General features: G+C 41.7%; 9 protein-coding genes across 18 annotated transcripts; 4 read left to right on the top strand and 5 right to left on the bottom strand.

Annotated features, from left to right (window-relative positions):
- Positions 1-8,374: 8,374 nt before the first annotated feature.
- Positions 8,375-12,782, bottom strand: LOC310862068 (large ribosomal subunit protein uL5-like; the record flags this gene model as incomplete). Its single annotated transcript, XM_083769805.1, has 5 exons — positions 8,375-8,392; positions 9,695-9,808; positions 10,493-10,627; positions 11,380-11,480; positions 12,698-12,782. 5 exons carry the CDS (start codon positions 12,780-12,782, stop codon positions 8,375-8,377), a joined length of 453 nt encoding a protein of 150 aa, XP_083625931.1.
- Positions 12,783-19,498: 6,716 nt separating this feature from the next.
- Positions 19,499-38,294, bottom strand: znf341 (zinc finger protein 341; the record flags this gene model as incomplete). Its single annotated transcript, XM_083769804.1, has 17 exons — positions 38,256-38,294; positions 36,384-36,494; positions 35,535-35,725; positions 35,263-35,418; positions 34,510-34,788; positions 33,197-33,380; positions 32,745-32,835; positions 32,133-32,223; positions 31,353-31,530; positions 30,752-30,978; positions 28,073-28,284; positions 27,430-27,526; positions 26,892-27,024; positions 26,539-26,650; positions 24,959-25,029; positions 24,224-24,607; positions 19,499-19,635 (listed from the first exon to the last, which is right to left on the bottom strand). The coding sequence occupies exons 1-17, from the start codon at positions 38,284-38,286 to the stop codon at positions 19,499-19,501; spliced, it is 2,685 nt and encodes an 894-aa protein (XP_083625930.1). The 5' UTR covers positions 38,287-38,294.
- A 1,948-nt stretch (positions 38,295-40,242) lies between these two features.
- Positions 40,243-55,736, top strand: e2f1 (E2F transcription factor 1). Its single transcript, XM_083769126.1, has 7 exons — positions 40,243-40,681; positions 41,935-42,037; positions 45,036-45,255; positions 47,346-47,498; positions 51,615-51,729; positions 53,387-53,660; positions 55,273-55,736. Exons 1-7 carry the CDS (start codon positions 40,427-40,429, stop codon positions 55,512-55,514), a joined length of 1,362 nt encoding a protein of 453 aa, XP_083625252.1. The 5' UTR covers positions 40,243-40,426; the 3' UTR covers positions 55,515-55,736.
- Positions 55,737-61,364: 5,628 nt separating this feature from the next.
- On the bottom strand, positions 61,365-64,404 carry LOC310862412 (intelectin-like). The gene is made up of 7 exons (XM_083770310.1): positions 64,316-64,404; positions 63,977-64,033; positions 63,604-63,851; positions 62,901-63,059; positions 62,576-62,696; positions 61,896-61,999; positions 61,365-61,745 (listed from the first exon to the last, which is right to left on the bottom strand). Exons 1-7 carry the CDS (start codon positions 64,401-64,403, stop codon positions 61,593-61,595), a joined length of 930 nt encoding a protein of 309 aa, XP_083626436.1. The 5' UTR covers position 64,404; the 3' UTR covers positions 61,365-61,592.
- Positions 64,405-70,959: 6,555 nt separating this feature from the next.
- gemin6 (gem (nuclear organelle) associated protein 6) lies at positions 70,960-74,037 on the bottom strand. Its single transcript, XM_083768335.1, has 3 exons — positions 73,718-74,037; positions 72,728-72,753; positions 70,960-71,828 (listed from the first exon to the last, which is right to left on the bottom strand). Exons 1-3 carry the CDS (start codon positions 73,843-73,845, stop codon positions 71,476-71,478), a joined length of 507 nt encoding a protein of 168 aa, XP_083624461.1. The 5' UTR covers positions 73,846-74,037; the 3' UTR covers positions 70,960-71,475.
- Positions 74,038-74,819: 782 nt separating this feature from the next.
- Positions 74,820-80,207, bottom strand: LOC310862408 (uncharacterized protein). Its single transcript, XM_083770306.1, has 4 exons — positions 79,714-80,207; positions 77,460-77,510; positions 76,712-76,873; positions 74,820-76,398 (listed from the first exon to the last, which is right to left on the bottom strand). Exons 1-4 carry the CDS (start codon positions 80,063-80,065, stop codon positions 76,166-76,168), a joined length of 798 nt encoding a protein of 265 aa, XP_083626432.1. The 5' UTR covers positions 80,066-80,207; the 3' UTR covers positions 74,820-76,165.
- Positions 80,208-80,998: 791 nt separating this feature from the next.
- ralgapb (Ral GTPase activating protein non-catalytic subunit beta) lies at positions 80,999-112,931 on the top strand. Of its 7 annotated transcripts, none has more exons than XM_083769624.1 (30): positions 80,999-81,141; positions 82,451-82,673; positions 85,114-85,316; positions 86,302-86,468; positions 87,465-87,651; positions 88,122-88,253; positions 88,590-88,768; positions 89,918-90,069; positions 91,143-91,377; positions 95,030-95,231; positions 95,655-95,822; positions 96,642-96,756; positions 97,668-97,812; positions 97,912-97,976; positions 99,347-99,485; positions 101,437-101,558; positions 102,085-102,267; positions 103,175-103,323; positions 103,550-103,737; positions 103,836-103,939; positions 104,245-104,397; positions 105,162-105,371; positions 105,885-106,043; positions 107,277-107,442; positions 107,638-107,760; positions 108,160-108,299; positions 108,528-108,636; positions 109,310-109,388; positions 110,131-110,279; positions 110,432-112,931. In XM_083769624.1, the coding sequence occupies exons 2-30, from the start codon at positions 82,497-82,499 to the stop codon at positions 110,623-110,625; spliced, it is 4,494 nt and encodes a 1,497-aa protein (XP_083625750.1). In that variant the 5' UTR covers positions 80,999-81,141; positions 82,451-82,496; the 3' UTR covers positions 110,626-112,931. The 7 variants fall into 7 exon arrangements, with proteins under 7 accessions (XP_083625750.1, XP_083625749.1, XP_083625748.1 ...); XM_083769623.1 differs by having other exon boundaries at positions 104,242-104,397; XM_083769622.1 differs by having other exon boundaries at positions 101,428-101,558.
- Positions 112,932-114,876: 1,945 nt separating this feature from the next.
- On the top strand, positions 114,877-226,633 carry prex1 (phosphatidylinositol-3,4,5-trisphosphate-dependent Rac exchange factor 1). The gene is made up of 40 exons (XM_083770139.1): positions 114,877-115,686; positions 136,612-136,677; positions 137,046-137,168; positions 144,554-144,658; positions 147,785-147,886; positions 148,191-148,352; positions 153,512-153,645; positions 153,928-154,043; positions 157,234-157,383; positions 162,004-162,151; positions 168,879-168,979; positions 180,742-180,845; positions 181,341-181,390; positions 184,017-184,092; positions 184,759-184,831; positions 189,398-189,543; positions 190,364-190,456; positions 195,134-195,282; positions 195,607-195,692; positions 197,159-197,307; positions 199,368-199,518; positions 200,169-200,344; positions 200,686-200,847; positions 201,715-201,925; positions 204,634-204,901; positions 205,983-206,204; positions 211,883-211,971; positions 213,762-213,844; positions 215,648-215,738; positions 216,524-216,652; positions 216,886-216,927; positions 217,755-217,972; positions 218,679-218,781; positions 221,156-221,299; positions 222,668-222,782; positions 224,388-224,454; positions 225,597-225,772; positions 226,055-226,157; positions 226,244-226,311; positions 226,400-226,633. Exons 1-40 carry the CDS (start codon positions 115,543-115,545, stop codon positions 226,440-226,442), a joined length of 4,938 nt encoding a protein of 1,645 aa, XP_083626265.1. The 5' UTR covers positions 114,877-115,542; the 3' UTR covers positions 226,443-226,633.
- Positions 226,634-232,420: 5,787 nt separating this feature from the next.
- On the top strand, positions 232,421-262,984 carry LOC310861038 (potassium voltage-gated channel subfamily KQT member 2-like; the record flags this gene model as incomplete). Of its 4 annotated transcripts, XM_083768302.1 has the most annotated exons (19): positions 232,421-232,719; positions 238,267-238,357; positions 239,322-239,448; positions 240,251-240,426; positions 245,624-245,749; positions 246,662-246,772; positions 247,642-247,737; positions 247,821-247,892; positions 249,310-249,392; positions 249,591-249,620; positions 250,512-250,565; positions 251,468-251,640; positions 252,089-252,136; positions 252,379-252,396; positions 253,824-253,929; positions 257,233-257,364; positions 258,004-258,060; positions 259,974-260,067; positions 261,306-262,984. In XM_083768302.1, the coding sequence occupies 19 exons, from the start codon at positions 232,421-232,423 to the stop codon at positions 262,158-262,160; spliced, it is 2,748 nt and encodes a 915-aa protein (XP_083624428.1). In that variant the 3' UTR covers positions 262,161-262,984. The 4 variants fall into 4 exon arrangements, with proteins under 4 accessions (XP_083624428.1, XP_083624429.1, XP_083624430.1 ...); XM_083768303.1 differs by lacking the exon at positions 258,004-258,060; XM_083768304.1 differs by lacking the exons at positions 252,089-252,136; positions 258,004-258,060 and having other exon boundaries at positions 253,800-253,929.
- Between the last annotated feature and the right edge of the window lie 15,672 nt (positions 262,985-278,656).

The following is a 278,656-nucleotide window of genomic DNA, read 5'->3' as shown; positions in this document are numbered from 1 at the left end:
TGCGACAACTGCTTTTCCTCCTGTATATGAACCTAAGTTGTAAATGGTGTTGATAACAAATGATTTTTTCTTTTGTAAAGAAAGCGAGGTTTTATTAATAAGAGGCTTGTGGTAACACTATATTTTCTTTCCCTGTTTGATTTATGATGTACATGAAGGATGTGTAATATAGAAAATTAATTAATAAAATCTTACAGGTGTGTTTGTGCCTTGGCTGAAAGACTATTAATATGAAAATGTTTCTTTTCCAAGATATTGAAATGTCTGTGCCCTTATGTAGACTATTGAAAACATTATATATATATATATATATATATATATATATCATCATTTACTTTCTCTAAGAACAACCTAAAACATGAACCTTGGTTGACATAAACCAAGTTAAGTTAGGCCATGACACCCTTTGTTTACATCTAGCATCCAACAATGTATGCTAGATGCAACAGATTGATGTATAGCTGATGCATGAGACTTATTGACTGATGCAAGCTCGCAATTAATTTCCAATGGGAGTCACATGGTTTGACACAACATGGAGTCCGGGCAATTAAGATTTAGTCTTACTAGAAGCACTAAAAGTTTCTCAATCTTAGATTTAGTCTGGCTTAATCTAGTCGGTTTAGGTATAGTTTTACTGAGGTTAATTTAAGGTTAAGGTTGAGATGCTATCCCATCTCCCTAGATAGGATAGGGTGAGGGAGCTAGCTGGAGGCTCTGGCTGGAGGAAACTGGGACAGCCATATTTGGGAAACAGACTTACTGACGTCATACACTGATGACAGTGTATGACACTGATGACATACTGCCAGTATAAGGCATTGATTGTTCACACTAATACTGTGTTCATCCCAACATTGTGGTCCTGCGAGGAACATTCTGTTGACATAGTCTATTCAATTTACAGAGCAAGAGAAAGCACTGGGTAAAGTAGGTGTGATCCAAGGTTTCACTGCTGTCTGAAATGTTTCACTGCACAGTGCATCTGAAAGGACCATCATCAACATACAGACCTTGTGCTGTAGCAGTGAGGCACTATGTGTACTCCTTTGGAGGGTGCAGTGATGACAACACAGATCAGATTGTTGTGCAGATCTTCAACAGTGTGTCTTTACGGTGGAGGAAGCTGCCACCAGTGACAAATAGAATAGGAGAACGTCCCCTCGAGGTTCCCTTCATTCGCAATGGCCACACAGCTGTGCTCATAGGAGATGTTGTCTACATCTGGGGTGGGTGCTCCACCCGAGGTGGCAGGACAATTTTTTCCTGTTTGTGCAACTTTCTTTATGGATTCGATGTCAACACCCACAGTTGGTTCAGACCTAAGATGTATGGAACTGTTCCAGAGGCGAGGTTTAACCACTCAGCGTGTGCCTTGGGCAATGTCATGTATATCTACGGAGGAGTGTCTGAAGATAGGAAATGCGATGACATCTACAAGTTGGACACCACCACAAATGTCTGGACTTTAATTAACCAGACATTTAGTACATGCTTTGCATGTTCTCTGCACTCTGCCACTTTCATCAAGAAAAAGATGTTTGTACTCTGGGGCTGGGGGACAAATGCTAGATACACCAAGATGAGAGTGTTTGACACGGAGACAGAGAGGTGGCTGAGGTCGCCTTCTGTAAATCTTTATCCTCCGAAATATCGCAGGGGTCATTCAGCATCCTCGCTGAGGACGCCTTCTGCACATCTTTATCCAGAATATCGACGGGGTCATTCAGCCCTTGTCTACAATGGAGAGCTGTACATATTTGGTGGCTGGAAGCAGGACTTGAATGATTTGTGGAAATTCAATCCAGAGACCTTCTCCTGGAAGAAGGTTAAGTCCAAGTGGAAAAGCCCATATCAACTTTATGAAATGTGCTGTTGCATGGTGGGAGATCGCATCATTATCTTTGGAGGATATCATGGGTCCACATTGTCCAATCCCCTACATGCAGCTGCAGATGACTTGTTCATCTTAGATCGAAGTCCTAGTCTTAAATCCTTGTGCAAACTAGCAGTTATTGATTACGGTCTGGAGCAGTCAGGACTCCCTCACAACATCCGTTTGGAGCTGGCGATAGAGAAGAGTTAAGAAAAAAGCACTAAGAAAAAAAGAAAATAAACGAGGGGAAAAACCAGGTGGTGGTAACTGGTAGCAATCTTTACCATCAGCAACAGAAGGGGAAAAAAAACATGAGTTGAATATGGAAAAGAACTAGAAAAATGTGTTCTCGGAGAACAACAGCAGCCAACGGAATAATAAATACTAGAAATGCACTCTGTCGAGCTGCCAACTTGCGCTTTGCACACAAGTTGTCTACTTGGCCTACTTGTGGCCTACTTGTGCACAAGCAGAGCTTGCAACTTACCTCTGACTCTCGTCTCTAGATAAAGTTTCTAGATAAACATACATAGTTACGTTATCACCCAAACCCTGATTGGCCGAGTGACACCATCAACACACGGATCCGATCCAATCGGTCGAGGGGCCACCGACATACGCAGCAAGCTGCCAACTTAATTACGCTCTGATTGACCGACCGACGCTACCAAAAACGTACAATCCCTGATTGGATTGGCCGAACGACGCCACCAAAGACAATACACAATCCCTGATTGGCCGAGCGTGTCACAGGAAATTCACAAACGCTGATTGGCTGAAGGAGTCACGAACATACACAGCCGAAAACAGTACTTGCGCTCTGCTTGCGCAAGTAAAATCACACTTGTGTGAAGTGAGGGGTGCCCAGTGTTGCTGCAATTATGACGTCATGGTGTGGGGCATGCAGACTTTCTTGGGAGGAGGGGGGGGGCATGTTGAGTCTTAGGGGAGCATGAATATGACAAACATTAAAAGTCTAGACATGTCATGTCTGATAACTCCACAGTTAACAACAGCTACATCTAACGCTACATTAACGACCAACAGGTTAGTGTCCAATGAAAATGGAATTAATGCAGAAACAGATGACGCCGTGTGTGGGGAGGTGGCGTCTGAAGTATCTCTCACATGGGAACACCTGAGAGAAACAACCTGAGAGATTAGTCTGCAATACAAGTAAAATTCTGAAATTCAAAATGTACTTGAGTAAAAGTACAAAGGTATTGGCATCATGTAACTAAAGTACCAAACGTATGCAGAATGTCAAGAATGTCAACTCATCGCATCACCACTACTTTTGTGCGACACTCTTGTATGAAGTAGGGCATTTACAACAAAAATGTTGAATCATCAATCCTATGTATGTATGTAAGGATTCCACCTGGCTGCAACGATATAGCAGGATATATGGAGCTATTAGGAATGATATAAACTTTACCCAATATTTGCTATAATTGCGGGTAACAATGCCCAACCACTGGCCTAAGAATGTCCATGAATCAGGGCCTGTAAGATAAGTGTTAATTCTGATCATATTGGCTTCTGAGTACATCATTGATTGAAATCCCAGGGACTTGGTAGATAAGCAAACGTGTAAATAATGGTGAATTTATGTCACATCATGGCAAATAAAATGTCCACTCATCTTGGTTTTTGGTATCCTGAATCTTTGCGACAACTGCTTTTCCTCCTGTATATGAACCTAAGTTGTAAATGGTGTTGATAACAAATGAATTTTTCTTTTGTAAAGAAAGCGAGGTTTTATTAATAAGAGGCTTGTGGTAACACTATATTTTCTTTCCCTGTTTGATTTATGATGTACATGAAGGATGTGTAATATAGAAAATATATACCTATATATATAATATATATATAATATATATATATATATATATATATATATATATATATATATATATAAACACTTTCTCCAAGAACCTAAAACATGAACCTTGTTTGAAATAAACCAAGTTGTCATTTAATATAATGTATAATTGTAATAATGTTTGTTACAAAAATAAATGATTCTAAACTCAAGTTGTTTGTTCACTTATAGATCAGATCTTTTTGGCAAGTGACGTAACGTTACACTATCCAAGACTTAAATCTGCCTGGGGCAATATAGACCGTGAGCCAGGGGGGTTTGTTTGTACCATTTGGGGGATTAATGCTCATAGTGATTTTTGTGAAGCTATACATGTCTAGAGTCAGAAAATATGTGATAGCATTGCACCAGAGGTAGCTTTATTGGTGTTATCATGCATTTTATTATACAACAATAGGCGAAAATTACATGGGTCAATATATGAAAACATACAACTTAACCCCCTAAAATAAAATATACAAAATGTTTTTCCAATTGATTCTGGTACCTTTAGGTATGCTTGAGAACATAGTGAAAATCTAGTAAAATATATTTTCCAGAAAGGCGTCATTTTCAATATCTAATATGGCTGAGGGGCTTAAAATGGCCATATGAGCAAGGGGGGTTGGTCTGTACCACCTAGGGGACTAATGCTCAAAGTGATTTTTGTGATGGTATACATGTCTAAAGTAAAGACAAGTAAGACGCGCAAACACGAGAAGCGAACACAGTTTATAAATTGCAATAACAACAATTAGCATAAATTAGCAATTATTGAGTGTGTGGTACTGTAAAATTTGTGAAAACAGGGCCGCCACGAGAAGGCTCAGCACCGCTAGCCCCCTATATATTTTATATATATGTTTTTTTGGATTTTTCTTTTTATATAAATATTTTTTGTCTTTGTTGTTTTATACTTTTTTTTTCTTTTCTTTTTTTTTAGCTTTTTTTCATCAAGTTTTGTTTGAAATTTCTACAGTGACAACTGCAGTTTACTTTGCTGTCCATACCTTCACAGCCTAATAATCAAAATCATTGTCCAAGTCTTCAACGTCTTCATCTGAACTTTCCACACTCTCTGTGTGGATGCCTGGTTCTCACAGTCTGCCAGTCTACACATGTCAGTACACTTGAGGCCATTTGCACACACAAATTTTGGGAGTGAACATTTCTTTGTACAGTTACAGGCCAGTAGATCCAGGACAGCATCAGGTGCAGGCTGGCCTTCCATCCAGTGCACCACCAACTGTTCAGATTCCCCTTCTCTCTCCATCTTCCATCCTCTGCCAACAGGGCTGGGAACTTGTGGGTCCTGCTCCAAGCATCTTCTCCATATACCAGCCTGGTAGTTAGCTCGCTGTGCATGTTTTGTTAAACAGTCATTACATGGTGGGAGTTGATGACTTTCAATTTCACCTTTTTTGGCACAGAAAAGATGATACCTGAGCTCATTGATCTTGGTGGTTGAGGCTTTTGGGACATACTTGAGACATGTAAATACCTCTAGTTTGTCCATCAGTTCTGGGGAAAGGTCCCATTCCGTACCCAACTCAAAGAATGTGTCCTGTATTTCCCTGTTGCTGGTGAGAAGTTTTAGGGCACTTGTTTTCCCTTTGCCTGCAAAGGCACTTACAGTGTCACATCCAGTATATGCATGCAACCCAATGAGAGCCCTACAAACCTCCAAGCCAACAGAGGCAGCAACTTTCCTGATGTCTACAAGCCTTGTACGGGTTCTTGTGCCACATTTCTGGAACAGTGGGGCCATAATCCTGTCACAGAATGCTAAAGACATAATGAAAACATCAGTGTCTTCTGAGCAGATGACTACAGACCTTGACCAAAGTCAGCAACAAAACCAGTCTCATTAAATTCATTGTGCATGAATGGAGGAATGCAGAATATAGATCAAAGCTACAGGGAAAGATTCTTTATGCAACTGTGAATGACACATGTTACAGAATTACGTCCCAAGACAGTGAGGAGGTGTCTGCTCTTCAATGTCAACAAGAAGAAGCAGATGGTGGCCTACTTCTCCATGCTGCCCATGCCACAAGAGAGGGATACCAGTCTGTAGTCATCTGCTCAGAAGACACTGATGTTTTCATTATGTCTTTAGCATTCTGTGACAGGATTACGGCCCCACTGTTCCAGAAATGTGGCACAAGAACCCGTACAAGACTTGTAGACATCAGGAAAGTTGCTGCCTCTGTTGGCTTGGAGGTTTGTAGGGCTCTCATTGGGTTGCATGCATATACTGGATGTGACACTGTAAGTGCCTTTGCAGGCAAAGGGAAAACAAGTGCCCTAAAACTTCTCACCAGCAACAGGGAAATACAGGACACATTCTTTGAGTTGGGTACGGAATGGGACCTTTCCCCAGAACTGATGGACAAACTAGAGGTATTTACATGTCTCATGTATGTCCCAAAGGCCTCAACCACCAAGATCAATGAGCTCAGGTATCATCTTTTCTGTGCCAAAAAAGGTGAAATTGAAAGTCATCAACTCCCACCATGTAATGACTGTTTAACAAAACATGCACAGCGAGCTAACTATACCAGGCTGGTATATGGAGAAGATGCTTGGAGCAGGACCCACAAGTTCCCAGCCCTGTTGGCAGAGGATGGAAGATGGAGAGAGAAGGGGAATCTGAACAGTTGGTGGTGCACTGGATGGAAGGCCAGCCTGCACCTGATGCTGTCCTGGATCTACTGGCCTGTAACTGTACAAAGAAATGTTCACTCCCAAAATGTGTGTGTGCAAATGGCCTCAAGTGTACTGACATGTGTAGACTGGCAGACTGTGAGAACCAGGCATCCACCTCAGAGAGTGTGGAAAGTTCAGATGAAGACGTTGAAGACTTGGACAATATGATTTTGATTATTAGGCTGTGAAGGTATGGACAGCAAAGTAAACTGCAGTTGTCACTGTAGAAATTTCAAACAAAACTTGATGAAAAAAAGCTAAAAAAAAAGAAAAGAAAAAACTATGGGCACATGTATTTATCTACAGTTTGAATTGGAATTTAGTGTTGAATACAGCTACTCAATCTAAACACTCCTCTCTCTTCGTTCAGTTATGTAGCACTGTCTAATCTCCACTGACTGGCTCTTTTTATACTGTGTTATACTGTGTCAATTAACTCAATGCACAGCAGCTGTTTTGTCACACTCAACTGTGAGTACTTGTTAGTTTGACTCAGGTCAGGTCACTGTGACATAAATGTCACAGTGACATTTTAGTACGGTAAAAATACTTCAGATGCATTACTTACACTATAGCCTAGTTCTATCACTATTCTGTCACTGCCTGTCATAGATATTATTGCTGAAGATGCTATTTTTAACAACTTTTTTGTAAAATATATAGTATGGGCTATATCCTCACCATTTCTTAAAGAAAGGGGGTCAATAACCAGATAGAAACATGAATTTGAAGTAGAATGCTTCATTCGGATTTTGAAAACTGTCTTTTAACATGGGGTTATAAATGGAGTGATAACACACAGAAAGCTACCACCAGTGCAATGCTATCACATTTTTTCTAGCACTAGGGGTGTATACCTTCCCAAAAATCACTATGAGAATTAATCCCCCCTTCGGTACAAATGACCCCAAAAATGGGGTCCTGGCTCACGGTCTAATATGCCTTGCAAAGGCAGATGATGTAGTACAGCAGTACACCAGTTTAGCCAGTAGAGGGCACTAAATAGCCATGACCAGACTAGAGTTATAATGGAATATAAGTGAATTTATAATTTACATTTACAAGTGAATGTTCAGTGAAGTTGTTTCCATTTGTTGTTCTCTCAGAGGTCAGATTTTACCTTGACCTTAACTTTAACATGTGAGATTGTCCTGTTAAAGATTAGGAATGACATCAGGATTGACACATTATGAAAACCTTAAAAATATATAATATACCGGTATATAAATAGGCAGGCCTATTACACAGTGGACCATTTTCTTACACACTAGCACTATATTGTTTCTATAAAACATGTCCTTAGGATCTTTATATCTAAACAGAAGTATAGGTTATGTAGTCACTCACTAGTAGTCTCTACAGTATGCCTAATAGATAACATTTCTAGAGAGAGATGCTAATTTTAACTACTTTTCTGAAAAACATGAGCTTCATCCGTACCATCTTTAAAAGACAGGGTCAATACTAGTAGTAATACAAGTAGAATGCTTCATTTGGATTTTGAAAAACGTTTTGGCTTCTGGTTTGAAATAGTGATACACAGAAAACTACCACAGAAGCACATATTTCACATATTTCCTAGCACAGGGGTCCGCAGCACTGGGATATTCAGGAATCTTCCTGTGTTGGGGAGGCATAATCGCAGTCCCTTTACCTCTCCACTCAAAACCAAATATATAATGTATTATTCCTTTGTTTCTGCATGCTGTTGCATTTAAGGAAAAACAAACCAGATTTAGCTAAACCATTTATTTAGTTTTCAATACATGGGATAATACATAGTTATCTCTCACATGGGAACACCTGAGAGTCTGCAATACAAGTAAAATGAAATTAAATTCAAAATGTACTTGAGTAAAAGTACAAAGGGGGGGGGATCCAACGGGATCCAACTGTGTCCAATGGGGGGACGGGGGGAGACGACTTCATCTACTGGTCTTCATCTAGGAAAGGGACACAGGGAAACAGACGTTAGCCAACGTTGAAAAGAAAGAAAGTGACAAAGCCTAGGGCTTTTACTTTTACTGTGGCAACCAATGGTACTTTTCACGAATGCCCACACATTTAAATTCAGATGAAACAAAGCTGCAATATGGAACTCAATTAAAATCTAATCAAAAAAATGTGATAATCCTCCGTCCCTCCCCCTTTCAGAACGTGAAACGAGTGGCCCAGGAAATGAAATGCAATGCATTTTTCCCATAGGATTTTCTTTAAGTATTTATTTAAAGACGGTTACGCCGCGGACAAAGACAACTCGGATCGTGACAAATCATGACAATGAACACAATGTTTTGGGCCGATCAAATAATTTATAAGAAGAAAAACAAAACAAATAGTGTTGTCTCCTGCCTTTATTTTTTAGGAGATGGCAGCGAGAGACCATCTTGGGCCCACTGGAGGGCCAGGCTGCGGTGCCTCAGTCACTTTCACACACACAGTCATTCAGCTGGCTGAAAGTCCATATTTATTACTTACCCTATTATTTTTGTGGGACTGGAAGTCTGAAAAAGACAAAAACCAAATAATTAAAGTTAGGATTTTGTAAATTGTACATGAATACATAGTTCCAAATAAATAGAAGTGAATTACAACTTCAGTCCAGTTTGCTAATTTAAAATGTAAATGTTTTATTTTTGAATGCTGGGTTAACATTTAGCACAATTTTGTAATTGTATGGTCTACATCGGATTGAATCTGGTCTAAATCTTATCAGTTCAAGACAATCGTTTGTGGTAAAATTGCATTGGAAATGGTGCAACTGACATTTTCTGTAACAATGGCCACGTTTACATGCAGGCTGATCATTCCGAATAAATACTTCAGAATAAAATACTTCGGAAGTAATGTTTTTTGCTGCGAGTTTCCATGGGAAATGGTCACATGGACGTTGTCATTGGTGTGATATAAGCCATGACACATATTATTTCACGTGAAACTACGCCATCACCAAAGACCATACTTTGAAGTAAAATCTGGGCTGCTGGTTGGATAGTAGCCCTGGTCCAGTGCTTACAGCGAGTCTCTCTCGCTGTAAGCACTGGACCAAAGAGAGAGAACGCACACACACACACACACAGGCGGCATTGCGTCCTCTCTCCTCCACTTTTCTTTCTGTGAGTCCCCGAAGCACTATATCAAACATGTTTGAAAATGATCAGTGATGAGTGATCATGATCAACTTGGGACAGTTTTAACTGTCCATGTAAATGTAGCCATTGAAATCTCTGAATCTGAACACACACCTTGAGGTTCAAGAACCACTGCATGGCATCCTTCTTTGTTACAAGGTGCTTGTAACCGATGCGGCCTCGCTTCCTCTTTTTTTGAGAGATTCTGAAACCAGGCCTGCCAAGGACCTAAAACACAAGAATGAGGATTTAGAGAAATGCAATCATGAACTTGTTGTTTGGAAATTCCGGCTTTGACACTCATTGTTGGTCCTTTGTGACAGAACTAAACAAATTATGTGTATGTTAAAAAGGACCTCACAAAAGGCTCATTTATACTGATTCCACCAATCCATCTGCAAGTAAAGCAGGTCAAAAGCACCCACATAACTAGAAAGGGAGTCTACCAACGCGCCTCAAGCCTGAAACGGCTGATCCGGTGCTTCACAGGTGCAGGGACATCAAAGTTGCATAAGGAGAAGAGACTGGATTTTATGGTTAAATCCCTGTTTTACTTTATTTATTTTACTGTTATTTTACTGTTCTACAGCGTTTTCTCTATAGCCACCTCTTAATTTATCTAGACTGCTGGTAGTAACGGGTTATTATTGCTACCACTCATGACTCTGATGAAGACCGCAAGGTCGAAACGTTAGTCTATTTCTGTATACTTAGCACCTAAATAAAAGGCTCTAAATGTCCGTGCTGCTCCAGTCTCTTCTCCTTATGCACCCACATAACTATTAGCATTTTACAAACATAATACAATTACAAAGGACCATGGTTCATTAACAAACCTTCATGGGCAAATCAGAATCTTCCATAATCACACAAATATAACCAACCCTTGACGTTTAAGGTCCAGATACTCACCACGGAGAGGCCAATTCCAAATTCTCCAAGTTCAGTCGAGTCGACATATGGACTACGGTCACAGGGTCGACGGATGGCAAAATTGAAAATGCCTGTATCGGTGAAGGCCTTCCTCTTGACCGTGAACTCGTTCACCTAGAGGAAGAGCAATGCAACTTTATCACTCTATGAAATGCCAAGTGCATGCAACTAATAGACATCTAGCAGAATTATATCCATCAACATGTCGAGCATGTCTGGCAACTAGACAACATGTAAAACCTAGTCAATTAAACCACATACCGGTACTGGGCTCTATACTGTGCTCAACACTATATCTTCGCTACCATAAAAAGCTGATTTGTTCAGACAGATATGATGTAAATTCTCCTTTCATTGTTAATGGCAAATGTGGCAAAAGCTATGTATATAGGAGGGGCTCGTGCCCCTCAAAAACACATAGGCCATATAATCAGCCTATTGTGGTTTGATCTAAACTTCCGTCCGTTTATAACGTGTATGACGCTAAAGGTTGAATTATGTGTGCCAAGGTGTCTGCTTAAGTACACAGATCTACTATGTAGCTCATGTGCACCTCTTCAAAAGAGGAAACTAATGACAATGTAAACTGCAAATTACTGCTTCTTTAGCCATGTTCTGTGATCTCACATATCTTCTAGAATAATCCTCTCCTTCTCAGAGAAATTCCAGACATTTCCAGTGTAAACCAGAGAATGGGGACATGGAAGCTAACGTTAAACGTTGGTTTAGTACTGTGTAGCCCCATGTCCATATGGAACATTTCCCTCCGCTATAGCACACAACCATGGTTTTATCCGCGGGCGTTTTCTAAATCCTCTAATGTGCACATCAAAGGCACTAGACTAGACAAATGATATGATCCTCACCTCGAGTCCCATTTCCAGGATTTCCATGGCCTTTTTGCCACGGACGGTACAGTGGACACCAATCTTTTGGTTTATTCGGACACCAAATCGTCGTACACCGGCTGCAGGGGGAGGAGTATAAAAATATATATAGGATCAAATTGATTACATCTACTTTGCAAATGATAAACTGTATAGGCCTATACACAAATGGACACATAAAGGTCCCTTTTGGTTCCATTTGTACACTCATTACAGACACCATGGGCCAGATTCACAACGCCGTTTACGCTATTTTCAGCGTACGGACATTTACAACCATTCCTACGTTACGTGTGGAATTCATCATTTGAACTTGGCCGTGACTTTCGTCGTATAGTCCGCTCATTTGCACGTCAGCTCAGAGGGTGACTTACTAGTGATCAGGAATGCTTTCGTCTTCATGCTGAATCATATCAAACAAGATATGTGCCCAACATTTGTCAACACACATATATATGAAAGAAAGAAAATGTATTGCTTAGCTTATGTTGTTATGCATAATATAGACATGATGCAAATTCCACTGGTATCAGTATTTATTTTGTAGGCTATCAGTTGCATTCATAGCTATTAGGTCGCTCAGCATGTTGGGGGCCAAAGTTTCAAGTAATGATTTATTTTAGATAGCTATCGTGCCTTAATGTCGCTGCATGGTCAATGGTAAATAAATGAGCATGAGCACCTAGCCGCCTCCATTTGTGTCGTAGTATTGATTTATAATAATGCAGGCTAGTGTATATTGATCACATGAACGCCACACACAGAATAGCAATTCTTACAGGAAACAGCTGAATGAAATCTAGATATTCCGACATAAAAAACGGATTAAGCCTCAGTAAATAAAGGCAAAACTCTGGTCTGGATTAAATCTGTGTACCTCAAATACCTGATAGAGGGAGCAAATAGTGAACCTAGTCTCAAAAATCATTGGGAAGAGACAGAAACAATTAAGTTGTATCTACAAGGAAGTACTTCGAAAAAAAGATGTCAAGATAGCAAATGACCCCTCTCATCCATTCTGCAGGGAGTTCAAACTACTTCCCTCTGGTAGACGTACAAAGTACCAAAAGCTAACCGTAACATCTTTAAAAATCCATTCATTTGTAATGCCATTAAGGCACTAAATGATACCATGTCTCGTTAGATTTGTTTTTAATGTATTTGCCACTGTTGTCCTGCATTTTTGCCATGGAGATAATTGTGTGTAAGGGTTGTTTCTGTTTGTTGTTACTGTTGTTACATTGTGGACAATAAATGAAACTAACTCACTAACTACCTTTTAATCTCAAATACCTACCCTTTGAGAACACAGGCTCCTTGTCTGTCAAACTCCTCAGCACCTTAGCAGCGCTGGTCACTTTCTCACTGTCTGACCCAACCATGATGTTGAGGCAGAGCTTTTGAAGGCGAATCTGTCTCATCGGATTCTCCTGTGAAAAAGATATATACAGTATATATCTTCTCATCCTGGCCATGTGTACAAAAACACAAACATACATTCTAGCTCGAAATTACATCACAATAGAGCGTTGCAGTCCCGCCCCCTTTCAGAACGAGTGGCCCAGGAAATAATTCCCCATTCATTTTCTCCATAGGCTTTTCAAAAAGTATTTATTTAAAGACAAAGCCAACTCGGCTCGTGACAAATCATGACAATAAACACAATGTTTTGGGCCGAACAAATAATTAGTAAGAAAAACCAAACAAAAAAATTGTTGTATCCTGCCTTTTTTTCTTCTTTCTAATTATTTGATTTGCCTACTGATATATCTAGGGTGACATCATCAAAGTTATTTCATGATGAGTTAGAATGTAGATTCAGCCAGATACTTTCTGACATGAGAGTGACAAGGACCCACCCACCTGCTTCTTATCCCTTAAACTTAAGCCAATTTACTATCATTTGTAATGTCAATCAATATGTCTACTTACAGAAGCTTCAGTATTCACAGGCACAGACATGGCTCTGGCGTTCTCGGGACCTAAAAAAAGTACAAAGGTATGGTATCAAGATGTACTTAAAGTACCAAAAGTAGAAAGTACTCATTATGCAGAATGCCCCATTTCACAAGTTTTCAAATGTGTGTAAATCTTTTGAAAATGGCTGATCTACAAGCTCACAAAGTGTCACATTGCGATGCATTGTGTTTGTAGATTGGCTATTTTAAATTTACCGAAATGTATATAAGGCTGAACAGGGTAATGGTAATGTATGTTTTGTAATAATAATGGAAATCTACAAATTCACTAGCAATTTAGTAAGTTATTGCGACCGGAGGTCACAGTTAACCACAGTCAGCTCGAGGTCCAGACCTTTCCAATGATATATGCCATTATATGTTGTTGCCAAGGTTTGGATGAGATATTTTGTCTCCAAATAGTGGCTTCAAATAAAACGTTTTGGAATTTTACAATACAAATCTTTAAAGATCCAGAAAGGCACAACCACAGGACATTCCCAAAATGCATGTAAAAATGTACCATCTTCCCCTTGACCATGTGAATGTGTCTGGGCATACATATCACAGACACATTCACATGGTCACTCAACAACGAGTACATCCTCAAGAAGGCGCAGCAGCGACTGTACTTTCTGAGGCGCCTTAAAAAATTTGGCTTAAGTACAAAAGGACTAGTGAACTTTTATCGCTGTATAATTGAAAGTGTCTTAACTGGCTGTATCACAGTGTGGTACGGTAACACGACCGCTCAGGACTGCAACAGGTTGCAGAGGACCATTAAAACAGCAGCTAAAATCATCGGCACTACAGAATTACCCAGTCTCCATAACATCTACACCACTCGCTGTATGAAAAAAGCCCATAACATCATGGAAGACACCAGCCACCCCGCAAATACCCTGTTCAAACTACTCCCCTCCAAAAAACGCTACCAGAGCATCAAATCTCGTACCACCCGTCTCAGTAACAGTTTTTACCCCCAGGCAGTCAGGCTGCTGAACAGCTGACCCTGAACTGTATTGCACTTCACTTCACTTGCACTTTCTTTTACTGTTTTTTGTCTTTTCTTGCACTATAGATGTTTGTTTATGTCCTGTGTATGTAAGACGGAGAGTGCTCTGAGCAAAATAAATTTCATTGTATGTATACTCTGTATCTATACAAATGACAAATAAACCTGAACCTGAACCTGAACCTTTACATTTCCAACACCGTTTGTCTTCCACCAAGCCCATCCTAAACAGTTTCACAGGGGTATAGTAGTAGAATCTATGTATAATTTTGTAATGTGTAAATTTGCTTTTATAGTGGCCCACCCGCCCACCGCATGTCCATGGATTGTAGTTGATATGGGCGCCATATTGACTTTCTAAAACTATCTACGTTAATTTAGTTGGCAGCTAATGTTTCTTTTCAACTGTTCTCCCCCCTATATGTCACGTGGCATTTATCGTTTATACGACATTTACATGGTATTAAATTTCAACTATAATCACAATTTACAATTTAGGACTACCTTGTGGATTTTAGTTTCAGCTCTGAATGAATCCCTCCGATCACATCCGATGTCAAGATGAAAAGAACGACAAATTCCAGTTGCGAGACTGTCGCAGGTCAAATAACAGATCTTCAAGCAATCAACGCATAGCCTATTCGCCACGCAAGACGGTTGTAGCTTGTAAATCTTGCTACGGGGATTCATTTAGGTCAAAGTTATTTGGTCTTGTGCGAAACGCGAATGGTGGTCCGGGATCCCAAAAGGACGGGACTACTAAACACAAAAGTAAATAAAATAACTAATATGTTATGATAGTTTATTGTTTTCTCATCAATTTCAGATATAGTCCAGATGATTCGCTGAATTTTCTTTCTTTCTTTCTTTCTTTCTTTCTTTCTTTCTGAAATGAGATTTGAAAAATCGTGAAAATATTTATTTCAGAAAACTGGAGAATTTAGAATAATTGTTTTAAATGTTGAGGTAATGTTGGTTCATGAGGGAGCGGCCGTTTGAGAAGCCAGATGTCAGAGTCAGAGAGCGGGAGAATAGCGAAGTCCTGACGTAACTCGCTCATCCCGACCATTCCCCTGGTTCACGGAAGTATTTCTCTATGGAGAATAACATGGGGTGATCTTAATATCGTCTACTATAAGCGTTGTGGTCCAAAAATAAACAAGCTGTCTCGGCGTTATTGTCAGGGAGGTGTCTCTGTATCGTTTGCAACAGTCAGTCACTCATATATGATACAGTCTGCTTCTAGCGAAAATCGAACTAATTCAGTAGCAGTAACATTAGCGTTTTCTCTCAGTCAGTTGATTTTGATTGATTGATTGAAATATTTATTAACAGTTTGTAGAATTTACAGTACATTTTAAGCACAAACTCAATACAAAGACTGTCAACTGTGAGTGGACGACCCAATTAAGCATTACACTTGTTTACAACAGGGTCCACATTGTTCAATTCATCAAAACATTTAAAGACATTGAAGTGTATTTTATACCATACAGAGGAGTAATGTGCACGGCACGGCAGACATGAGACGAGATGGAAGTTCCATGATGTTTATTCAGAGTACAGCACAGCAGTAAAGTATAGCATAAGCTGAGCTCACGCCAGCCAGCAAAGTGGCTTCTCCACACAAGGCTTGCGCCCCTGACTGACTGACTGACAAATGCTTGTATCTTAGGTCTCCATACTTAAGCACTCTACCTTGGCGTGGGGTGTCGACATGTGTTTGCATAATTATATGTAAAACCAAAGTCCTTGATCAAGCTGTCTGTCTCAAACTCCTTTGTTATACATATACAGTAGGCTAGCCACCCTGGGAGGGCCGACACCCACGTAGGTGACCACAGCTGATCACCCAAAATAGATCTACTGTCTGTAGTCAATCATACAAGGAAGAGGAACATTGTATAATTATGGAATCACATATTCTGCATATCCCCCCTTGACCATCACAGATGGTCACCTAAAAATATGGAACCATAATTATCTTAGACCCCCCTTGACCCTCAGCTGAACAATACATTCAAGAAACCAAAAATAACAGCATTACAGTACAGAACTTCCCAAAAATGGTTTTCAAACAGACATCCATACATATATGAAAAATGGAAAAATGATTAGTACAGTTAACTGACATTTAAACAAGACATGCCGCTTTCAGCTCCTATTGTTACAAGAGCACTTTTTGATATGCAATAACTACATGTTTTACTATAAACTCTGCTATTCCAAATGCCAATACACAGTAAACACTGTGAATTGCGCACTGTGAATTGCGCAACACTCCTCGCGGTGGTCGCAGTCATCATCCCCGCTGCGTAGACGAGATCACGGCCGGGTCCGCTGGAACGTCTTCGTCGCCGTTCACAAAATCTCCCCTCCACCGAATTAGACGGGAAAAAAAGTCACTGGATCTGTTTCATCTGATGTGAAAAAACACACCACCATGACCGGGTTTCAGGCATCATCTGAAGTGTATTTTATACCATACAGAGGAGAATTGTGCACGGCACTGACGGCAGACATGAGACGAGATGGAAGTACAGCACAGCAGTAAAGTATAGCATAAGCTGAGCTCACGCCAGCCAGCAAAGTGGCTTCTCCACACAAGGCTTGCGCCCCTGACTGACTGACTGACAAATGCTTGTATCTTAGGTCTCCATACTTAAGCACTCTAACTTGGCGTGGGGTGTCGACATGTGTTTGCATATATGTAAAACCAAAGTCCTTGATCAAGCTGTCTGTCTCAAACTCCTTTGTTATACATATACAGTAGGCTAGCCACCCTGGGAGGGCCGACACCCACGTAGGTGACCACAGCTGATCACCCAAAATAGATCTACTGTCTGTAGTCAATCATACAAGGAAGAGGAACATTGTATAATTATGGAATCACATATTCTTCAACATACAGACATTTAGAGACATACAAATAGACATTTCTATGTAGCTAAAGTACAGAACAGGAATTCATCATATGGGAAGCAAAAAAGGGAAAAGATACAATATACAGTGAGGGAAAATGGGGGGGGGGGGGGGGGGGATTCAGATTTTACAGAGGCCAGTTTCGAATTGCAGCCATCCGTAGGTGCCCTTTGAGAGCGGTTTTGAAGGAGTCAAGGGATTCACATGTCTTAATGACTGTTGGTAGGGCGTTCCACATTTTGGTGGCATAGGAGCGAAAAGAATTTAGTGGGTTGTACATGGTTTGTTGCACTCCCTCTGGTGTTGTGGGTGTGGACTTCGTTTACATTAAGGAAGTATTTAGACAGGTACATGGGTAACTTGGTGGTGTATCGAATCTTGTGGACCAGACCCATTGCAAGATGCTGTACTCTGTCGTCGACCCTAAGCCATCCCAGCCTGTCAAAGTGGGCAGGGGTGAGGTGGGTTCGGGGGGTGAGGCCAAGTAGGAGCCTGACCAGTTTATTTTGGGAGGTCTGGAGCCTTGTTTTAAGGGCCTTTGAGGTGCTGTGGTACCAAGAGGTGGATGCATAGTCAAAGAAACCTTGTACGAGGGCTCCTGTTAAGGTCTTCAAGGTGTTTTTGCTGACCAGTGAGGAGATCCTGTAAAGGAATCTTGTTCTTTGATTGACTTTTTTGATTACGTTGGTGGCCATTTTATCACCGGAAAGATTGGCCTCCAGGATGGAACCTAGGTAGGTAATTTCATCTTTTCGTGTGATAATATTGTCACCCACTCTAACCAAGAAGCCATCTGCCTTGCTGAGTTTACTATTTGATCCGAAGAGGATGGATTCAGTTTTTCCCAGGTGTAAGGATAGTTTGTTATCAGCGAGCCAGGTGCAGATTCTACCGAGTTCAGAGCTGAGGGTCTTTTCAACCTGCAGTTTGTTCCTGTCCGAGACCAGCAGTGCTGAGTCATCTGCGAACAGGAACAAGTTGCAGTCACAAGCTGAAGTCATGTCGTTAACATAAATTAGGAACAGTAAAGGCCCTAGTATGCTTCCTTGTGGGACGCCACAGCTCACTGGGAGGGGAGGGGACAGTGTTCCGTTCACCTCCACCATCTGTTCTCTCCCCTCCAGGTAGGATTGCATCCAGCTCACTGATGTGCTATCAAAACCAATAGCTTTAAGCTTGTTAACCAGTATGGAGTGGTTCACGGTGTCAAAAGCCTTTTGGAGGTCCAGCATGACCATGCTGCAGTATTTTCCAGCATCCACCTCGTGTTTGATGTGATCACTCAAATAGAGGAGGCATGTGTCAGTGGAGTGGGATGTTCTGAAACCAGATTGGAACTCGTACAGCAATTTATTAGAGGCAAGATACTTTTCAACCTGTTCATAGACTATTTTTTCCATCACTTTCGAGATGGAGCTTAGAATAGAAATAGGGCGGTAGTTGCCGGGTTCTAATTTACTCCCTTTTTTGTACAAGGGGGTTACTTTGGCCAGTTTAAAATCTTGGGGGACCTGTCCCTGTTTGATGGATTCTTCATATCCATATGAGTGAAGCGGCCGGGGTGACATGTTTATTTTTCAAACACAGTTGTTATATGAGGCGATCTAAAATCGCCTCAATGGGGATTTCAATGCAACTAAACAAATACATGAACCTGGGGACTGACGCCCTCTACTGAAAGTGACGTCAGACTTCGGTGCTCTATAAAGAGAGGGAACGGGAGCAGAGAGAACGACTAGTAGACAGAGATGACGGCAGAGACAGAAGGAAGCAGAGGAGAGAGGACATCGCTCCCTACGGCAAGAATAAGCGAGGAGGTATCAGTTACATCCATGTTCTGCTGAACAGCATGTTTTCAATTACTGTGATTATTGTATTTATACATACCTGGAATTGTTATCTATGTTTGAGGAAGGAAAGATGATGAGATGGACCCAATGGATCCTAGTGCTTATTCTGATGCTCCAAGGTAATGAGGAAGCTAGCTGACCTCACCTTTTATTCTTTAAAAATATATATATATTTAAGCCCTATTTTCATAAATACAAAATGTCTAATGGTGATGATATGCCAGGGGAAAATTGGTTAAACCTAAACACAAAGTATAGATCGCTAAACCACAGCTTGCATTATCATTTATTAATCACTTGACACAAACCTTTTGACCAGTTGCCATGCTGTATGAATACCATCCCTTTCTTGGTTATAGGGGCACGTGGTCCACTGGCTTGCCCAAGCGTAACGAGGCCAAGACGGGTGCAGACACCACAGCGGCAGGGCCTCTGTTCCAGCAGCGTCCGTATCCCAGCCCAGGTGCCGTCCTCAGAGCCAACGCAGCGTCTGCGTCCGCGTCCAAATACATGAAGTTTGAGAACTACTGTTTCTGGCCACCAACCTTTTTTACACCACATCTGACCAGCTGTAGTGGAACAGAGCTGATGTGGAGTTGTGACTTTTTTTGGGACTAGTTGTCCATGCATTTCATGGGACTAGTTTTACTGAGGTTAATTTAAGGTTAAGGTTAGGGTTAGGTTGAGATGCTATCCCATCTCCCTAGATAGGATAGGGTGAGGGAGCTAGCTGGAGGCTCTGGCTGGAGGAAACTGGGACAGCCATATTTGGGAAACAGACTTACTGACGTCATACACTGATGACAGTGTATGACACTGATGACATACTGCCAGTATAAGGCATTGATTGTTCACACTAATACTGTGTTCATCCCAACATTGTGGTCCTGCGAGGAACATTCTGTTGACATAGTCTATTAAATTTACAGAGCAAGAGAAAGCACTGGGTAAAGTAGGTGTGATCCAAGGTTTCACTGCTGTCTGAAATGTTTCACTGCACAGTGCATCTGAAAGGACCATCATCAACATACAGACCTTGTGCTGTAGCAGTGAGGCACTATGTGTACTCCTTTGGAGGGTGCAGTGATGACAACACAGATCAGATTGTTGTGCAGATCTTCAACAGTGTGTCTTTACGGTGGAGGAAGCTGCCACCAGTGACAAATAGAATAGGAGAACGTCCCCTCGAGGTTCCCTTCATTCGTAATGGCCACACAGCTGTGCTCATAGGAGATGTTGTCTACATCTGGGGTGGGTGCTCCACCCGAGGTTGCAGGACAATTATTTCCTGTTTGTGCAACTTTCTTTATGGATTCGATGTCAACACCCACAGTTGGTTCAGACCTAAGATGTATGGAACTGTTCCAGAGGCGAGGGATAACCACTCAGCGTGTGCCTTGGGCAATGTCATATATATCTACGGAGGAGTGGCTAAAGATAGGAAATGCGATGACATCTACAAGTTGGACACCACCACAAATGTCTGGACTTTAATTAACACCATCAATAGTACATGCTTTGCATGTTCTCTGCACTCTGCCACTTTCATCAAGAAAAAGATGTTTGTACTCTGGGGCTGGGGGACAGATGCTAGATACACCAAGATGAGAGTGTTTGACACGGAGACAGAGAGGTGGCTGAGGTCGCCTTCTGTAAATCTTTATCCTCCGAAATATCGCAGGGGTCATTCAGCATCCTCGCTGAGGACGCCTTCTGCACATCTTTATCCAGAATATCGACGGGGTCATTCAGCCCTTGTCTACAATGGAGAGCTGTACATATTTGGTGGCTGGAAGCAGGACTTGAATGATCTGTGGAAATTCAATCCAGAGACCTTCTCCTGGAAGAAGGTTAAGTCCAAGTGGAAAAGCCCATATCAACTTTATGAAATGTGCTGTTGCATGGTGGGAGATCGCATCATTATCTTTGGAGGATATCATGGGTCCGAATTGTCCAATCCCCTACATGCAGCTGCAGATGACTTGTTCATCTTAGATCGAAGTCCTAGTCTTAAATCCTTGTGCAAACTAGCAGTTATTGATTACGGTCTGGAGCAGTCAGGACTCCCTCACAACATCCGTTTGGAGCTGGCGATAGAGAAGAGTTAAGAGCACTTAACTGGCAGCAATCTTTACCATCAGCAACAGAAGGGGAAAAAAACATGAGTTGAATATGGAAAAGAACTAGAAAAATGTGTTCTCGGAGAACAACAGCAGCCAACGGAATAATAAATACTAGAAATGCACTCTGTCGAGCTGCCAACTTGCGCTTTGCACACAAGTTGCCTACTTGTGCGCAAGCAGAGCTTGCAACTTACCTCTTCTGACTCTTGTCTCTAGATAAAGTTTCTAGATAAACATACATAGTTACGTCATCACCCAAACCCTGATTGGCCGAGTGACACCATCAACACACGGATCCGATCCAATCGGTCGATACGGTCCATATGCAGCAAGCTGCCAACTTAATTACGCTCTGATTGACCGACCGACGCTACCAAAAACGTACAATCCCTGATTGGATTGGCCGAACGACGCCACCAAAGACAATACACAATCCCTGATTGGCCGAGCGTGTCACAGGAAATTCACAAACGCTGATTGGCTGAAGGAGTCACGAACATACACAGCCGAAAACAGTACTTGCGCTCTGCTTGCGCAAGTAAAATCACACTTGTGTGAAGTGAGGGGCGCCCAGTGTTGCTGCAATTATGACGTCATGGTGTGGGGCATGCAGACTTTCTTGGGAGGAGAGGGGGGGGGGCATGTTGAGTCTTAGGGGAGCATGAATATGACAAACATTAAAAGTCTATAGACATGTCATGTCATGTCTGATAACATCTAACGCTACATTAACGACCAACAGGTTAGTGTCCAATGAAATTGGAATTAATGCAGAAACAACAGATGATTTGGTCAAAAAGATATACTTATACACTTATACACGAGCATGCAGTGGTGGACAATTACTTATTTTTTTCCAGTCCGCTACATTGTGCTTTTGACTCCACTATGTTTAGAAAGGGACTCTTGGGACCGAAATTTATGCTCTCAAATACGGTGAAAATAGCAGATCTACACACTCACAAACCATTGAGTGTGTTGTGAGTTTCTACTGTATAGATTTGCTAATTTCACTGTTTGAAACGTTTTTCTTTATTGTATAATAAAAAAATCTAATTAGAGGAAATTCCAATTCCAATAAAGTGTAGTGACGCACAGGAGCGGGGATTGAACCCCAGTCTCGACGCACAACCTGTCCCAATTGGCAGGGCTGTTGTGGGCTGGGTACTGGCTGGGTGCTACAAAAGCAATGCATAGTTGTACTTTTGAATATGTGAGAATTTGCTTGAGTATTTATTTTTCATTCCATGGCCACTAATTTATTTTTCTTTCCATGGCCACTCCGTAGAATCCATTTTCTTTGGATCAAATAGTAATCTCAGCAAGGCAGATGCTTTCTTGGTTAGTGAGTGACAATATTATCACACGAAAAGATTCAATCTTGGTTACATCCTGGAGGCAAATCTTCCCAGTGATAAAAAAAAGTCACCCAAAGAACAAGATTCCTATACAGGATCTCCTCACTGGTCAACAAAAACACCTTGGAAGACCCTAATGTACAATGTTACTTTTGCTATGCATACACCACTTGGTACCACAGCCCCTCAAAGGCCCTTAGAACAAGGCTCTAGACTTCCCAAAACAATCTGGTTTGGCTACTACTTGGCCTCACTCCCCGAACCCACCTCACCCCTTCCCATTTTGACAGGCTGACATGGCTTAGGGTGGACGGCAGTAAAGCATCTTGCAATGGGTCTGGTGACTGGTCTACAAGATTCGCTACACCACCAAGATACCAGTTTCACTTTACAGTCTATATACAATACAGTCTATCCTATCCTGTATAAGTTCTCTCTGACTGGATGAAATTGGTATCCCGACATGCTCACAATGTGAGCTTGTAGATCGGCTAACATAAACATATATGTTTTACTTTTTAATTATGTATGTATATACAGTACAGTATGTTACACTGTTGCCTTGGATCAGTTGTCAGAAACACAATATAGTGTGTGACTAAATGGATGACAGCTTGACACGCATGATCACGAATGTCGAAATCATCTCACATCCAGGGGTCACATTGGGGGAAGAAATTTGATTTGGCATCTGATTCATCATACATTTAAAAACAAAAGATGTTTTTATTTTTCATTGCACATGATTCAAATAATAATGAATAAATAAACAAGATATACAGTATGTACTATAATCTATATACCGGTACAGTCAAATGTGTTCAGATTTTATACTTGCAGTGTTGAATTAACACTGGATTTTGCCGTGTACCATTCACAGAGAATCTAGACCAAATCCATATCAGCATTTCTGACCCAAAATCCTTTCAGACCGACAGATATTCCTGCCCATGAAGACACTGAGGTAACAGGTTTTCACAAACATAACCTTTGACTTATTAAGTTAAAAAACTAAACTAAACAGGCTAATCTTTTAAATGTTGTTTTAATTTAAAACAAATACAGTCTGCTTTGCCAGACATACTGTAGATTTGGATTGTTCTTTTTCCAACCAACTTCATAAATTAATCTTAATTTATACTCCATTGCAGTGGTTTTCAAACTTTTTGTGACAAAGGCACACCAATGGGCAGGTCAAAATCTCAAGGCACACCTGTATCCATAGTGAAAATAGCCGGCTAAATTCACTATTTTTGATCATTTGTGAAATGTGTGGTTAAAATCCCGAGACACAATTGAACATCAGTCATGGCACACCAGTGTGTCTCGGCACACCATTTGGGAACCACTGATTTATCGCATGACAGGCGACGTTGCACAGCGGAGCCAAACAGCTCACGCTATAAACATGTCTGCTGTATACAGTCTCTGTCAACGCTCTGCGCTGTCTGAACATCCAAGCCTTCATCGTCCTCTACCTCCCCTCCCTTCGTCCGCCCGCCAGTGGGAACGGCGGTCAACGTCCCCCTGGTCTCCTCGCGCACGCTTTCCTCCTCATCATCCTCTTCCTCCTCCTCCTCCTCTCTTCTCCCCCCGCCCCCTTCCTGCTCGGTCTCAGAGCCTTCGTCCTCCATCTTTGAAGTGTAGTCCTCGTCCGAGGCGCTTCCCTCCGCTCTGCGCTTCCGTCGCTTTCTCGTCGGCCTCTTCCTCAACGATTGGCCATCTTCCTCCACGCCCTGTGGTGTGCTGCTCTCCTCCTCCTCCTCCTCCTCTTCGTCATCCTCCTCCTCCTCTCCGGCCCCGCCCCCTGCCACGCTGGCGGGACATTTGTGGTCTCGGTAGTAGCTGTTTCGGGTGAAGCCCTTGTTGCAGGCGGAGCAGCGGAAGCGGTAGTTGTCGGTGTGGGACTGCTGGTGCTCCAGCATGTGGGCGCGGCGGCTGAATGCTTTCTGGCAGAACAAGCACTTGTAGGGTTTGATACCTGGACAAGGACCAACAATGGGCCAGGGTCATTATATTTCTGTATTTCTTCCAGTATTACTTTATATATTTCTTCATAGTAGGGAGACCAGCATTGCCCGTGTTGTCAAAAATAGCAGATGCACAAGCTTGCTGTGCATCGGAGCTTGTATATTTGTATATTTGCTAGTATTTTTGAATAGCCAACGCTAAAATCTAAAATGACACAGATACTTTCCTGGGTTTAATGGGTTAATAACTTAATATATATTATATAATTATATTATAAACAATATGGCACCATAATGCAGTTGTACAGAATCTACTGTATTTCCAAGTAGCTGTTGTACAGAAAACACATGCGTTCACTCACCAGAGTGAGACAGAATGTGGGCCTTCAGTTTGTCTGGTCTGTTGAATTCTTTAGTGCAACCTACATGAGTCCTGAACACAACAGAAAAGACAGAATTAAACCATTTAGGCCTGACGTCAAAATAATTGAAAAAAAAAGTCTTCTAAAAGAATATATATTCAAAGATTCGTGCAGCATTTTCACGATTTTTTCAAAAATAGCAGACCTACAAGTAGCAGACCTACAATAGCAGACCTACAAGCTTGTAGCGCGCTACAAGCTTGTAGATCTGCTATTTTTCAATAGCTAAAGTATAACATAATGCAGCGGTGGCCGAGTGGATTGCGGAGCGGGCTAGATACCGGAAGGTCGCCAGTTCGAATCAGCGGTCCGACACGTTAAAATTACCACCGTTGAAGTGCCCTTGGACAAGGCATTGAACCACTACCATGAAATGCTCCATGTGGGCCTGGCTGTAAACAAGTATCTGATGCTTAGTCCAGTTACCCTTGGTAAACTTGATTTACCAGAACGCATTTCTTCTTCTTCTGCTTAGTTAAAACACCAAAAGGGGTTCCCGTCCAGAATGGGCTGTTAAGTGAAAATAAATACCAGTAAAAGAAATTCAAAGGAAATAATGAAATTTGAATAAGCTAAGGAGAATTTCAGACTAGAAGGCTTTCTTACCTTTATTTGTAGTTGTTACGTCCCCACCAAAGAGGCCCAGGTCTTATTTTGTGCAAAAGCGCATTATTGGCTATTTCCCCTACCATAAGCCCTCAATGGGGGTCAGGTTTTAGTGCCAATTCGCTTATTTCCATCTAAATAAGTAGTAAAGTGTGCCGCTAGGGATACTATTTACATCATGAAGAGAGGATATACCAAAACATTTGTAGGGGAAATACCCAATAATGTGCTTTTGCACAAAATAACACCTGGATCTCTTTGGTGGGGACGTAACAACTACAAATAAAGTTAAGAAAGCCTTCTAGTCTGAAATTCTCCTTTAAAGGCAGTGTATATAATGGCCTAATGTCCAAACACAAACGCTTCCTCTGATGCACTGGATGCCTTGCGTGTGTTTAATGTTCAAGCTGCAGCTGTGACTGTATTATTGAACATGTTTAAGTTTCAATACAGACAGCAGAACATATATTTTTTAATTGTAACAAAGTATATTAACCATGTTTATGCTAATCGGATAATATATTTTATTTTTTAAATGATCTCTAAATATGCTGTCTAGCACCATACATCTGCAGAACAGACTCTTCTTCTCCTCATGTCTTTCAACACCGAAAAAACAAGGCTTCCTTCAGTTCCTTGTCATTTGTTTCTGATACAACTTGAGCCAGTGGTCGTTGAAAAACATGAAATCGGGACATATACTGTACAGTTAACATGAAGATCAATCGTCAACAGCCATGATTAGATGTCATATCTACTGTATGTGAAAGATGTTTTCACAGGGTTTATGTTATAAACCATCCTGACAAACAGCAAAGAAAGAACTAAGCTTCTTTTTCTTCTTTTTTTCCACAGCACATTCACCCGAGTCATTTTCAGCCCAGATGAATATAACGTCTTAACTAAAATCTCACCTGAAAGGACACTTGTATTTCTTGAAGGGCTCATGGATGAGCATGTGTCTTTTCACTTTATCCTTTCTGTTGAAGGTTGCATCACAGAGGGAACATTTATATGGCTTCTCACCTGCAGAACAAGGACAGTTTCACAATTCAAATGATTTGTAGTTGTTGCTTGGATTTAGCTGCATCATTCTAATGCATTTACTGTATTATAACAATAACAGACACCAGCTAACAGACAGACTCCAAGAGATACACTCCAAGAGACAACAGACAGACTATGCTGGAAACCTCCTATATCGGTGGTAAAGTGTTAATGTATATAGGCCACAAGCCAATTGAAAGTACGAGGTTTGTATGTAGACCTGAGTGAATCCTAGTGTGTAACTTCAGATAGTGCTCTGTCTTGAAGGCTTTCTTGCAGATTTGACACTTGAACCTGCCGCCGACGCCGTGTGTGGGGAGGTGGCGTCTGAAGTATCTCTCACATGGGAACACCTGAGAGAAACAACCTGAGAGATTAGTCTGCAATACAAGTAAAATTCTGAAATTCAAAATGTACAAAGGTATTGGCATCATGTAACTAAAGTACCAAACGTATGCAGAATGTCCCATTTCAAGTTCTCAAATGTATACAAATCCTTTGAAAATAGCAGATCTACAAGCTCACAATGTTGATAATTAATTTGAGGAATGAATTGAGCTGACCAGCTGAATTAAGGCCTCTACTGTATGTACAGTATGCCTCTACTGTGTGTGTGTGTGTGTGTGTGTGTGTGTGTGTGTGTGTGTGTGTGTGTGTGTGTGTGTGTGTGTGTGTGTGTGTGTGTGTGTGTGTGTGTGTGTGTGTGTGTGTGCGTGCATGCATGCATGCGTGTGTGTGTGTGTGTGTGTGCTCTGTACCTTTTGACAGTGGGGACAGGGGAAGTTGTGTGAAGCTGTTAGAAGATGCTGTTCCAAAGCGTCCTCAGTAGAATACCTGCTTTGACATTTCATACACCTGCAAAGCAAAGTCGTGCAAAGAAAATGAATTACATGTAAACTACAGAGATATGGGTCTGGTCAATAGTACATGTAAAGACATGAGGAAGCTTTGTTCTGTTCTTGAGGTTATAGTTAAATCCCTATAGACATTGAATTAGTTGTCAAGCTTATATCATAGTTTTAATCTTGCTTGCACTTTACAAGTGTGCAACATGTGATTATGGTGTAATGGTTGGTAATAAACACAGTGGTACGATTTCAGTTCACAATGAACAAATGATTTGTTTCAGCATCTTGTTTCAACATTTCAGCACCATAAAAGTACTAATGGGTGATCAAAAGAGTTAAAAAATTCTTCACGGGGGGGCCAACTTGGGGTCATGTGATCAGTGACATCACATCGGTGTACTCTTTGACCTGCAGAGCACTCCGACATGATGTCACTGATCACATAACCCCAAGTTGCTGAATGCTTTTTTGGGGGGCATTTACAGTATTTTTACACTGTGTAGCACCCAGCGATCTGGGTCAGGCATCCATGGGATGTTTTCAAGTGGCTGACCTGTACACAGCGGCCTCCTTGCGTGTGGTGCTCTGCTGAGGGCAGAAGCAGTGGGAGTACTGGTGGACACCCAGTTCAAACAGGGAGGGGAACACCTTGCTGCACAGATGGCAGCGGTACGTCAGCTGCTCCTGGTGCGTCCTGATGTGCTCCAGGAACTGGTCCAGCTTCTGAAACGTCTGGGAGCAGGACTTCAGTACACACTTGTAAACCTGAGGGAGAACACACAAAAATATGCCATGCCATTTTTCTGTATATTGTTGTGGGAATGGTAAAATAAATGTCAGAAGGCGGATATAGACATTTAACATATATGTATGTATGTATGTATGTATGCATGCATGTACTGTATGTATGTACTGTACTGTACTGTACTGACTGTATGTATGTATGTATGTATGTATGTACTGTACTGTACTGACTATGTATGTATGTAGGTATGTACTGTATGTATTATGTATGTATAATTTATTCTTTATAACAAATCCATTGTGGTAGGATGGTGTCTCTCTTTCAAGTTTTTGTACTTTTTTTTTCATATTGTATATATCCACAAATCAATGTGGTACAGTACAGTTTTAGTCTTTCTTTGTGTGAGTGTGCAAGTTCAACACTGGTGATAAAATATCTGACTTGCTTGTTGAGAGGCCTCTATACAGCACCTCCAAAAACACTTTCACTTCTGCCCATTGACGACTGATTGATTGAATACTCAAAATGTACTTGAGTAAAAGTACATTTACAGTACAAGTTTGTTAACAGTACAGGTAGTACAGTCAAGGGTTATGCTAAAAGGATAACACAACATGCCCCAGGGTGCTTGTTTCTGTTGTGATCCATTGTAAACTAGATAAAGTGCCAATCGGCACAGGTCTCCACCAGGATTCTTCTTCAGCCTAGTGGGAATATGCGTGCACAGTTTCATCGCAATCGGACGCTGTGTTGAGGAGTTGTGGCTATTTGCTACTCCTGAAAACTGTAGGAGAAATCAAACAAACCTGTCTTGATCACATGACTATGGAGATCATGTGTACCGATTTGCGTGAAATTTGGATAAAATCTGAGTAGGAGTAATAATAGAAAATGTGACATATGTCGGCCTCCTGGTGGCGCTGGTGAGCAGATGTGAAAAATTCCAGACAAAGGTTTTTCCTTGGCCTCTAGGGAGTTGGCATACAAAGTTATCCACAGATCCGTGCAGTTAGAGGTAAAAACACTTTTCGGCCAGTTATAGCGCCACCTTGAGGCTGAGTTGAAATTGTTCATGTGGCATTTGGTCCTCGGCCTAGTGGGAATGTGGGTGCACAATTTCACGGAAATCACGCGATGTGTTCATGATTTGCAGCATTTTGTTTGAAACTGAGCACTCCTGTGAACTTTGGAAGCCAATCTTAACCAATCAGGATGGAGTCTGAGAAATCTGAAAGAGCGGTTTTGTTGAATGGCTGTAGAGAGACTGTGTACCAATTTGCGTGATGTTTGGACAAAATCTGTAGGTGTACTGTGCAAAAACTTGTTTTGCACAAAGCGGCCTCCTGGTGGCGCTATAACAGGCCGTTCTGGAAAGTTTGGGGCAGAGGTTCATCGTTGGGATCCAGGGAGTGTGTGTGCAAAATTTGGCATCGAAAAAACACTGAACCTCCCTTATGGAATTGTCATACTTCATAAGATGAGCTTTGACATGTACATATTTGATGTATAACAGAAAGGTTTCGTTCCGCGTACAATCCAGTCCCATCGTCAGCTCATCATCTGTAGAGAAAGCGACCATTTCCCAAGCATTCTCCCAATCATCCTCCGTGTAGAACATCTTGAAGATCTGATCTTTCAGGCTGGGGAAATATTCAATAACTTTGCCCTTCAGTTCCTCATAACGTGTGGCTGAATAGAAGCATCGAATCTCCCTTGGGCTATCATCCCTCCCCAGAAGATAAGCTTTCACATACTGCGAGTTCATACTCGCTTTCTCTGAAATCATTACTCCGAGAGGTTATTTCTAGTTGTCTTGAGAAGTAAGACTGCAGGAGATGCCCAGCACCACACCTGTTATAACCTGACAGAGCTTTGGTTGAGCGTCACACACAACACAAACACAAACCGATTTTCACAGGTGTATCCCGAATTTGGCATTGTATGCCCACGTCTTGCTAGCCAGAGGAAAATACAAATGGGAAGTGAGGGGCGCTCACTGTGGTTGCCACATGACTTCACGGGGGGGGGGCATGCTTAAAAAGTCTATAGACTTGGCTGCCACATGACATCACATACAAAAGCCAGACGTTGGTTGGAGACCCTAATAGCGCCCCTCAAAAATAATTCAGATACCTTCTCTGTCGGGCAGAAATCTTATACATCCAAAATTCAACTTGCAGTAGGTTTTTCATAAATTAATGCCCTACCTACTTCATCACACTGTATCAGTATCTACAAGCTCACAATGCACCGCCCCATGATGCATGGGAGCTTCTAGAGCTTGTAGGTTGACCTACTTTTCAAAACGTTTGAAAGTGAAAGTGGTTAAGTGTGTGTCAGTTTTATAATATTTAACCAATGAAAGGTAATTTAAGACCTTGTGACTAATTCATTTAATGACCAGAAATAGGGACGCCAGGTTTAAAGTGTCAAGAGTCAAACAATTACCGACATATCGTCCGGGCTCTAAAGAACGAGCACACCTACCTGCTCTCGTTTGTGCTGGGTCATGTGGGATTTGAGTTGGAAGTAGGTGGTGAATTTGCTGGCACAGAACTGGCACTGGTAGGAGCTGTCTATGAGCAGCATATGTTTGGGTTGAGCTGAGGGGTCGTGGTGTTGATGGTGTCCATTGGGGATGTCTTCACCCTGGCTGCTCTCTGCGTGGCCCTGAGGTTCCATCGCTGTCTCCTCGGCTTCCCCCAGGGCCTCTGCTGGATAATCAGGAGACCAGAAGATGGTTAGGGTTGGAAAAGAACACTGTAAAATGCTCAGGGTTAATTTGACCACATGAACACAATTCTGTCGCGAACATTCAATGAAGAATAATGCTTATCTACAAGTTCCCAACGCAAATTGGCTTGTTTTTAAGTTGAGAACTGCACATTTACGCTATGTTGGCAACACCAGCAGCGTGACGAAGCGCTGAGAGTCTGTTTTTATTTTCTTGTTGAGAGTTGAAATATTTTCAAGGCTTTTGAAAGCATTTTTAGGCGAGTACCTGGTGTTTCAGCTTAAAAAAATAAAAATAAATAAAAAAGCTTTTGTAGACACAGCCCTTCAAGTGTTTCTAATTGTGAGATGGTACCTGTTTCCTCCGCCTCTTCTTCTGTCTGTGATTGGCTGCTCTGCTGCTGCTGTGGCCCCTCCTTTTCCTGTTCCCCAGGCTGTAGCTCCTTCCTGTTGGCCTCTTCCTCATTGGATACCACCGGAACCACCTTAATTGGCAACCGGGATGGTATGCTGGCCACGCCCAGAGGCCACACCTTCATTAGAAGAACAGTTGTTTAGGGTTCCATTTGTTTAAAAGAAGATAAAAAGGGTGTCCTAACCTAACCATAACCGCAAGCACGGGAGCAGACGCTAGTCCGACATGCGGACGCATGTCAGACTATTGCCACTGTCTGAATTACATGCGGTCCCAAGATAAAAACGTTTTTTTTTCTTCATAATACATTATTTGTTATGCATGTATGTTATGTTTTCTTGTATTTATCAGTTTGTAATATGTGTAATATGTGATTTAAAGTTAAATAATTATTTGCTTTAAAGTTAAATAAGAGTTGTTTGAGTTTAGTTGTTAGAAGTAAGAAAATAAAGGCTTTTATTTGACTTTAACATAATAAAACAATATGCCCAACACAGGGATGCCTATGTGGTTAACGTTTTTAAAATAAATTGTTAAATTGTGATATAAGCAAACATGAATGTCTAACATACCAGATCATTTACCAAAAGGAGATGTATGTATTTAAATCAGTCTGACCAGAAGCAGGATCAAGATCAAAGTCATACACATGTAAATGAATGACCAGCTGAGGGACATCAGCGGCAGAGAGGCACATTATGGATGGAAACTGGTCAGAACCTTGTGGGTCTGCATGTGCTTCTTTACGTTGGACTTCTGTGCAAAGGCCCGGCCGCACACGATGCACTGGAACGGCTTTTCTCCCGTGTGACTAGAGGAAGAAACCAACGTAGTCATTATTAACTTGTAATAATGAAGAGTAAAATATATATATATATATATACCGTATATAAAAAACAGAAAAGTATTAAGTGTTAGATAAAGCTGCAATCGAGGACTCATAAAAAACATCTAATATTTAATTATTTCCTCCAATCTGTATGTTAGATACAATACAATACAATATACAGTAACTAGCGTAACTAGTGCAGTGGTTGGAGTGTGGTTTCATTGCCATACTGTCGGGTAGTACTGGTTGACAAGTAATACTGCATGAAGCTCATGAAGCCCAATATCTTCCCTGGCTAAGCAGGGATTCCTTTTGCGAAACGGGGATAGACTCCTGAATCCTGCGCTCTGGCGGATGCCGACAATAAGCTTCTCCGATCTACTTACTACTTGCTTACGGAAGAGTAAATAAAACTTGCGGATTACAGCTTTAATGCACAGACTCTAACTCTCAGGGCGAAACCACTAATGACAAATTATGTGGGATGTTGAAGGTCGCCTCACCTTCTGATATGCTGCTGCAGGTCAAAGTTTTTACAGAAGATCTTCTCACAGAAATTACACTTCAGCTTCGCTCCCTTTCCCTTCAGATGTTCTACTGAGTGGAAATAAACACAACACCACATTACTCAAACCACTGGTTCTCAAAGTGGGGTCCCTGGACCCCCACGGGTCATTGAGTCAGTTCCAGGGGTTCCCCAGATAAATGAGGAACAGTTAAACCACTCAAGTATTTCCTGATTTTTTTTTTTAGCTATTCAAGGTCACAATGCGTTGCGATATGATGCTTTGGGAGCTTGTAGATCTGCTATTTTCTAATAATCCCTGGCACAAATTATTTTTAAATAAGGGTCTGTGGCCATATACATTTGGCTAACGTGACACATGGACTTTTCACCGAATGTTAGACCTAAAATAGGAGTGCTAGTGTTCAAGTGGACCTTGCTTAAACAGACCTGGGGATCCATCGGGGCCTTTCTTGCCAATCCGCGGTCGCTTGGGGATGATGACCTTCTCAAAGTCACCCAGCTCTGTCAGACTGGCGGTAATGCTACAGGTCTTGGTCTTGAATTCTTGTTTTCCAGGACTGTAGACAGGAGGGGTGGTGAAGGACTGGCTCTCCACACACTGACTAGGAACCTATGGAAGTCACACTTGCTCAGTAGAGGTTCATGTACACCACTTTTATCAGATAATCCAACTGCAAAAATATCAGCTAGTTCTCCTACAATGCTATTAACATACATTCTACAACACATCCTCAATATTAAGCATTGATCTTAATACACAAACCGATATCGTTTGAATTTAATCTTAATTATTCATCGAAACGGCATTGAGTCTACGGGCTCCATCTTGCACCACCCTTATCCCTTATCCCTTAACGTATTTGCCTTTTTTTTTTTTTTACTATTTTGAAAAACATTTTAAAATAGTTCAACTAGCCGATCTACATCGAGACATTGTGAGCTTGTAGATCGACTATTTGAACTATTTTAAAAGGTTTTTAAAAATAGTAAAAAATGGCAAATTAGTTTAGGGATATCGGTTAAGGGGTGGCGCAAGATATAGCCCTAAATGTTTAATACATTTTCAGAAATGTTCAAAACACTTCAAAAGCTCAGCAAGTGTAGATTTCCTGTTTTCTTTCTTTTCTTTTTTAAGCCATTACGCAATATGGGCGCCGTAGCAAGAGGCTATGGCTAGTATTCAGGGATATCCTTGTCATGGAAAGTTTTGAAAAAACCTTGTTTAAACTAAACCTTATAGAGCAGAAAAGGTAACAAACACCAATAGTTGATGTGAGGTGCTGACTACTGTAAACAAACTACTGTAAACCAACTCTTGACTCCATATAAAGGTTATTTTGAATTTACTGATGCTTCTCCTAAGGTAAACCACACCAATGCAACTCCTAAGGTAAACCACACCAATGCAACTCCTAAGGTAAACTACACCAATGCAACTCCTAAGGTAAACTACACCAATGCAACTCCTAAGGTAAACCACACCAATGCAACTCCTAAGGTAAACCACACCAATGCAACTCCTAAGGTAAACCACACCAATGCAACTCCTAAGGTAAACCACACCAATGCAACTCCTAAGGTAAACCACACCAATGCAACTCCTAAGGTAAACCACACCAATGCAACTCCTAAGGTAAACCACACCAATGCAACTCCTAAGGTAAACCACACCAATGCAACTCCTAAGGTAAACCACACCAATGCAACTCCTAAGGTAAACCACTTGGGCTTTACACTACCTGTACTGGCTGGAAGGACTGAAGGCCCATCGTGTGGATCTCTGTGTTGCTGCCACCGGGCATCGGGGGCAGCGTGCTGTAGACCTGCACCATGGAGGGGACCTGGGAGGACAGGGACTGCTGGGGCGGCTGGCCAGGGGGCAGGGGGTGGGCCGGGGTCTGACCGGAGGGGAGAGTGTGTGACTGCTGCTGCTGCTGGTGATGAGGGTGGTGGTGGTGATGATGGTGGTGATGGTGCTGCAGGTACGACACGCCAGCCATGTGCATGCTAAGGTTACTCTGGCAAACACAAGAGAAAGATGCTATTGATTAATGGGATGAATGAATTATTAGGACATTGTTATGCAAGATAGGTGTATGAAAAACCGGTCTGAAAAGGGCCATTCAGGTATGGTTAATAAAATATCCGTACCATGTCTATAATGCATGCTAAACATACTTACACTGCATTATACTCTGCTTACAATTATAATACTACTATATAGCTACAGTACTAGAGCGGTGCCCTTGTTGTGATGTCATAACAAGCCAGATCCATATGGATATACAGTATAAATGTATTGTAATCTGCTTAGAACTACAGTATATAATTGTATAATGACTTTTAATCTCAAGTATCATAATACTTAATTACAGGTCCCTCACAATACTTTTTCTTTTGGCCAGGATCATAGAGTGTTATAATTTTCATAGCGATGCCCTAGCTAGCATATTACACCGTAACGAGGTCAAACCTAATCCAAGCCGTTTTACCTGTACAGGTGCCTGCATGGAGGCCATAGGCTGCTCTATGGAGGTGAAGGCAGAGATGGCCGACATGAGAACGTCATCGCTGACCAGTACGTTGCCCTGGACCAGCGTGTGTGTGAGGGGGGAGGGGGGCACGGTGATGTACGTGGATACCTGGGGCTGGAGTGCAGAACAAAAAGATTACAACTTCCATTTTTGGGGGGCACATCACAGGTTTACAGGTGTAAAAAAACATCACACGCATTAAAACATCCCAAACCTATTCCTGTCCTCACCTGTCTGCTGGCCGGCGTCTGGGGTCCGGAGGTGATGGAGGGGACGGGGGTGTAGGCGTTGCTGGAAGCCAGGGACACGGTGGACAGGGACGGGGCGTTGGACTGACACTGCTCCCTCTTGTGTGTCATGAAGGCCGTCAACGAGTTGAACTGTTTCTTACATTTCCCACACAAGAACACGTCCTCATCATCTGGATGGTCGACAAAGGGAAATCGTGGTGAATGCGACAAAAGCAACAAAGTATGATGTTGCTGTTGGGCAGGAACCTCATATAATTTCTAACTGTTTAACCGTAACTTTGTTTTTTTTAACACTGTACTTGATCACACTACAGCGTCACACATAAGCATAGCAGATCTACAAGCTTGAAAAGCAGGGCGAATCCTGAAAAGTAACCGTTTGGTCGGTTTCCACTCGACAGAGATCCAATGTATTAGAGTCCGGCCGATATACACTGTGTATGCCGTTCTTTGACTTTTTTGAGGACATCGGTATTGGCAATTATGCAGGCCCACGTACATTTTAACCACTTGTAACCTGTCCTGGAGTCGCTATTAGTGTAGAAAATCTACAAGCAAACAACACCTTGTTAGCCTTTTTATGGCAAGAGTTTTTTAGATTGTGTACATGTGTGTAATCTCTCTCTGATAATTCCTCTTAATCAGTTATTCAGAAGTCAGATTTTAGTAAATGCATCATGATAACGCTAAAAATAAAATGTTTATAGTTGGAGCTATATTATGGGCAAGCAAAAATACTGAAATTGTTTTTATTTTAGTTTTTTCCCCCTGTGCTAATGAATGACACAGCTGTAGTGTACGTGTATGGGACGTGTGGACTGAGCATACCCATTGACTGGATGGTGGAGGTTCCAGACACATTCTGGCTGTTTGGGTCAGGAACTCCTCCTTGGCTGTCCAGCAGAGACTGGACTGCCAGGACGGTCTGGTTGTCCATGCCTGATGAGAGAACATGATGGTGTGAATGAGAAAGCTGCTGATACATAGGCCTGTAACAATTGTTACATCGCCTAACCTAATCGCCTTATCACAATTGTTTGAGATAAACGTCATACTCATTTCCATGTTGAAAAATGATAGTAGATTTTTCAAATATAGCAGATCTACAAGCTTCATTTGCATATTTCAGTTATTTGTAGGGATGCAAATTATCGATTAACCGGTTCGTTAATAAGCAGCGTTTCTTTATTTAAACTGAGAAACTTAATTTCTCTCAACAATGTCAAACAAATCTCACCTGTATTCAGTTCAACAAACAAAGGACCACGGCAGCGCTCCCTTCCTCTATTCAACATTAATTTTGATTTATTTGAGATACAGGGCCAGGCAATGGCATCTTTTATGAGGAATAAAATTAAAGACAAGAATCTTGTCTGTCATAGAGACGTTTCTGTGGCTAATAAAGTGGTGGGGATTTTTATTTATTAACCACAATTCATTGCCAACTTAAATGTTAATTTAACAGCCCTGCTGATACAATATCCTCCTGTTGTGGTTCTTAACCTTTTGTGAGCTCTGGATCCCTAGCCTAGCATATTCTTGAACAATCCAGCTCAAGGACCCTCTGTGGCTGTCCCAGAGATGGGTATTCTGTAATATTTCATTTTTTTTGTTTATTTTTCTCAAAATATGTGAATTGTGAATGTATGTTTTTATTTGGATAACAAACTGTATTTTATTTGCATGGTGAGATAGTGCCATCTACAGTTCTGTGCTTTGTGGTCTGTTGTTTGGGCAGATCTCGTGAGACCCCTAATCACCTCATTGCAATCACCTGTTGGGTTAGTTTGGACATGTTTGGTCAGAATTTTTTACAGTCTATGGTCAGAACAAACAATAAGGTACAGAGAGGAAAGGAGCTCTCAGCTCTTCATCATGTCAAGTCTCTACAAAATAAAAAATATATACCGGTAAGTTAAAAAAGAACAAGAATGTTACTACTACTAAACGAATATGTGCAGAAGGCGCGCGGTATGTTACCTGTTATTTTGTTTACAGTACAGTTATTGTCAACTGCATCTTTGTTTATGTCACTTATGTGACATATGCCTATGGACACTTCATGGACACTTTACAGCTTGACTGTCAACAAGGACTTTCATAATTCATGTTTATAATTCATTGTGGTTAAAAATATTGTATTGTCTTGTGTCATTTTATTTTATATGCTACATAAACAAAGTCCATGTTTATTTAAAATCAAGTACAAAAGCAAAAACATTGCAATTTTCTTTTTTTCTTCTCATGACAATAGTCTAAGAGCCTAGGAATAAGATGAGACATTCAGTCATACATGATGTGCTTATATCGTGTTCATAATAACGTCACAACAGATCAGCAGTCATACATTCCAAGCTCCCTGACAATTAGTAGCCTACTTTTCATGAACGTATCGCCACACTTCGTTATCTCATAGACAGTTATTTATAGACAGTAGACACAGATTAGGAATGTAATCAAAATAATATTAATAATGTTGATAAATAGATTGCTTGGGCATGGATCAAATCAATCTGTTTGTTTGTTTACAGTAGGAGATGCATCTTTGCCTCATGTCATGTGTGTCACTGCAGCTGTTTGTTTGTGGGATGCGCAATTATCCACATGGCTGCGTCCCCCTAATCAGGGCCTTCGAGACGTTTCTAAAATATAAAGTGTAACTTGATTATTGAGAGAGAAACGACCATCAGCATCATCTACCTTCAAGCACTTCGAAGATTGCCTGCGCCATCTTGCAGCTCTGGTCCTGGTAGATGGGCACTCGATTAACACGTCTGTGTTGTGTATGTTGTCAGTGGTTCTCAAAGTGGGGTCCAGGGATTCCCCAGGGGTCCGTGAATGGGTTCTTCCAGGGGCCCTGCAAGATTAGTTCAAATTCATCATAATCAAAATCTGTTTTAACGCCTGTTTTAATTTATGTCTCTGGGACCAGATATTTTCAGATGGGGGGGGGGGGGGTGTCTCAGTGTCTGGGGTCTGCCTTAAAATTATAATATATATCGGGGTTTGATTGATTGATTGAAATATTTATTAACAGTTTGCAGAATTACAGTACATTTCAAGCACAAACTCAATACAAAGACTGTTAACTGTGAGTGGACGACCCAATTAAGCATTACACTTGTTTACAAGAGGGTCCACCTCTGCAGCCAAATACGTATTAATGTGGAGATCTTTGACATGATATTGTTTGAGGACATATAATATTATGTTACATATGGATTGGAAATCGACGTCCATGTACAGGTATTTGCTTCTGCAATCAAACTGCAGTCAACTGTCCAGTGTCCACCACTGCATCTGGTATCGATTGATGTGGCCTCAGAAAATGACAGCTCGTGATGCACCGGGTAGTTTGTGCCCTTATTTGAAAATTAATTTAAGTTACGGAAATCCCAATACATTTTCTGAGCTCATTCCGAATATCACATTACAAAATAATAATGATGATAATAATAATAATAATAATAATAACAATAATAATTATAATAATTAATATTACTTTGCTTAATAGCATTACTTTATGTCGAAGAGTCAAAACCAAATAACACTACTTTATTGCTCTTGAACAGCTTGGATGTAACAAACATCTTGAACATAGACTGTAAAATAATTCATTATGGACCGAGTGATTTTGCTAAGAAGTGCTAAATTGTCCAATAAAACCTAATATTAAGGTCCAAATAAATACCCAATGCACTGACTACAGAGCGACGTCACGGCCTCGCTCTCGGCCAATGGCGATGCCCGGATGTGCGCACGTGTCCGTTTCGCGGCAAAAAGGGTTTCGCGCGAAAAACACCCGGGAGTCCTTGTTTACATCGGACGGGACAATAACAAACAATAAGAGGGCATCTGGGATCCGCACGGCGCTTCAATCGAAGGACGGGGATCATTCCGACACCTGCGGTACCGAGCCGGTGCCGGGCGGCTCCGCGCGGGAGCGGATTGTTGGGGTTCTGGTGAAGTTTAGTGCCGGAGCGGAGAGATTCCTTCCAACACAACGAGGCTGGTTGAAGGACCGAGGCTAGTCGTTAGCATGCATGCTAAGTTGCACAACATTTACATCCTGATCTGCTTACATTGTAAAACGCAAAGAACGTCAGTTGTCCCTCCTAAAAGCTATGTTTCCGTTGGGGCGTATGGACATCGCGTTACTTTTACTGATATGTAGTTGTTCTCGGGTGGTAAAGTTTTAAATTGTCATGATCTTGGATAATTTAACTTACTCCGTCCCACTTGTGAAAATCTATATTCTTGATTGCTGATCCATGTTATGGATGGTCTGATGTGATCGTCTGATCAACTATACCAGTCGTTGTTTATAGTAGCACAAGCTAGCTAGCTCTTTCTTTTTTTAGCAGGAGGCCCTTGCGCTTTACTGTATTGATAGAAATGATGGAAACAAAAGATTAGCTAACAGGGTGGCTAGCAGGGTGTTTTGCATTGCATTCTTCATTGATTGTTGGACCAGATAGAAGCAGGGTGTTGATAGCTCCCAAATGCCATATTTACTATGCTTTTAGTTTGCAGTCAGCTACAGTTCCTGATTGTTTCACCATCAGGCTGAAGTTGTTTTTAGCTCTTGGCTTTAACATAATGATTATTTGGGCATAAAGAAAATTGCATTATTAACATCCATTTGGACCTTTGCATAGTTATTGTTTGCGACAGAAAAAGGTGGCATCTGTTTAGAAATAACATTCAGCCACACAATGTTGAACTGCAAGGGAACTCCCTGAGCAGATCAAATGCACATAGGTGTTGATACACAAGCAGACTAGGCCACATCAGCGTGTGACTCTCCCCTGACCAGCATCAGAATCTCTTGCTAAGGGGTCAGAGTCAACACCATCCTGTGTCGCCCTGCGATGTCAGAGACTCTGATAACGGGGCAGACATCTGAGGATCTGCTGGCCGACTTTGAGACGCTGTTGAATGCTGGAAGTATCAACCTGAATGAGGACCACCAGATAGTGATCATCTCCAGCCCCGCCGGTCATGTTGGGCTCCACCCAACCGTGGCCCCCTCCAGCACAGGGGAGATCCTGCTGTTTGCTACCCCGCAGGGCCCGGCTGATGTGGGGCTTGAGGACAAGAGGCGACCGGCGCTCGGGAGACCTCCGGTGAGCCGGGGAGGATCTGTGGTGAAGGGGAAGTTTAGTATTTGTATGATCCGGCAGGGAGGGACTGTGAGGAACCAAACAATCATCTAATAAGTTATTTTGTGCACTGCCATTTCTAAACTGTAACTATCATCAGTGTGTATCTGTACGAAGAGCCCTACCAATGCCAGTGTTTTGACAGATAAAGTCAAGTGCAACAGAATCAATTTGGAAAAACTTACATTTAACTTATACCCAAACTAAATAAATACATTTTAATAGAAAATGGAATCATGTTGCATCAGTCATCTGATATCGGTCTACATTATGACACATTTACGATGTATCACTCAAAAATTTGGCAAGGTTTCAGCCTGATCAGAACCCTGTTGATGTCTGTTGTAAAACTAAATATTAAATATTTCAAAAAGTATAAAATGTGTGTGCACTAGGTGGAGGTAATACTGTAGGCTAGTGTACTTAGTGCATACCAAGTCTAACACAGATCAGGCTAGCGATTTGTGAAATTAGCTATGGAAATTCTCACACAAACAACTTATTTGAAGCAACAAAAAATCTAAATCTAAATTCTAAAATATCCAACCTGAACCCACAAGACGCTTCGCAATGTGGTGCATTGTGGAGCTTGAAGATCTGCAATTTTTGAAAACGTTGAACACAGAGGTCAAATAATGGCAGGTATATTTGGTCAGGCTCTAATCTGTACAATAAGAGCAGCAGCTGTACAAATATTGATTCTAGGGATGTGCAGATGAGACATTTTGGCCTATATTGATATCCGATATTAATTGCTGTTATGGCAGATAACCGATATTACCGATGTCGATATGATCATTCTGTATTGAAAAATTATAATTTTGTCCATTCTGAAAAATACATGTAACAGCCGGGTATCTGCACTGCAGGCTTAGGCAAATCAGATTTATATACCTTTTATATTTAATATTGTGAGCTTGTAGATCTGTTCAAGCTGTTTCTTTAGGCTTGTTTATTTGTAAAAACAGACCGATTAATTGAACTGATGCCAATTAATCTAAAAACAACTAAAATCGTCCGATACCGATTTTGACGATTCATCTCCCATTAGTTATTTATCCTAAACCATTTCACTCATTTTTCCTACATTTTCTTCACCGTTTTGTATTGTTTGCTTAATTTTTCAACTTCTCTGTCGTTCTTGCATTCTCTCCCCTTTTTTTATTGATTTTTTATGATCTTTTGACAGCTGACAGTTTGCTTTCTTCCAATACTAGGTAAAGAGGAAGTTGGACTTGGACAGCGACCACCAGTATGTTAGCACTGCACGGCCTTCTTCCCTCGGTCGGCTACCACCCTCTACACCTGCCCCACCCAGAGGTACGACATAAACACACTGTTCTACACCTGCCCCACCCAGAGGTACGCCATAAACACACTGTTCTACACCTGCCCCACCCAGAGGTACGCCATAAACACACTGTTCTACACCTGCCCCACCCAGAGTTACGCCATAAACACACTGTTCTACACCTGCCCCACCCAGAGGTACGCCATAAACACACTGTTCTACACCTGCCCCACCCAGAGGTACGCCATAAACACACTGTTCTATGCCACCCTCTACACCTGCCCCACCCAGAGGTACGCCATAAACACACTGTTCTACACCTGCCCCACCCAGAGGTACGCCATAAACACACTGTTCTACACCTGCCCCACCCAGAGGTACGCCATAAACACACTGTTCTATGCCACCCTCTACACCTGCCCCACCCAGAGGTACGCCATAAACACACTGTTCTATGCCACCCTCTACACCTGCCCCACCCAGAGGTACGCCATAAACACACTGTTCTATGCCACCCTCTATACCTGCCCCACCCAGAGGTACGCCATAAACACACTGTTCTATGCCTCCTCTACACCTGCCCCGCCCTGAGGTACGCCATAAACACACTGTTCTATGCCACCCTCTACACCTGCCCCGCCCAGAGGTACGCCATAAACACACTGTTCTATGCCTCTTCTACACCTGCCCCACCCAGAGGTACGCCATAAACACACTGTTCTATGCCTCCTCTACACCTGCCCCGCCCAGAGGTACGCCATAAACACACTGTTCTATGCCACCCTCTACACCTGCCCCACCCAGAGGTACGCCATAAACACACTGTTCTATGCCTCCTCTACACCTGCCCCACCCAGAGGTACGCCATAAACACACTGTTCTATGCCACCCTCTACACCTGCCCCACCCAGAGGTACGCCATAAACACACTGTTCTATGCCACCCTCTACACCTGCCCCACCCAGAGGTACGCCATAAACACACTGTTCTATGCCTCTTCTACACCTGCCCCACCCAGAGGTATGCCATAAACACACTGTTCTATGCCACTCTCTACACCTGCCCCGCCCAGAGGTACGCCATAAACACACTGTTCTATGCCACCCTCTACACCTGCCCCACCCAGAGGTACGCCATAAACACACTGTTCTATGCCTCCTCTACACCTGCCCCACCCAGAGGTACGCCATAAACACACTGTTCTATGCCACCCTCTACACCTGCCCCACCCAGAGGTACGCCATAAACACACTGTTCTATGCCACCCTCTACACCTGCCCCACCCAGAGGTACGCCATAAACACACTGTTCTATGCCTCTTCTACACCTGCCCCACCCAGAGGTACGCCATAAACACACTGTTCTATGCCTCTTCTACACCTGCCCCACCCAGAGGTACGCCATAAACACACTGTTCTATGCCACCCTCTACACCTGCCCCACCCAGAGGTACGCCATAAACACACTGTTCTATGCCACCCTCTACACCTGCCCCACCCAGAGGTACGCCATAAACACACTGTTCTATGCCACTCTCTACACCTGCCCCACCCAGAGGTACGCCATAAACACACTGTTCTATGCCTCCTCTACACCTGCCCCACCCAGAGGTACGCCATAAACACACTGTTCTATGCCTCCTCTACACCTGCCCCGCCCAGAGGTACGCCATAAACACACTGTTCTATGCCACTCTCTACACCTGCCCCACCCAGAGGTACGCCATAAACACACTGTTCTATGCCTCCTCTACACCTGCCCCACCCAGAGGTACGCCATAAACACACTGTTCTATGCCACCCTCTACACCTGCCCCACCCAGAGGTACGCCATAAACACACTGTTCTATGCAGTGTTGTTTTTGGCAGCAAATTTAGATTTTAGTTTTAGTCAGTCTTTTGAATAGTTTTCATTTGGTTTTAGTCACATTTTAGTCACCTGGAATGTCTTAGTGTTAGTCTAGTTTTAGTCGACTAAACATCATAAGATTTTAGTTGACTAAATCTACGGTTGATTTAGTCGACTAAAATGTATTTTGGCGGGGCTTAATGCTGTCGTAATGACATATTTCACACTTACTGAAAATAGCTGATCTACAAGCTCACAACGCGTCGCGCTGCGACACGTTGTGAGCTTGTAGATCGGTTATTTTCAGCATGAAACCAAGTGTAAAATGACTTGTGTCTTATACTCTTGTCCACTAGTCCCTTCCTAACATTTTAGTCTAGTCTAGTGTTGACGAAATTGTCAATATATTTAGTCTTAGCTTTAGTTATCATAGCTTAGTTTTCATTTAGTTACCATTTAGTTTTCGCCAGTGAAAAAAGGTAGTCAAAGAACATTTTTCGTCTTAGTTTTAGTTTTATGCCTCTTCAAAGTACAAAAGGAGGTTTCCTCTTTTTTTCTACCCAACCAATATATCGGTCGGGCTCTAGAAATTCTTTGTTGAACAAGGTCCATTGTTCCAGTTTCAAGAAAAGGTAGAAAGAGATCTGCCATTATTCGCCTTTTTACAAGCTCACAGTGAGTTGCAACGCACAGTGTGTTGTGAACTTGTAGATCAGCTAGTTTTTTAAGCTCAAACCCATTGTACGTGAACTTTGTGAAGTATAAATTGGCTTTTAAGTGGTTAATGCAGTATTAAATGAAAAATTACTTGGACTGAGGTTCATCAGCCAAGAGACGAGCAGTTATTATGACTCACTCAACAGTGTCAACACTGTAGAAAAAATACATTTAGTCATAAATCAGAGACTACACATACTGTAATACTACACAATGTACAGATCACCCTTTTCAGCAGAAAATACACTATAGCTCCTTGTGTGTCACTTGCCAAACAACAATTAGTTTGTTGATGTTGGCTTGTTGATGGATATTTTTGGCAAGCAACATCCTTTATATTATAAAGTATAAATTAAGCTTAAACACTCACAAACCTCAATAGAAAATGCACTCTATTGGTCAACTGCTTTTCATGTTTTTGTTTATTAATGTTTTAATCCCTTCCCATCTTGTCTTCCCCAGTCCCTCGACCTTCGACAGAGAAGTCTCGATATGACACGTCGCTCAACCTGACTACCAAGCGCTTCCTGGACCTGCTGTCCCAGTCCCCAGACGGTGTAGTTGACCTCAACTGGGCCTCGCAAGTCCTGGATGTCCAGAAAAGACGAATCTACGACATCACCAATGTCCTGGAAGGAATCCAGCTCATCTCCAAGAAGTCAAAGAACAACATCCAATGGTTGTGAGTAGAAGACACTGAAACTCGGTTGCAGAATCATTATACCGGTGTAGAAGCCTTTGTTGTCACATATTGCAAACGGTAAAAAAAAAAACTTGAAGCGGACGGCCACTTGACTCCTCATACACACACACACAGCTCTGCCTCCAACACGGAGAGATGAGGTCGTCTTGGTAAACCATGTCAAAATCTTGTATAGGTTTTGTCAATTATAGGTAGGGTGTGATTTTCTTTGGTTAAAATAAGTGTTAAAAAGCTATATATTGTGATAGTACTCAATGCTAGAGTGTTTGTTCAGTAACAGGATTCTCCATGTCTCCAGCTTTTTATTAAACAGAAAATGCATGTTCAGGTTGGGATACCAATCAGGATCGAGAATACAGATTAAACAAGTGGAATTGTAAGTGATGCCACAAAGAAATGGGCAGACAAAATGGAACACTAATCATAATGGCTACTTTCTCCTGATTGGCCGCAAATTTGTCACCTACCTGAAAATGTTCTGTTTATTATAGAGCTGAAGAAACAGCTATTATTATTATTGAACAAAAACAAGTCTATAGCAATGATTACTATCAGAATATAGTGATTACCTGCCAGCTTCTCTGTCTAATGGGCGAATAGCAACAGACCAATCTTATGATACACCAAGGACGTATACCTCCCATCACCTTAATTTTAATATCGAAATATGAGTAAGTAAGCCTTGCCGAGCCATGAAGAGCCCATCTCCTGTCTCTGTAGTGTGAGGCGGCTTAATGTTAACTACTGTTAAGAAGGCATTTGTAGAATCGGCCTCAGGTCTTAATGGGTTAAGTTACCTGTTGCTGTCCACTTCGTGCCTTGTGGCACATAGGGTCTTCACAGAGCACTGTGGCACATGGGGTCTTCACAGAGCACTGTGGCACATAGGGTCATCACAGAGCACTGTGGCACATAGGGTCTTCACAGAGCACTGTGGCACATAGGGTCTTCACAGAGCACTGTGGCACATAGGGTCTTCACAGAGCACTGTGGCACATGGGGTCTTCACAGAGCACTGTGGCACATAGGGTCTTCACAGAGCACTGTGGCACATAGGGTCTTCACAGAGCACTGTGGCACATAGGGTCTTCACAGAGCACTGTGGCACATAGGGTCTTCACAGAGCACTGTGGCACATAGGGTCTTCACAGAGCACTGTGGCACATAGGGTCTTCACAGAGCACTGTGGCACATAGGGTCTTCACAGAGCACTGTGGCACATAGGGTCTTCACAGAGCACTTCCACCTTTTTCACGGGTCAGCTGCTGCAGTGACAGTCCTCACTTCAGACCATGATTTCCATCCTGCTTCTTTTCTTTCTTTCTCAACAGTATACCTCCAGGTGGTCTTTGGTTGGCCTTTTTCCTTCTGCTGCCCATGTCATTGCTATGTTGCAGTCGTCGTTGTGTCTTAATTATTTTTGTGCCATCTACGTTTATAAACGTAAACCCCCCCTCCCACCCCCCCTGCTATTTGTGCCATCTACGCATAGACAACCGTTTCCTCTATATATGAACGCGCCGTCCGTTTGTTTACCTTTTAGCATTGCTCCGGCTAGTATGGAGCTCCTCCTTCCCCATCAGCGATGCGATTTTGAAATCCAGCTCCGTTGAGCCTCCATTATAACAGGATTTTCAAAGCGCCGTATCTCCAAAGGTTCGAGAGCTGTCCATGGTGCGCCGCCGTGCACCCGGCGATCGCAAATCATTTGTGAGTTTGTACCGCGTCGCTGAGAAAATGTAGCTGGTTGAACTGCTAGCTAAAGGCTGTGAGCTGATGCGAGTGGTGGTGTTCTCCTCCCGGAGGCCCCCACCTTCCTGTTGAACCCCTTTTGGTGTTAGCATTATGTTATAATATAGCTAAGCTACGAGCTTGTAGGTCTGCTATTTTTGAAAAATCGAAGAACGACTGACCTAGAAACATAGCTTTTTCAGAAAACTGTCAGGATGTAGAAGACATTTTTAGAATCTGATCTCAGGTCTAAATGGGTTAACCCAGAAGGGGAAACGAGCTCCGTGGAGGGGGAGCAGACGGCAGTGACCATACTGTGGTCCTGTGTTCCTCTGCAGGGGGAACCGCATGGACGGCGCGTCCGCTGCTCGCTATAAAGAAGTGCAGAGAGAGGTGTGTGACCTGACGGATGCCGAGGACCAGCTGGACGATCTCATCGCCAAATGCAACGTCCAGTTGCGGCTGCTCACTGAAGACTCTCAGAACAAGAAATATCCTTTTGCTTTTCAAGGCCATATTTGTGCCTTTTGCTTTTTAGAGAGAGATGGGTCTACCATCCAGTGGTTCCCATCCTTGGATACTGGATCAGGGTTAGGGTTAGGGCCCACTTGAAAATATTGCAGGAGTGTTCAGATGTGTGTACCTCTGTGTCTCATTAGTTGTTGCTTTACATGTAGCAACATAATTATTATTCATATTTTTAAGACTTTGAAGGTTTTCAGAAGCCTTGGGTTAGGTTTTAGAAGGCATTTTTAGAATCAGCCTCGGGTCTAAATGTCTTATTTGTGTATTTTTGAAAAATAGCTGATCTGTACTGTGTACAAGCTCACAACGTGTGGGCTTGTATAGCTGAGTGATATTTTTGAAAGGTCATTCTGGATAATTATGTTATGGCTATCATTCAAATCAGTAATTTTGGTAGAGCTGTCTATGAGATCCTCTGGAAATCTTGCAGAAGTGGGTGTATTTGAAGTTGCTGTGAGTGAATTGACAGTAAAAAGAAAACACCTGTGGGTCATGCAATACCCTGGATGTAGCATACCTGACATTTCGACATATTCCTCAATTGTGATTTGACAATATTGGAAACAAAACTGGAGAATGTAATTTTGAAACATACTTTCTGTCTGTAAGCCCAGCCCACTGTCGCTGCCTGTAGTGCTCTAATGGTTGTCTATGTCTCTCTCTAGTGAAGACAAAATAAAATGTCAAAAAGCTAATTAAAAGGAAGACCACAAATAACCACACTCATTTCACCCTCCCATTTACATCTGGCTCTTCCCTCTCGCAATTTGTGATTGGCCAGCTATATGTTAATGAGGAGTGTGGTCATTTGTCATAGGCCAGCTGTATGTTAATGAAGTATGGTCTTTTGTGATGCAATGTGAAGTGGCTGAACTGCGTGGTCATTCAGCTAGTAAGTAGTTTGGGTGCAGTGACACCTAACCTTCACCAGGGGGAGTTCTAACACAGTGCTGCTTGAGACTGAATTCTAGTGTAAGAACATCATTCTTGTCAAACACAAAGGACAGCAGGTACCCTGCATTAGAACATAATTCTTGTCAAACACAAAGGACAGAAGGTACCCTGCATTTGTTTGAAGAAAATGTTTGACTGGAACCACTTTATGTCTCAGTGTTACTACATCCACTTAGAAATGTGAGATCTCGCAGGTCTTCTGGCCCTTAAGGGCCTTCTGGTTGTTTCTAAGGCCTCTTTTCCACTATGGGGTGGAACAAGAACAGAACTAGAACTTTCCAGATCCCAGAACTACCAGGAACCTGTGAAGTTCCAGAACCAAGTTCTGCTTCTGTTTCCATATAACCAGAACCCAGAACTTTCAAGAACCTGTTAAGTCTGCCACCCCCCCCCCCCCCCCCATTCCCCCACTGCTGAGTAGCTCGGCCGGCAGCCCCCCCCCCCCCCCCCCTTGGCACGGCCGGGGGGGTCCCGGAATACAGAGATATTCATGTTTAAATAATGACTGGTTATTATTCAACAGTGGTGGAAAGTAGCTGTATATAGTATTGTACTTGAATACATTTCGGTCATTTGAAAATAGACAAACTACAAGCTTGATGAGACACGTGAGCTTGTAGATTGTCTATTTTCACATTTATTTGCTTTATTGTACTTTTTTAAACCAATAATATGAACATATTTTTATATGCCAGGGTATGGCAGCACCCTGGGTCCTAAGGCCTTCAGGAGGCTGAAACCCTGTACTGGCATAAGCCAGTTGGATGGCCTCCTGCACAATACATCGGGAAAGCCATACTATTACTACTAGCCACTACTATTAGGGTTTCCTTTAGCTCTGGTACCCCATGTCACAAATACCCATACCCTTCCTGAAGGGAGATGTCTTGGTCATGTACAGTCTGAATATTTCATATCTTTTGTCAGGTGTGCACTGTGAACAACAAGTGTGACTCAGCCTTTTTACACATTACCACATTTAACCAGACAAGGAAGGTAATATATATATACAAGGAACAAGGAACTGAAAGATTATACTCTGGGAAATCGAAACAATAAAGTTCCTTTAAGGACAGTTCCGTGAGTGCTGGTATTCTCTTGTTTAACAGGTTCTTCCTGTGCACCCGATAAAAGACATTAAGATGAATTGCAGTCGTGCCTGCTTCCTTGATGCGTGGTGAGACGAGAAAAAAGGACGAGACGAGAAAAAAAAATGCGATGAGAAATAAAAGACGAGATGAGAGAAAAAAGACGAGACGAAACGAGACGAGAAAAATAAGACGAGACGAGAAAAAAGATGAGGAGAAAAAAAGACGAGAGGAGCTGTTTTGGGGGGAAATAGTATACCATCTAATGGCAATTTCATTGGAAAAAAATGCTGTCTGTATTACTCTTATTACACTATTATACTTATTACACTAATATACTTATTACACGATTACATTTATTACACTTGCACTTATTGGATTGAGGGAACATAGGGCTGAGGGAACATAGGGTCTGTTTTGAAATGGGAGAACATACTAGGGCTGAGGGAACATAGGGCTGAGGGAACATAGGCATGACCCCGAATTTAATTCTTCCAATGTGTAGTATTGTGTACACAGCACATTTCTAGTAGCCTAATGATATGCCTAATGCCTTGCCCTGAAAAAGAAAGAAAATTCTGTTCTGGCAATTTAGAATAGATCATATGGCGCTCTCGCGCGCGAGCACACACACGCAAACACATACACGCACGCAAACACATACACACACGACACACGCACGCATACACACACACGCACACGCACACACACCCCTATCTGCAGTTAGCCTAGCTGCTGTAGTGTAGAACAACAACTGCAAGCAAACAACTCGTCGCGACAGCTTTATGGCTCTCTCTCTCTCTCCCTCACGCACACACAAGCTCTGTCTCTCCCTCTCTCGTGGCCATAGTGTTTCTGTGTGCTTTTCCAGGTTATTTTTCTGTGTGTCCGCTGTCGCTGTGTCGCACTTAGGAGTTTAAAATGTGCGCTGTTGTGTTGTGTGCGCTTCTCCTCGCTCCGGTCTCCTAAAGGCCTATTCATAGTCAGGATTTTCGGTGGTGACTGGTGAGGTGACCACCGCTCCGGTGGTGAGCTGACCACCGGAGCTGAAATAACGTTGGGCGAGAGAAGGGCTGGAGCGGTGGCGGTGGTTTGCTCTTCACCGCGGCTTGTGACGTCATGTTGTAGTTCGGTGGTCACCCCACCACCGTAAATTCAGACTATGTATGAGCCTTCAGTGCTCAGGGTGCTGTCACCTCAGCTCGACCAATCGAGAGCAGCAGCGCTGCTGGCCCCGCCCATAGGTTCCCAGAACTCAGTGTTAGTACTACCTCAAAAGCAGGGCCGAAAAAAGGTTCTGAGAACCTGGTCTGAAACCGTGCCGTACCGCGCTGTGCGCTGTGGAAACAAACCCAGAACTAAAATAATAGGTTCAGGTTCTGGAAAGTTCTGGTTCCATCTTGCTAGTGGAAAAGGGGCCTTAGATCACGCTCACAACTAAGGATGAACGAGCCTTTCACACTCTAAAAGTTGACGTAACCCATTCTGGGCGGCAACCCCTTTTGGTGTTTTAAAGCATTCTGTTCAGTTCTACTTTAGCTATTGAAAATAAATCGTGAAAATGCGGCACAAATCTTTGAATATATATTCTTTCAGAGCTAACGTTTTTAACTCAAATCTTTGGTTCCTGGAATAACATATTTTCAGATGGGGGTCGGCGGCCAATTACATAACATTTGTGGGGTCCTTGACATGAAATATGGAACACCACTGATACAGAAACATGAGGTATTTCAGAAAACTGTCAGAATTTAGACGTTTTTTTCTTATTTTTTGGCCTAAATGGGTTAAGAATCTTTTATGTAACGGTTACATAAGCACTTTGTTTTTATCTTGTTTGTTTATGTATTTTAGTGTTCTATTTCTCTTGTTGCTCTGTTTTAACTTTTAACTGCTATTTTTGAAAAATCTGGAAAGTGTGATAACTTCTGATTTATAGGGCATTTGTAGGGTAGAATCGGCATGAAGACACAAGATATCTGCCCGATGGCATTAACATGGCTGATGATCATGTTTGTCCTTAACCTGTGGCGTTCTCACGCTGGGCTATGTGCGCTGCCAGGACCTGAGGAAATCCTTTGATTCTCCAGACCAGCTAGTCATGGTGATCAGAGCTCCACCAGAGACCCAGATGCAGGTCTCTGAACCCAGCGAGGTACATGTAGCCACAGTTATTTTTGGATAATCACAATTATGTTACATATTCGTTACAATCTGTTTCCATGTTGGAAAAAGGTTCCTATATTTAAAAATATATATGTAAAATGTGTATGTGAAGATGTTTAGGTGCCTTCCACACGAGAACAGCTCGGGCTGTTAGCCCGCCGCGCAGGTTTGTAAACGATATAAAACTTTCCTGCGTCCATATTGCGGTGATGTTAATTATGCATGTAGTCCAGACGAGAGCGGTAGAGCTCCGGACACCCAGAGAAAGCTGTGTGTATTGTAGGCTAAATGCATATGTGGCATTGTGGCATAATCATTCAGTAGGCATGCATGGGCATAATCAACTGTAGCTGATGTTTTTCTTTCTTTTCATTACAATTTTAATGATTTTACATATAGGCCTACTAATATTCTCATATATCCTCTTCTGCCAGAAGTAGGCTACAAAGTATACATAAGCATGAGATTCATCGTTTGCAGATCTCAATGCTCACAACGAGGGGCGGCATGATGCATTGTGAACTTATGAGTTTGACTTTGGAGATTGAATATATATTTGTTGGTGCGCAACACCTCTGAATGTCATTGCTCGTTTATATTGATTGATTGCACATAGGCTATACAAAAGTATAAAAAAGAGCAATTAGAAACAGTGAAAACAGCGGAATTTATAGAGGAATATGGACAGTAAACAATGTGTTTATCCTACGTGGGGTCTCTCAATGCAAAGCCGTTTTGAAGTTGCACAAAGAATGTTTAATTTCTACCCAAGAAGACGAAGCACTTTGACGAGGTCCATGTGCTCTGCAGTGTGCACAGACCTGCCTGAGAGGAACGGACAGACAGGTGGCTGTGCTGCCCAGTGCCTATCTTGTATAGCCTATATATTCATTTTTCTACACTACACCATTTAATAGTAACAATAATGTAGAAGATCATCCGTTTTTTTCTTGTCTTTCCAGATTGGTAATCACCATAATGTAGATGTAGATCTGTTCTCCGAAAATAGCTCATCTACAAGCTCACTGCATGTCTGCAGATCGGCTATTTTCGGAGAAGATATTTATAGACATTATTTGCAAATATAAAATAGCTGTGAGTGATACTGGAGGTGGACAAAGTCACATCTCCAAACTTTCCCACTAATAATTACACTGTAAGGTGGTTTAAAAATTAGTCCCCAAAAACGCTGTCTCCGTGTGACAGAAAGGGCAGATCGGCTAAATACTTCCCCGGGTAACGCAGAATACGTCCTCGTCTGGATGGCCCCTTAGAGAAATTTGACGATATCGAAAAGCGTCATAATTGATGCTTGCTTGGTGCATCATTATTGTGATTTGTGTTGTTTTTCAGTCCTTTGCAGTGGATGCAAATTGCAGAGGAAGTGATTGAGTATAAATATGTCCATGGGATAATAGGACATCGCAAAATAACTAGATTTGTTTGTTATTCTGTTTGATATTCATCAGATAATATGTAAACATTAAACGTAGAAAGTGTAGGATTGTCTCGTGTGTGTTTGGACTAGGAGTGGGCAAGGAACCCTGCACCAAGAATAAGTTATACCCAGACACAAGTCATTTGTGCACTTTTGTCAACTAATGTACCATGTGTATTCCTAATTTGTACACGTGCGTGTGTTAAAGGGTTACCAGATACAGTTGAAGAGTTCCCGTGGTCCCATTGATGTCTTCCTGTGTCCAGAGGACTGCTCTGATGTTTGCAGTCCTGTGGTTGGAACCAGCCCCTCCAAACCCAACTCTGACCCCACGCTGGCCCCTTCATCCTCTGACCAATTAAATTCCAGAACCCCTCCATCAGCCCAGGAAGTGAGGTCATCATCACCAGCATCGACGACGTCGACCGCGACGGCGGCCTCCCAGCAGGACTCGTCTTCGCTCGTCTTAGGTGGTGAGACAGGTACTTTTCAATGTTTTTTACTGAGTCTTAGGTGGTGAGACAGGTACTTTTCTATTTCTTTACTGCCCATTCATCTTAGGTGGTGAGACAGGTACTTTTCTATTTCTTTACTGCCCATTCATCATAGGCGGTGAGACAGGTACTTTTCTATTTCTTTACTGCCCATTCATCATAGGTGGTGAGACAGGTACTTTTCTATTTCTTTACTGCGCATTCTTCTTAGGTGGTGAGACAGGTACTTTTCTATTTCTTTACTGCCCATTCATCATAGGTGGTGAGACAGGTACTTTTCTATTTCTTTACTGCCCATTCATCATAGGTGGTGAGACAGGTACTTTTCTATTTCTTTACTGCCCATTCATCATAGGTGGTGAGACAGGTACTTTTCTATTTCTTTACTGCCCATTCATCATAGGTGGTGAGACAGGTACTTTTCTATTTCTTTACTGCCCATTCATCATAGGTGGTGAGACAGGTACTTTTCTATTTCTTTACTGCCCATTCATCTTAGGTGGTGAGACAGGTACTTTTCTATTTATTTCCTGCCCATTCATCATAGAATCCATTTTAGTGTTTGTTTTTGCGCCTCAGTTCTGATGATCAGCTGAAACTTGTCGTCCCAAAGACACGTTTGAAAACCTGAGGTCTGATGATGGAACAAGCTACCTCTCCATATCAAATTGGCCCCCACTTTTAAATCCCGCTTTGTTTCATTTTGATTTCCATCCAGTTTGAGTTTCTGCATCGATTCGCTGGCTCTTGATGACCGTTTCTTTAGTTTTTTTGGTTTTATGTTTTATTGTCTTGTGCAACACTTAACCGTTTGTAAAATGTGCTCTGTAAATAAGTGCATTGGATTGGCTTTACTTGATGGGATTCACACAGTCTTTAATTAAAATGTAAAACCGACGCTAGATTTCTGGGTCTGATGCAAATCCTGATTCCTAAAGACCAAACCACGATGTGCTCACCAATAGTTTGTCAAACCTTATGAGAACATTATTTTTTTTTAAACTTCTAAGCAAACAAATACAAATCAGTTTTTGATACAGAAAAAATAAACACAAACTCATGTTCAAAAATAGTCAATCTGCAAGCTTGTTTATTTTTTTATTAAACTGCCGGACAACTCTCCCACCGGATCGGAAACCGAAAACTCAGATTAGGGAGTCTTGAGGAATAGTCTCTTACAATATAGCTGAGTGAAGATTCTTATAGATATACAGAGAAAGGAATATCTGCATCTAAACTTGGTTTATTGAGCAAACACAGAAGCAGCACTCTATCTGGAGAAACAGACACGTTTCAGCACGTCTGCTGTTCTCTATCATTTCAACCACCCACATTATAGGGGAGCTAGTTCAAATGTTGGGACATAATATGCAATTATGCAGCTAATATTATTAGCTGCATAATTGCTTATACCGATGCAGTCAAATAATGGCCCAAGTATGTATCGGTCGTGCTCTAATGTAAACCTAGCCAATGCTATCTTACCAAATTTCAAGTTGAGTATTGCCAGTGGTGGCTGAAACACTTTTGGTCATGAACAATTCGAAAAATGATAAACCTTTCTCTTGCTTCTTTTCTCGCACACACCTGTCCTCAACAGAATCATTTCTGGGTGGTGACCCCTTCTCGAACCTTGGAGAAATGCCAGACTTTGATCTCTCGCCCCTCTCCTCCTCCGACTTCCTTAATGGTGAGGGGCTGGCACTCCCGTTCGATGGCTTCATTAACCTGTCCCCGCCACACTGCCACGACTATCACTTTGGACTGGAGGAACACGAGGGCATCAGCGAACTGTTTGACTGCGACTTTGGTGACCTAACACAGGTTCTGGAGGAGACTTAGTCGAAGAGGGTAGATTCCTCTAACCAGCGTTTAAAAAACATTTTTCCTGCAAAGGTGAGAAATGGGGATAGTTTGCACCTGACATCAGGAGGAACATGTTGGGTTTCAAACTCCTTGGTGTGGAAGGATGCTTTGAAATGTTCCCTCAGCCCACCTTGAGAAAGAATGCAGCGGGATTTCACTGCTCCACGGCTACAAGAACAACCCATCTCCCGCAAGCATCTTTAACCCCCCCCCCCCCAAAAGAATTGTACAGCACTTGCCCATTTTTTAAATTTTAGCAAAAGAGTTTAGCTTTAGCATAGCTATTTAATTTATTTATATGAATAATGTTTTTATATTTTGTACTGAGGGAGATTGTTTTTTGTTTGTGGCGTTTGTGGTGGGTAACTGACTTTTACAGCGTAAAGTCATTACCGGTAGTGTTATTTCAACTCTAGACTGTACAAATGGAACCAAATGGACTTGTGTCCATTGAATTCGGGGATAAATTGACACTCTACATGAAATTCTACAGTGTAGAGCTGGTTTCATAAACCTAAATAAGATATCAACTCTTAAAGATGGTTTAATACATAAGACCAGTGAACTAGGCATAATTCATGTTGATGAAACATGAATCTGCATGTTTCTTGCCCTGGCTTTCCCAAATGCATCTATCAGTTATAATTGACAAGACGGGATCTAATAGTGGATCTCTGCCATACATACAGTATTGGACATACTGATCTCTGACCAATCAATGGAGGACTCTTGCATGTCACACACATGGTCTGGTTGTGTCAGGTTCTAGTCTGTTGTTTGGATAGAGGAGAATTATCTGATAAATCATGAAAAAAAGGTGTTGTGCACAATTTGATGCATATTGGTCCAGAGGTATGACAAACACAGACCCTCTTCTAGACCCCAACTACATGTAAAAAAAATATATATAATAGAAAAGAGTAATGTTCAAACAGGTGACATCCTAACGGTCCCAGTGCTGGTGTATGAACCAGTAGCAGTCTATGATATATTCACATAGAACACACAACATATAAAATATACCTTTCTACTAACTTCACTTGCACTAAAGTGGCTGACGGCGCGTAAAGTTGCGATGTGTTGTCAGCTTACAGATCCCCATTTTTTTCTTCTTCTTTAAAGCCATTTCACAATTGGAGGGCCGTAGCCAGAGGCTATGACTGTTTGCTGGTCCTTGACATGGAAAAGGTTGGAATCCTCTAACTTATAAAACACGTATAAATAAACCGTCCCAACTGGGCTAGCAACCAGTCCAGTATGTGACATCATCTCACATGGCATGTGATTTGACAACTTTGCTAATGAACATTGAACCTAAGATGCATTTGGGAAAGGAAGCCCTGACTTGTTAGAGGTCTCTTCAAATAACCTCAAGGTCATTATGTTTGCTTTTTCACCAGACACCCAATAATGTTGACAAAACAAAGAAGGCATTTACGTACAGTGGTAGACTTTATTGTTTACTAACGGTGTGACAGCAGTAGTGAAGCTGGGACTTCTACAGATCTGGGATTGTTCTGCATGTGAAACTGATGGTGAATAACTCTTAGTTGGGCATTTCGCCATAGTCTCAGGGTAGTCGGAGTACAGTCATCAATCAATGATTTTGATGCAAACAAACTTTAACGAGTGAAATAGCTACATTATGATTGTTCTAGCTCATAAAACAACCACACTTGGTTTCTCATCCACATGAACACTATTGGCGTCCCTATTCTGGGCAAACATTCAGCAAAAATAACAGTTCGGTCATTTGGCTTTACTGTGTATATAGAGTTTGTGTGGTTAAAGGTTTCAAGCAGGGCATTCAATCATAATGTAATGAGAGGGCCAGGCTCCAGAAACATAAGTAGGGTTCTACTCTTTTACACGTGTGTGGACTCGGGCGACAACCCCCTGTGTGCGTGTGTCTATAGAGCGTCGCAGTCCCTCCCCCTTTCAGAACAACGAGTGGCCCAGGAAATGGATCCCAATGCATTTTTCCCATAGGCATTTCAAAACGTTTTTATTTAAAGACCTTTTAAGCGTCGTACAAAGCCAACTCTTGTCGTGACAAATCATGACAACACACACAATTATTCGGGCCAAACAAAGAATTAGAAAGTAGAAAAAAACGGCAGGTTACAACACTTCTTTTGTTGTTTTTCTTCTTTGTAATTATTTGTTTGGTCCAAAATATTGTGTGTGTTGTCATGATTTGTCACGACAATAGTTGGCTTCGTACGACGCTTAAAAGGTATTGCACTGCGACGCTCTATTATCCATAGTTTTAAGGAATGTGGCTGAGGAATCCCATGATGGTACAACAACGCTGTCATTCCTAACCTTTACTATTCGACTGTATTGTGATGGTTCACTAGAAGCACAACAGCATTTCTTGCTTGTATTCAGGGCAGAGAGGACTTCAGAGAATGCTACATTTTATGCTTAATGTAGCACAACCATATCCATTGTACAACCTCTCAGCGAGTCTCGAATCGATGTTGTCGACGTGTTGTGAGCTTGTAGATCAGATAATTTCACACGACAAAGTATAAATGATAGGCTGACATTGAATTTTCATGGGTGTGACTAGCGATTCAGGGGCTTGAGCCAGGCTATATACATGAGTTAACAGGGAATTTTGGAAAGGGTCAGATCCATGTCCCTTGATGGGGCAATTGTGTTCATGCCTTAAATGACCTTAAATCAATTATCATGTTTATAAGTGTCTTATATTATTCCACCTGCCAGTTACAGTAAATCATGTTATTACATTAGAGTACATGTTTTAAGTTTAGAACATGAACTTGTTTGTGGTTGTTTTCTCTTAGGAAAACTAGTTTGACATCTTAAGCAATAACACTTAGTTTTGATCACGTATTGATTGTACAATGTATACGTCATCAGTTTACTGTCATGTTCAACGTCTCCATCTGAAATCTCTCATTGTTGTTGTAGTTAAAGCCTTTTGCTTTATTCCCAGGGTTGGGGTGTGTGTGTGTGTGTGTGAGTGAGTGAGAAAGATTATGTATTGTTAAACTTAATATTTATTTAATAGGGTTGGGAATTTCACACCAAGGAACATAATTATGGACCCTCTTACAGTGTAGATCCAAATCCAACCCGATTAGGGAGGAATAAAGAAGTAATGGAAGGGTTAAGGGTGTAAATTTGTTTTTGTGCGTGTTTTTCTTTTTTCCCTTTGTTTTCATGATTTGTTCTGCATTTACTTTAGGTATTCATCTTGTTTAATTGTGTACAATGTATCAGTTATCATTTATGTGCAGTCTTTGAAATGAAAATCTTTGCCATGACCTTTTCTTGGTGGAATTGTTATTGAAACATCTATACAATCCCATTTGTTAGCGAATCTTGTGAAGAATTATTTCGTTAAGCAACACAATAGTCCAAAATCTAAATTAGCCCTGAAGATTTATACTTTGTGTGCTAAAAGTTGCTCAATCTGCTATTTTTTGGCATGCAACAAGAAAGTACCGTATAAATTTAGCGTTGGACGTTCAAGTTTGTATATAGTCCTTTCTCTGAACATCCACTTAAAATGGTGGCTTTCTGGATATAGGTTTTAATGGGCTAAGAGGTTTATTTTAAAATATATTACATGTAACCTGTTGAAAATGTTCAAGTAATAGTTTTACTGTTTGTTTTGGCCTCTGATTTAATTTACTTTTCAATGGTGGCTCAGCTAATTGACATTGATTGCTTTGCTTCATGTGAGATGTTTATTTCGATATTTCCTTAAGTTGAAAACTATCAGCCTTTTTTCCATGCAGGACAAATGCAGTGCCTTATCGAGGTGGAGGAACTTGATCTTGGTGGGTTTGTGTCTATTGTGTTTAGCTTCACGTTTATGTTGTTGCCCCAAGGTTGGATTCAATGTCTAATGAGTTTCCATGTGATGTGTGCTATTTAACCACTTGACCACGCAAAAATAAGTTTAAATCTCTTTAGAAAATATCTGATCTACAAGCTCACAATCATGTCTGTCTGCTATGTTCCAACATTATGGAATGTCTATTATTTATTTTATTTACAATGACATGCCCAAAAAGGTTTTTGTGATTAATTCACGCAAAATATGTTTTTCCCCCAAATTGTCATGAGTGCATTCACACCGTGAATCACGACATTTTTATTCGAAACAAGATCGATTTTCAACATGAATAAAAAGGCCCTAATCTGAATGAATGAGGCATCAATTATATCTATGAAGAGTTTTTATGCAAAATACTCGCGTCGCCTATTTGTCGTGCCCTGGTGTGTAAATACCTTTAGCTAAGCTATGTGTGTCAGTCTAATGCTAAATCTATACTCATGAAATCGTACAACCATAAAACATGCTGAGAATAGCTGATATACAAGATTATATAGATCTGCTATTTTCTGTGCTGTTTCATACATTGCAATGAAGTATCAGTCAGGCTTTAGATTCGCTAGACCGGTGCCCGGCTGTAGACCGAGTCGGTAACGATGAAAGTTGGAGATCCATGTCCCACAATGCAATACCCGTTGTACCTGTGTCAGAGTACCTGTTCCACCCATGTGTGTCCCTTTTGTGCCCATATATGGAGATTTCTGTATCTCTGTGTCCCTTTTTGGGGTGGTTCTGGACAACTGTGGGTTTGACCCGACTAGACCGGGCACTGCAGTCTGCACCCCCTGTGGTGGGGTGGAATGCGTGTCTGGTATGAACGGTTCTCGAGTTTCGTGGATTACAGACGTACCTACAGAGACTTGGTGCATTTATAGTTAGATATGTAGTTCTGTCTCAGGCATGTGTCCAGAGCCATGGGTCCAACCGACTCGACACCGGGCACTGCACTCCCTGTGTGGGTGTGGAAGCGTGTGTCAAATGACTCGAATTTGAAGACGGTGGGACGAATGGTTCGAGTTACTTGGATTACACACACACAGACTTGGTGTATTTATAGATATAGATATTTATAGGAATAGGATATTTATAGGGCAGCTGTGGCTCAGGAGGTTGAGCAGGTCGTCCAATGATCCTTGGGTCGGCGGTTCGAATCCCGGCTCCTCCTGTCCTGTCCACATGTCGAAGTGTCCTTGGGCAAGACACTGAACCCTAGTACTCCAATGAGTTGGTCGGTGTGAGCTCGCCACCATTGGTGTGTGAATGTGGGAAGTGTCGACTGTTCGCCGCTTCACCTCCCAATGTATGAATGAATGAACCATTGTAAAGCGCTTTGAACACTTGGAAAAGTGCTATAAAAATGCAATTCATTATTATAGGTTTTCATACATGGGTGAATAAAAGCGGTGTGAAATAGAAAATCTCTTATAGAGTCATTGTAATAAATTACTTTGGGAGGGAATTCACCAACCATGAAGACATTATTCAGTTCTTTAATTCACGTTAAGTACACATTAGGTACTTAATATTCATTTTCAAAGGCTTTTCTTCTCCGCCATCAATATTTAACCACTTAAACCCCATATGGTTTATCGGAGTCCTGCAGGGCTCTATACTAGGTTATTCAATTTTTTCTGTTATTGTGCGGAAAGCTTTCTCAGAAAATAGCAGATTGCCAATCTCACAACGCATTGTGAGCTTGGCATTTTGCTGCATGGGATTTAAGTGGTTAATAGACTTTACTGTCTGTCATACATACTGGGAAAATGTATTTGTTGGCTACTTTAGTGGCTTCCAATATTTCAAACTATATACACTGAAGAAAATGTGTGGAGGTACTATCTTGGACTACAGTGCAAAGAGATACTGTCAGGGATTAAATACAAATTAGACTTTTACTTCGGATGCAGGAATATACTTTATTTCAAGTTAATTTGAGATACAATATCGTAAATATAGAAAATATGATTAATTCAATATGATTACAATAATCAAATGAAATGGAAAAAATTTAAAAATCACAATTTGCCTTAGTTGCTAACTTGCCAATCATTTAACCCTGAATTCAAATTGTTTTTGATTTGAGAGATCACAGTAATCAGTCAGAGAGTAAACAGACCAGTAACCAGCAAGTAACATATAGTTAAAGCCATAGGTCAGTGGTTGTTGGAACATGGAGGAACTCAGCGATAGAATATCAGCACGGCAGCCTCTGTAATTTGCTTGGATGCACTCCAGTCAATGGCGGTCCCATAGCCATTCCAGTCGAAGGAACTGAAGTCACCGCACTGTTTAGGAGCTTGCTCTGGGAAGAATCCTCCTCCACCAATGCAAAACTATCAACATGTAGAAATATGCAACACACACACACACACACACACACACACACCTGAGTTCAATGTGACAGTAAAAGAAGAACATGGTACAAAAACAATAGCTGAGCACCTCCCGTACCTCCCTTTACTAGATAACTAGAGAGTACTCACGTGTTCAATATTGCAGCCAGTAGGTTTGGATCCAGAGCACATGGCCAAGGCTGCACGTTCAACATTGAATGCTCTGAAGGAGATGTAGCCTGGTGTTAACTCACCTGAAGGAGAACACAATAAATAAATACGACTTTATATTAATATTATAGTACAGTATTATATATTGCATAGAATAATATATTACTTGATGTATTTGTATTAGTAGGTCATAGTAGTAGTATATGGTTCTTGATTCTGATGTGAGATATAACCAGATGGCATACTTGAATAACTTGATATAACAGCACCGATGCTAGGTGGCTCATTTGGAATTATTGGCCAGTAATCTTTTCATCATTTGTGGCAACTATTTGTATTTGCTTGTATCTCCCTCTCTGTCTCTTTCTCTGTCTTGCTTTCTTTATCTCTCTATGTCTAGATGCTGGACCAGGTGAACATCAGCAGAGTGAAGAGTACAGCCTGCACACTAAAAACTAAGTTACAGTATGTGCAACTTTATTATTGGACATTTGGATGATCTTTGTCTGATAAAGATTCATAATTCATATAGGAGCGAATGGTTGTTCTAATTATAATGAAAGTGAACAGGAGATGTACTAGTGTGCACTGTGCAGGCTCTTGTCTTTTCTCAGCCATTTATATTTTTATGTTCCATCATCTACATCTACAAAACTTACGTCTTGCATTGGGCCCATAAAAGTTGCTTACGGTGTCATCGTTCCCAAAGTCGTATGTAATAGGGATGGATGGTCCATTGTCAGTTTTGCAACTTCCTGCAGCATATTTTACTGGGTACCGCTTAAGAATGGGAAGAAAAGGGGCGTTACATACCTTTGATGTAAAACATAAATACTAAAATGTCTTATCTAAATTGTACAATAAGTTATAAAACAAAGGATTGAAGTTGTAAGAATGATATATGAATGATTAATGATGAATGATATATTCAGCTACAGTACATGCTGATGTAGTTGCAATGTGACACAATTCAGTCGATCTTACTTTGAAGAGGTTGAAGAGGTTCCCATCAAACCCACTCAAGAACTGATTGGTGGTGTGGTATCGTAGGATAGCGGCGGTCCTCCAGTCTCTCACTGGAGTGATGTTGGGAACGTGCCACACTGCTACATCCCCTGCCTCGATTTCAGAGTAGCCAGGATTCTGTCAAAGAAATATTGGGTGAACAAATACATGAAATGAAAAATCTAAAATTCAATGTAGTTGCTACAGCGGTTAGAACGGCCGCTAACATACGCCCAGTGCTTTGGAAACAAAACCTATCACAATCCTAATATGAAGAACCGCCCTATAAGGATATATATATATTTACTATATAATTGTATCCATTCACCTTCACCCATCATGTACAGAAGATATAGTAGCCTAGCATCTAAATTCAATGTACAAACCTGCTTTGGAAACAAATCATTATCACCGTCCTAATATGCAGGATAGGTTCTGAGTGAGTTTTCTTTTTCTTTTTTCCTATATTGGTTTCATTCACCGAGTTTTAGCACAAAAAAACAGTTTGAAGTATCTAGTTGAGCAAAACATTTAGTGTGTTCATGAGTAAAGTTGAACTGTGGGAATTACACAGACACAGTCAAATTAAAGCAATGCTCCCATTCTCTTCTTTCAACTGCACACCAGCCATTAATACTGAGCCATTAATATTGAGGATCAGTGAAAAAGCGACCTACTGTACCTTGAAATCATCAGAGGTAGCGCCCCATGCTGTTCCGAATGTGTTTCTGTTGGCCCAGTTGCCATCACCGCCTGGCAGGTTGGCATTGCTGCCCTGCTCTGAGGTCCATCGGTCACCAGATGTACATTTACCATTCATGTTGTTCTCATGAACACTTGCGACCAACGTCCAGCCACCACCTGCAGTTGTCATGTCACAGAAAGTCTGGTATTCCCCACCATCAGCAGTAGTAAGGCGGTAAATGCCATCTGAAGGGTAGAAAATGAACAAACACGAGGCAAATATAAGTCAACCCAAAGTTAGAAGAAGAGAGAATAGAAATAGAAAGGCAGCAGTGAAGCTGCTGTGTCCTCCTATGAATTAATCACTTCACCTTCATTCACATTCAGTCCTTTCAGTTGTTTACAGCTTCGGGCCCCAGGGATCACTCCTGCACATGGAAAATCAAATTGTGACAGACAGACAGACAGACAGACAGACACTCTCTCTCTCTCTCTCTCTCTCTGTCTCTGTCTCTGTCTGTCTCTCTGTCTCTCTCACTCTGTCTGTCTCGTGATACAAATGAATAACATTGTATTCAAAGGTCCTCCTAGGGATATCATTATGAATATTGTCTTAATTCTCTCTATCAATGTCTCAATGCTTAATGTTTTGTGTAAAGCACTTTGAATTGCCTTGTTGTTGAACTTTGCTAACTGCTAAATAAACTTGCCTTTCTTTTCCTTACAGGGGTTGCTGACAGTACTTGACACATGGTGCACGGCCGTGCAAGCGAGGAACAGGAAACTCCAAAAGATCATGGCGACTGAGGAGAAGGTAAGAATAACAATAGCTCATACCACTTTGCTTCCAACCTTAGATTAAATTAAAACGTGCCGTCTATAAAAGTTAAATTAATTATATTTGAACAGTAACATCCAAAGTAGCCTTAAATCACTTGCTTAACAAATGAAATAAAATAACCATTTAGATGTGATTCAAATAAGACACATCAGGTAAATCATGAACGTACCTTGTTAAATCAGAAAGTCAGGACTGCAGCATGCAGTGCTTGTTCGTCTTCTTATACATCTTGATTTGTTTAAGAATGAGGAAGATAAAATGAAATGTGTAGGAGATGGGCTCCCCCACTTCTAAAAATAGGATTGTTGTTTTGCATATGATGAGATCATGAGGGTGATGAACTGAGACATGTTAACACTGAGAAATGGACCAAGCATAGGTATGAGGAAATGCACGCCTATGCACGCCTTCTTCTTGTAGATTTCAGCTCAGCGTTTAACACAATACAGCCACACTTATTAATTAAGCGGTTGAGGGACCTAAGTGTCCATCCGCTTATTATTAGATGGTACCATTCATTCCTAACTAAACGCACACAAAGGGTCAGTGTGAATGGCACTATGTCAGAGAGCAGAACCATGAGCACTGGAGCACCCCAGGGCTGCGTTAGCTCACCTGTCCTTTTTACCCTGTACACTAATGAGTGTAGAAGTGGCAACCCGAACAATTACATCATAAAATTCTCGGATGATACTGCCATCTTAGCCCTTCTGGATAAGGATAGGGATGTAGCTGACTACTTTTCAGAGGTACAGAACTTTGTTAAGTGGTGTGATGACAACCACCTAACTCTTAATGTTAAGAAGACACAGGAGATGGTATTTGACCCCAAGAGTATTGGTGACCACAGGCCTGTGGTCATCCATGACTCGACCATCTCACAGGTCTCCTCATATAAATACCTGGGGATCTGTATTGACAACTCAATGACTTGGAATACACATGTTGACAGTCTCTGTAGTAAACTACAGCAAAGACTGCACTTCCTCCGACGTCTCAGGGTTCATGGTGTTGACCAAAGATTTATGTTAGTGTTCTATCGAGCAGTCTTGGAAAGCCTGGTCAGGTTTGGCATCACAGTTTGGTTCGGTAATCTCTCAGTGCAACTGAGGTCCAAATTGTTCAGATTGGTGCAGACTGCAGGGAAGATCATAGGGGTAAGACAACTCCCCTCTCTTCAGTCTATTTATGAGCAGGCTACATTAAAACAGGCTCAAAAAATTGTCAGTGATGTTACCCATGTTCTATATGGCGAGTTTGTACTTCTGCCCTCTGGGAGAAGATACAAAGAACCAAAGTGGAAGTACATTAGTTTAAAAAAATCGTTTGTATCAGCATCAACTAAGATGCTGAACGAGGCTCTGAAACAGCGGTAACTACGTGAGGCCTGATTATCCACATCATGTGTGCAATTGTGTAATGTTGTGTCTTCCTCTGTAATGTATTCTTGTTGTCGTTGATGTTTTATGTGTGGCTGTAGCTGGGGTGAAAGCCCAAGACAAATTTCCCTTGTGGACAATAAAGTTTACCTTGACCTTGACCTTGTACAGCTACACGGCTCAGGCGACTGAGTGACTCGAGACGTTTTGTATGTCCCCAATGGTCCCTCAGGCCTTCTACAGAGGCGGCACCACTGCCTGGTATGGAAACCTATACTGACCCGCGGCCTAACCACAAAGCAATGCTTTCATATACAGTACCATCCAGGTATATGTGGACCTGGATGGAGAATTGCTCACATCTCTTACTGATGCACTCATCAGCAAATTTGAGCTTCCAGGTCATATGCAACAGATCCTGTGAAAGCAAAACTTGCTGACCTATGAGAGATCAGGGCCATCTGAGCATCTGAAACAGTCCGTGGTTGCACAGACTGTTTCAGATGCTAACCAGGTTAAACATGGCTTTGTAGCCACAGAGACACTGGCAGTTTATTGCTAAACAGCTACTTCCCACTGAGAGTCAGATTTATGAACCAACAAGCCAGGAAAAAGAAAAAATAGTCTTGGGAAACATGCACCTGGTGTTAAATAATCTAAGGAAATGAGGAGGAAGGCAAGTTTATGTATACGATATGTGGCTCTGGACAATCGGATATCCATAATACAGTATGCCTATGGGCATATCAGGTTTGTTCATGGTTATGTCTCAGTCAAAGTGACATGCCTATAGGCGACGGCGTATAGGGTTTGTTTATCAGTCGTAGTGATAAGCCTATTGGTGTATCTGGTTTGTTTATGGCCATGTCTAATAGTCATAGTGACATGCCTATATATGGGCGTATCTGGTTTATTTATGGTCATATCTGATATGAGACATGATTGACAGGCCTGTTTATGGGCGTATCTGGTTTATTTATGGTCATATCTGATATGAGTCATGATTGACAGGCCTGTTTATGGGCGTATCTGGTTTGTTTATGGTTACCTCTGGGTCAGAGTGACGTGGCCATGGTCCACCGGAGTGACTGGACCATCCAATCTCTGCGACTGTAGGTTACAGTTTACTATGAAAACCTGTCAGGCCGTCTGTCCATCACGCCTCGTGACACGCTCCATATATGGGCAATACAGAATTAATTCCATTCCGTTCATCTGACCTTATCCCTCCATCAAACCCTATACGCTCCCACCGCTGATCTCCATATGGAGCTGACCTCTTTTGACATTCCGTATGTTGATCTGACCTCATCAAACCCTCTACACTCAAGACATGCTCCATATATGTCCAGACCTCATCAAACCCTGTACACTCAAGACAATGCCCCCAATGCCACACTTAGATCTTCATATATGGAGCTGACCTGTTCTGACCTGACCTGTTCTTTATATTAATTTAATTAATAAATATGTTCCTTTTCCATGAGCGCATGCGAGTTGTACAGTATGTCTGTCCAACCCAGGCAAGCAGGATTTCTAAAATACATCAGGATTACTCTATTAACCTAATGAATAGACCATTGTAAGCGCTTTGAGTAGGCACGTAATGCATTATTATTATTACAGCACAACGAGAAAGCTGCCCAAACCAAATATTCCACTTGATGTTAAGATACCGGGAAGATCTTTTTAATCTTCTTCCTCGTGCCTTCACTATACAGGTATGTACTGTCAAACTGTGATTTCTTTATCTGTGTCAGTTCCATCCTCGTTCCAGGAAGGCAAGGAACGTTTATTTGCATAGAGCATTTCAACAAGGCAAATAATTGTGCTTTACACAAAACATTAAGCAATAATAAACGCATTATAAAAGAAAATCCAGTGTTCAGTAGCAAGAAAAGAACAGATAAACACCTATCTGCTTAACAGGAAAGACCTATTCAGGACACAGAAGAAAACACAATTATATACAAGGACATTCGACTACAATAAAAACAAAGCAAGGATAAACAAAACTGAAAAATGAATAGTATAATTACAGTGCAGAAGAAGAATTTAAACCTCTCAATAAAACTAAAGGGCAGCTGCAAAAAAGGATTTTGGCTGTGCTTTTTAAGAACTGAGTTTTAGGACACCTGCAGGTTTCTGTAAGCTTGTTCAGATATATGTGGTGCATAAAAACGTATTTTTTAATAAAAACAACACGCAATTAGTTTAAATTCTAGGGACATAAAGCAAGCCTGTCCCCAGAAGACCTGAGAGGTCAAGATGGTACGTGATATAATGATATTGCTCAAGATCAGAAAAGTGTTTGGGACTTTGGGTCCTAATCCATTCAGTGCTTTATAAACCAACATTAGTATTTTTGCAATCAATTATTTGACATAACAGGGAGCCTGTGTAAAGATCTAAAAACTGGAGTGATATTGGAAATTACAAGTCACAGTTTGACAAAAACTGATGAGGAAACCGAATAGATGAGGATGAAAAAACAAAATCTCTGTTGTTTCATCAAGTTGAATTTCTAGTTTGGGTAGTCATGCTGTCATTGTAGGACAGGTCGATAAAGCAATCATGCACACAAATACTATAGCAGAAGAACATTGATTTGCAGTAATATTTGATTTGTCAGTGGTCTTTTAGTTTGACCAGTGATTCTAAACCGGTTTCAACCAAACCCAAATTTGGTGTTGTTCAAGACATCAGGGCATGCAAATATTAAAGCTGTAACTTTCCTCTTCCGGGCTCGTAACTTTCGACCCCGGATTTGACAAGTGCTGAGATTTGTACCATACCATTGAGCTAATAGAACCTACCTGCTTGCTCAAGGGATAAATACAAGTTTGACCATCCGGTCAAAGTTTGTGTCAGATGCTGCGTCTAGATGAGAATCATGAGACATGACCTTTGGCACAATCTAAATGGGAGATAAAATACAACCACCCCAATTGTATATGGTAAGTTATATTGTATTAACATATTCTACCATACAGAATGGGGCAAAACAAAATCTTATTCATGAATTTCTCTTATAGTCTAGTAGCCAGCCCATAGAGCCCCATTGTGAACCCGGACATGTTGAGTACACCAAGGTTTTATGTTAGAAATGTTTAGTATGGGTCCCCAGCATGTAGAAACTGCCGGATGCTGACTTGCATTATGTTGAGCAATTTTCATAATTGGCACTTACGAGAAGACATGCGGAAGAAAGAACAAAATCAAGTCAATCTAGTTACAATATCCAGTTTGGGCAGTCATGTTCTCATTGTAGATGGTTAGCTGTCACTTAATGAGCTCAACTGTCACGTACAATTGTCACGCAATGAGCGTGAGACAAAATCCTATTCCTCAAAGTTGGTTGCATGCTGAATATAGCTGATCTACAAGCTCGCGATGTGTTGTGAACTTGTAGATCTATTTTCAGAGCGCAACTAAACATAAATGGACTTGTCTTTTAGTTCTACTGGATCTATTCTCCACTAGTCCCTCCCTAACATATTAGTGTAGTTATTACGTATTGACGATATTGTTGTCAATATTTAGTCTCAGTTTTAGTCATATAATTTATTCTTAGTTTTAGTCATCATAGCTTAGTTTTTACAGTCGAACATTTCTTCGACATATAGTTTTAGTCGACATAATCAACACTAGTCAAATTAATTTAAATTATAACCACACTGGACTGCAGAGTGCAGACCAACTCTCACTGGATAATAACCCAGTCACATGGATAGAGTTGGATGACAGTTTTCAACCAATGAGGGAGAGGATAGTGTTCCCATTATACTGAAAGTTGCACAAAGCCACTGATGTAAATTTTGCTTGTCGCGTGTGTGCGGCAAGTGTCTCTGTGCTTTTCATTGTATTTCTCTCTGGTTTGACAATGCTTATGTAAACAAGTGATAAAAAGAAACAAGGGAACAATTGTCTTCATGCTGTTATCACCACAACTGTACTAGGCCTACTGACCATGTATTCACACAGCTATTTGGTCAACCAATCAACATCCATTTCTATCAAGCTTTGACCAATTGACCACGGGCAATCTGTTTATCAGATTATCATACTCTAAGGTTCAGACACATTTAGATCAGACCAAAGACTTGTTTGCCTCAATAGTTTTTTACCTTATTTCTATTTTATTTTTTGTATTTTGTGTAAACACTATTTGTATTGGTTGTCTGTTAAATGCAGAGCGACTTCACTGTTTTAGCTAATAACATGATTTTGTTCTGATCTGTTTTTACTCTATACAGGGTTTTCAACTGATTGTGAACGAGGGACCACCACCCTGACTTATAATCAACCTGGGGATCACTGTTGTGTTGGGTGGGGATATGGGCTAAGATTAGTGCTTTTGTAAGTTAACACTTGCTATATGCATCCCATGTGTATACATCCCACTGTTTCTCAAACGTTGACTACTACTGGTAAAATGTCCTAATAATAATGACTCAACCAGACACTTCCCCCTTCTTGAGATTCTAACTCCCTTTTTCTGTTGAATTTCTTGAACTCCAACTTGTCAGTAAATGACTAAATGACTAAGAACTAAAGAACATTTATAACAAATCAACAAATCCTATATATTACTAAATGCAGGGACCACATGCAATACCTCCACGGACCACCAGTGGTCCACGGACCACCTGTTGAAAACCCATGCTATACATTTTTGTGTGGACCCCAGGAAGACTAGCGACCACTTCGTGGAAGCAAATGCGGATCCTAATAAAGAATAATAATAAAGAATGACAACAGTTCCACCTCTATACCAATATGGACAGAGAAGCCGATCAAATTGATGCTACATAACAGGAATACACCTGGAATCTCACTGCCCACAGTAGATGAGAGTTTAGCCTACTCTAGTACTTAAGATGATGGCTGTGAACACAGTGACACATGGTACACCACCATCCGTGAGGGTACGACCAGGTAGGGTTAGTGTAGGCTTATCTATGTTGGGCTGCACAATATATAAAATGCATCATCACAATATCAACATGCACGTGAATATACATACCACAAAATACCTTTACATATCGCAAGAGAATTAACTTGTTTTCATGTTTCTATTTATTCAAAAATGTATTATCTGTAGGCTGGTCTATGAAGACCATGCAAGATTATCTGTAGATCCACTCTATGGAAACCATGCAGGATTATCTGTAGGCCTGCTCTATGTACAAACAAATTTGGTTGTATCTCCACAAAACACATAGTTAATACAATCATTTATTGGGAAAACAGACAGAATACAATCGGAATTTAATCAAAGTAATCCCTCCAATAACTAATCTGTGATTTATGAAGTTTAAAAACAAAAAGTAGCTCCTGTTGTTTGTCTCTGTTTGGGTGGTAACGCAAACCAGTGAACCCCAAACTGGAACATACTAATGCATCACTGATCTGGTTTTCTGGGCAGTAAAGAACAACAGCTGTAAATCCATCACGGCTCAGCAGGTGGAGCTGTGTGACCATCTCTCTATACCAGTGGTTTTAAAAGTGGAGTCCAGGGACATGGTTCCTTGAGGGGTTTCCAAATGGGCCCCAAGTTACAGGTCTGTAACTCTTGAGTATACAAATGGAACCAAATGGACCCGTACTATGGGGGTCCTTGAAATTAAAACGTTTGAGAACCACTGCTCTACCCCGTCCTGTCAGGGTTGTTGTCTATCAGGTTTTGGATTCGGGCCAGGATGATCTCGTTGCTGCTGCTGCAGTCCTCCGGTCTGTAGGGCGGCGCCACCGTCAGCACGTTGGCGACCTTGAGCACCTCCTGCTCCCCCGTCATCTCCTCCACCGGGATCCGGTTCCTCTCCAGCCACGCCCGTACGCTCTGCTTCCTCCTGCGGAGCTCCTCGCCGCTCAACGTCTCCCCCGCCGCCTCTCCGAGGAACACGGAGCGGAGGCGCTCGCGCACCTCCTCGTCTCCCTCGCCAATGACCTCCACCTGCTCAACGGCGTGGCCCATCACCACCGACACCGAAACGCTTCCTCCTGTTGGAAACAAGTCAAGCAGGTGTAGGGATGTGTTGACAAAACAACCTAGAAGCCTAAACTACTAGTACTACGGTGCCGCTTGCCCAACAGAACTGATCTAAAATCTGATAACACGTGGTGATGCAACGCTCCATCGAATGTCAGATATGATCCAATAGTGCTTCTCAACCTTTATAATTTCAAGGACATCCAGTTTGATATGAATTAGGCCACGTTGTGATACAAGGGTATACAAATGGAACCAAATGGCTCCATAAGGGCCCATTTCGTGATCTAGTATGGCCCCTGGCTGTCCGATCCGCTGAAACATTGTCCGGATATGGCGATGACGACTGTGTACGTCCCCTCCAAATGTGGGCAAGGGTCACCCTTGTGGATCTCAAATTTCATGTTGATGAAGGGAGGTTATCATCACCGGCTTTAGGCAGTGTTTCAGCCAGATCCGAACACCAGGGGTCATCTGAGGTACTGTACTCTGATCCGACCAGGGGTCATCTGAGCTACTGTACTCTGATCCGACCACCAGGGGTCATCTGAGCTACTGTACTCTCACTACTCTGGATAATAAACTGTTGTCAGGACGGCTCTGCTAGGCGGAAGTACGGCAGCTATGACGCAATAACCGTAGCTGTCAAAATCGTTAAGCAAACAGCCGTCGGCTAACTTGCCGATATTGCTTAATTCTTACATGCGATGGACATGATCAGCAGTGAAAAGAGGAAGGTGCTGGAGCAATCTGTGATATTCTAAAACCGTTTTAATAAACATTGTTAATATGACATATGGTATTAGTGTTATTTCTTCATTCAGAGCATGCGGAGCGGACTGCCGTAGCCGAGATTAGCCCAGGACTGACAGACCCACGCAAGCAACCAAACACACGCACGCACACATACCTTCCTGAAAGTTGACCAGCACAACACTGTAGAGAGGAGAGACATAACAATAGTTCATTTTTATTCTTATTTCACAGATAAACTTTGACTAGTGGAATTGTTCCAACAAATGTATTGTACTACAATACTAGTATACTATCTGATTTACTTTTATACCACTTAAATGGTATAAAACGTTTTCTCCAGATAGGGTAAATTGCCGATCACAGATAGGGCAAACTGACGATCAGTCGATCACTGATCGAGTCATTTGGAGTGAATATCGGCTGATCACCAATCGGTGGCCGATTGATCGGAGCATCTCTATATTCAATCAACCAATCTGAACATGATTGAACATTTGTCATTTAAGGCCTACTATTTCAACAATTGCTACAAACCCTTTGGATATCCAGTCATTATGGCATATAAACAATAAGTAAGGGGTATATATTTAGGTCTGATACTAGCCCCTCTCGGAACCCTACATAAAGCTTTTCTGAAATTTTGATGAGTTTTATGTAGGGTCACTGTTCATGACTATATTTTCGTATGGGAATTCTGGAATGTGGATGATAAACATGCTCACACGAAAAAAAATCGTCAAAGAGCGCAGACAGGCGTTATCCATGTTGTTTATGTTTTATGTATGTCCGCGTACCAGGTGGCATGGTACTGATGCAACAGGACCCAATGCACTGGGTCTAACTAATGTCAGAAACTTCAGTAGCATTGGGTTCTGCTTGGAGGGCTAGTCTGATACGTGATATTGATGTACCGTGCTTTAGTATTCAAATCATGTAGGCTATTTCAGACCATTTTATCACGTTTTCACATTTTGGGGGAAAACATGTCAATTTAATATTTTCCCAGCCCCAGACTTGTAACTGACAGTCCAATCTGCATGGGACCCATTGGCAAAACAGTGCCCTAAAAGTCACCATCTGTCTCGAGATACTACTGCTGACAGTCAGGTACCCCCTCTCTGGCTCTAATAATAACATGTTTTACCTGGCTGACACGGGGTCCACAGTGAACATCCAGCCCAGGTGTTCCTGTCGGTCTGTCGCCCGAACTTTCACCTCTTTGTTTAAATATTCTGCCCATTCTAACGGCGTCATGTGCATCCACACACACATGACTGCTGCGATATGAAATTAAACGGATTAAACGTCAACTAGATGAAATTGACAATAGGCAATCCACTCACAAAGTACTTATTTTCTGTCAATTATATGAAATGTAATACCGATAAGAAATGTAATTGCCTCACTATCAACAAGATGAAAGAAAAGCCGATGATCTGATCTTAAATTTGCACACACACAGTGGTGGTGGTGTGTCGGTGAAATGCATCCGGATTCCGGAAGAAACGTGTAGTTGTAGTAGGCCTACGAGTAGTTCCTCCTTTTCGTTAGTGAAATTAAAACAGGTTATTCATTATTATTATGTTTAATTATTTAGGACTCTATGTATGGTGCAAAATCTGCTATGGTTTCTGCTACACGTGTGGCATTTCAAGTAGATTCTTGGACAGTAACATAGATCACTTTAATTGTGTAGATAATTTAAAAATTTAATCGTGTTTATAAATAAATTATCCTTTCGGTTATCACTTGACACGCCTTGTTTAGGGTCAGCTTCCATTTATTCTCATTTTTAGGCTGACTGCGATCCATCATTCGCCATCCACAATTATGGCAAATTATTTCAAAACACCTATAGGTGTTTTGAAATAATTATTGAAATAATAAATAAAAATAAATATGTTCACGGCAGAAGTGGATCGTGTATACACTATCCACTTCTGCCGTGAACATATTTAAAAAAATAGCAGATCTACAAGCTCAGTGCGGTGTGGTGCGACGGTGACACGTTTCATTTCACATTAACTTGTAAAATGGGACATTCTGCACAATGACTGAGTACTTTTACTTTTGGTATTTTTGTACAAAACACCATACATAAATAACACCATACATTGATTTATTGTACAAGATTTGCAGTCTACAACCAGCAGTACTTGCATGACATTCATTTGCATGTAAAAATCAATCAACCAATCAATCAAGTATTTATAATAGTATTAAAAATACTTTAATCAGTTAATCAGATGTAGGCAGGGGCCTGGCAGAGACCTGCACTCAAAGAAGTACACTTTTCTATTCTCATTGGATATTATGCACATGCCATGGTCACATAACCATTAGTGCATGCTTTGATGGTTACAGTTTTATAATCAGTTTTGATGAGTAGGCCTAAACCTTTGTGGAGATCTTCTCAGTTCTCATTGTATGCTAGTTACTGCCATTCAGGATGGAAAATGAAATGGATTTGGGGAGTAGTTTCATAAGGGGCTGGTTTGAAGTACTTGATATAAACAGAAAACGTTCAGTTCACTAGTTTATACACTCTACTCTACAACTGCCTTCATTTCATCTGATTGTCTGTCTGGCAGGCAACAAGCGATCTTAACTGTGTCTGTTAGAGAGGGGCAGAGAAGAGTGGCTTTGCTCAACTTGATTTATACTTATATTCTCCACTCTGATGAAGATACATGTTCGACATATCATGCAGCCTTACTTATTAGCCTATATTTTGGCTAAACATTTTTGTAACTTTTTTTTCTGAGACTCTGTCGATTAATCGGAAAATCAATTAATCGGCGGCATCCCTAATTCTCATGTGCTTTGTTTAAATAAAGATATATACAAAATATTATCTTTTGTACTGTACAATTATCTTGTGGAATGTCCCACCAAAATCCTTCTGACTTCTTGATATTAAACAAAAGTATGGCACCTCATTTTGACATAACATATTTAGTACAGTAAGAGGCTGCTGTTTATTAGTGTTGGTCAAACACCTGCATCATGCATTACAGAGCTTTTACGTCTGTTATTAAAGTACAAGATGCATGTCTGACATTATAGCGCTCTCACACTAAAAGGCAAAGCCATTAATGAATGTATATAAAATAAAAGAGTTTGGGATCAATTAAATTAATCCTGAAACAATGTGGGATCCTTTGAGAAACTCAAACTGAAATTGACTCACAATCAACAATGTTTTAATTGAGAAATCATCAATAGCCATGTTTTCCAGTCAGCAGTTAATCAACAATGAAACTTATATATGCCTACTTCATTGACCAGTGTGTCGCAGCGGTCTGTACTTGGTCACTTCTTTAATCAAATATCATTGCTGAAAATAACCTAATCTACAAGCTCACATCAACGGATATTCACCTCAGGATATGCACACTACACTAGGGTTCATTTGGTTGAATACAATCTGGGCACCCATCTGCAAAACAACAGGAAAACAGCACCCTCTTTTCCTCGAGTCAACAGTCTGTCTCGAGAGACTAATTTAAATAATACCCACACGTCCATTTATACCCCTGGTCGTCCCTGGAACCGACATCGAGAACCAGTGGGTTAAATAATAACCCCCGTTCTAGAGTTTATCTTTCTCGTCCTCATCCACAAGTCGTGTGTCCAGACTCTTCAGTTTGACTGTTTCTGCCCCACCTGCCCCACCCCCCTCGGGGGGTGGGGCAGGTGGGGCAGGTGGGGCTCTGTCCGCCAATGCAGCTCCGCCTGCTACTACACCTCCCACTGCTGCACCGCCCACCGCTGCTCCAACCCCGGCGACCATGGCAGACGCCCCCGCTGTCAGACCCACTGCACCTGAAGAGAGACAGACAGTGGGACAGCTGAGAGATTGATTATGTTATGTTGTTGTTTGTCATATTTGTGATTGTGCTTTGGCAACACTTGTAAAATGTCATGCCAATAAAGCCTGTTGAATTGAATTGAATTGAGACAGTGGGCCCTAAGCTCGTTTCAAACGTAATTTTATTATCGCGATAATATCGTTAATTATTTTGGCCACAATAGCCTAATCATGACATGAAATTGTCATATTGTCCCTTCCCTAGTGTGAAACAATGACCTTTTGATGACAATGTGACAAAGTCACAGGTTCAATCGCCTCAGCTACCTGCTGATTGAAGAATGGCCACAACACTTCCTGCCGCCACTCCTCCCCCACCGGCAATGGCGGCTGATGACATCATACTGGCAGCGAATGAGCCGGCAGCAATTCCGGCGGAAGTGAACCCGACTCCTGCCAAGACGAAGGGAGCTGCGACCACAGCACCGACTGTAACAGAGAAACCAGGGACAGATAAACCGGTCTGTTACAGAGACCACAGAGATAATTTAAAAAAATAGCAGAAGTAGCTTGTGATCTTGTAGATCAGCCATTTCTGCTTTTTTCAGCAGATAATTTCATACAGAAGGCAGGGCAGGAATTTCATGGAGGCAATGGAGGCTGTCATGCCCCCTCAGTTTGGCATTTTGCCCCTCAAAACAAGTGGCCTTGTTTGGGGCCACCCACTCTGCCCCATCTGAGTGTATCGTTGTCCTCTGCTCCCTTCTTGATTTTAGATACCCTCACTATACTAGACACATCTACTATCTAATAATTGTGAGTTTCTTATAATTGACTGATTGACTGGTTGGTGCTCATACTTGAATAGAACCAATTCAATTCAAAGAGCTTTATTGGCATGAGAAAACATACGTTTACATTGCCAAAGCAGAAAGAACAATACAACAATACAGCAATACAATCAAAACAAAAATGATGTACATTTGAAGGTCAGAATCTTCAATAGATCAAATTCTATGTACCAAGATCACTCTTGCACCACATCCCCTAAATACCGTAGAATATCTTATCTTACTTCCACAGACGAGAGCTCCGCCCACTGCTGCTGTAGAAATGAGAATATTTCCTGGAAAGAGAATGAAAGGAAAGAGAAAGAGAAGAGAAGGAAAGAGAAAATAATGAAATATAATTAGAATTGCTAAACTCAAAACGGATAACTATCGCTGAACTCAAAAACGATGGATGTCGGAAATGTAGTCATAATAATAATAATAGTCTGCTTCTCAAAATCTGGATATCAAATCAAAGATTAGCTAGGTTTTTGATTGATGGGTATTTTCTTCATATTTTATGTTCACATCTTATTACTATGTTAAAGGTATATTCAGTGATTTCACTCAAAAAACCTTAGGTTTCGTTTTTGGCTGTGGGACCCAGCCTTTCGTCCAATCAGGATAGAGAGTCAAAAACGAAACCTAAGGTTTTTTGACCCCCAGGGGTTAAATGGGGACAGGGAGGAACTCCTTATATGGCCAGCACACTCTATAGTAGGGAGGATTATCACAACAAAACAAAAAAATAAGTGATATTTGAATTAAGTGAAATCACTGAATATACCTTTAAAAAAGACCTTGTCTTCTTGTATCTGGTGAACATGACTGCCCTGTCACCCAGTGATGTTATATCAATATTTGCATGTGTATTAATTCTATTATCAGCTGTCGCCCACTCCAGATTGAAAAATGGAGAACGCCCTGACAAACAACTTTGCCCTAAAGATGAGGATAAAAACACCCTCTCACCCCATGAGATAACAGAATCCTAATCACCGAACGTGATTAAAGTCAAAAACAGGATTCAGACTAGCGGACGCTCATGACCGCCTGATGACACTGTACTCTGATAAACACCTCTCGACCTATTGAAATGTGACAACTGAATTCTGTATCTATGACATGTTTTTCAGTATATATGTTTGTGCAAAATGATGTAACATTGTTCAGAACACTTACAGTACGGAGAATTCTCTCTCGTACTTCCTTGATATTCTTGTACAACGCTTGAACCTGAAGAACTTCACTAAAGATCCGATTGCTTTACATGGTATTCCTGTGTGAAATTATTTTAAGGTCTTTTCCTCTCTGGTTTCAATAGAGAGAATACTTTTGGGTGAATACTTTTGGGTGGTCTTGATTGATTGAGGTTTCTCACGGTTCAAAGGAATAATAGATAAGGTGGAGTTGCAACAAATCTAACATTGATATTAGGGAAAAAATAACAAGAATTGACATGCAAACGTTTATGTGACAGTGAAAATATGGTATTATATTATAAGTGGCATGTTATTGTTAATTATCTACACCGGGTCTGTTAGAGTTAAAATGGCAACTCCACTTTAACTATTCTTCCTGGATTAGTGAGAAACTTCCATCAACCAAGACCACCCAAAAGTATTCAACCAAAAGTATTTCTCTCTGGGAAAAGCAGAGAGGAAGAGACTCTGAAAGAAGTTGACACAGGAAACCGTGTAAAGCAATCAGATCTTTAGTAAAGTCTTCGGTTCAAGCTGTTGTTACAAGAAATGTCAAGCCAGTAGGAGAGAGAATTCTCCGTACTGTAAGTGTTCAGAACCCCGTTACATCATTTTGCGCATACATTTATACTGTCAATCATGTCATAGATACAGAATTCAGTTGTCACATTGCAATAGGTCGATAGGTGGTAATCAGAGTACAGTGTCATGAGCGTCCGATTGTCTGAATCCTCTTTTTGACTTTTAATCACGTCCGTGATTAGGATTCTGTTGTTTGACTCTTTATCTCAGGGGGTGAGAGGGTGTTTATATCCTCATCTTTAGAGCAAAGTTGTTTGTCAGGTCATGCGTCACAATGTCACATTTTTCCATCTGGAGTGGATGACAGCTGATAATAGAATTAATATCATGCAAATATGGATATAACATCACTGGGTGACAGGGCAGTCCTGTACACCCAATACAAGGTCATTTTTAACATAGTAATAAGATGTGAACAAATACCAAAGAAAATATCCAACAGGGTCTTTTTGCATTTTTCTAAATAAATTAATCTACACTGAAATGTATACCGGAAAACATGAAATGTTTTGTATTAACCTACACTGTAATGATACAGCTGACTCAGACAGAGTTTATAAACAGCTGCTACGGTAATATATAACGATATGTTGCTCACGCGCTCGCTCACTCACTCACACACACACACACACACACACACACACACACACACACACACACACACACACAACCTTTACGTTTGTGTTGTGTTTCAACTTTCATCATGTGTTGTTACTTTTTATCTTCTTCTGTCTCTTTTCCTCGCCGTCTCTCTGTTCGTCTGTCTGTCTCTCTGTGTGATCATCTGCACTCTCATCAAGGTAGTGCGCGGTGAGAACAGAGACCATGTCCTCATACGTCCAGGTTCTGGTTCGAGTCCGACTCCCACGGGAATGGATCTCGAGGAGCCTCCGCACGATTCTGCGTCCTTCCTCGCCGAGGCATCGCAGCAGTGTGGCTGCCCTGTCCTCCCCCGGGCATTGTTCCATTTCCACATACAGGCTGAAATCACCGAACCACTGCTCCCACGGTACCGGGGGAGAGCCTGCTTTGTCCAGGAACGGATCAGGAGGGCAGAACGGTGCCATGGTGATTATGGTTCTTCTAACTACCCCGGGCCGTCCGAACTCTGAACTGCCTGGACCTGTTTGTTACTCTGATGAGTGTTTAATTAAAATATAACCTCGCCTCACCAGGCTTTCCACCAATTAAAATATGATTTCAGGCAGGAGCTGGTGAACTTGGGGGCGTGGTTGAGACAGAGGTTGGCTTTGTTTCCACTTCCCAGTTCATATTGCTCCTATAGGTTTCAGTTCTTTTGAAAACACTCAGATACTTAAAATAAGTGTTCATAAATTTCAGTGCATGTGCAAAAATAGCGCCAGTGTCCCATTTTGTTGTTACTTTACGCATTTAAGCCTTAGAGTATATATTAATATAATATAATATTAATACTCTAAGATTTACGCCCATAGTTTACGCCTTAGCCCTAGAACGGCTCTTGTTGTTACATACAGTATGTACAGTATTTCACATACTGTATGTAACAACAAGAGCCGTTCTAGGGCTATTTACGCCTATGATTTATTGATTCTCGTCATTCTTTCTTTATGCTTCTTTATGATTAAAAAAAATAAGACAAAAAGTTATTGGAGTGTACAGTACAGCTTAACATTTATAGACTATTGAGAAAAGAATAATTAACTATCATCTGCCTTTAAAATAAGTACATAAATTGATTTGTAAATACGACAAAATATATTACGGTATAATTATGTGCAACTGCAAATAAGGGGCTACACCACAATGCATTTTTTTTCTCCCAACAATGATTCGTCTTTATTATAGACTAGTAATAAAAATAAACATATTGTTGTTCTTTCACAATGTTATTGCTTTTTTTGTTGACGTTTTGTGACCAAACTTTTACTTTGAAGCGCACTGACGGAGGGAGGAGGAGGTGTTTTGATCAGTAGCTGATGTGTGTGTGTGTGTGTGTGTGTGTGTGCGGTGTTTGACAGTCAGACAGCCAGTCAGTCGCTCTGCTGCTCCTTGTTGAAGAAGATGGAGGCCGTCTGGATGTAAACTTGTACGCGGCGTAACAAGCGAGCCATTAATAACGAATATCACACACCTGTTATGTCAACAGCTCCAGTCCGTCCAGGTAAAAACACCACATCTCTGTCTACATCTCATACACAGTACACACACAGCTAGCCTGGTTGCTAACGTAGCTATAGCACGAACGAATGACAACCAGTGGAAGCTAACGCTAGTAGCTAACTAACCTCTAGCAACACTGAAATACGACGCAGCTGGAAGGAATGAGACATGTTTTGTGTTACATTGTCATTGCTATTATACTTCTTTCATTGTGTGGTTGATCCAGTCAGTGGCAAACTAAGCCTAGCTGCGTTCGTTAGCTACATTTGGACTGTACATGGGGTCAATGTTAATGTTCTACTTGCTACTTTTATGAACGTTTCCTGGTTGATCAGCTGCTGCAAGATGCTTCCTGCACCTCATTAAGTAAAGCGAGGAGAGCACAGACTTGCCAGATGAATGTCATAATGCATCATGCATTGACTGCATGTAGTGACTTTGAGTGCACTGATGAAGTGACATAAAGTGCATTGACTTGACACATTCAACTTTTCAACTATTGGTGGATGAATTTCTTAGCTCACACAAATTTAAGAAAGAAAAGTGGTAAATAATGGAGAAAGGAAACAAGTCAGATATTTATAATATAATTAAAGCAATGTCACATTATGTGTGCATGGTTACGAATACTTAAAAAGACAATAGCAATACAATCAGATTGAAATAGCAGCAGATATAGAAACACTGTATGTATAGTCTCTGTGCAGTCTCTTGTGTTCTTTGTCCATCTCTGACCTCACCTCACCCGTCGTTGTTGCTTAGCTTTGGATCAAGACTATCATAGATTAATGTAACACTGACTCTATAAAATGCATCTATGATAGTATTCTAGATCCAAGGCTAGTTGTTGCTCATGATGACAAGTGATAAAGTGATAGGTTTGGGCAATATATGGATATTATATCAATATCGTGATACAAGACTATTTATCTGGGATTTTGGATATAGTAATATTGTGAAATGGCATAATTGTTGTCTTTTCCTGAACTGAAACACTGAAGCCTTATTTTATACTAAAAAAATGTCCAAATACAGAATGAAAATAGCAGATCTACAAGCTCACAACCCTTGTCTTATATGTTGTCTGTTTTTTGAACAATAAATGACAATAAATATATTTATTTATTGTCATATATCAATAATATTGATATATCAAGGTAGTTGGTTTTGTGCTTATGATATCTGGCCCAGCCCTAGCGATGCGTCACATTGTCACAGACAATCATAGATGGTGCTAGATTGATCTCCGTGTGCAGTTGTTGTGAGTGGGATGGATGGATCTTCATCATTGACCTGTGTGTGCACTGCAGGTGGAGGCAGGTGGTGTGAGTAGACCATCATCGTCACACCATCATCATGTACTCTGAGTGGCGCTCGCTGCACCTGGTGGTGCAGAGTGACCAGGGCCACCTCAGTGTTCTGCACACGTATCCGGACGGAGTGGGCATGGAGGTGGCCAACGCCGTGGTCAAACCCCTGGGGACAGCCGTCAGTCCTGTGGCCACGGAGAACATCCTCAAGACGGACAAGGAGGTAAGACAGAGAGAGGACTCATTAACACTAGAGTGATGGGGATTCATTTTAGTACATTTTCATTGAAAGTGATCATACCCGTCCCTTGTCGATAATGCTTATCGATACGTGTCGTTATCAATACTCAGTCAATACTTTGATATAATTTGGTTACAAGACAACAAGAAATTCGTAACGGAACTGTAATGCTTTTTACATCTTAAGTTAAATTAAAGAAGTTGCTGAATGTCAAATTATATTTTGGTTGGCCTATCATTAAACACAAGTCATAAGTCACAAGTCAAATATTCTTGTATCAAACTTGTGTTAGTAAAAAGCATTTTCCTAAACATGTATAACATTACACAAAATATGTAACATAAGGAGTTTTTCGGGCTGCCTGATTGCAGCCTAATGTGTTATGGACGTGACAAAAAAACAGATCTACAAGCTCATCGTGCTGCAGCATAATCCTGTGCCTTGGGATAGGTGGTGTAGCAAAAGATGTGGCACGAAATTTGGACTGGAATTATACCATTCTATGCTTTATTTTTGCTACACTACCTGTCTTTGGGAATTTCAAATAGGATTAAGAGACTCATTATTGCGCTGATTGATTGTTATATATATAGGCCTGGAAATTAGGTTAAATATTCTGGAACGGTTTTGGAAATTCATTGGTAAAAATGTGTGGGAACCCTGATGTGAGTAGTGTTTGTGTACAACCAACCAATTTCAACCAATAATATTCAATGGATCCTCATCTGTCACTCATTCTCCATGTTTATGATATGCCCACTTTTGAACATTCAAATTAAATTCCATTCCACATGTCCTGCCTATCATCGTTTCTTATCCCTTATCTCCAACGCCCTTACATCACGTTACGTTACATAACGAAACTACTATTTGCAATAACTTGTAACCTAACGCTTTACATTTCCCCATTCCATAACGGCGTTATAGTTACTGTGCGTGTGTTAACCGCGTTATGGCGTTATTATGTCAACTTCTGTGATCCAAGTGAAAAGTCTCGCCATGCAGCTCCGTGAGTCAGACTGTCATACAGGCGTCTCAGTGCTGACTGCTGCTGAGAGAGAGCGCTCTCTGTGTTGACAGTTTCGTTTGTGCTCTGCCTCTCATACTAGCCTCTGAGCCCACATGGCTTCACACCCTAACATGTCATTGATTGGCTAACGTAGGGCCAGCTTTCAGGGTAAGCCAATCAGAGACAGTCTGACAGAGTGGGGCGGGTCTTTTCTTATGCCTGTAGGTAAACACAGACCTACAGTCTATGACACAGACACACAAACCCTTGTAACGCATACACAGAAAACGCCGGTAGAACGAACATTATTACCACACGCTACAATGGCAAATGCGGATAACAGCAAGATCGGATGGTTTGTGGGTTGGAAATATCGATTTTAAATCGCCACAGTAGCATGTCACCAAGAGTCAACTTGATAAAATGATTGCTAGGTAGCCTATGTTGTTGAGGAAATGCTTCCCCTCTCAACGGTGGAGTCTGTTCCTTGGTCAGCAAAATACCAGTGAAAGCAGGGCCAATGTGCAGAAATACATTTTCCAAATACCTGAACAGTGAATATTCTAAAATGGAAGATGAGCTCAAAAATACATTTGATGAATTAGAATATCTCTCTATCACTGCAGATATATGGACTCATTTTGTATTTGATTATTATAAAAACAAAATGAAGGCAAGTTGAGGCTACAATAAAGATGCCTGTCAAAATTTCTGAACATGTTTTATTGTTCCACTACATTTCATAATGTTAGGAGGGAGTTGTCTTTTCTCTTACTGTGCGACAGAACAAAAAACCTTCTTTTAAATCGTTTTTTATATTATTATTTTTTAAAGTAAAGTAACTCGAAAGTAGTTACTTTCATAACTAGTAAAGTATCAAATTACTTTTTTAGATAAGGAACTATAACTATAATTCTTTACTTTTTAAAAGTAACTTGAACAACACTGCTTATCTCATCTCACCAGGAGAAAGCCTGGGATAGAACTACAGCAAAAGGTGTCAATGGGGTGGGACTTCCCTTGTATATACTTCCCCTGGAAGCTGTTTTTTTTTTAACCTATCATGACACGTTTTCATGACCTAGGAATCCTAACAGAATAGTTCTGCACAGTATTAACATAACTTCCTTTAGGACTTTAGGGCGGCACTTCCTGTACTTCCGCTTGGATATTTTCAGTAGCAGTTCTTGTCCAGCCTATGTCCCACGTGACTATTGATGTTTCTGCCAAATAAGCCACGACAAGTTAGATACTCTTGAAATGCCGTTAACGTTTGGAATTTAATCTTGTTATCTTGCAGTTTTGGAATCCAAACCGCAGACTCTTCCAGAACTTTGCCTCATGGGCAACTAAAATAACGCAACATAATACCTTCTCTACTCAAAATGGCTTCATTGTGTTCCCCCCACCCAGGTAAAGTGGACCATGGAAGTGCTGAGTTATGGTCTAAGCCTTCCCCTAGATGGGGATACTGTCAAACTGTGTGTGGATGTTTACACAGACTGGATGATGGCCCTGGTGTCACCCAGGGACTCCATGCCTCAGCCTGTGGTCAGGGAGCCCAATCTGTACATCCAGACCATCCTTAAACATCTCTACAATGTCTTCCTACCCAGGTATGATTTGCACGGGTTTGCTTATATTTTTCATTAACTACATTAACCTTAGTGTCCCTATTCAAGATCTGAAAAACTCAAAATAAAGTAAAATTGATTTTAAGATTTTACTGCCTGTTTTTAAAGCCCTTAACCCATTCTGAACGGGCACCCATTTTCGTGTCAGCATCATGTTATGCTTTAGCTATTGAAAAATAGCAGATCTACAAGCTCATATCGCGCCACCGAGTGGCGCGATACGAGCTTGTAGGTCTGCTATTTTTTGAAAAATCGAAGAACGACTGACATTTTTAGAATCTGATCTCAGGTCAGAATGGGTTAATCGGACCAGTGTGTGTCCAGTGGAAACCTCGTGTGAATCTGATCTCAGGTCAGAATGGGTTAAGCCCTTTAAAGCCTAAACGGTCAGGCTCCTGCGTATATCTGTGATCTGCCTGCGATCATCCAGGCCGCTGCCTGCGATCATCCAGCAGGGTCCTATTGATGGTTCCCAAGTCTCGCCTTGCCACAAAGGGTCACTCACTGCCTCGGGACAGGCAGGCAAACTTTCAAATGTGAAATTGTTCTGTTATCCAAATTGCTAGTGGAAACATCAAAGTAGCCACTTTTTGCTTACGTGCATGCAAAATAAAAAAACATAATTAAAGTATGATGTTCAGAGCTTAATAAACATTAATTCAAGGTTGCGCTAACAATAACAATGATCTGAGCGTCAGCACACAGCTGTGATCATGGAATGGCTGACTTACTTTTGGTTCAAACGACTTCTTATCTGCTTATCTCGCACATTTCACTGGCACTAGTACCTACTATGGTAACCGGCGTTCAAGGTGTTGAGGAGGAGAGGGAACGAAGAAAAAAAAAAAACCCAATGTTTCGACAGCTATGCTGTCTTCCTCAAGGTGTTCCAGACCACTTTTCAGTATAAGATGATTATACATTTTTTACACCTTAGATCTATAACTCCTAATGTCTTCCCTTCCAGGCCTGAACAGCACAGTCTGAACCACATCAGACTGTGCCAGCAGGTTCTGACCGCGGTCCAGAAGCTGGCCCGGGAGTCTGTCAATATGGAGAGGGAGACCTGGGAAGTGCTGCTTCTCTTCCTGCTCCGTGTCAATGACACGCTGCTGGCCCCACCCACTATTGGGGGTAAGCTCGCCATGACCCTATACTTATTGATCTGTAACCCACTGACTAATATATTTTTAACCCGTTTTCAGTTCACAGAATTGAGCTCGGATATTATTTGACTTTTTTCTTACGACAAAGGTATTGGCAATTAATGCAGCAGATGTGTCACGATTCTTGCCCGTGGCAAGAAAGGAAAAAAGCTGATCTACAAGCTCATAACGTGTGATGTGTTGTGAGCTTGTAGATCAGCTATTTAAGTTAAGTCAAATAGAGCACCGAAGTCTGACGTCAATATCGGTAGAGGGCGCAAATCCACAGGTTTGTGTACTTTTTTTTTGCATTATAATCCCCATAGGGGGATTTTAGATCGCCTCATATAAGAACTGTGTTTGAAAAATAAACATGTCACCCCAGCCGTTTCACTCATATGGATATTAAGAATCAACTGACTGTGAGAAAACGCTAATGTTACTGCTACTGAATTAGTTACATTTTCGCTAGAAACAGTCACATGAGTGACTGACTGTTGCAAACGATACAGAGACACCTCCATGACAATAACGCAGAGACAGCTTGTTTATTTTTACCACAACACGATTTTAAGATGAGCCCATGTTATTCTCCATAGAGAAATTACTTCCGTGAACCAGGGGAATCGAAGGGATGAGCGAGTTATGTCAGGACTTCTGTGCTCTATAACTATCAAATATTAACTTGAATCTAATTAATTGTTTTTCACAATATTTTCTATACAAAATATCAACTCTCCATAATCTGAATTGGCATTGAACACAAAAGTCTCTTTATTATAGTGCAAAAGTAATGAAAACCTTTCATCTGAAAGCAGAGGTAAAGGTACACACCAACTGGTAGGAAAAAAAGCTGTCATGTTTTCTACACCTCTTAAAATCAGATTAGAAGATTTATATCACATCACAAGTGAATGCAAAGTATGTCCACGCTCAGGTTTATTTTATATGCCAATAACTGTAACGTTCTCCCCTGTGTGCCCAGTTGGGGTGGCTGAGAAACTGGCAGAGAAACTGATGGCAGTGCTGTTTGAGGTGTGGCTGCTGTCATGTGCTCGCTGCTTCCCCACACCACCCTACTGGAAGACGGCACGGGAGATGCTGGCTAACTGGAGACACCACCCACCAGTGGTGGAGCAGTGGAGCAGAGTGGCATGTGCCCTAACCTCCAGGTAAATAAGTCACCAAATATTTTGTTTAATTTGAGCATCGGCTGACATGTATCTGATGTTCTTGTAAAATGTAGGATACACTATTTGGATACAGCTTGTGCTGGGTGATCAATCACTTAAAACAAGTAATTATAATAATTCATTATTATTTTAAAACTCAGTACTGTATATAAATATATAGCCTGCAGTCATTATTACATAAACGGCATTTCTACTGCCAGGCTTTGCAGGAGGCTACCCTTCTATAAGAGGTCTGGTCTTTGTGTCTTGTCTTGAGCTAATTGTGCAAACTGCTTGACTGATCAGCACCAAATGTCTTGACCACAGTGCCGGTAGTGGAGGTACTACTGCCGGTAGTACCTCCACCAACTAACTCTTCCTACAGTAAGAGTTTTTGTCGACTCTTTATTAATGCGATATGTACTAAATGTCATATTTTTTTGATTATATGATATTTTGTATTATTCCAGACTGTTACGCTTCACCCACGGCCCCTCCTTCCCTCCTTTCAAAGTCCCGGATGAGGATGCAAGTCTAATCCCCGTGGAGATGGACAACGACTGTGTTTCACAGACCTGGTACCGCTTCCTCCACATGCTCAGGTAACACAGACACCGCCTGCTGCTGTTTGAGCTGATCTTCGAGCTTGAAAGTCTGTTCTCCTTGACATTGACAAGTGGCATGCCGATGTACTATTAGATCACCGTTTTTCAGAGTGAGGATGGACATGTTGCACCAGCGGGGCCAATTGGATAATAGAACATAAAAAAACATGTGCCAGTTAAACAACTGATGTTCCTATTTTAGGGATCAAACATTTTCAAATAACTTCAAATTGTAAAATATAGTAAGAATTAGACACCACGTAGAGTATGAATTAAGTATTACGGTAGGCTCATGTATGCTTCGATCATATTGACCCTCTGTGGTTCCCATAGCAACCCGGTGGACCTGAGCAACCCAGGGATAGTGAGCACCACGCCAAAGTTCCAGGAGCAGTTTTTAAATTCTAGTGGCATACCTCAAGAAGTAGTGCTTCATCCCTGCCTGAAGCAACTGCCCCAGATCTTCTTCAGGGCCATGAGGGGCATCAGCTGCCTTGTCGATGCCTTCCTGGGTAAGTGAGTGCATGCGTAATAGAGATGCATGGATTGCAGTTTTAGCCGCCGTTGCCGTGGGTAACCTCAGTTTCGGTGGATTTGGTTTATTCAAATATAATTATTAATTAATGTTGGATAAATCAGACAGAGTGACATTCCCAGTAGGACAGAGCTGTCACTTCTGTTCTCACCAGCTTTTTTTAAAGATCTGTTTTTGGGCTTTGTATGCCTTTGTTGATAGAGAACAGTAGTCAGACAGGAAAGGGGGAGAGAGATGGGGAGTGACACACGGCAAAGGCCGCCGGGCTTGGGAGTCGAACCCGGGGCACGGCGTCCGGCTGGCTAGGTTGAGCTAACTGTTGTCACCAGCTTAGAGGGCCATTGGACATGCTGACGCACGCACGCACACACACACACACACACACACACACACTAGGGCACTTTTTTATAAATATGTGTACATTTAAAAACGGTGTACATTGGTGACTATAACTATAATCTACCTGATCTTGAGGCCTACAAAATCGGGGAAAAAAATATATCCTTCTCAACTAGTCAACTAGTACCAGCAAGGTCGACTAGTGGATTTACTAGTAAACTAGTCTTAATGCTGCTTAATGCCCTAACACACACACACACACACACACACATACACACACACACACACACACACACACAATTTTGATGAATTGAACAATGTGGACCCTGTTGTAAAGTGTAATGCTTAAGGTCGTCCACTCACAGTTAACAGTCTTTGTATTGAGTTTGTGATTGAAGTGTACTGTAATTCTACAAACTGTTAATAAATATTTCAATCAATCAATCAACACACACACACACACACACACACACACGACTCATTATGCCACCGAACCCCACCTTATTGAGTCTTTTCCACCATAGCATTTTACGCATTAACTGCCAGAGTTCACACATCGCCTATTTCAGCCCTTGCCAGCATTTTCGAGCGTTTTTTTCAAACCGTTCAAGACCCAGAGAATATTTCACTCCACAACGATATACACAGGTAAAGGAGGAGAGAAGTAGAAGAAGTAGTCTCAGCCAATTCATGTTGCATCCAGGGGCCCAGGTCTCACTACTTGATCTGATGTGAAGTATTCATGTGAAAGTGTGTAGCTGTCTCTAATTGTTCCTCTTCTGAATAGGTATATCACGTCCCAGAGCGGACAGTGCCCCGCCCACCCCAGTCAACAGACTGAGCATGTCTCCGCCCCCCTCCGTCAACAACACCACACCCCCTCACAGCCGGAAGCAGCGACATACCGTGGTCACCAAAACCGCCAGCAAGAGTTCAACTGTAAGTCTTACTGGAAACAAAGTTAAATACTTTTCATGGGTTAAGTATTGAGAAAACCCTTCACCAAACATAACAATTTTTTAATTTAGCTTTCCTATTTTGGACATGAGATTATTGGCCTGCAAATGCGTATATCATATAAGATCGATCTGCTATTTTCACTACTCCAGCTCCACATCACTGGTCTCCGGTAGACTGCACTCTTGATTTTCTGTTAATCAAACTTAATCGTAATGAGCTGTAAAGGAGATCATTCCTCACAAAGGGGTTGTAATCGTCCGTAACACAAAAGTAATCTTAACAAGTTAATCTTCTCAGAAGGTAATCCTGAGGATAATCATAATCCTGAGGGGCGCTCGGGTGGCGCAGTGGTAAAGTCCCTGCCCAGTCCCACCACTTAAAACTAGAGCTGGGACTCGATTAAAAAAATTAATCTAATTAATCAGAGGCTTTGTGATTAATTAATCTAGATTAATCGCATTTTAATCGCATATCATTATTTGACCCGAGAACAGTGAGAAAGCAATTTTTTCAAATGGATTTTGGTATACTAGTCTAGTGAATCAATGAATAGTGAATACATAAGTTTAAGCAATAAAACATTGTTTTTGTAGTAATAGGGGTAATAATTCTTTATTGAATAATTGCACACAACTGTGCTGTAATCCACGCTACCATCGGATAGCCTTTTAAATCCTATTTCCAATCCACGGGGACAAGCAAAGTGATCTCAGCGGCTTCCCCCAGTCTGGTGAACTGTCTGCGGTGTCTGGTGGTGTTATTGTCTGAAGAGGACACGGACACTTGGTGCGCAGAAAACTGAAAACTGTCCAGTGACAACGTTCCGCGGTGAAAATAACTGAAAACTGTCCAGTGACAACGTTCCGCGGTGAAAAAAATAGTGCGATTAAAATGCGTTAATGTTTTTAATGCATTAATTTTTCTGTAGTTAATTAATCGTAATTAATCGCAATTAGTCCCGGCCCTACTTAAAACATTATATAAAAAAGAAGGTATTAATCATGTCACGTACAGCGGTAATGATCACCATCTCTGCCTGCTCCCCCCTACAGGGCAGCGGTGGGCAGCCAGGCAAAGTGTCTCACCAGCAGCAGCAGCAGCAGGCGACATCCTCCCCGACCCTGTTGTCCAGCCCCAGCCAGAGCAGCTGGGAGACCAGACCGCTCCCAGCTCCGTCCAGGCCCAAGGTCAACAGCATCCTCAACCTGTTTGGCCAGTGGCTCTTTGATGCCGCCCTGGTGCACTGTAAGCTCCACAGTGGGCTCAGCCGAGACCCCAGCATGACCGGTAAGCAGTGTGTCGACTACGGTCAGCAGTTCATAGCTACAAGTGCAACAGCATTTTTAGACTGATATTGTTGTTGCATGCATGGATGTTTTGTCGTCATGGTTATGTTTTTTCTTTTTGTGAAATTATGTACCTTCTGTTTTGAGTTTGTGTGTATTTATTATTATTTTTTAAACTGTATGTTATGTGGGATATGCCTTTTGGCTGGAAGTTTGGCACATGACATTTGTGAGAGTGGAGGGCATGGCTAGAAGTGGACTGGTATAAGAGTTTAGTCTTAAGTAAAGAAGAAAAAGAAAAGCTAATTTAATTTATAAGTCCAATATTTACTGTAAATCGACCTTTTAGTGTATAATGCATATGCCTAGCATAGGCTGTAACTGTGTTGTTTAGGAAAACCCCCATATTTTGAAGTGAATGCTATTGATTATGTCATAACCTTTATAGTGGAGTATCTTTATTGAAAATTAATTGACAACATATCTGCTGGAGTTGGCACGGTCTCGAGGATGATTCACACTTAGTTTCACACTAGAAATAGCCGGTCTACAAGCTCACAGTCACAGCATTGTGAGCTTGTAGATCAGCTATTTTTGGTGCTCGACGTGGCATGCAACAAAGTCTAAATAAGGCATCACTGTTCATTTCGTTTCTCTTTTGGTGTAGTGTCTTGCATGCGTTCACCATGTCTGAATTATTTTCAACAGCTGTAGTCGTTTTGACGGTCATCCATTGAGGAGAATAAAAGAAAAAAAAACAATTCATGTCTGATAGGAATTGCCCCCCAAAATATTGATCTGCTTTGATTTTGTGTCTCTCCACTATTTTTGTTATCTTGCAGCCTCTTTTATCCAAATTCTCCTTTCTTATAAATCTTGTAAGTAGGAACAGTGACTTTTACTCTCACTTAATTCACAGTCGGTTCTTGACAAATTCCTTGCTTTTTTGTTTGTTTCTCCATAACCATTGCAGCCATTATTTTATTTTATTTTATTTATTCATTTATTATTATTATTAGAGCCCACCCGCTATATCTGTCTGGTTGATATATCGGCCATTATTTGCCCGATGTGTCCTGATGTTTAACCATTTCCATCCTGGCGTCCTCATTTTGGGCATGTCATTATAGGTGAAACATAAAAATATAATAAAAAATAGGACTTAAAGGAGAATTCCGCTTTTCTTACCATAATCCAATGTTATTGTATTCAACAACCAATGGTAGAGGCGAAAACAAATAAAAAACATCCAGAAGGCACCGTAGCTCAGAGCATGCGCGCTGGGTCATAGGCTTGTTTGCCTTTTTACAGAAGCCCCTTAGGGACAAAACACTGCATCGTATTTGGTCACAGACAGAAAAATAAATAAATAAATAAAATATAGCGATCAAAATAAGCGATTTAGCGTATGACCCAGCATGCAGCCGCAGTGCGCTCTGTATGCAATCTTTCAACTCTACCGCTCCTTATTGGATATAATCTATAACAGTAGATTATGGTAAGAAAATGTTTAATCCGGAAATCTCCTTTAAAAAGTAGTTCAGTTTTGTTCATTGATTGTATTAAACTAAAAAACGTTTAATATAATATATACCGGTACTATAATATATTTCATTTCGTTTTTTATTCATCATCAAAAGGTTATTTGTTTATCTTTTATTTGTTTGCTTATAAGTGTCTGGGTAGCTCAGTCGGTAGAGCTCTAGCCTTTGGACCACAAGGTCACGGGTTCGATCCCGGGAGCGTATGAGTAGCACGGCTTGGTTGTGGCAAGTCGTGCGGGAAGACCTGGGAGCTGATGGTAGATGTGGCGCTCCACCTCAGCAATCCATGACCCTAGCATTGTAACGGGGACAGACTCCATGGCCCAGGGGTCTAGCGCATTCAGTATTTAAGTCTGACGTAATTTTGTAGTGCTACGTTACGTCCGGGTCCAAGTGGCACCAGCTCCCGTCCGCATCTCATTGTAAATAGAATATCTAAACGCGTGAATCTTTTTACAATGACGTTATTTTTCAGAAAGGAAGCCATTGAGGGTTAAAATGGGTCTTAATGCTTCCAACTCGAGTAGAATTATTAATGTTTTGTACAAGTGTCCATGACAACAAAAATATATGATGTGGAGACAATAAAGACTATTATTATCATTATTATTGAAGGTGGCAACATCTTTTGCTCGTTAAAAAATTTCGGGGGCATATTTAGAATGTGCAGGCTTGAGTATGTTGAACCTAGTTTGCATTAATGAGGATTTAGTTGACACAATAAAATAAAATGGTGATAGTATTCCATGTTGGGCAGACGGCCTGTCACAGCCAGATTTGGGAGAGCAGCGCAGCTTTGTTGTTGCGAGGAAAGCGGTAAAATGAGACTTTAGTGGTTGTTTTCGTGTCAGATTTAGTCCGACGGAGCGTCACAGTATAACTCTATGGGGACACAAAAGCGACACAAAAGTAGGACCCGGAAGTAACTCAGGAGGGGGGCCAGGGGGCACTCACGTCACAGCTAAAATACTGAATTCTAATGGGGACAGACTCCTGTGTGTTATCGGCTGATACTGACAATAAGCCACTCCCGACCTACTTCTTCTTCAAATTTATTACAATATTGCACTCTTTGATATCGGCCAGAACATCGGTAAGGAGCCTGGAAATTAAGGGCCGGCGCTCGACCCGGCCTGACTAATTAGCATAATGTTAGGCCGAAAACAAAATAAAAGAGCGAAAAAGAAATCATGATGAAATTCTTCATGGCAACCGAGGTTCAACCCGGCCCGACTAATTAGCATACATTTCCGGCCCACCCCGAAAACGTTGGTTCGGGTAGGGTCGGGTTTTGGCAGAATTTGAGAACTCTTATCTCGGACTCGGACTAATTATTATTTTTAACCTGTACACAACCCAATCATTCACCAGCATTCTCTCAATGTACTTAAATGGTGATGGAATGGAGTCTTAAGATCACAGACTCATCACCCGTTTTGATCGTCACCCAGTCTGACTTTACCACCATATAACCCCTTCATCACCATATGTCAGCAATTTGTTTTTTTCTTATTTTTTTCTGTTTGTGCGGGGTGGGAGGATTACATGAATTGTTTTTGTTGTTCCATCATAATGCATTGTCAATCTGTATTTCTTTTTACTTTTGGATTTAATTGGTTTGGTGCCTCGATGCATGAAGTGAATGGTCGTTAGCTGGAGTGACAGTGTCGTTGTCGCTACAGTAAGGGTGCTGACACAGGGATTTTGCATTGTGGTCCTTAACAGCTTGGAATGACAGTGCCATGTTAAGCTCCTCCACCAACACTTTCTCACACATCATGTCAGAGATAGCTCTAGCACTTTTGTGACAAAGTCTTTGTGTCAGAGGTCCCTTCTTTGTATGCCTGCCATTGGTGTGTGCTCAGACATCAAATTCCCTTTTTTTCTTTTTTAATCGTCCTGGTTTTTGAGTGTGACTTTTTAAGTCTGCTTCATGGTCTATTTATAATTTATTTCATGTTTTTTTACTGTGTTTTTGGTTGCAGTGTGCATACAATAAGAGTTAAGATATTTTATTATTTTCTTTTACTCATGCATGGTTAGGACGACCAGACTTCAGTTCAGTTCCATGTTATGTGGTTTTATACTCTTTGGTGTTGTTTTCCACAGCCATTGCTACTCAGGTGGGTCTGGAGCTGCGGAGGAAGGGCTCCCAGATGTCCACAGACTCCATGGCGTCCAACCCGTTGTTTGATGCCAACGAGTTCCCAGAGAGCTATGAGGCAGGGAGAGCAGAAGCCTGCGGGACGCTCTGCCGCATCTTCTGCAGCAAGAAAACGGGGGAAGAAATTCTGCCTGTCTACCTGTCCAGGTAATGTGGTCAAGCCTTTTATGTTTTTCTATTTAAAATAAATACAAATATTTGTTTCACATCATCTCTTGAATATAATTATAAGAATAATACTTTATTTATAGAGAAAGGTTGTGTGAATCATTGCCAAATCTAGTTAAATTATTGTAAATTATTATTAACCACCTTGCTCATTGTTTGCAATCCTTTGCTCACAGTATTCACTGCACGTGTGAACTTCTATGCGTGTGGAGGTCGTAGGTGTGACAGTAGACATGGCAGCTGTTTGAATTAATCAAACGGATTTTAATTGATCTGGTCTTCAACTCAAAAATATCACATTGGGGATTAATTTCCAGTTGAAAGTGTGATATATTTGTATCCATTGGATTTCAATGTACCTTTTTACACAAGGCCTAAAGGAGTGGTTGTGTCTTGTTGCAGGTTCTACATGGTCCTGATTCAGGGTCTCCAGATCTCTGACTTCATCTGCAGACCAGTGCTGGCGTCCATTATCCTCAACTCTTCTTCCCTATTCTGCTCAGACTTGAAGGGCATCAATGTAGTGGTGCCATATTTCATTGCTGCCCTGGAGACCATTCTACCGGACAGGTACAATACAAAACACATCCATAGATTTAGGAGAGTTCTTTAAAAGTTCTATACCTTCGAGTTAGTAAAATATCACAGTGGAAGGAAGGAAGATATTGGCAAACTTTAAAGACGATCCAAGACACCTCTGTTCAGTTGAAGTAGAAAAATCCTTTATTTCATTTTCTTTCTTTTTTCTTAAAGCGGGTTAAAAAAAACGAGTTTCGGCCTGAGGTCTTCATCAGGCTCCACTGGCACTTTTAAAGAATTCTTGTAGTCTTGTCCTGTATTATTGAAACCCTCTCCAAAGAGCACCTGAACATACTGTACATAGATTCCTTTAAGCATAAGATATCCACATGAACCCTAGTGTTCCTATTCTGGGGTAAAATTGCAATCTCCCAATGCGTCAAGTTGCCACCCTGTAGAGATCAGCCGTTTTCTGCAAAGATATTTAGAGTGAAGTGAAAACTAGACAGAGGGCCTAGTATAGAGCCCGGGGGGGACTCCATTCAAGAAGTGCCAAGGAATGCCTAAATTGAAGTATAGGTTACCGGGATACTCTGTATTACTATATGTTGCTCGCTGACAATCAATCTTCAAGATTGGTTCTAGTCGGCAAGCGTTGTGAAGTGAAAGTAACCGCTTAAACCCATGTTTCATTGTACGTCAATTGTGAAAATAGCCAATGTACAAACTAGCAACGCATCACAATGCACAGAATATGCACAGAATAGTGATGGTAGGGCTCATGTGCTTAAGCTTTAGTGGTTCTCACGGGCTCAAGTACAGTTTGAGGATGGTGCTATTTAAAGCTTCACGTGTGTAAATGTTTTCCAGGGAGCTGTCCAAGTTCAAGATGTATTTGAACCCCACGGACCTACGGAGAGCGTCTATCAACATCCTGCTGGCCATGCTGCCCCTGCCGCACCACTTCGGCAACATCAAATCGGAGGTAGGACTTTACTTCTTAACTAGAAAAAGTGCCCTTCTGGGCACAGGTCTCCACCAGGTTATCCACAGATCCGTGCAGTTAGAGGTAAAAACACTTTTTGGCCAGTTATAGCACCACCTTGAGGTTGAGTTGAAATTGTTCATGTGGCATTTTGTTCTCGGTCTAGTGGGAATGTGGGTGCACAATTTCACGGAAATCACGCGATGTGTTCATGATTTGCAGCATTTTGTTTGAAACTGAGCACTCCTGTGAACTTTGGAAGCCAATCTTAACCAATCAGGATGGAGTGTGAGAAATCTGAAAGACCGGTTTGGTTGAATGGCTCTAGAGAGACTGTGTACCAATTTGCGTGATGTTTGGACAAAATCTGTAGGTGTGCTGTGCAAAAACTTGTTTTGCACAAAGCGGCCTCCTGGTGGCGCTATAACAGGCCGTTCTGGAAGGTTTGGGGCAGAGGTTTATCGTTGGCATCCAGGGAGTGTGTGTGCAAAATTTGGCATCGACCGGGTTAACGGTGGCCGAGATTAGCTGCTAACGGACGGACACACACACACACACACACACACACGGACGGACACACGGACGGACGGAGTGCAAAACATACTCTCTCCCCATGCCTTCGGCCTGGTGGAGACAATAATAACTGTCTAGAGACTCTAGAACATTTGCAGTGGTTGGAGGTGGTCTCCCTACTACTGCATTAAGACTGGTTGACAATGTCAAAAACGTTATTTGAAGCAGCATACAACACATCGATGCACCTTCGTCTTTACTGTAGTACACAGATGGACATCTTTTTAATTGCCTCTCGCCACCGGTTTAAAACATACAGATTGTAGCTTTAACATATGTCTGGGCTCTTATGCGTACCTTTACTTAACGGCAGGGCATTTACCTGGTGTTTGTTTTAGGTTCTGCTGGAGGGAAAGTACAGTGAGGAGGACGGCTGTCCTGACCAGCCTGTGTCCTTTCTGTCCCTGAGACTACGTCTGGTCAATGTCCTGATCGGAGCTCTGCAGACTGAAACGGACCCCAACAACACCCAGCTCATCCTTGGTAGCCATCTGCTTACTCATTTCATTCTTTCTCTCATTTGTTGTACCTGTGTCCATTAGTTGTGTTTTTACTGTGCTTTCTTGTTTCTTACCACCTCAGGTGCAATGCTCAATATTGTGCAAGATTCTGCACTACTGGAGTCCATAGGTGCCCAAACGGAAACCGTAAGTCCTCATCTAAGGTTTTGTTCTGACTGTAGGCAAATCCAATTTTTTTCTTAACCCATTTTGGGCGGGAACCCTTTTTGGTGTTTTAAACATTATGTTATAATTTAGCTATTGTAAAATAGCAGATCTACAAGCTCATAGCGCGCCACAGAGTGGCGCGCCATGAGCTTGTAGGTCTGCTATTTTTGAAAATTCGTAAAAATGTGCTTCAAATCTTTCCGAAAATTGTCATGATTTAGAAAACTTTTTTATTTTATTTCGACTTCAGGCCTGACTGCGTCCACATTCTTATTTGCATGTGATCAGAATCAGACATTATACAATAGACTAGAGCATATGCGCATGCATAAAGTGAATGGGAAATCAAGTGACAGGCGAAGTGAGTTTAACATTGTTTAATGTCGTTTAATGCAATTAGATATGACTTTTCTGTTTGGATGCATGGGCTGTCAAGGCCAGAAAGTAGTTTTTAGCCACTCAGTAGGCATTCCTGTATAACTTCCTGGTTTGATGATGATGTCACACGCATACCTTCTATACAACAGTTACTTGCCAAAAATAGAAAATCTGTATCTGTATAAGATCTATCTTGTACGTTGTAATGCATTAATGAAATGCATTAAATAAACCAATCTGTGCCAGGAACGTCAGGTTACGTTTTAAGCAGCAGGTACTACCTGTGCCAAGATGTAAAGTTACGTTATTGTTCAAAAGAATTCAAAACAATAAATATATATATATATATATATATATATATTTTAAATATATATATATATATTTTTTAAATTAATTGTTTTAGTCTGACGTGTGCCCACGGTTATTTATTCTTTCATTTGTCTCTTATCTCTGGCACCTGCACAGTGTTTCTATTGTAACAGGTGGCATGGATTGTGTTCAGTTTGCTGCTCTATGATCCTCACCAATCACTGCTTTCATATAGTAAAATGAGAAAGTAAATCAAATCAGTTGCATTGATTTCTTATGGCTATCTGCAACTTCCTGAGTCCATTCAGAGAGGGGCTGAAAGTTGACCACAGGCAGGCGATACGCTTCAGCTGCTGATGAATAGTGAAGACGTGGGCTTGCGCTCGCGGGCCCTCGATATGCGCCAATGCACTCACAGTCAGTGCATTGTGGGACTTGTAGTATTATGGTGGTGCGTGCAATATACCAGCGGGCAAAGATAATTCATTCACTGGCCTGATTTGGCAAGTGGGCCTTGAGTTTGACATATAAGCTCTACACTATCATGCGATGGCGTATAAAGTATAAGTTGCTCAGTATAACGGCATCTGCTGAATGCCTAAATTGCAATGAAATGGACGTAAATATATTTGGCCTGTTTGTTGGCCTGTTTGTGGTTTCAGGGCAGTATAGATGGGGGCCAAACAACCTTGAAAAGCCACAGCCGCACTAATAGTGGCATCAGTTTTACCAGCGGGGGCAGCACTGAGGCCACCAGCCCAGAATCGGAGCGTCCCGCTCAGGCGCTGCTTCGAGACTACGGTAAGGAAACAACGGAAACCTTAAACGGTTCTAGTCCTGGAGCATGAGATTCATGTATCTAATGTTCAATATCTTCAAGTTAAACATTTGGTCAGTGCTGTCAAACTGCTGGCACATGGGGTGATTTGAGAACTATAAAACAACTTGGTTATAAACAACTTATATATTCCAAAAATACAAATATGCACATCCAGTTATCTAACTGTTGCCTCTGCTGCACAGACAACGCTGCCATTATGTGCACATGTAAAACAATGCAGCAGAATGTTATTTTTTGTTTTTATTTTAACCAACTTTAACCTGGTGTCCCTATTTTGGGCATGTCATTATAGGCGAAATAATAGGCCTATCGTTCAAACCATTGGTAATTGGGGGGACTCTCCCAACATTGGGATCAACATCAGACCCAGAAATCTGGCATTAGTTGGGCTCTACAGATAACCGCCATGACCATGTCTACATTTGAACACCATTTAAAAATGTGGAGCCGATACTGTCATAAACAAATGAACATTTGACTACATTTCATGATTACATTAATTGTAATGTAATGATATCATGCCAGCTGCACAATGTCTTCGTAAGTGAAGAAAAATGCTTGAAATAAAACTAATCAAATGAATGTGTTTTGTTATAGCCAACGTGGTTAAAGTGGTGTACAGAGTTAAGAGGCGCTGGGTAAAATGTCTTTGTAGGTTATACCAAAGTGCTTTCTTTTGCTGTGTTGCTGTGTCAATGAAACTAGGATAAACTGCTCCTGTTGAACTGTACTTTGATTATTTTGTATAGCTGATTAATGTCAACATCAGCTTTTCTGGATGCCTTTGCTATTATTCTTCAATCTTACATCCACAGTTCCACACTAATATATTTTCGTTAACAGGCGTGTTAGTATATGGACACATCAGCTTATTTCTGATACGGTGTTAAAACACTGGTGTGGACGAAGATAGTTTTCACTTGAAAATGAAAATGTATTAGTGTGGTCGTTGTAGTAAGTCTTTGGATCATTGTATCATTATGTGTGTGTGTGTGTGTGTGTCTTACTGCCTTTAAAGGTGCTGCAAGTGGTATGTTTTGATATGTTTTCGTGTGGAAAAAACAAAAATAATGTTTTAAAGTTTTATACTCCGATATTCATTCTAGAGAGCAGTGGTTCAGGTCATCCCTGTGAATAACCTTTTTCATCCAGATTTTGTGTAGATTGATTGAATTAATTCCAAATATCAGAGTATTCTGCGTAACCCCAGGATTGACATCATGGCACCCTGGGATGCCACAGCACCCACGTTGAGAAACCCTGCTAGTGTTTGTTCAGTCTCTCCAATTCTTAGTAAACAGGAAATGCATTTTCAGGTCGGGATACCAATTTTATCCAATCAGGTAAGAGAACCTCACAAAGATAATTTATCTATAACTTGACTTAACAATAACATAATTTGAATTTTTTTAGTGGTCCCCAGTCACAATTTTGTCTGTTCATTCATTTTTTCCATCACTTCTAATTTCACATCTTTATCCTGTATTAGCTTTCACTCCTAATTGGATCATAAGAGTGATATCCCGACCTGAAAATGTATGTTCTGTACTAAACGGCTGGAGAGACGGGGAAGACCCCTGTTAACGAACAAACCCTCAATGATTAGTACTGCCAGAGCTATTTAACACTTGCACCAGTGGTTCTCAACCTGTGGTTCCGGTTCCCCAGGGGGTCTCCACATGATTTTGTGGGTGGGTGGGCCCAGTTCAAGTAGTATGATTGTTGTGGGGGGTGCCTGAAAAGGTTGAGAACCATTGACTTACACCACTTTGTCTCATGCATGTTGTATATTAGCATGGACACGATGCTCAGTGCATGGGGGTCTAGTCTGTCCTAATCCCCCAGCCTTTCTCTCTACTCTTCTCTGCGGTGGTTGGTATTTCGGTGTGTCATATGCTCTAGCTCTTGCAGACACAGCGGCAGGCCTGCTGGTTCGTAGCATCCACCTCGTCACCCAAAGGCTCAATTCCCAGTGGAGGCAGGACATGAGCATCTCACTGGCTGCCCTGGAACTTTTGGCTGGACTGGCCAAGGTAAGGCCTACATGTTGTTTAGATTGAAGATCAGTTCCTGTCAGCAAGCAACACCATTGTGCTGTCTTTCAATTGAGATTTAATCTCACCTACCTAGGTACAATGTTGATTGGAGCCCGACCTACTGTATATTATATAAGTTTGGCTATTATATCAGTTTGGCCATTATTTGGCTTTTTTTGACGACGGCAATGTTGCCACTGATTTGTCCCGACCTTAGCACGAGCACTTACCACCTGGCAGTGGTTTCCCTATTTTGACCCTTACAGGTGAACATTTTCACACGTTTACAAATATAGCGAATCTAAAGGCTCATTCCAAACTTTTGTCAAATGGTTAAATAAAATTAAGTTCAGTTTCCTTTTTTGCTTGAACTTTGCATACTTCACATATCGAAGTTCATATGAAAGTTCATATTGCATCATGACGTGGTGAACTTTGCGAATAATTTTGGCATGCATTGCCGTCGTATGGCAAAATAAATAATCGGGTTTTAGAAAGTTCACCACCTATCTGTGTTCCCCAGGTGAAGACAGTCGTAGACTCTGCAGACCGTAAGCGTGCGGTCAGCTCCATATGTGGCTACATTGTTTACCAGTGTAGCCGACCCGCCCCTCTTCAATCTAGAGACCTCCACTCAATGATCGTAGCTGCCTTCCAGTTCCTGTGTGTCTGGCTCACAGAACATCCTGACATGCTGGATGAGAAGGTAATGATCTTCAGCACAGCCAACGCGGATACACATTTTTTTCAGTGAATTTATGTTTTGTACTTGTCTATGTTGTGTGTTGTAGGCGTAACCCTCAGGACCTGAGTATGCTGTGGGGGAAATCATATATTTATGATATACGGTTACACTTAACATTATTGGTACTATCTAATAAGCATTTTTAGTCAAATAGGCACAATCTTTGGAAACCGATTATAGCCAATAGACAGGGCTTAAAGTTCTCAGTCCTGGGGACTGATTTCAGTCCCGAGGATCTCATAAGGGGTAATTTAATGAGATCAGTGCAGATTTGCAAAAAAACATTTTTAGTCTTGGGATTGTTTTTGGCTTTAAGCCCTGTGCCAATAGATTATATATTAAAAAAGTGTGATACAAGTTTGTCATGACTCCAGAGATTATGTGTATGTGAATGTTCGGCAAAACCTTGTACGACCTGTCCTACAGCCAAAACAGTAAAGCAGGCTAGTATAGCACCACCATGAGGCCCAAGTTGAATAATGTTAGGTAGAGTGACTTCCTTGTCCTATTAGAAGTGTGCATGGCAAATGTGGTCGCTGATCGGTCCAGTAGTTTACAACATTAGCTCCAGAATCACACACACAAACGGACAGGCAGATACAGTATAAGGTAATAAAAGATATGCACCTGTAGTACAGAGGCTCTCAAAGTGGGGTTCACGCCAGGGAACCTCAGGGTTCCTGACAGGGTTCCAAATGGACCCTTACAGGTCTGTAACTTTGAGACTCTGTGTACAAATTTAATCAAATTTGGTTCCATTTGTACACTCAGAGTTATGGGGCCCTTGACATTAAAACCAGTTTGAGAACCACTGCTGTGGTGTACGGTCCTGGATATGAGAAGTGGTCGTTTTGTGTCCTGTCATCAGGATTGTCTGGTGGAGGTGCTGGAGATCGTGGAGCTGGGGATCTCGGGTAGCAAATCTCGACAGGACCAGGAAGTGCGTCATAAAGGGGAGAAGGAGCACAACCCCGCCTCCATGAGGGTGAAGGATGCCGCTGAGGCCACGCTCTCCTGGTGAGATGCCATCCACATTATGACCTTTCCTGGCCAAGAAGCCTCGTTTAACTCTTTAGTCAACAGTTTTCATTTCAAGAACCCCCAATTTGATATGCATTAGGCCACTAACCCAAAGAAAGTGAATCTGTTATTTTAGAAAAATCTTCTTAAAAACATTATTGACCATTTTATTTTAAATAATTGATTAAGTCAATTGATCAGCTTGATTTCACTGTTGTCACAGCATCATGCAGGTGCTGGGTGCGTTCCCCTCCCCCAGTGGGACGTCGTCTACCTGCAGCCTGCTCAACGAGGACACCCTCATCGGCTACGCCAGGCTCGGTTCCACCGGGGCCAGTAACTTCCGCTACTTTGTCCTGGACAACTCGGTCATCCTGGCCATGCTGGAGCAGCCGCTGGGCAATGAGCAGAGTGGGTGAACCAACCGTTTTGCATTGTAAATGGTGTTTAACCCATTAAAACCGCGAAAGCATCCGTGTGACCCTTGTGCTGTTTTTCTGTCCTCACAGACCCCAGTCCATCGGTGACCGTTCTGATACGAGGGACGGCAGGGAGACATGCTTGGACCATGCAACTCTTTCATCAACCCAGAGGGGCTCGGGCCACCCAGAGGGTGAGCTCACTCACTCACACTTTAAACACTGGTTTTCATTTTGTCTCCTAATTAAAATAAAATAAACAATACAAATGTTTTTTCACAATTTGTTTTAAAACGTAGAAAATAGCGGGTCTAACATCTGTTTTTAAATTGCTGAAGACACGGCAGTGTCACTTCAATCCTCAGGCCGTGACACTGTGTTGGCTAGAAGATCTATTCTTATCGTCAAGCAACACCGTCATGCGACAGAATATAAATTATCATGAATGGTTGTAAAAGGAAATAACCAAAGTGTGACATTTCCTTTTACACCACAGCAGGTGTTTGTTCCAGAGGGCCGACCGACACCCAATAACTCGGTGGGTATCAAGTACAACATTAAACAGAGGCCTTTCCCGGAGGAGGTGGACAAGATCCCCCTGGTCAAAGCTGACGTCAGCATCCCAGACCTGGACGACATCGTCAATAAGGAGGTGAGAGGACCTCTCGCACACTAATTTCCATTTCTGACCAAGAGTTATATTGGTTGCACAACGTGTCGTGCACTGAAAATAGCGATTTTTCAAACTCATGATTTGTCATCCTGCGATGCGTTGTGAGCTTATTGATCTGCTATTTGTGGTGCGCTACACAACTAAGTATAAATCAGGCTTTGGCTCTTTGGGTACTGTTTCTTGGAATTTTACATTGGGCAAAGGTACCTGGTAGGCTGGTACCTGGTACTTCTTTTCGTATCTCCTGTCCTCCCAACGGAGGCTAGCTGTTGGCGAGCTAAGGCGATACCAAAAGGTGACGTGAAACAACTGCAGACTGCTGAGAATCGGCACTAGTGTCATTGCATCATGATTGAAGACCCTGGATACTCTTAAAAAACGTTTTAACTAGATTTTGTCAATCTGAAATTAAAGTTATACCGGTATATATGTATGGCCTATTTCTTGCCTAAAATATTGTCCGAATATTTTTGGGTTGTACAGTACATGTGAATTAGATTGTTTTCAGAAAGCATCATCATTAGCAGCAGTATAACTTTAGCACTGTTTATATTTTTAATAGCATGGTTTCTCATAGCAAGCTGTCTAGAAAGAGTCTTGGCTATCTCTCTGTGTGTCTGTGCTCAGAGCTATTCTCACAAACCTGGACCAACCAGTGGCAGATTTCTGATGCATGCTGCAGATTATACTGTAGCTTATAAGGTTGTTTTTATTCACCATTCAGTGTTGATTGTGCTCTGCAGCTGGAGTTGCAGCATGAGCGGCTCTGCAGCATGATGGCAAAGCAGATCGAATATGAGAACTCCCTGGAGCGTCACAGTGAAGACCTGTGGAGGTCTAAGCCTTTCCCAGACCCACAGACTGACTGCAAACCCCCAGCACCCTCCCAGGAGTTCCAGACTGCACGCCTCTTCCTCTCCCATTTTGGCTTCCTGTCTCTGGAAGCACTGAAGGTTTGCCACTGTATTTAGTTTTACTCTTCTAGATGTGAGGCCCTAACCTTAGTAGTACAGTATGTAGCTAGGCAGAATCTGGTCCATAGAGCACATTTACAAGCCATTTTGACTGTTGACAATATTTGTTTTTGTACATTTTAAAGTTTGAAATCATTGGACTTGATCGTTAAAATCAAGATACTTTAAGTTTGATATTTTAGCTGTATGTCCAAAACAGCTACTTAACGTGAAATGGGAAAAAGAACCTTCCAATGGATCCAATGTTGTCATTTAGTCAAAAGCTCTTGTTATTACCACTTGCTATTCCTAATCTGGGCATGTCATTATGGGCCAAAACTTTGACATATTTATTTCAAGTAGCAGCTCTATAGGCTCACAACACGTTGTGATGCGACACTGGTTAAAAGACATACAACAGTGAATTATATGGTTTCTGCCCGACGGCGAGAATATGGTGATTTGAATCGATGTAGGAATTTCCGTATAACCGTGTTATTTATGCATCTACAGGAGCCCAACAACAGTCGTCTACCTCCTCATCTGATTGGCCTGGACTCATCAGTGTCGGGTTTCTTCGATGATGTCAGCTACCTGGACCTGCTGCCGTGCAGACCGTTTGACACCGTCTTCATCTTCTACGTCAGGGCTGGCCAGAAAAGCAGTCACGAGGTTTGAATGACATGGTTAACTTTGTTGCTGTTGGGCAGAAACCTCTTTATCTTTTGTAAATTAGCGCCCTACTATCACACTACAGCGTCACACCAAAGCATCAAAAGTAGCAGATCCACAAGCTCAAAACGTGGCACGAAGCGACATGTCTTGAGCTTGTTGATCTGCTACTTTTGCCGTTTTTGAATTTGAATCCTGAAAATTAACAGTTTTGGTTTCTAATCGACAGAGATAATTTGTAGAATCGGTATCAGGCCTTAATGGGTTGTCGGTGCACAACACTATGGATTGATTAAAAAATTAGGTTAATTTCAATGCTTTAGTTTTCACTCAACCACATGAAGCAATTGATGTGGATAATAGATGAATCACCCTATAAACTCATTAGTTGCTGCTGCTCTCTGCCAATTTATAACCACATACATAACCACATACTACGTAAATGTTGCTTGATTTGTGTGCATTCATGGCGATTGGATTCATTCCAGGAGAACAAGCCACACAACTATTGAAAATACTACTGGAATGCACATTACAACTTGAAGAAATGTTTCCACAGTGTTAGAAATGTGGCAAACTTGAAGGCTAACTGGAATGTGGTGGGAAAATTATTGCATCTCAAACACAGATGGCAAACAGGCATTCAATTGTCAGCTGTGCGGTTGTTAGGAATTGCTTGATATCTTGTTACTACCAGTGGTTTAGATAGTTCCAGTGTTGCTAGCTGTCAGGCATGTACCAGGATGTCCATTTCTAAAAATGTATGGTTAATGTAGCATCTCATATTAAAGTGTTTTTTTTAATTAGATTTGTAAATACATATTTTAAAAATAAATTACAAAATGTTCAAGCTGCCTCATGCTACAGAACAGGAGATGGGCCTCATGGCTCGGCAAGGCTACTTTATACTAGTACTTTATGCACACACTATCCAACACAGAGGCTAATTTTATACCCTAAGAACATATTTTAAACTTTTAATTTTGCATTAGTATCTAAAATAAACCGTTTACCGCTTGATAAGAGTGATAACACCCGTTTATAGAGGATATTTTGCATGTATATGAATACAGGTTTGCCTTGCGATTTATTTATTTTGACTTGCCCTTTAGGGTTTGAAACCCACTGGGTTAGGTTACAGACTTACAGTACACGGTCCTGCTCTTGCCACTCTTACTACAGAATGTTTGAACGTGTTTAGATGAGTATCACATCTGTCTTGGTTCTGGTCAGATTCTGAGGAATGTGGAGTCGTCATCCAGTGTTCAGCCACACTTCCTGGAGTTCCTGCTGTCCCTGGGCTGGCCCGTGGATGTGGGACGCCACCCTGGCTGGACTGGACATCTGGACACCAGTTGGTCCCTCAACTCCTGCTCAGACAATGATGTACAACAGAAGGGTAAGTCAAGAAGCCAATGGCAGCACATAATGGGTGCGTTATACTTACCCATAGTGTTTTGGTAATATGAAATGACAAGCAATTGCCCATCTACAAGTGCTTGTAGATCTGCTATTTTCAGTGCATGGCATCAGGCATTAGCCCTGATATCTCAAATAAACATTGACTTTGTTTAAATGAACTTGACTTCCACAGAGGAAGCAACAACTCCAGAGGACACTGGAGGTTCAGTGTTTAATGGAGAAAAGAAGGTTCTCTACTACGCTGACGCTCTGACTGAGATCGCCTTTGTCGTTCCATCGTTGACTGAAAATTCTGGTCAGTTTTTGAGTTGTATATGTAGAGGACAATTTATAGAAGTATTGTGAAAACATGCTGTACTAGAGCAGGGGTTCTCAAGCTTTTGAGGTCGTGAACTCCCCCCCCCCCCCCCCCCCCACCCCAAATAATCCTATTTGAAGTGGACAAGCAGTTTGAATTGAAGGAGTTGAGGCATCACTCGCACAGATAATTATTATGAAATAGGCGAGTTTGTAGATCGCCCATTTAAAAATAGTTCGCCTCTTAGGTATATAATATTTGACCATTTGTCTAGTGCCTGTACACTTACACTTACTGTAAGTTGGTGTGTTTAAATAAAACATTAAGTTAAAATTGGACCACAGTTTGAGAACCACTGGACTAGGGTTCTACAACGTCTTCTGGTGCTTTTTCCAGAAGAGTCTTCGATACACAGCGATTCGACGGTGGAGGTGGATAATATGAACACGGATCTCATGCCCAGTTTGTTGAAACAACCCAATCTCACACTGGAGCTGTTCCCCAACCACTCGGACAACCTGGAGTCTTCCAAAAAGGTATTGGTCTACATTCTACAACATGGGTCTTTAACGCTTTTCAGGCCAAGGACCCCTTAACTGAGAGAGAGGGATAAAGCAGGGACCCCTACTACATATTATAAAATTGTGTTGCAGATTAAACTTTTTCAAAGATTTCATAGATAGCTTCATAGACAGCACTGTCACCACCAGTGTTGAGTAACTTAATGTATATTTACAAATACATTGTTCTGCTTTCATGTTTAGCTGAGTCCTCTGGTGAAGGCCAAGAGGTCCTCCACAGGAAAGTCCTTCCCCCCATTGGGACCTGAGACCAAAGTGTTTGTTGTCTGGGTGGAGCGATTTGATGACATCGGTAAAGTGTGTGTGTGTCTGCGCGTGTGCGTGTGCGTGACACAACTAACTACTACTGTATTGTGAAAAACAATTAGACTAGGATGACTTGATTTGATTAAAGGTGGTGTAAATTATTTTATGTTCAAATAAGTGTTAAATTACTACATATTCCAATAGTTATCATTGCTATTGGAATATTGTTCAGTAATGGATCTATTCAGCTCTTTAGTGAACACAAAATATATTTTCAATGTATTGTATCCACTGAGGAGGGGGAGCTCATACAGGATAAACAACAGACGTGATGAAACGGGTAAATGAGAAGGCAGTTTAGTTTTAGTTTTTAGAACTGGAACACAAGCTGATGAATGAGGTTCCTTGCTCCTGGTGAATGAAATTTGTAACCCAACTGAAAGGTTTTTTAACCAAATATATCATTTATAGTGGTTGCAACATTATTTTATATTTGGCCATTTACAAAATAGGACCTAAATAGGACCCTTAGTCTTGTTTACTGGTATGTGCATGTGTACAAGAGTTGTTTGGTCATGGGCATTCTGTTGTGCATGCATCATGCTTTTCTGCATGCATGTATGCATTTTATGTGCTTTTGTACATAATGTGTACTGTATGTATGTCAAATGCCGCTCATATGTTTTATTGTTTTCTAATGATGATATTTGTGTTTACAGAAAACTTTCCACTGTCTGATCTGCTGGCGGAAACCAACACGGGCTTGGAGGCCAGTCTGAGCAACAGCTCTACCTACAGGTACAGTGACAGACCAATGGCATTCACTAGAGTTGTTCGATACTGGTACCAGGTTCTCGTGCTGATACCACCCTCAAGTACAGTACTCGGAACCGGTCCGATACTCTGACCCGAGTACCAAAACATCCAATTGACACTAGGCTGAACGAATGCAGCGGGAGCAAGTCTGACCCAACACTGCAGTGTTTTTTTTTTCTCCAACCCGTTTACATGTCCTGCCTACCTTGGAGATAGGACCCTTTCCAACGGAACACAGCAAAGCAGGCTGGAACCCAGGCTAGCCCATTTAGGCCTGAGGCCGATTCTAAAAACGTCTCTAAATCCTGACCTAAGTTTTCTGAAAAACATTTTTGAATACTGTACATACTGTGCAGAACCCCAAAATGGGTCCCCGGCCTGAAGGGGTAAAACACCAAAAGTGGTAATCCGTTAAAAAAAGTTGCATGGAATAATGTGGATCTCAGCACCCACATGGGAACAGTGTGGCTCCAGTGTGACTAATATCAGACTTAAATGTGGCATTTGGGCAAGGTGTCAGCCTGTACCGAGCGGGGAGCCCCATTGACTTCCATTATAAAATGAAACGTATAAAACGTGGCGGTGATTAGTTGGCCTACTAGCAGTGTGCACAAGAAATATGCAGATGATCGATACAGCAATTTGCAAGATTGGCTCTGGGCAAAGAGTACTGTTGTGCTCTTCATTGATCAAGGCAAGTAGTTGATCAAAATGGTTGTTCCAGGTCAGGGTTGCTGGAGAAGGATGTTCCTCTGATCTTCATTCACCCCCTGAGGACAGGCCTGTTCAGAGTGAGACTTCATGGAGCCGTGGGCAAGTTCAGCATGGTCATCCCACTGGTGGATGGCATGGTGGTTAGCCGCAGGGCACTAGGTAACGGCCATCTTTATCTCTCTTTTTAAAAAATGGGTCCGGTTCCTCAATGTTGTAGTAACAAAACAAAAAAATAAGACAATTATAAGAACGAGGAAACAAGGAAATACCTGTATTCAAACAAGTGTAACATTTTAAACCATTCTTTCTAGGTTTCCTTGTCCGTCAGACTGTCATCAACGTCTGTCGGCGCAAGCGGCTGGAGAGCGACTTGTACAACCCACCCCACGTGCGCAGGAAGCAGAAGATCACAGAGATTGTGCAGCGTTACCGCAACAAGCAGCTGGAACCCGAGTTCTACACCTCGCTCTTCCATGAGGTGGGCGAGGGACGGCCTCACCTCTGACCCTGCACAGTAAAAAAAAGAGTGTTCATTCAACTCTGAAAGTGTGAAAAAGGACCCGTAAGGGTTTTACTGTGTCCTCAACACTGACTCACAAGCGCACATGGGAACCTACACACACACACACACACATTCTCAAACTTGTTTAATTCCAAGGACTCCCATGACTCTGAAAGTGTACAAATGGTTCCATTCGTACACTCTCAGAGTTACAGACCTTTAGGAACACTGAGAAGCACTACACACACACACACACACACACACACACACACACACACACTAGGAGGGAGGGGGGCATATACAAGTGCACAAGCATGGGTGTGTGCACACAGAATCTCTATATTTATACTGCACTATTTTGTTATTTATATCAACACATTATAGTAACACTGTCTGCCGTTGACTTGTAGAGCAAAGTGTGGGGAAACGTTATGATTTGTACACATCTGAGTCACTGGGTTCTATAAGCTTTGGGAAGGTGAACTTCAGCAGAGACTTTCTGTGGCAAAGACATTCTGCTTTTCTTCAAAGTTGACCTGTTGGCCTTTAAAAAAAAAACTCAACAAACTGTAATAATGATGCTATGGTAATGCAGCCAGCCTCATCCTAGGGAAAAAAACATCCAGCATAGACGGAAACATTTGTTTTCAGTTATGAAATACGCACTGGGGTGGGGGGGGGTGGGGGGGGGCTCTGTATTGTTAAACGATACAGTTTTACATGATGCACTGTTTGGCTATCGCTTGAGATTGCATCAATTCCATAGTGAAGAAATTACAAAGTTCTTTTCAACAAATGTGTCTCTGACACCCAGGACAGCAGTCCCCAAGGTCTCGGTTGTGAGGACAAAAAGACTGGACCATTGTGACAACCAACTGAACACACGATACTGTAAACTCAAAATGTTTTTATTTTTCCAGTTATAATTTGCCAGAATATTGTGCACAATGCATATTGTCGCTGACGTGTGGAAACCTTATGTCTAAACTAAAATCATGACTTTTCAAATTTCAAATTTTCAAAGCTTGTATTTCAATGGATCTAATGTAGTTCTTATTTACTCACAAGCTGTTGTTACTACATTTCATTGGTTAAAGATAAAATCTCTTCCAACCTGGCATCCCTATTTGTGTATGTCACATTGTGAAATTAGTGCTCACAACACACCAGGATGTGAGCTTAAAGATACTAAGCGACTTTGAGTAGTTCTAAAAGCACTATATACAATTCAGATATTTCAGGTAATACTTGTATGTGACACTGTCGATTTATGAAAAAACTAAAGATTTAATTTGGAGATGCAAGCTTTCTGCACAACAGGGACGATATCATGAATGGGAATTTGACACAGTGTTGTGTTCTTTTTTAATTCAATCTGTGATGCCATTACACAGCTTGCTTCAGACACTCCTCCGAAAATGCATCATAAAACACACTACAGCGTACATATAGTACTTGGAACCATTATGAATTCCCAATTTCCCAATAAACTAGCAGTTTAGACTGGATAAATTGACCGTTTCGCCTTCAAACAAATCTACAGTGATTGAACTAAAGGGCAACTCAAAAGTACAGGAGTATGTAATGTGATACGCCTGTACGTTCATACACCTGTATTAATGCTATACACGTCACATTTAGCTAATTTCCCATTCCCATCGTCTCAAACAATATTAATCTGTCAATAGCCTATGATACATTTTCATGGGAAATGTATATCATTTCTGCAATACTTTTTTCTTTTTTTTTACTTGATGCATAGCAGTTTGTTTGGTTTGGAAGCTCTCTGCCTGTATTAATGTGAATTTATGTATCACAGCAAACAGATTAGAACAATTGAAAAGTCTTAATGCACTGGGCCCTCCCGTTATTTTCTGCTTCTGTTCCTTATCTAACATGTCTTTTTATACTTGTATGTATTTTTGCTGAAGGAGTTTTTTTTTCTTCTGAAACATTGAAGAGAATGCTTAGTGAGTTTTTAACCTGTCGTGTGTCTCACACTTGGATTGTGCTTTGTGCACATGCCTTTTTTGAAGGAAAAGTAGACATGCTTCAAAGAAATTGCATATAATCAATCATACTTCTTATCCTAAAATTACTTATTTGATGTATGGACATATTTAAGGATTTGCAATGTACAGAAAGGGAGGATGATATGTAAATATATGATAGTGATCAGACATTAAAAATAAGTTGTCTGCTTCATTCCTCATTTTAAAGGGCAGAAAATCTGTATGTATGCAGTTAATGTGTGGGCGAATCACAGTGGGTATTGAATGTAACATGCATTAAACTCTTAACGACCTTTACATTTTTCATATGACCATTTTTTTTTAATTTATTTGTGCTTATTTATTGGGCGGTTGACAGATTATCCAAGGAGCAAAATATGTCATTAATGACAAGATTCGGTGACCTTTATTGATTGAGTGCAATTGACCAAATTAACACATTTTAAATGTAGGCTATACATCTTCAAATAAAAAGTGCCTCAAAGAGTTCATAGACTATTGTTTACAGCCAGCAGCCTACTTGTGCAGCCACCTCTGGCAAGGCTGACAACTTAAGAGTCTTCACATGTTAAGCTTTGTATGATTCTAGTGTCAATATTATCACACGAAAAAATCAAATTACCTACCTAGGTTCCATCCTGGAGGCCAATCTTTCCGGTGATAAGATGGCCACCAACGTAATCAAAAAAGTCAATCAAAGAACAAGATTCCTTTACAGGATCTCCTCACTGGTCAGCAAAAACACCTTGAAGACCTTAACAGGAGCCCTCGTACAAGGTTTCTTTGACTATGCATCCACCTCTTGGTACCACAGCACCTCAAAGGCCCTTAAAACAAGGCTCCAGACCTCCCAAAACAAACTGGTCAGGCTCCTACTTGGCCTCACCCCCCGAACCCACCTCACCCCTGCCCACTTTGACAGGCTGGGATGGCTTAGGGTCGACGACAGAGTACAGCATCTTGCAATGGGTCTGGTCCACAAGATTCGATACACCACCAAGATACCCATGTACCTGTCTAAATACTTCCTTAATGTAAACGAAGTCCACACCCACAACACCAGAGGGAGTGCAACAAACCATGTACAACCCAGATTCGGCACAAACAAGGGACTAAATTATTTTCGCTCCTATGCCACCAAAATGTGGAACGCCCTACCAACAGTCATTAAGACATGTGAATCCCTTGACTCCTTCAAAACCGCTCTCAAAGGGCACCTACGGATGGCTGCAATTCGAAACTGGCCTCTGTAAAATCTGAATCCCCCCCACCCCATTTCCCCTCACTGTATATGTATCTTTTCCCTTTTTGCTTCCTATATGATGAATTCCTGTTCTGTTCTTTAGCTACATAGAAGTGTCTATTTGTATGTCTCTAAATGTTTTGATGAATTGAACAATGTGGACCCTGTTGTAAACAAGTGTAATGCTTAATTGGGTCGTCCACTCACAGTTAACAGTCTTTGTATTGAGTTTGTGCTTAAAATGTACTGTAAATTCTACAAACTGTTAATAAATATTTCAATCAATCAATCAATCACTTTACCGAAAAGACTGACAACAAGTGACACTCATACTACGAATTAAAGGGGTTCATGTAAGCTCAGATCTGATCGTTTGATTCCAGGCCCCAGCGATGTGTTGAGGTGTAGGACAATGTCACCCCCTGTTCTATCATGTCTGACTGCAGCAATCGACTGGGTGGAGCTGAAAACGGAATGTCCTTCACGCCTTGGGATCAAATAGGTTAAGGTAAAGCCACGGTGATTGTTGAACTTGTAGAGACCAAACGGCAAACACTATCTCATTGTGACCACCAGAGGGCGCCTTTTCCCTAGCAGAGAAAGCAATGTGTTTTATGCTTCCTATGACTTCATCCACTGACACTTTTATTGACTCAAATAAATCTTCGCACATGGGATGGGGAGCGTTCGTTTTTCCTGAAATTTGCGATTTTTATCGCATTTAGGCGTGATATTCCGTTCAGTTTAATTTCGTGTACCATAACACGGTACGTTGTATTCTCTTCTATGCGGGACATGGATGAGTTTTTCTTTTTAAAGTAGGGTTGTTTTAATTGAATAGTGGATTAGGTCCAATAACCAAACACACCCACCACCGTCACCGAATGACTTCTACGGGGTCTGAAAACGTACACGGTAAAACCCGGAGTGTTCATTTAACTCTGAGAGGGGTCGTCGCCTCGCCGGCTAAATTATTGATACCAAACCAAGTAGACCATTAGAATGCAAGTCTGAAGGGGGGGCGCATTTGGTACCATTTGTACACGCTCAGTTAAATCAACACTCGGGATTTTATAGTGTAGAGTCAGAAGTCGAGCGCACGTTGTCCTGCTGCCTACTTTGAGATCGTTTGCGTCAGTGAGGCAGCGGGTTTGCTTCCACTGTGCACGAAGATAATGTCTTAATACTGTGTTTTGGTGTGTGTGTGTTTGACAATAATGCCTCGTCTCATCTGGTCAGAGTGTGCAGGTCAGTCACACTTCTCTTTTATGCGCTTGAAGAGGAACGGATCCTAGATCAGCAAGCACTCTTCATTTATTTTTTTTACTCGAAACTGATCGGATGATTCGGATCTGACTGTTGCGACAAGCGCGCGTAGTTTTTTTCCCTCCTCGCAATTTGGATACATTTCTGGATACATTTTGTTTGTCGGGTTCATTTGGAGGAGTGGATGAGGCAGAACGGATCAACGCTGGACCGGTCCGGGGTTCGAAAAACTCGCTCCTGTGCAGAAATGGACTGAATAAAGCGACCCCTTCCAACTCCAAAGCCTGGCTCCCTGTTTGAAAAGCACACAGAAGTCTTTAAGGCGACCGCGGGACTCGATCACCACTGCACAAGTCCTATCATCTTTTTGTGAGTGATTATTGTTTATCATTAATCAGAATGGAAGAAGACAGACCCCACGAGAACGGAGTCCATCACGGCAGCAAGGACTCGGACCGACAGCAGAGACTCCGACTCTGTGTTCTTAACGAGATTCTGAAAACGGAGAGGGATTATGTCAGAACCCTGCTGTTCCTGCAGTCGGTGAGTTTCACCTTCGGTCCATTTAAATGTTACAATGAATCACTGGGCTGCTACTACTATGTGTCAGCCAGTCAGCGTCTTGCCTGGTGGCTCCCCAAAGCTGCAGGCTGCAGATATTTAACTTGTCCATTTGGATACTGTAGGTCATGATATAGCCTAGCCCCTCTCGGAACCCTACATAAAGCTTTTCTGAAATTTTGATGAGTCTGTGTCGTCAAAATGTCAGAAACTTCAGTAGCATTTGGGTTCTGCTTGGAGGGCTAGATAGCCCTGGTCCAGTGATTGGACCAGGGCAACAGTATTGTACACTCACTCAGAGTTACAAAGGAATACATTAACCCACTGGCTGTGTACACTTTATCCTACATGTGTGCCTTTCACGTGAACTCTACTATAGCATCCCTATTCCGGGCATGTCATATAGTAGGCGAACATTTGGAGGGGAAAGCAGATCTACAACTTAAGGTCACAATGACTCATGCTAGCTTGTAGATCTTGTAAAGTGTCAAAGTTAAAGTTAGGTAGATTGTGACCCCAGCCTAGTAGGCCTACTGTAGGTCTGGGGTGTGCACGTACTGTGCATGTCTTTTAGATGTTTGTCAGCTTCTCTCTCAATTTATATTCAAGCTCTGATAAACCTTTTCAAATTTTACATTTATAGAACAATCCGTTTTTTATATATATATATATACGGCAAATTGATTATCATTATCATCACATAAAGAGCTGGCAGTGCATGGTTACTCATAGGCCTAGATCTATTCATTGTGACATTTTGCACTGCCACCTAGGCAGGCTGGCTCATTCTTCAGTCTTTCAGTCACAAGATCAGCACACAAGAAAATCCAGAAATGGAACTGAATATCCTACTATTTGTAGTTGTACTGACTGTACACTCACTTTAAATTTAAGTTAAATGAACACAGATAATTTTACCCTGATGGAGAACTGCAGGTGTTAATTCAATTTGTCACCTCTAAGATGAGTTTGGCTGCCAGCCCGGCCGGGCCATTAAAGACACCAAATATTAGAGGTTTCTTTGTGAATAAACTCAGTGATGCTTGGGGTAAACAACTTCAGAAGTCCACTACTTGAGACCCTGTGCAACTTTTTAAACTAGATGACACTCAATGTGAATGTAAACATCATATGCAATCAATCACACACTTAAATCCCCACTAACAAATCACACCATCTTTCCCCATGAATGACGGAGGAGGGTCTAGTTATTCCCCTACCACTGTGTGCTCTAAGCCAGGCTTTCCTTATCAACCCCAGCTGTGTGGGATGACAAAACCATGGCTCCCAACAGGGGAGGGTTAGCTGGGCTTGGAAGAGGAGGATTAGTATAAAGCAGATGCATTGGGCTGGGGGTGGGGGGGTTTGTAGAAGTGTTTGTAGACTCCTAAAGCAGTGTTTCTCAAACGGTTTCATTTCAATGACCCTCGATTTGATACGCATCATTCAGGCTACTGACCCCCAGTTGATTTTAATTTTCTAATCTCTGGGACCCCAATCTAATCTATATCAGTGCTAATTTAACTGACAGACAAGGGTCCATTTGAATAACGGGAACCAAATGATCCCTTGCATGTCTAACTATCAGTCATTTAGCTGAGAACCCCCTGGAACCCACCAAGGACCCCTGGAGGTCCCTGGACCCCACTTTGATAACCACTGTCAAAAACTGTACGCCTTCCAAACCACTGATGCCATGTCGTTGGAGTTGAATACCCTGTGACATATCCAGTAGCTTATGTACTGTGGATGCACTCAACCATGAGAACAGTTCATCATATGCACAAAGTACAGCAATCGACACAAAATTCAAGATTTTGCAATTGTTACATCTTGTGTAGAAGTAATAATAAAATGGAAACAATAAAACACGCACATCCACTAACTGAACGCCAGGTGCTGGGCTGAGGTAAATAATAGAAAGAAAGTAAGGTCCGCCCACTGGACTAAGCTCCAAAAAGCGTAGGTATTTATTTTCTCACCAGCTCAGTTCAGTGTGCGGACCTTACTTTCTTTCTAGAAGTAATAATAAGCAATGACAAAGAATAGCAGCGGGCAAAAAGGCAGCAACCGGACTGAAACTTTGACATTACAAATCGGCGTCAAAATAGCACAAGACCATTTAGCTGAATGGGTGGACCACAGGATTTCTGTTCTGTGTAGTGTGTTCAGTAGTGGTTTCCAACCTTTTCTGGACCAGGGCCCGCTTTAAAATGTTGAAAGCGTCTGTGGCCCATCCATCTGTCTACTTAACACAGCAGCCTATTGGCTGTCGTGTTAAGTGGTCGGATGGATGGGCCTTGTGCACTTTCAGAGCATTTATTTTAATGAATAAATGATTTGGTTTTCCGGCTTGTAACTAACATGTTTTTTTTATGAAGAAAAAAAGACCATGACATTTGTTTTGTAAATATTACTGTTATATTATCATTAAAACCTTAAAGGACCACTTCATATACTAAGTCCTCACTAATAATCATGAAAAAATGGCACAATTCTTTTCTACTCGGTCTGTGTCTCATAGGAGGGCTGTGGACAGTTCAGAAACCCGTCCACCAGTGACATCATCAACGGGGAATCCAAGCTAATAGAAACTGCAGGCTTTCTAGTCCTGAAAAGTTGCAATGCGAAAATGGAAGCCTTTGTTCTCACAATAACACAAATCTTTTTGTAAAAAAAACTTGTTTGAAAATAATCTGCCTAACGATGATGTCCCTGGTGGATGGGTTTCATAACTGCCCATAGCCCTCCTGTGAGACACAGACTGAGTAGGGGGGGAAATGGTGATTTACGTCTTTTGCCAAATATCTGGAGGCCTACTTGCAATATCTTCACGGCTCACCAGTGGGCCCTGGCCCACAGGTTGTGCTTTGTTATTCCTCTCACACTGGTCAGGGTGGCTTGCATCAAGAGGTTGAACGTGACATCATGTTGGGAAGGGGCTCTGTGGGAACCATACCAACTCTCTGGTCTGGCATCACAGACCTCCCAGGGTGCCCCTGGAGATGGAACTTATTTTCAGCCAGGGGTGAAGTCCTGCTTTGGCTTGGTTTAATAACAGGATAAACGTTTACTGAGCTGTGTGGTTCTGAGAAAGGAAGGTCTTGTTGGCTCGAGCAGAAGTCCAGATGTTAAAGATGTAACGAAAACAATGTATATAGACTCATACAATGGCATTCAGTCCCTATCATCACTTACGATTCACTAAAACAGTGGTTCTCGAAGTGAGGTCCAGGGACCCTCAAGATTCCGTGAGGGGGTTCCAAATGGATCCTTACAGTATAGGCCTGCGACTCAGTGTACAAAAGGAACCAAATACCCTTACAGGTCCATTTGGTCATCGTTCTGGTGGTCCTTGATATGTAACAGTTGGAGAACCACTGCACGAGAATTGTGAGACCCCCCTTGCCTGTATGTGTTTTTGTTTTACTTAGTTCAGGACGTTTGTGGGTGTCATCCTTTGTGGAGTTTGGGTGCGTGCTTCTCCGTGTTGTTGAGGCGGGATGGAAGGGCTTATGATGTTGTGTTTACAAATGGCAACCAACCATTCCTACTTGTTATACCTTTAAGAGTGGGTAATGGAAATTCATTGTTATTTCTGTCTCTCAAATTTGGCAGCAAGAGAGCTGGAAATGTCAAGCCGTGACAGGTCAGGAGAGAGAGTGGGGTTGTGTTTTTATAACGATAACTTACATGGTATCTCTATAGTCATGTGCTCAAGACGGATCTGTCCGATATTTCTTATTCCATCCTAATTGACTAACAAAAATTGGCTTTCAAAGTTTGCAGGATTGGTCTGTTTTGAACAAAAAACCTCAAATCATAAACGCAGCGTGCAATTTACGTGAAATGTTTCACACACTTTCCTAGGCTGAGGAATATATCCCACCCTTTTCAAATTGGCCTGTTATAGTGCCACCAACAGGTGGATTTTTGCAAAACAGATTTTAGCGACACCAGGAGGCCACGACCTGGCCTGGTGGAGGGGGGGGGGGGACGGGGACGTGTGTGTGCGCGCGTGTGCGCTCAGGGGCCTGCAATTGGGTGGATTGCAAAAGACAAATGCATAAAAGTTGGCTAAATACTGTTCTGTCTCAGCTATTATGGGCAGTTTGTCTATCTGGAGAAGGCGATGTTTAAAAAAACCCCACCCTGTCTAGTAGTGTCAAGTAGTATGTCATCAATGTGCTATCTTTTTTCCTCTTGTGTGTTAAGCATGTGCAGCAGTTAGAACTGGTTTGACAACCTTCTTCTGATCAGTGTTTGGATCTATTGCATTGCGCCTCTTGAGCAGATGAAATAATTCAAATGTGTGTGAGACGGAGGTAATGATTGTACATGTGATTGTGAGAGAGGGGGAAGAGAGAGAGAGAGACAGACATGGAAATATGTGTTTCTTAATTCTGGGCTAATAGGAAAATAAGAAAAAGATCTTCTGTGAGTGTCAGTGTCAGTGTTTGATTGGACACATGGATATGCTATAGTGTTAGTGTAAATACTGTAGCCTACATAAAGACTATGAAGGTATGCATGCTAAATCCTCACAACTCCTCTTCAGGCCATGTGTTGTTCACTTTTATGTGGGCTCAGGGTGGCAACACTAATGAAGAAAGCACACTAACCACTTAAGCTTTATTTTATCATTGTACAATATCATTGTACAATATTGTCGTGCAAAAATGGCAAACAATGCATCACACCGTGATGATCTTGTAGATCTGCTGTTTGCACTATTTAAAAAAATAAGTCATTCCATGTAACATTTAATGCCCAAAATGAGGACAATTGGTTGAAGTGAGAAAGATACAATTTGGGACATATGTTAACGATTTTGTTTTTACGAATGTCCATGGTAGACTAGTATGCCAATACATTTCAACTAGTACCTCTGCAGATTGTGGTTGGAGGTGGTCTCCCTGCTCTTCCATTGAGACATATACTGTAGGGCTATATCTTGCACCACCCCTACCCCTTATCCCTTACCTTATTTGCCATTCTTTTTCCAACAAGCTCACAACGTGTCCATATAGATTCGCTAGTTGGCAAATACGTTTAGGGATCAGGGGTAAGGGCCCTTAGACCCTGCCTATAGGCCCCAGGGTTAGGTAGGACACCTACTGCTCGACGACAATATGTCAATATTTGAAGCAGACTGTTACATCTATCTCTCTCTGTCGGGACGGCAGAGACCTAAAGCATATGGATCGTAGCTTTAAGCAATCAGGAACACACACTGGAGGGTTGATATGCAGGAAGCCATCCGCAAGCTTCCTTTCTAAAGTGTCCTCTCTGTCTGCACTTTACTCTCTCTCTCTCGCCCTCTCTCATACTCTCTCTCTCACATCTCTGTAGCTCTCCCTTAGTCAGTGGGAAAGACCAAGCATCAGATTTCCTTGGGCTTAGGGTATAAATAGCTCCAGTTTCTGACTCTCATCCTAACCACAACACTGGAGGATTCAAGTGACTGCAACCACTGACACACACACACACACACACACACACACACACACACACACACACACACACACACACACACACACACACACACACACACACACACACACACACACCATTTCAACTGGGTGGAGCAGTTACTATGGCAAACTGACAGAAACCCCTCATCATGTACTTTAAAGTTGCATTGTGAAATGTGTTTGATAGTCACAAGGCCTGAAAAGAATGTTATGCTCTATGAAGTAATGAATGAATTCTATTGAATTGAGACATTGATTATTACGCTACTGGCCATAGTTTTCTATTATGTTTCGAGCCGGAACAGACTGTGAGCTGAGCTCCCCTCCATGAACGTCATGAAGGTCAGATTTATTGCAACAACATGTCACCTTTAAAAGCTGCCCCCTTACTTCTCACTAGCTGATGTTTCAGTGCAAGATGACTTCTAACTAGAGCCTGATAATTGATAATTTATTCACTTATTTATTCATTTTGTTCCATTAAACTTTCATCATATAATGAAAGGCAATATATAAAAGTAATATAATAATCTATAGAGGGTATGCACATGCATGATGGATGTATGGGTTAACTTGTCAAGGTCAGAAAGTAGTTTCTTGCCACTCAGTAGGTATTACCGCATAACTTTAGGATATGATGATGTCATGCGCATAGTCATACCCTCTATATAATAAAACAGAACTTCATTGTATTTATTCACTTAAGCCCTATTCACACATTTAGAAAAATAGCCTACAATCTACAAGCTTGTAGATGTGCTATTGTTTTTAAATATTTCTTGAGAAGTTGAATGCTTTGAGTCACTTGCTTTGTCATGCTTTGTCACTTATTGTGAAACCCTGATCTTAGTGAAACTATTGTATGACCTAGTGTAACAGTTGCACTGCCAGGGAGGGAACATAACATTGATATAATATTGTCACATGTACAAATATAATCTTTGTACGTTTTTGAAGTCATGTGCATTTATAAGTCATTTCTATACGGCATCAGACTGTACCGGGAATTTTAGGAATTCCAGAGAACAGGCCTAAACCAATGTAACACCCAGAGGCACCCCCCCCCCCCCCATCTCATCAGCTGAGTTTTCAAATGCCAACAGTTCAAAGACAATTTAGTGGCCTAGAGCTAAAGAATACGGAGCATTAACACACTACAACCATAATGAGAGCATTGGTGTGGTACAATCATCGTTCTAGTTCATAGTTATAGTGCTTGTTGCTTATAGCCTGCTTACATATTGTGACAGCCTTATATTTCTTTATACTTAAGTACTTATATTCAGTTTGTATTATTATTATTATTATTATCATTTTTTAGTTAGAAGTGGGGTTTCCAGTTTGAACTAATATAAGTACTCTGTGAATGGGGACAGGTGTTGCATACAGCATACAGTACGTACTGTGTTTCGGTACCCATAGGCACAGTTGTTTGGTCCACAAAAATAATCATGCATGGGGAAATGGAATGTATACATTAAAGGGGTAATTTACATGAACATTAACATTCTGGACACCAGCCAATCATTTTCAAAGTCTGAGTCTCATACGTTGCATTTTCATACTGCATCCAATATGCCCTGAAACTAATGGACTGCTGCGAGCATTACGGAACTCACCCAGACCGCAAACCCTGGCGGTAAACTAGATCTCAGCTATCATGTTATGTTTTCTATAAAGATTATTATTATAGTACAAGCCTTACAGGCTGTTGGGTGTCTCGTAGTCTATTATTAATGTGATGTGGCTTTTCTATACACGGTACCAACTCATAGATGGAGTGGACGGTACGGCCTGCCCTCTCTTGAACATTAGCAGAATGTTAATGTGCAGGTAAACCAGGAGGGAAATGCACACGAGCGCATGTCGAGACGTTTAAACTCTCAGTAAACATTTCTCTCTCCCTCAGTGCTCGGATGACACTAAAATCAGGAATAATATGCTCTCTCTCTCTCTCTCTGCAATGTCCGTGTTAACCCACCTATGTGACTATGAGGGGATTTGCACCACTCAGTTCACACAGGTGTGATTTTTCTTTTAACACAAACTACTCTTATGGGGGTCCCTGGCACAAAACACTGAATTAGAAGGCATTTGTAGAATTGGCCCGCGTCTTAACGGGTTAATCCCAGCTAGTGTTTCAGTAGCGTAAGTAAGTGTCAAAAATACAGCCTGTAGTGACGGCACGCTTGAGCATGAATGTAATGAACACTTGAGGCTGGTTGAAAAGGCTAGGATGAATATTAGTCCAGTACCTGCCTATAGACCCTATCGCAATTTGGTGTTGGGGGAATTTCTCACTTGAACTGAGTCAATGGGTCCCTAGACATGAAAAATCAATGAGGTGCTTGTCCGCCATAGTGCCACGAATGGCGCAATGGCCACATCAAAAATGGCCGCCATCGGCTATGATGAAAATCCAACCTTTTTGTTTTTTAGTGTTTAAGCACATGTAATACATTCATTTTGACTAATTGTGGTGTGTGGAATTCATTTCTGATATTGTTTTGATGATTTGGGGTGATTTTGACCTTGAAAGGTCATAGTCAAGGTCATTTTGCTATTCCACAGACCTTGGCCATAACTTGTCCATTTTTAGGAGTAAGAACAGGAACAATAAGTCTATTTCAACTAAATCTGACTCTTAAAATTAATTTCTGATATTGTTTTGACCATTAGGGATCATCCTGTCATTGAATTATTGATGTTAATGTCATTTTTCAATAATTCGATTATGATTCTTTAGTCGCTTTTACTATATATTTTCATGATTTGTTTTCTTTACATAAACAAAATACATGGGCATGAGAAAAACAACAACAGCACCATATGTGCTGTGTGAATAAGCCCATTGTACAAAATACTCTGTCCATGGCCCAAATGAGCCAATTCATTGCTATGGCAACCCCATAGTGGAGGTAAGTCAATATATCATAAGAATCGTTCACTTGATGGTACAAGCACCAAATTTGGTACACAAGTGCTTCAGAACCTACTCTCTCAGAAAAGTACGTTGTCCACTTGAAAAAACTAAATGGCCACCATTTTTCAAGATGAAAAAATGAAAAGGGCCTTTTGTGGCAGTTCTGGACAACCGTGGGTCCGACCAACTCGAGACCGGGCACTGCACTCCCTGTGGGTGTGTGGAACGTGTGTGTCGAATTCGGTGAAGTCGGTGGGGCAAACGGTTCTCGGGTTACGTGGATTACAGATGTACAGACACACACAGACTTGAATATATGTCAATGGGCAATGCCCATTGGGGTTTTTTTTAGATGATGGGTAAGAAGAGAGAGATGTGATGTCAGGTGGTGTGGGCTAAGAAGTGGTCAGGGCTAAGATAAAGTATATGAGATGTACAGTAAGTGCAAAGAGAGATGGTGAGGGAGGGAGAAAATGATTTGTACCAATTGACCAAACAGTAGACAGTAGTGTAACACGTTAAGGTGAGTATAGAGATGGAAATGTTCTAGCAAGTGAAGCCAGTGTATTGAGAATATGGGACATATGTGTCAGGAGTTATTTGTGACAGAAGGCTACCAGTGAGAGGGAAGATGTATACGATGGTAGTGAGACCAGCCATGCCGTACGGTTGGAAACGGTGGCACTGATGAAAAGGAGGCACAGCTGGAGGTGGCAGAATTAAGGATGCTATGGTTCTCATTAGGAGTGAAAAGGAAGGACATTATCAGAAATTACTGAATTAGAGGATCAGCCCAGGTTAGAAGGTTTGGGGATAAAGCAAGAGAGGTGAGGTTGAGATGGTTTAGACATGTGAAAAGGAGGGATGAGGGTACATTGGGAGAAGGATGCTGAAGATGTAGCTGCCAGGTAAGAGGATGGCCAAAGACGAGGTTTAAGGATGCTGTGAGAGATGACATGAAGGTGGCAGGTCACAGAGGAAGATGTAGAAAACAAAACCAAAAGGGGTCCTCCCCTTTTCCCTGTGCGTGCACACACACACACACACACACACACACACACACACACACACACACACACACACACACACACACACACACACACACACACAGTACTCTACAGTACACTACAGTATGTTACAGTACAGTATGGTAAAGTACAGTAACGTGCGGTACGGCATGGTACAGTATGATACCATAAGGTATGGTACAGTACAGTATGATGCCGTACAGTACAGTAAGGTACAGTATGATACCATACAGTAAGGTACAGTATGGTACCATGCAGTACGGTACAGTACAGTACAGTACAGTACAGTACAGTACAGTATTGTACAGTATGATACCATACAGTAAGGTACAGTATGGTACAGTATGGTACCATGCAGTACGGTACAGTACAGTACAGTACAGTACAGTACAGTACAGTATTGTACAGTATGATACCATACAGTAAGGTACGGTACGGTATGGTATCATACTGTACCTTACTGTACTGTACGGCATCATACTGTACTGTACCATACCTTATGGTATCATACTGTACCATGCCGTACCGCACGTTACTGTACTTTACCATACTGTACTGTAACATACTGTAGTGTACTGTACAGTACCGTGTGTGTGTGTGTGTGTGCACGCACAGGGAAAACGGGAGGACCCCTTTTGGTTTTGTTTTCTACATCTTCCTCTGTGACCTGCCACCTTCATGTCATCTCTCACAGCATCCTTAAACCTCGTCTTTGGCCATCCTCTTACCTGGCAGCTACATCTTCAGCATCCTTCTCCCAATGTACCCTCATCCCTCCTTTTCACATGTCTAAACCATCTCAACCTCACCTCTCTTGCTTTATCCCCAAACCTTCTAACCTGGGCTGATCCTCTAATTTAGTCATTTCTGATCAAGTCCTTCCTTTTCACTCCTAATGAGAACCATAGCATCCTTAATTCTGCCACCTCCAGCTGTGCCTCCTTTTCATCAGTGCCACCGTTTCCAACCGTACGGCAAATTACTCCTGACACATATGTCCCATATTCTCAATACACTGGCTTCACTTGCTAGAACATTTCCATCTCTATACTCACCTTAACCTGTTACACTACTGTCTACTGTTTGGTCAATTGGTACAAATAATTTTCTCCCTCCCTCACCATCTCTCTTTGCACTTACTGTACATCTCATATACTTTATCTTAGCCCTGACCACTTCTTAGCCCACACCACCTGACATCACATCTCTCTCTTCTTACCCATCATCTAAAAAAAACCCCAATGGGCATTGCCCATTGACATATATTCAAGTCTGTGTGTGTCTGTACATCTGTAATCCACGTAACCCGAGAACCGTTTGCCCCACTGACTTCACCAAATTCGACACACACGTTCCACACACCCACAGGGAGTGCAGTGCCCGGTCTCGAGTTGGTCGGACCCACGGTTGTCCAGAACTGCCACAAAAGGCCCTTTTCATTTGGCGGCCATCTTGAAAAATGGTGGCCATTTAGTTTTTTCAAGTGGACAACGTACTTTTCTGAGAGAGTAGGTTCTGAAGCACTTGTGTACCAAATTTGGTGCTTGTACCATCAAGTGAACGATTCTTATGATATATTGACTTACCTCCACTATGGGGTTGCCATAGCAATGAATTGGCTCATTTGGGCCATGGACAGAGTCTTTTGTACAATGGGCTTATTCACACAGCACATATGGTGCTGTTGTTGTTTTTCTCATGCCCATGTAATTTGTTTATGTAAAGAAAACAAATCATGAAAAAATATATAGTAAAAGCGACTAAAGAATCATAATCGAATTATTGAAAAATGACATTAACATCAATAATTCAATGACAGGATGATCCCTAATGGTCAAAACAATATCAGAAATTAATTTTAAGAGTCAGATTTAGTTGAAATAGACGTATTGTTCCTGTTCTTACTCCTAAAAATGGACAAGTTATGGCCAAGGTCTGTGGAATAGCAAAATGACCTTGACTATGACCTTTCAAGGTCAAAATCACCCCAAATCATCAAAACAATATCAGAAATGAATTCCACACACCACAATTAGTCAAAATGAATGTATTACATGTGCTTAAACACTAAAAAACAAAAAGGTTGGATTTTCATCATAGCCGATGGCGGCCATTTTTGATGTGGCCATTGCGCCATTCGTGGCACTATGGCGGACAAGCACCTCATTGATCTTTCATGTCTAGGGACCCATTGACTTAGTTCAAGTGAGAAATTCCCCCAACACCAAATTGCGATAGGGTCTACAGGCAGGTACTGGACTATATAGGAGGATTTGACAGGTAGAAGTGTTCAGCTTCAGCTTTAAAAGCAGACTTGATGGGTCACTTAATAATGTGATTAAGATGTTGACTAATCCCAGGTTTAGCACTGTTAGATACCGCTCCCTGATGTGGAAACATTGGTACGAGTGCCTCTTATAGATTGTCTTATTTTTTTTACGAGAGAGTTTTTAGAGTTTTATGAACCAATGTATTTATTTGTAACTGTTTTGTATGTTTTTTAATTGTTGTTTGTCATCTACTGGCTACGGCTGTCAATAAAGTTTCATTCATTCATTCAGAGTCCATGTAGAGTGTAGACTATGCACTGCTGTATCAGCACACACTGATCTCATTGAATCGATACTATAAAACATGGCATGGTAGCTATGCCTACTAATTGCTTGCGCAAGCAGAGCATGCAAGTACTGATGACGTAACTAAGGTACGTTTGGTGATCGGCTGGGTATATTATGTATGTCTGTATGTCGGGGTAAGAATTGTGGTCCCTTATTGGCTGTTGATGGTGACGTATATATAACTAGTCTAAAGGATTTAGAACAGTTGTAATGGACAGTACCGGTAGTTAGTAGCAGTACTTGCGCGCTCTGCTTGTGCATTTCAAGTTGCTGATTATTGGAGGCTTATTTATTTGACAGCCCTGGCTATTTTCCACTAAAGATATTGTCTACAGCCAGAGAAAGAAAAACGAAACAAAAAAGCTGTTTCGACAATTCAGGACCTTGGACAGTAACCACGATGAGCTAAATTAGCAACACAACACACCAGCAACTCTGCCAGAGCAGAATGTCAACACGCCAGGTTGGCACTGGGTCTCGCTGGTCAGAGCCGTTACCTCACAGTCAGAAAGTCCTGGGTTCATTTGATTGGCTGAGCTCGGAATAGCGACGATTTGATTGGCTGAGCAATGTAGTGAATGTACGTATTGAGGATGCAAAGTGAGGACACCAATTGTGATTGGCCGGAATGTGATGATAGTCCGGCAGCGGGGGTTGTGGAGTGAGACATTTGGTATATATATATTCTTTTTATTGGCCTAAAATATTGTCTATACAGTATATACATACATTCATGAATCCACTTGCTGACCGGCTGTCAGCATTGAGCATTTAAAGACCCAGTGAAATGAAAAATTAATTTTTCACCCAATAGGATGTTAATGGTATGGTCACATATGAACCCCTATAAAACAATTTGCTCAATGCTGACGACCGTCAGCCGGTCAGCAAGTGGATTCATGAATGTATGCATATAGACAATATTATTTTAGGCCAATAAAAAAGACTATATACCAAATTTCGCCCTTTAAACAAAAGAACCCTGTTGACTGCCCGACTATGATGTATGATGATGTATGCTGATAAGAGCGGCCCTCTCTTTCACATGGGTGAGATTTATTTAATGTACGTAATGCTTTGGGTGGCCAAGTGGTAGGGTTAGTGGGTAGTCTCTGCCCACCACCATGGAAGTTGTGGGTTCAAATCCACCGTGGCGCATGGGTGCATGGTGGTCCAAAGTGGTCCGCCTGCCCTAGTGTTATCTGATTCAGAAAAAGGGATTTCTCTCAGTTTTTCTAATGCAGACAATTTACGGCCGTCTTTCAGGCTAGACTGCCTATGTTTAAACGTGGATTAAACAATGAAAACATAACTTGGGCAGTCAAGTGTTAACTCATGAACCAATGGTTGATCTTTTTTCTGTCTGTGTGAAAGGAGAGACGTTCCTCTGCCTCCCACTTGTAGCTTTGTTTACATTACATATCGCTCCTGCAGTGGCTCTTAAAAAAATCACACCATAATGTGAAGTGAGCGACAGCTTTGTAGTCGAGCACAGTTGTTGACCAGTTGTATTTAACGGTGTGAAGCTCAAGAGTGCCACTTCATGTCGGACATACTGTACATGTACATACATACATACTGTATTGGAGACCGTACTCAGACATACGGATATACATACAGACAGACAGACACATAGGAGACGGTGGGCCACCGCTCAAAAACACTGAAACTTTCAGGTAAGAATTAGGAACCAAAATTGGCTGACTTTAATTTGATTGTAGTTTATGCCACAGCTAATCTGTCCAGTGATCACACCTGTTGTCTTGACAGAGAAACCCAAAGCCTTTAGCCTGCAGCAAACTGACCTGTTGTCAGTATTCTGACAGTTTTCATAGTCTGTGATGCATCACTCAAGGCCACAGGCATCACAGGCCACTGAAGTCCCAAGACTCCAGATGGTCTGACGGTCAGACTCTGACCAATCTGGATCATGGTGTTATTATCTCCAGTACTCCAGCACCACATGTCACAACTCAGTGGGACGGCCCACATTCACTGTCAGTTTCGGGAGAAACCCAATTACAGGAGAGGTACAGCCTTCAAGTGTCCAGTAGAATCAGTTTTGCAAATTGAATTGCATACCTGCCAAGTTATTTTTTTACAAACGTACGCAATTGTCCCTCTGTCTTATTTTTTTTTATGGGGATCACTTTCCAGTGTTGCATCAGTGCCCTTTATAACAACATTTATGTCATATCAAGTGAAGTCGTTGCTTTCGACACTGGATTTATTTCTCATGAGGTCACCTCCAGAGCCTCATTGAATTAGGGATGCTGGGTTCCTGTTCACTGGAGCGATTCCACAAGCCTTTTTCTCCCCACTCTACTGGACCACAGCCACAAAGAGAGGGGAGATCTTCATTTATTCATCAAGTTTCATGGCATGCTGAGCCCAAAATGGCCTACGTCTGCTCTTAACTGCCCTGTCCCCCTTAGTGGCTCACTGCCCCCTCCGTCTTAATGCCCTCCTCCCACTCTTAAAAAGAAAAAGGCCTTTTAATGGACACTCTGCTTTTAGCTGGCTCATTGTTTTCCCTTGAGGGGGTGAGAACCTGCATAAAAAGTCTTGAATCTGTGATTCTTCCCCCCCCCCCCCCCCCCCCCTCAGTAAGTGTGGGAATTTCAAGTGAATTGAAAAGGGGACTCTCTAAGGGACTGGTGGAAGAACCTTTGCAATTGTCCGTGGTGTTATTGATACGCAGGGGTCTCTTGTGAGGTGGTGCTAGCAAGCTGCTGAATGCTGATGTAGCTGCACTCTCTGCAACACCACACACACACACACACACACACACACACACACACACACACACACACACACACACACACACACACAGAACTGCTGGGAAACCGTGAGCGCCCCACCGTTTTAGCCCTGTAGGCAACTTACACAGTTAACATGTTCAAAAGAGGATTCAATTATTTCTAAATTGCAGAATCCTGCATGCATGTCGTGTGAAAGACAGGTGGTCAATCACAGTGCCCAGGTACAAAGGTCTTGATCACAGTCTTCACAGTGTCCATGCACTGCTACTAACATGCATTAGCAGGCACAGTCATGAAGTTCAGTTTTCAGCCTCACCCAGCTGAGTGCTTCCCACAGAGGAGGCCGAAGGGGCCAGTGGGTCATATATTACCTGGGACTTCCAGAGTCCTACCATTCAGCTATGGCCTCCCCGGTTCTGTTCCTGAGATAGGCCTACAACAGATTGTCATTTTGACCTTGACCAAGATTGTGGCCCTTTCCCTATGTTGACATCCTGTTCACCACTCCCAACATGGATTTATTTAGCTGACAGTCACACTGATGAACAATAGAATCAAAGTAGTTTAGACCAGATATTGCATGTCGGTCCTCAACAAATTGCAAAACACTAAGATTTTAGTGTTTAACGCTAAGCTTTAATGATTATATAAAATAAATAATTAAAAACAAGCCCAAAATGACAGTCATATTTTACTGCACTCTCTCTCTCTCTCTCTCTCTCTCTCTCTCTCTCTGTCTCTTGGTTGTAAGAAATGTCATGGTATTTAATTTTTCTTTACAACTTTAAAAAATCATTGTGATACTGATAAACCGGTTGGTTGATTGATCATTAAAATAAACATGCTCTGAAAAGTGAAAATGCACTTGGCTCACACATCTGACCACGTGGCGTCGGCCGCCTTCTTGAAGTGGTGATTTTCAAGTGGGTGCTTCTGATCCAGAAAATATTGAGAATCACTGGGTTTAGAGTTTCAAGTTGAAACTATCAACACTAGCAGCTTCCCTAATTACAGTCAGAAGAACAGAGACAGCCGTACCATCCCCCATTCACTCCATCCTGTCACGCCGTCATCTGGGGCTGTCACCACTTCGTGCAGCCTCTCGTGTGACTTCTGCTTCTTCTCCTCGACTCTGAGCTTTAGAGCAAGGATCCCAACCGTTTACAGCTTGAGACTCGATAACAAACGAATATGGTGTCGCCCCGTGATCAAAAATTACGGGAAAAACTAAGAAATTAATAATCTTTCATTATATATATTTATATATATATATATATATATATTATTAAAAGTGTGTTTTTCCTTTCTCCAATTCAATAGAAAATAGAATGCTATGCTATTCCTCAGTCAGTGCTTTTAGGAAAGGGACACTGCTGTGTGACGGGGTATAAATTCAGCTTAACAATGCATTTAGCTCTGCAACCGCTGCTGCTATTGTCCGAGGACGTTCAAGTTAAACACTTCTTTTACCCTACCCTTATTTTATACTTTGCTGTACTGACCTACAAGCTCACGACAAGTCATAATTACAAATGTGAAAACTGTGTGAAATGAGATGTACAGTACAGTGGAGAGGAAATCCTTATCTGCTTTTGATACACCCCCCCCCCCCTCCCTCCCATCCTAAAATTAGCGATTCAACACTTTGCATCATGCTGCATTGTGAATCTCCTATTTTTGCTATTTCATGGATATGAATTACCGGTATTATTTTTTGCTGTGTTAGACCAAATATGTTAATTGAATTATCAAGGAGTTAATCTTGGTGACCAGTTGAAGTCAGGTTGGTTTCAAGCAGACAAGGCAGATGTCATATTTGCAGCCCTTTTATGAATTCTCCAGTGGAGCGAATACCGAGACCACCACCAACATATGGGTCGTCTGCACCCTCATACCTCGCTGTCTGGCCCCTCTTCGCTCCACTAGATCTCAACAATCGGTGGACCACGCCCGCATCTGACCCATCTTGGCTATCGGTCATTTGGGACCTTGCCTTAATCTTTGGGGGCATGGGCATCTCTGTATGTGGTAGTAGCCCAGTTCAAAACCTGCTCTCAACTCATTTGATGGCCACAGTGGCATTAATTTGTATTTTATTATACATTAAATTGAATGAGCATTTGTGATGTTATGGCATTTCGGTAACACTATAGTGGCCAATGTTTTACAGTGTAACAAAATCCCTCTTGCGATATTCATGAATGGCAGCTTTGCAACGTTCAGTTTAACAACGCTCCTTTTTCACAAAGGCTTTCCAGGCAACGTGTCTGCTGTGTTATTTAGGACTGAGACAGTGCTGCATTCTGCAAAAGTGCTTCATTTCTCCTCTGTCGAGTTCAGCAACTGCATATCTGCTTGGAGTAAATTCTTTTCAAAAGATTTAGGTGTCTGAAAAGTGGAAGCTTTTGTGCCGTCTGGTTGCTCTGTTTCTACTTCCTGTTTGCATGCCACACACCAGCAAATAGGGCAATGCACTCTTCCTTTGTTAAGGTTTGCACGCAGAGAAGAAGTCAGCCAATACCATCTGCTCTTTAGCATGCATAAACAAAGAGAAATTTCATTTTATGACACCTTACTATTTAAGGGACCCTGAGAAATACAGACACAAACACTGAACAGCAAACGGAATGCAACCAAAGGGAGGGGGGGGGGGTGTATTTGTCTACTTTTTGTCTACTTTTTTATTCATGATACTCTTATGTCCATATTTGATCTATGCATGTTTTTTCCCCATACATAAATACCTTATTTTATACTTGACGCTGTCACACAAAAGTAGCACAAATTGCTGATCTACAAGCTCACAACATGTTGCGATGCGACCACGTTTGTGCTATTGGCTTAAAATGTAATGTATCAATTGCAGGGTATACTGTATATCCTATTGCAAAAAACATTTTTTTTTATATTTTAGGTGTTGTTGGTAAATGCGAATACCAGCCATGAACGGGGCACTTCAGGCCCAATCATTATATTTGAACTGTGGACCCCCAACCCTGATAAGCACTTGGAATGTAGGAGTTGATGTATTCAAATGTGTTTACTCTGTTCTACAGATAATTATTGTGAAAATAGCACGGCTATTTTACGATATCGGTACCTCACGATACGATATATATCGTGATATTAGGCCCTCGATAACGATAGTATCACTATATTCTATATAGTGCGATATTTACGGTATATCGATATATTGTTTGAAATTTCATCAACGATATATCACTATCTGCAACTACAAAATACTTGGAACCTAAAAAAACGCTATTTTCCTGCTCGGACACAGGGAGGGACACACACATAGCTGTCTATAGGAGTGGTTGCACCACTCAAACACTAAATTAATACTCAATAAACTCCCCCTCACAAACGCCACCACAAACACCACCAACTGACCATTATCACTGGTATCATAATATTTCATAATACCTCACAAACACCACCAACTGACCATTATCACTGGTGTCAGTGGACTTGTCCACTGCTGGGGAAATGCATTCTGCATTTTGTATTCCCACAAAGCTGTTTAGACAAATCACCATCCAGTAATTCAGTACTTCTGGTTGCTGTGGAATCTGAGAGTGGGATTTGCTTTATTTTAGCTGTAATTTCCTCCTTTTCTAAACATTGTTCATCACTTCATTATGAACATTATTTTATTAAAATTAAAAAATATATATTTTTAAATCGATATTTTAATAATCAATATTGATTATTCATCACGGGAGGACGTATCTATATATATATCACAATATCGATATTTCAGCACACCCCTAATAGCCTATTCTGTCTAACAAGTCAAATGTATTGCTACTGTGGGATTGCAGTATAAACGGTCCTTGGGCCGCTATGCTAACAGAACAAACCCCTCATGTCTTCTGCTCCATTCAGCAGATGTGACTTCTTGATGCAGTCACAATGAATCATTCATTTGACTCGGATCATCTTATTAACACTTAGATGTGTTCATCTCAACACTGAAATGAGCTCTTTTGCTACTTTGAGTAAATCTGCTTGCAGATGGGTCGTGTATGTAGGAAAGTGCATAAACAATGTGTGCCTTGCCTGTCACTTAGCCTCGTTTTATCAATATGAATATAATATAATCACGTAATTTAATATGCCAGCAAGCTTTCACAAAGACATTATAGACCTGGTTGTTCTCTTTGATCAAATGTATTGTTTGAGTCATGTACCCATTCTTGAGATCTTGACCATCAGAGTCTAGCTTTCTAAACCAAACCACTCGCCTCCACCCATTCCTGCATCACTCAGACAATGGCTATACTGCATGTCTTCACTCAACCTTATCAGGATGAGTCACTATCAAGCGGAAAGGTGTATTGAGAAATGCAGCCACAAAGTTAAACAGAGGTGCAGTTATGATGGAAGCAATAATACCACTTCACCGCCTGTTGAACTGAGTCATTCAGTAACTGTATCCAATGGACAGCATGAAGGACCAGTGTGCTTACAAATACACAGCACAATCTTCAATCGTGTTAATTTAACCCTGAATGTGCAGAATGTACTTTGTCCACCTCTGGCCAAAGTACAGCTCTGTATTCATCCCACATGTTGGCCTCAATTATGCGTCTGTTCCCTGCGTTGTATTCCATGACATATTGGCTATTTGGTATAAACGCATGCTCTGCCCTGAGTCAAAACCAGTGGCAGCAAAGTTCCTCGTCACTGAGGACAGGGGGAGAGCTTCCCGTTTCTGTCCAAATAAACTTGTTGGCTTTGTAATGGAACACTTCATGCAGCCAACACAACTCTGAAATAGAATAGCCACGTTGGATTGAAAGGACCCCTTTGTTGTTCCACTCCCTCCATCCACCCCCTTACTGCCACATCTGTGCAGCACATTCTTACTAGTTGGGTGTGAATCTGGCTCCGATGGGAGCTCCTGTGTGAGGCAGGGTGACTGACTGGATGCAGTCATTTTCACCTCCCCTGCCAGTCCCTCACACAGTAGTAGGCTCACCTGTCTGCTCACATCCTCCCCCTACAGGCTACTACCGGGACAACCGCCATAAGTTACCTCCACTCCACCATGGGATCCTACTACGGATCATTAAGCACTTGAACCCCAACGTCCATATTCTGGGGGCACATTAGCCAAAACGTGTTGTGAGCTAGATATTTGGATGGTGCACTGTAGGTGGGGGGGCGCACAGTACAGTATTGTACTGTGCGAGTGTGCGTGCATTAGGTTTGTGATACATAAAAAGAAAACAGACTGTGGACATAATCTCCAAATAAACAACTTTTAATGAATCAAGTAGGTAGTGAAACATGCATAACAGCTGCAACATTCATAGTTTATTTATATGTTAACGGCCTGGTTGTTTTTATGTCGCAGAACGCAACATGCTGGCCTATTTTCTGTCAATCCCCAAACCCTGTGTTAGAAAAAAAACATTGGAAATCAGATGAGGGAACCCATTGCTGACTCACTTCTGGGTTTTAGCACAAAAAACAGTGACTATTTGTAAGAGTCTGAAGAATGCACTACTGTAGCTCATTTTGGTTTTCCTTCCTCTTATGAATGATTTATCCAGAGGTGTCATTCAGAAAAAAACTAAAACTAACTAACAAAGGGTTCAGATAAAAGAATCACGAGTTAACACACTGAAACTTGAAACCACTTGCAAATACTGTGGTTTGCAACATTCTAAAAATGGACTCAGCAGGTACTGTTTAGCGTTTCCTTGGCAACGAGAGAACCACTGATATAGTGACATGTTTTTCAGAAAACTGTCAGGATTTAGAAGACATTTGTAGAATGGAATCTTACCATAATGTGGTCTCAATATGTCATTATTCACATCACAGATACTAGGCTATTTTGTTCCAAATGTAAACATAACGCATGCAAACAGGTTTATGGTCATTTCAACCATGAAGTGCATTGCCTTGCCGGCGATAACAGAAATGTCCTTTCATTTTAGTTTATTCAATCATTTAAAAGCCGTTTCTGCATATGAGTACTGGTATGTTCGTACGAAGATGAAATGTGTCCCTGTGTTTATATAGCTACAATATGCTCCAGTATCAAAGATACACTAGACTAAACTGAATGTATTTCTTTGTTCTCTTTAGGCATTTTTGCACAGAATCCGACAAACTGCAGACGAGCAGCAGTGTCTCACGCCCGATCAGGTCAAGGTATGGCGGCTTCATATATTTCTCCTGGAACTCAGATTATTTATTTTTTCATGATCAACACACTTTATTTGAGTTTTACCTTACACGTACAAATAAACATGTTCCTGGTACTCAGGTTTAATTGAAAGGTTTTGGGCAAAGCAGCAAATGGCTGCAAAGAGTACATTATACTCGCCAAGGGCGCCACTTGCCAAAAAGAACAGATCTGCATGCTAACAAAATGCATCGATGCAACATGTCAGCTTGTAGAGCTGTTCACATCACACTATCCTACATATTTCTGCTCCTCTCTTCTTTCCCCTATTCCCTCCCTCCCTCAGTCCTCCGGCTCGCCATAATAGTCTCCTCTCTGATTCTCCCTGGGCTAGATTCTGTTCTCCAACATGGAGGCCATCCTGGAGGTGCACAAAGAGGTGCTGTCAGCTGTGGAGAGCAGCCTCCAGCCGGAGCCACAGGCCCAGCATGCACTGGGCCACGTGTTCCTCCAGTTTGTGAGTAACACAACACGCACGCACGCACGCACAAGCACATGCTCATGCACAGAAACAACATAATCTCTCTATCGTTTTGACAACCATACATGATCCCATTATACACACAAAAGCATAATGCTTTTAGAGCAAAACACACACACACACACACAAACGCGCGCACAATTTGTCATGATTAACAGTAGCCACAGGTGTTGCCCGCCTTAAGCCTGATTTATACTCGGTTTCACGGCGGTGACGCCGACGTACAAGCTGTTTGACCAAGCATAAGTCTACCCTTTTGCACATGTGTGTGTCTTTCTCCTCTCTCTCTCTTATCCAAACACATAGACAGACATGCACGCACACATGCACCCCCCCCCCCCCCCTCCCCTTTGCATCCTGTCAAGCAGACAGAAAGCCTGCTTGTGGCTCCAATCCAAGCATCCTCCTGTCCTCCAGCTCTCTGTTGCTTCCTCTCTGTAGCCCCCTCCTCCTCACCAAGCCCTCCTCCTCTCCCCTCTGGTTGAACCCACTTGGCCCCGGGGGAACAACAAAGACGGCCCTGTGTGTCCATGGAGGAGGAAGGGATGGTGTGTCCTTCGGCAAGGGGACAATGGTTGCACTGGTGGAGCTTTGCCTCGCTTGAGCTCTGCCTCTCTCCTGTCTGTCTGTCTGTCTGTCTGTCTGTCTGTCTGTCTGTCTGTCTGTTGTTCACTAAGACACAGGTCTGCAAATGGCTCATGTGCAACAGATTTTGTTTGAGCCTCTACAGATGACAGGACAATAATATTAAAGGTCACATATTTTACAACAAGTTTCAACAAGTTAATATAGGTCTGTGAGGTCGCTAAAACATATATTTGAAGTTGTTTTCTGGAGATGCCACTCAGATGTATGCATTCAAGCATGTGTATATCCCTCTTGGTTCAGTTCTTATCTGCACAGGCTGTTTCCATGTCTACTGTAGCTTTGCACAATGCACAATAAGCTGCTATTGCCCGTGCCCCTCTCTGGAACTGGCTGCTTCTACATGGCTCTTGTCTATCTGGAACTGGCTGCCTCCACATGGCTCTTGTCTATCCCATGTCATCTAAAACAAACCCACATGGCCTCTGCATGGTTCTCATCCATGTGTGTGGGTGGAGACACTGAGGAGAGGGGTGGGATTGTTTAACGAGTCCCTACTTAATTTAGGAGGCAGGCAGGCAGGCAGGGGAGGCAAATCTGATTGCCTGCTTTGACACCTTTTTGCCCAATCCATTGCTCCTGTCTGGCGCCCTCCGACCCTTGGCCTTTGACCAAAGACTTCTGTCACTCAGGGTTAGAAGACTGTCACCCATGATTAGAAGACAAGCCTTTGCCACCCAGGGTTAGAAAACATTCTGTCACCCGGGGTTAGAACTAGAATACTTTCTGCCACCCACTGACAGGGTTAGGAGAAACACTGATCCAGGTTTCAGAGAACCATTGATCCAATAACAAATAAACACTGTGTTCTCGCAGATCCGCCCTTAATCACAGGTCGCAGTGGGACATAGTGGATGTTTGTCTAATAATCTGTGAGCTTTAAGCAAAGCATAATTGCTCTTTAAAATTCAGACCAGAGATTTTACCATCTTGTGTATAATAAATCTCATGTCCAGGCCTGGGCCATGGCTCAGCGGTCCAGGTACCTTGGCCGGTAGTCCGAGTCTGGCAGTGTCCCGCGGGTTCGACTCCCGATCCCGACGGCCTTTACTGCATCTCACTCCCCCATCTCTCTCCCCAATTTCCTGTCAGCCTACTGTCTGTCTCTCTATAAAAAATATAAAACTAGAAAAAGTGCCCTTCTGATCCGTGCAGTTAGAGGTAAAACACTTTTGGGCCAGTTATAGCGCCACCTTGAGGCTGAGTTGAAATTGTTCATGTGGCATTTCGTCCTCGGCCTAGTGGGAATGTGGGTGCACAATTTCAGGGAAATCACGCGATGTGTTCATGATTTGCAGCATTTTGTTTGAAACTGAGCACTCCTGTGAATTTTGGAAGCCAATCTTAACCAATCAGTATGGAGTCTGAGAAATCTGAAAGACCGGTTTGGTTGAATGGCTCTAGAGAGACTGTGTACCAATTTGCGTGATGTTTGGACAAAATCTGTAGGTGTGCTGTGCAAAAACTTGTTTTGCACAAAGCGGCCTCCTGGTGGCGCTATAACAGGCCGTTCTGGAAAGTTTGGGGCAGAGGTTCATGGTTGGCATCCAGGGAGTGTGTGTGCAAAATTTGGCATCGACCAGGTTAACGGTGGCTGAGATTAGCTGGTCACGGACGGACGGACACACGGACGGACGGACGGACGGACGGAGTGCAAAACATACTCTCCCCATGCCTTCGGCTGGTGGAGACAATAAAGGCGAAAGCCTAAAAAGAAAACATTAAAAAAAAAATCTCACGTCCATTTGAGACTGAGACCTCATTTCATATGTATATTTCCGATGCTAGATACTGCATATATTCATCCTGGTTCAAAAGACTCAAGCCAGCCCCAATTGAGTGAGAGATTATGCAGAGAACGAAATATCTCACATTCCATTCTACCCTCGTCTCCAGAAGCTGGTCAATATCCCTGTGCACCAGATTACGGAATGGATCAATAGCTGGATTGTTGAAACACAAGTGGGCCAGTTAGAACATCGTATCATAGTGCAGCGGTTCTCAACTATTATTATAAAAAGAAAAATGTAGCTCTGGACCACTATCATTATTCCAAGCAATCCTCAAGGCCCACCCCACATGTACATACTGTACAGTATTTAGTATAATAAGATAATAAAAAAGTCTTATATTTAGCCAGTATGTCTCATGACTTTTATCCTACTATATAATTTAGTTTTGTCACTCTACACAATTATCAATGGCCAGTCAATCCATGATTGCACATGGGCACTGAGCATTAGCATCCTAAATTTAACCTGTTTATTAGAGTTTTGGGCAAGTCTGCGCAGCCGCAGAGTTGTGGTGTGTGGGCATCCCCGGAAGTCTGAACATAGTTGGTTGGGAGCAACTGTGACTGGAGTACACAGGGGGAGAATTGGCAACAACTACATTGGGATAAAATAGAAGTACTGGATAAAGCTATGTTGTTACAAGAGTATCCATTTGATATGATTCCTATCTGCCACATCATTGCGGGCGGTGGTGGCTCAGGGGTAGAGTGGCCGGATGGTAACCGCAAGGTTGCTAGTTCAAACCCAGGCTCCCCCAGAGTTGGTGTCGAAGTGTCCTTGAGCAAGACACTGAACCCTTAATTGCTGCTGATGCTGGTTGGTGCCTTAAATGATTTCCGCTGCCATCAGTGTATGAATGTGTGTGTGTGAATGGGTGAATGTGCATTCCCAATCTATGTAAAGCGCCTTGGATAAAGGCGCTATATAAATGCACCATTTACCATTGCGCTGGCCACTAATGGCTCACTAATATAAAAAAAAAAATCTAAAACCTGGCTATGACTTCCTTTTTTTTGTGATCAAGTTTTTTCCTTCTTTGTCGTCTAATCCCTGTTCTGTTCTGGTAACGGGTTTAGGGAACTGAAAATTCATTCTTTCTAGAATGAATAAAATGTCAGTAGTGTGTTTTAAAGTGCTGAGTATTTGTTTGTGTCTGCACACATAACAGGGAGAGTAGTACCAGTTGAAGTTGTAGTAAAAACTATAACGGGATAAAAGAAAACTTGTGATTGTACGACCTACTGTATGTTTTAATCTGGTTATAGGCCAAAACATGAGTGACAAAATTCAGTTTGTTGGATTAACGGCATGCTTCAAGTCTCTGCAAATTGATATTCGACTGTACTGAAATGAATATAATCCAGTGGTTTCCTGGAAGGTAACCACCTGTCTCGGTGGAACTGGCTACATGGCCGTGTATATAAGACCATCAATGCATGCAGTTTTGTCCAATACACAATTGTCATTGTAAACATTGAGTGGTTTTGGTTTTTAAACATAACATAAAGAAATAATAACATGCATCACCTGGACTGCATCCTTTCTGATTAGGGATTAGTTTGTGTCGGAGATGCAGAAAGCTTAGTTTTCAACATCACTGAAACTCAGTGAAACAGTCCGACCTAGAGATATTTCCACATGCGCTGAAATGTTCTCCATTTATAGATGATCTTTATGAGCGGTGGAATGCTTAACTTGAATTTCTTGGCTGGCTTTGAAACCCGACGCCGTCAATAATGGCCATGGACATCAACAGTCTTTCTTCCCCTGTCTTCGGGGCAACTCTTTTGATCTTGCATGACGTTGCCACACAAGTGAACCACAACTATAGATGGTCTCCAATCATTACGCGAGGATGGAGACGTCCATATGACCATGTCTAATGATACTCTAATCATTTGCACCTGTTCAGTATAAATTATTCAACTTAGGCATCTGATAGGATGAAGGCGTTGTACTTAGGGATGTACTTACTTTTTGTTGGATACGTCATGACAAAGTATCTAATTCAACATTCATGTTGAATTAGATCATCTTGATCATGGGAAATGGCATTGAAATGAGCATTAGGTTTCCCATACATGAAACTACATGGAATTGTTTTTTCACAGTACTGTACAGTGCAGTATTCAGGCGATAGTGCAGACACAGGGGACTAATTAAACCACCATTGGGAAAACAAATTACAAAATGGCATCAAATGGCTGCATTCTGCAGCCCTGCATCTCAGTTTTGTCTAATAATATACAAGCTTGACTGCGTTTAGCTCAGTCACTCCGGTAAAATATTAAAGACCTGTACATCGCTGACCGTGGGATAATTTCAGTGCATAATGGTTCTGTGTTGACCTGTGTCTGGAAAGCAGAACACAGACGTGCACGTAATGTACTGTTGTTTTGTACAATTGGTGCATTGGGTTGCATACGTTATGAGGAAGTGGTTTTGTGCACATTTCTACAGTGGGGTCAGTCACTCTGTAAGGGACATTGACTACTTTTGGCCCAACACAGCAAAAGTTAGAGTCTAAAATTAGACAAAAGACACTGAGACATCATTAATTAATCTCTCCACACACCTCAAAGCCCGGCTTCTCATTATTCTGCCAGCATGGTAGCCTTGGTGCCGACGAGTCTATGTTCTTCACGCTATGTTTTCACAGAAATACAGTGTGAAAGTGCTGTGTTTTGTGGATTAGCAACATATTGCCACAGAAGCTTAAATGTATATAAAACTCTATATTTCATGAGCACGCCTGTAAGATTTTAGATTATTGTTTAATACTGTACATGCGCATCATTCAGTATCATGTTAAACACATTTGTATCAATGTATAACATTATTGCATCCATCCATGATATAGTTTATTTTGAAATGGTCTGAGGTAGGGAGTTCCATAATGTGCATCTTGCACAGGAGCAGCTGAGCATGAACCCACAATGACATCATTATGCTTCTGCTGAAAAACACTATTGTGGGTCGACTTGGTTGTGATTGCGTTATGTCCGATATTGCTTTCTTATCCAGACGCCCTCAGCTCAGAACATTCCACTAACGGAGAATGAAAGGAAGAAACGTGTGTTTATCTAAGGGACAAACGCAGTCTTTGAGTTATTCTGGGTGTGAGTGGTTTATTTCCGAGCAGGCTCAGCTTTTAAAGACGTCCCTTTCGGAAATGAAAGGGTCACAGTTAAGAAGCACGTAAACTATTTAAAGAACACTTGATTCGACCATCTAGCCACCAGCTCATGAATAAAGTGGTAGGTTAGCTAAAGTATTTGTAAAGATATAATTTTTGTGAGTAGCAAGGTTCAATTGCAGTGGTGATTTAGAGCTGAAAGGATTCCTCCAAAAGCTTTAGTGTACCCAGTAGTCTCATGTATAAATCTCCATCTAGTGTAGTCTTGTGTATGCCTGTTGGAATGCAATTACCGGTATGTCTTTATAATGCATATCCCCAATTCAACAATTTTAGTGCTGGGCTGCTGTCTGAACAAGCAGTGTTGTCAAGTAACTAAAGTAATATGTTACTTTCAGTAATATTATTACTTTTTTCCGGTAACTAGTAATGTAACTAGTTACTTTAACATTTTATATAATAATATTACATTAACTTTTTTCCAAAAGTAACAAAAAAAGTTACTATTTTCACGACCCTTTGTGGAACTGTGGGTTTGAGTGTTCATTTATAATGGTAGACTGGGTTGGGGTCGAGTTGCTTTGCAGGCTGCTGATCCGCTCTAGATCTAGACTATAGGGTGGATGCGGAAACGATGCATCGGATGCAGAAGGGCGGGCCTTAAACCGTCCGGAACAACAAACTTGTGTGCGACTCGTGTTGTTAAACTGCAAGAGAAGTAAATAAACTAAACATGGAGGAGGTGGAGGAGACGCCGGCACCACAAAGCGTTTCATTCACTACTTGGAAGTATTCACATTATTTTGAGTATGTCTGCGAAAAAAGACAAGATGAACATTATTGTCCGCTGCAAGTTGTGCATAGGGAAGAAGATGTGGTGTACACTATACAGAACCCGGCAGAGTAGTTCCGGAGGAATGGATTGTGTGGCCCTGGTTTTTCCCTAATGGGACTGATCGAGGGTAGCTACTGGGACGTAAGTCGGGACTTGATCACCCCGGCTGGGTCACCTGAGTGAGGGGTATGAAGACCCGAAACCCCGATGACCTTGGGATACATCACTGAGGATACGTCCCAGGTGCCTCCATGCGATGTATTTTTAGTTTTAAGAGAAAATTTGACAACACTGTGAACGATATAAGGCTACATATAATATAAAATGCACCAAAAAGTCACCAATATCTAATTAGTTGTAAGGAAACAAACCATTTCAGATCATTAATGGAGATATTCATGAAATAATCCCAGCTTATACTGTGCCTAAATGCTTATACAATTTTCTTTGCTGAATGTTCTTCCGTTGTTGCCAAATCTATTTTCACCTATTCATCCATTTTTGCTGAAGATTATTCACCCATCACCGCCAAATGTTCACCTATTATGATTATGCCCAGAAGAGCAACCCTAGGGTTCAAGTGGTTAAATATCTTAATGTGATATCGCATGCATGTGATGAGCTCGCTGTGTTGTAAGCTTGTAGATTGGCTATTTTTGGTTATTAGTTATTTTAAGATTAAAGTCTATTTGAAGTGATCAAACTAGCAATAGCATACATGTTTAGAACCATCTTCCATAAACATGAATGTTGTCCGAATATGTCACAAAAGCAAATGTTAATGCCTCAAATATGTGATTTCTTCAACTGGTTACCTGCATGTGGAACAGCAGCAAACATACAGTATAGGCTACTGTAGGTTTAGATTAGAATACCTTTTTATTTAGTGTTTATTCCATGCACATATCTTATGGTGTTCTAACATGTGTTTGACCTGTCCTGTGTGTTCCAGAAGGGGAGGTTCACTGTATACGGAGAATACTGCAGTAACCATGAGAAGGCTCTGCGACTTCTGATGGAGCTCAACAAGATCTCCCACATCAGGACCTTCCTCCTGGTGAGAACTCATGCTTTAATTTCAAAGCTTTGTGTTTCCTCCGTTCCCCTAATGCAGGCCAGGGGTTCCCAAACATGTTCATGTCAAGGACCTTCACTAAAACAGCCGGGACAACGCTCCACACGCCCCAGACTCTTCTCCCTTCTGGCTCCAAAACTATGGAATGAACTTCCATTTGCAATCAGAACTGCAGAGTGCAGACTCACTCCCAATCTTTCGCCGTAGTCTGAAAACTCACCTCTTCAGACTCCATCTTAGCCCGTAGCACTTGCCGTAGCACTTTCCCTATAGCCTCGACAACCTTACAGGCATATGCAAAGGCTACACTTATATTTGCAGTGTTTGTGTAAGGGAGAAGAAACATTTCAATACTTATTGATTGGGAAACTGTGGGATTATCATCATCACATCCTTTGTCCTGTCCATCTTGTAATGCTGATTCCACTGTTAGACGCATGTTAGGTTTTTAGCTTGCTTATGAATTATGATTCTTGATGACTACTATGACTTGATGTACAATTTCATGTATGACCATGTGTTGTTCTTGCTTACGGTAAATTGCTCTGGATTAAGATTGTCTGCTAAATGCCTAAATTGTAAGGACCGCCAAATTTATAATAATTATTTATATTTTTTATAGCGGATCTAAAAGCTTGCACGTTGTGATCTGATTTAGATATTTTTCTAGGGATCCCCCTGGAACCCCCTCAAGGACCCCTGGGGGTCCCCGGACTCCACCTTGAGAACCCCTGCTCTAATGAGTCTAAGTTATATGTAATGCATTGGTGTTGCTTTCCGCCTTAAAAACAAAACAAAAACAACTACGCTGCTTTTTTGTTTTTTAACACTTCATTATTTCCTGTTCTCTTTACAGCCTCCTTCCTCTGGCCCACATCCCTTTCCTTCACCCCTTCCTTTCCTTTTTTCCGTCCTCTCCTGCATCCTTTCATCACGTCAACTCCGTTTCCAATGTTTACACTTTAATGAGGGCAGGAACTCGTTGCGAGGTTGCTGGGGTTCAAGCGCAGGATGCGAGCACCGTCAAGGTCGCTCATCTCACTCTTGGCCGCGGTTCTGCCAACAGCTGTTTCCATGTTTTGACACCAGAGCCAGGGGTCCTGGACAATGAGCCAGGGGTCCTGGACAATGAGCTAGGGGGGTCCTGGACAATGTACGAAGGGAAATGGGGCCTCTGAACACAAGTCTGATGTAATATGAAGGTCTTATAGGCCAGCCAGCTGTCTGCTGCTGCTGACTGTATGTTGTTGCACGATGGTTTTCTTTTGCTGCCTTATTTTGACTCATAGGACTGGAATTATTATTTTTACAATTTACAATTTTGGCATTTATCCAGAAAGATCAGAGTAAGCATGAATCCTAGTTAACAAACAAGGTAAATCCTCACATAAGTTCAGTGCAAAGGGAACATTGTAGTGCTTTGTAGAAACTACAAGGTAAACGTCACACATCGGTCTAAAACAACATGTGTGTTGTTTAGACATTCTTAACATTTGTGGTCGCTCAAAAACATCTAAATAATTAGTAATCGACCAGCATTAAAACGGCTACAGAGTGCTAGGGGGTGTGGTGGAGACTGAAGAGGTGCCTCAGGAAGAGGCTGTTTTCCTGGCACACTGTGACACAACACCACTGTGACAGGCCTGCCACCTCCTCCAGATAGGCCCCCGTGCCGTGGTTTGAGATGGGGCCACTGCCACTGTGTTGCCACAGTGATGTGTGGGAGGGGCTCGGGTCATGTTTCACTAGCACAGCAAGTACAGCGCTCGCACACACGTGGTTTTGCAGTTGCCATGAATAAGATTGTTACAATTACAATTACAATTTAGGCATTTAGCAGACGCTCTTAATCCAGAGCGACTTACATTAAGCAAGAACAAAAGCATGGGAATACATCACATAAAAGCTTGTTAAGATTCGTCAGTCTTTTCATTGATAGTTATTAGGGAGTCACATTAACTGACACATGGATGAAGGAATTACTCTAGTATATTATATTGCATCAGAGGATTGTGACTCAGGCTTACAAAGCATGTTCAGCTCGTTGATGTCACAACAGGGTGGAGAGGAGAGCCAGGCTCAGATTTGGCCATTCTAAACCCCAGATAATGTTTCATGTTTCAGTTCAATACATCAGTGTCCTCCTATGTCGTGGTTGTTGAAGCAGCAGTATTGTTATTTATTGTATGTAACAGTATTCTGTATCACTGAAAGAAAGAAGAGTTCTAATAGGAGAGAGGAATGAAAAATGAAATGAGGGGGGAAAAAAAGAGAGGGAATGAAGTTGCACAATAACCACAGTTTTCTGTAGCTTTTACAGAACATTGAAATGCTTCATCCCCAGTGTTCGATAATGTTGCTTTTAAAATTACCATGTTACATTATAACACCAGTAAGACGCCTGAGGGCGAGAAGCGACCTCGGCGAGGTGCACGCATCCGCCTGTGTGACAGCAGACTGCTGGGCGAGTGCTGGTGCTTTGGCATGCTGGGTCAGATCTTGATTTTCGGGCCTGTTGTGAACTCTAGTTTTCACCGGCTGCCGGGCGTGGCTGCACTAATAACTTTGGGGCAGGCCCGTCTAGAGTTTAAAGAGTCAAAGAGAGTTTAAATCAGTCAAAAAGGTGACATTGAAGAGGAAGGATGGATTGGGAAGGATCAAAATATGGAATGTCAGAACAGGTCGGCTCCATATACTGTATGGAGATCTAAGGGTTTGAGGTCAGATGTAGAGTTGCTGTGCAATATTGATGATATCAGGGATCTCCATATAATATATGTAATCTATATAATTATGGGCTTAATATCGATGAAATAAGGGATCTCCATCCCTGATGTTACGTGATGTCACGTGCTCCATCCCTGATGATGTCACGTGCTCGACCAACACACATCACGTGCACGACCAACACACGGGACAGGAAATGCACGATTCCATAGTTAACTGCGACCTTCGGTCGCAATTAAAGATCCCCTTTGCAGCGCTTAAAGTTGCCTCAGTGCTATGATTATGTCAGGATGACGTAATTATCAGCATCAGGGTTAAACCCATTGTCCTAACTTGACTATTATGTTGCAGTTCAATATGTGTGTTCTTTCTTCTCCTCAGCACTGCATGCTATTGGGGGGGAAGAAAAGCACTGACATTCCCCTGGAGGGCTACCTGCTCTCTCCCATCCAGAGGATCTGCAAGTATCCTCTGCTGCTCAAGGTACTGATGAAACCACTACCATAACCCTGCTATCTGGACTGTTCATTTGACATGGATTCAAAATGGATGGGTCAATCTTTACAAACTCAAAAGTTAAATTAACAATTTGGCTTCCTCAAAACTCTCAGATATTCAGTGATGTATTCTAGCTCTAGAGAGGAAAAGTGAAGTCATTCTAAATTTAGAATTTTAAATTTCAGCTCAGTTCCTCCATAAGAGCACAGCATTTACTTTAATGTAGTCTATTCAATATAGCCCTTAGGGAAAAGAAGTTCACTCCTCTGGTTTCTTCTTGACTTTGTAGGAGCTGCTGAAGAGGACCCCAAAGAAACATGCAGATTACCCTGCAGTGGAGGAGGCTCTGCAGGTGATGAAGGCCGTCTGCTCCAACATCAACGAGACCAAGAGGCAGATGGAGAAGCTAGAAGCTCTGGAGCAGCTGCAGTCCCACATCGAGGGTTGGGAGGTGAGAAGCGTCAGGGGCTGCTACTAGCATCAGCTAGCGTCGGCGCAAATTAGCAATCAGGATTTTAGCGGATACCTTATTTCTTCTTTGGTCTAGTGGGGATGTGCGTGCAAAGCTTCGTGGCAATCAGGTGCTGCGTTCATGAGCTGAGGCTTTTTATTTTTTTTGGGGGGGGCTTTTCTGCCTTTTTTTGTAATAGATTACAGTGTAGATAGACAGGAAACGAGGGAGAGAGACGGGGAGAGACATGCAGCAATGATGGTCGGGAACGGGACTCGAACCCGTGATGCACTGCCAGGCCACTTATGTGCCTAAATCTTATCTCCAATCTTAGCCAATAAGGATGGAATATAAAAAATATATTGCTTGTGGAGAAAAAAAATGCCTGCTTATGTAAAAAAAAAAAAAGTTTTTACCAAATGCCCCCGCCCCTCAGTTAAAAATCGCTATAGTGATACAAAGCAATACATATATTTTTTTAACACTCATCTTTTAGTTATTATTGTAAACTAATGAATGAACCATTGCTGTAAAAAAACAAAGTTGTCCATTAACCCATTCTGGACGGGAACCCCTTTTGGTGTTTATTATTTTATACTTTAGCTATTGAAAAATAGCAGATCTACGAGCTTGTAGGTCTGCTATTTTTGAAAAATCGTGAAAATGTAGTGCAAATCTTTGAATATATCATTCACAGCGAACGTTTTTAACTCAAATCTTTGCTTCCGGGGGGTCCCTGGAACAACATATTTTCAAATGGGGGTTGGCGGCCAATTACATAGTTTCTGGGGTCCTTGACATGAAATATTGAGCACCACTGATATAGTATTTCAGAAAACATTTTCTAAGTCTAGTCTAAATGGGTTAAGTCTGTTATTGGTTCTAAATAACCGTTTTGATATGTTTTCAGTTAATTGGTCAGTGCTGGGTGACAGGCTGGACAACAGACTGGGCTAAATGGAGCGTCCTCACGTTGTTAAAATCCTCAGTGTCCGATTAACTGCTTCTCACTCCGGTGACAAAACCCATCCAGACTACTTTCAGCAAAAGACTTCACCATCTATCTGAGACTTTAAGCGCTTTTTCATTCAGTCCAAGGTAAAACGGAAAGTGTTCATTTAACCCTTAAGAGTTAAATTAGTGCTCTTCTGCGAGGGGGCCTCGGACAGTGCGTGAAAGCTAAGCAGAGCGCCTAGCACATTTTTCACGCCGCCCTCACCCACCACAACGGAAGCCTTGTCTTCCCAGGCACCGAGTGGACAATCTGCCCACTCAGTGTGCCAACGGGCATGCCAACTGGCATCCTACCCAATCAGAAGACTCCGAGGGGATGGGGGGCTCCAGGCTCAGATGCATAAAGTCTTCTCAGAAAAAGAGGGGTCCGCTCTTCTTTGAAAAATGTCACCATTTCAATTGGTAATTGCTTGTCCAATGTATTCAAAATGAGTGCGTTTACGGAGTGAATATGGATTATGCTTTCTCATTTCTCTTCTGATATATCGGTGAAAGTAATACTTCTGTAATTGGATTTATTTACCACACTGACATCCTTTTAGCACTGTCTATTTTTCTTGTCTGTCTGTCTGTCTGTCTGTCTGTCTGTCTGTCTGTCTGTCTGTCTGTCTGTCTGTCTCTCAGTAGCTGAATCAATTCAGGCATTAGCCTCTCCTCCTCTTCTCCTCTCTTATACTGGCTAATCACCTCTAGTCATACTCATAATGGAAGTTAATAGTGCACAGTCAGGCTCAAATGCATTATCACTGCTTTGATGCACCTCACAGACACACCCATACATTTACTGACACACACACACACACACACACACACACACACACACACACACACACACACTCACACTCACACTCACACTCAACCTAGCCCACAGGCAAACTCATTTCCTTGAAGCACCCACCCCTGCCTCCACTCAGGGCTGTTAAATATGAGATTGAATCAATGGAGTGCAACATTATACTGTAGCTCTGAATGTCCGTCACAAACATACCCACAGGCCTTTCGGCGCTGAATTCCAAATAGGTTTGGTGTTTGAGTGTCGCGCCACACGCATGCGCGCACACACACATGCAGAGACACGGACGCACGCACGCACGCACGCACACTCACTTATTCCACAAGTTCTGGAGAAAGATGTCCACAGGCCTGAGACATGTTTAGTTAAATTGACACACTCATCTGCATTCATTTATGTTTTTTACATGTAGTGTAGTGGTGGCGTAGTCACTTTCATAAACATTCAGTTTGAAGATTCAATTAAAGTTGACCATGTATTGTTATTGTTGCGAATTCATCTTGAGATATTCAGTGATGGCAGCCTGTCAAACTAACATACATTGACTTTTCATGGGAATTTCACTGCCACCATAAATGTGGTAACCGGCCTGATGTAATTTGACAAGTTGGAGTAAATTAACCAATTAGATGTTTGTTTTGTTAGTTTGTTTGTTTCAGTTCTCTTTACTTTAAACATTCAATATGAACCCAACGCCTCCAGCTGTGCAGCAGGGCTGGCGTCACTCAGTGCATTCACAATGAGTTGTGCTTCATGCGTAAAGGTCAGGGATATGGCAGTGTGTGAGGCGGCACACTGTAAACTGTGTGCTCTAGTCAGTTGGAGTTCTTGGTCTTTGATTTCACTAACAATGGAATGAAAACTAAATGTTTTTACAGCTGCATCGCATTGTTTCATGAAAAGTTGTCAGTTTTTCAAGATGGGATGCAGACTTCAGACGTTAACAATCCCGTGCTGTGCTCAAATCAAATAATTTGTGGACGCAAGTGTTTTTGAAAAGCATTTTTGGCAACGAAGCCTCTTCAATCAATCGCACATAAACCCGTCATTGTGTTAATAGTGAAAACGAAAATGGCAGATCTGCAAGCTCACAATGTGTCATGTTGCAAAGCATTGTGAGTAAGACTAGGGATGCTATAGGGTTCATGTGATTAATTATCGTTATAATTAAAACGCAATTGGCAGCAATTATTGATTATGTAACTTTGATGTTTACCAGTGGATTATGTTGTGGACAGTTTTTTCTTCTTCTGTGAGGGCAGCCAAGTTGAGCCAACTAACCGTTCTCAATTTTGATCCTGACGTTGATTGTGACCTTTGACCCTTCTGACCCAAAATGGTCAGAGGAATCTACTGATTCATGAAATGGTACACGGACGCAGACGCTTTGACGGGAGAAAATGAAGTCTGCACACCGCCCGCTATTACTGCAAAAGCTCTGCTGTATTTTTCAGTGAGTGATCTAAATGTTGACGGCAATAAAAAACACCAGAGCTTTTGCAGTCATACGAACATTATTTCCACCTGTTGAACTGCTGCTTGTCCTGCACCAGGGCCACGTGGATGTGCATGCGCTATCTTTTTTCCTACTTGAAAAAATTAAACGTATAAGTAAGCAAATAAATTAAAATAGACACAGATGAATAAACAAATTCATTTAGGTATGTAAGAACACAAGTAAGCTTGTGAGCTCACAATTGAGCTTGTAGATCTGCTATTTCTGAAAATGTGTGAAATATTTTGAAACCATCCGCTTATAATGACTAAAAGGCTCAATCCCAATTTCTCCCTTCGTCCTGGCCCTTAGCCCTTGCCCTTGCTTATGCGCGTTCACGTGAGGGGGAAGGGTTATCTCAATTGTCTTTGGAGCGAGGGGTAGGGCCGAGGGTTAGGGCTAGAATCCCCTTCGTTTGAAGGGATATCTCGACGGGACTTCAAACGGAGCAACATCACTGAGGGGCAGTGAGGGCTGAAAGGCGGACGAGGTAAGAAGCCTTTTATGTCCTTTATTATGGAAAAATATTATAATAACCAATATTATTTGAATGTATTAACAATCTGCATCGCCAAAATTATCGCAATCTCTAGCAAAGGTTAACATTACCTCACGTGAACTAACGATATGATACGGCGTTGCATTCATACAACGTTACCCATTCATTTGGCGCCGCATCGGCGCTTTATTCTTTTTTATTTATCGCCGGTGCGCCGGTGATACAACACGGATGCAAGCTAGCTTATTAGCAGGCATCAGTCCGACCCCCCAGACCACGATATGTCAACATTCTGCAGTTTTGGAGCTCTTAAAAGCCGTGAAATAGCCTACTGTACCTACATAACGCTGTCACTGCATAACGTTGGCTACTCGCGCTGCAGTTATAGCTATGGTTTTATCATGACCAATGTTAAGCTAATCCCCACAAGTTGCAAAACTTACATAACTAATTAGCAATGGTGTTGTTTTTTTCCCCAGGCAAACCAGCTACAGAACAGATTGCAAGCTGCCGTGCAGACTATACATTGGATGGAGATGAATCACGATGGCTTTTTCATTGATAGAAAATTACTCTGTTCTTAATGATATTAAAAACAATGAACAGTGACCACAGCCCCTTCTTTCTATACTGTAAATTGTTTTTCCTTTTTCTAACCCTGTATATATATCTGTACCCATGCTATACAAACAATCAATTAATCAGGTACAACTGTTGAGCAGGTGTCAGAATGAGCTATATCTAGCTGAATTACATACATGGGCTACCAACATGAGACAAAATTACAATATATTTATTTCATCATAACCACAGCAATGTTATATTTACGTTCCATCTCTACAGCTTAAATCAAATGGAAAGTAGTTTCCAAAGTGGGTTATGGGCTAAATGATAGTTTGTACACTCTCAGAGTTAATTAACATTGATTTTACAATATAAATTGGGGGTCCTAGAGACAGAAATGCCATCAAAGTTTGGGGACCACTGGCCTGTAGTGAGCTTGCAGATCAGCTATTTTCTGAGAACAGGTTATATATCAATTTCTACAAGGGACGTTCAATATTTAGGAACGTTCCAATTCCTAGGGGGATGATTTATCTCCCTACCCCTTGACACTCATTATGTAGGGACAAGGGGAAGGGGCAAGGGCTGAGGGGTAGGGTTAAAAAAGGAATTGGGATTGGGCCTAAAACACATTGGCTGCATTAGTTGCCGGTACGGATGCCGGCGATGTATGAATGATGCCAGAATGATATCGGTAGGTCTCTAGTAGTAATGCGAGCTGAAAACTGCATTTCAAACCTCATGGAGGTTCGTTCCACCTTTGTGATACATTTCCATCTCCTCTTCTCTTTCAGGGGACCAACCTCACAGATATTTCCACAGAGTTGCTCCTGCACGGCAACCTCCTGAAAATCTCAGCAGGCAACATCCAGGAGCGCGTCTTCTTCCTATTCGACAACCTCCTTGTCTACTGCAAAAGAAAGTCCAGGTGAGAAACTCCAGCAAACTGCTGGAAAAATAAATGTTATTCAATTTAGCTGAGAGAATTCCCCTTTTCGCCAAGCTGGAAAATTTGAGCTAATTTCCCGATTTTCCTATTTGTGTAGAGAAGTCATTAGTATGCAAACAAAAACAAGAAAAAACCCTACATGCCTGTGAATGTATATATGTGTGTGTTTTAAAGACCAAGTCATTTCTCACAGCAGGGGAGCTGGCAGCAGATATTTGCCTCTCATAGTTAAACTGTTGGTGTTGTGTCTCGTTCTCCCAGAGTTTCTGGAAAGAAGTCAAGCAAGAGGACCAAGTCCATCAACGGCCCTCTCTATGTGTTCAGAGGACGGATCAACACGGAGGTGATGGAAGTGGAGAACGTGGAAGATGGAACAGGTGCGTGTGAGCCAAGTCCAGCAGAGCAAAGCCTCATTTGAGCGAGTGGACCGTAGAGTGAGCAGAGGGTCCAACTGGCAACCTTCCCATTCCCTCTCTACGCCCTCAGCTACGGCTGTCCATTTATACTTTATACTCGTACTAAAACAACAAGTTCGTGATGAAATAACATAGATGTCGGCTGTCAAATGTGCCCTTATCCTTTGTATCTGTGGGGATTTCGCCGTCTCTACGTGTTGCGAGATTGTAGATTGGCTAATTGTCCGCAAAGAAATTTGGTATCGAGAGTAGTAGGGCGTCTAGTATAGACCCCTGGGAAACACCGGTCAACACAGTTTATATAGGGTTAAGTGGTTAATTGTAAGAATTTTGGGAGGCAGGGGGATAAACAATATGGTGCTTGGCATTTTTTGAGAGCAGAAAGACATTCTCACGGTCTCAGAAGATGTAGCAGCAATCTCCTCCATATCATCATCTCGCCATCTTCTCTCTGAGCCACACTGGCAGGCAAAGCAGGTTGAGATCAAAGCTTTGTGAATAGCCTATAATCTGAATGTATTATCTTTGGTGGTTTCTTATGGGCTAGCATGTGAAACAAATCAAACAGAGGCTAGCCAGTGAGGCTATGTGGTTAGTGTATGCCTCAGGAGTAAACACATTGTTCAGCTCGCTCGCTCTCTTTCGCACACACTTATTTGTCACTCACTTACAGCAGGTGCAGTACAAGCATGGTTGTGTGATATATGATCTGCAAGACTGCAACAACAAGTACTGTAATGAAATACAATGAGAAAACGGAAATAAGGCTAAAAGGTTAATTAAGGTTAAAAAAAAGAGTTAATTCCTTCTCTCTCTCTGTCTCTGTCTCTCACGTGTCTTCTGTTTTTCGACAGTGAGGGGCCGGACAACGTGGTTCACAAGCTTCCACGCCTTGTTTCTCTTTGACTGTGGCTTATGTTGGCTGTTGCAGTGAGACCGTTGAAGAGGAAAACCACAAACAAAAACATGCCTAATTCTCAGAAGCAGGGGTCTCGAAGTATTCAACACGCTTCACTGTGCGGTCCCGCTATCTGGCGAGGGATTGAGATGACGCCGTGATTGTGTGGTTTACTGAATGGCTTGCAAACAGTTAGGAGTTATCTGTGGAAAACTGGAATCTCCAGTTTCCAGTTTGTTTATAACACATATTTTTACCTACATAAGATTTCATATTTCTATAGAGCCTATATTGATCTTGCAGATATATATTATTTGACTACATCGGTATTGGCATATGGCAATTATGTAGCTCAGGTGTCAGATTTGTTTAACCACTTCCTGGCTCTGACCACTTCCAACCTGGTTTCCCTAATGTGGGCATATCATTATTATATCCATATAAGGATTGTGGTCAAATATGGAGCATATTGTCCAGCGTGATCTAGTATGAGAGTGATGACACTAGCGTTGACTCCCATTGTAACAATGGAATGCGGACATGCTCGTTCTATCTCAATGGGATGGTTCCAATGTTTGGAACTATAGCCACCCCGCTTTGCTGTGAGATCAAAGCGTGTCGCCACTCTTCTTCCACGGCTCTGGTATTGTCTAACCTCAATGTGTCGTCAAGGCTTCAGCCAGGCACGAACAAATCAGTCCGCTCCAATGCTCCATATATGGACATTGGGCACATATATTGACCTTACACTGTTGAGCAATCTCCATGGGCATAAAAGGGACAAGAGCTTGCTGTGTAATTGTGTATATGTGCATAATGCATTTTATCGCGCCAAACGACTTCAAACTCTGCTTGTGCAGTGGAAAGGAAAAGGAAAAGAAAAGAAATGCATTGCCCACCTTTGAGTAGTTCTGATATCCAGTGGGCATAAAAGGGACAAGGACTGACAGATCCAGAGATCTCTACCAGTAAATGGGAATAAAAGGGACACAGTTGACAGACAAAGGGACACAGACAGGCGGGTACAACGGACAAAGCCCCCTATGACTCAGACATAGTCAGGAGTGTGACATGGGCCGTGTAGTGTCCCCAAACCTCTAGTAGCTGAAAACTTTACAAAGATAGCAAATTGGCTATTTTGATTTAGTTTTTCAAATTGATTTAATTGATTTTGACAACATGGCTAATTGGTGGACTTTTGGAGATGCTGGACTAGGATTTTGCCTTTGCCTGTCGTGTCACTCCATCTCTCAGGACAGGACCGGTGGTCTTAAACATCTATTTCCTCTTACTCAATCTCTCAGGACAGGACTCGTGGGCTACTGGGTTTACACATCTATTCCTGTAACCTATAGTATGATGAATGCATTCATTATTCAGCACACAGTCACCTGCAGCTGAATGGGGCTTCAAATTAGAACGTGATGAGAAAGAGAGTCAATGAAACGACGACCTTTCACTGCACTGCACTGTACAAAGTAAAATCTTGTGTTCATCTGAGTATACAAATGTAATCTCTACACCCCCAGAGTTACAAATGTATAAATGAACACTGATCATCATTCTATTGTGTAGAAGTCTCTGTGTCAATTTAACTCATCTTATAAAATATATGTTTAACTGGCAAAGCCCAGTTTTCTCAAGTCTTTGCTTTATTAAAAGGGTGTGTTATAATTTTGTTACAATAAATGTTCAATAGCTCTATATTTCGATTATATATTGCTATAGAATGTTTCATCAGTAACCAGAGTCTCCCCATCTCAAACATTGAAAATACATCTCAGGATACTATTTTGTTCCAATCAGGATGAGAACTCATACAGGATACTGGACAAACAAGTGACTTTGGAAGTGACTAAACAAACAAAATGACAAGCTTGGAACCTGAACAGTCTTTGTGGAGTTCTCTCTCCTGTTTGGATAAATCCTGTCCTGAACGTGTATTTTCTGTTTAGTGTTGGAGAGACCGGAAGACCTCTGTTACTGAAATAACACAGCTATCAGAAAATAGTACCTTTTTCTTTTGACGATTATCTGGTGTTAAAAGTGATTTAAAATGGAATGGGTGTGTGTGAATGTTGAAATTACATTGGAGAAGACCCGTTTCTTTGACCACTTATACGTAATACTTGACCGCAGTACCCCAGGGCTCTATACTAGGCCTCCTCCTGTTTTCCTTTTGATCGCCAAATGTTCGTCCCAGAATATGGACGCTAGTTCCAATGTTTTAATGATACATTGTGATCCTTCCAGCGGACTATCACAGCAACAACTACACGGTGACCAACGGTTGGAAGATTCACAACACGGCGAAGAACAAGTGGTTTGTCTGCATGGCCAAGAACACAGATGACAAACAGAGGTGGTTGGACGCTATCTTGAGGGAACGAGAGCAGCGAGAGAGTGAGTGTTTACTTTATATCTAAAAGCGATCTAAAAATGCAATCTGCTATTTTTGGTGGCCTGCAACACTGTTGTATAACAAAGATTTTATTTGATTTTACTTTGACTGCATTGTCCCCTTGGGGACATTTGTCCCCTGCACCAGTGACACTTCTTTTTTTGTTTTGTTGTGATAATCCTCCCTACTATAGAGTGTGCTGACCATATAAGGAGTTCCTCTCTGTCCCCAGTTAACCCCTGGTGGTCAAATTAACGTAGGTTTCGTTTTTGGCTAGGTGGCCCAGCCTTCATCCAATCAGTATAGAGAGGGGCCTTCCGCCAATCATGATTGAGCGGGGGCGGGCCTTCGTGTGCGTGCTGTTGCCCTGCACACGAAGGCCAACAGCTACCGGGGCGGACCGGGGGGTTTTCCAAATCACCCAAATCACTGAATGCTCCTTTAAATTGCTCTATATTCAGGATTTGTCGGGATGCCAATCAAGAGAGAAAACGCAGAATACAAGATAAACAAGTTAAATTGGATGTCATGAAACAAACAAACAAACAAAACAAAATTGGACTTGGTTCTTGGAATGAAAAGGGTTCTCCTTTAAAATGTATTTTCTGTTCATTAAAGAGCTGAAGAGACCCTTATTACCTAACACAAACTCTGTAGCAATGATTACCATCATAATAGAACATTTTTACAAAATACTAAATTGTTTTAACTAGGGATGTCCCGATACACTGTTTTAGTTTCTGATCCGATCCCGATACCACAATTTCTGTGTTAGCCGTTACCGATTCCGAAAACCAATACCAGAGAATAATATTTATAATAATACAAAAAGAAAAAAGATCTTATTTTGAAGTCCACCGACCGGGAATAGTGTTTATAGCTATCTAGCTATATATCTCGTGTTGTGTTTATAGCAGACTCCTGACTCAAATGTGCACTTGCAGTTTGGGCAACTCCAAAGCAAACTCCACATGTCCCAACATTTTATTTACCTGCCATAGTGTCAACTGTAGACCCCTTACCCCTGTGCCGGATCTGTGGTTAGACTGGCATATTTGCCGATACCAATATGAACCGATATGACCAAATAAGGGCCTATCCGATACTATACCGATTGTGGCAACCCAGGGGAAAATAGGTACAGATTCACAGTAAAATAAGAGGCTCAGAGTCAGCTTCAACATAAACTTAAAGTGTCTTTTATTTAAAGTGTCCGGGAAAAGGGAAATGGGGCAAAACATCAACAAAGGGTCCTCTTCTCAGGGGCTTAGGCTTCTAGTCTTGCCGTCCTGTGGGTAGAGCAGAGAGAGAGCCAGTGACTATTTTAGTTGGGGGAGAGTGCTGTAGGCTCTCCAGTTCAGTTGGCCTAGGAGGGAGGGAGAGAGAACAAGACCAGGTGAGCCACAGTACACGCACAGCACATCCAAGTGGGTCCAAAGGTTTGATTTAGTCTTGTACTCACTTGAGAGATCTCCCTCATCCCAGCCTCCTCATGAACAGAGATTCCTCCTTTCTCACTCCTCCATTAGTTCACACTGACTCACCAGACAGCTTGGGCGTCGGCTCTTTAACAGCTTCTGGTGATTGCCTTACTGGCTGCAGGTGCGTCCATGTCCAGACTCCCATTGGCTGCAATATCTGTACAGGGTGATATACTCCCTCTATCACCTCCCCCAGCCTCGTTATGTGGGGAATAGGCCTGGCTGTTTCCCCTGGTTTGCCACACGATACAGTATTGTTGTACAATAATGATGTAGGCTACAGTTTCATTGTTTTCTCCCATGTCTGATTTATCCATTAACAAACGTTAGCAATACAAGTCCCGTGTGGACTGTCTCTCTTCAATCCAATTTGGGAATAAAATTAATTTGAGCGATATATATCTCGATATATATCTCTCTGTGTCTGTACCTCTACAGACTAAAGGTCTTTTCATACAGGGAGCAACACTACAACTGTTTACTTACTTGGATTTGTAGGGTCGCACTGCGCTGTGAATAGATGCGTTTCTACGTGTTGCATAGAAAGAAGTTGTCTGGTAGCGGTGTCTGGTAGCGGACGGTCGTGTGCGTGAGACGAGCACAAATGTGACACTGGATTGTGCCCACTTGTCGTGGTGCCTGTCAGGTTGCCCCCTAAGTGTCCGATCGCCTCATTTAAAATTCATAATGACTAGATGCATCAATTGCTTCCTGTGTGAAAAGGACTTAAGGTGATTACACCATTTGCGTGCCTACTCTGGCTGCATGATTATGGGCATTGTAAGTGATCGCCCTGATTAAATTGCTTAATGTTATAATCACCATTATTTGTAATGATGGTTTTTGGTAGAAAATATATTCTCTAAATAGCTCCTTATGCTTATCAGTACCGGTTACTGCATATCAAACAAAAACAAAAAATGTATTGACCTCAATAGTCCATGACTGACAGTTTGGGAGATGGGTTGTAGTTGTACTCATGTGCTGGTTGAGCTTTGTATAACGGTGACCAAATAAGATGTTCACATTAATTATATGTGATTACATGTATGAACACATGTTCATTTACATTGCATTTTGAGTTGTCCACCGCTAGAAAAACGGATGTGTTCTAATGTGGGCTGTACATACGTACGTAAGTAAACTATCAGGGGCAGAGTTCCGGGGTGTCAGCACCTGATCTGGTTGTGAAAACGGACTGCGTATGAAGAAGTGCTGCGGCTGGCATGTGTATCATGTTACAGCTTGGCGGAAATCAGCCTCATGTTAACAGATGCCAGATTAGCCACAGTGCCCTGCAACGCACTCCCCCCACCCACCGTCCAGACCCCTAAACCAGTTTATGAACCTTTTACCTGTTTCTGCCCCCATCTGAACAACTACATGATTTACCAAATGATACCCCCTAATGACAATTTCCTCCTTTATCTCCTTGTGATTTAGTGGTATTCTCCGTTCCTGGCATGTGGGGTTAAAATGTAACGTTTTCAGAGTGTTGCTGTCGGGTCATTTGGCGCTCTCACAGAGTGGTTCATTGTTCCAGTACACAGTAAAATGTGGAGTGTTGATTTGAACTCTGAAGGTGGGATAAAGGAGGACATTGACATTAGGAGTGTTAATGGTTTATGGTGGGTGAAAAGCCAGCGTTCAGGGCCGTCTTTTGTTTACAATTTCCGAGTTAAATGACTGTAGCACTTATTTTTACACTGTCAGAGTTAAATGAACAGTTCCAGTTTAATTTACTTATGTATTACCTTATAGAGGTGTGAGGGTTGTATTATCTCATCTGTCTTGTAACAGTGGTACACACAGGAGTCTTAAACCAACACTGATGATTTGACTGTCTACTACACTGAGTTTGGGGACCCCCAGGGGTCCTTGAGGGGGTTCCAAGGGTCCCCAGTAAAATTAGTCAGTTTAGTCAGTTCAACCACTTTATAACCTTATACATTGGCCTTTAAAAAAAATAGAAAGAAATGTGGAAAAATGGCAAACATCAAATGCATAGAGTAGTCAGTAAACCAAGAACCTAGATACAGTAGCATCAGTCTACAGTGTATCTTTTTTAAAGAATACTATATACTACTACTATACTACTATACTATAGGATGCAATAAAAATAAAAATAAATCTGATGGGGGTTGACATGAAAAAGTTTCAGAACCACTGGTCTACTAGTGAGAGTGGGACGCTAAGGAGACGTTCTGAACAAACTGGGACAGCTGTGCCCAAAGCCCGTGGGTCTGTGCACTGGACAGGCCCGTCTGTTGTTCAATGACACCCATTGTTTGAGTTCCCTCCAGCTGCTGTCAGATGTAATCTAACCCCACCTCCATCGTTGCATGGCCCCTTTGAATGGATCGTTTGAGTTGCCTCTTGCAAACCTTCGTGGTGGTTCGTTTTATCTGTGGTCGAGTTCATCTAAACACATCCCCTGGTAGAGTTTAGCACTTTCTCAGTGAGCTAACCAACTCAAGAAAGTCCCCCAGTGCACCCTCCTACCCTTCTCATTGTGGTGTGCAGAGGAATACAAACATGGGGGAGATGTAACGTCCAGATTATTTTCAGAAGTCATGCTAGCCGCAGCCCGCCACAACACAACAAACCTAGTTGGTTGTCCTCCAGGCAAGCACACCCCCCCCCCCCCCCCACCCAATGACAGCGTCTGTCCTCTGACTTTGATGCCATGTCTGGCGTTGAAGTGTCGAAGCATTTTCCGTGTTTTATGTTGGCTCTTTGTATTGTTCAGCATCTGTTGTCGACGTTGCTCGCCTTACAGTTGCCATGATGGCAGTAATAATGGGTTTGAGTTAAAGATTTCTGTCTGTCTGTCTGTCTGTCTGATATGAAAGGTTAAGCTTAATTAATTCAGATCTTTAAGCTAACCATGTATTGCAATGTGACACCTGTTAGCTTGAATATCTGTTAAAGTCTCTTGCCATTGTGGCTTTCAAAGTGGGGTCCAAGGACCCTCGGGCCAGGCCTTCTTGAGTGGGTTCTAAATGGAGCCTTAGTAACACTCAAGAGTTATAGACCTGCTATAACTCTTGAGTGTTACTAGGGTCCTTGAAATGTAAATGTTTGAGAAATTGAACCACTGACTGTTCTTGGCTAAACTTCAGGGTGTAATTTCTTTGAAAGGTCTCAAGCTGGGGATGGAGCGGGACGCCTACGTCATGATCGCAGAGAAGGGAGAGAAGCTCTATCACATGATGATGACCAAAAGCCGACACCTCATCAAGGACAGACGCCGGAAGCTCAGCATTGTGCCCAAGTGTTTCATGGGAAAGTGAGTTAATTCTTCTGACTCCTCAGGCCATGTTTAATTTCTGAAGATTTTATGCCATCACACTCAGACACTAGTATAAATCCCCCCCACCTCCCTCACTTCACTGGTCAGTCTGGCTGTCTACAGAACTGACTGGATACTATACTCAACAAATCACAGTAAGGGGAAGTGGCTTGAATTTTATCGGAAGGCTCTGCTCCTGCCCCGCCCACAGATTATTACATTGGAAGGCTCCGCCCATAGACCAATCAGAACCCTCTGTGCCTGCAAGTCCGTGACATAATCTGTCCTATAAGAAACTGGTATATTAGTATCGCAATGCAAGGCTATTAAGAAACTTGACAAAACTCGCCCGACTGACAAGAGAAGTGAAATAAAGAAGAGAAAATTAGTCTGGATTCTGAGCAGGGGGGTGGGCGGGTTAAAGTCCCTTGCTCAGGGAGACAAACTGGGGTTGAGAGACAAACCAGTGACCTTCTGCCTACCAGACGAGCCTATCTAACCACTGTGTGGTCAGTGGTTCTCAGGGTTCCTTGAAGTGCTTCTAAGTTGACTTCACAGAGTGTACACATGGAACCAAATGGACCTGTATTTGTACACTCTCAGAGTTATAGGGGGCCTTGAAATTTGCAAATTGCAATAAGCTACGGCCGCCCGAGGGTGAAATGAATGTATTAAGATAAGGAGGCACTGGTAATCAATCTGAAAGCATTTCTTTCATCATATCCTAATGATTCCCACCGTAAATGCCTCTCCCAGGCTGTTGAAATTGCTCATGCCATCAAGCAGATGCTTCCTGAGTTAGCTGTGGTTATTATGCATGCACACATGTACATACAGTAGAAATATTGTGAATAAGCATACACTTACAAATAACACAACGCCCATCCTGTTGAAACCAGGAAACTCAAGTAAGGATTTCCCTTCCCTGGGAGCCAAGTGCTTTGGTCACTTAGGTGAATACCCTGCACACACACACACGCACACACACACATGCACTCACACACACATGCACGCACACACTCATTAGAGGAAGACCTTATTTTAAGCGAGGCACTCTAATGAGCCATTATCCAGAGGTTCAGTACTATGAATGGACAATGAGAGTCATGCTTGCCGTACAGTACAGTAATGAGTTTTCCATTATGCTCAGTAGTGCCACATAAGCGACAGTGTTATGTGAGATTCCGAGCGGTAATTAAAAATCTTCTTGGCACCGGTTTGAGGAAACCGTAAAATGCATACATAGCAGCGGCCAAAACCATGATGGTGACTGACTGTAATGCAAGAGAGAGCATGCCTGTATGTAGCCATCAGTACATACAGCTGCGACACCCCCATGCGATGGAGTATAAATTAAGCTTGAGGGGATGTCAGTGGTGGATGAAGTACTCATTTTTTTATTTTTGTAAAAGTAGCATACCACAATGAATTGTCATAAAAATGTACTTAAAGTACCAAAAGTAAAAGTACTAATTGTGTAGAATGTCCCATTTCACAAGTGTTCAAAATGTTGCTGGAGGGTTGCTAAAGTTCACAATGCATCGCATTATGACGCATTGCGAGCGTCGGCTATTTTCAAATGACGAAATGTACAGTATATAGGGCTGAAGTGGTTAATGTATTTTGTTATAATCAAAATCTACAAATTACTAGTAGGCTAACTTAAGTTTTCAAATAATTGTATTGCAGTAAAAGTACAACATTTGCCTCAGAGATAAACATGCTGAACGTAACGCCCTGTGAATTCGGGGTGGATCTGTATTGGCCGTCCGTGTTTCTATCGATCAGTGATCCCACTGCCTTATAGTTGTGGTGTGGACATGTTTACAGGGTCATCATCATAGCTCTTCCATGGTGTGAACGGCCCTCATTTCAATCTACTACCTACTTTCAGCTCCTTAATGCATCACTTGGTGTTTTTTCTGCTCTTAACCTGCTCTTGATTCTAATTGTACTCGTCGACGTGTGTGTGTGTGTGTGTGTGTGTGTGTGTGTGTGTGTGTGTGTGTGTGTGTGTGTGTGTGTGTGTGTGTGTGTGTGTGTGTGTGTGTGTGTGTGTGTGTGTGTGTGTGTGTGTGTGTGTGTGTGTGTGTGTGTGTGTGTGTGTGTGTGTGTGTGTGTGTGTGTGTGTGTGTGTGTGTGTGTGGCATTATCCTTGTCATCATGTCTAGTATGCCTCTGTATTCCAACCCCACTCGCCATCTTCTGAATTCTGCTCCTGTGTTTATTCTAGTTTACAGTCAACTCTGTCTTCCTTCTTTCTGGTGTTAGTCACTTCAATTGGCTCAGGCTCGGGGGGGGGGGGGATGACTTTGTTTTGAAAACAAGAGCGCTGGTTTTAGAATGTCTTGGGGATATAAACACAGAACATGATACTGGATTTCTGGCACAGAAGCTCTTTCTATTATCACTACCAGTTAAACATGATCTCTTAAATAAAAAGTTACAAACCCATGCTTTGAATGGTGGTGGGGATGCCGAATGAAATCGAATTAGCCACTTTCCTTAACCATGAGTATTTCAATGTAAACTAGAAAAAGTGCCCTTCTGGGCACAGGTCTCCACCAGGTTATCCACAGATCCGTGCAGTTAGAGGTAAAAACACTTTTCGGCCAGTTATAGCGCCACCTTGAGGCTGAGTTGAAATTGTTCATGTGGCATTTTGTCCTGGGCCTAGTGGGAATGTGGGTGCACAATTTCATGGAAATCACGCGATGTGTTCATGATTTGCAGCATTTTGTTTGAAACTGAGCACTCCTGTGAACTTTGGAAGCCAATCTTAACCAATCAGGATGGAGTCTGAGAAATCTGAAAGACCGGTTTGGTTGAATGGCTCTAGAGAGACTGTGTACCAATTTGCGTGATGTTTGGACAAAATCTGTAGGTGTACTGTGCAAAAACTTGTTTTGCACAAAGCGGCCTCCTGGTGGCGCTATAACAGGCCGTTCTGGAAAGTTTGGGGCAGAGGTTCATCGTTGGCATCCAGGGAGTGTGTGTACCAATTTGCGTGATGTTTGGACAAAATCTGTAGGTGTACTGTGCAAAAACTTGTTTTGCACAAAGCGGCCTCCTGGTGGCGCTATAACAGGCCGTTCTGGAAAGTTTGGGGCAGAGGTTCATCGTTGGCATCCAGGGAGTGTGTGTGCAAAATTTGGCATCGACCGGGTTAACGGTGGCCGAGATTAGCTGTTCACGGACACACGGACGGACGGACACACAAACGGACGGACGGAGTGCAAAACATACTCTCCCCACATGCCTTCGGCCTGGTGGAGACAACCAGGGCACACCTCTCTGTTTCACAATCTAACTTAACAGCAATCTCCTTGTCCCTGCCAGATCTACTATACTCTATAGTCTACTACTCTATATATCTTCACTCCCGCCTCCCATCTCTCCTTTCTGTTGTCTTCTGACCTCTCACCGACTCCTTCCCTTCATTAAGTCTCCATTTCCTGCAGCTTGCATTAGCCGTTATTGGCCGTTCTGACTTGATGAGATTTTCAGCAAGCGTTGTTTGAGAGAATCCAAGAGACGGACGTGCTCCCCGTTGCACTGGATAGAGAGGCAGAGTGCCGTTTGACGCCATCATGTCCTCTAGATTGCATTTCCCCATTCAGTGTTTTGACATTGACCGTAATGCCTAGTTACAGTACTCCAAAGCAGTTTCTGGTGTAGCGTCACGTTAACTTTAACTTCTTCAATTTCTGGTTTGTTGTCAGGAGAAAGTGTGGGTGAAAATTTTGTCGTTTCAAAATAGATGTAAGAATACAGAAAGAAACGAGGGGAAAAAAGATTTAACATGACAACAATATCGACTACATAAGGTGCTTGATCAAAAAAATATAAAACAGAATATCACGGTCTGTTATGCAAGGGAGACACATAACAGTTCAACAACATAGCAGCAGATATCATGCCTGTTTATACATAGTGCTAATACAGCAGCAGTTGAGTGCCTGTGTGACAGCCTGTGTCTGACATGGTGGCAAGGCTCAGTGCTTGGTGACATGTGGAAACTGCTCCTTTCGCTATCGTGTAGCTATTTCTTGTCTGGCAGTGACATGAACATAATACGACATGTTGTCATGTGCAGTATTTGTAAGGAACTGTATTTCCAGGTGTATTAATGGCTGACTCAGTAGTACAGTATAGATAAATGGCATAGTGATTTAAAAAAAAGAAAGAAATAAGAAAAAATATATTATCTTTAAACATGTAGGCTGAGATCTACTAGAAGATGGACCGCATACACTTAAGTACACAACATTTATTGAAGACAGGGACAATCTGCTAACTGGCTAGAAGTCAAAATGTGTCTGTTATGGTCCTTAAGTGAGTAATTAAGTAATTAAGTTAGTAATTAAGTCATTAAGAGTGTTTGTGGACACTTATTTAATGAGAAACGGCTGTTATGGATGCTACTTCCACCAAGCCTTAAGCTTAATTTATTCTCCATCGCACTGTGGTGTCCCATGTCAGCAAGCAACACACTGTTCTACTGCAGAGTATAAATGAAGCCTCGCCCTATGAAGGAGCATCTCTCTTTGTAATCTTTCTAATGATGAGCTAGCATGGCTCCAGCCCTGAATCGCTAGCCACGCCCATTAAAAATCACACTCGTGTGATTGATGTGCTCCTGACATTGCTCCTGATGTGCTGGTTGGTGCTTTGCATTGTTTCCGCCGCCATCGATGTATGAATGTGTGTGTGGGTGAATGTAATGCACAATCTATGTAAAGCGCCTTGGATAAAGGCGCTATATAAATGCACCATTTACATAATCACATTCCGTGCTCAGCCAATCAAATCATCACACAAACTCACAAAACTGGCCAATCAAATCATCACAAATGCGGTACACACATTTTGTACCAATGGGCTAGCGGCGCGCCCCTCAAAAAACATGTTCTGAATAATGGAGTGAAATGAAAATTAAGACTGAGTGTCAGGCTAATGATGAGCTGTAAATAAACACTGTCTATGTTACTGTGTTGTGTTGTAGAGCTGCAACTGTCTGTTACTGTGTTGTGTTGTAAGGCTGCAACTGTGTTACTGTGTTGTGTTGTAGGGCTGCAACTGTCTGTGTTACTGTGTTGTGTTGTAGGGCTGCAACTGTGTTACTGTGTTGTGTTGTAGGGCTGCAACTGTCTGTTACTGTGTTGTGTTGTAAGGCTGCAACTGTCTGTTACTGTGTTGTGTTGTAGGGCTGCAACTGTCTGTGTTACTGTGTTGTGTTGTAGGGCTGCAACTGTCTGTTACTGTGTTGTGTTGTAGGGCTGCAACTATCTGTTACTGTGTTGTGTTGTAGGGCTGCAACTGTGTTACTGTGTTGTGTTGTAGGGCTGCAACTGTCTGTTACTGTGTTGTGTTGTAGGGCTGCAACTGTCTGTTACTGTGTTGTGTTGTAGGGCTGCAACTGTCTGTTACTGTGTTGTGTTGTAGGGCTGCAACTGTCTGTTACTGTGTTGTGTTGTAGGGCTGCAACTGTCTGTTACTGTGTTGTGTTGTAGGGCTGCAACTGTCTGTGTTACTGTGTTGTGTTGTAGGGCTGCAACTGTCTGTTACTTTGTTGTGTTGTAGGGCTGCAACTGTCTGTTACTGTGTTGTGTTGTAGGGCTGCAACTGTCTGTTACTGTGTTGTGTTGTAGGGCTGCAACTGTCTGTTGCTGTGTTGTGTTGTAGGGCTGCAACTGTCTGTGTTACTGTGTTGTGTTGTAGGGCTGCACCTGTCTGTTACTGTGTTGTGTTGTAGGGCTGCAACTGTCTGTTACTGTGTTGTGTTGTAGGGCTGCACCTGTCTGTTACTGTGTTGTGTTGTAGGGCTGCAACTGTCTGTGTTACTGTGTTGTGTTGTAGGGCTGCAACTGTCTGTTACTGTGTTGTGTTGTAGGGCTGCACCTGTCTGTTACTGTGTTGTGTTGTAGGGCTGCAACTGTCTGTTACTGTGTTGTGTTGTAGGGCTGTGTTGTAGGGCTGCAACTGTCTGTTGCTGTGTTGTGTTGTAGGGCTGCAACTGTCTGTTACTGTGTTGTGTTGTAGAGCTGCAACTGTCTGTTACTGTGTTGTGTTGTAGGGCTGCAACTGTCTGTTACTGTGTTGTGTTGTAGGGCTGCAACTGTCTGTTGCTGTGTTGTGTTGTAGGGCTGCAACTGTCTGTTACTGTGTTGTGTTGTAGGGCTGCAACTGTCTGTTACTGTGTTGTGTTGTAGGGCTGCAACTGTCTGTTACTGTGTTGTGTTGTAGGGCTGCAACTGTCTGTTACTGTGTTGTGTTGTAGGGCTGCAACTGTCTGTTACTGTGTTGTGTTGTAGGGCTGCAACTGTCTGTGTTACTGTGTTGTGTTGTAGGGCTGCAACTGTCTGTTACTGTGTTGTGTTGTAGGGCTGCAACTGTCTGTTACTATGTTGTGTTGTAGGGCTGCAACTGTCCATTGTATTCATCGCATTTATTCTATCGAGTACGTTCTAGTAAATAAATTAGTATGATTAACCACTACACTATTTTATATTTTGCTGTACAACAATGTCACATGAAAATAGCAAAAAAAAGAGTAGATCAATGCGTGAGCTTATCAGTTGGCTATTTTTGATATTTAGACCAAAACATGTAGGCAAAATAACATTTTCAAATTGATGATTGTTGTTTTTGTTCATAATCGATTCGTTTGATGAACTGTTGTGTTGTGTATTTGACGGTGTTGTGTGTTGTGTTGTGTCTGCAGTGAGTTTGTGTCGTGGTTGATGGAGAGTGGGGAGATCAGCAAGCCTGACGAGGGTGTGAATCTGGGACAGGCTCTGTTGGAGAACGGCATCATCCACCACGGTGAGAGGAAGCATATTCCATCCTACCAGTGTTACTTTTGAATTAAAATGTCATTTAGTCACATAGGCTATTTTCAGTCATCTGAAAAGTTTTAGTTTTAGTTTAGACTAAATATCCAAAGATTTTAGTTTAATTTGTCGACAAAAAAATATTTTGGCAGGCCTTGATGGCTTATTTTAGTCGCATGCTGAAAATAGCTGAATTAGAAGCTCACTACGCGTCGCAGCGCGACAAATTGTGAGCTTGTAGATTTGCTATTTTCAGAGTGCAACACCCGATCAAAATGACTTGACTTTTAGTTCTACTGGATATCTTTCTTTAGTCTAGTTCTTATTTGTCAATATATTTATCTTAGTCATCATTTTTATTTCGTTTTTATTTGGTTTTCGTCCGTGAAAAAAGGTAGTCGACGAACATTTTGCGTCCTAGTTCTTTTTTTGAATGATCTTTTATTTGCTTTTGACATTTCATTTACATACAGTTGTAAAATGCAAGTTAAATACATTTCCTAACTGAACAATTTCAAACCCTTCCCCGACCCTTCCGAGTACAAGAAAACTATCAAATGCATGATTTACTTTATGACCATGATTACCGTGCTACAAGTTCCTACAACATGAAAAGAAATAATAATAATAATAGTAATAATCATGACAACAAAAGGAAAGACAAGCAGACAAAAGTAAGATAAAAAAAGACAACAACAACAGTCTCTGTTATGCTTCAATTTGCTCTCTCCAGTTCTTGTCCCATATTTGGTATGTAATCCATTGCCCGACCCCAGATCTTCTGAAAGTGTAATAATTTTCCTTTCACATTATACATGACTTTTTCTGGTGTGCAATAGGATAGAAGTTCTGCCCACCATTGTTTAGTCGGGGGAGGGGGTTCAGATTTCCAATGACAAAGAATATTTTTTTTTGCAGCAGACATTGCTAACAGGGTAAATTTCTTCTCAAAGATGTCAAGGTTACTCAGCATAGAGACATCACCCAAAATAGCTATTCGTGCGTCAGGAGTCACAGTTTTTCCAATAATTTTTGAAAGTTGTTCAAAAATAAATTTCCAATAATAATTTATCTTCCGGCAATTCCAGAACGTGTGGATTAGGTCTCCTTTAACATGTTGACATCGAAGACAATTGGGTGATGTCTCGTGGCTAAATTGATATAATCTGTGAGGTGTATAATAAATTCTGTGTAATATGTTAAATTGAATTAACCTATGGTTGGTGTTTGTTAAAGTTGTTTGGGAGTTCTGGAGCAATGACTACCATTCTTTCATGGTATATTTGTGTTTAATGTCTTTTTCCCATTTATTTTTTTGTTGTAGCATCTTATCATCTTTCTGCTCAGTGTTCATCAGTGTGTACATTTTAGATACAAGGCCCTTTGATGATTTTGTAGTGTTAAACAGTTTCTCAATTGGTGTTTCAGACATATGGGGATAGCTATAACTGTTATTTTTTACCCAATTCCGTATCTGTAGGTATTTAAAAAAGTTGGATGTAGGTAAATTATATTTCGCTCTCAGGGAATTAAAATCAGAAAAGATGCTTTGGTTATACAAGTCTCTTATTTCACTGATTCCCTTGGTTATCCAGTTTTCAGATATTCCATCACTAATAATTTTGGGGACACAAGGGTTGTTCCACAGAGGCATGCTCATTAACAAGGTGTTTTGTTTTCCCATTAGTTTAATAGTTTCTTTCCAACATGCAAAGGTGTGATGTATAATCTGGTTTTTAGTGATATAATTAAGGGTTTTTTGCGTGTCTATAGGGATAACCTGTGGTGGAATAGGATGGGTTATGTTTTCTTCCAGTTTAACCCATGCTGGTGTGGGCAGCCTCTCACTGTTGAGCCAACACCAAATGACACGTGATTGACAGGCTAGGTAATACAGTCTGAAATTGGGGAGGTTTAAGCCCCCTTTATTCAGGGGAGCCTGTAGTGCTTTTAATCTGATCCTAGCCCGTTTCTGGGACCACAAAAACATTGAGATGATTTTGTTCAGTGATGTAAACAAGCTTGGTGGGCAGCTGAGTGGGATTGACTGGAACAAATAAATTAGTTTGGGCAGAACATTCATCTTTTTTTTATTTTTTTTATATATTTTTTTGCGGCTTACGCCTTTATTGATTTTTTAAGGGATAGAAAGTAGGCTGACAGGAAACGGGAGAGAGATGGGGGGATGACATGCGGTAAAGGCCGTGTCGGGTCCGGGAGTCGAACCCGCGGCACACCGCGACTGGATCACCAGTCCGGTGCCCAGACCGTTACGCTACGGCCTGGGCCCAGAACATTCGTCTTGACCACATTAACACGTTCAATTAAAGAAATTGGTAGATCTTTCCATTTGTATAGGTCTGTTTTTATTTTTTCCATAATAGTTATTTGGTATATTTGGGTCAGGTCGTTAGATATTTGGATTCCCAGGTATTTGAAGCTTTTTGGTGCCCATTTGAAATGGGAAACCAATGGGTGGGTATTGTGGGTGGTAACACTATTGAGTGGCATTATTTCACTCTTGTCATAATTTATCGTGTAACCAGATATGGCACTGTATGCCTCTAATATGCTGAGTAATTGCGGCAAGGATTTATCTGGTTGGGTAATATAAATTAGTAAATCATCACAATATAGTGAGTTTGGATTCGTTTGTTCCAGTCTTTATGCCACATACATTGCTGTTGTTCCGTATTGCCACCGCCAACGGTTCAATGGCCACGGCGAACAGATATACGGAGAGTGGGCAGCCCTGTCGTACTCCACGTCCCAATTGGAAGGGTTTGGAAAGTATACCATTTGTCAACACTTGTGCCTTCGGAGAGCAATAAAGCATCTTAATATAATTAATGAAGACATCACCAAAATTCATCTGCTTCAGAGTATAAAAAAGATATTCAAATTATATTGTATCAAAAGCTTTTCGAGCATCCATCGAGATTACAAGTCTTGAGTCATTCGTTTGTTTAGAGAGTTCAATGATATGAAAAAGTTTTCTGATATTGTCAGAACCCTGTCGCTGCTGAATAAAACCTGTCTGATCCTCGTGGATTAAGTAAGACATCACAGGGTCCATTCTTAGTGCGAGTGCTTTAGAAAATATTTTATAATCCACATTTAGCATTGACAGGGGCCTATAGGAGTCACAAAGTTGTTTATCCTTAGAGGGTTTAGGAAGTACATTGATTGTTGCTAATTCTAGACTTGGTATAATAATACCATTATTGAGACTGTCTTTGAGCATGTCCATATAAGGGCGGATTAATTTAACAGTTTATAAAATTCGGCAGGTAGGCCGTCGGGACCGGGAGCTTTGCCCGTTTGCAATGAGTTAATAGCCTTGGTGATTTCTTCCCTTGATATTTCTGTTTCTAGGGTAGTTCTCACTTCTACAGGAAGCTTAGTAATCGATAAGTTTCCCAAGAATTCCTCACATTTTGTAGCAGTTGATTCTTGGTTTTCAGACTTATATAGATTGTGGTAGAACATTTCAAAACGCTGGTTTATCTCTTCAGGTTTATGTAATACATCACCATCCTTAGATTTGATTGAGTCTATTGTTTTTGCCATCTCTTCTTTTCTTATTTGCCAGCTGAGAAGTTTGCCGGTTTTGTCCCCCCTTTTCATAGTAGTGGTATTTAGTTCTAGCCATGTCTGCTTCTACTTGGCTAGTGGTTAAATTGCTATATTCAAGCCGCTTTTTTACTAGTATGTGAAGAGTTTCTGCTCTATTGGTTTCAGCATGTTTTTTCTCTAGTTCGTGAATTTCTTTGTCTAGTGTATTTAGATACTGTCTACTTTTTCTTTGTTTAGAAGCTCCAAAAGACGTTATCTGACCTCTTAGGAAAGCTATCAGTGTCTCCCAGATTATGCTTGGAGAGGCGGAGTTTTCATTAATTGTTAAAAAGTCGTCTATTTGCTTTTCTAGGAAGTTAACAAAATCTGGGTCCTTAGGAGATATGGCTTGAATCTTCAACGCTTAGTTTTAGGTTTGTCCAAATATTGTTTCACCTTCAATTTCAATGGACAGTGATCCGATATTGTAGAGGCTAAATATTTACATTCAATTACATTGTGAAGTAGTGATTTAGTTGTTAAAAACAAGTCTAATCTGGAATAAGTGTCATGGACCGCAGAATGAAATGAGTATTCCCTCTCCAGTGGGTTAAGTACTCTCCAAACATCGACCAAACCCATTTCAGACATACCATCCCTTACTACTTTAGCTGCAGTACTTAATGGCTGGGGGTTCCTATTAGATCTATATGATGTGCTCAGCTCAGTGTTAAATTATAGTCACCTCCAAGGATACATGTGCCATAGTTTTGTGCAGAGGATAATAGAATATTCCTAAAAAAGGGTGCGTCATCTTTGTTGGGGCCATATAGATTAATAAGTGTAAATGGTTCGTGATTTATGTCACATTTGAGGATTATCCATATACCAGCAGTATCTTTTTCTTGAGAACGTATTTTTTGATTTAATTCTTGATCTGGAATTAAATGAGGAATAAAATACTGACCCAACCCAATCTCTTTGCAACTTCACATGCTCTGCATCAGTCAAGTGGCTTTCCTGAATAAATGCAATGCTGCAATCTTGATTCTTTAAATAGTTGAGTATCTTTTTCCTTTTGATGCCCTTAACATTGAAGGACATAAATGTCAGAGTGCTAGTCATCTAGAATCATTTTCAATATCTGCTTTAATTAATAGGGGTTTAATTGTGGTTTTGTTATAGAGATTGCAGCATTCCATTTGTACATGAGTGCGTGTGTGTGTGTTTTTCCACACACACACACACACACACACACACACACACATGTTTACAGTGCATATGTCTACAATTAGTCATTCCAGTTGTGTCATACAATCTGTCATAGTTCACAAGGTCACATGCATTGAGTTCGTGAAGATAATATGTATTTGTACTAGGTCCCCCCCCACCCTTCTCATCCCCCCATACCCTCCCCAAACAGAAAGTAAACCACAACATAGGCTCACTAGTCCTATATTTCCCTACTTGGCTCCCTGTTAACTTCCCCTTTAAATTGCCAGGTGGCACACCACTATTTGAGCCAGGCTGTGGAGCGTTATCCCTTATAAAAAAAATAAAAAAAGATAAACAAAAATAAAACTAAGAAACAAACAATACAAGCAAGCAAATGATTCAGTAATAAGGCAGAAAAAATAAATAATTAAATAAATAAGATATAAATAGGCTACCAATTTACTTGTCAGGTTTTTTTATTTTGTTTTATTTTTATAGGTTACTACATGATCTAACTATCCTTTCCCCTTGCAAAGGCTACGAAAAGAAACAAAAAAAACAAAGTTCTACAACTATAGTTGCCCACCAATACCCTAAAAAGTAAAACATCCACCCCAAAGAAAGAAAAAAATTATATACGTATATAATTGGATGTAATAAAAAAAGAGAAAAGAAAAATATATAAACACCACAAACAGACAAAAGCAATAAAAAACTAGGAATTAACCACTAAGTTTGTATTTATCAATTTAGATTTGATCAATTTAAAATATCCACATTCAAGGTTGTTTCTGATTTTTCTAATCGCTCATTTGGTAGTGTGTGTGTGTCTTAGTTTTTTTTCCATTGGAGACCGTAAGCGCCATATTTACAAGACTTGGGAGGGAGGTTCATAATAATTATGAAAATTAATTGAAAAGGAATTTCATCAGTCGGGCTCATGGTGGCGCTATAACAGCCCACTTTACGCTTTCCCCTATAACTCTTGAACCGTAAGTCGTAAAATCAAATTTTCTTTTTCCATGGATTCCTTGGGTCATGATGCATTTCCACATATAGGCCACGCCCATTTTCGTCAGGAAAGAAATTCCTGCTAATTTGAAATTTCTCCAAAACACACTTTTGGCTCCTCCTCCTACAGATTTTGTCCAAATCTCACAAGATCGGCACACATGATCTCCGGACCTATCCGATTAAAACACCAACTGCAGAATTTTGGTAGTGAGTATCGTTCGGCCGTAATTGTCGTCCGGAGATAGTAGGAGGGGCCTATTTTACAAAAAATGCCATAAATCACGAACGGAATGTCCGATCCATTCCAAATTTTAATCGCATGTCTCGGGTGGTTCAATCAACCAAGTTCCAAAAGCAATTCCATTTTCATCAATAGGGGGCGCCGCAAATGCATGATCACAGGGGTGACGTGACATTGTAATTGGCTGGCAAAATTAGTGGGAGGGGCCTATTGACTACTAGTTTATATTCATATTTGAATAGAAAAGAGTGAGCTTGTAGATCAGCTATTTTCAAATGGTCGAAATGTATATAGGGTTGAAGTGGTTTAACCACTTCAACCCTATATACATTTCCTATATACATTTTGATTAGAAAAACATACATTACTGTAATACAGTAATGTATGTTTTTCTAATCAAAATGTAAATCTCCAAAGTAACTAGTAACTAAAGTTTTCAAATAATTGTAGTGGAGTAAAAGTACAAATGTTGGCTCTGAGATGTAGTGGAGTAGATGTAAATGTATTGGAAATTGGAATACAGTCAAGTAAAGTACAAATAACTCAAAATTGTACTTAAGTACAGTATTTGAGTGAATGTACTTAGTTACTTTCCAGTTTCCACCACTGGGCTAACGGCAAAAAAGAGAGAAGTATATGACCAAGCTGTCCGTCTGATGACAAAAAAGATTACAAAAGAAAGGAGAGAGAAGTATGACTAAGACACAGAAGTGGTCAATGTTATCCTCAACTTCATATTGACATCTGTTGTCCAGATCATATCTCACAGCAGGGCTGCAGGGCTGAATCATTCAGGCCGCGGTAGTCAAGTCATACACCCAGCCAGGCCACCCTATCCCTATACCCACACAAGTGTACGTTTGGATCACAAGCCATAGAGTATAGCACGCAAGCCCTATCAACTACAATACATTCCGTAAACTTCTGTATTTCATATCTCTATTTATGCCAAATATTGTGATATCGATACGATATACGATATTACCGTTAGAATTTCATATTCTACATTTTAAGTGTTGCAACACTTATACATACACGCACGCACACGTGTGGGGATTGAAAAACCATAAAACCTGGGTGATCTATTCTACTGTATGCTATCAAATTGTATGTTTATGCATGCAGCATAGTACTGTACAGTATATTGGTGTTTTAAGAAGTATGTTATACTTTAGCTATTGAAAAATAGCAGATCTACAAGCTCATAACGAGGCACCGAGTGCCACGCAACGAGCTTGTAGGTCTGCTAATTTTGAAAAATCGTGAAAATGTGGTGCAAATCTTTGATTACTGCTAACTCGTTGCTGCACTTCTTCCACTTGTTCGGCAAGCGACGTCATCGAGTCTTTGATTGTATGATCCAAACTAGTTTGAATATCAGTTGTCTTTTTATCAAACTGTTGGAGCAGCTCAGTTCTGCTTTGCTGGATGGCATTCCACAATGTTTGTAAGGTGATTTCACCTGTAGCCATTGCGGCCATGTTGTGCTGTAGGCTGTAGAAGACCAGTGTTTGTAGCGCCATTTGTTACGGCGGGGTCTGCTGCTTCTCCAAAGGTTCCTTGCTTCTTTTGTCAGTTCCAAAGTGTACAAAAGAGTAGGATCGTTTAGTTTAAAATGAAGTAATCATTTCAGTTGGTATAGCGCTTATAATTTAGTTTTTAATATAAAAGTGGTGAGCCCTGTGCACCTGCCTCACACCTGCGCGGCCAGCGTCCTAGTTCTAATCGACGAAATTAACACTCCAGGTGACTGTGGTGATAATGCATCATCAGTTCATGATGATCTACAGCAGTGGTTCCCAAACCTTTTCATGTCAAGGACCCCCAAATTGACACAAACTAGCCCGCGGACCCCCATTTGAAAAGATATGCCAGGGACCCCATAAGAAGATTTTTACGGCTCTAGCAATGATTCTCAACCCATTTAATTTCAAGGACCCCCAGGTTTGATATGCATATTAGTCTTCAAACCCCCGTTTAATGGAATTTCTATCTCTGAGACCCCAATTTATATTGTACAATCAATTTTAATTTAACTATGAGAGTGTACAAAATAATGTACAAATGTGTACACTGTCAGAGTTACAGACCCATAAGGGTCCATACTATCATTTAGCTTTCCCCCTGGAACTCCCTCAAGGACCCCACTTTATGTACCACTGATCTAATGTACAGTACATCTGCAAAGTACAGTAAATATTAACTAAAGCTTTCATATCGCTCTCTCTCTCTCTCTCTCTCTCTCTCTCTCTCTCTCTCTCTCTCTCTCTCTCACACTACCTCTCTCTCCCTTGGGTCTCTTAGTTTTAATAGATAGCTGATAACTACTGTACACACTAACAGTCATCGAAAACATCAGTAAAGGTGTGTGTGTGTGTGTGTGTCCGGACCTATCCGATTAAAACACCAACTGCAGAATTTTGGTAGTGAGTATCGTTCGGCCGTAATTGTCGTCCGGAGATAGTAGGAGGGGCCTATTTTACAAAAAATGCCATAAATCACGAACGGAATGTCCGATCCATTCCAAATTTTAATCGCATGTCTCGGGTGGTTCAATCAACCAAGTTCCAAAAGCAATTCCATTTTCATCAATAGGGGGCGCCGCAAATGCATGATCACAGGGGTGACGTGACATTGTAATTGGCTGGCAAAATTAGTGGGAGGGGCCTATTGACTACTAGTTTATATTCATATTTGAATAGAAAAGAGTGAGCTTGTAGATCAGCTATTTTCAAATGGTCGAAATGTATATAGGGTTGAAGTGGTTTAACCACTTCAACCCTATATACATTTCCTATATACATTTTGATTAGAAAAACATACATTACTGTAATACAGTAATGTATGTTTTTCTAATCAAAATGTAAATCTCCAAAGTAACTAGTAACTAAAGTTTTCAAATAATTGTAGTGGAGTAAAAGTACAAATGTTGGCTCTGAGATGTAGTGGAGTAGATGTAAATGTATTGGAAATTGGAATACAGTCAAGTAAAGTACAAATAACTCAAAATTGTACTTAAGTACAGTATTTGAGTGAATGTACTTAGTTACTTTCCAGTTTCCACCACTGGGCTAACGGCAAAAAAGAGAGAAGTATATGACCAAGCTGTCCGTCTGATGACAAAAAAGATTACAAAAGAAAGGAGAGAGAAGTATGACTAAGACACAGAAGTGGTCAATGTTATCCTCAACTTCATATTGACATCTGTTGTCCAGATCATATCTCACAGCAGGGCTCTCTCTCTCTCACACTACCTCTCTCTCCCTTGGGTCTCTTAGTTTTAATAGATAGCTGATAACTACTGTACACACTAACAGTCATCGAAAACATCAGTAAAGGTGTGTGTGTGTGTGTGTGTGTGTGTGTGTGTGTGCGCACGCGTGCTCCCTCTATTTGTAAAGTACTCTGATTACCTCCAGAACACATGCAAAGAAAGTGTGAGTGATACCAGTCCTGCACGTCTACTTGAGTGCAAATGCATTATTTGTCTTCATTTCAATCTCTTAAATCCCCATGCGATGACAAGGATGGATTATAGGCCTTTGACCTTATCCTTTAAGTATATGTTTGTCATTTTCACAGCTTATTTGCACGCCTTGACGCCTGGTAAATTGGCAGCCATTTGGTTTACTGTAAATCTATGAGGCTAATACCATTTGCATTCCTGCCATTTTTAAGTCTAGACTTGCTGTTTGTGTACATGTTATGAGGCTCTCGTTTGCCTGCTCCTGCAGCTGGCTGCCTCTGCAGCCAAATGCTTGTGTAATTCTTAGTCATTTTCCAGGCTTCATTCATTGGCAATATGTAGGAACTTGTCCTGGATTGTGGTTCATGTTTTGTGTTTTTTGTGCGTGTGTTTTAGCACTAGTTGAAACATTGAAACATTGGTCCTGGCGTCTGTCCGTGTTTAATGTGGTGCGTGTCACTGCAAGCGGTGGTGGAAAGTAACTAAGTACATATAAGTTTGACTATACCTGAGTATCTCCCTTTTTCAATACTTTATGCTACAGTACATCTCAGAGGCAAATATTGTACTTTTTACTCTAATCATCATCATAATTTTGGACCGCGGTCGAGATCATGGATTTCACAATGCCACGTCAGACTTTCCGGTCCTTCATTGCCATCCCCATTTCCTGCTTACTGATGCATTTGTCCCTAGCGATGTCATCAGGGAACAACCTCTGGTCTGCTTTGAGGCAGGAATTCCAGAGAAGAAGGGAAGATATAACCTCATTGTCAGCTCTGTAGCAGTGGCCGGAAAAGTGTGTTCTTCTGGATCGGACTAGTGAAGAAACACAGGGAATGTTACTGTATATTAGATTAGTCGATGGGTTGCTCTTCCAAGACAAATTTTGCGCTCTCATTAGAAGGTGGGTGTCATCCAACCGTTTAATACCGTTTAAGAACCGTCTAATAGAGCTTGCCTGCTTGCTCAGGGGATGAATTGAATCTTGACCACCAGGTCAAATTCATGTCAGATCCTGTGTCTAGGAGGTGATACATGACCTTTGACACAATCTAAATGTCTCAATAGATAAATACCTTTAGCTTACAAACTACTCTTAGTTCAAAGAATGCTGAAATATTATTATATATAAAATATTACACAAGTAAAATCACCACTTAAAATAATAAAATCACAGATATTTCACAAAAGGAGTCCTCAGCAGCATATATGGGAGAAATGTTGGGGGACATGTTACATAGCTTTTAGTATATTTTGATTCCAATACTTCTGTACTTTTACTCAAGTATGATATTCAGGACTTTTACTTGTAAGTAACAGAGTGGTATTGTTTTTTCTTAAATAAATATTGGAGTACTTCTTCCACCACTGTTCAAGTTGAAACATTGAATTGGTCCTGGCATCTGTCTGTGTTTAATGATGTGTGCCACTGACTGCTACCTAGAAATCAGCCTTTCAACACTCATAAACGAGGTATGTTTACGAGTAAATTAGTGTTAAAGTTCAATGTGGCATTTATTTTAATGACTAAAATATTATTTGAACCAATATAGTGGTGGTTGGAGGTGGTCTCCCTGCTCTTCCATGGTGTTGGGTAGGACCACCTACTGGTTGTACTCGTAGTACTGCCTGAAGCTCATAGTGTAATATCTCCCCTGGACAAGCAGAGATTCCATCTTGAATGAGCGCTAGATGGTTGCGCTCTCCTGGGCAGGACATAAAACATGAGTTGCGCACAAGCTGTTTTCTTACTGTATGAAGACACGTATCCATTCGTCACTGGGGAAAAAAACATGCCGAGCGTTCCAAAACGAATTAGCGGATTTACCGTCCGTGCGGATCAAATCCTAGAACTCTTATTCAATCGCGCAATTGTTAGTTAGTCCATGGAGTGTTGATGTTGCAACTCTTCCTGTTCTACATGAGCTGACGTTAGACCCTGCCTATGCTTTTCTTAAAGGACCAGTGCCCTATATATTTATTATTATTTTATGGTCAACATCATTTTGTAAAAGAAAACAGCTAGTGAGAAATTCCCCTTTAACTCTGGCCTCGAAAGACAAAATAAGCCACTCGTTTTTAGTCTGTGCGTGGATATAAATGCATGTATAACGCAGAGTTTAGTATTTTAAATTAATGTTTTATTATCATTACAATAGTGTTTTGTCAATTAACCAGAGAATCGGTGGTATAATGAAATGTCTGACCTAGGCTCTGTCCCACTCTGTGCTGACATGTGTGTCTTGTTGTGGTGTTTCAGTGTCGGACAAGCACCAGTTCAAGAACGAGCAGGTTCTGTACCGCTTCCGCTACGATGACGGCACCTACAAGGCCCGCAGTGAGATGGAGGACATCATGTCAAAGGTCAGCCCCCTGTCACTACCAGTGTTGTTTTTGGCGGCAAATTTAGATTTTAGTTATAGTCATAGTCTCTTGAATAGTTTTCATTTAGTTTCAGTCACATTAATAGTCACCTGGAATGTTTTACTGTTAGTCTAGTTTTAGTCGACTAAATCTACAGTTGATTTAGTCGAACAAAATGTATTTTGGCGGGCCTTGATGCCGTCAAAAAGATTGTCAATTTTCAGCATGCAACTAATTGTAAAATTACTTATACTGGATCTCTTGTCAACTAGTCCCATCCTAACATTTTAGTCTTTATTTGTTGACGAAATTGTCAGTATTATTTAGGTTTTCGTCAGTGGAAAAAGGTTGTTGACGAACATTTTTCGTCTTCGTTTTTGTCGACGAAATCAACACTGGCCTCAGGTCAAGTAAAAGTGCTTCTACTTGTTCCACGGCTTATAAATGATGCCTTAGGCTTTACATTGTGTGGTTCATCGTTGTGTTCTCTCATAGGGGGTTCGAATCTACTGCCGCCTGCACAGCCTGCACGCTCCCATCATCAAGTATGTTCCCACAGCCGTACTCCCTTTTCTCTTTATCCTTCCTGTTATGTAGTGCCACATACAGTGTACTACGCCATTTTACTTCATACAATATCTTGCATCACATTTATTCTTTTTTTTTTTTTTTTAGTTTTGCCTTTAAAGACATGCCCAAATTAAACACTATTCATTGACTTGGCTTGCATATCTGCTATTTCTTCAGAATGTACGCCCCCAGAATATGATCTCTCATAATGGTTCCAAATAAGGACATATCTGCCGCATAATTGCCGTTACCGATGTCGTCAATAATAGCAGTTAATAAATAATGATGGGTTGGGCTCTGCTGGTGACTCACATTGTGTGCTCCATCAGAACACAGTAGTAGTAGAGTGTTCATTTAACGCACCGCTGACCCTGTTTTTGGTTGACTAGGGTTCATGCTGCGCACTCTGATAATGAACAGTGAACTGTGGGAGCCTTCTCCTGTCTTTGTTCAAAGTTTGTTTGTTGAACAAGTCTAAAGTCATCTTAAAAGGACAGCATTTTTGTATAGTTAAAATGTGTCGATGTAGATCAGATAGTTGAACTATTAAAAAAAAAAAGATCAAAATAGTAAAAGGCAAAGACGTTTAGGGATAAGGGGTTTAGCATGGACGGAAATAGAGCCCCTAGAACTATATCTTGTGCCACCCCTTAACTCTTATACCTAAACCTATTTGCCATTTTTTACTATTTAAAAAAACCTTTTAACCCCTAACCCTAACCCAAATAGCTGATATACAAGCCCACAAAATGTAGATGTAGATCGGCTAGTTGAACTATTTTAAAATTATTTTCAAAATAGTAAAAAATGGCAAATAAGTTTAGGGATAAGGGTGGTGCAAGATGGAGCACCTAGTCTCCCCTTCTTTTTTTCTCTCTACACCAAATCTTTTCACCGGGAAAACATCAGAAATACGGACTGTGACGCGTTGAGCTTGTAGATCAGCTATTTTCACAGACTGTTAGAATAGGGACACTTGGGTTTATGTGGTTAATGACATCCCTTAATCAAGTCCAGATGTTGGCATCCAGATGTACCGCATGTGATTTGTACCGCATGCAAGACATAAAGAACATGCTGCAGTCAAACTGACAGCTGCAATGTGTAAGGTGTACACACACATTTAAAGGAATGTGTAAGGTGTACACACACATTGAAAGGAATGTGTAAGGTGTACACACACATTTAAAAGGATAACTTATTTTATTTTTAAGTAAAAGATGGGTGTTATTCATTATTATTATTATTATTATTATTATTATTATTATTATTAATTTTTTCATTTGCTGCTTTCTTTCTTGCACTTTTACCTTCTCTAATAACCTAAAACATGAAACTTGGTTGGATTAATAACCAGTAACCACTCATTTTAAGTGAAGTCACCACATCTGTGGCACTTATGTTATGACCTCTCTTAGATCAATGAACTCTCAGTTATGTCGGTCCTTGAAGTTAAAACGTTTGAGAACCTCTGTCTTGCCTGACCTATATCAGGCACGTCCATTATGACTAGCGCATCAAAAATGTGTACGGATGATTGTGTACCAAAATTTGACTTTTTTGATTATTTGAATTAATACAGAAAGACAATGGGTACGGTACTTGGCTTTCTCAGTTAAAGTATTGGGCAAGTGGAATTCAATAGTATACCCATAAACATCAGAAATACTGGAACTGTTGCAGTGTTCAAAGCCAGCCTCAGAATCTGGCTAACGTCAGCACAAATGTTGCACCACCAATCATTGCCCTGTTTTTTTTATTGTATTTGTGACACTGATTGAATTTATCTCACACTGATGGGTCCCTGAAGCTTTTAATTTCGTGCCTGGCAGAGACTCTTGACAGCGCAATTGCTTTTCTTAAAACATAAAATCAGCGACTCCTTTCTGGCACTTTGACATTAGAAACCTTTCTTATAGATGAATTCATGCATAACTTACTCTCATTCAATTTATTTGTTCTCTTTCTGGCTTGGTGCTCAGTAGACCAGGTAGGTCTACTCTACAGCTTTCATGGGTTTTAAAAGATTGAAGCCTTTTGTCTTTTGCTATTTGTCTGTTATCGTTTTCGACTTGCCAGTGTACTGTAGCACATTATGTTTGTTACTCAGAAGTCCGTTGTTTTCAGAGGCTGCGTGCCACTCGTTACGTGTCACACAAACCAACCACACTTCCTCTCAAGCATTTCCTGTTTCACGTCTCTACTTCCCTTGAAAGCAGAGCAGTCTGTTCTGCATGTTCAGGCAATCTCACAAAAACCTAATGAATCATGAATTAACGTGACAGGCTGGCGAAATCCTTGATGTTAAACTTGAAATTGCAACATTTATCTGGAAACATTTTTGCTCTTGAATCACGTGCACTCTTTATGTCACCCAGGGAATACAGAATGTAGTAGCATGCCTCAAAGCGCACCGAGGTCTCGTTCTGTTGCAGGCCATGTTCCACCTCACTCTAATAGGTGCTGTTAACCACAAGTGTAAAGTGACACATGCATGTTTTGCGTGCAGAGATGCTGACCTTGAGTTTTTTATTTTTTGCACATCCTGTGCAGAGCCGAAACCTCAACATGTTTCCGATCGTTTTTTGTTTCTCTTCTCAGGGACAGAGACCATCATTTGAAAACCTTTAAGTCTGTGGTTCCTGCGAGCAAACTGGTGGATTGGATTCTTTCCCAGGTCAAATACACCATCCCCTTTCATTGCTTTTCAACTTCACTCAAACACACAATGGAACAGTTACGCAGCCATTCTTCACTACTTGAAGTGTGCTCCATGTGCGTGAAATGCACATGGAGCACCCTTCAAGTGGTGAAGAATAGCTGCACTCTCATTTCTACACCTTCCAGCACCATTTCAGCTGTCAAGCCTTTGACTGCAGTAAAGTTTCTTTATGACAAAAAAAAGGAAAAAGACAGAGGCACTCTTGTGAAATATTTCAAAAGCCTTTATGGAGTTGGCTAATGCATGGCAAGAAAGTTTTAAAATGCACCACAGCCTTCACTCTGATCGCTGTATGGTATTTTTTTCCTTTTCTGTCATTCAACTTCCATATCACCCATACTGTATACCATAGAGCATCTTGTTTGTAATTGTATTAATCTGCCAAGAAGATGCTATCCTTTCTCTGTTTTGTCTTCTACAAGGTGATGTTTCTTTATTGACTGTGTGTGTGTGTGTGTGTGTGTGTGTGTGTGTGTGTGTGTGTGTGTGTGTGTGTGTGTGTGTGTGTGTGTGTGTGTGTGTGTGTGTGTGTGTGTGTGTGTGTGTGTGTGTGTGTGTGTGTGTGTGTGTGTGTGTGTGTGAATGTGATTGACTGACTGTGTGCGTCATTTGGTTTCCCAGGGAGATTGTTCCACGCGCGAGGATGCTGTAATACTGGGGGTGGGGCTCTGCAACAATGGCTTCATGCACCATGGTCAGTTACTTACACACACACACACACACACACGTAATGAAACTCTTCATTACATATAATGAGATATCTGTTATTAATCATAACTATGACATTTCAATAATATGAGGAATAGGGCAGAGGGCCATAATGTCTAGAAATATAGCAAAAAAAAGAAGTGCATCATATAATGAGGCACTGATGAATGATGATGAGATGCTATTTTATTATAGGTGTGCAAAGTATATTAAAAAGCGGTGCAACTATACTGTAATTGTTTTAGGTACTGTACTGAACCCCTGTACTACAACAACAGTGCAAACCCCGTCCGTGCTGAAATGGCCTGAGGGTTACATTTCATCCTTCAGGATGAGCATGAATGGCTCAGCAAGTTTCATGGCAACATGCCCCTTTTTGCATCCATCGATATAAAAACTCCAAACGGCAGGATATTGTGTTGAAGCTCCTTTAGTTGATGAAATGTAGGGTTATAATCAAACATTTGAACGCACTCTACCGCTTGTGATATATACCTTTCCTTGAACATGATAACATGTTCTAAATATCCATGCTTGTGCACAGCTCTCCTCATTAACATAAAGTACCATACAGTATGGGTTCCCCAATTAATTTTCCTCAAGGGCCATATTTTTACTAGCGTACCAGGCTGGGGGCCTTGTCTGCATGCGCGAGGTCGAGGTCTTGCCCTGAAAATTCATTTTCAGGGCAAGACCCCATTTGAAAAGGATGCCCAGTTTGACATGCATAGGCTACTGACCCCCATTTAATGCCATTTATATCTAAGACCCTCTGTGGGCCGCAAATGGCCCGCGGGCCGCCTATTGGGGAACCCTGAGTATGGTAACCATCCTTTTTGTTCAGAAACACACACACTGGTGTGTAGAGATGCAGAGATGCCCACGACTCTCGGAGCTCGAGCCCGAGTCGAGTCTGGAGTCTTTGGGGGGCGAGGTCGAGTCCCATTTGTGGCAACTTGAGTGCGACTCGAGTACGAGTCTTTAACTTGAGTCGCCATCTCTGATCCTGAGCTGAGCCCTGCTCAAAAACCGGGTTGTCCAGTGCAATGACTCCAAATACTGATGAAAACAACGATAGTGGACAAAGTGAGACGAGTTCAACTAGGCAAATGCTACTGCCAGTAACCAAATGATGTTATTATCTGACACTGGTGTGGAAGACAGGTATTAGGAAGCAGCAGTGATGGACAATACGGCAGGCAGGCACACGTGTACACAAAGCAATAATCAACTGAACTGATGACGTCACTGCCAGAGCACTCTGAAAACGGCACAGATTCTGTATTACTAAACTCACCCAAAATGTCTGAAGGTGTGATAATGGAGCAACCCGAAACAGTTATAAATTCACACTCCAGACTTCACAGTGTATTTCTGTGCCCTATGTTTGACATTTGAGGTTGTCGAGATCAAAAGGAGTCTGTGTCATAGCGGTACAAGCTCCTTCTGCCCTGGGACCAGTAGCCACTGAGAACATTTGGCATGTTGAACATAAACAGAATTAGCAGTGTTCCCTGACATGTGCTGTTTGCTCTAGCTACAAGACCATCTGGGAGTGGTGCTCAACCATGACCACAGGTACCCTTTTGACAAAGAGGCCTGGAGAGAGTGGAGTCACAGTGCTCCAAGAAGATACTTTAAAACCACAGACACCGCATTGGTTTAGTGTCAATACAAATATTTAGAAATATTGTGGTTGATGCTGAAATTTACGTGAACTTTATCGTGCGCCAAGACAAACCGTAGCGATTCACAAGAATAGAAGGTGCAAGCGTGTGGTGAAAATTGCAATCTACAATCTCACAGTGAGTTAACCACTTAAATCCTATTGGTTGACCCCAGTTTCCCAGGGCTCTATACTAGGTCAGCTTCTTGTCTTGCTCTGTCTAGTCTACACCAATTCTCTTTATAAAATGTTACTGATTACTACAGAGCTGGATAGATGAGGAGATCCCTGTTCCTGAACAAACATACAGTATACATTACCAACAATTACTTCTGGAATATAGAGCTATTTAAAACAAAACAAAATCTAAAAAAGAAGGTATTTTTTTGTTGTTAGTTTCAGTTGACTATAATAACCCTGCTGGGTGTAGCATGCCTTTAAGATGAATTAGGAAGCTGTGGTCTCGTGTTTCATACAGTAGTGTTATTTTATGGATGAGTGTTTCGCCTCTGGGACACACGGGCAGCTGCTGCTGGCTGCTTGCTACTGTATGGTCACTTCCTCATCTGTGTGCTTATTGTTTACTGTCGTCTTAACGCACGGAAGTGCACCACCTTGTGGCCATGATCTCCTTGTAGCTGGTGCCCTCTGTTGGCCCCTCCGATTCAAAATGTGTTCCGGGTTGCATTTTTGCAAGGTCGTGCATGAATGCATCCTCGCTCCCCAATGTATACTAGATATTTTGTGTAGAGCAAAATTGGAGAGATAATCTCTCCATTCAGCACTGTAATGCTGTTCCTTAGTCTTTTCTGTCTCTTACACTTTGTTCTTTGGCTTTATTTAGGCATTTCAAAGGAAGGCAACAATATGTAATATGTAACTTTCACAATATACCATTAACAGTAAAACCAACATTTATTTGAGTTGTCATCTTGTTTTCTCTGTGCCGTTGGGCCCCAGATCACAGCAATCATGTACATGACTCTAGTAGACGTCAAACCATTCTTATGTAATATTCAATGGGAAGCTGTCCCAATAAGCATGTGCACTGTCACAATAAGCACGTGCACTGTTTTCTAGGTCACTTGGATCCACTTTAAAGCCCCGTTTTGTGATACATGGACTATGCTGATAAACAATGGGAATTACGCTGTTGTGGCTTGAAAACAAGCCACCTCTCCCCCTCCCCTTCACACGTACTGTACCCAGTAAAACAAGCCACCTCTCCCCTTCACACGTACTGTACCCAGTAAAACAAGCCACCTCTCCCCTTCACACGTACTGTACCCAGTCGCTGGATCGTGGTTACAATATTAACGTTTCAGGTGACTTAACATAATTAAAACATTGCGGCTAACATTAGCCTAGCCAATTTTACTTCCGGTTGAGTCGTGAAATTATTCTCCTTCAAAATAAAAGCTGGCTCTGGACTCTGGTAACAGTTGGCAACTGGAGATCAGGGGGCGAAATCTGAGAGTCAATGAGTTACTCCAAGTTGGAGCTGAACGGAGCCACACAGTGGTGTGTGCTGTGCAGCAGGCCTCCTCATGGAGCCACGCGGTGGTGGGTGTGCGCTGTGCAGCAGGCCTCCTCATGGAGCCATGCGGTGGTGGGTGTGCGCTGTGCAGCAGGCCTCCTCATGGAGCCACACGGTGGTGGGTGTGCACTGTGCAGCAGGCCTCCTCATGGAGCCACGCGGTGGTGGGTGTGCACTGTGCAGCAGGCCTCATGGAGCCACGCGGTGGTGGGTGTGCGCTGTGCAGCAGGCCTCCTCATGGAGCCACGCGGTGGTGGGTGTGCGCTGTGCAGCAGGCCTCATGGAGCCACGTGGTGGTGGGTGTGCGCTGTGCAGCAGGCCTCCTCATGGAGCCACGCGGTGGTGGGTGTGCGCTGTGCAGCAGGCCTCATGGAGCCACACGGTGCATCCTCATGGCAGTGATGTACATGTTTGAATATTATTTCAGTGAGACACACATCAGTCTGTGTGCTGCATGCTTACCGTGAGTTACAGTGAGTTTTTGAAGGCTACCTCCTGTAGTTGAATAGGCACTATTAAGTTCGCAAATGGCGAAAAGGTGTGCAAACGTAGAAAGTTAAGAATAATGTTCGATATTATGACAACCTTACAGGCCTTCAAACCCAAATGTTATAACATCCCTGAGTTTCACTTTTGAAATTGGTAATCTTAATTTTTATATATAATATGTACTCTAGTGGGCTAAGTATCGGCCAGACAGACATATCGGTCAGGCTCTAGGCTAATGCAAAGACATGGGGGCACGCTGGGTGTGAGAGTGGGGGGCTCGGAACAACAACATCCACGATGATCGCCTCACACATTGATTCACACAAGACAGATTGTTCCTCAGAGTCTCCGTAGAGAGCCTATAGCGTGTCCTGGCATGTGATGGCAACAACAACCCACACATGTTATGGGCCCAGATGTTCCTGCCGGCTGATGAGGCTAATTAACCATCATCTTGTTTGTGTGCAGACACGCTGATGGGTCTGTTTGTACACCTCTACTACGTGCACAGTAAACAATATGTTCTATATATAAAATAGCATTGTGTTCCTACTGTATGTGGTATCCCATGCCCAAAATAGCAGATTTACAAGCACGCTGATGCGTTGCAAGCTTGTTGATCTGACATTTCTAACCGAGTAGGATCGAGTATAAAGCAGTCTTTTTGGGCTCACAAGCTCATAGCGTGCCACCGAGTGGCGTGCTACGAGCTTGTAGGTCTGCTATTTGTTTTTAATTGTGAAAATATTTATTTCAGAAAACTGGAGTATTTAGAAGATTTCTTTTTAAATTTTGAGGTCAGGCCTAAATGGGTTAAGCCCCTCGTATTGATATTTGGTCTCCCCCTCACCCCCCTTCAGTTCTAGAGAAGAGTGAGTTCAAGGACGAGTCTCAGTTCTTCCGGTTCTACGCTGACGAGGAGACGGAGGGAACCGGCGCTAAGAGCAAACAGCACCAACGCACCGACTTCAAGCTGATAGAGAACATCCTGGCGAAATCTGTAGTGGTAAGTAGGATGGATAGTAACTAAGCACATTTACTTGAGTACCTTTAAGTACAAAAGTAGATGTATAAAGTATTTTTTGTAAATAGAAATCTTGGAACCAATATATAATGCAAATATATATATTACCAGTAAGACGACCTAAAGGGGCGAGGTCGCGCTGAAACAACTGAGCTTCTTAATACGGCACAGTTGAGAAGCAGGAGTTAAACTATTAATCTGGTGTCAGTGAGGTCAGATGTACAGTTGCTGGCCCGGCTCTATATATGCAGATCTAGTATGTCAAACCATTTATGGCTAACCAGAGTTTCGATGAGGTCAATGTTGTGATCTTCATATATGGAGATCCAGGTGATGATAGTCAACTCCACATATGGAGATCCATGTGTTGTACCAACTTGGTTAATTTGCATTACATATATGCCCATATATGGAGATCCCTGATGATGTCATGAGGCGTGACCATATATGGATGTAGTAAATGCGACCTGTGGTCACAATGAATTAACCACTTAAGCCCTATTTCAAAATAATATAGTGATAATAGCCAAGCTACAAGCTATGAGATTGTAGATCGGCTATTTTCGCTATTTTTGAGAAATCCTGAAAACTTACCAGTTACCACTGGTGGTAACTGGTAAGTAGGGCTGCAACGGTTATTCAGACAAATCAATTAAATCAATTATTAAAACAATCGATAATTTTATAAAATAATAGATGCGAATTGTGAAAATTGTGAATGAGTCCCACTATGTGTGTGTGACTGTGTGTGTGTGTGTGTGTGTGTGTGTGTGTGTGCGTGCGTGTGTGTGCGTGTGTGTAGATTCATCCTGAGGAGGAAGACTACGGCTTTGAGATCGAGGAGAAAAACAAGGCCATCATGGTGAAATCTGTCACCAGGGGCTCACATGCTGAGGTACAGTATGGTCAATATGGACACGCACGCACACACACACACACACACACACACACACACACACACACACACACACACACAGCGCGAGACATGCACGCACACAGACATTGACATTCTGTCCAATCCATTATTCCCAGTAGGTGAGGACTGTCACTCCTGTTCTCAACAGCTTAGAGGGCCATTAGACATGCTGACTCACATCACTCTGAGTTCACACACACACACACACACACACACACACACACACACACACACACACACACACACACACACACACACAACGTGTGAATGGAAATGTTTCCTCATAACCATCCCTATTCTGGTGTGAACATTGGCTGAAAATAGCACATCTACCACCAACTCAGTTGTGAGCTTGTAGCTGTTCAGAGGGGGGGAAGTGCAAAGCCAAGTCAAGTTGACTATATACTCAAGCCATAGACTGTAAAAAATATGGCTGGCCCAGACAACGAGGCAGGACTTCCCCCCTTCTTCTCCGTTGGTTTTTATTTTGACTCGAGTGGGAGGGGAATCCCGATCATAGACTGTAACGGTAGCCACGCCCCTCAGAACATACGCGACTTTATGGTCATTTTTTTAATTAATGGGACCATAATTTTCCAAAAAGAATATTATGACATTAGAAATTAGACTTTAAACTAGTGACTGGAAGAAGAAAGTATTCATGACCATGTTTATTAAGGTAATACAGTCTACCTTGAGTAGAAGTCTGCTGCAGGCCTCTTGTGTGTTTTTTAAACTTGCTGTATTTTTAAACTTGCTTTATTGTTTTGTATTTTTCTGTTTTGTTAGGCGACCTTGGGTGACCTGAAAGGCGCCATATAAATAAAATGTATTATTATTATTATTATAGGTGAAGTTGGGCCCAAATGCATGGACTTCTATGGGGCTATGGGTTTTTCTGGGTCCAATGACAGCGCCACAACAGGCCATTATATGAACTTTCAGGAAATCCCGATTTCCTCAGTGGCTTCACAAAATATCTGTCTGACTGCCCCCCTGACTCAAGCTCAAGGAATAGAGATTAACCTATGATGTCAGGACATACTTTTTATTTGTGTTTTTCCTATTCACTTGGTCATTAAGGTCCACAGAATGATATTATGGCCATTTTTCATTTTAGACATGAAATAGTATGATGAAATTTGGAAAATGTTTCCTAATATTGGTTAAGCAGCATGTCAAACTAGTGGGTCAAAGAAAAACTGATTCATACCTCCTGTTATTAAATTATTAGTATTACACTGGAATCTGTGACCCCTTTAAGGGCCTTTGACCTTCGCTTTCCCTCTTAAAAAAAGGCATTTCACAATGGGGGGACGGGACGGGGGGGGGGGGCAGACTATTTGGAGGCCCTTGGCAATGCCAGGGCTTCCTTGGAAAAGAAAAGATTGGGGAAGCCCTGGGTTCACAATTCAACCCCGCTGGCTCCTCTCTCATACGGTCTTGTCTTGTTCTTTATGGTTTATTTTATTTTACTTTCCATATCTTTTAAACTATCTGTATTCTTTCCTATCCATCTGGAACTAATCTGCAGTACTGTAGTTTTAACTGTAATTCTTCCACTTGTTGTAATGATTTATTTCTGCCCCCTCCAGCATTCCAGCACAGTAGCCCCCCATTCTCTTGCATACACGCACGCACGCACGCACGCACGCACGCACGTACACACGCACACACATTACTTGTGTATTGAGTATTTCTCAATACTTCATACTTTCACCCGACTACATCTCAGAGGCAAAGTTGCAAAGCGCTCTGAGCCTAAAGATTTTGAAACATTTGATTATTTTTACTTTGGTACTGTAAGTATTTTGATGCTGAATACAACACATTAACTTTTTTTTTTTGATTGAAATATTTCTTAACAGTTTGCAGAATTACAGTACATTTCAAGCACAAACTCAATACAAAGACTGTTAACTGTGAGTGGACGACCCAATTAAGCATTACACTTGTTTACAACAGTGTCCACCATGTTCAATTCATCAAAACATTTAGAGACGCACACATAGACACTTCTATATAGTTAAAGAACAGAACAGGAATTCATCATAAAGGAAGCAAAAAGGGAAAAGAAACATATACAGTGAGGGGGAAAAAGGGGGGGCGGAGGGGATTCAGATTTTACAGGGGCCAGTTTCGAATTGCAGCCGTCTGTATGTGCCCTTTGAGGGAGGTTTTGAAGGAGTCAAGGGATTCGCATGTCTTAATGACTGTTGGTAGGGCGTTCCACATTTTGGTGGCATAGAAGCGAAAATAATTTAGTCCACAATACCACTTGTATTGTGGTATTGCTACTTTTATTAGTCCACAATAATTTAGTCCACAATACCACTTGTATTGTGGTATTGCTACTTTTACTTAAGTAATCTCCACCACAGACCCCGCTCCCTGTCCTTCCCAGAAGTATGATCACCATTTGGGGAACAACCCCTGTGTGCCAACTCAGTGAATGTGCCTCATTCCCTCGGGGGCCATGACAACAGGACAGAGACAGCCAGAGAGAGGAATAGCAAGTCTTCTGTCACTAGCTACTAGATTCTGAAAGTTTGTCATGTCAAGGAAACCCCAAATTGATATACGTGTATTCCCCCCCCCCCCCCTACTATTTTTGAATAGCTGTATAATAGATGTATAAAATAGGATATAACTAACAGTATATGTTTCTACATCAAACACAACAGACATTGAGGGTCGCGTGTCATTTATTTTTTGGGGTCCATTCTAGGACCCCTCCTATTTAATCTATATATGCTTCCCCTAGGACAAATAATAAAGTAAATTACCATAATTATGCAGATGACACGCACATTTACATATCAGTTGTCATTGTATTGAGGAAATCAATGACTGGATGGGGCACATTTTTCTTCAATTAAATAAAGATAAAACTGAAATCATTGTTTTTGGACCACAGAATCAGAGACAGAGTGTAATCTCTCACCTTGAGTCTCTTATACCCAAGAGTCAGGTGATAGATCTTGTTGTTGTCCTAGACTCAGATTTAAATTTTAACAGTCATATCAAAACTGTAATTTCATCTGCCTATTATCGCCTTAAAAATATTGCAAGAGTCAGGGGAATTATGTCCCAGCAAGACCTAGAAACACTTATACATGCTTTTGTTTCCAGTAGACTGGATTACTGTAATGGTCTGTATACTGTACAGGACTTTCAAAAAAAGTTCTTTGTCAACTCCAACTGATTCAGAATTCTGCTGATATGTGTATGACCATATTAAACCAGTCCTAAAATCCTTATTGGCTGCCAGTATCACAGAGAATTGATTTTAAAATTGTGTTACTTGTCTATAAATCTGTTTGTGGCTCTGGGCCCAGCTACTGTACATCTCAGACATTCTGAAGCCATATGAACCATCTAGAACCATTGCGTCATCTGGGGCTGGCCTACTAATTGTTCACCCCATAGTTGGAACAAAACATGGGGAAGCAGCATTTCACTATTATGCACCACAAACCTGGAGTAATATTCCAGGTTATTAGGAAATCCCTAGCCTCGGGACCAGGCTTTCACTTTGTTGGTGCAAAAATTGAAAGCCTGGAGGAACGCATTGGCCGCTCTGGTCTAAAAGTGGGAGTCAACCCTTCCGGGTGGGCGTCGCTCCAAATGATGTGACGTAGCGCTGCACTAGGGGGGAGAGGAGGGGCCGGGGGTGACGGACAGATCGATGAGATCCAATCAGGGTGCGCGTTTTACTGAGCCGCGACCCTCCCATCTAGGCCAGAAATGTCTAGCGTTAGCTCAGGCTAGGAAATCCCCAACCATAGCTGTTTTTAAGTCTAATTTAAAAACTTATTTATTTAACATTGCCTATCCTAATGATGTTTAATAACGGCTAGGTCTTGCCTGGACTTTTAATCAAAGGTGGGAGTATTTGTTCTAATTTATATGCTCCTTTATCATACAATATTTAATTGTCTTTGTTCATTTTTGAAGTGCACTGTTGCACTCTGTATTTGTTTTTATTCTGTAAAGCACTTTGAATTGCCTTGTGTATGAAAGGTGCTATATAATATAGGTCAAATGTCCGCCAAATGTAACGGAAATTAAACATCAAAACATTAAACGCCAGCTCACCAATCACCGGCAACAGGCATTCTGATTGGCCAGTATTCTTGATGCATGATGATGTACGATGATGAGAGCGCCCCTCACTTCACACGTGTGTGATTTTTTTTTAAACATGCATGTAGAAGTTATATCAGCCAGTGCATGTGTGACTACTGACTATACCCAACCATTTTTTACATGCACGTACATACAGTATTCTCTTATGGGTTCTTTACAAATGGACCCCCATGAAAAGGTTTGACTACTACTGTATACAATTGCACCCCATAACGGTTGCAGCCCTATTTTCCTTTTAATTTCATTTTGTTGTGGTGACGCGTCGACAAGCAACAGCTTGGGAGTGTCAGTCCAGGACAGGTCTCTGCCTGGAAAGAGAACCTTCTGATGTGCGTGTGCGTGTGTGTGTGTGTGTGTGTGTGTGTGTGTGTGTGTGTGTGTGTGTGTGTGTGTGTGTGTGTGTGTGTGTGTGTGTGTGTGTGTGTGTGTGTGTGTGTGTGTGTGTGTGTGTGTGTGTGTGTGTGTGTGTGTGTGTGTGTGTGTGTGTGTGTGCGTGTGCGTGTCCAGATGGCTGGTCTGCAGGTGGGCAGGAAGATCTTCACCATCAACGAGGACCTGCTGTTTCTCAGGCCTTTCGCCGAGGTGGAAACCATGATCAACCAATGCTTCTGCATCCGACGTTCTCTCCGTCTACTGGTGGCCACCAAGGGCAAAGAGTGAGACACTTCTCAATGTGACTTTTAGGATCTTTTGGGGGGGGGGGGGGCTTTCCCCTCACTTTGGTGTAAATGGGCTTCACATATTGCAGTATGATCTTTCGAAATTATGTTTTTTCTATGTGTAAAGCCCGGGATTTGAACCCTGGTCTCCCGCTTTGGAAGGGACAGTTAAGTGCCAAGCATGTTAGCCACTAGCCTAAGAGGTAATCCCTCCTTAGCTGGGGGGGATATTGGCTCTTTCGTCTTCAGGCAGAGGCCCGAGCCACTCTGCTACACATAAATGAGTGAAATGATATATTATATTCTGTTTTTGTAAACCAGGATCGTGAAGATCCCTGACAACCCAGATGGCCTGTCCTTCAGACTGTCTGGTGACAGCCCTCCTCACGTCCATGCAGTCAGGAAAGGTTGGTGTCACTTTGTCAACCACTTTGATTCCCACTAGATTGATTGATTGAATACTTTAATAGGCAGAAAAGTAAACACTTAGACCAAAAGGACATCACTGAAAAAGTCTAGTTTACATTCAGGTCCTGGGTATTCAATTCATAATAATCACATATCACAAAAATAACAACAAATTTAAAATCATTAAAAAAAAGAAAAACAATGTTGTGGATGGTGTTATGAAGAGGTTAGGGGTAGTCATTTGACTAAGGGAAAGGTGGATTTTCAGCCCTGTTTTAAAGAACCAGAGCCATATATATTTGGCATTATTTGACATGCACTTTTAACCTGGCGTCCCAATTTTGGGACGCCTAAGCTTAAAAAAAAAGTCAAATTCATAACTTGAGGGTGCTTGACGTGAAAAGGTTTGAGAACCGTGCACTGCACGAAGTGATCTGGAACAAATAGATGTTTGAAACGTCTGGTACGAACAGAAACCAAAGCACAAAGATGAGGAGAAAGTTGACGAATCAGACAGACCTGTTACACTGTAAAATCCTGAGTGTTAATTTGCCTCTGTGGGTGTACAAAGGGATCCACTTTGGTTCTGTGTGTGCACTCTGAGTTAAATGAACACTAACTCACTGAGGATTTGACGGTGTGCCGTCTGTTTCCCCTGCTGGGCTTTTAACTGCCACCTGTCAGCCACCTGGTCCGGGGTCAAAGATCAACCCTGTAGTACACCAAACGCCCTTTTCAACATGTGCACATTCACTCACTCTCTCGCTCTTGTGCGCACACAGACAATCAGTGTTATTATTTACACCACTTGGCTCTCTTCTGACAGTCTTCTGACCAGATGTTCATAGAAAGGCAATTCAATTGTGTATTCCCACTGAAACAAACACAGACAGACTACACACACGCACGCAGGCGTCGCACCCTTCCGTAAGCGAGGGGTGGAATGTGGCCTTGGTTTGAGGTCATGACCGCTCTGCTCTCTTTCACTTTCTCACACCGTCTGCCTCATGTTTCATGACTGGATGTCTACTTGTATATCAGGATTGTGTAAAGTCCGGGGTGGCCAAAATCCCGGGCTGGTCCTCGTTGGTGGGATTCTGGCCTCGCTCTGCGATGCGTTGTGAGCTTTTAGATCGGCTACGTTTGGCCAATGTTGTAAAGAATATGAATGCTGGCCCAGGCCGTAGCGTAACGGTCTGGGCACCGGACTGGTAATCCAGTCGCAGTGTGCCGCGGGTTCGACTCCCGGACCCGACACGGCCTTTACTGCATGTCATCCCCCCATCTCTCTCCCGTTTCCTGTCAGCCTACTGTCTGTCCCTTCAAAAATCAATAAAAGGCGTAAGCCGCAAAAAAAATATCTTAAAAAAAAAAAAAAAAAGAATATGAATGCTGGTGCTGGGGTTCAATAAAGTGACCGTTCACCCCTGCAGTTCCACTCTATATGTTGTGGTTGTTCATGCAGGTGGAGAGGCGGCGGCCGCTGGCCTTCAGCCAGGCCAGATCGTCCAGAAGATCAACGGAATCAACCTGAACCATAGCAGCTACCTGGAGGCTCTGGAGCACTTTACTGCACAACACACACACCAGTTACCACCACCGTGGGACCCTACGGTATGCACGCACACACACACGGGCGGGCCAAACCTATTGGCTGCAGATTATTATTATTCAGACTGAAACATATCATTCAACTGTGACATATGTCCGATGATGACGTTTGTAAAAAGCTATCATTTCTGTAAAGAAACCATTCATAATGGGGCAATTTAATAGCCATATCGATACGGTCGCAAGTTACCACAGTGGGTGCAGCCATGTTTGTTGTTTGACGTGATGGAGTTGAAACGGCTACTGATGGCCAATCAGTCGCTGTATCCGCCATAGACGGAGTCACCAGACCTGAATCGCCAGAACATTTTAATAGACGCTAGCCCCTCCTGTGCCCAGCTTTGTTTGTTAGTGTGAACACAAACATTGGCTGACCACCCCATAGCGATGATTTGATTGGCTGAGCAAAGTACATATTGAAGGTAAAAGTGAGGGCAGAAAAATAAGACGTCAAAAGTGATTGGCTGGATGATGATTTGATTGGCGGATTGTGACGATGTATGATGATGATGTATGATGACAAGAGCACACCTCACTTCACACGAGTGAGAGGTTCTTTTTACTGCAGATTAGACATTGCACATTACAGTCTACAGGATATGCCCAGTTCCTGGCAGAGCATTAGAGAGAACTCGCTAATGCTATGGACTCGCTAATGCTGATGCTGGGGGTTCCTGGGCCCCACTTTGAGAAGCAGTGCTTTAAAGTAAACCCATTCTTCTATTACAAGAATCCACTACAAGACCTTTACTGACTAATTACGTCAGGCAGCCAGCCAGTCCTGGCATGATTGAAGTTCATTGGTTATTGTGTGTGAACATTGTATGGATAGAGCAGCCATCTGGGACCCGGAAGGTTGCTGCTACAGTCCCAAGCTCCTCCTGGCTTCCTGGCCAGTGTTGGGCCGTAACATATTATTAAGTAATAATGTAATGTTATTACTTTCCCCAGTAATGAGTAGTGTAAGGCAGCGGTTCCTGTGAGGGTCTCCCTCAGTACCTCATTTTGAGAACCACTGTAATACTTATATTACAATTACTAATCCAATTAACTCTTTTTAAGTCTCTTTTTGTTTTTGTTGAGAGTGGCAATGTGTGCAGTTTGGCTGATTGGTTAATTATTGTTAAAATAAAGTGGGATTCCGTTCTAAGACGAGCTGGCTAAACATCACATTTTGGAAGGAGGACACAAGTATTATAACCTAACTAATTATTTTGATAGTGTCGGTGTCAGTACCATCTATTTGAGGATGTGTGTGTGTCAGTGGGTGTACCAACTATTTGAGGATGTGTGTGTGTCAGTGGGTGTACCAACTATTTGAGTGTGTCAGTGGGTGTACCAACTATTTGAGGGTGTGTGCGTGTGTCAGTGGGTGTACCAACTATTTGAGGGTGTGTTTGTGTGTGTGTGTCAGTGGGTGTACCAACTATTTGAGTGTGTTTGTGCGTGTGTCAGTGGGTGTACCAACTATTTGAGGGTGTGTGTGTGTGTGTGTGTGTGTCAGTGGGTGTACCAACTATTTGAGGGTGTGTTTGTGTGTGTGTGTCAGTGGGTGTACCAACTATTTGAGGGTGTGTGTGTGTGTGTGTGTGTCAGTGGGTGTACCAACTATTTGAGTGTGTTTGTGCGTGTGTCAGTGGGTGTACCAACTATTTGAGGGTGTGTGTGTGTGTGTGTGTGTCAGTGGGTGTACCAACTATTTGAGGGTGTGTGTGTGTGCATGCGCATCTCAGTTTCAGTACCATCTATTTGAGGATGTGTGTGTGTGTCTCAGTGTCAGTGGGTGAACCATCTATTTGAGGATGTGTGTCTCAGTGTCAGTGGGTGTACAAACTATTTGAGGGGGGGTGTGTGTGTGTGTGTGTGTGTGTCAGTGGGTGTACCAACTATTTGAGGGGGTGTGTGTGTGTGTGTGTGTGTGTCAGTTGGTGTACCAACTATTTGAGGGGGTGTGTGTGTGTTTGCGTGTGTCAGTGTCAGTACCATCTATTTGAGGATGTGTGTGTGTGTGTGTGTGTGTGTGTGTGTGTGTGTGTGTGTGTGTGTGTGTGTGTGTGTCTCAGTGTCAGTGGGTTTACCATCTATTTGAGGATGTGGAGGAACTACAGCAAGGAAGAGGAGGTGCAGATGAGGAGGAGGAGGAGAGTCCCTTTAGGCCCTACTCAATGGAGGATTACTCCACACATGAAGAGGACAACAGTCCCAATGGAACAGGTGACACACGCACACACCTCTTACACAAATGAATACATGGCATTCCTATTTTGGGGTCATGTCATTACAGGTAAAGGTTTTCAAAGGTTTTTGAAATCTTTTGAATAGGGTCCTTAAATAAGATAAAGTTTAGTATATGAACTATTCATCGAAACTTATTTGTGTTTATTTACTTTACTTTATTTGTTTATTTAGACTTGCATATTACATAAATGCAATGTAAATAAATACACCAGATTTAGCAAAAATGCTACTGTAATTCTCATCCGCAGTCCCCACATAAAAACATAAAACAAAACAAGCAAACAGTACCTTACATTAGGAAACAAAGCATTAAAAACATACGTACACAAGGAAAGTGGAAAGTGCATCTATATAATTTTGCAGCGTTTTTTTTAAGGGCGATATGGATTTATAGCTAAAGTAACCTGTGCATAAGGTGCAGTATTGCTTTCATAATACAGGATTCAAGTAGTATAGGAGTGCACTAGACTATTTTAATACTGTAGATTAGAACACCGGTCATCGGTTTATGCAAGGTCATGAGGATCACTTCAGGCATCTGCATTTCATGGACATAAAGAAGAAGTGCTTCCTGTATCTTCTTAATCCGGGAAATGCATTACAATTTCCATCCGTTCTTCTCACAGACAACCGGTTGAGCGAGTTGTCACTGTCGGAGGATCTGCCTGTGGTCAGCCTGGCTGTGGACAACGTTCACCTGGAACACGGTGTCGTCTACGAGTATGTCAGCACCGCCGGCATCAAGAGCCATGTCCTGGAGAAGATGGTGCAACCCAAAGGCTGCTTCAGTATCGCTGCAAAGGTCCCATTTTGACTTTATGTTTAGTCAGATTCTTGCTGCGTAAACACTCTGTAAACACTATTACTTGACCGGTTAACTTGGTTGACTCCTATTTTTCCCTCCACACCAAATCTCAGGTTATTTTATAAGAATTGAATTCAAATCTCTGACCTAAAATTCTGAATTGGCCCTACCTCTCTTCTTATTTTTGCCTTGAATGCGTCCTTTTCTTCCTAGTACGTTTGGGTACATCATGGTGGAATTCAGTTCGCCACTGAAGAATGGGAACTTTGACATAATTCATATCAACATTGGTAAGCTAGCAGTCGATGGATGTTTACCAGTTTTTCCTGGCTTCTCAGATCCTGGAGGCATTTGCTAGTGATGACAGCCATTTTGTCCAGAACTGCAGCCAGCTGATCTCTCAGAGCGACCGCGTGGTGTCCATGCCTCAGTACGAGTTCAGACAGATCTGTGACACCAAACTGGAGAGCGTCCGACGGCGCATCAGCAGCTATAAGCAGGTACTGTATTGCGTCGCTGACGAGTGGGAACCTTGTATGTCGAAAATGGTTACTTTTATCGACTCAACTTCTCCATTGCACATTCCGCTCAAAGGGTTTCAAAAAATAAAATAAAAGAGGTTTAAGTGTGATGACCAAGCACCATCTAATGAATTTATAACCATAGCAAGAGATGGGATAGTAAGTGTCACAGCACTGAAATTATTTCCCTTGTCAACCTTATGAGAACTTATTAAAAGAAAATAATTCAACAAACATGAATGAACATGAAAAAAACATTAATTTACACTTACAGTGATGGTTGTGCTATGAAAAAGTTTTATCTGCAAACACAATGTTATACAATATTATGTAGCGGGGGTCCCTGCCTCATCTCTTTCTTTTTTTACACTCTGGATAGTACATAGCTGTAACAAAGTGAACATTCTGTACTGAAACTGGTCGGTATGACCAAAGAATCGACAAGCTCCCAAAGAATCGACAAGGGTCCTGAGGTCGACTGACCAGTCACTACTTAAGATCCCTAACTCAAAGCTGAAGTTCCTGGGGGTAGGCCTATAGGTCATTTTCCATTGCAGTGCCCACACTGTGGAATGAACTTCCACAGTGTTAGAGCTTATCAAACCTTGCCTGTGTTTAAATCACATCTGAAAACTCACTTGTACTCCCATGCAAAACAAAGTGGATTAGATTGGATATAAATATGTAGCGTTACACCTCTACGTTTAAAAACCTAGTTGGGGAGCACCGTTTAATGGACTAGTCAACTAGTCGCTCACATCCCTATTTTAAAGAGTTCACCAGCTTGGGTTGAACTACATACTGTATTATGTCCATCATTGTATATATGTCCTCCTTCTGTCCCAGTTTGCTGTTGAGCTGAGGAGCAAGGCATGGCCCACCTTCAGGCAGGCTGGTACATGCCCTCACCCTCTGGGCTTCATGGACTTTGTACCCACCAACTGCCACATGAACCTGATGCAGGTCTCATACCCAAAGAGCACCACCTCCGCTGGCAGAACCTTCAACATTCGCTTTGGCCGGAAGAATTCCTTCTATGGCCTGGATCCTGATCAAGGTAATCACACACTGCTCACTTGCTAGGCCCCAAATAGAATCATTTTCCCACTGCTCTCCTCTTAGTTAGGGAAAGTTAGCGTGTTAGATGTGTGTGTGGCAAATCTGAAAAAAAATGCTTACCACTAGCTTTCTTCACAAATGTGTTCATAAATGGTTTCTAGTTGTCTACTATCACCTAAAATATAATGACAATTTGAAAATGTTGCCTTATAGTGCGTACCAAAATCTCCTTGAGGGGGGGCGTCAACATATGTGTCACGCGGCCGCCATACTTGTGGGGTTGTCTGGTTTGTTTACAAGTAAGCGACCATCCGTGTGCGTTCTTTTTTTAAACACCAGAGGGAGTTCAACAAACGATGTACAAACTGACATCTCACAATGGTGCCCTGTAATCCTTGTAAGGTATATCGAGCCCGACATTTTTTCTTTCCATCCTGGTGTTGGCTCACTGTTGTCGTCAGGAACGAGCCCGATGTTTACAAAAACAGACCACCGTCACTCTATTCTGAGTGATGTGGGCTAGAGTTTAAAGCCCACAAAAATGGCGCCGCTAGCTTTTCAGACACCGCCCCCCTCTTGGTGACATACACGTTTTTACACTCTATATAGGTTGTTAATGGTACCCCAACTTTCAACAGCTGTCACCCTTTATGAACACATTTGGTAAAGAAAGCTAGTGGTAAGCATTTTTTTTGCAGATTTGCCACACATTTAGCTAACTTTCTCTAACTATCTCTTCTCCTGCTGTCCATGCATTTTTGATTTTTGCTTTCCAACATGCCTGTGTCCACTAATAATATTGTTTTGCTCCCCTGATATCTGATGCAAAGTTAATGTACTGTATGCTGCAGCCTTTAGTCAGTTTACTATACTGTATATGCCATTTGTGTTGGTGACTCTGAATGTAAATGTTAACTTTGCCTCTATTTCCACCTATTGGTGGCCTATAGACTATACACACCTGGCAGCACAGGCGCAGAAGGCCAGGTCGGATGTGCAGTAATCTTTATACCGTCTTTATATTTTATATTATTGTTACCCTTTTTCTACTTATCTGTACTTGTTCTCTTCATTACGTATCTACTGCTGTGCTGTGTATGACAACGGAATTTCCCCCAGGATTAAAAAAGGTCTATCTATTTATAGACTAACATTTTCACTGCACAACACTATCATATGATGTGGTATCAGATAGTGCTTATATGTCTTTGGTTTTCTACCTTCTCTGGACCAGGGCCCACCTGAAAATATCACCCATCTGACCACTTAACACGGCAGCCGTGCATTTTCAGAGCATGCTTATTTTAATGACCAATCAATTAAATGTGTTCCACCTTGGATCAATATAACAAACATATAGCATACTTTAAGTTCCTATTCATCAGTATCACAATGAAAACACATTTTCAATGTTTGAGATGAATAATAATTTTTAATAATGCCTGTATAAAGTTGTTATATAGGCCTATTATTAAAATCTTAGTGTTTTGCCAATAATATGGGGGCCCACTTGCAATATCATCCCTATCCACAGGTTACTTGGCAAGCACTGGCTCAAGTGGTTACATTTCACAGCACAGGAAAGGGAATGGTGCTCCGCTTTCCCCTCATTACCCGCGCTGTCTCACAGCAACTCCATGCCATTCAGTCTCCACTAGCCCGTGGCTAATGCTCCGTGGTGGGACTGCGTTACGTCAACACCATTGATAATGCATTATATGGGTGTGTTGAGTGGAACACTATTTAACGGCAGAGTTTAAATATTTTGACAAACTGGGAAAGCTCAGATGAATACATATCAGCGAAGAGGGTGGCATGTCCCACTAATAATGACTTGCTGACGGATGTACACACACACACACAACCTTGTGCATGCACAAGCATGCACATACACAACGGGCACAGAAAGGGTGCTGCGTGTTTCAGCTGGTCAGGCATTTATAAGTGCAAATTACACCAGAAGTCAAGGTCAGATATCTGCTTCCCACAGCTGAGCTGCCTGTCGTCACACTAATTAATTCAGTTCCATGCAGTGGACAACATTAATGTATAGTCAGCTAATAGCATCATATCCAGTAGGCTATGGTCTCGCATTGCCGATGAGATCCCTGCCTACTGATGGTACCGATTTTAAATGCTTACATCTACATTCAATGTGTAGATGCTGAAACAGTGGAAAAAACCTCAGTTTTGAAAACCAATTCAATATTGTCCCAATATGAAGGACCTACTGTACCTAAGTCTTTGCATTGATGCTGCAATGCATTTTTTTTTAATGTATGTTTTATGCTTTTCACCCAGTTTTCTTTCAGCCAGTCTCTAGTTTAGCGAAGCAGAATCTGCAAGTCTGTGCACTCATTTGTTTTCTAAAAGAGAAATGTTCCCCATGGTAAAATGTCATGGTCATTTTTTAGTAACACAACGTTTTGTTTGTTTAAAATTACTTTTGCTTAGAGACACAACCCGACTGATGCTGCCGATGCTGATACTGATGTTGTGACCGATAATTTGTAAAAAGTGCAAAATCGTATACATTTTAAAAACTTTGATTTAATTGAATTTTCTATTTGAAAACATTTAACTCATAAGCAAACGAACAAATACACCTAATGTTCTCCATCTCCCTCTGTCTTTCCACAGCCAACCTGAGCCCCATGTCCCACACCCAGCAATGTGTGACCAGTATCTCCCTCTGTCTTTCCACAGCCAACCTGAGCCCCATGTCCCACACCCAGCACTGTGTGACCAGTATGGGAGCTCCTTCCTGGAACTGCTCTGGCCTGGAAAGGGAGGAGCTAGATGGAGAGGACGGGGAGGGGCTTATAGAGGATGGGCGAGCGGGCCACGGGGAAGGAGGGCTGAGTTACCTGCTCAAACAGGAGGACATGGAGAGTCAAGACGCCTACATTCATCTGTACAGCCGCCTGGATGTGGCTGTGCGTGAGATGAGGCAGTATGTTGCACAGATCGATGTGTAAGTGTGTCTACAACGGCGATGCTCAGACATTTTCGTATCGAGGACCGCCAGTTTGATATGCATTGATTAGACCACCACGGACTCCATTTGATACCGTTTGAAATTTTAATCTCTGGGCATTCATCTAAATGATAAAATCCTTAGTGTTATTCTAACTCTTGAGAGTGTACAAATGGAACAGAAATGAACCTTGCGTCCATTTGGTTCCATTTGTACAATCTCAGAGTTACAGACCAATATAAGTGTCCATTTGGACCCTGATGGCCCACGCTGTGAACCAGTGGTCTATAACCATATTGATCCTGCATGTTTTAATTGCATCTGTAAGGTTAAATCACTTTTGTTCAATTAGTTTGCCATGATGAAATGACAATTCACTTCAATTTCACCAGCAGTATCTGCGATTTCTTCCTCTTTGGTGGATTGTGCCATTCTAAATACTGCTATTTTAGTGCTGTGCATATGTGAGTGAGCAAATGTTGCAGACTTCACCGTGCCATTTGATAATCTTAAAAAATATATAATAATAATAAATAAAATAAATAATACAGAATTCTTGGCTGCAGATTTACTTCTCAAGACAATTAAACAACCCTTGTTTTAATTAATATTGAAGATGAGGCTTAGGGGGGCACGGTGGTGCAGTCGGTAGTGCTGTCACCTCGCAGCTAGAAGGTCCTGGGTTTGATTACCACTGGGGACGCTGTGGGCGCTGGTGGAGTGTTCTCTCCTCTGTGTCATCAGTGCCCATACCCTAGGTGCGGTTGGAAAGGGCCTTTCTGTGTGGAGTTTGCATGTTCTCCCCATGTCCCCTAGGCCCTAGGGTAGGTACCCTCACAATGGAGGGGAAAGGAACTGGTTGGAATAACGTGTTCCTTCCACGCGCTACGTCCAACCGGGGAAACTCCCCCCTGTCAGGTGTGCTTGAGCGCCGCTCATGCATTGAAGGAAGCATGAGGTCATTCCGTTGCTCTCCCCAGGTTGGCAGAGGGAGTGTAGAGCCCAGGATTACATTAGACTGACTGACCGACCGACTGAACGTTTTTCACATGACATCTTTATGTATTTATTTGTCTAGTCTCTTGTCGTCCATCACGGAGCCCACACAGCCCCAAGGAGAGGAGGGAGGGGAGCCCCCGGCCTACGAGGCCCGCCAGCCTCCCTCCGTGGCCCCATGCGAGGATGGCTGTGAACAGGACAAGGTGGAGCACGGCGGCATTAAGAGAGTATGCTTCAAGGTCAACGAGGACGACCAGGAGGACTCGGGTCACGACACCATGAGCTACAGGGACTCGTACAGGTGACTGTCTACCACTTTCACTCCGGGGTCCCAAACGTTTTCACTATTTCTTTAGAATAGCCGATCTACAAGCTCACAAGCTCGGCTAGCTTAACGTATAAGACATCTTGTAGATCGGAAGCTTTTTTCTAAAACAAGTGGTTTGAATGAACCCTCCGCCATTGTGCCATCCATGTGTATAGCAGCATGACTGCTAAATAGAGTTAAATAGTAAATACAATTGTAAAGGGAACTCAACTAACAAGCAATATTTAAATATATTGATTTTCTGGTCAATTACCTTATAAAAAGTGTAATTACAATTGAAATAGCATGCAGTTGTTAATAGAATAATAGTTGAGTCTGCATAGTTTGGGGAATACATCTTACTTTTACCTAACCACTTATTGCAGTATAAATAGCATGTAATTACAATATAGCGTTGTGCAAATGTTGTGGAATTACTTTGTGGGAGAACCCTGTAATATACCAATTAAAAACATTCATTATAGTATAAATAGCATGTAATTGGTATATCACAGGCTATGAAGTGCAGTGGGCCTACTTTCTTTCCCCAACTACTGTATCTTTACATTTACAGATAAAAACATAAATTACAGCCCAAATATAATGTAATTACTAAAGTTGGCCAAAATTGAGATGAAAACAAAAAAAGCCAAAAATACAATATGAATAATGCTGGTCTACACATTCTGAGCGCCAGGCTGACTTACTGTCCACTGTGACCTGAAAATACTATTTTATATGATATAATATTGATTATTACAGTCACAGGAATAGGCATTAACTGAGTGCAATGTAAATTATTCCCCCTAATTACAATTACACCATGACAGTCACCATGTAGCAGTATATTTAGCAAAATAAGCCTGTAGTATGTGACATATTGAGCCTGTCCGAGAGGCCAGATATTTGAGTCCAATACCGGTTTTGAAGCTATAGACCACCAATTTCTGATGTTTTGACCGATATTGTCAGAAAAACTAAAATTTTACATTATGCAATAGTAACTAATAACTGCAGCCAGATGCTATGACTATTTAGGGCTCTTTGCCATAGAATTGGTTGGGATCTCCTGCTACTATGGAGGAACTCCCTTTTGTATACAAGTGTTCAAGTTCTCTGCCTTCAGACGCTGTGCTGTTGTTAGAGTAGCCTGTAAATCACAGACACCCTCATGCGCTGAAACATAAATGAGACTCCCAAGGCTTTCATTCTGGCTTCCATGTGGGCATTTTAACCATAGGACTGAGGGCTGGAAAACGTCACCAGAAATGTTTGAGTCCGACTCATTCACTTTCCCGCTGGACACGCACTGTCATCTGCATTTCATTAAGCTCCACCCTCCACCACCACCCAGTGAGACAGAGGTACTGGTCGTTTGGCGCGGAGCTCTGGTGTGTAATCCAGCTCAACGACTGGGCTGGGCCTCTCCGCACTCTGTCATTATCTCTCTACGCACTACAACTAACCCATCAAAATGGACAGACATACTGTAAGCATATGTGCAATATATATATAGTATGCAAATATAGCCTGTTGTTTGTCTGTCGGCACTGGTGAAAAAAAAAAGCTCAGATATTCCGGGTGAAATGAATGTGGGAAATACTATGATGTAGAAATACTCTTACGAGTAAAAGTCCTGTATTAATAATTCTAGTGTTGCCAAAATATACTTGTGAATGTAGTCATTGTGCAGAACTTTTATCTAGTTTTCAACATTTGTCTTTTGAAAATAGCAGATCTACAAGCTCACAAAGCACCTCTGCAATGTGAGCTTGTAGATCTGCTATTTACAAATAATAAATTGGGATTAATTTGCTAATTATGTTTTGTAATATGTCTGAATCTACAAAAATCGAATAATTATAGTGAGGTTTTTTTTGTTGCCTCTGAGATGCAGTGGAGTAGAAGTATAAAGTATTGAAAGTGGAAATACTAAGTACAGTAATGTATTTGGTTACTTTCCACCACAGGCTGTCAGGCACAGCATGCACTCACATGCACTCACACACACATGCACTCACACAGCATGCACTCACACACAAACAGCCACGTTATCCCTCGTGAAAGCACTCCCTGCACTGATATAACAATGTCAGACTGAGGACATTACGGAGGAATGCAAAGGTGTGGTCCAACGTTCAGAAGCTCTGACATTTCCTGCTGTGTCCTTAAGGGAGGTCTATGAGAAGAGGATCAAATGAAAGTTTAAAATCAAATCAATCTGTTTTCTCAGAGTTGTGTGTGTTTGTGTTATTGTACTTGTGAGGGTCAAACGTCCCCCCATACGTAATAATAATAATAATAATAATAAACTTTATTTGTATAGCACCTTTCATACATAAATGCAGCTCAAAGTGCTTCACAGGGCAGGACACAAAAATATAATACAATAAAACACAAGTAGTTAAAATGATAGAACAATGGCAAAGAGCAAAATTTAATATAAGAACATAAAATAAATAAAAACAAATAAAAACACCACATGCAGAAAATCAGTCAGGGCAGGGTAGGAACGTGCATAGTGAAACTCAACTAAAAGCAAGGGTGAAGAGGTGAGTCTTGAGTTGAGATTTTAAAATGTCTACAGAGGGTGCGTGTCTGAGCTCGAATGGAAGTTTATTCCAGGCTGTTGGGCCGTAGAAGCAAAAAGCTGCCTCACCATATGTTTTTGTGCACATTCTTTTAGGCACTTCAAGTAGGCCAGCATTGGAGGACCTGAGGGGGCGGTTAGGGACATATCTAGGTAGGCAGTCACGGAGGTACGGAGGTGCGAGACCATTGAGAGCTTTATAGACAAGTAAAATAATTTTAAAATCAATCCTAAAAACAACCGGAAGCCAGTGCAGTGATGCCAAAACTGGAGTAATATGTTCTCTCATCTTAGTTCTAGTTAAAACTCTAGCTGCTGCATTTTGGACAAGTTGTAATCTGTCAGTCGTTTTCTTAGGCAGTCCTGAAAAGAGTGCATTGCAGTAGTCAAGCCGAGAAAAAACAAAGGCGTGGATTAGCGTTTTTGCATCGTCCAAGGACAAATAGGCTCTGATTCGTGCAATATTTCTAAGGTGAAAAAAGGCAATCTTGGTAACATGATTAATGTGTGAATTAAAATTCAATTCAGAATCAATAATAACCCCCAGGTTCTTTACTGTACTGTTACGTAGAAGTAGAATGTGAGAAATAGACATTATGTGTGCACCATAGATTTGGTTGTTTTGTGGTTAAACATGATTGTTAGATTTTGTTAGTAAAATATGTGAGGGTTAGGCATTTATTAATCTGGGAACCGATCAGCAAAAAAAAGGGGGGGGGGGGGGGGAACGCCTGTGTCCCTCTGTAGAAACGCCCGACATCCCTGGATGTCGGCCCGTTCACTCTCCTTCAGGCTTTGTTTTCATACGGTAGTTGCCGACAGATTCAGCTGCGGAGCTTTGATTATTGGCTCAGGAATGCGACAAGAACAAAACAGTCCATGAATTCAAGGCTTCATTCGGTGTGTAATTGATTGAAAATAAGTCATTTTCTGGGTGAAATATTCCTTTAGTGTGTGTGTGTGTGTGTGTGTGTGTGTGTGTGTGTGTGTGTGTGTGTGTGTGTGTGTGTGTGTGTGTGTGTGTGTGTGTGTGTGTGTGTGTGTGTGTGTGTGTGTGTGTGTGTGTGTGTGTGTGTGTGTGTGGAAGTACGCGTTGCTTGTGTTTGAGTTCAGTCACGTGTTGTCTGATTACATAATGGATCTGACTCTAGACATGCACAGGAGTGTTGCCGTGTATTAGTTCAACAATTCATTGACAATGAATTGAAAAAAAAAAAGTCTAAACTATTTAAATTCTTACCAACCAGTGTATATACTATGATACACCTAATGCACAGGTACTGCACGTCATTGCCCCTCTCTCTCCTCAGTCTCCTGCCTTGTCTGTCTCTTTATGGGAGAAATCAATCAATCAATCCGTCTGTCTGGCTCAGCCCAGTGTCATAACCGCTTGGGAACACAAAGACGTGCTTGTCTTTCAGACATAAATCATAAATCTTCACACAAGGTGTGACAAGATGAGGTACAACGGTTTTAAAATGACTGTTATTATTTAACCACACCCTTCTCGCATCACCCTAGCATCCCTATTCCGGGGGCAAACATTCAGTGAAAATACCAGATTTACAAGATCCCACTGTATTGCAACGTGATTAGCTAGTGTAGACGGAGAATGGAATTGGGCCCGGGGGACTCTGGTCAACTAACTATACAGGGTTTATGTGGTTAAGACACATTTTTAGGAAATTATGTCTGTATGTTTATGTTTATTGGAATGTGACGCAGCTGCATGTTAACAATATTTCACTGAGGGACTTTTACTTCACTTTGGTGTCGCATAAATCACAAGTCAGAAGAGTTATTTGACTGCTTAATTACAAGATCCAAATTCTCTCTGTGGTTGGAAGGGAACTCTTGGCCTGTTATTGAACCTTATCAAGGTTCAAGGTTTTTGTGTCTTTGTGGGTTCTGTATTTTATTTATTTTTTGGCACATGCACTAGTTTACAATCCAGCGGTGGCAACATTGGAGCCAGTGAAATTCTTTGTACTGTACTTAGAGCCTCCTCTGCTGTGTGGACATAATATACAATGCAATGACGAGATCAAACAATCAATATAATGAAAATATTATGCAATAAAACAAATAAGAATCTAAAAGAACTGGATGTAAACCTCTACAGTCTATCATGGGTATTATACCACAAAAATATTATTTTTCCTTTAGTTTGTTTTTCAAATGAAGGGCAGTCATTTTATAATTTGTCAAATGACCGTATCGCACAAAAATAGAGAAAATTGCTGATCTGCACTAGCCTATAGCTCCAGCCCCTGAATCGCTAGCCACACACATAAAAAAAAAAAAAAAAGTTTTGGTAATTCTGGTATGGTGACTTGGTCTATGGGCGTGTTAGTCTCCAATCTGTGTGCCAATCTGATCGCAGCAGCTGATTGGCCATCAGCGCCGTTATTCGGGCAGCAAACTTGTATCGCGACTGTATCAATCTGGCTATTAAATCGTCCTATGTTAAATAGTTTCTTTACAGAAACGATAGATTTTAGAAACATCATCCAACATATTTTATACCGTGTTTGCTTAGAAACCAGGTTTCACATTGACAACGTCCCAACGACGTCATCTACTTTGCTACTATTTTGATTGGTTGGTATGAATCAATCGCTGATCCCAGAAAGTCTGAATAATTAAGTGAAATTCAGGCTGAGTGTGAGGCTAGATCTGCACACGCATCGCCATGCAGATTGAAACAGTCCCTTGCTTGTGTTCCAAAATCTTTGTGTATAGTACACCAGTGGGCAAGTCAAAATCTCAAGGCACACCTGTATTCATAGCAAACAATGTACAATGTCACATCTTGTCACATTGCAACGCTTTGTGAGTTTGTACTACCAGTAAGACGCCCTGAGGGACACTTTTGACTCTAGGTCAAAAGTGTCAAATTTTACCGTATATAATTTGCTTCTGTAATGAGAATTGAGTGCAAACTATGTACTGGTAAACATTGAACATCGTTGTCACCAAATTCCAAGAAACACCTGGCCTTGTCTCATGGCACACCAGTGTGGCTTGTATAATATAAAGGTCCTTCGTGGCTTCGCTGTGTGTCTTTCTGTCTGTCTTGCAGTGAATGCAACAGCAACAGAGATTCAGTCTTGTCCTACACCAGTGTGCGAAGCAACAGCTCTTACCTTGGGAGTGATGAGATGGGCTCAGGTAAGGAATCATTCTACATATATCTAGATATAGAGTCTGCTCACCTTGAAGTCTCATTAATGCTGGGATCTGCGGCGGCGTCACTTTCACAGTGTGTTGCTAGCTTGTAAATCGGTTGTTTTCGGCAAGTGACACGGTCAATGGAATATATATTATGCGTAAGCAGTGTTATGCCTCGTTTTTGAACATTACGATTTTGCACTTTTTATGCCTCAGTCGGTGGACAGCCATGCTAGAGGCATTACATTTTTTTCTAGGTGGGTTTTGTTTCTAGGTCCTTATGAATGTGATACCTCATGAAGTCTTTTTTCTTTTAATAAAAATCTACCGTTCTCATGTTATCAGGAATTTTCTGTCAATACATTCACACTAATGTGGTAAAGTTTGGAAGCACTCGTCTTCAATAACGGACCAGCTGGCTCCTGCATTATGTGCAAGTTTGAAACAGGTGGAACACAGGACGTTGAGTGATTTCCGAACGAGCTCTTCCCAATTCGAACTTAACGCTACATGAAGTTTATTGACAGAAAGTTGTCCATAACATGACAATGGTGGAGAATTTATCGTGATTTAATGAAATCAGATAGGACATCATAGTACTTTATGTTTCATGAATCAACCCGGTCTCACGCAAACACGGTGAAATAGCACAGATTGGCAATTCCGTACATACCGTACACGCCTAGAAATCCCCATATTACACTGAAATCCTCCCCATAGACTTAGACCATGACGGAGGGGCGCCGTCTCTATCGAACTTGAGCTACGAGAGACACCACCGATGCCGTGTCGAACGTTGCGAAGTTCGTTAGACTCAGCCCCATCTGAGTTGTAACCCAATAGCACAGAATCGTAAATATTGTCAAACCCAATTCCACCCAAACACGGTTTAATATCAATTTAATTAATGGTTTAATACAATCAGGACATCATAGTACTTTCTGTTTCATGAATCAACCCGGTCTCACCCAAACACGGTGAAATAGCACGGATTGGCAATTTCTGTACATACAATACTAGTGAAAGCCACGCCTCCGTCGCGGTCAAAACAGTAGTAGTGGCCCAGGCCGTAGCGTAACGGTCTGGGCACCGGACTGGTAATCCAGTCGCAGTGTGCCGCGGGTTCGACTCCCGGACCCGACACGGCCTTTAGCCTACTGCATGTCATCCCCCCATCTCTCTCCCGTTTCCTGTCAGCCTACTGTCTGTCCCTTCAAAAATCAATAAAAGGCGTAAGCCGCAAAAAAATCTTAAAAAAAAAAAAAAAAAAAAACGGTAGTAGTGTAATATGTACGGAGTTTCTAGGCTTATATGTACGGAATTGCCAATCCGTGCTATTTCACCATGTTTGGGTGAGATCGGGCTCCATGAATGGGCTGTAAATGGATTTTTAACTATAATGCAGAAAAGATGAGTTAAAAAAAATATTCTCACTCTCTGTCTGGACAGACAGGGATGCAACCAGCAACTGGTTGGCAGAAGCATACAACCACAATGCAGTATTAGTCCATTTTCATTGTCATATTTGAATTAGTTGTTCTTATCCTATACAGTACTAAACAGAATCAGATTTATCATTTATGTCATCTCAGTGTCATGTGAACTTATGGTGGGTAGTCCGTTAACTATGCCATCCAAACAAAATCTCACATTTCATTACTTGTACCTGTATGAGAAATGGAAATGTTATATATGTTTATTTATTTTCATTTTTACTTCGTTGTTTAGTGCTTCTGTATTATTCATACGTTTCGTCACTTATTCATTGACTCTGTCCACTGGGCTCCTAGGGGACGAGTTACCTTGTGACATGAGGATCTCCTCAGATAAACAGGATAAACTGCATGGATGTCTGGAGCACCTTTTCAATCAGGTAAAAACTCACCAGCAAACCTGGTTTAGTTCAAGATTCAAGATGTTTTATTATTATTATTATTATTATTTCTGCCGTAGCCTGAAAACCCACCTTTTCAGACTCCATCATGGCCCATAGCACTTACCCTAACCCCTTGGATAGCATTTCTGTTGGCTTAGATAGCATTTGACACAGACTTATAGCATGTTATGTAGACAGCACTATAATTGTATTGTATATAGTCATAGCACGCCATAGTACATATGTATAGCATAGTAGTAAATATGTATAGTTTATATGTATAGTGTATGTATAGTTTCATTATATAGATATTCCACTGTTACTTTCTTAGCTTACGCATGTTTCATGATAAATGCTTTTATGTGATGTATTCCCATGCTTTTGTTCTTGCTTAAATGTAAGTCGCTCTGGATTAAGAGCGTCTGCTAAATGCCTAAATTGTAAATTGTAAATTATTATACTGTGTCCTCATATACATATGAGGACACAAAATTATTTGGTTTTGGTACCTTGGACTAATGCTCTCAATTGATGAGTTGTCGCACGCTAAATTGGGCCCCCAAACTGCAGTGATGATAGAAGTACTCCCATTTATCTTTTTACTTTATGCAAATGTCAATAAAAACATCAAAATCAATACCCTATTGTAGAAAGTAAATGTTCGGTATTCAAAATTTACTGGAGTAAAAGTACTTTGAATCCAAATGTACTTAAAGTACCAAAAGTTAAAGTACTCATTCTGCAGAAGGTACCAACGTTTTCAAATGAATATAGGTCCTGTGAATATATCTACAAGCTCTGACCTTGTAGATCGGCTATTTTCAAATCTCCAAAGTAGGTCTGAAGGGGTTTTCTAATAATAATAATCCAAATCTACAACTCTGCCTTGTAGATATAGTGGAGTAAAAGTATTGAAATTTAGAAGTAAAGTGAAAAATATCTAAATTGTACAGTAGCCTACTTGAGAGCATGTACTTTCCACCACTGCCAAACTGTAAGGCACAGATACAGAGTTACCATGGTGATAGTTATCTGGTGCTGCCATCTCTCTTCTGATTAGCATCCTGGTTCTCTCTCTCAACGTCACTCCTCTATTCTCACCAGTCACCAGACATATTGGTAGGCGTGGATGTCTTGCTTGTCTGGCTGCTCAAGGCTATCACTCCTCTGGCCTGATACTTGGATGTGAGCCGTGTGGTGCACCGGAAAAATCTGAACTACAAGCTCACAGTGCGTTATGCTGCAACGCGTTGTGTGCTTGTAGATCAGCTATGTTCGCTGCACGACACTGGCACTCAGCCAAGTGTACATAAATCACCAGTTCATCTCTCTGGTTTTCTGTCTTTCAGACATACGTATGCATAACTGACATACAGTCAGTTTTCTCAGTTCAGGACTCCTATCTAGCCAGTATTCAATTCCCTTTGGCCCAAAAGACTTCCTTTGTGTTAGACTCCTGTAGCTTCCCTGCGTGCTAATTGCCTCTGCAACATGTTGTTTGTTCTGACCGACTGCAGCCGGAAGCCATTTGGGATGTAGTGAGGCAGTCAGAATGCGGGTCCACGTCTGTGTGTGTTTGACAGGAAACGAAGGAACGCGGTAGTTTTAACCACCGCGGAGTGGGGTGGTTAACCACGTTCAACCTGGTGTTCCTATAAGCTCGCACAGTGTTGCATGCAACGCTTTATGATCTTGTACATCGCCTATTTCCGCCACGTGGCACCAGCGTATGATCAGTATAAGTGTGTGTGTGTGTGTGTGTGTGTGTGTGTGTGTGTGTGTGTGTGTGTGTGCGCGCAGGTGGATTCCATCAACTGTTTACTCAAAGGTCCTGTCATGACCAAGGCCTGTGAGGAAACCAAACACTTTGATCCTGAACACACTCAGCCAGGTACGCATGCAGACACTCACTGATGCATGCATGTGCACACAAGCACACACACCCACACACTCACCACAGACTTGCATGTTTGCACGGCTATACTTGAGAGGACAGCAATTTTGTAAATGTAATTTATTTTTCACCCTATCTTTCGGTGCCCTTTTTAACCCTATCCCTGAAGCCTGAATTAGACTTGCATGGGAGTGACACACACACGCACGCACACACACACACATATGTCACCATCTTTTGTAGATCAGCTATTTTCAGTTCACAACACTGGCTAAATATCAGGCATAACTCCAACCCTATATGCTAAACCTAACATCTAAATGTCTGATCCCAAATTCCCAACCCTAACCCCAACTATTAATCTTTTCCTAATTGTAAGCGTAACACTATGTTTTACCCAGGCCGTACAGAGTTGTGACATTGAGGGGGCAGAAAACAGCCCGGTCACGTGGTTCATGTACTTGCGCGAGCCCATAGACAATGCATTCCGTAAACTTCCATTGTCCCTGTTCGCCAATAGAAGTCTGTAGAAGAGCCGCCATTCATTGGACTGGCCCCATGAAGTGAACGGAGTTTGCCGTAACTTTGTCTTACTCTATGGCTCTGGTTTCCCATAAAACAACCATTTCTCTGCGAGTACCAGGAAAATGGTACAATATCTGTTTCTAAAATTCTACTATACCTTTGGGTACATAATGGTGTATGGGAACACACACGCACGCACGCACACACTCACGCACACACAAACACATGCTAAAGCAGTTTGGGATATGTGTGAACAGAGTTTCGGCACAATGAGGATTGGACAGCAGGTTGTCGCTCCATCATCCACAAGAACATCCAGGAGGACCCTTGGAACCTTCCCAGTTCCATCAAGACTCTGGTGGAGAACTTGCAGAGATTTGTGGACGGTTAGTGAAAAGAAAGATAGACTCGCACACAGTCACGCATATGCACACACCTATTGTGATATCTCGTCACTGTTGGTCAGAATACTTGCATATTTCTGTCTATAATAACATGCCTAAAACGGACTACAGACTTGTGACTAAATAATCAAAGTTACTGTTTTTGCCATACAATTTCCCCACCCGACAGTGACAGTATAATGTTCACCAGTAGCACATTGTTTCTACCTCTTCAGATGGAAAGAACCAACTTCTGCTGGCTCTGCTCAAGTGCACAGGTACGTCAGTGTGAATGCTGTCTGTATGTCAGTCTCTCTGTTTGCGTGGTGTGTCTGTGTGTCACTCTGGCAGATGTTTTTACACCACTTTGTTTGAGCTGATCTACAAACTCACAAGCTTGTTGTGAGGTTGTTGATCAGCTATTTCCGTCAAAGGTTCGCCCCCAGAATAGGCACACTAGTTGATTAACACTGCAGTGTTCGTGTGGTTGAGTGTGCGTGCACACAGTAAAATCCCTTACGGGTCAGGTTTTATTCTGTCAGAGTTAATCACCACTTAGGGTTTTACTGCATACAACACAAGGAACCGTGCAGGAAACACTTCAACATGTGCAGAGGAGCATGTCGTTGCCATTGGGCATAACCTTGTATCTCCATACTTCAACCTTTTATGGGTTTTCGTAAATGAATGCCCTACTAAGGCCTACTTCATCAATAAAAATAGCAGATCTACAAGCTCACAATGCATTGCGATGAGTTATGCACAGTAACTACAGTAAAATGCAGTACTGTGCAAAGTTTCCACCCGACTGCGACGATATGGTGGTAGTTAGAGTTAGATGTACAGGGTATATCATGAGATTACGCTCAGGTGATGAAGAGTAGATTGATAGACAAAACACACCAAAATCCAAAAGTAATAATCTCTAAGAAAATAATTGATAGTAGCAGGCTTAGCCGTACATGAGCCACACCCCATCCCTCTTTCAAACCCTCCTTCCTTTCCGTTTTCTCCTCCATCCATCATCCCCTGTCCATCTCTCCATCTCTCTCTCCATATGTCACACACCCATCCCCCCCCCCCCCTCCCCCCCCCACACACACAGACACGTCTCTCCAGTTGCGGCGAGATGTGATCTTCTGCCAGGCGGCGACGGGCGCCCTGTGCACGCTGGCCGAGCAGCTGCTGACGGCGCTGCGTGGGCGCTTCAACAACGCCGGCGAGTACCAGGAGGACGGCAAGGAGACCAGCCGCAAGTGGCTGGAGCAGATCTCCGTCATCGGGGTGCTGCTGCACTTCCAGACCACGTTGTCACTGCACGTGGTGAGGGACACGCATCTGGACAACAGCCTGATTCATAATTCGTCCCACGACGGTGTTGCAGAGCGAAAATATTTTCCGTCTGTGACGGATTTATGGAGCATAAATTAGGCATGACACTCTCTAAGAAGCCCATGTCTGTATAGTGCTGCATTCACATGGAATCTATCAGGCAAGCGGTAGACGGCAAACGGCACGGAACAGTAAAAAGATTAAATATTTTAACATTGATGCCGTCTGCCGTTACCGTCGCCGGTTCTGGCTGCCGTGCCGTCCTGTTCCGTTTACCGTCCTGCTCCCGTCTACTAAAATGAAGTCCGGTTTGCCGCCTACCTCTTGCCTGATCCCATGTGAATGCAGCATAATGCATTATAAAGAAACCTGCTTATAACACTTGTGTTAACATGACCAGAATAGGGATGGTTCATATGGTTAAAAGAAGATACGCTTACAGTCAATGATCATTTAACTCAAATGTTTGCTTCTGGGGGTCCCTGGAACAAAATATGTTGAGATGGAAGTCGGTGGCCAAATGCATATCATTTTGACATCTTGACATGGAAAGGTTTGAGAACCACTGACAAAGACAGTTTAGTATATGTTTTTCAGACAACTGTTGGATTTAGAAGACATTTTTGGAGGTCTTAATGGGTTAAATTAACCTCTTCTCTTCTCTTCTCTTCTCTTCTCTTCTCTTCTCTTCTCGCAGAAGGAAGAAAGGACCATGCTGGAGGACACTAAAGCAGCTCTGTTGGATCTGGATAAAATCTCAGTGTTCTTCAGACCACTAGTGAATGAATATCTAGTCGCAAGTAAGGGACTAAAGTAACTCATTAACATTGTAAGAGACCTGGGTCGTGGCTCAGCGGTCCAGGCACCTTGGCCGGCAGCCCGAGTCTGGCAGTGTGCCGCGGGCTCGACTACCGATCCCGACGGCCTTTACTGTACTGCATGTCACTCGCCCATCTCTCTCCCCCATTTCCTGTCAGCCTACTGTCTGTCCCTCTATAATATATATAAAACATTGTTAGAGTCCCATTCAAACTTGTTTAGTTTTTTTGTAAACGAAAAGCCCTGCTTTGTCATACAAGAATTCCACAAAGAAGTAACAAAAATAGCAGAACTACAAGTTCACAATGAGTGGTTAACTCTGTCTGTGGGTTTTACAAACATTTAACCAATGAGAACTATTCAAAAAGAGAAACTAAATTTGAACATATGTTCTGTTTTTCTATCATATCCTGGAATGTAATGGTATTTGACATGCAAGGTTTCTGCCCGACACTGATAATATACAGTACTACAGTCTGTAGCCACCACATTGAAAATCTGTGCTGTAAGCCAATGCTGGCAATGCGGCATTAAATAACCATTCGATTATGTGACGCATGCTACTGTAGGTGTTAAAGTTCAATCGGTCATTTTATAAATTGGATTTTCCATGTTTTCAAATGGAAACAATAAGCGACGTTATACAGGCTCCATAAATCATCTCATACGACTCATTGCCCTTGGCTTCCTACCTAGTTTACATAACAAAGGGTACTAGGGCCTCATCACCTGGCTATTTCTGTCTTTGACCTTGGCTATAACAGGGCCAAACCAGCTGATATAAAGGACCATGGAATCCTCAATCCTTATTATTTCTTTCAGCAACTTCCAAATAGCCAGCAGCATTGATTGTTCTTCAAAGCAAATGCACAAGATGCACTTCCTGTTCTCTTTGCCAGCTTAGTGAATGTCAGTCAACAGAAGTGGGTATTGACACTAGCAGAGCACACACCACACATGTACAGTAGTCACATAAACACTAGCAGGCAACTATAGACACACATACTCATACTGTACATACAATACTGTGCACTCACTCAGGCAAGAACAAGAATAATATCCACCACCACTTGAATTCACATGCACACATTCACTTTCACTTCTTTTTTTTTTTTACCAGTTATGTCATGGTGTGCAACAAATGATCTTTCATACTCTAGATCTGACTCAGTGGTGCCCCTGCTGGTAGAAATCTTCAGTGTCATTCTACTCTGACTTTCTTTTCTTTGTTTTGTTTCCTCTGACTTTTGTCTGAGGCCTCATTCACATGTATCAAACACCAATCAAGCAAATGTTTGGTCGTTTTTTTTGTTTTTTGGGGCCACCACAATGCTTTTACAATTGGAGTCACATGATTTGACTAAACATTTTTGTTTGAGGAGGAGGGACGGGCAGAACACCACCAGCAATCAGCAATCAAACACAAATGTTTGATCAAACTATGTGACTCCCATTGGAAAATCATTGTGGTGGCCCAAAAAAAAAAAAAAAAAAACCAAACGTTTGCTTGATTGGTGTTTGGTATGTGTGAATGAGGCCTGAGGCAATGTCATTAGCCAGTTATCTGGGTGATGACGGTCCCTTTGTCAACTCATCTCTGAACTAGTGGCAGGCGGGAAGGAAATTAATCTGGGGCTTTAATTTCCTTTAAACTGCCACCAGACTCCACCCGACTGGTGTCACGCGGTAATGTCCAACATAGACTGTATACTACAAAATATAATAGTAGGTAATTGAAGTTAAGGAATAAAAAGTTATAATGCAGGTCAAGGTATTGATTGACTGATTAAAAGTTTTATTAACAGTTTGCAGAATGGGTACAGTTCAAGAAAAGTATAGGTCCATACAAAATCTGCTAAGAGGATAAAACCAGAAAAAGCCTTAAACTTGTTTACAAAAGTTTACATTTTCAATTCATCAAAACATTTAAAGACATACAAATATACACTTCTATGCAAAAAAAAAGAAATCATCAAAAAGGGAAAACGTACACCGTTTTTACAGGTGCCAGTTTCGAATTGCAGCTGCCCGTAATGCTCTTTGAGAGCGGTTTTGAAGGAGTCTAGGGAAGTACTAGTTGTATTGTTTCTTCATATATTTGTATTGTTTCTTCATATATTTATATAGTGAAGTGTAAAAACCTATAATTGTGACCTATTGAATCATACTCGATAACAAAGTCGTGTGTGTGTGTGTGTGTGTGTGTGTGTGTGTGTGTGTGTGTGTGTGTGTGTGTGTGTGTGTGTGTGTGTGTGTGTGTGTGTGTGTGTGTGTGTGTGTGTGTGTGTGTGTGTGTGTGTGTGTGTGTGTGTGTGTGTGTGTGTGTGTGTGTGTGTGTGTGTGTGTGTGTCTCAGACACACCAGTGTGCTACCAGGTGGAGGGCAGCAGACAGGCGCTGCAGGTCACCATGTACATGGACAGCTGTCACTTCAGTGAGCTGCCCAGTCGACTGCAGAACGGAGGCAGCCTCAAGCTGCATACGGTGCTCTTCAGCAGGGGTGAGTGAGCCTCGCTCATTGATTCATTGATTGAATACTTCATCAGTCAGGACTGTAAACGGCACGTGGCACAGTTTAAAAACTAAAAGGATGACACAAAAAAGTCCCGGGGACTCATTTCCATTGTTGTCCTATGTTTTCAATTCATCACATAGCATACAAAATGAACACAATAATACATGTCATCAACAAACACTATAGTATGAACAAAAGAGATGACAGATGAGACCTTTATTGTCCAAAATTACATCAGTGTACTGGAATCTTTTTCCGGGGATATAACCATTTCTAACTTAATTCTTAATTAGGCCACTATGAGCCGGTTGAAATAGATTAATTGAGCTCTATTGAAGCCTCTTAACCCATCCTGGGTGGGAACCCCTTTTGGTGTTTTAACTAAGCATTATGTTATACTTTAGCTATTAGAAAATAGCAGATCTACAAGCTCATAGCGTGCCACCGAGTGTCGCGCTACGAGCTTGTAGGTCTGCTATTTTTGAAATTTTGTGAAAATGCGGCACACATCTTTGAATATATATTCTTTCAGAAGACTTTGTTTTTATTTCGATGTCAGGCCTAAAGTGATCTTTGACCTACATCTCCTGGTTGTTTTCCTTTGACCCGTGTTCAGCCTGTATGACTGGATCATTACATGCATCATTCCTAACTGATGGCAAACATTCATCTTTGATATTGGACCAGCTGCTATGGGAACACTAGTTTTGTCCATACAGACAGACACTGTACTGTAGGTGCTTCAGTGAGTGTTGGTGCAACAAAAATGACTATAAGGACTTCTAGAAAATAGGATAAATAGATATGTAGTGCCACCTACTGGCACTTTCCATGGACTGCAGTTTGGGAGCAGTATGGAGCGTATGTTGAAGAGTGTGCATTTGTGGTTTGTGTTACTATAACTTACTAATGGTTTCCAGTTGAAAATCGTTTGATTTTGTTATCTGATAAAGTATAAATGAACCCTCAAGCTTAATTTATAAACCGTTGTGCAACGGTGCTGCTTGCTGAAAAGCACTGATATTAGAACTAAGAATGCATTGTAGACAATGATTGTACATTACATTCACTCACATAACAATGGCAGAGGAAACCATGCAAGGCACCAAAATGCTCATCGGGACTCGGGAGCAATTAGGGGTTCAGTGGCTTGCTCAAGGACACTTCGACACTGTTCGACAGTAACTCTGGGGGAGCCCACGATCGAACTGGGAACCTTCCGGTTTCCAAGCGGCTGCTCCTGAGCCACTGCCGCCCCTTGTTGTGTTGTTAGCGACAGCGTTACGGCTTTAAGTGAGGCATTAGCATGTGCCAGACTCTCTTAAACTAAACATGTACATAAATGTCTCTCAGGTCTGGAGCGTGCGGAAGGCGTGTCCCAGCAGAACTACATTGACATGGAGGAGTTCCAGCAGCGTACCAATGCTGTGTCACTAGAGAGAGTCAAAGCCTATTACCGTAGACTCAGGTAAACTACACATCACTGCACTGTATCATGTACTGTAGCCTATAGACTACAGCCTGACACATGCCAGAATTGTATTTTGGAGAGTCCTAGACCATCGATTACAGATGTTGTATATATATATGTATATTTTTATAATTTATCTTATGAGCATAATACTGAACTCATAGATGTGTTCATTAGCTTCACCCAACTGATGGATGCTCAGATGGCCATGGTGACACTTTTAGTTTAGGGGTCTACTGTCTTGCTCAGGGACACATAGACATGGGTGGGCTCGGAGGTGAACCCCTAAACCTCTATACACTCAACTGGGTGGGCTCGGAGGTGAACCCCTAGACCTCTACACACTCAACTGGGTGGGCTCGGAGGTGAACCCCTAGACCTCTACACACTCAACTGGGTGGGCTCGGAGGTGAACCCCTAGACCTCTACACACTCAACTGGGTGGGCTCGGAGGTGAACCCCTAGACCTCTACACACTCAACTGGGTGGGCTCGGAGGTGAACCCCTAGACCTCTACACACTCAACTGGGTGGGCTCGGAGGTGAACCCCTAGACCTCTACACACTCAACTGGGTGGGCTCGGAGGTGAACCCCTAGACCTCTACACACTCAACTGGGTGGGCTCGGAGGTGAACCCCTAGACCTCTACACACTCAACTGGGTGGGCTCGGAGGTGAACCCCTAGACCTCTACACACTCAACTGGGTGGGCTCAGAGGTGAACCCCTAGACCTCTACACACTCAACTGGGTGGGCTCAGAGGTGAACCCCTAGACCTCTACACACTCAACTGGGTGGGCTCGGAGGTGAACCCCTAGACCTCTACACACTCAACTGGGTGGGCTCGGAGGTGAACCCCTAGACCTCTACACACTCAACTGGGTGGGCTCGGAGGTGAACCCCTAGACCTCTACACACTCAACTGGGTGGGCTCAGAGGTGAACCCCTAGACCTCTACACACTCAACTGGGTGGGCTCGGAGGTGAACCCCTAGACCTCTACACACTCAACTGGGTGGGCTCAGAGGTGAACCCCTAGACCTCTACACACTCAACTGGGTGGGCTCAGAGGTGAACCCCTAGACCTCTACACACTCAACTGGGTGGGCTCAGAGGTGAACCCCTAGACCTCTACACACTCAACTGCGTCCACCTCATAGCTGAGTGGGAGGGTGAATGACATCATGGATGATTGATATCATAGTACTGACATCATAGATGACTAATGCAATTGCCGAGATCCAGATGGAAGCCGCCGTGTTATTGGGCCCTGTCAAAATACTAGTAGACAACAATGATTCAAGTTTTGTTGTTGTTTCAAGCAACCGCTTTTAATTAGGTGATAAGTGGCTCGCGCATTGAAAAACCTTAAAAAGCAATACTTGAAGCTAGGAGAAAGTCACAGTCAGCTCTTATGCTAATGATGGATTAGCGAGTTAATTAGCTAAAAGGGCCGTGGTGTAGCAGAAATTTGCTGTGTACTCTCCAATACACACTACATGACTCAGCTCTCACGCACAGTGACTCAGAGGAGACAGATTCTCTCAGCCAAGCCACAGAGTTGTAAAAAGACTGTAAATACAACTGCCTTTTCTGCCCTAAAGGGCTTTCTACTTGGAGAAGTCCAACCTCCCCACAGATTCCAACACAACAGCCATGAAGATTGACCAGGTAAATACACATACACAATATGTAATATTCTGTTTTGTAATAAATAATTTAAATAGTTTTATTTTTTCCTCATTATTACAAATGGTTTATAATGGATTCTGCCACTATCACTTTACATTACTGGATTTGTTCCTAAAATAATGAAAATAGCGATTCTACATTAATCGTAGTAGTAGTAGTATTAATTGACAATAAAAGAACATAAATAGTAGAAATATGAAGATGCAGTACAAGGTTTCGATATGTGTGTGTAATGTGACATTTTACTGTACATAATGTAATGGAAGCCCACATAATGCATGATTGTTTGACTGAATATTAATGCAAGCGCAGATACTGGGCCTTGAAGTTAGAGACCTCCACCCAAGCATTGCCAAAGTAAGATGAACTGCTATCTTGGTATTCCACTGGAATAGCCCTGCTACTGTAGCTCATCCACATTCCCTCATTAACCACAACTAACCCTGACAATTCCATAATAATTTAATGAAACATGAAACTAATGGATTCTAATGGATCTAAACTTTACAAATGTAGAATTAATTTGAGTGCCTCAAACTGACTATTGGAAATTGATTGAACAACTGTAGTATAAATAGAATAGAACTAGAAAAATAACAGTTAGCCTTGAGATTAGAGCCTTAATATCAAGTTTACATCAACTTCCACTGAAGAATCATAGATCACATTGACCTGAGCAAAACAAATTTCCCATGTGGATAATGAAGACATCTAATCTAGTCACAGAATTTAAACTTAATCCCCCTTGAGTTATTCTTGGCCATGTTCTTTTGCTACCGCCCTATGGCTATGGTCAGACTGGCAGCCCAAATCCGGATCCATATTGGATTTATCAAGTCTGAAAAGCAAGAAAGACACATCAAGACAGATTTTTGCAAGTGATATTTGTAATTTGTAATTTATAATTCATCTACCACGGCGCAGAGAGGCCGCTCGCTGATCTATGAGCTCACATGTTACAACGAAACTCATTATGAACTCGTAGATCAGCCATTTCTGGTGAGCGACACTGTCATACGACTTGCTTTTGAGGAACAAATGGGATTTGCCTGCAGCCTGAACAAAGCCTATACTGTACGACTACAGTACTCAGACCTTCCACCCCGTTGTCTGCCTCGTAGCTACTGCGTCCCCTCAACACCCTGGACGACCTGTGTCGACTGATGCAGTCATACGTGAACGTGCGTCCCAGCGCCCAAGGCCACCCGTCGGGGGTCAGCGTGCTGTGTGTGTCCTCGGAGCTGTGCAACCGCCTGGGAGCCTGCCACATCACCATGTGTGGCACCGGCATGCACAGGTCAGCCTTCTGGTGTATTGTAACTCCTGGACCATGTGCTCAAATAAAGGCTTACATATTGACCTTTTTCCACAATAGCCATTTTGACGTGACATTTGTAGGCTCAACGCAGGTATTCCCAATGATATTATTTAAGGTAGCATTATATTCCCGTATTATAATTGGTAACATCTGTGTTTAATTAGCCTTCTATTTCATCATGTTCATATGACACTGAGCTATTTAGCATCCTAATAGATTATCTCTTGACACACTGTACTTTTGCCCTTTGTTCTTTTACAGATGTACCTTAAGTGTAACACTGGAACAGGCTATGATTCTGGCCAGGAACCATGGCCTAATACCCCGATGCATCATGCAGACCATGGATATCATGCGCAAACAGGTTACACCTGTGTACTTAATAATAATAATAATAATACACTTAATTTGGAGATTTTAAATTGGTAATTGTAACAAATTATCTCCTAGGGGACAAGAGTGGAGCTCTCTGCAAAAAATCTCAAGGTGATGGAACAGATGCCTGCCTCAGCCCCAAGGTAGCATACACAACCACCTTCTGGTACTAAATAATGAGTAGCTAAGTAGTACTTGTACCATCTCACATTGCATTTTCTCGTCCTGCAGGCTGTTCAAGCTTTGCCTACCACCTTCTGATGGAGATCTCTAAAGGAGGGGTCGCTCCAGTCTTACTCAACGGTGCATTTTTAAAGCATTGATCAACACACGCCTCATTTACTTGAATGTCACGGGTGACGGTCGAGAGGAAGATGGCATGAGGGGAGGAAGACTCGCCGTGCACCCTCAAAGAGACGACAGTGGCAAGGTTCACATTGGCAAAGCCCCCCCCCCCCTCCCAAACACACACACACACACACACACACACACATTTCAACATGGCAGCACCAGAGTTTTCTATGCATCGAATAGCTATGATGCCACTATATCAGCATGACTATAAAACCAACCAACCGATGTCCGATAAGAAAATGTGTCTGGACAAACTAAAACTGATATTTATGACTCGATAACCAATCAATGACGGGTCACTTATCGAGGACATCCATTAAACATCCACATCTTGATAACGTATGTGGAAAGTAGGTGCCAGTTTTGAGGACAGGGCTTAATAAAGAAGCTTTTTTTTTTTTTTTTTTTTTTTTTTTTTTTTGCGGCTTACGCCTTTATTGATTTTTTAAGGGACAGATAGTAGGCTGACAGGAAACGGGAGAGAGATGGGGGGATGACATGCGGTAAAGGCCGTGTCGGGTCCGGGAGTCGAACCCGCGGCACACCGCGACTGGATCACCAGTCCGGTGCCCAGACCGTTACGCTACGGCCTGGGCCAAGAAGCTTTTATTAACTAGATTAACTTAACTACCTGTAGCTGACTACTTGTTCTAAAAGCAAATATGCATTTATGCCTCGAACTGCAAGTCCAGAGAACTGAGGCTTCAAATGGGTGGTCCAGGAGACCAGGATTGAATGCCAGGTTAACCAAGGTAGAAGAAAAATGTTGATTGAATCATATCAATAGCAGGAAGGTAAATGCAAGTAGGGGATTCAGGGATGGATGGAACAGATTGATGGTATGGGCGCTCACAGGCGGCCCATTGCATGCGGTAAATGTGCAATTACTGTAGGTTTAGTTTGAGTACTGTATTGCTGCACTATAAGAAGGATAGTTATTTATGCAGGAGCATTTTTATTCCTCACTTCTATCAAGTATTAAAGAATTTAAAAAACCATTCCAGCTTACGTACAGAACAGTATTTAATGGGCCAATGTATGCCATGTTTAAGACTTACCTGCTTACGTGTTTGTTTTATTTATGTCTATGAAGATTCATTCTATCAGTAATGACTGATTTATACTTGGTTGCACGCCGTGTTGCCGACCGCGCCGGAAATACCACATCTACAAGCTCACAATGCGCCGCACTGTGACGCGTCGTAGTCTTGTAGATTGGCTATTTTCGGTGCATGACGCCGGCGCACAACTAGGCATGAATCACCCTTAAGTGATAAGCATCAGGGAGTGCTAGGGAGAGACGAGGAAGCTAGCATATCATAATCAGGGGAAATCAAGCTATAGCTAACTATAGAGTGTTTGTTTGTTAATATGCAAGTCATGAATCATTGTTAAATTATTAATATATTTGTTAATTGTGCTAGTTGAAGGAATGCCTTATGGTGACTCAGACGTGGTGATGACTTGACGCTTTGCTGTGCTCACAGTTGATTTAAAATCTTGAGCTGTCCTGGCATGGTAGTATTTTAGGCAAAATAAGCACAATGACTCATCCAATCAAGCGTCGGGGTTAGCAAAAGGACTATATGCCTAAGCGAAAAGGACTGGATGATTATAAAGAAAGGGATCATTTGAAGATTATTATTTTGACTGACGTGTTTATTTTCTCGTATATACAGAACAGTAACTTATGTTACTAGGGAAAAATAGGATATGGTGTATGCCTTGTTGGAACAGAGCAATGCTGTCAAATTGGTTTATTTTTTTGGACATAATATAGTAAAACATTTCAAGTTGTTTTGCATTGATGATTGTACATTCAAAGAGAAGCTGTTTCTCTTGGACAAGCCTAACCTCACTGACGATATTGTTTTATGTTTTTTGCCTGTTAAAATGCCTTTGCATATAGATTGAATCTGTGCTGAAATATTGCTTTCTCTAAACAGGTCATTCAGCCCTTTTTTATTTATTTAAAATATTTTGACAGGTCCCAGATAAACAAATTCACTATAGCGCTCTGACCACGGCTGCTACACTGTACACTGGTGAATATAACTATTATTTTCACATTGACATCTTATAAATCAGCAAATTAGCTTGTGCACTTTTATATGAATAGAAAAGGGTCTTAATATTAGCCATGTCCCTCAAACCAGAATGCATTATTATGCTTAACTTGGTCTTAATTGATTCTTACAATTTTATGTTTTAAGTCAAGTCCTTGTTTCAGAATGTGTACCTGGAAAGCAAATACTGTATGTGACTGATTATTCGTTTATTTGCATTATTGTATTGTCTCGTTGTTGTATATACTTTAGTTGTAATTTTATGTTGCGTGAAAATAACTGTACAAAGAATTTTCTTTTTTTAAATATCTTTCTAAAATCATGCTTTTAAATTGAACCTTAACAGGTAGTAAATAAAATATTCACAGTAACAGTAAGTAAGGATTTTTGTCTGACATTAAGTGCTGTAACATGACCTACAGTACACAGGCCAAGCCTACTCCACACACCAGACCCTGTTGTACACAGCATATTGGCCATATATATTATATATATTTTGCTGAAGTGGTTAGTGTTTTGTAATAACTAAAGTGGTGCCCATTAGGCACTGGCCTACTTGGAATGATGTCCCTTCTATATCCATATATGGAGTTATTTGTCAGGCATTCCTAAATATGGAGCATGCAGATGTCAGAGACAGAACATAATTGTGATGTCAGAACAAACCAACTCCATCCCCAAACTGCTATGGTCCAATCACAGCTAAGCATAACATGGGTTAGAGAAACCTCTCCACCAATAGTTTCCCTATATGATAAAACATTGTTTTAAAAAATGTCTCACACATATTTTTCCAGTGCATATGGCAGGCCTTGTTGACGGATTTGGAAGAGATTTTGAAGGTCTGTTCCCAAAAATTAACCAGTATTATATGTGTAAAATCCATGATATTTACGTTGGAATGAATGAGCCTGGCTGGAAAGTGTCCAATTGTGGGAATGTCTTAAGTGGGAGAGAGTGGGGCTTTGCTAAAGGTGAATATTATTGGCTAACTTGGGCCCTGTCCAGAGCCCGGGCAGAGGCTTTTGTGCTGGTTCTGGACAACGGTGTATCTCACCGACTCAAGTCCGGGCACTGCATTCCCTGTGAAGTTGGTGGGGCGAACAGTTCTCGAGTTACGTGCATGGATTATGTACATACACACGTACCGAGAGAGACGTGGTGCATTTATAGATGGATAATTAAAATCTAGAAAGCAACTAACTAAAGTTTTCAAATTTGTAGTGGAGTAAAAGTACAATATTTGTCTCTGAGATGTAGTGGACTATAAAGTAAAAGTATTGAAAATTGGAAATACTGCAAGTAAAAATACCTGTGAACAAAATTGTACTTAAAGAACCACTTTTCAACTTCTTCCTATAATTGGTCCTCACTAATGATCATGATAAAATACCGCAATTATTTTCTACTCGATCTGTGTCTCATAGGAGGGCTGTGGGCAGTTCAGAAACCCGTCAGTGACATCATCGATGGGGATTCCAAGCCAATAGAAACTACAGGCTTTCTTTTCCTGAAAAGTTGCAATGCAAAAATGGAAACCATCGTTCTCACGATAATACAAATCTAAATATATTTCAAACAAATATTGTTTAAAAAAAATCTGCCTAACTATGTCACTGCATGGTGGACGGATGCCTGAACTGCCCACAGCCCTCCTATATGAGACACAGACACAGAAAAATGGTGGTGTTTTATCATGAACATTAGTGAGGACCAATTATATGAAGAGATGTTGAAAAGTGGTGAAGTGGTCCTTTAAGTACATTACTTGAGTAAATGTAATTAGTTGCTTTACACCACTGATTTGTATACACTCAGGATTTCATAGTGTGCATGTTTTCTTGACTGTACTAGCTTTGGTTGATTGTATGAGATGAGATCCATATTCATCATTCCTCAGTGACTTTTTATGTACAAGTTTAGAATTACTAACTATACCACTGATAATGATTGTTGTGTTGCCTAGGCCTTAAGCTTCAATATGCGCGTGCGTGCGCACACACACACAGTATTAGGTTACTATTTTGCAATTAGGATGCAATTGATCTTCAGTTGAACCACTGAGCAAACATTTTAGCTCTTCCATTTCAGTCTTCCTTACATGCTGAACAACATTCAGAGAGAGGCTGTGGTAAAGACATGGCTATGCTGCTGCTTCAACATAAGAACATCCATTATCCTGACTGAAGAGAGGGAGGCAGATGAATATTGTATGAACATGTCACATGCATCAGAAAATGCCAGCCTTCCTTTTGCAGTAAAATTCTCAGTGTTGATTTAACTGAATGTGTAAACTGTATTAGTGATGGGAGATTAATCGGCAAACACATCAGTATCGGCCGATTCTAGTTGTTTTTAGATTAATCGGCATCGGTTCGATTAATCAATCAGACCGATTAATTAATCGTTCCGATTAATCGGTTTGTCTTTACAGATAAACAAGCCCAAAGTAACAGCTTGAACAGATCTACAAGCTCACAATATTATATGGTATTAAAGTTAAATCTGACTTGCCTAAGCTTGCAGTGCATGCAGACACCCTGTTACATGTATTTTTCAGAATGGACAAAATTATTCTTTTATACAAAATGAGATCATATCGACATCGGTTATCGGCCATAACAGCAATTAATTATATCGGATCTCGATATCGGCCAAAATGTATGTATCCCCAGTTGGGTCGTTTTATGGCAGTTTCGTGACCACTGAGTGCAAAGGTCCGTTTCTCAATGGATCTAGGGTTATTAAACAAATTGAGCCCCCATGTAAATCGCAAAAATGCAGGGAAAGTTAATGAGAGCCCCAAATCCATATGGCCTCCACCAAAAACCTAAGGCACAATAAGGCAAAATTATACCTAAAATTCATAGTTTTGCACAACAGCCATAGCCGGCACATTTGAGTAGACCTACATTAAGGGAAAGTGGCTATGAGTGTTTTTTGTGCAAAATTTGGAATGGATTCAGAATCATGAAAACCCTATAGTTTGACATGTCGCATGCATGCTACTGAAAGCAGAATGAATTTTAGGTAATTTTGCCTTAACGGGTTTTTGATGGTGGCCATATGGATTTGGGGCTTTCATAAATTTCCCCCGCATTTTTGCGATTTAGCCTACATGGGGGTTCAATTTGTTTAATAATTAACTCTCCTATAGATGACAAATCCATTGAGACCTTATTTGCTCTACGCGGTCACGGAACTGCCGTAAACGACCCAACTATAGTGCGTATGCTGCAGCCTACAAATTAAACCAACCATGCACTTTGAGTTGCAAATGAATAAATGTACTCAACTGACCATTTGTATTCTCTCAGCCAGGTGGAGAGTATATCCTGGCAGTTTATAGGGACTGACGTTTGAAAGCAAGACGGATTAGATTTGCCTCAATGACGGTCCCCTATATTGACCTAATCTGCAGGCTATCAATATCACTGAACAATCCAGCAAGTCATTTGCATGAAGTGAGTGCAGACCCCTTTGTTTAAATTGAACTGATCATCCCAGCCATTAAAATCCCTATAGTGTTAATTTAACTCTATAATGTTTGTTTGCATTATTTGTACACTCCCAGAGTAAAATGAACACTATCAGATTTTCACTGGCACCCTCCCTGGCTAAAGCTTCTACATTGCAGTTTTCCCAGCTTGGATCTTGCAGTCGGTTCTCGAAAGGGACCGGTTCCGACTGCATTCACCCGCACGCGCGCGCACGCACGTGCTCACAAACCACAGACACACACGCACCCATAGCTATAGCTTTATACCGGTGATGCATCCTCGCGGCCAGGACAGGATCAGCTCCCCGGCAGGGTGGACCCGAATCCTTTAGAATGGTGCAGAAACCTCTCAACGGCGGGGTTTACCCAACTCAAGCCGATGAGAAGAAGCACAAAGTCGGGTTCGTCGGTTTGGGTTTGGACCCTGCGGCCCCCGAATTGAGCAAGGACGGGACGCTGCTGATCGCCGCCGGTTCGGAAGACAGCCCCAGGCAGAGGGGCAGCATCCTCAGGACCAGAGCCGGGAGGCGGAGACCGACCAAGACAAACGCCAGTTATCGCAAACTACAGAATTTCCTCTACAATGCGCTGGAGAGACCGCGGGGATGGGCGTTCATCTACCACGCTTATGTGTAAGAAAGAACCCTGCATGTTTATTCTGTCTGCCGTCCTGACTTCATTCATGGCTGGATTTGGTTCCGGAGTTTGGGGGTATTTTAGCTTATGTTTTTGTTTAGTTTTTCTTCCCCAAGACATGGCATAAGGAATAACGTATATAGGATAGATTGATTTCTCATACTGTCACATCAAATGTGATCTGTAGTTCACAACATGACGATGCAGTAGCCGTGCTTTTGCATCGCTGAGGATACGTCAGTCAATTTCATAATTATTTTACATCAATAAGTTATAAATTCTACACAAGCCAGGACGGTCTTATAAAGAAGGCCCATGAGCATGTGATTTCCATTGACGGTTAGTTTTGATCGGGCTTGCCATCATGTTGCGGCAATTGTATGCGATCTGATTTCAGCACCACTTCTGTGGTCAGCTCCGTTCACTATACTCTGTCTACAGTAAAACACTCACTATTCCTTTCATTGTCTTTTACATTTCAAAGACTTCCAATTTGACTTGCATTTGGCTACGGACCTCCATTTCGATAAGATTTGTATTCATAGGTCTCCAATTTAAGAAATGTTTTATTGTTAGACATCACGCTGCATGGTTATTTGAGCCAACATTCCTTTACTGTCTAATGTAGCCTACTGTATATAACAGTGAAACTCGGATAACTTGTATATGCATAAAGTGAGGATTAACTATGAATCATTTGGGGACCCCCTATACCCTCACTAAGGACCCTTAAGGGTCTCCGGACCCCATATTGTGAACCACTAGACAGTGCATTCACCTGGTGTGACCTGGACAGTGATCTAATCCAGTGGTTCTCAAAGTGGGGTGCAGGGACCCGTTGGGTTCCTTGAGCAGCTTCCAAATGGACCCTTACAGGTCTGCAACTGTTAGTGTACATGGAACCAAATGCAACCGTAAGAGTCCATTTGGGGTTGATATCCCACACCAATCTAAGAACATATCCAGGTATGGTGGTGATGTAGCCTAACAGGAGACATATTTCATCGGTATATTGTGATATGATGACAATACCACACCCATGAATCCCAAAGGATGTGTTCTTTACCCAAAATATAAAGTGCACTCATAAAATCAGTTTGGCTCTCCCTATGCAGGGAATATCATAATAGGCAACTATTCTGTGAGAAGGGACACGGGGAAGAGCTGTGTGTTATGATTAACAACTCCTGGTGTACACACCATAGGCTGCCGGCCTCTGCTGTCCACATTTGGAATACATCAAGGCTATAACCTTAAAGTTCTCACCAAATTGGATCAACACATCACATGCAACACGAGAGGTGGGAGTGTGTTCGATCACTGTTACAACACCACCTTCCCAGAAGCCTGTAAGCCCCTGCTCCGACCACCTTTGGCAAATCAGATCACCAGCTCCGTTTAACGACTCTCTGCCTATACCGGCAAAGATTAACACGAGAGTTGGTCAATCAGAGGGAAGTTCGAATCTGGTCTGAACACCCAGAATCTACACTACAAGCCTGTTTTGATCATGTGGACTATAGGAGAATTTTCGGCACGCCTCAATGTCAGAGTTCTCAGATAAAAAGACATTTGGGATTTAACCCAGGCATAAAATATGGATTGACTGTGAGGCTTGTGCTGCTGTAGGTCTGCACACAACAGTGCCTTCAGCTCTGGGGATCTGGGGACCACCCATGCGGTACTGAAGAGGCCAATCAGGTTTACACGGTCAAACTGGAAGACCAAATAGAGTGGTGAAATGATGACCATGTGGCAAGGGCTACAGACAATATAGAGAGCCACTTCAGTAACAGCACCCACCAGCCTGGGTCTGCACCACCGGTGGATCCCATTCCACTGACCATCTTGGTGGCCGAAGTGCGTAGAGCAGGTTTTGCTGGTGGACTACAGTTCGGCATTCAACACCATGGGTCCTACCAGACTTGGGACAAAGCTCAGAGATCTAGGCCTACTTGTGTGGAGACTAGACTCATGTACAGCTGGACACTGGAGTTCCTGGCATGCACCATCAGGTTGTGAGAATGGGCAACATCAGGTCAGACACTGACCCTCTGCACAGGAGTCCCTCAGGGCTGCCTGCATGTCGAGTCTCCTCTACTCACTTTACACACACGACTGTGGGGCCACACACAGCTCCAGTGTAATTATCAAGTTTGCTGATGACATAACATGGATGGACCTGATCAACAACTAAACGATGAGGTCAGATGGTGCCAGGAAAGCATCCTCACTCTCAGTCAAGATCAACAAGACCAAGGTGCAAATCATGAACATCTGGAGGCCAAGAAGACAGCATGCCCCATACACATCGACAGCGCTGCAGTGGAGTAGGTCAGTTATTTCACGTTCTTTGGAATACACTCTTTGGAATAATCTCTGAGGACCTCAAAAGGGCCACACACGTCAAAAAGGCTAAGCAACACTTCCACTTCCTTCCTGTAATATTGTGTGTCTTAAAAAACAGGATGGTAGTTCAAGTTATCAGTGTAGCATTGGAATTCATATCACAGTGCAAGAACAGTTGTATACAAGAAGCGACCGCCTCCTCATATCGGAATTTAAGGCCTGGATAGATACAGGCACGAAGGACAATTTATATAGTAGTGGTCCCTGGGACTTTTAGGTGAAGGCCAGAAGGGAGCAGCCTGTATCATATCTGTTACTAGTAGTGGGTGGCCCCTGGGAATTTTAGGTGAAGGCAGCCTGTATTCAGAGCTGAGGGGATGAGAGTTGTCCGTACAAATGGATTTGGCTTTCTTAAGCACCTGTCTTTGGAATACTTGAAATTTACTCTGGCTATCTTTGAGGCCAATCCTACTGAGGTGGTTTTTGTCCTTTAGGTTCAGGTTTCCATACCAACAAATTATGGAGAAGGAGATAATTGACTCAATGAAAGCACTGTAGAACAGTTTAATTAAAGATTTATCAACCTGAAAATTGGCAAGCTTCCTCAAACAAAAGAAGCTTTGTTGACCTTTTTTACACAGCATTTGACAGTTCACATCAAATTTCAGCTTGTTGTCAAATGTAGTGCCCAAATGTAGTTGGTCACCAGGTCAACTTGCTGAGCATGGACAACACTACTCTGGGGAACTGGGGGGGGATCTCCTGAAGTCAACACACATCTCCTTGGTTTTTGCAACATTCAATTGGAGAAAGGCATCCCCACACCAGGAGAGAAAATCCTCAAGAACTTTGCCATGACCAACTTCCATCGTCATCAAGCAGGCTGACTATGATGGAGTCGTCAGCATACTTAATAATAGATCTGTTGGCATGGGGACTCACACAGTCATTTGTGTAAAGGATATACTGTACAAAAAGGCAGACAATACACAACCCTGAGGTGAGCCGGTAGAAGATGTTAGTGGGATGAATAAAATTCCATTGACTTTTACCTGTTGTGATCTATTAGTAAGAAAGTCAAGGATCCAGCCTACAAGACATGCATCTAGACAGAATAATTGTACAAGTTTGTCCGCCAGAACATGAGGCTGTATTGTATTAAAGACTGATAAAAAATCTACAAAGAGCAGCCTGGCGTACTTCTTACTGCCTTCTAAATGTTTGTTCAGAAGAAGGTTCAGTAAGGTCGATGAGGCGTCTTGCACGCCTCTCCTGGTTCTGTAGGCAAACTGAAAGGGGTCTAACATAAACTCAGTTTTAACCAGGAGCTCTGTTTTAACCAGCTTTTCAAGTTGGTTGTAGTTGAACTACAAAAATAGTATATGTATATATTTCTTTGTGAAAAGCATAATGAGAAATTGTTTGGTCAGTAATGTATTCCATGTTCTTATTTGTAGTGCATGTGTGACAGATCGATAAGCGGAACCGGAGTACATCTGGGTATCATTTGTACACTTACCCCCTCTCTGTCTCTTTATGGATCATATGAGTGTTACTTGTGAACAGATGATATTGGATTACTTAGACATACGCAAGCTTGTAAGCCAGCACCAAGTTGTATAGCAATTTTAACTAGTGGCACAGATACAGTGCCTTTTGAATGCTTACAGTATACAGTATCGATAGTGATTATACTGTATATGACCATACTACACTTTTCATATGGTCAGACAAAACAAGCTTGTGATCTCCTATTCACATCTTTGTGGTCAGTGGAGATACTTTGCACCACAGACGATATATTGTGAAGAGCAATGGCACTTGGGAAAAGTGATCAGAAATATGAGAATGGACATCAGACAATGGCTCAAGTGAAAACCACATAGAGCCACTACTGACCATAAAGCTCACAAGATCCAAGATCAAACTTTTTTGCTATATACAGATTAGGCTATATGTCCAAAACTCTCACAAATCGTTTGTTACACGGATCGGATTGACCCCAAATTTGAATCTCATATATTGCAGGACCCATAAAAAACCCAAAAGGTAGGTTAAATGAGGTTAATCAGGTTATCTTTACTTCCTCTGAGACATAGGATAGATTTACTCTGGGTTAACCGAGCACCAAAGTCTGACGTCAATATTGGTAGAGGGCGCAAATCCACGGGTTCGTGTAAAATTTATTTGCATTGTAATCCTCATATAAGAACTGTGTTTGAAAAATAAACATGTCATCCCGGCCGTTTCACTCATATGGATATGAAGAATCAACTGACTGAGAGAAAACGCTATTGTTACTGCTACTGAATTAGTTACATTTTCGCTAGAAACCGACTGTATCATAGACAGTATGAGTGACTGACTGTCGCAAACGATACAGAGACACCTCCCTGACAATAATGCTGAGACAGCAAGACAACAAAAAACAATTATATGCATAGGCCTATATTTCATGCTGGATGTTTAGCTTTTCTAATGTTTTTCCTATTTACAATTTAGATAAATTAATTTTAAATGTTTTTTTTTTCTTCTAAAATGTACTCATTTTCTATTGATCATTTGATTTATTGTCTGGTATTCTAATCATTTCCTGAGTACTGCTCTGAGGGGTGGAGTGACTGTCACTGTGATTGGACTCTCTGCTAGGTTGCTTCTTCTGGCTCACAGGTGTCATACAGTACATTGTCATGTCATTTAATAGCCAATGACTGGGAATAAATATGTTCCTTTATCATCGTTTTGTTTTGGGAGCAGAACTCAGTGTTGGGATATTTAACCCTTCAAGGTAGAATGAGAATGCTTGCATTTTATTTGTTTATTTGGATCCCCATAGCTACTACCTTAGTAGCAGCTACTCTTCCTTCGCATTTGAAAGTTTGTCTAAAGCCATTTCCCTCTAGCCTAAACATATTTTTTAAATGGGCGTGGATAGTGATTCAGGGGCTTGAGCCAGGCTAATTTCACTCCATGACCTCCCTAGGATCTAGGACCTAGATGACATAAGGACGTGATGTTGAAGTTTGGTATTTTGGGGCTCAACTATATGCACATCTTTAGGTTGCTGTTGCAGTCAGGAAAGTTACAGGCATGATATCTGTTTGAATTTGTATGATTTACTTGGATAGTTAATGATGTACTGTTTCACTTTGTCATAGTTGAATCTAAACATTGATGTTTGTCTTGTCTTCCAGTTTCCTGTTAGTTTTCTCCTGTCTTATACTCTCAGTGTTCGCCACCATCAAAGAGTTCAAAAACAGCTCGGAGAGTGCCTTGTACATATTGGTATGTTTCTAGAAAACATTGCTTACCTTTACTCATTGAAACCTGCAATCAAGCAACTTAGCCTACAGTATGCTGAGATTTAGCCACACAATCTAATATAGGGGTGCAACAGTTAATTTAACTTACCATTTTTATTGATTGTAAAAATAAATAGCCAATTTTAGACTGAATATAATATATATCTTTTTAACATAGTAGCAAGAAATAGCAGATCTACAAGCTTGTAGATCAGCTATTTTCAATTGTTTTGAATGACCATTGTACACTAAAGTATAATGCTAAAGTGGTTAATCAGACCAATCATTTAATCAGTTATAAAAACTCAATGTTTTTCACATTGATTCATTGATGTAATATAAATAACAATTATTGGATTCACTGGAAAAGATATATAGATAATATCCTAATCCTAATATACCCTAATCTAATGTTCAAGGTAAAGCCTAACACACTGTAGTATACATAATTAGAACTGATCTTCAAGCTACAGTCACATCTTGAGGATGAGGTCTTGAGCTTGTCACAATTATTCCATAATTGCCTAATCACAATAATTTGAGATAATCGCAATTATCTTGCATAATCGACATGCAGTAATCATTTCCATGTTGAAAAATGTTCATACATTTTCAGTTTCCAAAAAATACAGCCTGTGTTGTAAGTTTGTAGATCAGCTATTTCTGCCATTTATTTTTAAAAGTATAAAATTGTTAATGTTTCATTAATTCCGTTGAATAATGAAGATATTTGTAATATCTGTCCTGTGAAATTTGTGATCATGAAGCCTAAACACCAAATCAAAATTGCATTCATTATGTTGCAATGTTCAAATGCCAAAAACACAATTTAATCATTAATCACAAATATGTGTGTGACAATTAATCGTCAACTTAAATTTGTAATCGTGACAGTCCTATTTGGAGTATGAAATACGGCGTAACCTAGCAACTCTTTTCCCTGTCAGGAACTCGTAACCATCGTGGTGTTTGGAGTGGAGTACATTGTGAGGATGTGGGCTGCTGGCGCCTGCTGCAGGTACAGAGGTTGGAAAGGCAGACTGAAGTTTGCCAGGAAACCCTTCAGTGTAATAGGTGAGGAAAATACATAGGCTGAGCTCACATGGTCACCAACCTTTCCTTTCTCTTTGTCTCCCTTTCCCCCCCCCCCCATATTTTGTGTTCAGACAGACACAATTCACAAAAGGAACAACTATACTACAACATCATACACAATACAAAACAAAAAACCCCTGCAAAACCTGTCAGTCCGTCAGTGACCTCATAACGCCATATATGGCTGTCAGTCTGTCACGCCTTCATATATGGTCGTCATTCCGTCACGCCTCGTGACACGCTCCATATTTGGCTGTCTCCATATGAAGATCACGACACTGACCTCATCAAACCCTGGATAACCATACATGGAGAAGACTGGATCATCACCTAGCTCTGCATACAGTATATGGAGCCGGCCAGTAACTCTACATCTGATCTCAAACCACAAACCCTTAGATCTCCATATATGGAACTGACCTGTTCTGACATTCCATATGTTGATCCGGCAGCCGGCGAAAACTAAAGTTGTCAACAGGCCCGAAAATTAAGGCCCGGCCCTACCTGGGCCCTCATCAAACCCTGTACACTCAAAACACTGCCCCCACTGCCACCCTTAGATCTCCAGTACAGAATTCTTTCCATATGTTGATCTGACCCCCCATGCCAAAGCACCAGCGCTCGCCCAGCATTCTGCCGGAACCCAGGCGGATGTATGCACGCAACCTTGCCCTTTAGGTCGAGGTCACTTCTCGCCCTTGGGGCGTCTTACTGGTTATATATGGTATATGATTATGTAGTGTATATGGTATGATATTTCTGGGGTTTTGTTTCTCACCAGACGTCATGGTGCTGATAGCCTCGGTGTCGGTGCTGGCGGCCGGCTCTCAGGGCAACGTCTTCGCCACGTCGGCCATCAGGAGTCTGAGGTTCCTCCAGATCCTCCGGATGCTCCGTATGGACCGCCGCGCAGGCACCTGGAAGCTGCTGGGATCTGTAGTCTATGCCCACAGCAAGGTGAAGTTTGATAGATTATTTATTCTCCAACCATTTTAATGTCACGGACCGCCAGTTTGATATGCAATAGTCAGAGGGAGCAGGAGACATGTGGACGACTCTGCTTGCTTTGCTGAGATTTTATACAGAATGGGTTAGGGAAGAAAGTGTGTGTGTGTGTGTGTGTGTGTGTGTGTGTGTGTGTGTGTGTGTGTGTGTGTGTGTGTGTGTGTGTGTGTGTGTGTGTGTGTGTGTGTGTGTGTGTGTGTGTGTGTGTGTGTGTGTGTGTGTGTGTGTGTGTGTGTGTGTGTGTGTGTGTGGGCATAGTGTGTGACAGACACACACTATGTGTGTGTGGGCGAAAAAGTAATTATCTGAATAGACTGATGTTTCTGTCTACTCGCTCCTACTGGACAACATTCAAAAGATCTGAGCTGTGTAGCTCATCTCTGAGTACAGGCTGAGCAGTTGCATAATAACTGGAGATACTGAAGGCCTAGGTGCCTCATGGGCCAACTCACACGGCCAGCAGCATGAGCAAGTTAGGATACACGTGCGGGCGACACGTGAGAACTGTGCACAAACAACGCTCGAGCTACGAGCACAAGCAAGCAGACATGAACGTCTTAGAAGGGAAAAGCACAGCACTGTGAAGACACAGAAACATTGAGCCAGCTGTAGACATCTGGAGAGCCATAAATCTCAGCGGTACAGCGATGTGTGTGTGCGGGTGCCCGCACGGCGTACTGTTGCAACCCAAGAAAATATTACAGATGGGTCAAAGCGACCTGCTGTAGTTATCCCAGGACGGGACGGCAGTGCAAGAAGTTGCCAATGCAATACACACACCATATTACAGTGGCCAAAAAATATTAGTAGGTCATGCCAAAGATTGGGGAAAAACAACGGAAGAACAGGGACGTACAAGACGGGGAAAAGAGCAAATTGGCAGGGAATGGAACAAGAGTGGCAAAAACAAGAACGGGCAGGACGGATAGTAAGGGTTGAGAGAACAATATAAAAGGCTCTGGAGATTGAGAATCTGGGCACCTTTCTTCCAATGCAGCCGAAGGCCATGCTTCTCTGAATGCTGTTCTTTACTCTGCACTATTATGAATAAACTGGCACTACTACTAATCTAAGTGTGTGTGTGTGTGTGTGTGTGTGTGTGTGTGTGTGTGTGTGTGTGTGTGTGTGTGTGTGTGTGTGTGTGTGTGTGTGTGTGTGTGTGTGTGTGTGTGTGTGTGTGTGTGTGTGTGTGTGTGCGAGAACACATTTTGAGATTTTTAAAGCCTTTTCAAATCACAATAATATAATGCTTGTATTAATGAAACAGCACAAGCAAATACCAGTGACATTCCAGCAATACAAATGAAAGCTTGTATTTGATTTCCTGATCTGATGTCAAACTGATCCCAATCCTGTTTTATGGATTTGAACTACCCAAACTCCTAATCTGATCCACTCGGATACAGAGATTAAACGTTTTGAACACTTGACGTGCTGCCAGTTGATAAGAGTCTCACATTTGGTACATCTAAGCCATCTAAGATGTTTTTGGTTTTGCTACTGTGTCTTCAGCCGGGGCTTCATTTCTCTGCAGATAAAAGAACTCAGCCATACAGCCTTCAAGCACTTTGATAACCTTGTTTGATAACAACATGACATGTGTATCATTTGCAGTGAGTAGAGTAGTCTGGGGAGGATGTTCATCTTAATGATAAATGTCCTACCCAGCCAGGGAAGAGGTGCTGTAGGCGGCCCATTGCTAGAGCCAATTGCTTAATAGCAATACGTATATCGAAGAGCAATGGCCCTGTCTATTCCCACTGTGAAGGGGAATGTTGCTCGGTTCCTATAGATCTCATACCCTGACCCATTTGATGGCAACTGTAGCTGGGAAGGGCATGCCTTATACTATCCCATGGTCCCGCATTAGTTGTTTCACCATGTATTATGCTTTGTATTTCTTCATCACGACTGACGAGAAATCACAGTAGAATGACAGCCATTGTATGTAAAATGCCATCTTCACTGTTTCCATCACTCTGCTTGTCTCTGGATGTAGCGTCAGCCTGAAATTTTTATTTTTAAATTTTATGTGTGGTTTTGGTGCCAGCAAGCCGTGCACTCTTTCCAGGTTTATATATGCTCCTGGCTTTGGTAGTCGGATCAATATTCAGGTGCCTGCTGTAGTTGTAAAAAGAAAGCAGGGGCTCGCAACTCACTTTATATAATAAATAAACGTTATTTCGCGACAGGCAGGCAGAAAATACGACGTTTCGACCTCAGTCTTTGCCATACTTGACAGTGTGTCAGTGTGCGTGGTGTTTAAATACGTGTGTGAGGGTTGTTACTGTGTCTTACCCGGCCATGTATGTCTGAGCAACGGGTGAGTCTTAACTGGCTATGTGTGTCAGACTATTGGTACTTCGGACTAACGTATGCACCCCGATTAGGTGTGAGTAGCTGCTGCTACACACAGGCAGACAGACAACAATACCTTCGTAGCCTGATTGCCTGGGGGTATTCACTTTTCCGGAGCGTATACTGCTCTTGTACCTGGTCTTGTCATCCAAAGACCTGATCGCCTGGTTGAAGTAGCTACTACAGAGCCTGTTGATCTTGGTCTTGTGGATGGCGAACCACTTACTAAGTGGTAGCATCTGAAACGGTCCGTTTGGGATAGTTAAGATCTTTGATGGGTCTACCGGCTTACGGTAGCTGTCCTGAAGGGAGGGAAACTCTCATCTGATGTGCTGAGCTGTCTGTAAGATTCTCTGCTACTGTATGTACGACTAGCTCCACCACTGTGACCCATGCCACAATAAATCTCTGCAACAAAATTGCTCCCTGATGAACATTGTTACCTGCTCCCTTTCACCTATTGTAGCAAAAACTATAAATCAGGAGAATACCTATTGACTGTGAGAGCTCTGCAGTCATTATGAAGCTGGAGAATAGCCTCTATCCTCCACTTAACACTGGTTAGCAGTTGACTTTTTCTTTACGCACACAAATGGGAAAATACTGTACTCTTCTGCAATATACTCTAATTTAGTTGAAGTACTATTTCTAATTCTTTATTCAGGTTAAAGCATAAAGTAAAATATATTTCTTATGCACTTTTTAATTAGAATGAAAGGGGTCAACACAATGTTTTTGAAGACATTAAACTTTAATCATTCAAATGAGATTAAATAAAAAGATTTGACATGAAACTGAGAGCAAATTACTCAATCATCTACAGAGCCTTGATCATTTCTACCACACACAGTTGGGTTCATCAGTCACTTCTGTTGCTTCTGACAGTTAAGGTCCTTGCACACGTTTTTCAGATTTTTAGCAGCGTTTTTTCGCTGGTTTTCCAAAAAATGCATCCAGTCTACCGGAGGCACATCAGGTTCATAAAACATACAGGGAAAACATGTATTTTCAGAAAACCTACAGGAAAATATCAGGAAAGCGTGAAGAGTTGGAATGGCACATCTGTACGTACTATAGTGAAGATGGCAGTCCAGCATGTATACATATGTATACATTAGAGACCTGCTGGATGGAGTTTTTTGTCACCCGCAACCTCAACCGTAAATCCAGTATCCGCCCGCTATCCAACCGCATCATCCTATTTATATTTATTATTAATCGTACCTAAATCCATTAACTACATCCGCCATCCGCAGGTCTCTAGTATACATACTGTACTGTCTGAGCATTTGCAGAACAATAATCATGATTGTATTGACAAATATGCCAAAAACTATAGCTAACTTGGATGATAGCAGAGGTGCAGTGAAGCACATAAGACAAGAGACATACCATGCATGGTGCATGCAGTCAGTTGCAGTCATACAGATTGAGCAGCTCATGAGCAAATTGCTGAAGTGAAAAATCTATACATAGTGCAAATCATATGGTGGTGTGCAAAACCCATGCACATTGCAAGGACATGCTATTGTGTGACCTCTGCAGAGCCTGAGGTCGACTAGGACCACACACACACACACACACACACACACACACACACACACACACACACACACACACACACACACACACACACACATACACACACACAGGTCAGGTGGTCTTTAGGCATTTGGTTGATGAGCCTTGTGAAATGAATGTGTTGCTGAAATTGTTCCTCTAACTGGTCAGCATGTTATGGAGGGGGTGGTTTGTGGTTTTTTTAATCATTAATAGTAGCAGCTTTTTACTAAAGGATGGACTTTATTGATTGTGGTCTTATATTCTTCATGTCTCTGCCCCATAAAGCAGGACTGATTTTACATTGGAAATTAAGATTAAGATTTTAGTTTTTTGCTGTATCTCTCTAGAGCGCCAGCTGTTCTTGAGCAGTATAAATGTTGTCCTAGCCTTCCCTATCCTCGCTTTCACATCTGCATCCGTACCACCCTGACTGTTAATAATAGTCTGCAATAGGTGAAGGACCTCTTCTACCGTGCTGTCACCTCACCTACGTATAATGATTGGCTCTGCACTGGTCGTATTTATCCTCATATCTTTTTCTTTTCCCTCATGGATGATAAATCCTACCTTTGAGGAAGTCTCTGCAAGTGTTTTGGTCTTGTCCTGCATCTGATGGGTGACTATGTGACAGTTGTGCGTCTGCAGAGTCCAAGTCATCTAGCTGTGTCCATAATGTCCACTGTATTCCATTCTTCCTTTGTTCTGTTGTTGATGGAAAAAAACATGAATCGTCGGTCCTGCATCCATCTTCCTGGCTTTCACCACCCAAGTCAAAGCGTCTTCGAACTGAAGAGCTTTTCTCTCCCAGGGCCGTGTCGTCTTTTTGTTTTCTTGTTGGCATTTCTGTAACTGAAAGTGTTTGGAGGGTGGAGTTGTTAGCCGCACACCCAACCCCCAACCTGGAGGACCAGTTGCTGGTTTTCGTCCGACCTCTATACTCTAACACCTGCCCGGCATGGTTGCACCTACTTGTTCTTTAGGGAGGACTGTGTGTCTCACACACACACATACACACACACACACACACACACACACACACACACACACACACACACACACACACACACACACACACACACACACACACACACACACACACACACACACACACACATAGAAACATATATATTCACATGAGGAGTGCAGTATCGACCCCTGTAGGACTCCAGGCAACACAAGTATATACTGTAGGCTTTAAGTGGTTTAACCTTGTTGTATTCCCATGCAGGAGCTGATCACGGCATGGTACATAGGCTTCCTGTGTCTCATCCTGGCTTCTTTCCTGGTCTACTCGGTGGAGAAGGACTCAAATGATGAATTTGAGACGTACGCGGATGCCCTTTGGTGGGGGCTGGTGAGAAACCCTTTTAATTAAAAACATTCTGTTATTTTCTGATCCTTGAATGGGCATTGACATGATTAGTACATACAGTTTAAATAGGGCTAATTTAGGTTTACTGTATGTCTCAATGTTTGTTGAAGTACAACTACTGTAAACTGTTTTACTGAAAAGAATACAGTAGCCTGACTAGCTGCAGCCTGATGTGTAAATGTTGTACTATTTTTCCACGCATTAAAAATAGCAGATTTAAACACGTTGCATCAAACAATGCGCTGTGAGCTGGTAAATCAGCTATTTTCGGCATGTGACACCCTTGTACAGTGAAGTATAAATCAGGCTTTAGTCTGACCGAAAATGGATGACTGGAAGTGTCTGGAAGTCATCCATTTTTCATTTAATCTGGGAGCTTTTATGTTCAAGGTGCCAGCATGGCACTATTGTTATTGTTAACAATGGATTTTAAAATAGATTTATCTGACATTATCATTCATGCTATGGTAATTGCTTGAGGGAAAGCAGCACTTGCTCATTAATACTTCTGCTGGGCTGACATAATGTTTAAGCATTTTTTGTTGTGGTTGACTCATGTATGATTCAATTCATTGTCAATGGCATTCAATGTTTGTGTTAGGACAATGTTTGTGTTTACACAAACCCTCAAAGCTGGACATAGGAGGAGATAGCGCCCCTCAAAAACAGTTATATTTCCCAATTTCCTGCCATGGCTAAAGTCCTACATGAAAACAACCTCGGAGAGTGTGCGTCCCTTAGGTATTACATAATTGTTAGCAAAGCACAGTAATCAATAATTGTATATTACTTTATCTAAATGGTATCTGCAGTGTTTCTTGATTTCCATCCCTGGTGCTATTGAATAAATTTAAATATAACCTTTTACAGTGTACATTTTCATGTGTCCACTAGATCACTCTAACCACCATCGGGTATGGCGATAAGGTTCCACAGACCTGGAATGGACGCCTTCTGGCTGCCACGTTCAGCTTGATCGGAGTGGCCTTCTTTGCACTTCCTGCTGTGAGTTTTGGAACGTTTCTTTATTCATTAGCCAATATGTTACAGCTCTGTCCCATTTTAAACCCATTTAGACCTGAGTTAAAAACATTAACTTTGAAATAATATTTTCTAGATCTGATATTTTGAGATGCGGGTCCGTGGCCAAATTGATATAATTTTGGGGGTCCATGACATGAAAAGGTTTGAGCACCACTGATATAGCAACATATAGTCCGCTAGTCCTGGACCTCTCATTCTCATTCGTTCTCATTATTTTGATCAAGAGGCATAAACATTACATAGTAGGCTATCCTATAGCCAATCCGATATGATATCAGATGAGGATATCTCCTGACACTCCCGAGTATAAATGCGTCAGTGTTGTACGGCATGTATCGACACTTACAACATTAATGGGACGGTATTATTTGTGAATTTGAGCTGTACAGTAAATCTTGATTTATGTACTGTATATGAATTTTGTATTTCTGATTCAGCTAACTGTACAGTCTGTACAGCTCTTTGTTCAATGAGTTTTTCGTTGTTGTTTTTTTAAAGATTTGTTTTAGGCTTTTCTGCCTTTATTGATAGTATCAAGTGAAGATGGATAGGAAAGAGGGAAAGAGTGAAAGGGAGACATGCGGCAAAGGTCGTCATGAACGGGACTCGAACACGCAACGCGCTGTCAGGCCAGAGCCTATATGTGGCATGCGCCTGGACCACTTGGCCAGCGGGCGCCCCTAATGAGAGTTGTTTTTAAAACAACGACAACGACTTGATTGCCCATTCACTATTCATGCACCGATGTTTAACGCCTCCAGCTTGCGATCATAAAGCCGTGTACAGTAGTAATGACATACTGTATGTTCCTGTCTGTCACATTCACACAGGGCATCCTAGGTTCTGGCTTTGCTTTGAAGGTCCAGGAGCAACACAGACAGAAACATTTTGAGAAGAGACGGCAACCGGCAGCAGGCCTCATCCAGGTAATTATTCATCTGGTATTGTTGTATAGCAACAAAGGAAGATTCTGCTAATGACTAACTATATTTAATATATCCTCAACCAGGGAGCATGGAGGTTTCATTCTACCAACCTCACCCGCACCGATCTATTATCTACCTGGGAGTTCTATGAGCAGGTGGATCCAATATACAGGTAACTGACCAAATAGCCTTTAAGAAATGTTGCCAATTGTTCACATTTCCAATAGAAAGATACTTTTTTGCTATATCATATTCTGCCATGTTGCTTAAACAGTAGTTCCAGTTGAAAAATGATCCCTGCATGGTTCTTGGGCTCATTTTCTGGTATTCCATTTCAGAAGTTATAAGCTTGTGTCATTAGTGAATGACCTCTATCTGGTTCTCAGTTGGTGTTCAGTTTTAGCTGTAATAGGTTCAGCGGTTGGTGAGTTGATTGGTTTAATATGTTGGATTTCTCTTTGGCTCACAGGATATAAGTTGCTTTGCTTGAGCTAAAGCAGATCTATACACAAATGCACGCACGCACGCACGCACGCACGCACGCACGCACGCACGCACACACGAACGCACGCATGCACGCACGCATGCACGCACGCACACACGCACACACGCACGCACACACGCAGTACATACTGCATACATCAACTCAAATCAGCTCAACTTCATCGGAACTACACATTATTCCAGGTATAAAAGAGTGGGTGAAGCTCTTCAGTACAAGTTTCCCATGAATTGCAATAAGAAGAGTATAAGAATATAATATCAAGGCATATATCAAATACATAGTGTGTAAAATATTCTGAGTTTCTCAGTGTCTTGTTCAAAGAGAAGACGTATCAAATAGCAGCAGATATCAAGTATGCATCAAATGTATGTGAATTGGAGTGTACATGTGATATGTGATATTACCTATGGGAGCATGTAAACATGCTGAGACAGTAAGCATGAGCAGCCTGATTATGTCCTGGCTGTGCAAACTGTCCATCATAGTCTGTTCAGCATTCAGTACTATGGTCTTGTCTGCCTGATGGTAGTAGTGTGACTGTGAACACATCTCAGTCAGACACTTTCATCAAGATAAACCATTTTCAATGATATTGCATTAAATGGGACAATCTGCGCATAATACAGAATCTGAGAACATGAACCACATCAAAGCAGAGGCAACAAAAGCGACAAACAACAACAAACGGAGATTACATGGGCAGAGATATTACATGGACATACCATTAAACCCTTCAAGGGCATAACTTAAGATACATAGATAGACAATATAACACACCACAGAAATACATTCAGACGTGAAGAACTAAATGCCACAAGGGGGATGCAAAATGATTAGATTTTCTATTCTGTAATGTACTGTAATCACTGCTGTGAAATAGCAATTTTGTTGACTTGCGTTTGCTACGGCCAACAAGTGCTGGATGCTGTTTTTAACGCAAAGGCATCCTCTGATCTTTCAGTGCTAGGGCAGTGAACAGTAGGTCCAGACCCTAGACTCCCTACTCTCTGACCACTCCACTGAGAAGCAGGTTGACAATTCAGTCTGATATTAGGCTAAGTGAACAGTGTAATGTCTTTTCTCTTTCTAGACTCATTCCCCCCTTGAATCAAATTGATCTACTGAGGAATTTGAAGGGCAAGACATTCAGGTATGAATATTATCAGGGTTGGATTTTGATATGGTCATTATTTTTTATCTGCAATGGGGATATGCTCTGTCCCTCCTTCTTTAGTCTACTCTGAATACATGCATTTCCTTCTGATAAATAATATAATACCACAATTTAACAATTCAATTTGTGTGTGCGCACTCACATGTGCATGTGTGTTTGGTGATGGACATGCAGGAAGGAGTCTCAAGTGGAAACCACTCCCAGGTCAGTGATCTGATTGAATTCTTCACCCCCCCACCCCCCCACGCACCCGCCACCACCGTCACTACTGTACCATAGCCACCCCACCTGTGCCACTTCAATTCAGCTTGTAGTTGCTGCTGAGGCACTCTTCTTGGGGGAGTGTGTGTGTGTGTGTGTGTGTGTGTGTGTGTGTGTGTGTGTGTGTGTGTGTGTGTGTGTGTGTGTGTGTGTGTGTGTGTGTGTGTGTGTGTGTGTGTGTGTGTGTGTGTGTGTGTGTGTGTGTGTGTGTGTGTGTGTGTGTGTGTGTGTGTGCGCTCGCGCGGAATCTGGCATGTGAGTTCGAGAGAGAGAGTCACTGTAAGACCAGAAAGCTCTGCTCTAAATGAGATGATGGATATCCTGACTCTTAAGTGCCTCCTTCAAGAACAGTCATGCTCCATTCACCACATGATGCTCAAAGATCAAGTTCTAGCTATATTTTGTCTTCATCTATTCTCTGGCTCTTCACATTTTATCATAAGTGATCATTTAATGTGAGACTACATGAAAGGCCTTCCTTTATTTATAAAAATGTGTATTACTTATTATTTTATTGTCAATAACACTATATACAAAATATATATAGTTATTTTCTTATTGGTAACTAATTTAAACTTGATTAACAGTTAGAGCTAGTCTCGACACTTTTAAGCTAATTGGGTAATGTTGTGTCCTATAGCAACTAACAATGTATACGTTGTGCTGAGTGATTTCTTATCTATCAAGTTGTCAATTTGCAAAGATACAAAGTAGTCTATGTAAAGTGACATCAGAGTTTGTCATACACTGCACTTTTTGTTTATCAAAAGCACTTACTTTATCCAATGCTATTTTATCTCTACTACTCTCTACCTCTACTGCCAGCCACTCCAGTATTGACAATGTACAAAATGACAGACTTTGTGGGTGCTGGCCAAGAACAATTAGGTATAGTTGATGCACAGATACTAACAACTGCACTGCAAGTATTTGAGTCTGTGTGTCCCGCCATACCTACCGCCGTCACTTCCCTCTCCTAACAGAAGTGCAGCCCAGTAGAGGAAGCACACTCCTCTTTCTTTGATACTGAGAATTTTGTGACCCAAATGAATACTCTGAAGTACGATAGTGTCGCTTGCTTGCCAAAAATAACTAACAAGCTAGCGACACACAATGCAAATAACACAATGCAACACATTGTTAGTTTCCCAGTTCTTTTTGGCAAGCAACACACTTGGAGTATGGATTATAAATGATGCTTTGATGCTATGCTATGATGTCAGTCAGAAATAAATCCACTAACCCCGCTTCAGGTGTGTGATATTATCACCTTATTACGGTTGATTTACGGTTTCTCTTAACTCTTTTTGGTTAATTTGCCTGCAGCCGTTTTTTGCAGCAGCCCTTATGAACTGTCTGTTAAGTAAAGATGCATATTGCTGAATATAACCGTGCATTTTCTTTTGAACAGTTCCGGTGAATTAGGTGGAACAAATGATGAAACTTCTCTGCATGATGTCACTGTGTTTTACTTTGATATAGAATGAGACCACAACCCCTTTTGAGGCCTGCCCGTGTCACTGTGCTTTCCATGCATGCTTGCTTGTTGCTTCCTGCTGCTTGCCTGAACCACTAATGCTGCCTGTGTTCACACATGGACACAGCTCCTTCAACTGTAGGATATTTCCTTTGCGTTGTTTTGAAGGTAAGATTTCCTGTTGCATCAGTGCCTGACATTACAACTGCCGAACATTTACCCTAAGAGCCCAGCTGGAGAACAAGAATAACTCAAAGATACAGTCATGCTTAATACTTTCTAATCATGTCCTGTCCATCCTGATTTCCTACAGCCGGAAGCCTAGCTTGAAAGAAAAGGTGTTCCCCAGTCCTTCCAAAACTCCTGGGCCCAAGGGCAGAAACCAATCACTTGGGGGAGAAGAGCCTGAAGGCAGCCCCACCAAAGTCAGCACGAGCTGGAGCGCCAAGACTGCCTTCCGTGTCCGAGGCAGACAGAATTCAGAGGGTATGGAAACTCCAGGCTTGAAATAACACTCCCACCGGATTGTGTCTAGACAGAGCAAATAATCTTTTCATCAACAATTCACTCTGTTGTCAGTCTCTCAGCTCCATAGTCAGTTAATGTGCAACATTTTAGGGATACACATATGGCACTAATGAATTCATGTAATTTCTATCATACTCTGAAAATGTTGCAAACCTGTGCGGAAGATAAGACAAGGTCACATTTGCAGACTGAAGTAGGCATTTTACCATTCCACTGGACGTCAGAGGATTTGATCTTGATGACAATTATGTCCAGCCATCATTTATTGTTACATTCATACATCATCCACTATCACTACCAACGAAGATATTTGTCTCCTTCACACTTTCTTCTCTTCTTTTTTTTTTGTATTTAAAATCGATTCACATTAGCTTTTTTGTCTTCTTCTTCTGCTACACGGCATAAGTGCTAATTGAAATGCGGGATGAAGACATTGGAGTGAAGAGGTCTCCAGGTTAGATAAGTCTCCAATGATCATCATCATCATCATCATCATCATCATCATCTAAAATAGAATTAGTATAACATTATATTGTCCAGATGTAGCCTACTTTTTATGACCTATTCAACACAGAGTACAATATGTGATTGGTACACACTCCATACATACACCCATTATTGGGATAGATCTTTCTGCCATTGACATCATGCTCCATAACAAATATCTTCATGTCTCCCCTCTCTTTTTCTTTGCAGCAATTGAAGGTTTAATAAGTAAGCCATTGGGATGCATTATTGTTGGTTGACTTCTGTGGGGGGGGGGAATATTATTGGCCAGTGTGGGAAACATGCATGCTTATACAGTATCTACTGAATTTTGCTTTCTTGACTTGAACCCTCTTTTCCATTTTGGGACTTTAGGTTTGAAGCGGCATTCAGACCAATAGCATTTTATGAATGTTATAGCTTGCATACTGAGAATTCCTTAAACATATACCTCCCCCCTCAACGTAATACGGCTATTGTATGGCAATGGTAGGCCAAGACAATAATAGTGGGTTCAAGTCAAGTTCAAGTGGTACGAAGAAAATGAAAAAATCATCGGTCAGAAAGCCTTGCTTAACCTTGCATGAAGAGGATTTATTTTCCCTACAGTGCCGAGGTACAGACACTTACTTGTGTATGTGACATGCTTCACAATTTATGAAAAACAGACCAGCCCACTGGCTGATTTGTATGTACCTGCCAGGTAAGTTTCTAGGACTGTGGTGGAGGGGAGGGGTTAAACGGGACCTATTACCTTCCCCGTGTTTCTTCACTGGTCCCATCCAGAAGAGCGCAGTTTGCCGGCCACTGCTACAGAGCTGACAATGAGGTTATATCTTCCCTTCTTCTCTGGAGTCCTGCCTCAGGGCGGACCAGAGGTAGAAAGCTGTCGTTCCCTGATGTCAATGCTAGAGACATATGCTTCAGTAGGCAGGAACTGGGGGTGGCAATGAAGGACCGGTGCTTCTGTAGGCAGGAACTGGGGGTGGCAATGAAGGACTGAAGTCTGGCGTAGCATTGTGGAATCCATGATCTCGACCGCGGTCGAAAAATGATGATGATGATGATGATGATGATGATAATGATTCATATTAAACATTGCCAGAGTTTAAAATACTGTAAGTAGGTAAATTGATGATATAATAATCCAGTCTGCACTGAATGCTGGTTTTACAAGAGTTTGTTCTACTTTCAAAATGTGTTGACGTTAACGCATGATGGATTTCTTAAGCCGTCTGCTCTCACCACATTGCCTCTACAGTTATCAACACAAAAATGGAAGGAAAAGGGGCTCTAAAGAGAGAGGTTTTTCAGGCAGAGACTTTGAATCATGCAAAGCTACTGTGGGGTACCAGAATAAACACAGTATAGCTAGAAATGGACATATAATAGGCCCCCTTTAACAGTAAATGTTTCCACCATCTATCCTTCAATTCTGCACCCAGGCTTCCTTGTTATTCCACAAGGGCACCTAAGTACTAAATCAATGCTACTGTCACTAACTGGCTTGAAACCAACTTAATAATCGAATTCTGCTGCCTTGAAGCTAAATAGGCTTCATAAAACAATATCTGCTTTCCTTCTGTCAGGGAGGTGTGTAGGGTGTTGGAGGCAATGAATAATACTTTAAGAATACCCTTGTGTTTGGTCTGTAGAATCAAGCCTCCCTGTAGAGGACCTTGGTGACGATAAGAGTTGTCACTGCGATTTTCTTGGTCCAGAATTGTCACACGGTGTGAAAGTCACGATCAGGGCAATCTGGTAAGAGTTTGCTTATCCTGTTTTTAAATGTCTTTTCTACTACAGCTATTTATTTTGTACAGTCTGTATAGTTTTCAACTTTTCATGCTTTGGCGATTTCTACTGGTGGTATTATTAGATGTCATAGTCTTTTGGTGTAGTTGTCATACAGTTTGGAAGAGATAATCCATGATGAGCCATGCAGTTATTGCAAATAATGCACGCTGCTGAGGGGGTTTTGTCTTCACAACGTGCATTGTTGTTGTTTTTTGTATTGCTCAGAGTGGATTACTCTGCTCATGCCATGGCCACTTGCCAAAAGGAAAAAGAGTTTATTTATTAAAAAATAAAAGTAGTGTATATTCATAATTGGGGCCATACACACTACAAATTTGTTTTGGCATTATAATCAACCTTCGAATAAACTTTACCTTCCTACTCCAGCAAGTAATAACAAGATTGAAAGTTACCTATATAGAAATTGTTGTTTTTAAGGATGGACTGCAGCTGATGATAGCTTAAAACCAACTGTAGACAAACTATTTATATAGTACAATGTTTGTATGAGTATTCATTTAGACTGGAGATGAAATTGCAGCCCCACAATTATCTGATAATGCACATGTAGCGGCGTAACGCCCAGGATTCAAACCCGGGTCTCCCGCATGGAAAGCCAACATCTTAACCGCTAGACTAAAGGCAAATCCCTACAATATGATATTAGACTTTTAGGCCACAAGGCTGGTGCTGTGAGTGTGAGCTACTCTGCTAAACTCACTCCCCCTTTGTTCTCTTTCCACGGGTAAACCCGATCCGGGTCACGCCCAGGATTCGAACCCCGGTCCCCCGCTTGGAATCTTAAACACTAAGCCAAAGGGAATTCCCTGTATACCAGGGATATTAGGCTTTTAGGCTATCAGGCTGGGGCTGTGAGCCACTTTTCTACACACACACACACACACACACACACACACACACACACACACACACACACACACACACACACACACACACACACACACACACACACACACACACACACACACACACCCCTGCCAGAATATGATATTCTCATAACCTTAACTCTGAAACAGTGAAGAATGTATAGGTAAATTGTCCCATATGGATTATTTACGACCAATTCCAATATTTTGGAGACCAGGAAAGCTGATTCTTTGAGACAACACCTGCAGGTATTTCGGGGCGTGGTCAAATCTGTCATTGTCTTGGAGGTGCAAACAACAGCATTACGTTTGTTGACACGGATCACATACTACTTATAGTAGCCTACTTACTCATGCTTATCGCACATTTTCATGGAGCATAGGCCGTTGAACAGATCTTATTTTCCACCTGATTCCATGTCGGCCCACACTGCTTGGATGTAAGCATCTTCAAGGGCTTGTCGGGTGATGCTGGTATTGGGGCTTCTGGAGCATGTCGCTCATCCATCTCCACCTTTTCCACTGGTGGTAGATCTGCTCTCTGCCAGGGATCATTATTGCTAAGTGAATGCTGAGGATCCTTCTCAGACGGCTGTTAATTAATGTTTGTACTGTACCTTTGTGATCTTGGTTGTCCTCCACATTATCCGATCTGTAAAGTAGTAAGTAATAATAAAGTAATGAGGTTGAGCTGCTGGCTAAATTATTTGGAGCTCCTATTCAGTTGAACAAATACGCAACTTGCTTTGCCCTTTCTGGCTCTAACGTCTGTATCCTTGCCACCTTGACTGCCTAAGTATGTGAAGGCTTTTACTTCCTCAGGTGCTGTTCCCTCGATCCAGAGTCATCCAGAGGATCTCTGCGTTACAGTTACTGTATGTTGACCTTGATAACTTTGTTTTTCCTTCATGGATGGTGAGGCTTACTTGTGATGAGGTGTTTGTAAGCACTTTTATCTTCTCTTGCATCCGATTGTGACTGTGGCTGGCCTCTGTAATTATGACATTTACTGAGGTCTCCTTTCTTGGGGAGTTTGACCAGTATCCTTCCAGTCTGTTGGAATTTCCTCATCTCTACAGAAGTGTATGTCTGCCTCTGCTGGGATTTTGTCTGATCTTGCCGCCTTTGCATTCTTCAGTTGAGTGATGGCCTTTTTAACTTCCAGCTTGGTTGGCTTTCCACAATGGGATGGTTGTTCTGCAGTTGTTCATGTTAGACTTCTTCTGTCTCCTCTTTAGGGACTTTGCGTAGTGTGTCTGGTGATAACGCTCTTTCTGCTGGCTCTTCTTTAGTCTCAGACTTTCTGTGATATATTTTTCTGTCCTAGTGCGAAACTATGGTTATGTCTGGTCCTGCCGCCGTTCCGTTCTTCAGCCATTTTTAACTTCCAGCTTGGTTGGCTTTCCACAATGACAAGGCTTGTCTCGGCTGGCTGAATGTCTGGAGGTTTAGTTGGTGTTGGTCTATTCAAAGTGCTCCTCAAAGTTTTTCACTGGTCACTCTGACTGACAGTTTCTTGATGGTGTCTTGGTGGCATTTCTTTTCATCTGTTGTTCTCTGTGTATTCTTTCTGGACTTTTCCTTGGTTGTCCTTGCTCTGCAGTTGTTCATCTCAGACGTCTCCTCTTTAGGGACTTTGCGTAGTGTTTCTGGTGATAACCACTCTACTCTTTCTCTCTCGCTCTTCTTTAGTCTGAGCTTCGTTTTGTACACAGTGATATATTTTTCTGTCCTCCTGCAAAACTATGGTTATGTATTGTAGTGCAGGGACCTGTAATGATAAACATCCAAACGGGACAACCTTTGTTTGCACCTCCAACACACCCATGTGACTTTGATTCCCTCCCCTCATTCACACACACTAAACTGTACACTGTGACGTCATTGTAAAAGAACCGATTTTGTGTCTCTCAACATTTCTCATGAATCCATAATTGATGCAGTGATTCTGTCCTAAAATGCATATGATTCCACTGTCTGCGCACATGCCTCTCATTCTAGACATACATGTTTACCCTTACCCTATATTTTAAATGTCAAACACTTTAATCACTTAATGGCTATTTAAGAGTAGTGCTTTAAAACTGTATTAAAAATACACTGCATAATTAACATTGTTATCTACAATGTGCATAATGATCTATTTTGAAACAAACATTAACAAACATTAATCTTAAAAAGATTTGGGGGAAATTTCGGCTTTTCGGCTTCCTTGTGTCGATTCCGATATGGTACAAAATGCAAATATCGGCCGATATATCGGTCTATCCGATATACTGGACTACCTCTAGAAGAAAGTGTGTACATTATTTATACAACAAATAATGTTACACATATATTCTTCACTTTGCGTTTCATTGAAACATGAATTTTCTTTAAGCATCATGAAGTTTCTGGTTACAAAGAGGAGGTTCAAGGAGAGTTTGCGGCCTTACGATGTCATGGATGTGATTGAGCAGTACTCTGCTGGTCACTTGGACATGCTCTCTCGCATCAAGAGCCTGCAGTACAGGTACACACACATTATATATACCCACCATGCACTGTGACAAGCACAATGCATGTTTCCTTCATATTATTATGAATAACACTAATAACCCCTTTTTCCACGAGTAGCCTGGTGTAGATTTATCTTCTTGATGGCATACTGTATATGGGGTATATTGTAAAACATGTGAATTCTTCTCCTATAAAGAGGCCAGTTGCTTTTATTAAAACCAATATTAATATGTCAGACGGCAGAATTATTCAGGACTTGTGTCTTGCAACTTATGAGTTGCAACCACATGGTGTAATGTTCAGATTTCCAAATGTTGATACTGTACATGGACACATGTATGCTCCTATGTGTGCTTGGCATATCTAAAAAAAGAAATTGCCTTTCATTTTAAATACAAGTTTCAGTGTCGTCATTGCCGCTTCAATCTGTTCTCCACAAATAGGCTATACATGTTGTGATTACTTGTGGTCTAGCACATAATATACATATATCCCAACACTTAAATATCACTATGCGTGTACATGCCCATTCATAAAGCAAATCAAATTCACTGTTTTCTGTGTGTGGAATATGTTGTGCCATAGCTGATGTAACTCCCATGTTGTGCTTCATTTTGCATTGCACTCATATCGTCTCTGTGTGCTTTGCCAGGATAGATATGATTGTTCCCGAAGCAAAACCTCGCAAGAAGTCAACTGAAGGTCCTAGGTTAGGTCAATAGACTCAATTCAATGAATATTGTTTTCCGGCATTATGCTACTGGTCTATAACAATATGCTCAAAGCAGTAACACGGTGAATTTCTTTTTATTTAACTGTCAAAACCCCTTTTGAATTCTAGCCACATGACTTTTCTTGTTGTGCCATGGGTATGAATGTCATATGTAGCTTTAATTTAACATTAAAGATGTGGTAGAATTAATTGAAATCCAAATTTATGTTTCAATTTGGTTCTGGACTTGATCTGGTGGGTGAAATTCTGAAATAAAAATTACTGAATTATAATTTTTTAGTGCACTACTGTACATCAGTGAATTGAATAAATTATTCAAACCATTTAAAAGTGTTTAAAACATGCCAAAATCATACAATATGCCAACAAGAACCTCTGCCAAAGCCCACACATTTCTGGCCTGATGGCAGTGCAAGAGGAAAGGTCATGGACATGGGGTCACCAAAATCAAATTGGTTTCTTCCTCTTTGGAGCATGGATGCACAGTAAAATCCCCAGTGTTTATTTAACTCAGAAGAGTGTACACATTGACCCAAATGGGCCCTTGCAGGTCCATTTTGGTAACGTTCTTTGGTGCTAAATGAACACTGAGGACTTGTGTGTACACAGCAAATTTCATGGCAATCACATCGCATCTGTGACCGACATATCCGGATGGATTCTGTATGTTGGTCACAGACAGACAAACAGACGCAGTGGAGACGTTACCTGCTTGGCGGAGGTAAAGAGCTGGGTTATATAGCCCAGTGATTCTCAACCTTTTTAATTTCAAGGACCCCCAGTTTGATGTCCATTAGGCCATGGACCCCCCTTTTGATTACGATTGTTATCTCTGGGACCCCAATCTGCACTGTAAAATCTGTGTTTAAAATTGTATTTACGAGTCCATTTGGTTCCATTTGTACACTCTCAGAGTTACAGCCTGTAAGGGCCCATATGACCTATCAATGATTTAGCTGGGGACCCCCTGGAACCTTCTCAATGACCTCTGGGGGTCCCTGGACCCCGTGTTGAGAACCAGTGATGTAGCCACACTCAACAGGGGTTCGACACATACAGTAATGCCTGCTCTCAGTTGAGAGAGAGAGGGATGCAATAGAAATGAAGCATGAAGCATTATGAAAGCATGTCACATGATGCATTTTGGCACTTACAAAATGTCTCCTTTATCATCATTGTTCATCTAACGGTCCTTACACAACGGAAGTGCTTTCTTTTATTTATTTTCCGAAGCGGTGGTGGTGTTATACATCCACACAGCAGTGTTAAATTTGACAGCAAATTCTGATTTAGTCTTTTGAATGACACACCTTTTAGTTTTAGTTTTATTTTGTCTTAGTCTGGTTTTAGTCGACTAAATATTAAAATCTTTGTATTTTTGTATTTTTGTATTTTAGTCTTAGTCTTAGTCAACTAAATTATCAGTGCCACACAGAACACAAATATTATTTAGAATTTTCACTGCAATTTCTATATGAATAGCAAATAAAATATATTAGAGTAGCTGGCACATTTTCGGATCGTTTATTTATTGCGTTCCCGGTGTGAAAAGACCGTATGGAAAATCCTCAACGGGGCCTGAAGTGGTAATGCATGCGTCTACAACCATCATCCAACAATTCACTCAGTCATTCATCAGCCCCGTCATTGTTTCTTTCTTTCAGAACCTTTGTTTTTGTATGTGGTTTTATGTTCATATAACCGTGTACATGCTTTCATAGTCTAATATATCCATGGGGAAGTTATGTATATCATGCCATCAGTTTTGGACCTAATATTCATTAAAAAAAAACAAAAAAAAAGGATGATGACCCACTCCGCCTATGTTCCATGTGCCGGGACAAATTCTTTGTTTTAATTCCAGATATTATTGCCTTCTCAAATAATAGAGTTGACCAGATAGTTGGCAAAGGTTCGAAAGGTGAAGAAGATACTGCAGAGGATCCAAGCATGATGGGACGTATATTGAAAGTGGAAAAACAGGTAAGAAAATGTTTATCAGGTGTTACATTTCAGCCATTTTGCATCCAAATCCCATTTTAATGAAGTTGAGCTCTTTATGAACACTAGCCTACTCTGAGTCGGGAACGATGCAAGTTGGAAATGCATGCCCCACCCAGTTATGCAATGCTTAATTTATGTATATTTGCAGATTTCTGCATCTGTCTGTATTCCTTTTATGCCCATATATTGTTGAGTTTGAGTTGTTTGATGACATGAGTATATGGAAGGGGTTTTTATTTTATTGATTGCCAAAGGTCGCAGTTAACTATGGAATTGTGCGTTTTTGACACCTAACCCACAATCCCTGTCACTCTGTCACGACACTCGCAATTCCCGTCACTCACCCCAGGCAAGCCCCCGGATCATCGTGACATTAGCCCCATGGTCACCCCAGGCAAGCCCCCAGGTGCCCATGTCATTGTGATGATACCATAGTTAACTGCGACCTTTGCGGCAACCACAGTGGTTATCATGAGACTGTCACAATATTATCATATATTGGCATTCCCAAATATGGGTTTAACAGTATGGGCTTAACAGGGATTGTATTAGGGTATTCAGCTGGAAATGCCCATATACTGTATGGAACTTTCTTTCTTTTTTTACGTTTTCGGACGTAAAATGTGTGCTAGGCGCGGCCTCGATCGGGCCACCCCATTTAGGGTCCAGGTAGAGCCAGACCTTAATTTCCGGCCCTGTTGAGATCTCTATCCTCTGGTTAGATTTCCATATGGTCTCCAGTTGATCGTTATTGTTTTATGTCTCCAGCTTGATCAGGTCTAACCTGACATTCCATATCTTGATCTGATCTCATCACACCATGTACACTCAAGATACGCTCCTCACCCCCAGGCGTCTTACTGAAAAACCCTGGGGTGATTTGATTATTGTGATTGTGTTATGTGCATAAGTAGAGATTCGTTGCATTTATTGTAAGGTAATGTTGGAGTGTATTTAGTTTTTTTCCTTATTTCTGATTTATCCCCCTCACATGGAAGTTTGATTGAGTGATGTGTGAATATTCAAAAATTAACAAACAAACAAAAATATTTAGACTTTGCAAGGTTGACGGCAGTATTGTAAAGAATACTGAGGCAATGGACTTAACATAAAATATGAGTAGTTTGTTCCTTAAATAATTTTTTCATTATGTTGTCTTTGGTGAGATTTCTACATAATTGCATACTATTGTTCGAACGTGCCTTCTTTCTTCATAGGTTGGCGGTATGGACAAGAAACTTGACTTCCTAGTCAATGTTTACGTGCAACGCATGGGAATCCCTCGCACTCAGACGGAGGCCTTTTTCAACTCCAAGGATCCTTATCCGGCCCCGCCTTACCTCAGCCCAGAAGAGAGCAAGGAAAGGGAATGTTTAGAGGAAGTGAGGGAAGAAAAGGAGGTGCAGGCATGTTCGGCTGCGGAGGTCGCATGTTCGGGAGGCGCCGTAGAAAAGAAAGATCCTTTACTAGGTCAGTCGGTGGCTGTCTCAGTGGGCACTCCCTCTGGCAGCGTCGGCCGTCCGTCCACGTCATGGCAGCACCAACTGCAGCACCCACTCAGCCAGCCGGCCTGGAACAGCAGCATGGCAAACACTCCCTCGCCTGTCGGAGGCAGCCGTGAGCAGTCGCCCACTCTGTTCCGCCTACCGCCTCCGCCAGCTCCGGTTCACGTTGAGCGGTCCTCCTCCGGCCAGAGTGGCTGCAGGCAAAGCAGTGCACAGAGCAGGAGGCGCAACAGGAGGCGGAGGTGCGAGCAGGTGACCGCCATCGAGAGTGACACGTCAATCTCCATCCCGTCTGTCGACCACGAGGAGCTTGATCGCTCCTTCAGTGGCTTCAGCATCTCCCAGGCCAAGGAGGATTTCTTTGGGCCTTCTTTCTTCACAGGCGGAGAGGGACCTGTAGCTGTGGCTGAGAGCGGGGATGTAGCTGGACCTTCACGCTGTGCCAGGGTTCGACCCTTCATAGCAGAGGGCGAGTCAGACACCGACTCTGATCTCTACGCTCCCTCACCTCTGTCCTTTACTGGAGAAGGTCCTAGTGGAGAGAGGCCATGGCCAGGACCCAAATAGATCCAATGTACAGTATACTGGCCTGCCTGGCATAGGAAAGCTATTGTGATACAAGTTAGTGTTTTAATTTGTAATACTTCAAGTTGAGACCCAGTAGCCAATCTGATTGAATGACTTTCTGATAATGTTATAATACTTGATGATGATGATAATGATCAGTTGTTAATCAACAGAACACAAAAGTCACCCTTTACATTTTTGAATAGCTCTTAAGATATACTGAGTAGGATTTCCCCTTTAAACATCTTCGTTAATCTTTATGAAAGGCCCATTGTTACTCAGCGCAAATGTCTGCAGAAACCTTGTCTGTATCTCTTAGTTCTGAATGTAAGGGACGTTTCTGACCCTTCAAAATAGCACTGCTTGCAACTCATGAGGCAGCTTTCAAGTGACCTAACGATGTTCACCAGTATGATCCTTTTTATTATGATTCCTTTCAGAAGTATCCAAAAGTAGGCTACATTTTCTTTAATGTCAGCACATTCCTTTAATATCTATTTCTACAATGAATGTACAGAACCTCCCAACTCTATGGAAATTGCCTGTATTCAAACATTGTTCTTCTTTAAACGAGACGAGTTGGCAATGTCAAAACTGTCAAACAAGAGTGCATTTAAAGAAATGCCATGTTTTTGCATGGCAAAATCACAGACAATTGTTGCTCCATAGGCCAGGGTTTTCAGGGTTAATTTAACTCTGAAAGTCTACCCTATACATTTGTACACCGGAGAAGAAAGGGAATTATAGGTAGTTCCAGTTTAAATGGCTCTACCCACGCTTCAAACGAGCATTCCCGCACAGTAGCCTACATCTAATCAAAAGGTATAAAATCACACCTGTGTGACTGTGAACTGAGTGGTGCAACTCCCCTCTCCCCCCCCCCACCCCACCCCACCTCCTCTCCCTCTCTCTCTCTCTCTCTCTCTCTCTCTCTCTCTCTCTCTCATTAGCAGGCAACAGTGCAGCACTATCTCTCTCTCTCTCTCTGTTTCTGGCACAACAGCGCCCCTACTGGTACTCATAGTCACATACCTAGGTTAACACGGACAAGTCACATACCTAGGTTAACACGGACATTGCTGTTCCTTGGAGTGGTTGCACCACTCAAAAATCATGTCCCAGCATTATGCTAAGTGGCTGCGCTAGCGATTTTCACGGGAAGTTCAGGACCGGACATGCATGACACAAAATAATGAATTTCAATCGAATGTGTTAATTACAATGAAATTGAGCTGACATGTTTTTTTTAGGGTATAATCTCAATGTAACACTTGTGGGTGTAGCCTACTTTACCGTGATTATCGGCACTTCAGCGCTGCTTATGGAACTCGGCTCTGCTCGTTCCTGCAGCAACGCTGTCATGCCAGTAATCACGGTAAAAGCACCACTGTGTACTGTGTATAAGGAAATGGGTTTCCAAAAACATTATTTAAAAAAACCTGAAACGACAAGCGCCATAACGCTTCTCCGTATACCTTTCATTAAAATGCTGAAGTAGGCCTTTTTTTATGGTTAGCATTATGATTTTGAGATGTCTCTAAGCAAACATGGCAATCAAGAATCATGCTCTACAATACTCTATTGACAAAGCTGGGAGACATTTTTGTGGATTTATTAGTGAAGGTATATGGTTCCTAATGATATAAGTGTAATTATGCACCAAGTATAGTTAAAAGTGATTCACAGATAAGATAATTCATGTTGTTTTTTTAGGTAATGATGCAGGTGCACTCTGCACTTAAATTTCACACGGCCTCAGTCCTCAAAAACCCAATGAGAGTGATATTTTAGGTGACTGTTAAAGGAGCATTCAGTGATTTGGGTGATTTGTAAAACCCCCGGTCCGCCCCGGTAACAAGATGTGCACATGCTCGCACTACAGTGGGGGACACGTGACAGGCCAACAGCACACACACCAAGGCCCGCCCCCGCTCGATCATGATTGGCGGAAGGCCCCTCTCATCCTGATTGGATGAAGACTTGGCCACCTAGCCAAAAACGAAACCTTAGGTTTTTCGACCCCAGGGGCTCACTGGGGACAGAGAGGAACTCCTTATATGGTCAGCACACTCTATAGTAGGGAGGATTATCACAACAAAACAAAAAATAAGTGATATTTGAATTAAGTGAAATCACTGAATATACCTTTAAACTGTCTATAACTTGGAACGCCTTTAAGATGAAGGAAAAAATTAACTTTGTTAAGATAATCAGTTAGATTTATAAACCAAGGATCTTCCTGCATGGCATGTAAGGTTGTTGAATTTAGTACCAACACACAGGGAATAAACCAAACAAAAGAATCAAACAAGAAAAACTAATCTACAAGCATTTTACTTGGTCACAAACATGCAGTCTATGGGCAAAATACAAAATAAAAAAATTAAGAAAATAACACTTGCATGTTAATTTTATTATGTGGCTTGCTTGAATTTCAATCATCTAAACCCATGGGCTTGCTATCTCCTTTTGTGGACAAAAATGCTTATAGTGCATCTTGGACACAAAGGTGATTGTTTAAGGCACCATATAACATTCAAATGTAAAGTTCATTTATTGTAAATCCACAAAACATAATGTTATAGATAAAAGTTTTATACTAGACTGAAACAAGAGTTTTAGTTATTTTCACCCCAGTAGTATGAATAGACCGCATCACAATGACACAAAGAATCCACTGCTATGTTGATCCAGTTCTAAATGAAGAAATGCAATAAAACATGGCAATCAAGAACCATGCTTGTACTGACAAGGCCTTACTTTTCATACTCAAATCCATTTCATAATATATACTTTAAGAGTTTGTAACTAATGAATAGTTGATGTAGATTATTGTTTGGAATTTGAGAATAATTGAAAACCAGCTGACACATTTGGTACCCTGGTAATTACCCATGGATTGAGTTAACTGCAGCATGTTGAATGATCAAGGAATAAGGATAGATCAACCTTCTCTATGTTATGAAGAAAATTAGAAATGCACCATTATGATCCACATTCCCTTGGTTTACACGCACACATAATATGTGTGTGTTTGTAATTGGCCTGAGTGGAAACCTATATTATAGGTTTCCACTCAGGCCAATTACAAAGTATAATATGTCAATTATGCTGCAAGACATATAAAAGGTAGCCACTACATTTATTTAGTTTTTATTTGTTTCTTCTGCTTGCTGGCATGTGTTCTACAACCAAAGAAAATGAACTCTGAGCATTCTCACGTTATAACTCTTTAGTTCACCATCATGTGACTGCATCTTTTCTTCATGCTGCAGAAAAATAAACTTTGTACATCACTGTACTTCTTCCCAGGCTATTATTCAATTCCACATCTTCACAGTAACAGTTTTGTTTTGTGTCTACTGTTGACCAATGCATATGGCAAGTTGTAATAGTGACCAAGCATCACTAGGTGGCGAGCAGGAGCTGTAAGCATATGATTTTGAATTGATTGATTGATTGATTGAAGTATTTATTAACAGTTTGCAGAATGGGTAGGGCCTACATTTCACATGAAAGCACAACTAAATTTACTGTGGACGACACGGATAAAGCATTACACTTGTTTACAACAGGGTCCACCATTTTCAATTCATCAGAATCAATGTTCAGTGATAGTTTTTCTTATAGATTTGCAACTTTTAATGAAGTGAAAGTGGAAATAGACTGACATATAATTCAATTAATAGGCTACATAAGTTAGAGGAAATACTTGACTGTTTTTGCGTGTGTGTAAGTAGGCTAAGTAAACATACACATTCCCATTAGGCCAAGGAAGAAATTCTGCAAGCTCACAACACATTGTGGAATCAGAATCTGGGCGCATTTTTCCATTTGTTTGCGAATGTTTGCCTACTATGACTTGACATGAACTGGGACCTAATTAAGGCTTCAAATAGGACATGTGAAATTGGACTGATCATTTTTTTATGTCAACAATTAGAAGAGAGAATTGGCCAAGTTCCTGTATGCATTAGTTGGATATTTTTAGGATGTATTTACACAATTCAGTCAATGTAAATGGTTTCAATTAGAACATTCTTGCTTGTCCAGGGGACACTTCAACTCACTACATACCATACAGGGTAATTCATGGTTAGTATACGAGTTTGAATATAAATGTTTCTTCTAATTACACTGCCTTTTCCAGTCGTTCAGGTCAGTCATATTGAAATCCTCTGTAGAGGTCATTTTTCCCAGGTCACGTGTGTGCATGTTCTATATACAAATACTCATCCCTCTCTCTCTCTCTCTCTCTCTCTCTCTCTCTCTCTCTCTCTCTCTCTCTCTATACATATACATATACATATACATACACACACACACACACACACACACACACACACACACACACACACACACACACACACACACACACACACACGTATATGCTTTGTCAATTCCATTCATTCTCTCCAAGCTCATTTTGGAGGAAAGCACTGGTAAAACTAAAGGTTGACAGATATGTTTAATGTAGAGGTCTGGGCAGAAGAATCTTTCCCCCATCCTTTCCCCGACCCCAGGTCAGGTAATTTGTTAAGTGCTCTGAGGGTACGGTTAGTTGAAAGGGCAATACAAATAGAAATTGATCGGCCCATTAATAAAAGTCAAATGAATTCCAATGGAACACCTCAAGGTTTATTTTCTCTCAGCAATGCCTTGGCTGTCTGTAGATATTTCTGTCAAAACAATCCACAGACAAAGAACAGCAAAGAAAATCGCAATTATTGAAAATTCAATATGGAAGAATTTACATTTTAAATGCTATATTACACGAGAGCATCACTGAAGTGGCAATAATCATGTTATTATACAACAGTTACCCTTAAAAATAAGAAAAACTAAAAAAAAAAAAATTAGCTAGCCTATAGTCACCGAGTTTGCTGCACTCTGGGAGAACAGAGCAGCTGAATTCTTTGTTTTGATTAGGTGTGGAGTGGTGCTCGTTTGAACCACGGCTAGAAGGCTGTTTCAACCAATGAGATTGCTTCCTCGAAATGACCTGTTGTATATTTTATGGGAACCGGGAGCCAATATTTCAGTGTCCTACAGGACCTTTCTAATATATTACTGAAGATATTTCATTGTACTTCTGAATGTATAGAAATTGATAACCTGTGGTAGACGACAAAGTCGACAACAAACAAAAGAACACCACATATTTCTTGTTGACACTTCATACATCCGTAAGGTCTATCTAAATGCAACACGTACTAGCACATATGTACATAACAGTATCATCATAGTTCAAGCTGTATTCAACTGACATGGTGTTGTGATTTTGAATCCATTGAGTCGCAGAACATAATGCCAACACAACGAAGTATTGCACATATCTTCTGAAGTTTATTACACAGAGAACAGGGTATACAATAAGAACAGTGGATCTACACTGTCCCTATAGTAGATTATGGAAATTAAGAAAGAATGAGCAGGAACAAGCATGCATCTCATCATATTGCACATACAGTCAGTCCCTCTGATACAGTAGTTATCAATGCAGATAAATGTTTTGTCACTGAGTCAGGCAGATGAGGCCATAAATCATGACAGATGGTGCCACCAGTACAATGTGTACACAGCAAAGCTGTGAGGGAGAGAGTTCCGTTTTTTCTCTCTCTCCCTCTTTCTTTTTTCCGTGACCTGCAGTGGGGAGCATGCAACGTTAGGGTGGCGTTCCAGGTCTAAAGTCTTGACATCAAAGTGCATAGCTTTTACCTCGCCGATTCTTCACCTCCATTGTCTTGTCAGCCGCGTTACTAAATGGGAGGATTGGGAGCCGGACTGGACATGATAGGCAGCACAGGCACTATATACCTCCCCTGCGGTGAACAAACCCCTCTCAACCAAGAGATGTCTCAACTCCATTATATTCAATGGCACTTGCACATTAAAGTGCAGTGAGCCAATTTGCCAAATAGAAATATAGGAAAATCACAAGCCCCCAATTCATGTTATGGACACAGCTTAGTGGAAATACTGTACGTAGGACAATTGCCTCTCTTTCACTCCTCAAAAACAGTTTTAAAAGTCTATTGGGAAATGATTGAGCATAAAGTACTGATAAAACCTTTTATATAGTATAATTTTGCAATAATAAACTGTGGTTGTAACAAAATCCCAATCACTGAACTGCAGTGTACACTATGGGAAGAGTTAAGTAAGGGTAGGAATAGTGCAGTAGACAGGTAATAGATATAAAGTGATTAGGTAGAGGCATGGAGCATGATAAATGCCAAAGACCAGAAATCAATGAAACCATTAGTGTTCTGACTCTTGAAAAACTCTGTCAAAAGTGATGAACGGGTGCGTTTTGGTAATGACTTGTGCTGATGTTTCACTACTGACAACACAGAGGAAAGCTGTAACAATTTCACTTTCCTAATTCCTATAACAATAACATAACAATTGTATACCATAACAGTGATGTCACACGACATGTGATTAAGTGTTTAAGTTATAATGAATATCAGAAAACAAAACACAAATACAGGATATATGTATAGTATATATATAGTAAAAGAAAAATAAGATAATAAAAACAAACAAACAAGTCCCACGCACCCCCACCCCTCCCTCCCAGGACCAACGATGTCACAAAAAGCATACCTGTGCCAGATTTCTTAACACTCTGTTAAAAAAACCCAAGACTAAATCATATCCTTAATTTTATCTGCAGTGTTAGACCAAATATTAACATTTTCCTCTTTTGCTCCATGTAACTTTGCAGTTACTCTCTAGATAGACAATATCTAAAAAGGTTATCTAAAAGAGCCCGAAATGTTAATGTGTGAGGAGGTTTCCACTGCGTAGCAACTAGCAACCATCTTCTTTGACACTGTTAAACCAGCAAAGAAGACACGCGACTTGCGAGTGCCGTTTAACTGTAGTTGGGATACATCAATTAAAATAAATAAAGATGGAGAAGGTGTAATGTTAATTCGTAAAGTAATGAAAGTTTAGCAACCATACTCCAAATGTGGAACATATTTTTAAAGGTTGAAAAGAAAAGAAATTCTGAGCAGTGGACTTTATCAGCAGCACAATATTTTGACCTCAATAGGTCTTACATTGCAAGTTATCTTTTATCCAGCACCATGCGCGTCTCCTTCAACTTAATATTTATGAAACACAGTGTTCCACTTTTTTTTTTTTTCAAAATTTTTATCCCACGATTTTGTAACCCAGTTTTTCTTTTTCACCCAGTGCCAATTATCTAATGTAATCCTGGGCGCTACACTTCCTCTGCCAACCTGGGGGGGCAGCGGACTGACCTCATGCCTCCTTCTATGCATGAGGAGTCCAAGCTGCTTCTTTTCACCTGACAGAGGGGAATTTCCCCGGCCGGACGTAGCGCGTGGAAGGGACACGTTATTCCGACCAGTTCCTTTCCCCTCCATCAGGCGCCCCGGCTGGCCAGGGGGAGGTAGTTTTGTGAGGGTATCTACCCTAGGGGACACGGGGAGAACATGCAAACTCCACACAGAAAGGCCCTATCGCCAACCCCCACCTCGGGTATGGGCACTGATGACGCGGAGGAGGGAACACGCCGCCAGTGCCCACAGCGTCCCCAGCGGGAATCGAACCCAGGACCTTCTAGCTGTGAGGCGACAGCACTACCAACTGTGCCACCGTGCCCCTGTTCCACTTTAACTTTTTGGGGCATCACACTATAAACAAATTGTAATTGGTGCATTTATTATATACTATATAGCATCTTTATTCAAAGTGCACCAGTCAGTCAAACACCGGCAGCAGAAGAAACCATGCAAGGCACCAACCTGCTGCTCACCAGGAGCAGTTATTAGAGGTTCTTCAGTGTTCAGTGTTCCGTTTCCCAAGTGGGGGCTCTACATCCTGAGGCCACTACCCGCCCATTATAGGTGAAAATGTTCAACACTTCTAACATACAAGAACTTGTACATTGGCTATCGTCACTACTTTTGAGAGTCATGCAACAAAATATAAAATAGGGCATATGATATGAAAACAATAAAAATATGAAGTTTGGTGATACAGAGATAGGTTTCCACTGACTGAGACAACATATTGTTGATCAGCAGGGTTGATCCTCTGTCCTTGGATGTGGCTAATTATGTATGCATTGGCCTGGTGGGTTCAATGTAAACATTTTGTTTATCTATAACGTCAGCAGACTGTGATTAATGTCAAGCAAGGGCAGCATGCACAGCAACATCTGGAGTGTTAATTTAACATGGAGATGGATGGAGGTATATAGGAATATTAATTTGTTCTGGTTCCTCAGACATTGTAGCAGCATTCATAATAATAATAATCATTGTAAACATATATATGGTTGCTGTCGGGCAGAAACCAAACCTCTATTTCAACTTACTTTGTCATACAGTGTCACAAGTAGCAAAAATAGAAGATTGTCTATTTTTGAAAACAATAAAATAAACTGAACTGATTAAAGGTATTAACAAGAGCTTGTGACTAACTCAGATTACACAGATTATTTTATCCATATCATGATCAGTTTTGGTCACATAAGGTTTCCATCCGACAGTGACGATATGTAATAATATTAATTCTGCTGGTGGGGCGACTAAAACCAACAACACGAGTTACGACGTTCAAAGTCAATTGTTTTGATTACACTATAATAAATCAATAAAAGCTGGAGCAGGGGAATATGGGGGGAGGGGAGTGTAGGCATTTGGTTCTATCCTTTTGGGGGGAAGGGGAGGGTTGCCTTTCAGAACAGTCCAGGCCCCAGGGTTAACATCCATTAAATAACTAAGATTTGAGTCATTATATTACCACAGATTCTGGCATTTAAACCCAGTTAAGATTAGAATAAAGTTCACTTGTATCTTGCACATGAGGGTATATACTACTTCCCTTTTCAATGGGGGTCCAGTTGGGAGCGTCTGAGCCCATAAGCTTTGTCTCTAACCCCTTTTTTCCCGGGGTTCTTCAGTTCTCTGCATCCAGAGAGATCATTGCGATCATGCGCATTTTTCCGTTTTCGCATTTTTCCGTTTTCTCATTTTCGCATATTTCCGTTTTCGCATTTTTCCGTTTTCGCATTTTTCCGTTCGTTTTGCCGTTTTCTCGATTGTGCCGTTTTCTCGAATTTGCCGTTTTTCCGTTTTCACATTTTGCCGTTTTCTCGATTTTTCCGTTTTCTCGACTGTGCCGTTTTCTCGATTGTGCCGTTTTGCCGTTTTCTCGATTGTGCCGTTCTCGATTGTGCCGTTTTGCCGTTCTCGATTGTGCCGTTTTCTCGATTGTGCCGTTTTGTCGTTTTCGCATTTTTCCATTTTCGCATTTTTCCGTTTTCAATATTTCGCATTTTTCCGTTTTCGCATTTTCACATATTTCCGTTTTCGCATTTTTCCGTTTTCGCATTTTTCCGTCTTCGCATTTTTCCGTTCGTTTAGCCGTTTTCTCAATTGTGCCGTTTTCTCGAATTTGCCGTTTTTCCGTTTTCGCATTTTTCCGTTTTCGCAATTTTCCGTTTTCGCAATTTTCCGTTTTCGCATTTTTCCGTTTTCGCATTTTTCCGTTTTCCGTTTTTGCTATTTCCGTTTTCGCATTTTTCCGTTTTCCGTTATATACTGTAACTCAAAAGAAAAGTAAAGTAAAGAAAATCATGCGTACACATATATGAAAAAGAACACAAGGCCTTAGAAATAAAGAAGCCTACTCTGCCCTTTTTACTTCCTAAATAGAGAGAGTGTGTGTGTGTGTGAGAGAGAGAGAGAGAGAGAGAGGAGCTGAAGCAAACATAACATTCATAAGATTCTACCAGTGTGAGAGAGATCAACTCCACACAGATCTTGGGTTGTTATCTCTGTCACACACAAACACAATGTAACTCTTCACTGGTTACACACAGGACCGACCTGACATCATCATCATAACCTTTATGTCAACTCGGAGCACAGTTGAGGGGCAGCAGGCCCTCATTTCCAATGTAAACGAGACATGGTCTGCCTCAGTAAGCTCGAGTATCCTTACTGATGGAAAACAAAATGACTAATACAATTATAAAAGTGAACGTTAACACGTCTGATGAATCTCTGTATGGAGATTCACCTGGACACTCTTTTAGAACTGGACTGAGAAGGATGACCTTCATGGCTGGACCAGATGGGTGAGCTTAGCTTTCATTGTGACAATCAGACTGCAAACTCAGGCAGAGATCTGGTATCATAAAATGACTCCTAAGTAAGATGAGAACCCAACATTTTGGCCACAACAATTTCATGATGTGCATAGCCATATGTTTTCACATATAATTCAACTTGGTGTTTTTCCATGCAGGATTTGTGCAGTGTACTGTAGTCTTGATTGATTCCTTTGTTCCCTCTACAGGAATATGCATTACAGGCAAGTGAGCAACAAAGAAGACTTACATAATACAGAAAACAAATATATTATTTCATTATAATTACTTAAAATAACAAGATTATTATTATTATTATTATTATTATTTATCTGTCGCTACTCATCTCAAAATAATTGATTGTGCTTTGAAAGGTCAGGGCAAACAGAAGGTTAAGTTGGTTGACGTTTTTACTTACTATATGTTTTTACTTTACAGAGAGACAAGAAACCGAGATATAGAGAGAGTGGAGACATGCAAGACATGACGGGAATTCGATTCCAACCTGGGTCCCCATGACTCAAGGAGCATGGGGTAAGTGCATTAAGGTACTGGCTCAGCGGGCAGCAACCACAAATTGGTTGAACTCTACTCTGAGCGTAGCAGTACAACCCCACACTGTCCTTGTAAAATGGACAAGATTAATGGGCATGTTACCAATAGTTCAGATAAAACAAACATAGGCCACCGTCGTGTTTTTCCCGATGTGTATGTACCTCAACAATCTAAAAATTAAGAAAATGTGAAACTTCTTGATGGTGTTGTTTTTTTGCAGCCTAATGTCTACACCAGTGTTCCTCAACCTTTTTGGGGCCAGTGCCCCTATCAAATATCCAGGTCCCTTACCGCCCCCCCCAGGCCTAATTAATATGTAAGCTTTGTGATGCGATGCGAGTGTGAATCGTTGCCCTCAATACTCTCTTATCACGGTCTTGAGCTCTACAGTGTTGTTAGTTAAGCTGCCGTGCGTACCACTCAGTGCATGTAGGTATTTTATTTTATTGTGTTGCTTATTTAATTTTGAAAACATCTCACCAATTTCTAAATATCAGATTTCATCAAGTATGTGATTATTATCTTATTATTATAGCCTACTTCACAGGGAGAGGGGGAAAAACCCTGATACGATTAATAAAATTGTATAATGAATGTCATGTCAGGCCCTGCCACATCATGCAGGCCCCTCCAATAGCGCTGAATGACAGGGCTGCCGTGTCCCTGTCACAGGCCTTGTCATGTCACCATGATGTCACAGCCCTTTCAGTTGTGACAGGGTCTGACATCCCTGTGACAGGCCTGCGGCAGACCGTGTGCATCATCATCAGTATCATCATGTCAGTGTCACGATTAGTATCATGTCAGTATCATGGTCAAAATCATGTCAGTATCATCTTTATCATGGTCAGTATCATGGTCAGTATCGTGTCAGTATCAAAAGGCTTAAGACAAGTGGTGCAGATTCTACACCATTTAACCCTGTTTGGTATAACTAAAGTTTGGTTTCAATGTTATTTATTTTTAATTATTTTGGAACATTTTTCCTGTATTAACATACTGTCTAATGGGTTGAATATTGAGCAGTAATGTTGTTTAAAAAAGATTGCTATACTGCTCACTCCTGAATGATTGACGAGCAAGTCGGGAGCACACACACGGACACGCTTGGTCATCACCAGATTCTGATGGTTTGGTTGCGCTCAGCAGGGATGCTTCTCATTAAAAACGTGTGTTCCCGAGGTCCCATCCACTCAGAGACTGACAGGCATAGAGTAATGCTTTATTTATGCTCCATCCAATTATGTATCGCACGCTGACAAAAGCCGATCGACATCCTCACAAAAAGTAAGATGTGCAGCACATTGTGAGCTTGTACATCGGCTTTTTTGTTGCGTGACACCATGCACTGTGTGACAAAGCGCATGAATCAGGCTTAATGCTTTGGTGAGTCTGCTCCAACTTCAACTACAAGTTCATTTTCACATCACAAGTTTATACGTGTTTAGTGATCACCAAGCCAAGGGAAATAATCTTTCTACATTTGACCCAGCACTGCAGTAAACTCTGTTTAAAATAGAATATGTGATCAAGTGGGCTCATAAGCAATCAAATGAGTTGATAGGTCTGTGGGGGTCAATTCAGGGGTCAGTTCATTGGATTATAATATAAAAATTTACATTTTGAACTGAATTATGTGTGAAGGATATCATTGCTGCCAGGCAGAAAGATTGTATCTCCATATTTCAAGTCCAAAATAACAGATCTACAAGCTTGCAACGCCTCCCATCAGATTAAATATATTTTCTGCATGTATTGTCCAAAACATGGATGCCAGGTTGAAAGTCTGTCTATATGGAAATATACTATACATAGCCTATAACAGAAACATACATCCAGACAGTGACAATAACTATAGTGGATGCAATAGAGCCAGTAGGCTCTACTGGAAATATAATATAACCCTAACTCTAACACTAACGAGTCTTAAGCCGGCCACATAGGCAGCAAGTCTTAACCGGCCACGTAAGTCAGTTTCACTATGTTTTCGCTTCGGTGGCAGTAATTTCACTTCCATGTTTCTTAATCGCAGCCAGTAGGCTCCAGTAGAGCCTACTGGCACAATTGCATGGTCTTGATAAGTAACCTACTGGTTGATATCAGTTGATAACATTCAAAGCGAGTGCAATAACCTACAATGTGTGCCTCACAACACAGTGGGTGGTGAGAGAAACCCCAGGAAGTCCCGTCAAGCTCCAGAACACAATTATCACTCATGCATCTTTAATATACCATACTTATTCTCGGTTTCTGCTGAAAGAGAAGTACTCAGTTCTTAATTAGTATCACAGCATGGTGGCACAATTGAAGGAAACTCATTTTCTACCTCCCAACACCTGATCAGATTCAGGTTCAGGTTGATGCGGAAAACAAAACCAGTGTATGAAAGTCATTTGACAGAAAAGGTTGTTTGGGGGGCACGGTGGCGCAGATGGTAGCGCTGTCACCATGCAGCTAGAAGGTCCCGGGTTCGATTCCTGCTGGAGATGCTGTGGGTGCTAGGGGCGTGTTCTTTCCCGCATCATCAGCGTCCATACCTTAGGTGGGGTTGGCGAAAGGGGCTTTCTGTGTGGAGTTTGCATGTTCTCGCCGTGTCCCCTATAGGTACCCTCACAAAAAAACCATGCAGTAATCCTGGTCTCTATACTGCCTCCCCCTGTTCAGCCTGATGGAGGGGAAAGGAACTGGTTGGAATAACGACGTGTTCCTTCCATGCGCTATACGACTACGTCCAACTGTGGAAACTCTGTCAGGTCAGCCTGCTCACTCGAGTCACTCCTCATAGGCTCATACATTGAGTATATAATAATATTATTATTATTATTATTATTATTTATCTGTCGCCACTCATCTCAAAATAATTGATTGTGCTTTGAAAGGTCAGGGCAAACAGAAGTTTAAGTTGGTTGACGTTTTTATTTACTATATGTTTTTACTTTACAGAGAGACAAGAAACCGAGGTATAGAGAGAGTGGAGACATGCAAGACATTCGATTCCAACCTGGGTCCCCATGACTCAAAGAGCATGTGGTAAGTGCATTATGGTACTGGCTCAGCGGGCAGCGACCACAAATTGGTTGAACTCTACTCTGAGCGTAGCAGTACAACCCCACACTGTCCTTGTAAGAAAACACAGCTTTCTCAATCAAAAGGGGCAGGGTAGCTCCTAATGGATATTGAAGGAAGCATGAGCTCAGTTCGGGGCTCTCCACAGGTTGGCAGATGGAGAGTAGGCATTGGCACCTGCATGTGAAAAAGAAAATGGGGTTACAAAATCGTGGGATAGTAATCACACATAGACGGAGGCGGTGTTTATAAAAATATATATACATATATTTAGATATTATGCCAAGGCATTTCTGTGGCCCCACTTCAAGAAAGCAGTGACCATGACTGACAAGTAGAGTCCTGTGATGTGCGTTTGTGCATGCAAGGGATGAAACACATGCCTGTATGTGTGTTTTTGTATCTGAAGGTGGACGTATCTCAGGATGTGAAGTTCAAAGAAGGATAATGTGAATCATCCGGGTAAACATGGGTTGTTGAGAGCTATCTAAACACAGATCCCCGGGCTGTTTCCAGGAGCAAGCCTAAACGAGAAATGTACCCCATTGGGAATTCACATCGCAGTGTAATCAATACCACAGATGCTTCAATGGGTTCGAGAGATATCAATAAAGTTGCTATTCTCATAAGATCCACTCCCCTGATGACTAGTGTCAACTGTCTGATTAACATGAAATCTATAACTCATGTTTTGCATTACAATAACATCGTTGAATGTTTTGAAATTGTGGTGTGTGTCTGGAACGCCGGTGCTGTTCAGCATTCATACCACATCTACTCAACATTTACTTTTTATTTAACTACATGAACACTATCATCCCTAGTACTCTGGGTATATAGAAATCCTACTATATAAATTGAGGAAACCTTTGTCTCTCCTTCTGTCTATCTGTCCTCATCCACACACACACACACACACACACACACACACACACAGGCATTGGCCATTGGTGTATGAAGAGAGGAAGCCAATTTGTAATTTTCCCCAAATTCTTTGAGTTTTTGTGAACTCTCACTCAATAATGCCTGCTATGGTTGCTGTCCCATGTCTCAAGTCTACACATAATTCAGTTTGGGCAGGTTTAAGTGCTTTATAAACCTTCCATACAGCAACACAATGACAGATGCATTGTACTTTCTTTCTCTCTACACAACAGCAAGCAAATGGCAAGTATTAAAGTATAATAATAAAGCAATAAGCCCCAAGAGACGGTATGTTACAATGGTTTTAGAATAGCTAAGGGGCATTGTTGGTGTACATGCAATCAATACAATAAAACCCCCTAGCTATTCTAAAACCACTGTAGACCACTGACTTGCTTGGCTTATTGCTTTTATAACACGGTAAATACATACCTACCTGACAAGGTTTCATAAAATAAACACACAGCAATACAAAATGCAATCATTTATTGATAGCAAATAATAATTTTCCCACCTAGCAATGTAGTTCTGTGACATTTAGCAGAATGGTTGCCAAGCAACACACAGACGCAATTTCAGCCTCCTGTCTCCTTTTTTTAATCTCCTCCATCTCCGTCCACCACTCATTTCATGTTTAGCCCAACCAGTAAATGGAGTTCAGAACGGAAGACCGCACCAGATACAGTAATAATCACAACTCATAACTTCTCTCTCAGCTCTTATACAAAGCAGCAGGAGAGAGGCCTCCTGTAGTCCATGATCAGCTCCTTGGTCATGTTGTCGTTGAGAGCTTATACGTATGTTGTTCTCCTGACACCATAGCAGTCAGTGATTATTGTCCCTATAGGCCGTCTTGTCGTCATCGACAGTATGGCCCATCACTCAGCATGGTCTTGTGTGTACATGGAATGGAGGAGAGAAAAAACACACCTGTATGTCAAATGCTTTTCTTCATTTCTGTTTTACTTATGTGTATATGTGTACGTATATATATTTATTTAGTGTTCCTTGATGTTTGTTGTTATGATTCTATGCTTTGTTATTTCTGATGTTCTTGATGTTGTTTTTGATTGTTGTTTTTAACCTGTAAAGCACTTTGTAACTTTATGTTTGGAAAGGTGCTATATAAATAAAATTCCTTCATTCATTCATTCTATCAAACGCAGGTTGAATTATTAAGGAAGCTGCTGTGCTCTGGCGAATCATACATATACCTCTCTCACTGCGCATACTGTGTGTGTGTGTGTATGTGTGTGTGTGTGTGTGTGTGTGTGTGTGTGTGTGTGTGTGTGTGTGTGTGTGTGTGTGTGTGTGTGTGTGTGTGTGTGTGTGTGTGTGTGTACATACGTATACATAGGAGGCCTTTGCTATGTTTCACCAGTTTCAATTGAAACGGGTCTCCACCCTCAGGGGGGCCTCCGAGCTCTGACTCACTGACTGACCACCAGGCGTCAGTCAACCCCTTGGCCCTCTCGCTCTCTCTCTCTCTCTCTCACTCACTCTCCCACGATGTTATGTTTCACCTGTTTCCTGTTAATAACCATGGTAAAATGTGCGGCATTGGGAGGTAAAGGGGAGACACTTTATTGTGAAGGGACGACAGGATAAGGTGAGGTGTTGTTGCTGCGTGATTGTCAAGAGTAATGGCTGCGCATGATATTGAACAGTCAAAACTGTATCAATACGGCTGTATTATCACTCCACAAATCAGAAAATAGTGTCAACAGGCATAAAAAAGTAGGTATATAATGTGATGTAAATCAGGCTGTGAATGATATATTAACAAACCCCTCTGTAAATTCCTGCAGAATATAGT

This window comes from Protomyctophum parallelum (genome assembly GCF_964188405.1).
Source record: "Protomyctophum parallelum genome assembly, chromosome: 7".
NCBI lineage: Eukaryota > Metazoa > Chordata > Actinopteri > Myctophiformes > Myctophidae > Protomyctophum > Protomyctophum parallelum.
Note: the sequence above shows the minus strand (reverse complement) of the source record. Positions and strands in the feature narration are given on the sequence as shown.

Coding starts and splice junctions, on each gene's coding strand:
- e2f1 (XM_083769126.1), top strand. CDS start 40,427: ATGTCAGAGACTCTGATAACGGGGCAGACATCTGAGGATCTGCTGGCC. Junction 45,256..47,345: donor AAGAACAACATCCAATGGTT/GTGAGTAGAAGA, acceptor GTTCCTCTGCAG/GGGGAACCGCATGGACGGCG. Junction 51,730..53,386: donor AGGTCTCTGAACCCAGCGAG/GTACATGTAGCC, acceptor CGTGTGTTAAAG/GGTTACCAGATACAGTTGAA.
- LOC310862412 (XM_083770310.1), bottom strand. CDS start 64,403: ATGATCTTTTGGAGTTTCCTGTTCCTCGCTTGCACGGCCGTGCACCAT. Junction 63,852..63,976: donor AGGACTGAATGTGAATGAAG/GTGAAGTGATTA, acceptor TCTACCCTTCAG/ATGGCATTTACCGCCTTACT. Junction 61,746..61,895: donor CTGGCTGCAATATTGAACAC/GTGAGTACTCTC, acceptor ACATGTTGATAG/TTTTGCATTGGTGGAGGAGG.
- gemin6 (XM_083768335.1), bottom strand. CDS start 73,845: ATGTGTGTGTGGATGCACATGACGCCGTTAGAATGGGCAGAATATTTA. Junction 72,754..73,717: donor GTGGACCCCGTGTCAGCCAG/GTAAAACATGTT, acceptor TCCTCTCTACAG/TGTTGTGCTGGTCAACTTTC. Junction 71,829..72,727: donor GCTGGTCAACTTTCAGGAAG/GTATGTGTGCGT, acceptor TGTTTCCAACAG/GAGGAAGCGTTTCGGTGTCG.
- LOC310862408 (XM_083770306.1), bottom strand. CDS start 80,065: ATGGCACCGTTCTGCCCTCCTGATCCGTTCCTGGACAAAGCAGGCTCT. Junction 76,874..77,459: donor CGGAGCTCTCGTCTGTGGAA/GTAAGATAAGAT, acceptor TCTCTGTTACAG/TCGGTGCTGTGGTCGCAGCT. Junction 76,399..76,711: donor GGCCATTCTTCAATCAGCAG/GTAGCTGAGGCG, acceptor GTCTCTCTTCAG/GTGCAGTGGGTCTGACAGCG.
- ralgapb (XM_083769618.1), top strand. CDS start 82,497: ATGTACTCTGAGTGGCGCTCGCTGCACCTGGTGGTGCAGAGTGACCAG. Junction 96,757..97,667: donor TCGGCAACATCAAATCGGAG/GTAGGACTTTAC, acceptor TGTTTGTTTTAG/GTTCTGCTGGAGGGAAAGTA. Junction 107,443..107,637: donor CAATGATGTACAACAGAAGG/GTAAGTCAAGAA, acceptor TGACTTCCACAG/AGGAAGCAACAACTCCAGAG.
- prex1 (XM_083770139.1), top strand. CDS start 115,543: ATGGAAGAAGACAGACCCCACGAGAACGGAGTCCATCACGGCAGCAAG. Junction 204,902..205,982: donor TATGTTGCACAGATCGATGT/GTAAGTGTGTCT, acceptor TTATTTGTCTAG/TCTCTTGTCGTCCATCACGG. Junction 226,312..226,399: donor ATGCCTGCCTCAGCCCCAAG/GTAGCATACACA, acceptor CTCGTCCTGCAG/GCTGTTCAAGCTTTGCCTAC.